The 279,795-nt window shown below is 49.8% G+C and overlaps 12 protein-coding genes and 3 long non-coding RNA genes across 30 annotated transcripts; 6 read left to right on the top strand and 9 right to left on the bottom strand.

Moving 5' to 3' along the window:
- Positions 1–9,826: 9,826 nt before the first annotated feature.
- On the bottom strand, positions 9,827–14,268 carry LOC135330175 (uncharacterized). Its single transcript, XR_010391987.1, has 3 exons — positions 14,213–14,268; positions 13,499–13,659; positions 9,827–10,139 (listed from the first exon to the last, which is right to left on the bottom strand). It is a non-coding gene; the product is annotated as an uncharacterized LOC135330175 (long non-coding RNA).
- Positions 14,269–14,695: 427 nt separating this feature from the next.
- Positions 14,696–24,313, top strand: LHX5 (LIM homeobox 5). Its single transcript, XM_064521827.1, has 5 exons — positions 14,696–15,106; positions 16,945–17,168; positions 18,380–18,657; positions 20,520–20,685; positions 23,244–24,313. The coding sequence occupies exons 1-5, from the start codon at positions 14,934–14,936 to the stop codon at positions 23,609–23,611; spliced, it is 1,209 nt and encodes a 402-aa protein (XP_064377897.1). The 5' UTR covers positions 14,696–14,933; the 3' UTR covers positions 23,612–24,313.
- Positions 24,314–27,382: 3,069 nt separating this feature from the next.
- Positions 27,383–32,818, bottom strand: SDSL (serine dehydratase like). 4 transcript variants are annotated; one of them, XM_026119009.2, is made up of 8 exons: positions 32,713–32,818; positions 31,326–31,531; positions 31,135–31,174; positions 30,117–30,256; positions 29,731–29,819; positions 29,393–29,620; positions 29,080–29,204; positions 27,383–28,981 (listed from the first exon to the last, which is right to left on the bottom strand). In XM_026119009.2, exons 2-8 carry the CDS (start codon positions 31,491–31,493, stop codon positions 28,788–28,790), a joined length of 984 nt encoding a protein of 327 aa, XP_025974794.2. In that variant the 5' UTR covers positions 31,494–31,531; positions 32,713–32,818; the 3' UTR covers positions 27,383–28,787. The 4 variants fall into 4 exon arrangements, with proteins under 4 accessions (XP_025974794.2, XP_064378381.1, XP_025974792.2 ...); XM_064522311.1 differs by lacking the exon at positions 32,713–32,818 and adding an exon at positions 31,768–32,343 and having other exon boundaries at positions 31,326–31,562; XM_026119007.2 differs by lacking the exon at positions 32,713–32,818 and adding an exon at positions 31,768–32,343.
- Positions 32,819–38,031: 5,213 nt separating this feature from the next.
- Positions 38,032–43,003, bottom strand: PLBD2 (phospholipase B domain containing 2). 2 transcript variants are annotated; one of them, XM_064522304.1, is made up of 12 exons: positions 42,744–43,003; positions 42,510–42,603; positions 42,250–42,408; positions 41,631–41,731; positions 41,017–41,231; positions 40,697–40,791; positions 40,464–40,624; positions 40,203–40,298; positions 39,695–39,766; positions 39,367–39,519; positions 39,053–39,215; positions 38,032–38,801 (listed from the first exon to the last, which is right to left on the bottom strand). In XM_064522304.1, the coding sequence occupies exons 1-12, from the start codon at positions 42,950–42,952 to the stop codon at positions 38,634–38,636; spliced, it is 1,686 nt and encodes a 561-aa protein (XP_064378374.1). In that variant the 5' UTR covers positions 42,953–43,003; the 3' UTR covers positions 38,032–38,633. The 2 variants fall into 2 exon arrangements, with proteins under 2 accessions (XP_064378374.1, XP_064378373.1); XM_064522303.1 differs by having other exon boundaries at positions 40,464–40,791.
- Positions 43,004–45,234: 2,231 nt separating this feature from the next.
- On the top strand, positions 45,235–52,614 carry SLC8B1 (solute carrier family 8 member B1). Its single transcript, XM_064522305.1, has 15 exons — positions 45,235–45,913; positions 46,809–46,961; positions 47,070–47,122; positions 47,242–47,300; positions 47,749–47,853; positions 48,002–48,169; positions 48,255–48,362; positions 48,439–48,495; positions 48,780–48,910; positions 48,988–49,129; positions 49,429–49,550; positions 49,678–49,831; positions 49,962–50,042; positions 50,308–50,372; positions 50,618–52,614. The coding sequence occupies exons 1-15, from the start codon at positions 45,752–45,754 to the stop codon at positions 50,813–50,815; spliced, it is 1,758 nt and encodes a 585-aa protein (XP_064378375.1). The 5' UTR covers positions 45,235–45,751; the 3' UTR covers positions 50,816–52,614.
- On the bottom strand, positions 52,502–109,483 carry TPCN1 (two pore segment channel 1). Of its 10 annotated transcripts, XM_064522296.1 has the most exons (31): positions 109,086–109,482; positions 108,374–108,502; positions 106,960–107,086; positions 101,753–101,966; positions 101,320–101,547; positions 81,221–81,342; positions 78,426–78,602; positions 76,939–77,052; positions 76,540–76,670; positions 75,518–75,606; positions 74,861–74,895; positions 74,161–74,219; positions 73,229–73,328; positions 71,788–71,904; positions 70,691–70,815; positions 69,371–69,419; positions 69,108–69,171; positions 68,016–68,060; positions 66,791–66,847; positions 66,652–66,705; positions 65,101–65,173; positions 64,769–64,876; positions 63,470–63,541; positions 62,521–62,610; positions 61,609–61,724; positions 60,860–60,906; positions 60,216–60,284; positions 59,677–59,761; positions 58,022–58,158; positions 56,623–56,703; positions 52,502–55,298 (listed from the first exon to the last, which is right to left on the bottom strand). In XM_064522296.1, the coding sequence occupies exons 5-31, from the start codon at positions 101,429–101,431 to the stop codon at positions 55,176–55,178; spliced, it is 2,451 nt and encodes an 816-aa protein (XP_064378366.1). In that variant the 5' UTR covers positions 101,432–101,547; positions 101,753–101,966; positions 106,960–107,086; positions 108,374–108,502; positions 109,086–109,482; the 3' UTR covers positions 52,502–55,175. The 10 variants fall into 10 exon arrangements, with proteins under 10 accessions (XP_064378366.1, XP_064378364.1, XP_064378367.1 ...); XM_064522294.1 differs by having other exon boundaries at positions 106,960–107,083; positions 108,374–109,482; XM_064522297.1 differs by lacking the exon at positions 108,374–108,502.
- LOC112994684 (uncharacterized) lies at positions 89,104–99,800 on the top strand. Its single transcript, XR_003261995.2, has 2 exons — positions 89,104–90,391; positions 98,093–99,800. It is a non-coding gene; the product is annotated as an uncharacterized LOC112994684 (long non-coding RNA).
- On the bottom strand, positions 108,156–111,719 carry RITA1 (RBPJ interacting and tubulin associated 1). Its single transcript, XM_064522306.1, has 3 exons — positions 111,628–111,719; positions 110,702–111,017; positions 108,156–110,035 (listed from the first exon to the last, which is right to left on the bottom strand). The coding sequence occupies exons 2-3, from the start codon at positions 110,986–110,988 to the stop codon at positions 109,495–109,497; spliced, it is 828 nt and encodes a 275-aa protein (XP_064378376.1). The 5' UTR covers positions 110,989–111,017; positions 111,628–111,719; the 3' UTR covers positions 108,156–109,494.
- On the top strand, positions 111,702–119,850 carry DDX54 (DEAD-box helicase 54). The gene is made up of 20 exons (XM_064522293.1): positions 111,702–111,820; positions 112,183–112,306; positions 112,451–112,521; positions 112,633–112,821; positions 113,261–113,310; positions 113,769–113,810; positions 114,370–114,465; positions 114,749–114,870; positions 115,155–115,216; positions 115,746–115,877; positions 116,023–116,233; positions 116,682–116,816; positions 117,211–117,432; positions 117,523–117,596; positions 117,962–118,159; positions 118,343–118,488; positions 118,581–118,694; positions 118,921–119,025; positions 119,291–119,394; positions 119,511–119,850. Exons 1-20 carry the CDS (start codon positions 111,746–111,748, stop codon positions 119,732–119,734), a joined length of 2,496 nt encoding a protein of 831 aa, XP_064378363.1. The 5' UTR covers positions 111,702–111,745; the 3' UTR covers positions 119,735–119,850.
- Positions 119,851–120,245: 395 nt separating this feature from the next.
- On the bottom strand, positions 120,246–124,190 carry CFAP73 (cilia and flagella associated protein 73). Its single transcript, XM_064522309.1, has 6 exons — positions 122,425–124,190; positions 121,945–122,050; positions 121,565–121,870; positions 121,255–121,476; positions 120,848–121,006; positions 120,246–120,755 (listed from the first exon to the last, which is right to left on the bottom strand). The coding sequence occupies exons 1-6, from the start codon at positions 122,628–122,630 to the stop codon at positions 120,642–120,644; spliced, it is 1,113 nt and encodes a 370-aa protein (XP_064378379.1). The 5' UTR covers positions 122,631–124,190; the 3' UTR covers positions 120,246–120,641.
- A 77-nt stretch (positions 124,191–124,267) lies between these two features.
- VSIG10 (V-set and immunoglobulin domain containing 10) lies at positions 124,268–135,879 on the bottom strand. Its single transcript, XM_026119143.2, has 8 exons — positions 135,672–135,879; positions 133,392–133,676; positions 128,176–128,457; positions 127,031–127,324; positions 126,372–126,482; positions 125,858–125,870; positions 125,012–125,172; positions 124,268–124,854 (listed from the first exon to the last, which is right to left on the bottom strand). Exons 1-8 carry the CDS (start codon positions 135,754–135,756, stop codon positions 124,784–124,786), a joined length of 1,302 nt encoding a protein of 433 aa, XP_025974928.2. The 5' UTR covers positions 135,757–135,879; the 3' UTR covers positions 124,268–124,783.
- Positions 135,880–137,973: 2,094 nt separating this feature from the next.
- Positions 137,974–139,861, bottom strand: LOC135330220 (uncharacterized). Its single transcript, XR_010392091.1, has 2 exons — positions 139,468–139,861; positions 137,974–138,033 (listed from the first exon to the last, which is right to left on the bottom strand). It is a non-coding gene; the product is annotated as an uncharacterized LOC135330220 (long non-coding RNA).
- A 32-nt stretch (positions 139,862–139,893) lies between these two features.
- On the top strand, positions 139,894–142,718 carry PEBP1 (phosphatidylethanolamine binding protein 1). 2 transcript variants are annotated; one of them, XM_064522308.1, is made up of 4 exons: positions 139,894–140,080; positions 140,319–140,428; positions 141,058–141,158; positions 141,797–142,718. In XM_064522308.1, exons 1-4 carry the CDS (start codon positions 139,964–139,966, stop codon positions 142,012–142,014), a joined length of 546 nt encoding a protein of 181 aa, XP_064378378.1. In that variant the 5' UTR covers positions 139,894–139,963; the 3' UTR covers positions 142,015–142,718. The 2 variants fall into 2 exon arrangements, with proteins under 2 accessions (XP_064378378.1, XP_064378377.1); XM_064522307.1 differs by having other exon boundaries at positions 139,895–140,098.
- Positions 142,719–144,853: 2,135 nt separating this feature from the next.
- Positions 144,854–242,372, bottom strand: TAOK3 (TAO kinase 3). 2 transcript variants are annotated; one of them, XM_064522291.1, is made up of 22 exons: positions 242,176–242,372; positions 227,762–227,867; positions 202,232–202,332; positions 200,794–201,004; positions 194,366–194,437; positions 192,949–193,050; positions 192,406–192,451; positions 191,336–191,432; positions 187,577–187,690; positions 186,393–186,484; positions 183,307–183,400; positions 181,737–181,818; positions 175,987–176,154; positions 172,803–173,009; positions 162,631–162,765; positions 153,728–153,964; positions 153,046–153,174; positions 151,856–152,059; positions 148,819–149,058; positions 147,650–147,862; positions 146,993–147,175; positions 144,854–146,266 (listed from the first exon to the last, which is right to left on the bottom strand). In XM_064522291.1, the coding sequence occupies exons 4-22, from the start codon at positions 200,911–200,913 to the stop codon at positions 146,105–146,107; spliced, it is 2,697 nt and encodes an 898-aa protein (XP_064378361.1). In that variant the 5' UTR covers positions 200,914–201,004; positions 202,232–202,332; positions 227,762–227,867; positions 242,176–242,372; the 3' UTR covers positions 144,854–146,104. The 2 variants fall into 2 exon arrangements, with proteins under 2 accessions (XP_064378361.1, XP_064378362.1); XM_064522292.1 differs by lacking the exon at positions 172,803–173,009.
- A 3,843-nt stretch (positions 242,373–246,215) lies between these two features.
- On the top strand, positions 246,216–270,481 carry SUDS3 (SDS3 homolog, SIN3A corepressor complex component). Its single transcript, XM_064522290.1, has 12 exons — positions 246,216–246,494; positions 247,771–247,840; positions 248,830–248,885; positions 249,325–249,396; positions 251,630–251,649; positions 252,222–252,378; positions 257,091–257,186; positions 259,239–259,300; positions 260,154–260,175; positions 260,911–261,016; positions 265,369–265,453; positions 268,947–270,481. The coding sequence occupies exons 1-12, from the start codon at positions 246,329–246,331 to the stop codon at positions 269,043–269,045; spliced, it is 1,011 nt and encodes a 336-aa protein (XP_064378360.1). The 5' UTR covers positions 246,216–246,328; the 3' UTR covers positions 269,046–270,481.
- The last annotated feature ends 9,314 nt before the right edge of the window (positions 270,482–279,795 follow it).

The following is a 279,795-nucleotide window of genomic DNA, read 5'->3' as shown; positions in this document are numbered from 1 at the left end:
AGCATCCCGTCAGAAAACTTCAGCTCTCATCACAGATGTCTGTGCTTCCACTGGAAGAAAGTTTAGGAGCCTTCAAATGAAACTCAGCTGAAAACCACTGCCCTTCTGGGTACAGCTGTCCTGAAACGGACTTAAGTTGAAGCTTTTTTGCTAAAGTTGTTTTAGACTGGGCAAAGTCCTTGAAAATCAAACTGTATTCAGAAGCTTTTCTGCATTCACAGGGAAATGGACTGGCTGACCTAAAAGGTCTTTTCCATCTCTAATTTCTGTGGTTGTGTGATTCATCCCTCTTCTTTGAAAGTGTTTCCTACATGAAACGTCTAGTAGAAGGAAAAAATGATACTAAATAATCTTTTTTCATTTCCTCTCATCATTGTCAGAGATTATGAGAGGTGAGGGATATGTCTGCTGTGACATTAGCCGAGCAATGGAACAGAAAAGGCAAACCAGGATTCAGCTTAGCAGCCAAGAAAGAGGCTATTCACACGCGGTGGGATAGGAGGAGATGAACTGGAGACATCCTTTCCGGTAACACAATTGTTCCTTACTTTCTCAGATCTGGAGAAAATACTAAGCTAGACAAAAACAAACATCTTATAAGAACAGAGGAATGGCTAAATCCAGGGAAACAAAAGGTCCTAGCTCGGACTGTTGTCCCCAGGAGTGGCCACGAACAGATGTCTGGGGGAGAGCAGCAGAGCAGGGGAAGGATATGAAACAATTCCTTGGAATACTCTCCCAGCTACCAGCTCAGGAACTACCTGAGCCAGCTATGACTTCAGTGTTTTTACCTTCCTTCAACGGATTTCTCTTCTGCAAGGCTGTCCAGTTTCCACTTAATCCATGCAAGTTCCTGCAGCAAGGAGTTCCACGGATCAACTGCTCATCACATGGAGAAACAATCCCTTTGGTTTGTTTTAAACCTTGCTCTTACCAACTTCATTCGAGGATATGAAAGAGTATTTGATTCCATGCTGGTCTCCTACTAGATGTTTCATGTAGGAAATGCTTCCAAACGCATCACATAACCCCGCAAAGGAGACTGACATACTCATTAGGTCTGCCTAGCCAACTTGCTGAGAATGTAGAAGACCATCTTTTGACCTTAAAGCAGCCCGGCATGGGGAGAGACTAGTAGTTACTGCAGCCGAGGTCACAAGTTCCTTGGGTTGAAGACACTGTCTCTGCTCCAGGATGGGACAGAGGAAGGACTTGCTGGAGATCTGAGATCCGTCTCAGTCCATGAGCTGAATGCCTCTTGCCTCTCCCACAGTCCTATACAGTCTCATGAAAGATGTCCCATCCCTGCAGACTCTGTTTCCTCTGCTGTATCCCTCCACTCCCAGGACTTTCAAAGCCTCAGTGCTGAGGTAGTCTCTTGTTCCAGGCACATCAGGTCATGTTGGTTCCTCTCCTTCATCGTATGGTATCAACTCAAGACTGCTTGTGAGAGTAAAACTGAAGATCATCAGATTATGTTTTTAAATACAGTACTGACTAATTTGTACTTTCTTCCTGTTGGATAATGTCTTGCAAACCATCCCATTTGCTGATCCTTCCTTTCCATACACCCACCTGCAAATGCCAATGTGGTGCTGCTGGCCAACAGCGCAAGTGACCAGGCTTCTCTGTAACTCTCTTGTGCACATTAATCAAACAAGTTCCAACCAGATCCTTGCTTCGGTGACCCCTTCTGCGGCTGTGGTGTAAGACCAGCTTGCCACCAGCTACCTACTACCAGTATAATCTGGAACAAGTCTTTTCATCCTTTCCTGCCACTGGACGCCAAGCAGTGAAACAGATGCTGCTGCCCAGCCTTGTAGCACAGTGTGAAGGGATAAGATACCTGCTGAGGTGGAGCTGGCCACGTCTATGTGGATTCGGTGACGTGCAGGGAGCAGGGTGAAACCCAAACACACAGGCTTTGGGGGATCCTGGGTGTGCACCAGCCAGATCTGAGCACAGGAGCAGGCAGCTGGGACCGTGGGCACGTCTGGGATCACCAGGCGCAGCCTGAACGAGGCAGCCTCGCCCGGCTCTGCCCCTCTGGAATGAGCACCCAGCGGGCAGAGAAATTCCCAGGTGGTCTAACAGCGTCACAGCTGGAAGACAGGGGGAAACAGAACTGCTGTCCCCAAAACAAAGTGAATCCAGGGGAATAAACGAAGGGACAAACCCCTGTATGAAGGCAAACTCTGGATCTCATCCCAGATCATTTATCAGTGAAGTTTTGTCTGTGGTTTGGGGATCAGAGATGATTTGAATTATAATTTCCCATCTTCAGCAGTCACACAGGAGGTGTTTACTTTGAAGATTTTTTTTTACAGTAATACAGGGCTTTTAGCTTTTTTATTTCATTGGTTTAATGTATCTCATTCTCTTTTTTTCTTTCATCTTCTGGGAGCAGGAGAAGTAATATAAACCAAAGACTTTCTACAATATCACCTCTTTGCTTCAAAATGCATTTATACAGATTTTTTTTAAACAAGGACTAAAGGTATGTTGCACAGTTGCCATCAGGGGATAACCCCAAATATGAGCATCTTCCAAATACAGTTGCCACTCTTAAGAAGTACCAGTCATTTTTAAGACAATTGCATGGACATTCCAGGACACGATTTTTTCCTTTCTCCTATATTGCCACTATTCAACAAGATGGGGAAAACATCTTTTTCTATGATGACACTGTTCCTGCCTATAGCAGAAGTGTAAGAAGGATGAACACCCAATAAGACCAAGTGGTAAGAAACTGGATCTAGACAAGCTGAACCTTGAAATAAAAAATTACCCTTTTATGATCGATGAGGAGAGTGATTAAACAGGGAAACAAATTTACCTATGGAGACAGCAACTTCTCCATTGCTGGCAATCTATAAGCTGAGGCTGGCTGCCTTTCCGAAAGCGAGGCTGCCGCTTAAGCAGAAGTTGAGGGGCAGAAATTACTGGGTGAGTCTCTACGGTCTGCACTCTGTGGGAGGTCAGGCTACATGATCGTTGTGGTCCCTTCTGGCCCTAAAATCTATGAATCTATTGATGCTCTGAGGCTTAAAAAGCAGCAGCTGCTCCTATGCAGCACCTAGTTCTCATAAGCATTTGGAATAATGGATCCATATTGTGCCAATGCATACTAATGTTAATATACATTTGCAACACACAATGTGATGGCTTTGGAGACACCCAGGTGTCAGATTGAATCAGTGTCAGTGTCACACCATACCAGGACTTCGCGGCAGGTCCCTGTTGGCGTCTCCAGCAGGAAGCTATTGGTTCTTTGAAATTATTGTGTTTATCCCTTATGTTTGTGGGGGAATAAATAAATAAACTGTACCAGGCCCACCATAAGACTGGTGCCCACAGTTTGCAGCCAGCTAAAGCCTGGTTTCTAAGGAGGGCATTTACTTGGATTAGAGATGAGGTTATGAGGGAAAACAAAGGAAGGCTCTGTATGAGAGGTGACCAAAGAGACATTTCTCACTGCTAATCTCCTCTCATGCACTAGTGTAAAGAAATCAACAGCCAGGGCCAGTGGCTGCCCTCAGCTTGGTACCTGCAGTCCCTGCAGAAGTCCAGAGAAGTTGCACAGAGCTTTTGTGAGCTAAAAACCTGAGCCAGCCTCTGACAGATTTAATCCCCACTGGTTTTCAAGTGCGGAATCAGGTTCAGACTCCGCAAAGAGAAAATGGCCTCTTCACCTCCTGCCTTGGGTTTGGACTTTAGGGACACACAAGGGACATGCTCACACCTCCAAACCTTTTCCTGTGCTTCTTCCACACCTAAAAACCTCACATTCATAACCGCATGAGCATGTGTGTGTGTGTGCACAGGGACAGAAGCACACTGGGCCACTTGAGCACTGTGTGGTGCCAGGGAAAGGTATGTGCCCCAGACCTGACCATACAGTTTCTGAGTGCACGGATATGTGTGTGTGCATGTGCAGTTCCTTTACATTTATACATACACACATGGAGACCTCATCTTTTGATACGAAGCAGATCTGCACTGGCCTCACCTAATTTCCCTGCCCAAATCCACTTGTCAAGCTTACATGAGCCCATATGGGAAGCTGCCCAAAACATCATTTGTTAACAGTAATATAATAAAGCAGAACACGGCCCAACAAGTCCTCACTTGTTTGAATGCTCATTATTCCCTTAGCTAATCTGCTGAACACAGCCCTGGTGTCTGAGACAAAAGGATAACTGGACTTTGTCACCACCCAGGGACTGCAAAGGTTAAAGCTGTCTCTATGCACAGGGCATCTGCCTCTGGTTTAGGACTTACCTGCAGCAAGGCCTTGGTGTATCAAATTCTCCTTAGGAGTGCTTCTGCCCTGCATTGCTTGTGCTAATTAGCTGACTCAGCTGATTAGCTCTTCCAGGGCTCTCTGTCATCCAGCTGAGGGGCACGTTCACCTCCAGCTGTAAGAAGTTCCTACCAATGGAAATGCCAAACCTATTTTCCCCCACGCTGTTTTTCGCCCTGCTCCAGAAAAATGAATCAGAAGCATTTAAAGAAAAATAAAAAGAAGCCAACCCCTTCCCAAGCCCATGGGGAGTCTGCTCTCCTTTAAGCCCTCTGCATCACTGTCATGGCCCAACATTGTACCCTGCTCTGTCTTGTCTCCTGGCTCTTGGGTGGCCTGGGAGGCCCAAGAGACCCAGATACCGATGGTGGTCCCATTTGCCCAGAGCAGGAGGGGCTACTTTTGTGGCCCTGAACATGGTTAGCAGAGGCAAGTTGTGCATTTCTAGTGGGGACTTGTCAGCAGAAGGGAGTGGGGACGGATTCCCCTTCCAGGGGGAAGGAGGAGAGGGGAAGGCAAAAGAGAGAAAGCAACACAGCCGTGTGCACAGGTGACAGTGACAGTTCAAGCATGCTCATCATGAGAACTGCACATTAGGCAGCTGATGAGGTTAGACAGGTCCTGTGTGCAGTCCTCCCCTTCCCTGATGTTATGGAGAGGCTTTCAGGGCAGGTCTCTGCCCGGACAGAGGTGCTGCTGCTGAGTTCTCACCCAATTTGTGGCACGGGTGCTGGGGTTACCTAGGCCAAATGCTCAGCCCTACTCCAGGCCCCCCCCAGGAAAGGCTCTTTTCTCTGGCCCAGGCCTGCAAAGAGAGAAAAAGCACATCTCTTCCTATAAAAAGATGGTGCTGAGGGATAGTGTCAGGCCCCACAGAGCCTGGGTACGTCAGAGAAGGCAGGACCACTGCAATGGGTGTTGCAGGGGAGAATGTGCATGTATGACGCCTGGTTCTGTGTGCATGTGTGCGCACGCGCGCGTGTGTGTTTGTGTTTTAAGGCTGGCTGGTGTTTGCATGTAAGAGACACACTGAAGGGATGTTTCTGAGCCATGCAGGTGTAGGGGAAGAGGAGTTGTCTGTGTGTGTGTGTGTGTGTGTGTGTGTGTGTGCAGTGGCAGGGTGTCTGTGCGGGGAAGCGTGTGTGTGTGTGTGTGCACACGAGTAGGGTGTGTGCACACATGTACGTGGGTGAAGAGGGTGGGGGTGGTTTGCATGTTCAGGAGCAGGTGTGTATGAAGGGAAAGGGTGTGCATGTGTGTGTGCGGGGATAAGGGCGGTGGGGGTCTGCAGGAGAGGACAGGTCAGACAAAGAGCAATGGAGCCCAGGCAGGGGCAGACCCCTTTTCCGGGAAGCCTGGACCTGGCAGTGGGGCAGAGCTTCTCGGGAGCAGCCCCGGGGTCCCTGCTCAGGCATTACCCCTTACCAGTGCCCTGGGGCTGGGCGAATCCAGGCAAGCCCCGTGGGGGGGGGGGGGGGGGGGGGGGTCGCCCGGGCCTTGCTGGGGCCCTTCCCTGTTCAGGGTTCCTGGTAGCGACCCCCCCGACTCGGCTGGTCCCGGGAAGGAGCTGCAGGTCTGCTCCGTCCCCTCGCCGGTGCAGGAGGTGCTGTCCAGGGCAGGGGGGCGGGCGATGCAATGTGTGTATGTGTAAGGGAAGGGGGGGGGGGGGATGAGTGCAAGGGAAGGAGCATTTGTGTAGAAGAGGTGGGAAGGGTGTCCGAGTGTCACCTTTCCTTCCTGAAGAAGCAAGATTTGCAATCTTTTTCTGATGCACTTTGTTTCGGGTTCCCTTTGCTGCGACCAGGCAGATGCGGAAGCCCAGACTGTGTGTCTTCTCCTGTACAGTCACATTTCGAGCCAGTTCAAACACCCCGGGGTGTGAGGAGGGTGTCCCCCAGCCCGCGGGGAGGGTAGGGTGCGTGTCTGCCCAGCCCTGCCACTGGGAGTTTGGTTTTTGATTTTTAATCGCAGCTGCTGAGCTGGTGAGAATAAGACCATCATGCTGAAATACCGCCGTTATTTACCCCTGGAAACAGAGACGGTGTCTGGAGCTGACGATTTGCCCTGGAAGCACAGCCTGGCTCTCATCGGAATTAAGTGGTTAATGTTTCCACAGCACTGGGGAGATAGAGGGGCTCTGACGAGTGTCTTCTAATTATATCGTCATGTTTGCAAAATTTCCACTCTTTCTGGCAAACTCACCTTTCTGAGGGAGGGAGCGGGGAGACGGGAAAGGAGAGGAAGACAGACACAGAGAGATCAGCGTTGAATGCGTGTGTATGTGTGTGAACTGAGAGGAGGAGATGAGAAATAGGGAGAGCAGTAGAAGATTCGTGCATGCAGGGGGAGCCAGGAAGGGGAAGAAAGAAAGAGAGAAAGAGAGAAAGAGAGAAAGAGAGAAAGAGAGAAAGAAAGAGAGAAAGAAAGAGAGAAAGAAAGAAAGAAAGAAAGAAAGAAAGAAAGAAAGAAAGAAAGAAAGAAAGAAAGAAAGAATCGATCGAAGACCAAGAGGGAGAGGGAGAGGGGAAAAAAAGAAGCGGTGGAAAGCAGCGACAGAAAGAGCGCGAGGGTCCGGGCCGTCGGGGGGGCGGGCGGCGCGGCCCGGCACCGGTTCAGCACCCTGGACAGCTCTCGCGGCCGGGCGCCCCGGGAGCCCCGTGCGCCGCTGCAGCCCAGCGCCAACCTGCTGCCGCGGGCGCGGGCCGTGCGCCCCCCGCCCCCCGCCCCCCGCCCCCCCGCAAAATTCAAGGGAGGGGAAGGCCCTGGGCGGGGGGGTGGAGGAGGGTGACAGCCCGGCGGGGACACCCAGCTCCCCTGCCGGCCTTTCCTCGGCAGCTTTGGGGTCCCGTGGTGCGCGGACACCCGCGGCTAAGCCCTTCGGGCACCCGCCGCCAACGCCCCGGCTCCCCCCGCTTCGCACGGCCCAGCCCGGATCCCCGCCTCGCCCCGACCCCCGACGGGAGCACTGGGCGAAGAGGGCCGGGGAAAGCTCCCTTCCCCGCTTTGGCTCGCTCAAACCGAGACAACCCGCAGGCTCGGTCCTGCCCCCGCCTCCTCCCCCAGGCCCCCCGCTCCGAGGGCTTTTGCCCCGACAGGGCGGACTCCCCACGCACCGGCTCGCTCTGTCCCGCTGCTGCTATGCCGAGCTCCGCGGTTGCCGCCGGCTTTTCTCATGCAGATTCCCTCTTTCACACCTCCCAAACAAAGGCAAACGGGGGCATCGCCTCGCCGTGTCAACACACACGCTCATTAGCGGCAGAGCGGTGGGGGAGCGGGTGGGAACGGCCCGAGCAGCCCCGCCGGGGGGGCGGTCGCATCGACGGGAGGTTGTAGCGGGCCGGGGATCGCCCGAGGAAATTTGGAGCGAGTTCTTCACCGCCCCCCAAGCAAATAAGTTTCCGAAGCTCTGGGCTTGCGTTTCTCCAGATCTTTTATTGCTACACAAGCTGCTCAGCCAGGCTTCTCCTAGCCGGGTTTCAAAGCAGGGCGGCCGCGATCCAGCGTCGCAGGGACCGGGAGCGATCGGGGCTCCTGCTCTGCCCCGGGGTCGGCTCCGCGCGTAGCGGCGCCTTAAGCCCAGGGGGAGGGAGAGCCGGAGCGGGGAGCCCTGGGGAATTGTCGGGGCAATCGCGATAGGGCTGCGAGAGGGGAGCTGGAGTGGGAATGGGGCCCTAGGATGGAGAAGTGCTGGAGCTGGGAGGGGCTGCGCGGGGGTGGAATTAAAGCCTCTCCAATTACCACCCTCCCCCCGGAAAAAGGAACCGATTAAACCAGCTGTAGGGGAGGGAGGGGGAAGCAGTCGATGAAACCCCGATAAATCACGGCCCTGCCGCCCTGGGAAAGGTGGCCGAGCCGGCCCGGAGCTGGGGGCAGGAGGACGCGGAAGGTCGGCAAAACGACCCCTCCAGCCGTCCCCAAAAAACCGGAGCTCCGGGCAGGGAGAGCCTGAACCGCCCCGTTCCCACCCCGCGTCCAAGGGGAAGGCGCGGCGCCTCCGCGGGGCCCCCGCGCCGGGGCGCGGAGCCGGGCTGCGCCGGGGCCCGGTCGCCGCCGAGCTTCTCCCGGGGCCCCGCTCCGGCGGGCCGCCAGCTTCGTGCCGGCGGTGCAGCGCCCGTCCCGCTGCTCTTCCTCTTCCCCCACCCTCTTAAACGGCACCGACCGAGCTCAATTCCGGAGTCATTTCCGCCTCTCCCGAGGCTTCACCCTGCCGCCGGCACCGGCATCGACTTTCGTTTTTTTGGCGTCTCTCTCTCCGAAACGCCGACCAAGAGCTCGGAGGGAAGGAAACAATAAATTCGTTAAAAATAAGAAAAGGGGGAGAAATCACCCCGGTTTTCGTTTGTATTTCCAGCCGCGGTGCTGTTTTGGGTTTCGTTTTGTTTTGCTTCCTTTCCCCCCGCCCCGTCGTTTACAGAACTGCCCGTGGGGACAGGGAGCACAGAGCCGCCCCGGGGCGGGCTGGGGGGTCCCCGCTCCCTGGCAGGGAGAGCAAAAGAAGGGAGAAGGGAAGGAAAAGGAGAGACCGGCCCGGGCTGCCCGGCCTCGCCGGGAGCGGCGGGACCCAGCCGGGGAGGCGGCACAGGACCGGGGCGCAGCGCCGGCGGGGGCTGCCGGGGACCGGGCTGGCAACACGGCCTTTGGGGGAGGGGGCTGTGGGGCCGCCGCCCCGTCGGGGAGGCCCCACGGGGGACCCTCGCGTGTCCGCGGCGGGAGCTGACCGGGTAACGCGGGGGGTTCGTGTTATCCGGGTGCCCGGGGGCGGCTGCGGCCGGGGGGGGCGGGCCGCGGCGCTGCGCTGCGCGGGCGCTGCGCGGGTCTTCGTGCGCGCGGGGGGGGGCGCATTGTTTGAGCGCACACGCATACGCGCATACCTAGAATACGCCGTATAATACGGAAATTTCCATGTCCCAGCTGCCTTCCCCTTTTAACCTTGGTATTAATTTAGGACGGATCTTTTTAAACCTCCCCGTAATGCATTCAGACGCTGTTGGAGGTTTATCTTTTTTGTACCGTGGGTTATATTTACACCCAAAACAAAATAATTACACTTTTGTTGGAGAGAGAAAGCTGGTGATTAGGCTGTGGCTCTTTGCAGCAAACCCTTTCTCAGTGGTACACCAGGACAATTTTTCACGGCTGGGTGAAATCAGACGCGGGAGGTAATGAATCCTGTGAGCTATTTAAATTTACAATTTGTAACGCAGTCACTCAGAAACGCCTATGGCCCGGCGAGGAGATGCTTGCTGGGTTTGTTTAATGTTAAAACCTGCACCGTCCCCTTTTTACCAGGGGAAAGGAGGGGACTGCAGCGAGGGAAAGCCGCCGCGCACCGAACCGCGCCGCGGTCCCCGCCAGCCGCCGCGACACGGCGAAACCCCGCGGCCGGCGCGGAGCGGCGCGGAGCAGCGGGGAGCAGCGCGGAGAGGCGCGGAGAGGCGCGGAGCGGGCCGCTGCCGCCGCCGCTCCCGGCCAGGGCTCCTCGGCCGCGGCCAGCCGCCCGGCCCGGCCCCGGCTCCTCGGCGGCTGCCGCCGAGTCGCCGCCGCGCACAACCAAAATAGTTCGAAATATCAACAAACTCGTCGGCGGAGCCTCCTAACAGATAGATAATTAATTACAAAACACAGGGGGAATATGCAAACCGCATATTACAAATTCTACAGGGCTTAACTGATTGGAAACAGATTATTATCTTGTTTGTCTTTTGTCTGTTTCGCTTATCCCTCTGCCGTCTGTTGTGCTGTAAGTTGATACACTTTATTCTTGAAATGGGATTTTTTTATATAGTAAATTCCATCAACATCTTGTATAAGCGACGCTGCTTCTCCATGCATTACCCTGTTAAAACACAATAGGTTTATTAGTTACATATAGGCGGATATTATGTTGCCTGAATTGCCATCTGTTACCATAGGGGAATATGTCTAATAGGGGTGGGGTGAGGGGTTGTTTGTTTGTATTTTTCCCCCTTTCCCGTTGGAAGGGAAAAAAAAATATGTATTATTTTACTTCCAAACGAAAGCAGGGGCCGAGAGCGGAAGGGGGGAGCAGGAGCCCCCGGCCGTCCCTGCCCCGCTGCGGCGACCGCGTTGCCGGGAATCCGGAGCGGTCCCGGTGCCGGCGGCCGCGGCTGGAGAGCCCGAACCGGCCTCCGCATCACCGGGAAACAACTAGCGGGTGTCACGGCCAGAGGGGCCGGGCCGGGCCGGGACACGGGGACCCTGCCCGGGCGAGACCCGCAGACCGCATCGGGCCGGGAGGGAGCAAGGTGTGTGCAAGGGCAGGTCGGAGCCGGGGGCGTGCGAGGCCGTGGGAGCAGAGCGTGTGCGTGTGTGCGTGTGTGCGCGTGTGCATGTGTGCGTGTGCAACGCCGTTTGTGCGTGCGCGTGTGTGTGCAAGGCCGTGGCAGCGGGGTGCGTGTGCGCAAGCAAATGCGTGAACACCGCTGTCCCTGCGGGCTGCCGCTGCACACACGCACGTTATGTACACGAGCACACACCCATCCCCATTACGTACATTATAGATTATACATATTAATTTTGTTACAGCATGTGATCGGCGCTGACACACGCACCCCCCCCCCGTGTCCCCCAGTTCAGCCCCCCGCTGCCACGACCCGCTCTTTCCCCGCATTGTTCCCAGCCCGGCCACGCAGGGAAAGGTGCCGCGGGAGCCACCCCGGGCGTGGGGAAGGCAGGGGGCCAACACCAGCCCCGGGGCGGGGGGGGCACACAGGCCGGGGGGGGAAGGAGTCCGGGCCGCCCCCCGGGCCGCTCGGCCCAGCCGGGGCCCCCCGCACGGCGCCCGGCCGCTCTCCGTGCGCGGTGCGGAGCCTCCGCGGCTGGGCGCGGGGCAGCGCTTGGCCGCGGAAAACCCCTGTTTTCCCCCGCGCCCCGACGGGCTCCGGCTTCGGATGGCACCGGCACGACGGGGCGGCCGGGAGCGGCGACCCGCGCCCGGCTCCGCGGCGGCTCCGCTCGCCTGAACGTGCCGGTGGCGACCCAAGGCGTGTGCGGGGGGGGCTCCGCTCCGCGGCCCGGCGAGCCCCGAAGGGCGCCCGGGGGGGGGCACGGAGGGCCCCGGCGCTCGGGCAGTGCCTGGCGCGGCCGCGGCCGGGAGGGCACCTCGGTGCCGCGGCGCCGTGCGCGGAGAGAGCGGCTGCCTTTACACATGTATCTATATATATAGCTATAAATGCAAACACGTGCGTGTGTGTGTGTGTTTATATATCCGTGTGCATAAATATTTGTATATCTGTGTGTGTATGTATTTGTGTGTGTGAGCCTGTACGCATACACACATATATACATAAATATATATAGGTACGTATACAGACACGTATCTCCCCGAACACATCGCTAGGCGCGTTTATGCCGGGCTGTTTTTCCCCTCAGCCCTGCGCGGTCGGAAATTCCTGTCCGCCGCCCACAGCGGCTGCCGCGGCCGCCTCGGGCCGCCCGGCCCCGGCCCCGGCCCCGGCCCCGTTCCCGTTCCCGCCGCCCCCAGGGCGCTGCCCGCTCGCCCCGGCCCCGGGTGAACCCTGCGCCGAGCCGCCCCGGCCCGCTGCGGCGGCCCCGCGCCGGCCGCGAACGCGCGTGGCGGCGCCGGTCCCGGTCCCGGCCGCTCCGGGGGCCGCGCACGGGGGGGGCTGAGCCCCCGGGGCCGCCGCCCCGCACTGCGGCCTCCGGCTCCGAAATGAACCGCAGCGGGAAAGCGAGCGAACCAGCTAACTCAGGCGGAGCCGAGACGCGGCGAGAGCTCTGGCGTGCGCCGGGTCGGAAATCGAGCAACGGTTTCTTTCTCTCCTTCTTTCTATTCACTTTTCTTTCTTTCCTTCTTTCCTTCTTTCTTTCCTTATTTATTTCTGTCTGACTTTCTGTCTGTCTTTTTGTCTTTCTGTCTTTCCTTCCGTTTCTTTCTTTTTTTTCTTTCGTTCTCTCTCTCCCCCTCTCTCCCTGCTTCCTTTTCTCTTTCTTTATCAGTTTCTATTCCACTCTTTTTCTTTTCAATTCTTTCTTTTTCATTTCCATTCTTTTTTCTTTCCTCCCTTCTTTCTTTTTCTTTCTCTCGCTTTTTCTCCTTTTCGTTCTGTCTGTTCTTTTTTCTTCCTTCCTTCCTTCCCTTTTCTTTCTCTCCCGTGCCCGTTTTCTTTATTTCTATCTTTTTTCATTTTCTTTATTTCTTTTTCTCGCGCGCTCTTTTTCTCGTTTTCTTTCTTTTTCTTTCTCGCTCTTCTTCTCGCTTTATTTCTTTTTTCGTTTTTCTTTCTTTTCCTGTCTTTCGCCGCTCCTTTCTTCCCATTCTTTCCTCTTCTTGCTTTTTTCGTTCTTTCTTTGTTTTCTCCCTCTCTCCCATTCTCTCTCTCTTTCTCTCCCTTTCTCCTTTTTTATTTTTATTTATTTCTTCTTTTTTCATTTTACTTTCCTTCTCTTTCCCTTTTCGGTCTCTTTTTCTATTTCTCTGTGTCTTTCTTTTTCTCTCTTTATTTTTTTCCTGTCTGTCTCTCTCTCTCTCTCTCTGCTTTTCTGTATTCCTCTCCTCTATTTTCTCTCCTTCCCCAACGATCCCTGTGAAAACCCGCACAGAAAACCACCTGCGCTCGGCCCTGGCGCCACCGCTGCCGCCGCGGGGCTGCGGCTCCCCGGGGCCGTTTCCGCGGCTGGGCGCGGAGCCGGAGCGGCGGCCGGGCGGGCGGGGACCGAGCGCGGCCCCCTGCGCGGCGGCGGGACGCTCCGCAGCGAGGGAAAAGAAAAAAAATGCCGAGCTGCTGGCAGAGGAACGGCGGCGCAGGAGGGGCCCGGGCCGCGGGGCGCCGGCCTTCACCTGTGCGGCCACCTTCCTCCTCCTCCTCCTCCTGCCCTGCACGGCCGGGCCCGCCGCACGCAGCAGCCGCAGCCGAGAGTTCCTCGGCCGGCACCGCCGCTCGCCCCCTGCTCGGGCACCGGAGCCCGCGGCTGCCCCCGGCCCCGCTCCCGCCTCGCCTCGCCCAGGGCCGGGCCTGCCCCCGGCCTGCCCCCGGCTTCCCCCCGGCCTGCCCCCGGCCTCCTCCCGGCCCGGCATCGCCCCCGCTGCCACAAAAACGAGCGGTCAACCCCTGCCCTCCGGGCCCTGCGCACAAAGCGGGCCGGTTACCTACAGCTCCGCGGCACCTGCAATCAAAGAGAAAAATAATACACAGCTGCACAACAGCCCCGCACCTCTCCGTCCGCCGGGCTGTCTCCCTCTCCCCCTTCCTCTCTCCCTCTCTCCTTTCCTTTTTCGTTTTCCAGGGAGCCGATCCGCTCTTCCTAGTCTCCCGCTTCGTTCCCCTCTTTATTCTCGTGTTGACTCAGGTTTTACGGATGTTGTCAGTGACTGACTTAATGCGGAGCGCAAAGAAGAAAAAGAAGAAAAAGAAGAAAAAGAAGAAAAAGAAAAGCGATGTGAATTCCCCGCTCGCTAAAAGTCTGTATAACAAAGGGCAGCGAGCTCGCTGGGGGGTCAAATACCTCCGTGCGCCAAGTACCCGAGGTAACTTTTCATCCCGAGACCCTGTGCGAAGGAGCCGTCCCTCCACGAGCACCCCCTCCTCATTAGGCGAGCGGCCCCGGCCCCCCTCCCCCTCCCCGCCCCCACCCCCCCCAAAACCCCTTTCCTCCTCCCACCCCGCTTTGGGGCTTGTTGTTTTTACTGCTGATCCCTGCGGATCCCCGGACAAAAGACCCCGAATCGCCACCTCTCCCGCTTATGCAGAGAGGCCAGGTGATGGCTCCCCCCAGACCCGCTCGCTCCCCGGGACCCCCCGAGATCAGCCCTGGGCATCCCCCACCCCCACCCCCCGCAGGGGTTTAGAAAAAAAAAGAAGGAGAGAGAGAAAAAAACTTCCACGACCCCCCCGCCCGCCCAGACCCCAAAGAAAGGTAAATACTCACTTCGCCACCGCACCAGGTAAAACCTACTACTCAACAATAGAGATGCCTTGTTTTTTTCCCTCTGTGCCAAGCACAAGGCTGGAGCCAATTTAGATATGCTATAAATTAAGAGGTTGCCATGGCCACCGCCGCGCCATTGGCCGCGGGCCGCGCTACGCTCCGCGCCACGTCACCAAATCTGAATAAGGATGCGCGAATTACTAAGCCGGGAGACAAAGCTGAAGATGGGACCAGCATGAAAGTGGCGGCAAGCGGGCGGCTGCGGAGCACACGGAGGCAGAGGGGGCTGCCGGCTGCCGGGGGGGCGTTCATGCACCCCTCCCGCGGCGCGCCGCTGCCGCAGAGCCCGCCGAGAGCAGCCCCCGCGCCGCCGCGCCTCGGCTGCGCAGCGCCGGGCACCGCCGGCCGCCCCGCTCGGGTGGCTCGGGGGGGGCGGTTTGGCGGCTCTGGAGGGGGGGGCTTTGGGGGGAGCTTTTTTTTTTTTTTTGCATTATTTTTTCCTTCCGCCGAGGCTCCGAAGAGAAGAGAGGCAAGAACTTGACAGCGGCTCCGCTCCGCGCTCTTGAGGGCGCCTGAATTCTTGTGATTCCCTCTGTATTTTTAATTTTTCTTTTCGCCTCGCGTCGCAGACCTGCCCCCCTCCTCGCAGCGAGCGCTGCGGCCGCGTGTGCCGGCGCGGGGGTGACTTCTCGCTGTGCGCGGCTCCCTGCTCGGCGAGGTTATGATGGTGCATTGCGCGGGCTGCGAGCGGCCCATCCTGGACCGGTTTCTGCTGAACGTCTTGGACAGGGCCTGGCACATCAAATGCGTCCAGTGCTGCGAGTGCAAGTGCAACCTCACCGAGAAGTGCTTCTCCCGGGAAGGCAAACTCTACTGCAAAAATGACTTCTTCAGGTGAGTCCCCTGCGACGGGGGCCAGCCGCCTCCACCCCGCCGCGGCTCCCCGAGCGGCTGCGGAGCCTCGCAGCTCCCCGCCGCCCCGCCCGGCCGCGCCGCCTCGCCGGGGGGCACCGGGGCTCCGGCTCTGCCCGGCCCCCGCGGGCTGGGGGGCGCCGCGGACGGGGAGCGGGGCCGGGCTTCGCCCCTTTCCCCCCCGGTGGCCGCTCGTCCCTCTCCGCCGGGGCTCGTCCTCGGCCCTCGGCGGAGCCTGCCCCGTCGCTCCGGCGGGGAACCGGCCTCCCGGGTCGGCAGAGCCCGCGGCGGCCGGGCCGGGCGAGGCGAGGCGGGGCCGGCGGCAGCGCCGCGGCCGCTTGCTGCAGTCCGAGGCGGCTTTTTTCTTCCTCTCTCCGCCTCGTCTCCCCGTGACCTTGCCCGCGAAAGCGGCGCCGAGCCGGGCTCCCCCGGCCGCGGCCCGCCCCGTCGCGGCCCGCCCCGTCGCGGCAGGCCCGAGCGCCGCGGCCCCGCGGAGCCCCCGGGCAGGGCCGGCGGCGGGGCTCGGCGCCGCGGGGAGCGATCCCGGTGCCCGCAGCCCCGGAGGAGGCACCGGCCCCGCCGGGCCTCGCCGCTGCCCGCGGGCCGGCTGCGATCAGGCCCCCGCGCTCCGCAGCTCCCTAAACGCCGCTAATGACTGCGATAAGGTGCAGAGGAGGAAATTAGGGGCCGGGACGAGAGGGGGAAATGACTTACGACTTGTAATGCTTTCACTACATCAACGTCACGGGGAGCAGCGCGGGCGGCAGAAGTTGTGCCGAGGCGCGGAAGGAAAGGGGGGACCCCTGCGAGGGGCACCCCGATCCCGGCCCCCGCCGCGGCCGAGCCCCTTCCTCCCCACGGACCTGGCAGCAACAGCCCCATCCCTGGGTGGTTTTTTGTTTTTTTGTTCTTTCACGGCGAGATCGTTTTCAGCCGATTCAGGTGCACAGAAAAAAAAAAAAAAAAGGCAGCGACTGGGGAAAGCGGCTCTGCCTTCTACGCAGGGAAATAAAACTAGAGATCTCCAAGGTGGTGTTTTCGACCAGGAAAAATTGACGCCGGGGAGAGCAGGATGGTCCCCGGCGCCGGGGCTGGGCACTCGCCGGGAACCAGGCGACGCTTTCGGAGACCCGAGCTCCCTCCTCCGCCGCCCATTTTTGTTTTCAGAGCGCGGTGCTTCTCGCACTCGCCTTCCCCCTTTTTTCGTTGCTCTCCCCACATTCAGCCCCTCTTTCCCCTGATATTTTTACGGCGCTATTGGTTCGATACCGGCGCCGAGGCGGGCTCGCGTTTCCCGGCCGGGAGGCACCGCTGCCTCCGCTTAAACGAAATCCTTCGCTGCACATCGCGGAGGGGAAAATCCTCCGAACTCCCTGCTCGCTCCTGGCCCTTCCATTTTGGTGCAAAACTGTCGGCAGCCACCTGGGCCCGGAGAGGCGGCGCCGCGGCCGCGCTCCGAGGCAGCGCAGGGGCCAGCGCGGAGCCGCGAACACGGGCTGGCCCGAGCCTCCCCCGCGGAGCTCCCGAGCGGGGTAGCCGGGAGGAAGGTCTCGCCTCCTCCTCGTCCCCGCCAGCCGAGGGGGACCGGGGCAGGACCCCCCCCCCCCCACCCCCGCCCAGGCTTTCTGCGGCGTTTCCCGGAGCAGCGAGAGGCGCTGCAGGATCGGGCCCGGCCGCAGCCGTGCAGGCGGCGCGGGGAGCCGGGGGGGATCGGGCCGGAGCAGCCAGCGGGGGCCGGGGGGGCCGCGGCAGCCCCCGGCGCGGCTCGGGCCCCGCTGCCGGCGGAGCCTGCCCTCAGCTCCGCGCTCTCTCCCCTCCAGGAGGTTTGGTACCAAATGCGCCGGCTGCTCGCAAGGCATCTCCCCCAGCGACCTCGTCCGCAAAGCGCGGAGCAAGGTGTTTCACCTGAACTGCTTCACGTGCATGGTCTGCAACAAGCAGCTCTCCACGGGCGAGGAGCTGTACATCATCGACGAGAACAAGTTCGTCTGCAAGGAGGACTACCTGAGCTCCCCCGGCCTCAAGGAAGGCAGCCTCAACTCAGGTACGCAGCGCCCGCCCGGCCGCTCCGCTCCGCTCCGCGCTTCTCCGCTGCTGCCGCCCGGCGCCGCGGGCCGCGGAGGAGGCGCTTTGGCCGGGAAAGCCCCGCGGCCGGGGCGAGCGCGGCTGCAGCGCGGCGGGGTGTCGGGCCGCAGGTCGGGGGGGGGCCGGAGGGGTCGGGCGAAGGGCTCCGAAGCGGGTCGCGGCGGCCCCGCGTTCCCCGCGCGACGGGCACACGCGTGGGGCAGGGCGCGGCCGAGGCGGAGGCGGCTCCCGGCAGCAGCGCTGCCCCGGCCCCGGCGCGGTGCCGCCCGGCCGCTGGCCGCAGCGCGGGGGCCCCGGGGCCGCCCCCCCCCCTCCCCCGAGGCCCGGCCGAGCCCCGCAGCGCTCCCGGCGAGCGCGCACCGCCCCGCGCCGCGGGCCTGATCCTGCGCCTCCTTCCACCCAGAGGCAAAGCTCCCATGGGACTTCCTTGGAAGCTGTCTCTGCGTCAGGACAGCGGGATCAGGCCCACTCGTGCTGTCCCAGCAATGCCCGTCGCCTGCGCTCACCCCCTTCCGTGGGCTCTCTCTCCGTCCAGCACCCGGGGCCGGATCCTGCCACGCGAGTCAGTGGGGCCGCTGCTGTGAGCGAGGCGAGTAGAGCTTGGCCTGGGGGGTGCTGGCGTCAGGGTCCCCTGGGGGGGCTGGGGAGGGGGCGCCGAGCCAGGCTCAAGGCAGTGGCCGGACCCCCCTGAACGCCGAGAGCGACTGGTTGCGTTTTTCCCAGCGGCGGCTCCCGGTGCCCGGTGTGAAAGGCGCGGGGGGGGGGGGAGAGGGGACGCACCGGGGCCTGCGGTGAGGGGGGGTCGCCCCCTCCCCAGCTGCCCTCCAGCTGGCTATGGAGCCCCTCTGCGCACCCGGCAGGGCAGAGCGGTGGGGGCCGTGCCAGGCCGCCGCTCCAGACGCGGGCGCCGGATCAGGCCACTCGGCTGGCTGGAGCGGGCGGCGATTGCTCGCAGCTCTGCGTGCTGTTGGGGTCGGGTGGTGCTATGGGGGTAATGGGGGGGCAGAGGCGATCTGCACCCCTCGCTTCTCTCCAGCACCTCCCCCCCTTTCCTGGAGAGCAGCCAGGCTCGCCAGGGCGGCAGTGGGGAAAGGGAGGGCAGAGCAGAGGGGGGTTCATCTCTCTCCTAAGTCATCCACCCCCCCTTTCCTTTCTGGGTCTCCTTTACAGTGTCCTCATGTACAGACAGGAGTTTGTCCCCGGATCTCCAGGACCCCATGCAAGACGACACCAAGGAGACGGACAACTCGACCTCCTCGGACAAAGAGACCACCAACAACGAGAACGAGGAGCAGAACTCGGGCACCAAGCGGAGGGGGCCCCGTACCACCATTAAAGCCAAGCAACTGGAGACCCTCAAAGCTGCCTTCGCAGCCACCCCCAAGCCCACCAGGCACATCCGGGAGCAGCTGGCCCAGGAGACTGGGCTCAACATGAGAGTCATCCAGGTACAGGGGCAATAACCCCATCCCCACCGCCCCCACTCCCTGGTCTCACCCCCCCACCCCAAGGCAGGCTGCCCCACCACAGCTTTCTCCAGCAGTGTGTATCCTCCGGGGGTGAGACCCGGTTTCTGGCTCTCCCAGCATGATGCCCAGGTCTGGCCCAGTGACATCACCCACCTGGCCTGCTGGAAGCTGTGAGGTTCCCGTGACGCCAGAGCTCTGGGAGGAGAGGGGCAATTCCCTCTCCCAACGCGGAGAAAGGGAAGGACCCACGTGTGGAGGGAGGGAGAAGCGGGTGCTGGTGGGACTCCAGACTGTTCAGGGCTGTGCAGTATTGCCCAGTCCCCTGCTGCCGGAGGGAGCGGAGCTGGGACCCTGAGGCCAGTCCCACCACCTTCAGCCCACAGGTGGGGAAATGGGGACAGGTGACCGGCAGGGGCTGAGCAAACCCCACCATCTCCCTCTACCTTACCCGCTTCCTCCGGTGTCACCCCAGGGCCCATCCTGCACCTCCTGGTGGGTTAACGGAGATACCTGCACGTGTGGCTGGGAAGAGCAGAGTGGGATATAGGGAAGCTCGTCTCACTCTTTGCTTTAGTGCCTTGACTCCCTGGAAAAACGTGAAGATCAGCCCCAAGACATGAGCCAGCTGGGCTCTTCTCAGGCTAGAAACCCACCAGCCCCCAGCCAAGCTAATGGCTCAGACCCAGTGTGGCTTCACCAGGAGCTGAGCAGGAACCCCGGTACTGCGAGTCTTGCTAGGCCCAGGGACTCCATGTCCATGTGCAGCAGGAGAAGATGCGCAGCCAGATCCCTTTCCTGCCTGCAGCTCTTCCCCGGAGCTTGACCTCCATCCTCTCCAGCCTGCGCAGCCCAGAAGGGCCGTGGGTATGCCTGGCAGAGGGATGCTCTGCCATTCAAAAGCAGAGAGAAGCCATTCCGCCCTCCGGGCAACCCTGCAGTCTCCTACCACATGGCCCTCATGCAGAAAATCCCTGCAGAAATGTGCAGCGTTAACAGAGGAGGACCCTCCGGCTTTGCTGTTAGCGACGCTGTGAGAGCTCCAGCCCCTGGCAGAGGCAGAGGGGAACAGAAGTCCCTGGAGCAATGTCTGGGCTCTTGGGAAGTGCTGGTTCCCCCAGAGCTACCCCCTTCCCTGGGGTGCATGTGTGCGGAGTGGGACACGTAATCCAGACACCATCAGCAGGCCTGGGGAAAAAAACCTGTGGACTGAAGCTATGTGGCCTGGATGAGGGAATAGCCCATAGAAAGATGGCCAAGCTTTTCCCTTCCCTTTTATCTTTACCTTCCTAGGCCAGCTTTTCTTTTAACTCTCTCCCCATCCTGGCAGGTGCTCAGCTCCCTGCGTTCTGTTTGTTTCTATCACAGTCCAAACAGACAGAGTTCTTCTTTCTTTCCTCCCTTCCCTCGCTTCCTCCCTTCCCTCCCTTGCAACAGAAAATTCACCTTCCCGTGTCTGCCGGTTGTCCTCTCCCTCTCCCCTCCCTCCCCCCGTAGGGGCAGACAAGGCTGCAGAAGGTGCTGCTGGTTGGGAAGGTCTCTCTGCTCACCCCTCTGGTGCCCCTTTCCAGGAAACTGGAATTTCAGTAAAAACCCTCCGAGGTGGCAAAACTCTTCCCTTCCCAGAAGGTCCCGAGAACTTCCCCCAGCACTTTCGGGTCTCTCCTACAGCGTCACGGGCCAAACGTCAGCAGGTTTCTTGGCCAGGCTGGTGGGGGGGGGTCCCTTGGTCTGTCCCCTTGGTCCTCCCCTCCCTCCATCCCGCAGCCCCCGTGCGCCTGTGCCCTGGGCCCCCCTGCCCTGCCGCTCTCCAGGCGGGCGCTGACGGCCGGCTCTGCCCGCAGGTCTGGTTCCAGAACCGCAGGTCCAAGGAGCGGCGGATGAAGCAGCTGAGCGCCCTGGGCGCCCGCCGGCACGCCTTCTTCCGCAGCCCGCGGCGGATGCGCCCCTTGGGCGGCCGCCTCGACGAGTCCGAGATGCTCGGCTCGACGCCCTACACGTACTACGGAGGTGAGGGACCGTCCCCGGGTGCCCCTTCCCTTCCCCGTCTACTCCTCCTTTCCTTTTCTCTCTCTTCTCCCTTCCCTTTGTTCCTCCCCTTTCCTGTTCTCTCCCCTTCCTTTCCCTCTCCCTTCCTCGCTCCCTGCCAGCCCTGTCTCCGCTCCGAGCGGCTGCAGCCTGGGTCGGCCTCCGGCTCCGCCGCCCCCGAGAGGCCCCTGGGCTGGGGGGAGCTGCCCCGGGCCGGGTTTCCCGGCCTGCCCGCGACAGCCGTCTGTGCGCACACGTACACACGCACGCATTTCGGATCACACACACAGCCAGCTGTGCACACACCCGCACAGCTGTTCCGCGCACATCAGCACGCGCGTGCACGTGGGGGCGGCTGCGCATGCATCAATCTGGGCCCACGCAGCGCTGCACACAGCTGTGCAGCCGTCTGTGCACACACAAACGTGTGCACACACAAATGCACACACATGCACAAGCGTGCAGTGCACACACATGTCCACACGCACACATATGTGCACCCACCCATGCACACACTGCCGAAGCTGCACATGGCAATGTGCCCACACACCGTCTGTGCCCGTGACCATGCCCGTGTGCACACACTCACACGTGTCCTTGCACGTGCACGCCCCACCAGATGCACACGTGTCCATGCACAGACATGTGCATGCACCGCTGCACGTGTGCATGTCAATGCACAAACACGCCTGCCCGTGCACACACATTACCACGTGCACACACATGCATGCGTAGACATCACCCCATGCACGCACAGCTCCATGCACACACTACCCTATGTGCCACGTCCATGCACACGCACCACACACTCAGCTCCATGCATATACCGCTATATCCATGCACAGACACACCGGCATCTGTGTGTGCACACGCTCATGTCCGTGCACACGTACTGCCTAATGCATGCACACATCCCAGCATATGTATGTGCACACACACATGCAGACATCCATGCACACGCGTGGATGTCCGCGTACATATACACACTCACGTATCACTGTGTGCACACACATCTGTGCACACACTCACCTCCATACACAGCCAGCCATATGTGCGTGTCTATACACACACTCACATCCATGCACATGTATACACTCACAGGCCACCACAGGCACACACGTCTGTGCATACACACCCTCCCCCATGCACACACCCCACCACGTGCACACACGCCCGCTCACGCACACACTCTCACATCCATGCACATAAACACCCCACCATAGGTGCACACATGTCCATGTACACACACACACACACACACACACACACACACGCTCACCTCCACGCACAACACCACCATATGCACACACACACTCACCTCCGTGCACACCCATCCCACCACACGCACGTCCATGCGCACAGACACACATTTATATCCATGCACACATATACCCTCACGTACCGCCACACGAGCACACATCTGTGCATATATACAGGCACATAATCTCCTCCATGCACAGCCCTCACCAATGCGCACACATCCATACACACACCCCCTCCATGCACACACAGGTATCCCCATACGTGCACACATCCGTGCACACACTCTCACACCCCTGCACAGAAACACCCCACCATACACGTGCCCATGTCCATGCACACACACACCTCCGCCTGTGCGCACACGCTCACCGCCATGCACACACATATACCTCCCCATGGACACATACATGTGCAAACACACGTGTACACACAAACACCCCCGGCACCGGCCACCACTGCTCCCCGCGGGAGCCCAGCCGGACAAAGTGGTAGCCGCAGCCTTTTGTTCCCCTCCAGCGGCTCCCCGCCAGCCCCGCCGCACCGGCACAGCCGCTGCCGCAGTGCCAGCCCGCGTCCCCCGCCGCCCCCGGGCAGCTGGGCCGGAGCAGCCCCGGCTGGGGCAACAACCCGCCTCCCCGCCCGTGGGGGTGCCCCGCTTTGGGGCAGCCTCTCCGCTTGGGGGAAATGCGCTCTCGCCACCCCCTTCTCCTCCCAGCTCCTTCCAGAGCATGCTGCTTTTTTTGGAGCCCCCTGTACTGCCCCACGCACCTCGATTTTCCAAGCCTCCCCCAGGCAAGGGGCTTCCTGGGCAGCCCTGGCTGCCCCACAACTTGTTTCCAGCTCCCTTCTAGGCTGCTAAATACATATGTATTTTTAGTGCTCCCACCCCTTGTTAAATAAGAACAAAACTGAGGCTCCCCCTGCCCGAAGCTCCCCAGTGTAATTAGCAGCTGCAGTCGTTACACGGGGGTTACCTGGCCTCTGCTCGGGTGCAGGTTTGCAGCTGGCGATGGGAGCGCCTGCACGTTGTTTCGGAGGGGCGGCCGTGTCCCCGCGCAGGTCGCACGCCCGGCGCGCTGGGCCCCGGGAGGGGAGGGCAGCCGGCGCCTGGCACTTGCGGGCTCGTTGCGGGGTACGGTGGGATTCGGAAGGGGGTCGCCCTGGCCTCCACGACGCAGCCGGGGTGTCTGGGGGAGAAAAGGCCTGGGCAGAGAGGGGGGAGGCGGGGGGCCCGCAGGCGACCGGCTCCAACCTCTTCTCCCCCCCCCCCCCCGCAGATTACCAAGGTGACTACTACGGGCCGGGAGGCAACTATGACTTTTTCCCCCACGGGCCGCCTTCCCAAGCCCAGTCCCCGGCCGACTCCAGCTACCTTCAGAACTCAGGACCCGGCTCCACGCCCCTGGGACCCTTGGAGCCCCCCCTAAGCGGACACCACTCCTCAGAAAACCAAAGGTACACGGATATGATCTCGCACCCCGACACCCCCAGCCCCGAGCCGGGCCTGGCGGGCTCGCTGCACCCCATCCCGGGGGAGGTCTTCAGCGGGGGGCCCAGCCCGCCCTTCTCCATGTCCAGCAATAGCGGCTACAGCGGGGCCCTCTCGCACCCCAGCCAGGAGCTCAGCGAGGCGGCGGTGTGGTAGGCCTGGCCGCGTGTGCGTGCGTGCGTGCACGCGTGTGCGAGGGGAGGGGGAAAACACGCCCGGACTCCTCCGGCCCGCGCGTCCCTCCGGACCGAGGCACGGTTCGTCACCTCACCTTCGCCGGATGAAGACCCTCCGAAGCCACAGCCGCCCTCCGTCGCCAGCCGATGCCAAAACGCTCCTCGCATCCGCCCCCGCCCGCCCCGTCGGCTCAGACCCCCCCCAGCAACCGGGACGCTGGGGGTCGTCCTCGGGACCTCGGTGCCCCCCTCACTACCTCCCCCTCCCGCTACCTTCCCCCAACCCGCGTGATCGGGCGCTGGGGGCAACGAGACGTGCCAGGCCCTGAAGAAAACCTCCGCCGGCATCGGGACCACCATCTCCGGAACCAAAGCTGAACTCGCCCGGGCACAGGTCGCACCGCCCCCGGCAGTGACTGCGCCCCTTGGGGCTGCTTGGAAAGGGGGGGCTGCGTGTGTCCCAGGCGGAGGAACCCCCTCCTCCCCTGTGCTCATTCCCATTCTTTTTAATTATCCTCTTCCTTAGCCTCGGTTCATCCCGAATCGCGTCCCCGCTGAGGGGGGAGGTGGGAATACAGGAATAAAAAGCCCCCCCCCCCGCCGCCTCCCCCCGTGCCCCTGTTTCCGTTGTTCCCGTTTTATCCCCAAGGAGAAGGCGGCTTTGGACCCGTTGCTCGGGGATGGAGGGGGGGGGCAGCGGCGGGGGGGGGGGGCAACAGTGGGGGGGGGGGCGCCCCCCGAGGCCGCCCCCTGGCGGAGCGCGGCGGCTCCGCTCCCGGCGCTGCCGAGTGACTCGCCGAGATTTGGTTCCCAGGCGGCGGCAGCGGCAGGAAACCGGGCAGAACAGCAAAGCAAAACGGGGAAAAAAACCCCAAAACCCCAACGGCCGCGTCCTGACTGCCTCCAGCGAACGCCGAGTCCAACCCAGTTGTTTCCCGGAGGCTCCGCGAATTTGAGGATGTATTATAGTTTTTGCTTCTAGTTTCTTTATTTTGTATAAAGGAGAAACAAATAAAGTATGTTTTTGTGTTTACTGATTATTTATTGTACTTTAGTCATCGGAGGCTCCGAATTTTTCTATTTTGAAGGTGGGGGGGTGGCACTTGGGAGGGGGGCAAGAGGATAAAGGAAAAAAAAAGAACAAAAAAAGAAAAAGAAGAAGAAAAAAAGTTGTTTTTCTGAAAGCGTTGTGGGTTTCCTGTCCCCGCTGCCTCTTGCAGAGGCTGTTAGTGTGAATGGCTCTTGTTGTTCAATGTGAATAAAAAACCTTTTAGTTACCTACTGTTCAGTCACCTGGTCCCTTTTATTTTTTTAAGGCGAGAAAAACAGAGCTCCTGGTTTTGCTGCGCTGACCCTCCTGTTCTCAGCACTCTGCTCCGGGCGAGTCCTGTCCCCCACGGCCCCACGGCACGCCCCATATCTGAGTGTGGGACCTTACACATATATATAACACATCTATCGAGCATAACCTATCTATCGAGCGCCTCAGGCAGCAGCCACCTCCCCCCCCCCGGCTGTCCCCTCCACGGGTCGTGCTCACCTCGGCTGAGCCCCCGTTAGGTCCTTGCCCTCCCCGGGGCATCGCGCCCGGACTCGGCCCGTTTCGTGCATCCTCGCTGCGAAGCGAGGCTGTTGCTGCGCTCCTGCCCGCGGGCATCCGGGCTGCTCGGCAAAGCCCGGCGCGCCGGGGCCTGTGCCCCGCCGGAGCCCAGCGGAGGGGCCCTGGCCGGTGCCCCCCAGCTGCCCCCCGGCCTGCCCCAGCCAGCAACCCGCTGCAGACTCCGGTGGCTGTTCAGGCCCGCTCTGCCCGCGGCGGGCGGGGGGGTACCGCAACCCGGGGCTCCCGGGCCGCGCAGGGGGCAGCGGCGCCGTCGGGCGCGGGGGCAGAGCACCCCCGTCGGGGCAGCCGCGGTAGTGCGCCCGGGGGGGCGGGGGGGGCTTCGCTCGCTCCGGCGGCCCGGCCCGGCCCGGCCCCGCGGTGCCCTCGCACCCCGCCCCGCTTCGCTTTGCCACCCCCTCCCTTCACCCCCCCTTGCCCCCCTGCGCCCCACCCCGACCTGGGGGATCCCGGCTGCTCCTCGGTCCCCCCGGGGGACCCTCAGTTCCCCCGGCCGGACACAGGAGCTGCCCTGGCACCAGCCAGGAGTTCCACCCCGAATCCTGGGCCGCCCTGGCTCACCAGGAGCTGGCCAGCAGCCCAGGCCCTTCTCGCACCTGGACCTAGTTTGGGGCTGAAAACGTTGGCTTGCTCTGGGGGGGAGGTCCCTGGTCTGGGGGGAGGTCCCTGGTCTGGGGGGAGGTCCCTGGTCTGGGGGGAAGGTCCGCGTGGGGCTGAGGAGGGCTGCTCCCGGGTGGGGAGATCAGGCGAGGGCGGACGAAGGGCTCCCTGAAAGGTCACCAGCGTTTCTGCTCGGGTGCAGATCAGGGAGCTGCTCCCTCTGTCCCAGGGCCTCTCTCGTGCGCCGTGGGCCGACAGGTTCCCCCTCCCACCCCACCGCCAGCACCCCGTGCTCCTCCGGCCCCCTCGTCCTGGCCGCACGCCTCCCGCCGTCCCCTTTATCCGCTCGCTTTTCCCTCTAGTCCACGAGAGGAGTCTGAAAGCCTGCAAGGCCAGGGCTGCTCCTTGAACGCAGCAAGGACACTTCCAAGATGGCCTTGCCCAGCCGCAATCCGTTAAAAGCCCCGAATCTGTGCATCTTATTTATCCTTCCTCGCGCCGAGCTGTAATTCTTAATCAGATGTGGCAGTTAAACGATATTGATTCCTCACACCACCCCGTGCCAAGCCGGCAGAGCCTTTCCTCTCTGCGCTCTCTCTGCCTCCCTCTCTCTCTTCTCTGAGATATAAATAAATAAAGTCCAAGGCAGGCTGCAGCTCTGAACTAATATTTAAAATGCAAAATCATGGCAGAGATTTTTTTCCCCCTTGTCTTGCAGTAAAAAGATATAAACAGAATAAATTACCTTCCCTCGCTGGCTTATGAGAGTCCCTCTCTCCTGACCTGAATTTTAAGTCCTGGCTTGGCTGTAGCACCAAGCACTGATGATTTATGGAAAGCCAGCCACTTCTCTGCATATTTTCTCTGTTCAGCCAAGTGATGGAATTTATCCTTCCTATACCATTAAAGACATTAACAACGGGGTTGCCTATTACTGCAAATGAGCCATGCCAACCACAGGCTGAGACCCGAGGGCCGCCTGGGCTGCGAGCCGGGGCTGCTGCGCGGACCCGGGACTAACCCCGGGCTCTCACCAGCCGCCCAAGGCGAGCTGGGCCCATTTCCCAGGTGGGGAAACTGAGGCACGGGGCAAAAGGAGCCGCGGGCGGCTCGGAGGAGGGGAGCGGGAGCTCATCCCTGCCCCCCCAGCACTAAGCCAGCTCTACGCAGCAGTGCCTAACGCCGGGCGATGCCCGGGGCGGGTTTGAGCTTTCCACCATTGCCCTCTCCGTGGCAGATTTTTTTTCCCCCTGAAGTGCCAGCAGGTATCAGCATCCGGGAGGAAAAAACCGCCTTGTCCGTAGGCGAGAGCTAAATCCACAGGGGATGTGGCCGGCACCTTTGCCCGCGCCGGTTTATGCCGCCCAGGAGCGAGGTTGTGTGGGGCTGAGCCGGGGTCACAGTTGCCCCTTCCAGGCCTTTGGCGTTATTCGGCTAATGGATTTTTTTATAAGGGGAATAAGGACTGTGCAACGTGTTGTTAAATAACTTCTTCAGAGCATCGTTATGAGGGTTATAAAACAGAGCACAGGATCATTCACTGGGTGAGCACAGGCTATTATTATTATTGTTATTGTTATTATTGTTATAATCATTGTCTAAGTCCGAGGCCTGCGGCCAAGGGCTGTTTGCAGCCTGCCGGGGCACCGCAGCCCCGGGGTGACCCGGCAGGGACCCTGCCCCGGCTCCCGGCCCTGGCGGGACGTCACCCAGCACCTCCCCGGGTGACGAGGCCCTGCCACGCCGGGGCGGCCCCAGGAGCAAGGAAAACCCCCCGCACTCCCAGCGCCTCCCGGCCTCGGGAGCAGCCGCGCCGGCCTCGCGCAGGAACTTCCTCCGAAAAATGAGTCAGGAAAACATTGCTGCTGGGGTTTTTTTTGACCTTTTTCCCTTTACTTTTTGGGGTGAGGGGGAAGGACTGCAGAAGGTGGAAAGTAATCAGGTTTTGGACCTGGGATAAAAAATTGCTGGGGTAGGTTGGGCTGACTTCTTATAATTAATAGTGTGCCTTGTAATAGGATTCTCCAGCCTCCGGTGCTCCCTGGAAACACCTTTTTACATAAGATATTGCCCACGATGGAGCAGCAGGGCTTTGATTTATGGGGTTTCGTCCTCCAAGAAGCATCGCATGGGCTGGCCCGGCCGGTGGAATTTATCAGGGGGAAAGGCACAAAAAAAAAATAAAATAAGAGGGAGGGAAGAGCTTTCTGTGAGCCTCGCCACTGCGGTGCGGCACCGGCAGCCCGGCCCGGGGCGAGAGGAAAGTCCTGCGTCCGGGACACGCGCGGCGAGGCAGCGGGCGAGCCGACCCCCCCGGGGCGGGTGCAGCAGCAAAGGGCTCGAGGCACCCGCAGACGCCCTGAGGGGCCCCGTGGCACCCGGCGGAGCCCGAGTTACTCGGGGAGCTTCCCGCCGGGTCCCTGCCCGCAGCCCCCCCCCAGTAAATCACGGCAAGGAGCAGCTCCGCGCGGGCGGCGCGCTCCGGCCCGCAGACAGCACAGCGGGACCGGGAGAGGATTGTAATAATTAATAATCATTAGAATAATAATGCATAAAGACAGTGGTGAAGTAATTAGCCGGCGAGGGAGCGCTCGCTAATTGAGGCAGGGAGCTGGAGCGCCCCGGCGGAGCAGGGAGGGGACGGGAGGCCCCGGGTGGCAGCGGGCCGAGGAGGGTGCTGAGCCCACTGCAGGAGGGTGCTGAGCCCATCGCCAGCACGGTTTGCCCAAGGCAGGGCAGGATGCGGCTCACGCGGACCGGCCGTGGCGGGGGCCGTGGCTCTCTCGGGGGGAAACTGAGGCACGGGCCGCGCGGGGGCATCCGCCGGGGCGCTGCTGCAATATTCGGGGGCAAAAGGAGCAGAGCCTGGATGCGGGGTGGAGGCGAGGGGCACCCACGGCAGCCTCCCTCCTCGGGGGGCCGCCGGGGGGGCGGGGGCTCAGGCCAGCCCCAGCTGGCGCTTGAGGGCCGGCAGCTCGGCCGCCTGGACGCCGCTGCCACCGCAGACGACGACGACGACGGAGGCCAGCGCGGCCGCCAGCCGCCCCTCGCGCTGCAGCCGCCGCAGGTGCCCCGCGTAGAGCAGGGCCAGCACCGCCCCGCACGCCGGCTCCACCAGCAGCCGCTCGTCGTCTGCCGGGGAGAGCGCCGGTGGGACACGGCCCCCCCAAGGGCCACGGCCCCCCTAAGGGCCACGGCCGTCCCCCGCTCTCCCCGCGCCGCCGGCTCACCCAGGAACTGCTCCATCGCTCGCACGGCCTCGGCGTCCTCCACCACCTGCGAGATGACGCCGCACTCCTGGGCGCACTGCAGCACCCGCGCCGCCACCGTCTTGGCCCCCAGGCACTTGGCCACACTGCGGAGGGAGGGCAGCCATGGGGGGGTCCGCGCAGCCCCTGAGCCCCCGAAACGTGCTCCCCCCGCTGGGACCGCCGGCCAAGCGGCAGCAGCCGGGCGGCGCAACGCAGCGCTTGCGTCCTCCGCACCAGCTGAGACCCGCCAGCTCGTCGCACGTGTGGCCAAGCGCCGGCGCGAGGCGCTCACCTGGTGATGTCGGGCAGGGAGACGAGCCGGCCGGCCTCCAGCGCCGCGTGCAGGCTGTGGGCGCCCCACGTCTCGGCGGCCACGACGGGCACGTCCGGCCAGCCGACCTCGCGCAGGCCGGCCACGACGCCGGCCAGCAGCCCCCCGCCGCCCACCGACAGCAGCACGGCGCCCGGCTTGCTCTCCAGCGACTCCCGCAGCTCCCGCACCAGGCTGGCGTGGCCCTGCCTGCGGCACGGGGCAGCCGGGGTGGCCACGGCCCCGGGGCGGCTGCCCGCAGCTCGGGGCCGGGTGCCGGGGGGGCCGGGGGGGCCGGAGGGGCCGGGCGCTGCACTCACCAGATCAGCGGGTGGTCGAAGGGGTGGATGCTCACCCAGCCCTCGGCCTGGGCCAGCTCCTGCGCTCGCTTGTTGGCCTCATCCCACACCTGGGGAAGGCGCGGGCAGCCCTCACACCCCGGCACGGTGCCCCCGCGGTGCCCGCGACCGGCATGTGCAGCACCGTGCGCCACCCCGCCGCCTTCCCGGCCGTGAGCCCCTCGGCACCGCGGGTCGCCCCGCGGCCATGCCGGGCGCGCTGGCTGCAGGAGGAGGGCGGTTCGGGATGGGGATGGGGATCGCGGGCTCCGCGCCCATGCACGGCCCCACGGGGCGCGCCGCGGTCAGGATGAGGCCCCCGGGGCCCCCCCAGGCAGCGCGGGCACTGCCACGGCGCAGCGCGGTACCTGGCCGCAGACCTCCACCTCGGCGCCCAGCTCCTGCAGCTTGCGCACCATGGCCGGGCCGGTGCTGCTGGGCACCACCACGGTGGCCGGCAGCCCCAGCTTCCTGGCTGCGTAGGCCGTGGCCAGCCCCGCGTTCCCCCCTGCCGAAACGAGGGGGCACGCAGGGGCTCGAGCCCCCCGGCACCCCAGGGGGTGGGGGGGGGCTGCACCACCGGTGGGTGCTGCCCCCCGGAGCTGTGTCCTCACCCGGCTCAGCCTCCCCTCGCTTCCTGAGCACCCTACCTGCCCGGGACCCCACACCAGATATCCCACATCGGATCCCCACCACCACGTCCCCACCACCACCAGATCCCCCACCACCACCACGTCCCCACCACCAGATCCACCACCACCACCACATCCCCACCACCAGATCCACCACCACGTCCCCACCACCAGATCCACCACCACCACCACATCCCCACCACCAGATCCACCACCACGTCCCCACCACCACCAGATCCCACCACCAGATCCACCACCACCACCACCACCACGTCCCCACCACCAGATCCCACCACCGGATCCACCACCACCACTATGTCTCCACCACCAGGTCTCCACCACCAGATCCACCACCACCACCACGTCCCCGCCACCAGATCTCCACCACCAGATCCACCCCCACATCCCCACCCCCACATCCCCCGTGCTGCCAGGCTCCCCCAGGCTGGATCCCATCCTCTCCCTCCGCCTGGACCCCCTCGGTTTTGGGGAGAGCTGGCTTTCCCCCCACACAGCAAGGACCCGCAAGGCTTCACCACCCAGCGCGGAGGCCAGGGACACCGGGGACCCCCAGCACCCACCGCGGTGGCGCGGGGACCCTCAGCCACAATAGAGCAGGGCTGCCGGGGTGTGCTGCTGGCTTTACACCGGGGCTGGGAGAAGTGGGGGGGTCACGCAGCCAAGGGCCTGGGAAGCCGGGATTTATTCCCAGGCACAACCACCTCCCGGCCGCCCCAGCCCAGAGCCCGGTTACCTGAGGAGCAGACGAAGTGGCGGCAGCCCTTCTTGGCAGCCTGGAAGCCAAGAGCGCGCAGGAGCTGGGACCTCACCTCTGCCCCCGCACGTGCCGCGGGCTCCCCCGGGACCGGACGCAGCCGCGTGGGTGCTCCCGGCCGCCCGGCGTGGGCAGGGGCCCCCGCACGTGCCCCGGCCCCCCGCGCTCACCTCCTGGCACAAATAGCCGATGCCCCGAATCTTGAAGGAGCCCGTGGGCTGCACGTTCTCCAGCTTCATGTAGACCTTGGTGCCCGCCGCCCTGGACAAGGCCAGGCTCTCCAGGACGGGCGAGACGATGTGGAAGCGCCCGCCGTCGCCGTGGGGCCGGGCTGCCATGGGGCCGTGGGAGCCGCTCGCGGGAGCCACGCCAGCCTCTGCGAGAGGAGGCGGGAGCAGTCGGAAGCCCTTTCCCGGGGAAAAGGGGTCATCCGAGGGCTGCCGGCCCGGGAGCAAAGGCGCAGCAAGGACAGGAGGTGTTTTGCGGAGCCGGCAAGGAAGCAGCGTGCCCAGTTCACCCCCGGGAAGCCTGGGAGCACTCGCGCAGCCCCCGCTCCCGCGGCTCTCCCTGCGCTGGCTCCGGTGCCCACGGCTGGGGCAGCTGAAAACTCACTCGGAAAAACCAGCTCCTGCAAACTAAGGGCTGGTTTCCGGCTGGATGAGGGAGCCCAACCGCGCAGCCGCTGGCGGGGAGCCGGAGGGCGGCAGGGCTGCGGCGGGGGATGTCAAACGGGGCTGCGGAGAGCTGGCTGCAGTCGTTCCTTGCTCTCCTGCCCTTTGACAGAGCAAAGTTTCAGAAAGTTTTTTCTCCCTCTTTTTTTTCTCTGCTTTCAGCAGTGGAAAACAAGGCGGCTCTTTGTGAGGAAGAAAACAGCGATGCAGGGTAGGAAGCCGGAGCGGGGATTTGTCCGGAGGGCTGGGGGATGCGGGCAGGGCCAGCAGCCAGCGCCGCCGGGAGCGGGTCCCGCTGGGGCCGCTCGCTGTGCCGGGGTCGCAGCCCCTCTGGAAACCCCCGTTCCTGGGGGCTCCTCTGCAAAACTGGCCTTGGGCAGGGTGGGAATTGCCTCATCTCACTCTAAAAGCAGCCAGCCAAAGGTCTCCTCCGCTTTTAAACCTCATTCCCCACGTCTCTCCCCTGCGCTTTCCAACAAACCAACCTTTGGCCGCCCCAGGACTGATAAAAGGGGCAAACTCCCCCAGACAGGGATTTTCAGGGATGCCGGGAAGCCGAGCGGCACAGGGGCCACGCGCACCAGCACCGCTGCTTTGCAGCCCCCAGGGCACAGAAGCCACGTGGCACCAGCCCTGTCACCCCCCTGCCCCAGTGTCCCCTCCCTCTGTCTGCTCCATCCCCAGCTGCTCCCCAGGAATCTGACTCCCAGGGAAAGCCGGTGAGTCCTGGAAAAGCAAGACCCAGCGGAAGGGAAGAGATACGAAGAGGGGATCCTTGGGCAGGATCAGTCCCAGGGCACCCCGTGGCTGCCCCATAATTCGGACACCCCGGCGTGGGGATGCCTCAGCGTGGGGACGGCCCGGCGTGCCGGTGGCGGGGACCTACCTGGCGTCGCTGCGCTGCTGGCGCTGGCGAGCTCTGCGGGCTGCCCCGATCAGCGGGAGCTGGGGCCTTTGATCCCAATGGCCTTTGGCTAGGGTGGGTCAGGCAGCGTGTGAGTCAGTGCCGGGGAGAGGTCTCCGTCGGAGGCCGGCCCGGAGCGCGGCCAACGGAGCGCAGCCAGTTGCGCAGCGGGATGCAAGGAGGCACCTCCGTCTGCCGTCCCGGCCGCACACGCTGCCTCGGGCACGGTCCCGCCGCGCCGCAGAGCACGTTGCCCCGGAGCTGCTGGAGCCGCTGCACCCGCGCGGCAGAGCTGCCACCCAGAGAGACCCCCCGGCAGCAGGTGCAGCGCTGCGGGTCCCAGGCTGCCGGGAGGGCTTGGGGCCTCCCCGTGAGGCGGGGGCCGACGGGCAGCTCCCCCGCAGAAGGTGTGCCGATGGGGACGAGTTGTGTCGTCAGGTGAAGGAGCTATGGGAGGAAGCAAACAGGCTGCGCAGCATCCGAGGAGATGAGCAAGAGAGAGACAGGGTATTCGCGGGGACCGTGCAGCTCCGGGAGTCCCGACCCGCCACAGCGGTGGAGTTGCCGGAGGGCTCTGAGCCGTGTGAAACGGTGCATCATAACTCCAGAGGAAGGCTGGAAACTGGTCACTTCTCAAAGGAGGAAAAGGCTCTTACTCCTCCTGAAGATTTGCAAGTGATGGACAGGTTTGGTGCCCTCCGAGCTGAGGAGGGGCTGGGCATGGCTCCAAGGGAAGGACCTGGGCCGACAGACCCTGTGCCGTGCGGGAACACCTGGAAGAAGCGGCTGGTGGTTGTTGTGGGTGACTCCCTGCTGCAGGGGATGGAGGCACCTATCTGCCGACCTGACTTCTCGTCTGGAGAGGGTTGTTGCCTGCCAGGGGCTCGAATACGAGATGTCATGGAAAGACTGCCAAGGCCGGTCCACGTGTCGGACTATTACCCTCTGCTGCTCTTCCACGGGGGCACTAGTGACATCAAGGGCAAACTGGAAACCATCAAACAGGATTTCAGAGCTCTGGAGATGGTGGTCGAGGGTCTGGGAGCCCAGGCCATCTTCTCAATCCCGCCAGTGAGGGGGAGGGATGGGAGGAGGAGTAAAGGGGGTTTCCAAGTTAACAACTGGCTGCGGCTCTGGTGTTGGCAATAGGGTTTTGGTCTCTATGACCATGGGACCCTGTTTGAAGAGCGACAACTGATGGGGAGAGATGGGATCTGTCTCACTAACTGGGGCACGCGTGTCTTTGCCAAGAGGCTGGCCAGCCTGGTAAGGAGGGCTTTAAACTAGGGAAGATGGGGGAAGGGGAGAGTTATAGAGACAGGGAGTCAACAAAACGTGGGGGGACTCATGGGGGACTTCAACCACCCTGATATCTGCCTGAAAGACGACACAGCTAGGCACAAACAGGCCGGGAGGTTCCTGCAGAGCGCTGATGATAACTTCTTGACACAGGTGGTGGAGGAGCCAATGAGGAGAGGTGCGCTGCTGGACCTTGCACTGGCAAACAGAGAAGGGCTGGTTGGAGACGTGAAGGTCGGGGGCAGCCTTGGCTGCGGTGACCGTGAGACGGTGGAGTTCGGGATCCTGTGAGGAGGAAGCAGGGCAATATGTAGGATCGCAACCCTGGACTTCAGGAGAGCAAACTTTGGCCTCTTCAGGGACCTACTTGGAGGAATCCCATGGGTCAGGGCCCCAGAAGGAAGGGGCAGTCCAAGAGAGCTGGTTAATACTCAAGCATCACTTCCCCCAAGCTCAAGATGGATACATCCCTGTGAGTAAGAAGTCAAGCAAAGGGGGCAGGAGACCCGCATGGATGAGCAAGGAGCTTCTGGCAAAACTCACACAGAAGAAGGAAGCATACAGAACGTGGGAAAAGGGACAGGCCACTCGGGAGGAATGCAGGAGCGCTGCCAGAGTACGCAGGGATGTGACGAGGAAGGCCAAGGCCCATTTGGAATTAAATCTGGCAAGGGATGTCCAGGACAGCAAGAAGGGCTTCTTCAAAGACATCAGTAGCGAAAGGAAGACTAGGGAAAATGTGGTCCTGCTGCTGAAGGGGGTGGGTGCCCTGGTGACAAAGGATGCAGGGCAGGCAGAGTTACTGAATGCCTTCTCTGCTTCAGTCCTTACTGCTGAGGCCACCCTCAGGGATCCCAGATCCCAGAGATGAGAGAGAAAGTCTGGAGAAAGGGAGACTTTCCCTCGGTCGGGGAGGATCCGGTTAGAGATCATTTAGGCAAACTTGACACCCACGGATCTGTGGGCCCTGAGGGGATGCACCCACGAGGGCACCCAGGAGTGCTGAGCAGGGCGGTTGGAGGAGACGATCTCCGGAGGTCCCTTCCAACCTCAGCCACCCTGTGACTCTGCGTCCGCGCGGGGCGAGAGCCGTGGGACAGGGGAGGGAGACGCGCGGCCGGAGGCACCTTGTTCCCCTCCGCCGGCCCCACACCCCCGGGCAGCGGAGCGAGGCGGCCAGGGGCAGGGGTTAACCGCGGCCCTCGCCCGGCACAGGCTGTTTGCTCAGCGCTTTGCACGTAGCCCGTTTCGGTGCCTGTCTGGGTTGTGTTTGTCCGGCCGTTTCCTTCCCAAGTCACCTTGGAGCTGGCTGGAAACCAAAAGCACCCAAGCGTGGCCTGGCTGGGCGCCCAGCCAGCGCCGAGATGGACGCGTCTAGCCCCGGGGCTCGGCTCGGCTCCCCGGCAGCATCTGCCTGCTCCAGCCCCCGGGACCCGCAGCCAGCCGCAGAGGCGACCAGCACCCTGGGAGGAGAGGAGGCCACCTCCCAAAGCGTGGGGTACCTGAGGCCAAGGGCCTGCGGAAGCCCGGGCTGCAGCGCTGTCCTCGCTCCTTCCCAGCCAGAAAGGCTTTTTCCTGCCAAATTTGAGGGGTTTGTTCGCTCGGCTGGGATGGCAGGCCGGGAGAGGGCAGCCGGCCCATCCAAAAGGCCCCAGAAGCCTGGGGAGAAACGCTCTCCTCATCCCTCCAAAACGAGCCATCACACCCCCCCGGCACCCCCCACTCCTGCCCGGCACGGGGTTTAACCCCCTCCCCACCAGCTGTCACCCCTGGTGCACCAGGGGGTATTTTGGCTACCCAGTCCCGTGGGATATCCCCCCTCCTGCCCTGCCGATGCGGGAGAGGGGTCCCTGGCCCTCCCCGGCGCTCATGCTGCTGCACCAGGTCTCCATCGCCCCCCCGCCCCATCGCCCTCCTCCGCAGTCCCCGGCTGGCTCCGACCCCAGCAGGGCTCAAACCCCTGCTAGCAAAGCCGGGCGCCCCGCGGCTCCCCCCATCCTGCCCCTGCTCGGCACCCCAGAGCCCCCCCAAAACACAGCCAGGGACGCCGGAGGGGCTCGTGGTGGCCAAGGCGGGGCTGGGGAAGGCGTGTCATAGGGGTGCTGGCTCTTTGAAGCCTCTTTGCTTGGGGAAAGGGGGGCGTCTAGCCAACCAGCCCCCCTGTCCCTGCCCCCTCGGCTGCCTTCCACCCCCCAAACCCGGCTCTTGCCTCCCAGCGGGGTTGGAAGCGCCTGGGAAACGTCAGACAGCACCGGGCAGCCTCTGTCCCCCGGCCGTCCCGCGGTGCAATCCCTTCCTGCACGGACCTGTGGCCAAGCTGGTGGAGGTCCCCGACCCTGGTGGAGATCTCTGATCCCTACGGAAGTCCCTGGCCCTGGCTGAGGTCCCTGATCCCAGCGGAGGTCCCTGACCCCGGCAGACGGACCCAGCTCCAGCGCTCCGGCCCAAAGCCAGCTGCCTGCAGCCAACGCACAGGGCAGCTCGGTTGTGTCACCTGGAAAAGGAGCTTGGCACGGCCCATAAACGGGATGGAAGTGAAACAGGACCCAGAGAGAGAGGACTGTGGTTGCTCTGGCCCAAATGGTGCTCCAAAACCAGCCCAGAGAGCACCCGGTACCCGAGGGCAGGCGGGAGCAGCTAATGCAATCAGCTGCGACTGCCTCAAAGACTATTTGCCATAGGGACTAAGTTCAGCCTAGCCCCTCCATCTCATTTTGATGTTACTCCAGGTTTTTGCATTGATAGCAATGAAATAATTAATCCCCTGGTGCTGATACCTTCATTAGGCTTCAGAGTCAACAACCAACTGGGCTGACAGGGTTATGGCACTCCTCAGAGGCACAGTGCTGCCTGCAGACTCAGGTGTGAGTTTAACCAAGCACCATTCACGTGGCGCCAGGGAAACTGCTCCCAGAGCCCAGCTGCTGCCCGCAGCTGGGGGCTATTTAACCAGTTTTGTTTGGTTTTCCACTGGAAAAAAAAAAGGAAGCGAGAAAAGCAGCCTCTGATGCATCTCTAGCGCTCCACGTCCTCTGCATTGGCGCTGAAAGGGCTCTGCAATGCCCGTCCCACTCGCTGCCCCTTCGCCCAGCCGTGGGGAGCTCTGCCGGCCCCGGGGAAACTGAGGCAGGGGGAAAACTCACCTGAACGCGGAGCCAGGGCCGGCACAGCCTCCTCCACGCCGGGGGCCCTCAGCCCCTCGTTGCCCTCCAGCCCCGAAACGGCTGCCAACCCCGGGGTGGTCCCGGGCTGCATCACCTGCACGCTGCCCCAAGCCTGCCCAGGCCACCGCGGCCCCAAGGCTCCCCCCGGCATCCCGGCCCCCGTGGAGGGCACCGGGGACAGGGCCAGCCCGGGCCCTGGTGGGAACTTCCCATCTTCAAAGCACTCGCCGACCCCCGGTTCATTAATCCCCCGCTAATGACCTCGTTATTCCTAACGAGCCGCTCCGTGGCACAGCAGATCAAGGGAGCTGCAGTAAGAGGATTTTGCGGCAGGCATTTCGGGGCCGGGGTGGGGGGACACAGGTGGCAGAGAAGGGGAACAAAAGGGACGGGGATGGTCACCCTGCTGAGGAGGTCTGAGCTGTGGGGCATCTCCTCCCCGGTGCTCCAGCACCCCCTCTCCCCCCAGGCACTGCACCCCGCCATGGGCTAACCTGCCCCCTGAACGTAAAGTACCTGTACATCCCTGGAGCTATCAACATACAGCGGAGAAATAACTAACTACCACAGACTGCCAAAACGTAACCCAAAGGCATCCACCAGCTGGAGAAAGAGTCTGACGCAGAGGCAAAGCAACCTCACCCACTGGCACCCCAGGGGAGCTGGGGTGCAAACGCTCCTACCTCCTCCCGGGGCCAGGGGACAGCAGGGACAAAGGCAGAGCTCTCAAAACGGCCCCATTAACACTTTCTGCTGCAGGGGAAAGACTGGCAGGTGAGCCCAACCCTTATACAAGCCCTTAGAGAATCCAAACACAGCGCAAAAGCAGAAGCTGCCCTCACTTTGCAGCTCACAGATCATTTTATTTGTCAAAACCAAACCAGTTCTCTCCCCTCCTCTCCGAGAGCGTGGGACGTCGCGGTCCCAGCCACCGTACACACCACGGAGTGGACCCCAACCTCCCGGGGACCCCCGTTTTCGGGGGGAAGAGAGGGGAAGGGGGGGCCAGCATCGAGCGCCGGGGGACAAGCCATGGGGTGTGCACAGGGGAGAGCCGCCCGGCCGGGGAAATGTCTGCGGACGGTCAGGATGGGGTCGAAGCCCCCGCGCCGTGGGGCGACGCCGGGGGGAGCAGACCCACGGGCACCCCCGGCTCCACCCCGCACCCCCTCCGGGGCCGGGGCGCAGGAGGGAGGGGGCAAAGCAGCAGCTGGCAAACGCGGGGGGCCGCAGGACGGGTGGGCAGGTCGGGTGCCCCCCTGCACCCCCATTTCCACCCCCCACGCCAAAGCCCATCAGCAAACCGTTATCGCCGCGAGCATCGGCCGGCGCCGGGGAGCTGCCCCCCCCCCCGGCAGGGGCCCCGCGCGGGCACAGGCAGCCCCTCGTCCCGGGACGCGGGCGGCGAAGATGCCAGGGAAGCGGCCCCGCGGCCGCAGCTCAGTCCCAGCGGACCTGGACGGGGGGGAACTTCCAGAGGTCGGGGTGGCCCATGTGCAGCAGGTTGCTGTAGGGGGACGTGCTCCACTGGAAGGGGGGCACGTCGTCCCACGTGGGCCCGCTGGCCGCCACGAGCCGGTAGGCGGGGGCCATGCTGAAGGACGTGATCTGAGTAAGAAGAATAAAAACACATAAGTGCAAAAGGGGAAGGGAAGGAGCGACAGAGCTGATGGCACAGCCCGGACACATGGACGGGATCGGGGGGTCCTTGAACTGGGGACCTCCAGCTCCCGTGGCCTTGCTTTTGCCACCCATCCTCGAGGGACGCCAACGGGCCGCGCGGCGCCTCCTGCACGGCAGCCCGGCACCGGGGAGGGGGCCACGCCGCGGCTCGGCCCTCCCTGCCCCCGGGCCCTCACCTTCATGTCGGTGCCGCCGTGGGAGCGCTGGCGCAGCGCCGCGAAGGGGTAGGTCCCGTTGGCCGGGTTGAGGTCCGAGCGGGCGGAGATGGCGTTCTCGGCGTTCTGGGGGGGGTCGCAGCCCTGGCACCGCGACAGCGGGTCCCGCAGGTAGTTGTTGAACCTGGAGAAGGGCGGCACAGACGAGTCGCAGCAAAAGGAGGAGGAAAAAAAATAAATTACTCCAAAGAGAAGATACACCCCGAGGGTTGGAGATGTCCACGCAGCGGTGCTGGGGTGCCTCGTCCCCCCCACGCCATGGCCGCAGCACCCACCTCATCAGGCGGACCATGTCGTCCATGTCGCGCACCAGCGTCTGGTTGCGCCGGAAGATGCGGGCGCGGGGATTTCTGTCGTAGGTGAACCAGTCGCCGTATTTCTTCACCAGCTCCAGGTTCCCACTGGCGTTAAAGATCTCCTCGAAGTACCTGGGGGAGGCGAGAAGGCCAGCGAGTCAGGCCTGGGGCAGCGTCACCGCCCCCCACCACGGCCCCTGCAGGACCAGGGGTGCCCAGCCCTGGTGGGCCGGGGCGCCCCGCGTCCGGGGAGGCTGGGATGGAAGGGATGGACGCGGGTGGAGAGATGAAGCCGGCTGGAGCTTACGGCACGTTGTAACTGGCCCAGTAGCCCTGCTGGTAGAGCAGCTCCGTCTTATCAGCCACGACCACCAGGCCCCTGCAAGAAGAAGAGCACGGATCAGGCCAGAAGGCAAAACAAAGCAGAGGTGGGCGGCCACGCTGCCAAGGAGGGCACAGCTGCCCCACGGGACCCACCAGACGGGCACAGCCAAGCTACCCCCCAAGCCAGGGCTCCTGGTGGCCCGTCACCCACGTACGAGCACCCCCCGAGAGCCCTGAACCTCCAGCGCGGCCGAGCACGAGCACCTTCCCAGGCACAGCAGAAGGGCCACCACCACCAAACCTGGCGTTTGCACCCTCTTAACTTAAAAACTCCAACCTCAGCCGAGCCGGGGCAGCGCGAGGGCTGGAGCAGACCCCGCCGCCGGGATTTACGGCTTTCCAGAAGTGGTGAGGACAAAGCTGTGAGAGGAAATGGTTGTGCAACGACTCCGAGCGGGAGCTGGCTCTCAGGCAGGGTTAAGAGTGCTCACGGGATCTGCTCCAGCACCGTCAGCACGCCTCGCTGGAGGCCGGCCTTCCCGGGCGAGAAGGCGTTGTAGTCCACCACCATCCACTGGTTGTTGTACCTGGCCGAGAGAGGGGGGAAACGTCCGTCCAGCGGCCGCCCACCTGGACGCCTCGCCACAGACGTCGCTGCTCCGCAGAGCCAGATCCGGAGCCGTTCGCCTGATCCCACCGCGATACCCAGGCAGGAACGGGGCCGGATCCCCCCGCCGGCAGTGCCCACTCACGTGCCGCTGTTGAACTGCCGGAAGACGGCAGCCCACTCGGGGCCGCTCCGGGCGAGCCGGTTGGCCACGATGTTCCTCAGCCACTCCAGGACGCTGCCCTGCGGGCGGATGTACTTCCACAGCGCGGGGTTGCTGTTCCCGATGGTGGTCTCCAGCGCTACCTGCGGCGGCAGGAGGTGAGCGGGGCCAGGGCGGGGAAGGGAAGGGGCCCCGCGGGAGCAGCTCCTGCTCACCAAGCCGCTGCTCAGGATGTAGAAGTCATCTCCGGAGAAGATGGTGCCGGGGTAGGAGGAGAACACCTGGACGCTCCCTGCGATCTGAGTGTTACCTGGGAGGGATCGCAGAAGCGGGAGGGCATCAGTAGGGGGGAGGCAATGGAAAAAACACAGGCCACCCCACACCTGCAGACCCCCGCCCTCCAAGGAGCGTGGCCCTGCTCCCCGTGACCCACATCCCGCGGGTCCCGCCAGCGCCGCGGGCTGGAAACCGCTGCCCACATGCGCCCCGCAGCACCGGGGGGAGAGCGAGGCGGCCGAGCAGGGCCCCCCCGTACCGCGGGCCGAGGTGCGGAAGGGCAGCGTGTACTTCTTGATGACGCGCAGCATGGACTGGTAGGAGGTCCAGGTGTCGTGGGCAACCAGGAGATCCCGATTGCCCGGGAGCAGCTTCAGGAGGGCAGAGCAGGAGCCCGAGCCCAGGGGCGGCCGCGCGGCCGACTTGTTGAAGGCAGATTCCAGGTCCTCCAGGTCACCCCCCAGCTGCAGCAGCCTGCGAGAGGGAGGAAGCACAGGCGGGGGCAGCAGGCGGGGGAGGCTGCCGTGGGGGTGGGACCCCCCAGCCCGGCCACGGTGGTGCATGAACGGCCCCGCGCTCTCCCCGCAGCAGCCAGGAGCCGAGCCGGCTCAGCGCTGTCCGCGTGTCCGCCCGTCTGTCCGGGCAGGAGGGCGTCTCTGCAGCACGCCCCGGTGCAGATGCTAGCCCAGGGAACGCCCCTGCGGCCTGAGCAGGGAGGGAACCACGGCAGCGGGGAAACTGAGGCAGGGGGCACCAGCAGGCCTGGGAGGGCACCCACCATCCGGACCCAGCTGGTGATGCCGGAGAAGGAAGAGGGCCCCCCGGGACCCCCTCCCTGCGCCCGCACCTCCTCCCGGCCCGGCCGGAGCTTACAGGAAGCCGAAGGGCGCGACGGAGAACCTGCCGCCGGGGAAGGCCACGCGCCGGTTGTAGCTGTCCTCCAGGCCCTTGAGCTGCAGCAGGGCCAAGCGCACCTGGGGGCACAGGGCAGGCGCCTGACACCGGCGTCTCGCACCGGAGGATGGCGGTGGCACCGGGGACATGAGGACAATGGGGCCCCACATCCCCACGCTCCGCTCCCCGGGAGGCTGCACGCTGCCGCAGGTCGCGCTGCCGTCAGCAGCCCCGCGGGGTTGGGCTCGCGGGACCGTGACTCAGCACGGCCCCCAGCTGCCCCCCGCCGGCCCCGGCCCCGGGAGGAACTGCCCCGAAAACAGCGGCACGTGAGGCTCTCGCGGAGGGAAAGTCATGAGTCACTTCTGCCCTCGGCGAGGGCAGCGGTGACAAAGGCCAGGCCCGAGTCACCCTGCCTGGAGCGCGGCCAGGACGCAGGGGACGTGTCAGCACCCTCGTTATGCTTAAAAGCCCCAGTGTGTCCAGAGGCAGGAGACCAGGGGCTGTTTGGGGCGACCGAAAACCGCCCGGCGGCGGCAGGCGACGCCACGGGTGGGGGACGGGGCGGGACGTGATGGGGCGGGACGGCCCGGCTCACCTGGTGCCAGTACTCGGGGTCCTCACCCTTCTCCATCTGCTCCTCCATCCAGGCCAGGTTGGCCTCCAGGTAGCTCTTGAGCTTCTCGCAGTAGTCGGTCTCGTACTTGAAGGGGCCGCAGTAGCCCACCATGGTGTTCATCCAGTGCATGTAGATCAGCTGCCGGCCGGGGGCACGCGGCGGCGGCGTCAGCGCAGGGCTGGGGGCGGGGGGGCGCGGAGCCCCCAGCGCCGCTTCGCGGGGAGAGGCGGGCGCCTTACCTGCTCGGACACGGCGGCCTCCGCCAGCCCGGCGGCGTAGGCCTGCAGGCTGTCGTTGTAGGCGGCGTTGGTGGCCACCTCCAGGAAGGCCCACCTGGCCCGGGCACAGAGCGCGGGGCGCCGGTCAGCGGCCTCCCGCTGGGGGCCGGGCTGGGCCCGGCTGAGCCCCCGCGCGCTCATCACACCTGCGCCCGCCCCGCCCCGCCGCGCCGCGCCCCCCCGGCCGCCGCCTACCCCACGGCGCCGATGTGGTCGGTGAGGTTGGCCCAGGCGACGGCGGCGGGCTGCCGGCCCGGCACCACGCGCAGCCGCCCGGAGCCCGGCTCCAGCAGCACCGAGGCGGCGGCGGGGCCCGCGGCGGCCCCCAGGGCCCGGGCCGGGGCCGGGGCCGGGGCGAGCGCGGCGGCCAGCGCGGCCCCCAACAGCGCCCGCAGCGCCGCCATGCCGGACAGGGCGGGGCGGGGCCGCGAGGGGGCGGGGCGAGGCCGCGAGGGGGCGGGGCTACGTGGGGCCACGCCCCCAGGGCAGCGCCCGCTCTGCGCTGCGCGGGGGGGCGGGGCGGGGCGCGGCCGTGGGGCAGCGCGGACCCACACGCGGCCCCCGGACCCACACTCACCTCAGACCCACACTCACCTCAGACCCACACTCGACCCAGACCCACGCACATCCTGGGCCCCCCCCCCCACACACAGACTCGCACCCCCCTGGACCCACACGCGTGCCTGCACCCACACGCAGCCCCAATGCACCCCCCAGCCCCCCCCAGACCTCCCCCCCTATACACACCCCCGATTTGCTCCCAGACCCACACACCCCCAGGCCCCCCCACACACCCTGCCCTATAGACACACACGCGGGCCCATGCTCACCCCGGTGCAGCTCCTGCCCCACACATCTGCAGCCCCCACGCACCTCCTGCCCCCCCAATATGCCCCCAGCCCCACACATACCCCCCCTGCCCCCCCACCCTACTACAGCCCCAGCCCCACACCTCCCCAGACGCCCTCCCCCCCTGCCCCATACACCCCCCCAGCCCCACGCACACCCCGATACAGCCCCATGCTCCCCCGCCCTGGGGGGTGAGCTGCCTGGTGCAGCCCCCAGCCCCCCCCGGCACCTGCCCGCGGGGACCCCAGCCCTGCTCACCCCTGCGCCCGGCTCCGGCACCTCGCGCCCCACGCAGCCCCCCGGCGCCCTTGGGCTCGTGCAATGCCTGGCACCAGGCTATGGGGCAGCCCGCTCCTCCCGTGGGGCAAAGCCCTCCAGCCGGAAGCCCCCACGCCGCTGCCCCCCCGAGGCACAGGGCCCCCCTTCGCCCGGCCCTGGCACCACCCAGCTTGCTCTTACCCTGAGCCCAGAACAGAGGCGCTGAGGCCAGCAGCACTCGTGACATGGGCAGGCGGGCGGGAGGTGGGGGGGGGGGCCTCCATCCCCGCTATTTGTCTCCCAGGTGCCGGGACGAGGGGCGCTGGCGTCCCGGTGCCCTTGGGGGAGGCAGAGGGGCACCAGCCCCGTGTCCCTGCTGTGCTCGGTGCAGCACGAAAGGGCTCCCGGGGCCGAGGAGCGGCAGCAGGGCCGTAGGCTGCCTGGCAAAGCCAGAGCAGGAGCCTGCGGGTCTTTATTTTGCTTTCTTCCCCCACCCCAGGCTGTCCCCGGGGGGAAGCGGAGCGTGGGATTTGGGTGAGAAATCAGCCGGGGGAGAAAGGGGCCCTTTAATCCCGTAAAGCTCTTCGGGCCGTGCCGACGGTCACACTTTGGTGTCGGCTCCCAGGGCCGCGGGAAATGCCCAGCGCGGGGGCTCCGCACGCCGCCAGCCAGGCGGGGGGGGCAGCCACCACGCGTGTCCCCAGAACAGCGGGGGGCAGAAGGGGCCCCGGGCCAGCCCTGCGGGCCCAGGCTGTTCTGTGATCCCCGGTGGCCGGGTGCCCAGCGCAGAGGCCGGCGCAGCTCGGTGCACCCCAGGGCTGCGTGCTGGCTTCTAGCAGTGCTGCTCCCGCTCCTGCGAGGGGAGGCAGCCCCGGGAAGGCGGCCCCCTGCTCCCTGCGGCAGAGCAGGCTCTGCCCGGGTGGACCAAAGCCTGAGCCGTGCGTGTGATGAGCTCGGGCGGTCTCAGAGGGTCACCCGAAACTGGCCTCCCACAGCCGCCGAGCCGGGGCCCCGGGCGTGCGGCCAGCCCGGGTGCTGCGTGGTGGCACCAGGGCTCATGGAGGGATGGGGGGAGGCCACGAGGGCTGCTGCCGAGCTGCCCCCAGCTGCAACCGTCCCGGGGGGGGCTGCACAAGGCCGGGATGCAGCCCCGGGAAGGGGGTCCCAGCCCAGCCGGGGTGAGCGGGGATGGCAAGGCGGGAGCGTTTGCTGCCCCCTGCCCCAGCCCTCCCCGGGCAGAGGTCTCTCCTTGCACCCGTGGGCAGCACATCCCGGCCCGGGGGGGCTGCCAGGGCCACATCCAGCGTGGGCTCCGGCACCCGGCTGATGCGGGGCCTGGGGGCCACCGCGGGACCCTGCACCCCAAAACCCCCCCCCCCGCCATCCCGCGCCCTCCCGATTAAGCCATAGCAGCCGCTAATTGCAGCTGCTCTCATTTCCCCTTCCCCGGGGTGCAAACCGCCCCCCCCCCCCCCCGGCCTTCCTCCCCCTCCCCTAGCCGGCAGCGCTGGGAATGAGACGCGGCGCTTTTAAGAGCAAAGGGTGGCGGTGCCTTTAAGAGCCGCCCGACGGGGGGGGGCCGGGGGGGGATCAGCTGCCTGCTCATAACAGCGGCGCCGCGCCGGGCGGCGGCAGCAGCGGTGGCTCTGCGCGGTGCGGGGGGGCGTCCGCGCTGTCCCGCCCCGGCTCCCCGGACCCCCCCGGCGCCCCCCGGCCCGCGTTCGCCGGTTGCACCGCGCTCCGCAGCCCGGACGTGGCGGCCGCGCAGCGCCCGGCCCGCGGCACCCGGCCGCGCTTTGAGCCTTGCGGCTCGTTTCCCTTTTATTATTCTTATTAATATTTTTAATTTTATTGTTGTTATCCCCCGCCGGGACCCGGATCTCGCCGGGGGGCTCGGCGACCTGCCCCGTCGCTCCCTCCAGCCCCGAGGAGAGCGGCATGGGGCGAAGCAGCCCGGCGCCCCCCAGGCTTCGCCTCGCCGGCGGCTTTTGCGAGCCGTAACCCCCCCGCCCCCGTCCCCGGCCAACTTCTGTGTTCCCCCCCGCGGCCGCAGCCTCCCCGCTTGCGAAACCCGGGGGCGCGGCGGGGCCGGGGCCATGGGGCCGGCGTGGGCGCTGAGCGCGGCCTGGGCGCTGAGCGCGGCCGGGGCGCTGGGCCGGGGCGCCGCGGCGCTCGGAGGCGGCGGCGGGCCGGGGCGAGCGGGCAGCGCGGCGCTGCCGGACGCGGCGGCCGCCCTGGGCCGCGGGAAGGCCGTGGACGTGAGTGCGGGGCGCGGGCGCCGCGGCGGGGTGCGGGCGGGCGGGCGGGGGGGGCGCGGGGCGAAAAGCCGGGCCGGGAGACGGAGCGCGGGGCAGTTTGGCCGGAGGAGGGGGGGGCTGAGGTGTGATGAAGTAACAGTGCTCAGCCGCGTCGCGAGGGCGAGCTCATGCATTTATTTAATTTTCCCCCCGTGTCCGGAGAGCTGGAGGCACGCTCCTGTCCCCGCGCGCCAGCTCACTCGTGTGATGAGCGGGCAGCCGGAGCCATCCCAGGGCCATGGCTCCCACCTGGGGACGGCCGGGGGGGTCGGGGGCTCCCTGCGCCCTTCCAGCCCGGGCCGGGTGCCGCCGGCGGGGGGTCGGGGCTGGCAGGCGTCGGGTGTGCTGACCCGATGACAAAGCAGGACTCGGCTCTGGGCCGGTTCCCCCCCTTTCCTGTCCCTCTTCCTCCCGGGCCCCCAGCCGGGCGGCAATCTCATCTCCAGGATTTCCTTGGCCGCTGTTTTTCCCTGGGAAAGCCGGCCGCCGTCGGAGCGGGAGCATTCCCGTGGAGCGGGTCTGGGCCTCACGCATTGCCCAGCCTCGCCGGGTGTGCGGACGCGTCCGAGGGCCCGTGGGGAGGCTCGCGGCGTTTTCGGGGAAGCCGCTCAGCCAGCTTGAGCGGGGTCAGATGCCACGGTGATGGGCGCAGTGGGCTAATCCTGCTCGTGCTGGCCTCCGGCATGGCCCTGAGTCCGAGCGCGTGTGTATGATACGGATCTGACTGATGGGGAAACTGAGGCAGGGCAAGGAAGAGGGCTTCCCGGCAGCTGCCCAGCGGCAGGGCAGCGCTGACGTCCCCGTGCCGTGGGCACCGCGGCAGGCGCTCACCTCTCCGCTCGTCTCGCCCGCGCAGTGCTGGGAGGTGCGGAAACGCAACAGCTCCGAGTGGTGCCGCTTCGTCCAGACCAACCCCGACTGCCAGCTGGAGGGCGGCTTCCTCGACTACCTCAACGGCATCTTCTGCGTCTTCCCCGCGCGCCTGCTGCCGCTGGCCGTCACCCTCTACGTAAGGACGGGCGCACGCCCTGGCCGCGGGCCGGGCGAGAGGGGCGACGCGGGACGGTCGGGGTGCTCTGCGCCCTGCTCCTGGTGCTAAGCCTTCCTCGCCCCGCAGGCTTGCTGGCTCTTGTACCTCTTCATCATCCTCGGCGTGACGGCGGAGAAGTTGTGAGTAGCCTGGCGGGGTCCTGCCGGCCACGTCCTCCAGCGAAGAGCCCCGCGGGGCAGAGCGAAGGTCTCGGCACGGCCCCCGTGACCGCTCTCTGCCTCCTTCTCTGCCCGTCCAGCTTCTGCCCCAACTTGTCGGCCATCTCCACCAACCTGAAGCTGTCTCACAACGTGGCAGTATCCTTGGCAGGGCGCAGGGGCACCCTCGTCCGGAAAGAGGGATGGGGGCAGGGATGGAGGGGAAGGGGACAGCTGTGCCGGGGCAACTGCTGGACACCCTTGATGCCAAGCTGAGGGAAACCGCTTTGGGGTGCAAGCTGGAGAGGACCATGGGGTACTGGAACAGGTTGCCCAGAGAGGTTATGGAGTCTCTATCCTTGGAGATGTTCAGAAGCCCTCCTGGGCGATGTGCTCTAGGTGACCCTGCTCAAGCAGGGAGGTTGGACTGGATCTCCAGAGGTCCCTTCCAACCTCAGCCATTCCCTGGTTCTGTACGTTGTGCCGTGCCAGCACCGGGAGAGGATCCCGTGGGGCCCATGAACAGGTGGGAGCGGAGCCCGCGTGCCCCCAGCTCACCCCACGGGGAGCAGCCAGCTCGGCCTTTTCCTTGACGTCTCCTCTCCATGGTGTCACCTTCCTGGCATTCGGCAATGGGGCTCCAGATGTCTTCAGTGCAGTGGTGGCCTTCTCTGACCCGCGGACAGCGGGGCTGGCCATCGGCGCCGTCTTCGGTAGGGGCTCCCCAGCTGGCTCCTGCCCAGGGAGAGCCGCGGGCTGCCCGGCGCAGGGTCGGAGATGGGGGGACAGGACAGCGGGACTGGCGGCCCCAGGCCACCGTGGCAGGAGGCCTCCCCTGAGAGGCACCCGTTGCGTTGGCAGGTGCCGGCGTGTTTGTGACCACGGTGGTGGCCGGGGGCATCGCCCTGGTGAAGCCCTTCACGGCTGCATCCAGGCCCTTCCTCAGGGACGTCATCTTCTACATGGTGGCCGTCTTCCTCACCTTCATGGTGCTCTACTTCGGCAGGATCACGCTGGGAGAGGCCCTGGGTGAGTCGCCTGGCCGGGGGCAATGGCAGGGGAAGGGACTGGGACAGAGGGGGCGGCTGGTAACAGCTCCCTCCCTCCTTTGCAGGTTACCTGGGACTCTACATCTTCTACGTCTTCACCGTGGTGCTCTGCACCTGGATCCACCGGCGGCAGCGCGGGGACGGGCTGGCCCCCCCCGGGCCCTGGGAGCCAGGTAGGAGAAGGCCTTGCCGTGACAGCGGGACCCTGGGGCCTCTGCCCACCGCTGCTCTCCTCTCCTCTCCCTCCAGAGCTGCTGACGGACACTGAAGACCGGGAGTCCTTGGGCACCAGCAGCGGCGACTACGGTAGGAAGCATCCTGGGGGCACTGGTGGGGCCAGCTCCCGTGGCGAGGAGGTCAGGGAGGTCCCAGGCACCTCCAGGTTGCCATCTGCGCCCAAGCCCCGGGGTAGCACCTCCCTGCTAAGAGATGCCCCCCCTGCGGGGTAACGGGCACCAGGGAGAGGACGGGGCCATGCAGGTGGTGGCCGTGGCCACCACCCTGTCCTGGAAGGGCTGGTAGGAGCGAGGGGTACGTGGGGAGGTGGGACGGGGTCCCCGTACCCCGCTCACTGCCTCGGTCCCGCACAGGCGAGGAGTATCGGCCCCTGCTCCCCTACCAGGAGACCTCGCTGCACATCCTGGCCGCGGCCCTCAGCCCCGTGGACTACCGCAAGTGGAGGAGGAAGCCCTGCTACTGGCGGCTCTTCAAGGTGCTCAAGGTGAGCGAGCGGCGGGCACAGCCCGCGCGGGGCACGAGGAGCCCCTCCATGGGCCCCGCTCACAGCCCTCCTCCCAGGTCCCTGTGGAGCTGCTGCTGCTGCTCACGGTGCCCGTCGTGGACCCCGACAAGGAGGACCTGAACTGGAAGAGGCCCCTCAACTGCCTGCACGTGGTCACCAGCCCCCTGCTCTGCATCCTCACCCTGAAGTCGGGCGCCTGTAAGACACCCCCCACCCCGGGGCTGCCACGCGCCCCCAAAATGTTTCCCTCTCAACCGAGGAGGGGACATGGCCAAAACTGCCACCAAAGCACCAGCTTCCAGGTGCCTGGGAGCAGAAACGAGGCTGCCCTGACCCCCATCCCCTGCCTGGGGAAACTGAGGCACGGAGGGTCAGCACCCAGCCCGGTGCTCCTGGGAGGCTTTGGGGAGAGGTGGCTTTGGAGGGGGGCAGAGCACCGGCAGGAGACGGGTGGGCCCCTGCCGTGCTGACGCCCACTCTCCCCCCGCCACGTGCAGACGGGCTCTACCAGATCCAGGGCGTCTTCCCTGTCTGGGCTCTGGTCGTGCTGGTCGGCGCCGTCGCGGCAGTCCTCGTCTTCAGCACCACGAGCAACGAGGAGCCCCCCAAGTACCACTGCGTAAGGCTGGGGCCAGCGGCCCTGGGGGGACCAGGGGCTGCACGCTCCTGCTCGGTTCCCCCCCCGTCCCCAGGACTGGGGCCTGTCCCAGGGCACCCCAGGGACCGGCTCGCTCCCTTCCTGGCAGGTATTTGCCTTCCTGGGGTTCTTGGCCAGCGCCATGTGGATCAATGCGGCGGCCACGGAGCTGGTGAACATCCTCCGCACCCTGGGCATCATCTTCCAGCTGAGCAACACTGTGCTGGGCCTGACGCTGCTGGCGTGGGGCAACAGCATCGGCGGTAAGGGGGGCCCTGGCCCTTGCCGAAACCCCACGGGGTGCCGGAGCGGGGAGCCGGCCCTTTCCCCACCTTCCTTGCTCCCTGCCCCCCCAGCACCCTCTGATGTCCCCCCCCGCTTCTGCCTCTGCAGACACCTTCTCCGACCTGACCATGGCGCGGCAGGGCTATCCCCGCATGGCCTTCTCCGCCTGCTTCGGCGGCATCATCTTCAGTATCCTTTGGGCAGGCGGGGTCCGGGGGGGCGCGCGGGCAGGACTGCCTCAGTTTCCCTACCTGCACCCCCGGGAGAGCCCTCGCTTCTAGGGGCTCCCCGGAAAGGAGCCGGGCAGGAGCCACCCCAAAGCCCCTGGGCTGGTGGCAGCCTCCCGGGGGGGTGGCAGCCTCCCGGGGCAGCGCTGTGCCCTCCCCAGGGCTGGCGGTGGCCGGCCCCATTGCCCCCTCCTGCTGCGCCGTCCCCCCTCCTGAGCTCGCCCCAGACATCCTGGTCGGCGTGGGACTCGGCTGCCTGCTGCAGATGACCGGCAGCCAGATGGTGGTGAAGGTGAGGCTGGCGGTCCCGGGGGACGCGGGGGCAGGAGGGGGGGCTCAGGGCCAGCCCCGGCACGGGGATGCAGGATGAGGCCGGTGTGCAGCAAGTGCACATGGCTTTCTCCCAGCCATCGCTTGCAAAGGGCCCCGGAAAGGCACCCGGGCTGCTATGGGGGAGAGGAGGTGGGTGGCGAGTTGGGGGGGTGGATGGGCAGCAGGACCCCCCACCACTCGCCAACGTCCCCTCGCCTCCGGCAGCTGGAGCCCGACAGCCTCCTGGTGTGGATCCTGGCCGGGGCCCTGGGCTTGAGCTTGGTCTTCTCCTTCGTGGCGGTGCCGGCGCAGTGCTTCCAGCTGGGCAAGGCCTACGGCGTCTGCCTCCTCCTCTACTACCTGGCCTTCCTCTGCGTGGCCCTGCTGACCGAGTTCAGGGTGATCCGCCTGGCCGCCCCCTGACGCGGTGCGGAGAGGGGCCGGGGCCGCCCCACGGCAGCAGCCCCACGGCGGGAGCCCCCGGGCAGCGACGGTTTCCAGGGCATCGTTTTTGGCTGGGGAAAGGAAGAGGAGGCACTGGCACTAGCTGTGTCCTCTCCCCCATCTTCAAGTTCGTTAAATGACGTTAAGATCGCGGCTTCCTTGCATCGAGGCGGCGAAGGGGAGCTGCAGCCAGGACCGGCCCCGGGGAAGGTCCTACCTCTCCCCCCGCGGCACCTGCCCTGCTGCGTCTTCAGCCTGGTTCCTCGGGGCCGGGACCGGCGCTGGGAGTCACGCTGCCGGGGGCGACGCGGTGGAGGTCGGCGTGCAATTTTGGGACAGCCTCTCCTGCAAAGGTCACTACGTGCCCAGACTGTGGGCTGAAATAGCAGCCGAGGCGAAGCGAGGTGGGGTGACCATGAAGAAAAGCTCCAGGGCAGCGCTAGGTTTTAATGCAAGCCAAGTTCGAGGAAGAAAAAAAGAAAAAAAGAAAGGAGCCTGGTTTCTCCTGCGTTTTTTATGCTACTTTTTTTTTTTTTTCAACCTGACCTTAAGAACATATTTTTCTTCTCCTCTTAGGGCGGACAGAGCTGTAGCAAATGACTTGGTACTCAGAGATTTCCACACGCAGACTGTTACCCTCTGGGCAGAGCTAGGTTTAGACACTGTATGGGGAAAAAACCTCAATAAACACACCCCCCCCCCCCAAAACACCTCCCTTAGCAGCTCTGTGCTAGCTGCCAGCGGGGCCTTTTGCACGGTTTTGCTTAGCCACTTCCTGCCGCGAGCGAGCGCGGTGCAACCGGCCTCCGCTGAAGTGGCTCTTCGCTAAACGGCAGCAGGAGCGGGAAGCGCGTTGGCGCGGCGGGAGCGGAGCCAGCAGCCGCCGGAGGCAGGCGGAGGGGCCGCGGCACGCCGGTGCGCAGGGTTAGAGCCTCGGCGGTGCAGGGAAGCGTTTTCTCTGTTTACCAGCAGCCGATTTCCCAAGCGCGGTCACACGCCCCCGGCTTTGCTGCGCGGCCTCTTGGCTCGGCACGGGGCCGGAGCAGACGCCCTTGTTCAGCGCCTGCACGGCACGAGGGTTTTGCAAGGACACGACTGCCAGAGCTGGCCTCTCGCAGCTGAGGGAGGCAGCAGGCTCCCAGGCCTCCCTTCCCCACTGGGCCTGGATCATTTCTCCTTTTTCCACCCACATGAGCATTGCCACAACCGTCGGAGCTCTCCGCGCCTGCCCTGAACCTGCTCAGAAGCCCCCACCAGCTTGTGGAGCAATGCAGGAGAAGTGGCACGCGCGCAAGCCCCCCTGAACTGGCTGGCTGAAACCACCCAAACAGCGGCCACCATCCAAGCACAGCCGTAAGGGGCCAAAATTAGCTCAGGAGCCCACAGCCCCCTTTCAACCTTTGATGTAGCACTGGAGCAGGCTTTAAAAACCACAAGTTTAAAAGCATTATCTTAATGCTGAGGGAGCCGGGCTGTAAGGCAGCAGCATCTAAGAGCAAGAATTCAGGGCAGATGTTTGTGCCGCACGTGTAAAACACGCCCCGGCAAGCAGTGGCCGCTGGAGCGGGAGGGCAGGCGCGACTCTTCCCCCACGATGTGGCAATCCTCCAACGGCCAGTGTGCCCCGCTTCCGCGCCCCGCACCGCAAGGAGGGAGGGAAGCCGCTGCCTTTACAAAGCCGAGGATGCTTTTTATTAGTGTGCTTGAAAAAAATCTAGAGAACATTTTACAGACGCGTCCATAAAATCGTTTTATAAACGAAACGCCAGCGTACAAAACCCTGCAGTGTTTCCTCCCTTGCTCCCTACAAAATGATTGTCGGTGGGGTTAGTCTGCGCGTACGGCGGGGAAGAGGAGGACAAATAGAAGGGGATGCCCCGTACTCAAAACTTCTTTTCCTTCAAGACAAAGTCATGCGGAAGAAGTAAACTTCTGCGACCCTCCTTGGTTTAAAAAAATAATTAATACAGTGCGTATGTGAGGGCAGATCAACATCTCTGCAAGCAACCACAGAAAGCAGCATCAGTTCAGGCGTTCCCACGCGTTCTCCGTGACACGAGAGCCCTGTTATTGCGTGTTAAGCCGGTTAGTGCCCCCCACAATACAGCTTAGAGCTGCAGCTCTTTCCCACCTGGGAAACACCTGAAAAAGTCACCGACTGCCCTGCAGTGAGAAATGGGCTGGAGGGGAAGGAAGAGTTGAAAAATACAACCACAATTTTTTTTCTCTCACCTTCATGATCTTTGTTCATCCTGCCCACAACTTAAATCATAAGAAACAACATCTCCTCTAGCACCAGGACTAATCTGGATAAACCCCCCAGGCTACAAGTGCATGCAGAGCAACCGCAAGAGCAGCACTGCACTGCTCATTAATTTGTGGTCAGATGTATGTTTTGGAAAACACCCCTTGCTGGTCCTTCACAGTTCAGTTCAGAAGGAGTCTCATACCAAAGCTCCTGCAGCACCCAGAAAAGGAACCACGAGTTGCCCCGAGGCACCTGGGGGGGAAGAGCACACTTTGGTGTGCGTGCTGACTGCTCACCCGCTCTCTGTCGGTTCACCCAAATACTCCCACTGCTCTGCGCGGGGAGAAATTTTCAGAATTACCTGTTTGGCATACTTTTGAAAATCTCATTCATTCTTTCCCAGGAAATGCTCCCTAGCTGCCCAGGTAGGATCAACGAGAAATGTTCAGTCCTCTCCCTGTCTCCTCGTGCCACACGTTGAGGTTTCCTGTAAGAAATCAGGAGCACAGGACAAGGGGAACGGCCACACACATCTCCCACTGCCTGACTTATCCGGAGGAAGGAGAAAGCCCCCCCCCCCAGCTAGTTCTGCTTTTAATCTGAACCTGAGAAAAGATCAAAAAGCAAGAGGTGAGGGAAACCTCCCAGCTGAGAGAGACACTTTTAACTCTCAAAACTTTCTGTGGTGACAGGAAAAAAAAAAAGAAAAAAAAAAGGCATTTACAGCAACAGGCGTTCTCACCACTTTGTGGGCAATGAAACACGAGCGATGAAGCAACCTGCCACAGTTATAAAGTAAATGTGGTAGAGCTGGGGAAAGATCCGCTTTCCCATCTCCCAGGTCTCGCAGCCTCCTTGCTAGATACAGAAAAGCAGATGGGTGAGAAGCAGCATTATCTTCCACATTCCTCCTCCATCCAGAATTCAGGGGAACAGTAAAGCTCTTCAGTAGAGGAACTTCCTAAGATTTGACTCAGTCAGCACTTGCCAGCCTGGGGAACCTTTCTGCAAGGGTGAGAACAAGGGAGGAGCAACACTGCTGCACTAGGACCTGCATAAAACAAAGCCAAGACCTGGCTGAGGATTAACCAGCAGTGTTGTTTTATGGACTCTCTGCCCAAAAACTCTTCTTAACCCAGACGCAGACAGAACTATGTCATAGATTTGGAGCTGCAAAATCCTCCTTTTCTTCCTCCTAATCCTCTATCTGGACTAAGGAGCAGGCAAAGATCTGCCATTTACAAAGCAGGTGGCCAAGTGGCAGAGGTCAACAACCACTGCCACCCCAGGGAATCATCCGTCTCGCCAAATGGAGATAAGAGCTTTGGGGTTATGCAGTCACTCCCAGCTCTGGGCAGTGCCATGGGCAGAACTGACCAGCAGAGACAGAGTTTGTCTCCCCAAACTCTCATCCCACCTGTAGTCTGGACACAGTGAGCTGCTGGCCCTTCATTTTGGCTCCAGCTGCCACAGAACAGCTCACGGTCAGCTAAATTCAATAATCAGAGCTAGAACTGCTACAGGAGTGCATCCAGGTATGTCAGACAGCAGGGGAAAGCAGACTGCTCTTCCGAAAGTGCTGAAATATCACACCACCTCCCTTTGCTTCGCACAAGGAGGGGGCAAGAAGAAACAAAACAAACTCGTTCCCTGATCTTTTACGCCTAGGTTAATGGTGCCCTTTCAAAAAAATGGATCTTCAAAAGGACAAAATTTTTAATATCATTAAGCAGGTGGCTTCAGCACGTTTCCTGCTGTTAATGGATTACATATCTCTTCCCCCAGGGTCTGTTAGTGGTAAGACGAGCAACAGGTCTGAGCCTGGGAAGCAGGTCAGAGGGAGGAGGACTCTGTTCTGCCTGAGATGCTCACTCCGTGCAGAGCACAGGCACCATGCTCAACCTGGTTCCAGCAGTCTTACACAGAGCCCCCCAGGCCTCTGTTTTTTCAGCAATTCACTGCCTTGAGGAAGAGATTTAAACCCTAAAGCCAACCAGTACAGTGAACAGATCTATATACACCATTCCGATATATACGCTGTGAAGTAATACTCTAGGTTATTGCATAGAGGGCGGCTTGTGTTAGCTAGGCCTAAATGACAGTCTGGGAGCGTTGCCGGAGGCTCAAGGGCTTCAGAAAGTTGTTGGAAGCAGGCGCAGATTCTTGCAACGGTGCCTGAGATTCTTCTTTTCTGGAGTGTTCCTCATACCACTCCTGCGACAAGGGATCAAACACACCGAGATCAGGCTCTCTCCCACCGCTGGGTGCCTCGCTCCCCCCAGGAGGACCCCAAAAGGCAGAGCCCCCAGCTGCTCCACCTCTTGAGGGCACAGTGTTTGCCCAGGCATACAGGAGCTCCTCCCCGTCCCCCATTTCCCCTGTAACGCGAAGTCCTGGATACAAGCTGATCTCCTGGAATGACCCGATAACTACAGCACGGCTGCAACAGATGCGCGGGGACCTCAGTGCCCACATTCAAAGTAACAAGTGCCAGCCACGGCTCAGCTCCAGTTGGCTGAGCTGGCAGGACTGACAAACCTGAGCAAGGAAATATCACTCTCCCAGGATGCCTCTCCTTAATGCTCAGGACTCTATTAATGCCCAGGACTCTAGCACTGATGTTACAGCATTCACCACTCCCAAATTAGAGGCCAAGCAGGATACACAGAGCTCCTCTCTGCAGATTTCCAGCCAGCTCCATGACAAATAACGTATTTGTTTGTCAGGTGGACCAAAGACTCATCCCCAAGCTAGCTGCCCAAGGGACAAAGGACAGATTTAAATGGTTACGAGATTAATTCTTTGAGTACTAATCATTATATTAGCCAATGACCTTCAACCTACAGAGCAAGTCTGGCATGCATTGAAGTGACCAAATTCATGGCATAGAGCTCCTGAGCTTGAAGGACATTAGTAGGAATGTCTTAAACAATCCAGAGAGTGAATGTTTCTGATCTTTTTTCACCTGCTATCCTGAAGGAAAGCCAGGTGGCATTGCTAGCACCAGAAGCAGTGCTCTGTCCTGGAGAGCACTTGGTTTCCGTCAGACGCAGACACACCCAAGCTCAAACACAACCACATTCCTGCAGCTTAACAAATTAGCATTCAGCAGCCAAACCCCAGCAACACACTACACATGTGCTCTTAGCCCCCGGCAGACACATCCACCTTGCTGAGCCTGGCAGCTCAGCCGAGCCGGAGTGCGTACGCCTCCACTGAGCGCTCAATTACTGCGACTCAGCTGGTACGTGCCAGCACAGCCAGGCACCCAAACCCACTGAGGAGGCTCTGAAGTACTCTGGGGTTTAAGAAAGTCGCCAAATGCCAGAACTGATGAATCTTAAAAAAAATAAAATTAAATAAAATTAATTTTAAAAAAATCATCCACTACCAACTCTTCCCACAGAGCACATAGCTGCCTGGGTCTTAGAGGCAGAAGGCCGTCTGTGTTTAAAAGGATGGTGTGTCATTCTGGGCAATGAAAAGCGTTCTGCCCGCCCCAGGGGCTGGGTGGTATTTCCCACTCCGGTCCACATACCTGTATCTCCTCCTCATACATCTTCATACTTAAATCACTCTTGGTCCTTGATCTGCGTCCCAGAAACAGTGTTGACATATGCTAAAAATGGGGGAGAAAGGAGGAGAGGAAAAAAAAAAAGAAAAAAGAAAAAGACATTTGTTAATCACTGAGCAGCTCATAGAATCAGCCCCTGGGAACTTCAGGCATCCTTCATGTCGACATCCATCACCCACACATGAGCTCAGGATACCCTGGGCTCCTTCATCAGGAGCATTTTTAGGGTACACGTCACCCAACCAAATACAGGCATCCGTTGCAGGCTTTGATGAATCACACTGAACAGATCGCAAAAGGAAGCTGTAAGAGACCAGCTCAGCTGGACACACCTCTGTCAGAGGCGCTTGCTTAGTCAGACGAACATGACATCAGCATCTGGAAAAAGGTTCAAAGCCAAGCTTCCAAGGGAGATCTCATCTTAGCATGAGTTCAGGTCCCATTTGTCTAGACCACACCATTTACTCCATGGGCCTGGACTTCTTAAATTATATATGAGGAACCAAAGCCTGAATTACTCTCTGGTCACATGAGTTATCTGAGCCATATTGAAAAGCAAAGAAACACCATTAAAAGTCACAGGTTTAACATCATCATTCTGCAATAGCAAGGCTGAGGACAGCATCCTTCTTTGGTTTATTGCCTTGAAAACCACGTTTATCAGTATCATCATCACTATTCTGAACTTTACCTATATGAACAAAAGCTCAAGCTTTAACTATCAAGCCAACCAAAGCAAATAAGGGTCACCTAAGAGACTGTAGCACCTGCTCTTTGCAGTGCTGACATGAGAATATAGCAGCAATTATTCAAATACCCATTTAAATTCCCCTCAGATGCATGAGACAACAGCTCGCAGAGGTAAGAATAGTTATCCACGTCAGCTCAGTTCTCCAATTGTCAACATCCTTTTTTGGAATGCAAATGTAAACAGTGCCACAGAGAAAAGTCTGGTGTTTGGAACTGATACTGTCATATTGCTGCATAAAGTTTAAGGACTGTCTGAGCCTAAGTGTATTATGCCACAGAAAGAGGCAGGAGAACTACAAGAAGGTGGCTTCCTTGGATAAAAAGAAATATGCTTTTCCCAGTCAGTGCTGGGCCAGGACAGCTCTAAGCAAAGTTTGCAGGCTATAGCAATGAGCCTTTGTCAAGGCTTTTCAGAGTGCAGGGAAGATTGAGCTGCTATTTTTCTAGAGCAGCAAAACTTTGTGCCAGTGCTACAAAATCCCTTCAGCAGTACAGTTCTGAACACTATAAAGTCACATACAGCTCCTCTCTGGAATACAGCAAAAATGCACTTGTGGCCCTACCAAATCTCCCCCCTGGAAGCAGAGAACCTGCAGGAAGGGTCTCCTCTTACCCCATATTTGTCCATCTGCAAAACGATCTTCTGCAGCTGAGATGTGTCAGTGGCAGCTGAACTCCGCTTGTACAGCTCTATTATCCCAACCACTTCCTCCTTGGAGATCTCCTTCTCCAGCACAATGCCATTGTCTTCTGGAGGGGCAAGGAAAAGAAACAGAAAAAAAGTCACTGAGATGAACACTGCTTTTATCAGCCACTACAATAATCCTGGAGGGCAAAGCTTAACTGCACACAGGACTAAGCAGGATGCTGGCCTGTCTGTGCCTACTTCTAAGCATATATGTCCTTGTTCCACAACAAGGCAGGGAGGAAATAACTAGTGTGTAGGGCCAGCAGGAATCTCTTAACTTTTAAAACATCAAGCTCCTCAATACCTTAATAAAATTTTATGGCTTTTTGCTTGCCTGCAAATTAACTAGAAAAGTAAATAACCACGCAGTAATTGCTGCCTTTTGACCTTCAACTGCCTAACGCAGCTTGTGAGTAAGGTACTAGCAAATGTCTTTCACTGCACTCTTAAAACTGGGTGCAGGAGGGATCATGATGAAAAGCGGGTGTGTAGGTGACAATGCCTGGTTCCGATGGGCCTGTGCCTCACATTTGGACCTTCTGGCACCTAAGAAAGATGAAGTGCTGATCAAAGCTGTTCCTGTGGCTGGGGCGGTCATCACATGCTTCTACAGGGAAGGTTCTCTGGTATTAGATACATGCAGGTGCACTAGCTGTATCTTTCTCTTCCCACAGAACAAAATGAAAAGAATTAAGATTAGTCTGAACAGAGTATAAACAGAAAAGCCTGGGTGTGGAGGACCAGAAGGAATAGCAGAAGGGCTATAGGAGAGGCATGTGTTTATGGCACGTAAATTAGCAGGTCATGAAATTACATGCAGCTTCAGACGCCCAGCTCAGGAGACAAGGGACGGTGAGTAAACGTCGATGAGTCACAGAGGTGTGACGACAGAGAACAGGCACTGTCATTTCCTAAAGGGTACAAAAAGGCACATCCAAAACCAGTACATGGTCACCAACCTAAAAAGATCTCAGTACACATGAAAAGGACTGGGCAAGTAGCATCCCTTGCCCTCTGTGTCATGACAAGGAATGCTGGCAAACCTCTTGGATCCAGCATCTCGGTGTCCGAATGCTGCATAAGCCAGCTGGACACGTGTCCGGGTGCTAGTATTAACATACCAGCGCAAAGGGGTGAAATGGATTTTAAAACAAAAATCCTCTCCCCCCCTCACAAGGTCTGTCGCTGAGCTTTGCTACATCATTGCAACAATGTTTCCTAGATTCCTCCTACAAAACCTGTGTGGACTTCCTACGCTTGAATAATTTGGTTGAAATGGCTTAAGTACATGTTTATATACATCCACATATGTACCTGTGTGTATGTATATATGCACGTGTGTGTATGTATATATTTATACACACACACTTTGGGACATAGGGGTGGGGTGGGTTTTGGGATAGAGGAGGACAGAGCAGAAAGATCAGATAGGTAGACCACACAACAGCATAAGAATCAGTTCAGGAAACCAGGCTGAAAAGAATCTGGTCTTTGCTGGTCAGTCTCATTCTCTCCTACAGATGTGAGACACCCGTGACAGAAGACACAAAATGGTGAGTTGGCCACTTCTCAGCCCTGACCTTCCGAATCTTGGTTCTTCCGTGTGTAGTTCATGCGGAAGACGAAAGCCTCCAGAATAAATGCCACGATGATCGTCATCACCACCTGGGAGAGGACATGGACAGAAGAGATCAGGAGGCTGCTGCTGGGGAATTCTTCCAGCCCAACAACAGAAAGCTCAGCGTTTGGCCTGGGCTTCACCTCCTGGCACTTCCCAGCTCCTCCTTGGCAGAGGGGACGGGCATGTCCTGATTCACATATCTACCTATGAGTATGAGTAAACTACTGTCAGCCAGCCACAAAAGGGACAGAACAAAACCTTTGTGCTGCCTTAGTCCTTATCCCAGGCCCAGATTTCTACAGCATCAGCTTTGAAGCCCATAAATCTTGTAGATTCAACTTTTTTCATGTGATGTGGATGCACACCTGTTTCTGGAAGATATTATGTACAGAAGTAGAGCTCTCATTTAGGGATGGAGGCTCCCACAAGAACACAGCGCAAGCTGTCTTCCCTCCCCATCCCCATTATTTGATGCACAAAGCATCTTCAGAAACCTACCATGGTCACGATATAGAAGATCATGAAGTAAAGACGGCTCCAGTGAGTGGTCTGCGAGGTCACCCCTTCCTAGGGAGGAGAGGTAAAGAGTCAGCAGTGCGTAAGGGAAGGGGGAGCCTCCTGTTAACTGTCATCAGACATAAAGCAGCACAAACACCATCCATCTCATATCCATGGCTCCTTAGCTAGCCCTAGTGACTGCCTGCACAATGCTCAGTACTCCAACTGGTCCCTGTAGCTAATCTGCCTCTAAAGATAAAGAGAGAGGTTTCTATATGCAAACACACATCATTTAAACCCTGTGGTCATATGAGCTATTGCTGCTGTAAGAACACAGCTTGGAGTGCACGGTGACAAACTGGAGTACAGAGTGACTTCACTCGTGCAGATCCTGAAACTTGGCCGGAAGGCTGATCAAGATTCAGGAGAAACATACCCAGCTGGGCTTCACAGAGGTTAAATATCACCCAAAATATCAAGAGCAACAAATATCTGGCAATAGCAAGTGACAATGCTGGGCCTAATCTTGCCCACCTCCAATTTCTGGGGGAAAAAAGCAGTGGTGGTGCAGAAGATCTAGCTCAGCAGTGCACTGGCAAGTGTCAGCACTGTCTGTACACACAAGGTAGCTGAGGTTTACTTACCATGATGATGTACCAGTCATTGACGACTGTCAACTCAAACAGTGTGACTGTATAAGAGTGGAAGAAAAAATAAAGACAATTGCTTTACCCAACTGGATCTGCTTCAGAATGATTTTTAGACCTCAGTTGTCCCTGTCAAAGACTTTGTAAGAAACCAAGTTTTAATACAGCCCACCAAGTTTCAATACGCCCAGCAAAACCAGAGACAGAATGCTGGCCCTCATCACTGCAATTAGTTTGGCATCTTCCCACTCTTAAGATCCACAGAACCAGGAGCATAGCTTGATCTGTATTTCTTAAAAAGAATCAGAAACAAACCCGACCCTTTCCACATGAAAGCACAGAGACCTCTGAAGCCTCCAAGAGAAAATAAGCATCCTTGGAAAAATCATGGAGGAAAAAATGACCGTATTCTAATTATTCTTCATCAACGGGTTTAAAAAAAATGTAGTAGCATCACTGTTAACTCTTTAGCAGGAAGTCTGGTCTGATCACCTGTCAGAACAAGCCTGCCAGCTTCACACTGACTGTTAAGAGATGTCTGCTCACCTTGCAAAAAAATCAAGGCAAAATTACTCAGCTGGAGTTATCCAGACAGGAAGAGCAGGATGCTGAGCGTTTGAGGTGAGTTAGTAGGAATCCCTGGGAGAACCCCAGGCCTGCACGAGCATTGCAATCCTATCATCCAGCTCTGTAGGAACACAGATGCACTAAACAATACTCTTTGCTATGAACCACACCACCCTTACCAAAGCTGTTCAAAATGTTGTCAAAGTTGTTGAGATAGTAATAGCCTTCTTCCACAACTGTCTTGTTGCCAACGGTATGGTTCACCCAGCGGTAGGAATCTGCGACTGTGCTTGTGCTGAGCAGAGAAACCAGGACAAAGAATGAGAAGAGAGCTGGAAAAGCAAGGAAAATCTCAAGGGCTACAGATACCAGGATGCTTAGAAGGTTTTGAGCAAGGCGGCAGTTTCTACCTCTTGGCCAACACTTGTCTACCTCTATAAGAAAGCCTTTCTCCTCCACCCTCACAGTTCAGCAGAAGCCCAGGGATCTCACTGAGTATTTCTAGTCATTCAGCAAATATTGGACCAGAGAAACTGAGTGTTTGAGGTAGAATCCTTGGCTCACATCCTTAAAGCTTGGCATTTTCAGGTGGTCTGCCATCATTTAAGATGAGAAGGGCCCAGGACAGCTTAGCTTCCAAGATCAGGCGAATTTATCTTGTAGAAAGTGAGGCCTAAAAGTATGCAACATCTCTGGCAGACAGACTCTGGCATCACCTAGAGAAAAATCTCAATTTTGTTTGACAGCGTAGCCTCACAGATGTTACAAGAGTTCCCAGCTATGATACCATGAAGGAGAAGTCATCCCAGTGCAGCTACCTGAGGCCACAGTTAGAGAGCTCATCAAAACCAGCCATCTGCCCCACAGAATCCTCTCCCCTTCCAAATGCAACACAAAGATCATTTCACCCAATCCTAGCCAGACACATGAAGTGCTTCCCCTACATTTTCCAAGCACGTTGTCGTAGCTGCAAAGGCCCAGTCAGACCCATCCTCTGGCCCCTTCTCCACAGGGAGAGAGAGATGCGAGAGGCACGGCTGCTGGCTTTGCACCAAACCCACTGCAGAGGAGAGTGGATCTGCGGTACTCACTTGCAGCAGTTCGGGTAGACCACACCAGCAAAGAACTCCATGCCGATGATGGCAAAGCAGTAATAGAAGATCAGCAAGGTCAAACCCAGGCTGGAGGACATAAGCACGAAAAGCACTGTGTTACTGAAAAGTTGTTGACACAAGGAAAACAAAGTTACAGGCTGGTAATTCTAGGAGGAGTTTTCTATAGATGGGAAACAGCACTGAAAACCTCAGACCAGCCTCCCGGCCATTGCTGCTCTGCAGTGTTTTGTCTACTCTCATTGAAGAAGTCCTAGGACCAGGAGCTTGCCATTCACTAAAGAGAGCAGAAAGTTCCAAGAAGCTAAAAAAAATAGCCTTGATCTGTCTTTTTCTGGTAAACAAACCTGTCTCCACGGTTATTCTGAAGAACAAGATGCTAGTTCTGTCCACTCCACTCCTCTCCTGTCTTTGAACAGTGCCAACAAGGCTCACTAGCTAACATACTCTGCTCAGATCTGCTCCAAGGGAATAAGCTCCAGGGATGTCCCACTCAAACAGCAGCTCCTTCTGCCCCACCATTTCACAGTCATGCTCTAAAGTGGCTGTACTGAGGACAAGGAAAAAAACATCTGGGGCCAAGTATATTCATGCCAACAACGCCTCCCAAATAAGCCTCCCCTCTGACAAAACCCTGTGGCAATGGGAAAAAAAAATATATCAAACAAGCATCGACTCTTAGTTATCTCCCTAACACATGAGAGGAAGGGGAGGCCCAGGATGCTAGAGAGTTTCTTATCATAGACTGCTCCAAGAAGTCTGAAGATTAACACCACACTGCAGCACACTGCGAAGAGCCGCAACAATCAGTTGACAGATCAGACCACAAATGCCCTTGGCAAGTTGGACATGTCCCTTTCCTGTCCCCAGCCCCAGGCCCTAAACCTCCAGCCCCTCTTTCCCCCATCCAAAGACAGTCAATCCGTACCTGGCCATCCGGGGAAACAACTCAAACATAGTGTCCAGGACATTTCTGTAACGTTTCTTCAATTTAAAGAGCCTGAAAGGAGAAGCCCATGATTACCTATGCACAGCCGTTTTCCTGGAGTTGTCATGATCACTGAGAATAGTTAGAAGTGTATCACAGGTCTCTGCCACACAAGTCAATGAGCAGCTAAGGCCTCCTGACACCAAATTCACAGAACCTGTACTCGTTCAAATAGTCTCTGCTCACCTGAGCAGGTGTCCCTATCCCATCTGAATGCTTATCACACATCCAAGTAAGTGTTTGCAGAATTAAGGTATCTCAAGGAAAGGCTCACAGCTTGTTATACAGCGTGAAGCATAAATAGCTACATTTCTGAAACCGCAAGAGCCTAAATCAGTCCTGCGTACAGGGTCAGGATTCATTACTCCTTTCCCCAGACACAAGCTTTTCTGTGCTTCTCCCATGACTCAATAAAACCTGATGAAAGGAAACCACATTCTGCTGCTAATTTCAAACTTGGCAATTTCATTGGCCTTTACAGAGAAACATAGCTGCCAAACGCAGGCTTTGGCAGGGGAGCAATGGAGAAAACGGGTTGGTTTTTTTTTGAGTGTCATTAAGCGTTCTTTAAATCCTCACTGAAGAGCTAAGCTACATTAGTTTTTCTTTAATAAAACAATATTTTGCCTCTCTAAAATGCCTTCCATCTACAGCTCTCAAACCATTCTCTGAAGGTGACTGTACCTCTGCAATAGCCTCAGTACAGGAGGGTTAATCATACCCATCTCGCTGAGCTGCAGAGAGGTTACAAGCCTCGGTCTTGTGAGATGCACTTAGAGCAGGGTTGTACTTCACCCTAGAAAGCAGTATCCTTTGAAAACTGTAATTTCTGGTAATTCAATGGAAATTATTAAACTGGCTCAGACTGTCTCTCCCTGACAGAAGAGCTTTTCTCTGAGCAGCATCAGACAATTTAGAGGAGGTGTAAGAACCCCACGAAGGCAGACATAGGATAATCTGCCCCCAGTAAATCCCTTGATCTCTATTAGAGATCAGCTTAAGCTCCAAAGCACGGGGTTTCATATCCTGTCCCAAGTTTTTGTTATCAGTCATTTTGATAACTCTGGCTAATCTCATTACCCCACGCAATTCCTGCTTGCCATGGTCATGTACCCACAGAGCAATCCTTGCCCTCTCCTGCTAAGGAGCTCAGTCCCCAACAGGACTGAATGAAAACAAGTCTGGCTGTTTTCTTCCCCATCTATTTTCTGTACTCCCCGCAAAGCCTCCCTGTCTCACCTCAGCAGCTGAAGAGGTCGCAAGACCACAATGAAGTAGAACGGCTCCATGTTAAACGCCAGTGCCAGGAGCCCCAGAAATGCAAAGAGGGTGACTGCGAAGTCAAAGCTGGGAAAAAAAAAAAAATAAGAGCAATGGTATATCATTGGATTTCAGCAGAGAAGTAGTACTTGGTGCCACTCCAACCTGACAAGATGCAGAAGGCCAGGCACAGAAGAATTATAACAGCCTGCAGATGGCCTCATCAACAGGCCTAAAAGCTCCTCTCAAAAGTCAGTCTTTCTAACCCAGCAATTTTCACTACATCTCTTAAAACATCAACGCACGCTTACAGATTCCACCCCGAGGACAGGTACTCGACAGGCCCCAGTCCAGTGGTTTTCAGGAGCAGCTCCACGCCGTAGACTGTAAAACAAGATGACAGACATGGACAGAAATAAGCAGCACCACGAAGAGGGAATATGCAAAGGCTTGTCCTCAAATATGCACAGTGCTTTAGGAATGTACGGGATTGCTGAACGCAGGTTTAATAGACTGCAGCCCATCCTCTTTATTCTCAGAGAGATGCCAAAGAGATAACATTTTCCCTCCAAATCAACACATTTCTTTGTATTCATGGTGATTTCTCTCCAGAGCAATGCTGAGGCATAAGATCCTGTAGAAAAGGTCAGAAAGTCATGTAGGGAATTCAGTTCTGCCTGTTTTATTTTCTTTTATACCAGCAGAACATATTAAACATCCCACAGCCTAGCTTTTAACTGCAAGGAGATCCTTTCAAAGAGGAGCCATCTACTTCACACTCTGTCCTGGCAGCACCTTGTGGGCTTGTAGACAACAAAACAATGACGTGATCACGCCTTGTTTTGGGCATCCCAGAATTTTCCTCTGCAAATTCCAAGGACGGAGTTTAGAAGAGAATTGAAGAGTCTGGAGGACAACATCCTTGTAAAAGGAAGTGCCGGGAGTCTCTCTGCCTTCAAATTTCCACAATGAGTGTTTTGAAGACTAATGAGCAGAGAAGCACCAGAGCTACCCAGCAGTCAAATAAGAGGTTAACAACCTTTCTTGGATTCTCCAGAGTAACTCTTACTGCAGTTTTATACACTATTTTGAGTCAGCAAAATTATTTCTTGCTTCTCCTCTGGAGCAAGAGATACTAGCAGGAGAGAAATGAATTCACAGCGCTGAAGAACTCCACAGCAGTGCTATGAACCAGCACATAAAGGTCCAGTGTTTACATCTGGGCTGAAGAGGGAAGACTGAGATACATGCTTATGGGGAGATGACGCTCAACTAGAAGGTCAAATTTAATAATCAAATAGTCAAATTTAAGTAATTAACTAGTTCAGCTAGTCCCTTCCGAATTCTCCCCAGCATGCCCCTGCACCGTGTACTGCAACAGGGCTGCCTCGCTTCGCATGGCGCGGAGCCAGCTCACAGCCACAATCAGATCAGAGCTGGTAATGCCTCCGGGAATAGCGAGCCCAGTGCAGAGCAACGTGAGCAACTCCATGCAGAGCCATCACAGGCCTGGAGGAGCTTATTACTTTGCACGCTGTGCCCAGCAAACAAGGCTATTCTGCTCTCAGGGCTGAGCCAGCTTTAGAAGTAATGTATCAGCCTTTGCAGAGAGCTGCAGCAGAGGTGAGAGGCTCCCCTGACTGCTGCAGCTCAGGAAAAGTATGACAGCACAGCAGTGTGCACACAGGTCTGTGTGTACGCTGACAATTCCTGCCAGGCACAACAGTGTTCTAGATGGAGTTTGTGCACCTGTGACTTGGTTTTAACTTCAAACTGAAAAACCACCTGGGAACAGAGCTGTCTGTACTCCCCTCCCACCTTGTTACAAAACAACGCCACTCTGTTAGGAGGCATCAGCTTACTTGTGAGGAAGACTATGTAGCTCCACGGGACATTTCTGGGGAAGAAATTCCCTCCTGCAAGACACAAGAACAACTTTTTCTAGCCTTCTCTTCAATCGCTCCATGACATAATCAAGAAACAAGCTGCAGCGTTTCCTACCTTGCAGCATGAAAGTTTCAACAAGAATCCAAATTCCATTCACAGCCACCACAGTATCTGGAAAACAAAGTAAAAACCCATAGCAAAAAAAACAAAACAAAACAAACCCACCCACCTAGATCAGAGGACATCGTTTTCCTAAGCTACCAAATAGAGTACAACATAGGGCAAGTAACAGAGTCAGCGTTTGGAATGTACTTCCAATGCAACTAAAGGCTTCAACTCAACTTCGGAGAGTCTCTAAATGCTGCCCTGAATAATTTTCCCAGCCTATGAAACAGATACAGCACCTTTGTCTCCAGAAGGCAGGGGCAAGCAAAAAGAAAAAAAAAAAAAAGGAAAGAAAAAACCCCCACAACTGTTTTTACCAATCTTACACTCTGCCATGTTATTACACATATATTTCAGCTTCTTCCTAGATCTGGAGCAGGCTCTTGAGAACCACTAGGTCCCCAACAGTGCAAAACAAATGAAGCAGGTTCCCAAAAGCACAAGATGAAACTCCTATCAGCTTAGATCTCCCACTTCACCCCCATCTTCATACCCAGAGAAACCAATACGCAGGACTGCCCCTTTTCACACAGGTCTTCCCAAGCCCCTCATTCATTTTAATTTGTCGTCCTAATTTACAAAAATCCTCCCCTCCAGCATTCAAAATAAAAAAATTACTGAGTAGGAAGAGATCATTTAGAACATAGCAGCTAGCACCACAAGTAACCACTTCTTCTCCTCTAGAGAAGAGGAGCACAGAATCAGTCTCATAGGCAGTACAGTTGCCAAGCAATCCCTCCACTAATGAAGATGCTTGCACCTTCTCAAGTGCAGACAGCAAAAGAAGGCTGACTAGTTCCAGCAGCCTTCAGCTGCAAGATAAAAACCTCCAGGCTTGTGAAAGCTAACCAATCTATTCCCTGCAACAAGCTGATTCCCAAAGAGTCAGATCCACAAGTGTGTTATGAAGTACTGAACCAATAAGCCCCTCCAAAAGATTCAACCACGATGAGAACTGAGAATTCAGACTGCAGCAGTAACTGGTACCAACACACAGTTCCCTTCCTCTCCACCAAAACTCTAGGAATTTGTATGTGGGCCATGGCTCAGACTGAGGACCAGGTCCCACCACGCTGAGTTCTTGCGCAGACGGTTCTTGCCTAGCACAGACAGAACATTCCCGTCCCTTGTGATGAAGGAGCTTGGCAGAAGACAGTTTGTTTCTCCTACTTACACATGACGTACTGGAATACTCGCGACTTCACAAGGATGTTGATGCCTGCAGGAAGGAAAACACGGCAAAGAAAAATATTTATGCAGTCCTCTATGGTTCACACACAGCTTCCTCTATCTTCTCCCTAGAGTCTTTTTCATATCAATTCTCAGCACAGAAGCTAAGTGGTTTAGAAGATTATTAACTTTTATCTCTTGGGACCAAGTTCAAATCTTCCTCTAGAATTCCAGTGGGAATGAACTAGCTCTCTTTACCCACCTAGATGTCTTTTCTCCAACCATATCACAAAAATACTATACAGATAAATACAGCTGATGAGGCACAATCCACGCTTGGGACAATGGATATGCTGTAAAGGAGGGCTGAGCGCATTAGCATAAATATGTAGGACTCCTTTGGAGCAGTATATTTGGATCAAGATAGTATTAACTGCCCCCACCAGCACAAAACATTGAAAAAGAAACTGCAGATAAGTTCTTATTCCTGAATGGTTATGTTCAGTCAAGAACTTGGGACACGGGAGATAAGTCACATTTGCAAGACAGATTACCCTGATGGATATTTCTGATCTCTTTCCCTCTCCTTAGCAGCTGCACTTGACCTATATGAGCACTGCAATCACATCCTGGGACTAGGAAGCCTAGCAGTTTCTGTGAAAACACAAATCCACTGCACAGTCACTGCTGTGAGTTGCCACCTGGGGTACAGAGAAACCAACCTATAAACTCTGCTAGATTCAGCAAGCATATATCCCCAGCTAACCTCTGTGCCGAAAAAGGAATACAGTCCTCCGTGACCTCAGGAGCTGGTTCATTACAGAGTATCTGCCAGGAGGTCTCTTATTTTATGGAAGTTGCTTTTTGGGTCAGAGCACAGGAAATATTTACATGACAAATCTCCCTTGGAGACTCAGAGCCTGAAAAGCTCTGAATACAAAGTGAGCTGGCCAGTAGGCCTTTCTCAGCTGTTTACCACCGACATTTGGGCACAGGGACATACAAAGAAATAGTCCCTTTGGAAGGCCTTGTCTTTGTGGAGAAATGCTTTTCAGACTGGTTGAGTACGTGCTGTCATTAAAACACGGCACATTACCTTTAAAAATAAGGAATGCTGTCCGTGGGAGGTCATCAAACCAGTGCTCGCGATTTCGTTTTGCCTGGAAACGGAACAGCCTTGATCAGAGGAAGTCAGCGCTACATCCATACAAACATGTGCAACGAGGGAGACCCACCTTGCCCCTATCATTTGTTTCTTTTAGATTGCCTGTTTCTGAGCCATCTTCTCACTAATCACTGACCTCCTTTGCTTTCCCTCCCATGCACACTTCCCCTCTTCCCCACCCAGTAAACACTTACCTTCCATTTTAAGCCAACAACTTCATAGAAATTGTAAAAGTCCTTTAGGCTGCAAAATAGAAAGAAGCATCTCATTAGATCCTTAGAGTTGATTATATCCTTAATTGTCCTTGTCAAGTACCATCAGTAGAGTGTCCCTGGAAATTGTTAACTCCTTTTCAGAACTGTGACCACAGTGGAGAACTCAGCACGGAGCTCTTCCTGGCCTGGACAAAGGTCACTGGCTGACAATGGCCCAAACGGAGCACAGAGGCCACCTTCCTCCTGTAACAAGACCTAGCAGAGATCACTACCTTTCTGCCTCCAGAGGAAACTCTGGCTCCACTGAACTCCGGAGTTTTATCACAGCAAGGAAAGACCTCAGGCTTAGACAGCGGGCTCCAAAGGACAGAGACCGTACTACTCTCAATTACTCATATGTTCCTTTTCTACCACCTTTGCATATTTTGCTTTTAAAGGTAAAAATGAATTTTGAAGGAGGACATGAAAGCCAAGAACCCTGCATGCTCTTAAAACACGAGTGACTGTATCTAGGTGCTTGGGGTCAGGCATGTAACAGGCTTTAGGTGTCTCAAAGTGAAGAGGCTGAAATTCTCAGACAGTGACTGGTATCATTAGGTGCCTAAATTTAAGAGCTCGGTCTTTCTCCTTATGCCATTTTCACCATTCCTCCGTGGCACTTGACTTTAAGGAGAAGCATTGGCACCAGTTTCGTCAGAGACATTCACTCCAGGCCTGTCTGTGGCCAGAACAAAGGAAAGGGAAGAGATGGTCTCCTGCTCTGATTCCCTCTACTTCCATGCTGGCTGGAGTTAGCTGCACCCACCCACCAGAATGGTAATTCTCTGCCTCATAACACAGAGGATGACAGTCTTGAAAGCACCAGCAGAACCAGATTTTAATTAACAAAACCCTGGGGGACACAGCCAGCTGCTGGAGAAACAAGAACTTGTTAAGCTGCGAGGCTGCACTGTGTGAAGAAATGCTCCTTGCAGGCTCTAACGCTGTTCCTCAATTTTCTGCTCCTCTCTTCTGACGGGAGAGGTGGGAAACGGAGGCTGCCTGGTGGCTGCTGGCAGAGCCTTGTATCCACAAGAGGGCACGCAGGAACTCCATCACTTCAGCAGAACAAGCTCACTTCTCAGCGTACCCCACCGCAAAGCTCCTTGCTCCCCCAACACAAAGCCTTTCAAGCACAAAACTACTCCCATTCCAGACACGTTTCCTTCCCTAAACCCAGCCATCCTCTCCAAGGCACAGCTCAGCTGCAGACAGTGCAGCAGCATCCCTGCTCTGGGTGCAGCAGCAAGACCGTCCTACCTGACTAAAGGAGTATTGCTTTGATTCAGTGCTTTGAAAGTGAGATACCGCTCTCTGGCACACATCCGAGGCTTGTAAAACCGCAACAGCCCTTCAAAGTGCTTGAAGGAAATTCCAGACGGCCTCTAAAAACAAGGGAATGATGCCATAAGCAGTGACATGAGGCAGAAGCACATATAGGCTAGTGTATTTAATTCTCACTCCAAATTTGCTTTGAGCAGAATTCCTACATCACCCTAAAATGCCATTATAACTAAGCCCCCAAAGTACCCTAAGCTATTACTTCAACATACTGAGTTTATCTCAGAGCACAGACATAGAAAGCTTTCCTGGCAAGAGGTCCCTCCAGTGAATGCAGAATTACTCCCTGTTGTGCTATCCTGGGAAAGCTGTCCAACCAGACACCCCAAGCAACAGAGTTCAACCACTCTCCTTGGGAAATTAGTAGGCAGTCTAACAGACCCCATTACTGGCACTTTTTTCAAACCATCAACTATTCCCCGGGAACAGCTCATATAATAAATGTGCCCTGAACATGAGCTAATTTACTGGAAGAAGGTTAGTTATTCTCAGGTCTTATTTCTCCTCCTACTCCAGAAGTGAAGCAAGAAACCAACCCTCTCCCCCAGTGCTCTGCCCCATACAAAACTGTCTGTAGGTGAATTATTTCTGCCTCTGCACCTCCTGCTCATGCAGTACTTAGTGACTGTACCTTCGTGTGTATAACCCACGCCTCCTCTAAGTACTGGTGTTTGAGATGCGAGTCCGCAAGTGACCCAGACTGAAGCAGAGAGAAATCAGGGGATCGCATGCACCGTGGGACAAGCTTCCTTCGTTTTATCAGGGCACTTCCATAGCCTGACATGGGGCTAAAACTCAGACTACTTTGTTTTTCTCCAGAAATAGATAAAAACAAGTCACACAAACGAAAAAAGAGTAGCCCTCGGTGATTATGATTGCAGTCAACTGTCACAAATCATCTTTTTGGGGACAGACTCTTTAAACACTCCAGACTAGTGGTGTTCTCACAGCATTGCTGGCCTCCCCTCCCGCCGCGCACCCCCGGCCGATCTCGGCCTCCCTGCAGGGCCCTGTACCTGTTTGGTAATAAGCAAGCGGTAGGCATGCTGTATGGCCGTGCGCTTGTGCAGCAGCAGGGACTTAAACTTCCTCTTTTCGATGTCATTGAAAGTGTCGAACACAACAGCCAGAAGCTGCAGAGAGAAGACAGGAGAGAGAGTCAAGTTTTAATCCTTACACTGCATGGCCACCTGAGCCAAAGCTTCTCAAGCAGGCAGGAATATCCAGTCTGGAGAAGCAAGGAGAGGCCTTGCCTGAAGGAGGAATGTTACTAAGTGCTACACTAATGTGCAGTAGAAGGGAGTCAATGAGGGCTCCTTGGCCGTAAGGGCGCAAAGGGATTACCAACCACACCATGTGCACACACACACAGATTCACTTTTTTGAAGAGGTCCAGATGCACCTGACCTCCTAACACTTGCTAGTGGTTTTAAGAGCTAAGGCTAAGCCCCACACAGGTCAACAAAAAGACCACTATGGAAAGGTTTGTTAAAACGCCCTGATCTCTTCCTATGAAGCAAGTTTTAAGGGCTACTCTCAGGATTCATCCTTCCACAGAAGCTTTGGCAAACAAACGTCAAAACGAAGCCTCTGCCTAGGACAGCAGCACTGAACTCCAAGCTCATTAGAAGCATCGAATCACTCTTCTCGGGCTGCAGAATTCCCCAGCTCCTTTGAGAGCCCCTCTTTCACAGCCCACAGCCCACATGAGCTGGTCTTGGCCCTGCCCTGGATGCTGCAGGTCAAGAAGCGGAGCCAGCAGAGCAGCCCCGCTCTCACACTGTGGTCGTCAGCATCCTCACAAACCTGTTCTGACAGGATGGCTGCGGCCTCTCCAAGGCCGTGACCTACAGGGCAACAGTACTGCAATTACTCCAAGACCTCCTTGCACGCCCTGCTGGGTGCCTGAACTGTCAGGCTTTCCAGGGTGGCAGCTGTACTCCCAATTTGGTGTTGCTTAATACACAGACATCCACACAAAGCAAAGACAAAAGGAGACAGACCTGTTTGCAAGCTCTGGAAAGGGAAATGGAGACACACCACAGAATTAATGCCAGAGCAATTGCGATTCAAGTCCTGCCACACTTAGCAAATCCACCCCTTTCAAAATGATTTACAAAGGATTTCAGGTGAGCCCAGATAATAAAATGCCATTTTATGATAAATAATTAAGATGGGGAAGGACAATAAATTTCATGCAACTGGGTGTGTCACTGCAAGCATATTAATGCAAGAGAAATCAAACGATTATTTGCATCATTCTGTTTTCTGTGATTTAGTTCATTTCCTTATGGTCGAACATTAAAAGGCTCCTATCTGTAGCAAAGCCACCATTTCTAGAAGTATTCTGCCAAATGGTCTCAGATTGTTACACAGCATCCTTGGGAATGGGAAGACCCCAATGGGCAAGGAAATCCAAAGTCAGAGAGAAGTCAAGTGTTTCAACAGGCGACTCACCAAGTTCATTATGAAGTACAGCTCAATGGAGAGATACACTATGAAGAAGACACAGGACCAGGGGTTCCGGGCATAGGATGGCATCATCACATCAGGGAAACTGCATCCCAAAAAGACACAAGTTTAAGCACCCAAAGAGCTCACACAGTACTCTGTATATCTGGGCAAGAGCATGAGACAGGTCCCAGATGAGCATGCACCCACATTAGTGGGTCTGCACATTTCTGCAAAACATGTAGTTGCTTATGACACAGAAGTCTGAGTCTAGCAGCGAGCAGACAGAACATGGAAGCATGATCAAAAAAGAAAAATGAATAAGCATGCTCCCTGCACACCTTGAAACCCAAATGGGCAAAGGGGATTTGCAACATGGCTAAGGGTTGTGCTTTAACAACAGCAATACACCACAACTGCAATATAATTACACCAATCCTTGGGCTAAGAGTATTACAGAATGACAACCAGAGGTTTATTCTTGGTTGATTTTGCCAATTTCCTAATCCTCAGAGCCCACTCTGACAGCTAACCAATATTTACTTAGTGTTGTTATCAACCTTTTCTAGATAGGAAAAGTGAAGCAGAGGAATAGGAAATAACTTCACAACAGCGAACTATCACTGACAAAGGAGCACAAACAGAAACTTCCCCTTCTTGGACCCAGGCCCGATAAAGTCGTCTCCCCTCTTATTGCCTGCACAGTGAGGAAGTGCTCTGAGTGGCTTAGAGAACTGTGCATCTGAGGTCAGTGTCCTAAAATGAAATGAAGTACCAGTTCTTCCCATGCAGGCTAACCTGGGCAACATCTCTCTCATGCAGAGAAAAGAGGTCACATCTATCTGAAGATCCAACACTGCTGCAAATAAACTCTTGATTCTGCTAGACTTCTTTTGGGAGGAAAGGCAAAGACCGAGCTAAAACAAGCACGAACTTACTTTGAAGTGGTCAAAAGCACAAAGAGATTCACAAGGCTGTTCTCTAAAGTACTGAAGTACTGAAAGAAAAAGAAACACCCATAAAAATGCAAGCAGCCTTTCATGGTTATTTTGTTCAAAAGAAACCCACTAGAATACAGACCCTTCTACAATTCCCTGATGTCTCCTAGAAAAAGGGTAGTTTAGCACTGGTCCTTTTTAGAGGCCCCAGAGACATGGCATGTGAAGAGTTAAAACGATTAAAAGCTCCTCTGCACATTTTTGTAGTAGTTACTCCCAGTAAGCAACAGACAAACTCAACAACAGCAAGAACTAGCAGCTACCGGATTTCATGGGAGTCACAGCCTGAGAAGGCCAAGTTTCACCCGGATACCTTCTCCCCTGGGGACAGCTGCGGGTGGCATGTTTGACTGAATTAAGACATCAAGAACAAAGAACAACTACGTTGATAGTCCCTTTGAGTGTTCCCATCTTTGAGGAAGTCTCATTTACTGTCTTCCTTCCCAGCAGGTGTTAACCCAGGGTAACACTGTCGAGGTCCCGGTCCTGGCCCCTGCCCCTTTTCATCACTGGCACCAGTTAGAATCCAGCCACCTTGACCACCACATCGGAACAAGCTACGTCTACACAGAAACATTTGATTCTTAAACTGATCAAAACGCGACTTGAGTTTCAGTCCAAAGAATCAGTGATTACTTACGGGATCCGAGTGGTTAGGAGAAAACAAATAAAAACCTAGAGAAGAAAAAGAGAAGGGGGAGGAGGAAAAAAAAAGAATGGGGGAAAGGAATGCAAGTTAAAAAGACCTTTAATTACAAGTAACAAAGTGCTAAGTCTCTATTTCCAAAGAGCAGGTTGTACAAAGAACCATGAAGCCCTCTCTGATACCATGAAGAGGGAGGCTCTATGGAAAGCCCTCTCCATACAGTTTTGCTAATGCTCATCATTGGCATTTGACTGATCATTTCAGAAAATAAACCCTCTGTGAACAGTCTGAGGATGGGCCCATAGCAGGTACACTACAGACACTTGAATTCATAGGAGTTTAGATTGAACTTACTGCATTGAGGACTAGTTCATGGAAACAGAACTTGGAAACCACACCTATAAACACCACAAACTATCCTCTGGCAAAGATCAAAAGGTGCTTTGTCACAAAACCAGATACCAGCTCCTAGAATATGTAGTTCTTTCTTTAACTGTTTCTCCCAGGCAATTGTGGAAGAAGTCAGATAAGTGGAAGATTCTGGCAGGACTCAATCTAATCAGCTTTATGTTCATCCAAGTTCTTTCTGTTACTCTTAGACAATAAGTGGTTGGGAGTATCACAGCTTCAGCTTCTCTAAGTACAACTCACCCAGGATGGCAAAGATCACCATGAAGAAAAGCAGGAGGAGGAGAATATCAATAAATGGGGGGAGGGACTGGAAGATCTGTCGCAGGTTTCTGAAAAAGGAGAAAACATTCTTAAACAAGAATTTGTGTTTGCTTTCATACAGGAATGAAGCTTTCCTCTCCAAATGGAAGAAATAAAAATAAAAATGAAGATAAAAGAACAGATTTGAGAAGGACTTTCTTCCCCCTACTTCCAGTGATTACAAAGCTCAGGCATTGTGCCACACCATCCCTTCTGCTGCTGCAAGAATGATGAAGCTTGTATGCAAGATGAAGTTGGAGATACTTCTCTCACTTCTCGTGGGGGAAACTGGAGCAATACAGTTCCTGTCCCATGGGTTTTCTATCCCAGCCTCTCTCACATGCCTTTTTATCCCATCTTAACAATAAAGGTGCATCAACTGATTAAGCTTTATCCTCTGTAACTATGGCAGCAAAATTTGGTCTAAAAATCCAAACACCACTAGTCCTAAAATCAACAGCGTCAAATGCATTCTGCAGAACCTTGATCCTCACCACACTGCTTCACATCCCCAGGTAAATTAAGATAATTTTCAAGCTACTTATCTTCCCTTCACAATAACCTCTCAGGTACAGCACACAATACTGATGTCAGCCCACCACTTTCCTTCTCCGAACTCAAGACATTAGCCTATAAACTGCACAGGGAATCATGGAGGTGATTTACGAGCCAGAAACAATACAGTTACCTTCATATGTTGCGCTCTCTGAGGTAGCTTATGCTGCTGAGGACAATATCACACAAGCACTGTGTACTGTGGACGCATCCAAAGCTACTACTTATGAAACTTCCCTACACAGGCAAGACACTAGGTACACTTCTGTCCCCGTCACAAAACATCTGAGATCTGAAATGTCCATGAAAGACACTTATTTTCCCCAGCTGCCTGCAGGGTCAGAGTGCTTTTCCTTCACTCCCATCTAAGGCACGATTGCAGAAAACCCAGCCAGCCGACCACTCACCTTCTGACTGCACCACAGTAACGGCAGTCCACCAGGAAGATACAGCGCAGGGCTCTCGTTATCCGGACGTGTGACGTTTGGCGCACCAACACCACAATGGCCTCTATGAACTGTACAAACAGCACGCAAGTCTGCAAAAATAATAATACATTTTTTAAAAAGGGTCTAAAGAGAGCTACAGTCTCCACCTGGGGAAGGCAAGGCTCCCACTGACCGCTCACCTATCTGGGTGCTTTAAGGGTGGGAGGCGACTCCCAAAGCTCTGAGACCTCCCACAAACAGCTTGGCAGTTGGGACACATGCCTAAATTATCCCCGCTACTGTACAGGGCAACAGTTTCTCTGGTTCTTTGATTCCTAAAAACACTGAAGGAGAAACACTGACAATCAGGCAACTTACCTTCACCATGGTCCTTTTGTGCCTGATAAAGGTTTGGAAGCCCAGCCATCTCATCTTCATCGAGAGCTCAAAGACTACCACGATTAACGCAAACAGCTCCAGGGTTGCATGGACCTGTTACAATACGGCAAAGCTTAAAATGGCCTTTCTGATTACAAACACAAGCACATCAGACTTCTGCCCTTCCTTTTTCAAGGAGGGGGTGGATTTAACAACAATCTGAGTACTGCTCCACAGCGCCCGGGAAACCTGAGGCTACCCTTAAGGCTAGCTACCATGGCACCCTCAGTTTTTCAAAGTTTCTGCATTTATTGCTTTGTGCTTTTATTAAAGTCTACAGAATTTTTCTCTATTCAGTATCAGTTCAGAATTTCCTGGAAATCCATGTTACCTTTTGAACTTGAATAACATATCAAAAAATGTATTTTTTGATACATTCAAAACAACATACCAAAAAGACAAGAGACCAGCAACTCAAGCAGACATATTTTTAAAAGTTTAAGACTGCAATCTTTTAATGAACTGCAGGAATGAGAGCTGCTGCGCAGAGAGGATTTACATACAGAAGAATCTTCTCTTGAAGCAAAAGTCCTGAACAACTAGGCAGTGTCCCAATCAAGCCCAGGAAGAGAATACAGCTTTTGGGAGTGCTGGAAGAACCCTTTCTCTGGTGAAAAGCACAAAATGCCTCACAAAGAAGAGGACAGAGTATTTCCTTACAACTTCAGCTTTAGCTATAGCTCAAAACTCAAATTCAGTTATGCAACCCTGACTCATTTTGAAAAACGCTTGACACCACGGATGTCAAACTCTTCTACAACCCCTGGCAGTGCCTTAGGGTACCATTAACAGCTGCAAGAGCAGATATAGATTCTCCCAGCAACAACAACAGCTCTGTGTATGACAGTGGTACATTATGAAATGGTAGTGGACCAACAGCAATACATGTATCACAATTTGAATATCCCTTCTCTAAATCTGCATTTTGTAAAGATTAGACATAAAACTTCAAGTTACTTAAACACACAGAGTCCTCACAACACTATCATTCTGAGGAGAGGACACAAGAAGGTTTAGCAACTTGGCCCAAGCTGCAAAATGTTTGCGTTCTGTGAACCAGTGGAGATGCTGGGGTAACAGCACCAGCTGTGCCAGTCACTTTAAAACCACCCCTTCGAAGCACATATATTCCTGAGTTATCTCAAGTAAAAGAAAAACCAACACTCTTCTCTGCAAACATTTAAGAAACTTAAGAACTGCACCAACTTGATAATACAAAGTAAGTGTCGCTTTCCCCGCTGGTCTATCTGCACGTCAGATGAAAAAGAAAGGATGTTTTGCTGGCTGGCCAAGTAACATACCCTGCTCTCAGGCCAGATGGTTCTTCCTGCTACTGCTTACTCTCTTCCTCTGTGTTTAGCCTTCTTTTTCCCCTCATCCACCCCTGAAAAACAGGCAGACCCTTTCATTTTGCCCCAAACTCTTACATAGATGCCAAGACGGAGCATAGGAACAGCTGGTGCCTCGCAGAGAGACAGCAACAGGAGAAGCAGCGCTGTGCTCAGTTCCATTAGGTAGAAAAGGTGATTGTGTGCAAAGAGGTAGGCAGCAAGTGCTTTGGCATTCTTGGGGTGAGTGAAGAACTTATCATTATTTTCTCCTTCCTAGGGTGACAGGAAGAAGAGAACAGCATTAATTACTCTTGGTATCCAACTGAGCTTTCCACCTGAAGAACACAGACTTCTGTAAGGATTAGATACAATTCCCAGCAGACTATTCCTGCTTTACAGCCCGGGGATCTGTTTATTGAGGAATGAATTCTGCACACGGGGGATGTCCCCTTCTGCTGGTAAGTAAGTACATTTCAGTAATGCAGCTCATCAATATCTACAACCTCCAGCTTCAGAAACCCTTGAATCTTTTCAAAACGAGGAAGAGTGCTGAGAGAGCTCATAAAGGCAGGCAAAGAAACTTCAGTCAACACCCCAACACAAACACAGCACTTCATTTACTTCCAATCGCTTCCACATGTTTACAGACTTCCTTGGTTAAACTGCTCTAGGCCAGAACTTGAAAACACACAGATAAGCTCCAGGGCACCTGGCTGACAGTTGCTCCTCCTTATCTTGGCCTTGCAAAATGTCTGGGAGAGAACATGCTCTGGAGCACACACACAATGAACAAATGTGAGAAGATGGACTCCATGAAAAATTATCAAGTCTCCATGCTGACTAGTCATTCCCCCTTAACTAGAAAGTTTAATTAACATTAAAAGGTCAGATACGCCAGCTCTACAGTTTGCTTACAACTGATTTTGAACAGCTGCATCATTACTGTTTTTACCTCTAGGACAAAGCTTAGTTTGGTTTAAAAGCTTGTGTGGGAATTTAAAGGAGGTTTAAAAGCTTATGTGAGAATTTAGAGAAGGCTTTTCATGCAGAACCATCCAACAGCTCTTTCTTGCTCCAATAGTTTAAGCAAGGTAGCTTTTGTCACTCACAGAACACTTGTTGGTTCCTGGAAGCTGTCATAAGAGAACATTTTTCCCTAGCTTGGACACTCAGATGCACATCAGATGCTTTTCTGTTAACATCTTTCCAGGTAAGCAACTACTGTAGAGACAATAAACTATTACTGCAGAAGGGGAAAGTTTGTGATTGCAAATGGGCAGCAAGATCAGGAAACAGGATCCCCCTCAAGAAGCGAAAAAGTCTCAAGGCTAATATAGAAAAGGGTTTCAAATGTTTCTCATTTAAGCCATCTCACAGGCATGCTCATATTCTGTTTAAAAACAAACATAAGCACTGCCAGGTCAACGAGCCAGATTGCAAGCAGGACAAAACCCAGCAGCAAGCTCCATAAAATACAAGCCCCCTACTCAAAAGGGAGCTAGCTTGGATCAGCAGGGCATTCTTATTCACGCCTGACAAAACACATTTGCAGAATGAAAAATAGTCTAAATTCTGCCTCTTGGTAACCAAGCAATTCAAAACGTGGCTGGACAGCAAAGTCCTCTTATTTAGATAAGACACTCTTGCCTGCAGCTACTGGTTCAAATAAACAATCTGCATGCTCTTTAAGTTATGTCTACTTCATTTCAAGGACATTGTCATTATGACCATTGGTCAAGGCAGCAGCAAGAACAATCTGCATCTGAAGGGCCAAGCCTGCTGCGTACATTACCATCAGGCACTGCCGCAACTCAATGAACCTTCACAGAGCATCTTCAATAACCAGGAGTTGAAACAAAAGCCCAGGAGGGGCTGGGGTTACCATCATATTGTCAGTGCTGCTCTAGCACACAACTAAGAGCCGAAGTTATTACCGAGGTCCAAGCCTACCAGGTCTTAAAATGTCAGAGGAGCAATACTTTCAGTCCTGCGGGGTAGCGGAAGGGAGGAAAGAACAGTTTCAATCACCTTGCAGCGGCTTAGGCAACAACCCTGGCCGGGTCCAATTCGCCCCATGCAGCAAAGCAGAGCCTTTGAAAGGGAATAAAGAGAAGGGGAAGGAAGGACAGCCGGGGAACCAGCAACAATTTCAGAAAGCCAGCTCTGGGGGAAGCTCAGTTTTGGTAGCTAATTTATCGCACCAGCGGAAGCGGTACAGCAATCTTAGCAAAAATATTATAAAACTTCCCTGATTTACACAGATAGAGAATGTTTTTTTGGTTGGTTGGTTTTGCTTGTTTGTTTTTAAACAGAAGGTGTCTACAGTCCACTTCTGAGCTGATCAGGCCTAATCACAGCACACACTCTCCCTCCAGAAATCAGAAGCTCCAACTTCTCTTACGTTTTTTGCATGACCTGGAAGGCCTGACTGAAGCTAAATGAACATCCCAGGGCCACTCACCAAATCTGCAGCTAAGACAGGATTAGAATCTGCGCTTCTTGAGCCCAACATGCCTCCCGAGGAGTCCTGACCACCCACCCCAGAGCAACTGAGGAGGTGAAATGAAAAAATCAATGACAGTTTATGCAAATCTTCATGGCAGAGTGGCAGAACTGAACATGGGCTGAATCCCTCAACTGCTACAGTCCTGGTGCTGGCCCAGATGAGGGGAGGAAGAGTGAATGACTGGTAGCACCAGCCTTTCCCGTTGCCCCCAGATGACTTGCCAGAGCTCATATGGAGGCAGCTCCAGCATCTCCCCACACTTCAGGTGGATTCCTCTGCAAGCACCACGTTTTCAACGTCAGAACTGAAGCTGTTTTTCAGAATCAAGAACTACTGTAATTTCAGGAGGCCAGTTTTACACAGTGTACCGAACACCAGGGCTCACCTGGAGGTAGATTGCTGCCTCTTGGTAGTTCATTTCCCAGTTGTGCTGGGCAGAGCTTTGCTGCGCACAGCAGTCCCCCGCAGCAGGGCTAGATGCATCATTAACGTCATAGCTGCCTCCATCTGCATCAGTACAAGAGAAGAAAATTTGATTTACAATTAAGCAAGCTGTGACTGATCAGGGAGCACGCGAACAAGCCAGATAACAGGACCAGAGACAAGCATCAAGAAGTGGCAGAGTACCCAAGAAGCCAACAGTTTGTACACACACTAATTGGCTCTTCACACGCAGAAGTTTTTAAGAGACACACTCAAACTGAGCACTTCAACACAGGAACCCTCCCAGAACATCAGCAAAAGAGCCAGAATCCCATTTAGCAGGATAAGCAGGTCTCCTGACTCAGCAGCTCTGTGCTGGCATGTTCACAGCTTACTATCTGCAATCAAACTACGAACAGCCAGCGAACAGCTGAACATCTCCAAGGGCATCCGAACCACAAAATAAAAGTGAGGTTGCCAAAAAACATTGCCTTTTTGCACTGAATGGTAAAGGACAGCATGGAAGAACGGAGTATGGACTCCAACCAACAGGTAAAGGGAATCAGTTTAAATACAGAAGCTGTATAGTATAGTATTATTAGTAGAAGTATAGTATCTTCTGTAGATAGCCTGATTTCTCAAAGCTCTCCTGAGCCATTAAACAGTGCATCTTTGCAATACTTTTTTTGGTGCAGGTAACTACTAATATCCCTCTGATGAAAACAAACAGCAACATTAATTATCTGCCAAATCTCACAGGTTTATTTTGAAACTTTTAAAGAGCATGTCTTTTTTTCATCTCAGGAAAGCACTATGCAACAATGCTTTATTGAACATTTGTACAAGATTTCATAACTAAAAACCTCATTTAAAAGAGCATCCAGTTTGCACTGCAGAAAAAAGAAAAAAACTCTCCCAAGCGTAGCAATACATACATAATGCCCTTCCCATGGGAAAGGTATGTAGAACAAGTATGTAAACTCCAAAATGCTTACTAGTTTTTTTATTCTACAGCTTCAATGCAATAAAAGACACATGGAACACAAGAAAAACATTATCGTTCAAGAAGAAATAAAGGAATCGTCACTTGGTTTCTTCTTCTGGAATGGCAGCTTTTATTTTGCATCTTTGACGGAGAAGAAGAATACTAAAGAGAGACCTCACAGAAATCATTAGTACAACACTGCCCACAGGATCCACTTCTCCGCGGTTCTGAGCAGTGAGACCTGCTCAGGGCCACACACGAAACCTTGCTGGCCAAGCACCCACTTCTCCGGAGTTTCAGTCAGTGCCAAAACCACAGGGTTCCCAAAGAGGGTACGTGTAAAATTGATTTTGCCAACCTCGAAGCGCTGATTTCCCCCCTTTTTAGGAACACAGAAGCTGCGGTGCGGCAGTTAACTTCTCACAACGCAGGGAAAGCAATCTGAGGGTGGGAAAAACCTACAATGAGGCTCTTTTCTGCTCATTGATAGCATGCGGCAGATTTGCTGAGGCAGTTTGCTATGACAAAATAATCCTCGCTGAACGACTGATTCAGGTTTTCCAGCACACCTTCAGGAGCGGTGAGAGACTCCGCACCAAAAATCCTGTACCTATCAAAAGAAACGTTATTGCATGTACCTGACAAAGAGCCATGGGAGGAGATCAAAAATCCCTTGACCACTGCAGAGCCACAGCTGCCTTTTTCACCCCCAAAGCAAATAAAGATAATACTTAGCATCTGAGGCTTGCAAAGACTTCCCAGATTGCACAGTTATATTGCTGAGCATGCTGCAACAGTAAGCCTATTTCTGCTCCTTGCCTTCCCCAAGCTTTTACAACACCACTCAAAACGTGGATGAATGTTTGAATAAGGCCGATTCCTTCCCCCACCCCATCTAAACCTCGAATGAGCACAGTTGTGGAGAAAGCTGCATGCTGGAGCTTTTTATTTATCCACAGAACTGGAAGTGCAGTCTTTTGGGTTTGTTTCCCTTTTAACTAAAAGAGGACAGCAATATGCAAAAATCAGAAGCCTTACATTGTGAGCACTGTGATTTTTTAAAAGTCATTATTTATGAAGCTTTTACTGTATATGTTTCAAAGCAACAAAGTCTCTCAAAGTGCAGCCTGAGAGCAGAAACCTTTTTGCATTTAATGCTTAACGGAGCTGCAGAAGGAACACATCTTCATCCAAACCCACTAGTCTCACTGCTAATAATCTTTACCGCCCAAAAGATCGGTATTTCCAAATCCTCATTCCCATCCTGGCAGCTGTTTGCTGCCAGGCAAAGTACCCTGCAGCCCCGTTCTGCCTGCCTCCATCTCCACGGGGCACTGAGCAGGGTCAGAGCAGAGGCAGAGCACAAGGTAGCCTCAGGCCTCCTGGATACGCTGGCTCTTTTGGGGAGGAGGGACATATTAACTAGGTTATTTAAAATATTACCATGTTATTGGACCTTTATAATACCTACAAAATTTAAGAGCAGCAGAACATATTCTGGAGAAAGCAGCAAAGGTTTGTAGCCTTAAACAAAAAACACTTTGTCCTACCAAAAAGAAAAGCCAAAACTTCCTTTAACTCTGAAGTCATTCTTTTACAAAGACAAACCTATCTTTGAAAGGGATCCAGTCTACATGAGGAAACGATATACCACAGTTTAAAAAAAAAAAAAAAAAAAAAAAAAAAAAAAAAAGGCCATCTCTAGCCACCTCTCTACGTTTCCCACACAGAGAACGCACTGCTACACAGAGAAGAGATGTCCCAGTGACATCAAGTACGCAAATATGAAACAGCTCTCAAAGATGCAAGTTAGAAACAAAGATTAACTCCAGAAACCAAGATGTTTTCCTCCTGCCTAAGCCAGACATCATCTTCCTAGGCACCGACAGAACGGAAAATGCACTGGCGAAGCGTTTCCTTGCAGAGTTGCATTTTGTGGATCAACTCCTTCCCCATCCGGTACCAGAAGGTTGATCTAGCATCCCTGAGGCAACGGCATCATCTGGGTAATAAATAATAATAAAAATAATAACAAATTTGAAAAGCATCTCGCTGTTTGTTTGGCAGCCCTCCAGCTAGCTAATTTCCTCAGCTGCTCCCCTGATAACGATGACACAGACTAATGCAACCTCTGCTGCGTTCGGCTCGCGCTGCCGAACTTCCCCAGCGGCGTTTACCATTAGTATCTAGCTCAATGAGATAGGAGGATCTCTCCACGGGGCTCCCGCAATCCTCCGAGTAGATGGCAGGCAGCTCTCTCCCCCGCATGGCAGCCCGGGCGTCGGGAAGCGGACAGGGACACGCGGCGTCGGGCAGAGGGAGGCGAGTCAGGAGCGAAGTACTTCTGACTTCTCCCTCCCCTCTGCAAGCTGATCCTCAACCTCGCAGCTTACTCGAGGGAAAACCGCGCTCAAAGATTTTCCTCCGCTCTCTGCAGAACTAAACATATTTTCCCCTCCCCTCTGAGGAAGGTGGCTCAGACTTCAGTTAAACTGCTTCCCTATCGCTTTCTCAGAGGCAGGATACTTCTAGGTTGAAGTTAGTTGAAGGCTTAGTTGCTGGACAAAGATTGAGCATGGTTGTAAAACAAGGGTCTCCTTTGCCCTCTTCTTATTCTGGCATACGCAGAATTCGCTCACCCCAGCGAACATGCACAGCTAATGGGAAAGGAGTCAAAGTGCTGACTAGTCAGAGCGAGAAGTCTCCTCCACCCCTCTGGACAAAAAAATAAAACAGATATTTGTGAAGTTCATGGTACAAAGGGCGTGACAAAGTTAAACGAGCCGAGCTGCTCACAGATGGCAAAGCTTCCTTCCACATTTGGGTAACTCATCCCAGACGTTCCCTGAAAAGAAAGAGAAGGAAGAAAAAAATATATATAAAAAAAAAGGAAAAGCAAAACCAGCTGGCTGCTTACACAAGGCATCCAGAACGATACTGCCGGGACTCCAGCATTTCCATTCAGTGCAGCAGAGCATGCTCCTGTGTAAATAGTTTCCATATGTCATCATTACAATAAAAAACAATAACAAAAAAAGAAAAAAGAAAAAGGAGGAGCATAAACTTTCCAGAGCCCAAACATCTCCCTTTGCAAAACAAGTTCCCTGCTTGAATGAAGGAAAAACTCTCAGCTGGCTGAGAGCAAACACACGCTCGCTCGGAGGAGATGTGGGCTGCTCACACCACCACCGCAGATCTAGAGGATGGAGCCAGGAACGGAAAAAGGGACAGAAAAAAAATTCATGGGAACCAGGAAAAATTCACCTTTCCCAGCCAGGCTATTTTACGCCCAACTGTAGTCAATTTGGACACGGATGCTGCTTAATTTTTCTGATCTCTGCTGTCTGCCTTTGTTACAATTAAAAAAAAATACAAATTCAACAAATTAGTAACCTACTACAAATACAAGGAGTTATAAACAAACTCTACAGGGTAGCTCTTGCATTTGCCTCAGAGCTCCCCCAATCTGGCTCTCATTAGCCTGCTTCCCAGATGTTCTGCTCTCTAGATGGTGCGCACTTTTTATGGTGTTAAATTGAAACAGCCTTAGACGCCTCTAATTAGTCCCTCCACCGACTCCCAGCCTTGGCTAGGAGTGAGCAAGCGCTCCGCAGCCATGTGCCTTTACCAGGCTCTCTCCTACAAGGCTGAGGAAGAGCTCAGTGGAGCTGCTAGTTGCCGTCCTGTCCAGATAATGCTGCTGCAGTACATATACTCGTAATGACCAAACTCCCCAGCCTCCGTGGAAGGCAGGGCAGCTAACACAATTGGGCAAACGTGCTCTAATCTGTCACTCATTCTATTTACGTATCATATGTGACTTAATGCAATGCAGGAGAATGAAAGTTATGAGACTAAAGGGTTGCATACACCCATATATTTCTCCTGATATATGAATAAAGAAGTGCAGAGGGTGTGCAATTCAGGAGACAGGACACGTCTTCATTCACATTGCCTTACGAGGTCCTTGCAAGCGGATGTGCCACATGGAGCAGCGATAGCTAAGAAAACGAGTAAACACGGCATTACCTCCTGCAGTAGGGAAAGGTCAAGCTGTCCAGAGCACATGTTCTGGGCAGCTCCAGCAACCATCCTGGACAACTGGAGATGTGCCAGCTGACAAAATGCTCCACAGCACCCCAGCCACACAGGAGGAAGAGGAGGACAGGGAAAGAGAAGGCCAAATGGTCAGTTAACCACCAGGTTCTTCCTTAATTAAACACAATCTGGTACCAACTTTATCTTTTTCTTTTACTCCTTCCTTCCTTCCATTTACCCTCATCTGGAAGGAAATAAGCTAGGCTTTGTAGACATTATTTCTTCTTTGGAAAGAGGCATGAACTTGGTTAGGAAACATTTGCCAGCCACCATCGCCCATGGGAGCAGAGGGCGCCTGCTGTCCTGCGGCAAACAAAACTCCCTGGAGTTGAGCAAACATTTTACGAGTCTGCGGCAAGAGAGTCAGCACTGACATGCAACCTGAGCTCAACAGTACGAGCGTCTCCCCAGCAGACTCTCATCGCTCTGCAAGCAGCGAAAAGAGCACAAAACAGTCTATGATTCACTCGGTTACAGTTTCTCACCACGATGACTGCTGCTCTTGGCCATTTAAATTGGAGCCATTTCTTTTCCCAGGCTCCGCACTGCTCACTGCCACGCCACCTCCACTGCTCACACCATCCGGCTCGGACTGAATCAACGCCCGATTACCCAAAGGCAGCTAGTCACAGACCTTATCCTTCCAGTGTGAAAGGAACATAACCAGGCACACGCACCCCTGTAAGAAAGCAGACCCACGTGCACCCAAGCTGCCCCGGGGTCCCTGGAGCTTTTGACAGCACATATAGGACAGTCGTGACTGTCTCAGCGTACAAGTCCCACATCGCTACAGACACCGGTCAAAGCTGGCGACTAAGCCCCAAGGTTGCCGTGAAGATAAACGTGGCTGCAGAAGGAGGACGGCAAGTGTCTTCTTGCTTTTCAAGTGCAGAGGCATGAACATGCATGGATCTGCCTCGCCACGGCCAGACTCACCTACCCAGGAGGGAAAAGCTGGAAGCAGCCTGGAAAGCGCAGCTGGTTTGGCCCTTGGCCACACGCCTCAGAGGTGAGGGAGACGGAGATGGTGAAATCACTGCCGCGAGTGCTTGACTGCCAGCTCACCTCTGTGCCAGTTCAAACAGCGCAGGACTGATCTTTGAAACTCAAAACATACTCGTGCCCATCCTGCTTTTAGGGGATGGTTATGGGAAGAAATTCAACAGCCACGAGGAAGTCTAAACAACTTACTATGAGTTGTTGCCTGGGACAAACAGAGCATCTCCAACAGAGCGCGGTGCCAAGCCCTTCCGTAGCGAGAGAAATAATATACTTCCGAATCTTTCAAGTCAGCATAACTGACTCATCCTCTTCCTTAGAGATAACTGCACAACTGTCCACAGCAGAAATACATGCAAAGACCTCCAGGCTCCTTCTTGTGCTATAGTCTCATAGCACTTGCTTGCTGTAAATCTCAACAAATAAAGTCACTTCAGTTTCCTATTTAACACCAAAAAGCCTTTCAAAAATACATATGCTGCCACTTCCCGCTCGTGGTATAAGAAAATTGAAGTCTTCTGTCTCAGCTTGTAGTCAAGAAGCCAGTTACTTCCAACAGCATAAACACGAGCTCACTTGAGGTTATCACCCACCACACTGCAGGAGCTGGATCCACGAGGACCAGCAGATGTACCTCAGCACGGTAAGCCACTTTTTAAATATTATTGCCTTTTACTAATCGTGCTGCCTATCTTATTATTTTAAATTCAACCTAAACCCTGCTCTGCTTGAATAGAGAACCACTGCATCCTCGCCAACATCTGCACTACACACACTTAAAAACACTGATACAATGATACAGGACCTAAAGCAGCCTAAGAAATTGTTTCATCCCAGAAGAAGCAGCGTCTCCAGTCAACCCTTGCTCTAAGTGTAAGAGAGCCAGTATTTAACAGTTTGGCCAGTGGCTCGCTACTCATTGCAAATGGGGGACTAGCTAAGATGATTCACAAGATCTACTGCCTGCACCACCTTTCTCAGACAAAAAGAGACATTTTTAAGGAAGAAAAAAGAAAAAGGCTTCTCAGAAAGCAAGGAGAGGAATAATTTTGCCTCCCTCCAAGGGCCGAGATTGGTTGGCTGGAAACCCTCATCTGTGCCGTTTACTGCCTCGTCCCTTCAGGGCACTTGCTCCCAAGCCCGAGTCATTCTGTGACTGGATTTATTTCTCTTGCAATTTTGTGTGTGAAGTTTTTAATCAGAAAATGTTTGATCACAGTAGAATTCACTTCTTCTAGACTGACAGCAGCAAGAGGCACATCCTGCAGGGATGTCCGAGAATCCTCACGGCCATTTGGGATCAGAGATCAAGACTGGGATCAAACATGGTTAGAGTAGTCAGAGGCTTCAGCCACTGAAGACTAATTGATCCTTTGTCACCATGCTAAAAGCCGTTTCTCTTTGACCATTTAAGAGCCATCCGTGGCTCACTAGTACGCCAGACAGCACAGTGCAAAAGCCACTGCAATGGCTAATAACGAAATGGAGCAGGATCATTCCCCAGTTCGCACAGCTGCATCCCGAAGGAACCATGTAACCTGCCCCACTAGCTCTTGTTCAACGGTATTGCTTTTCCAGATCGTCCAGCCTTGCCCTTCTCCCATAAAACTGTTTTCTGATAGATGGGCGACTACAGCCTCCTGCATGAGAAAGTCCATGAAACTATCATAAGCGCAGCCGGAGTCAGACACTTGCGCAAGCTGAGAACATACAAGGAGGAGCACCTGCTTCTCTTAACATAGTTGCAGCTGCAAAGTCAAATCCAAAGCATTTTTAATCAGCAAAACTTAAATAAAAGGAAAGGCTGTATTAGGAAATACACGGAAAATATCATTAAGAATTAGGAATCTAGCTTGTGCATTAAGCCAAACTGCTGCCAGTTTCATATCCTTTAACAAATGAACCTCCACACCACAAAAAGAAGTCATCAAAGCCACAACAGAAGGATCATTTACAGCCTTACATTACCCATCCTTTCAGCAACCAATATGTGACGTAATCTTGTCAGTCTGATCACATCACAGATACAGAGATAAGATTATTCTGTAACTGGAATTAAATATCTGAGCTGTTGAGGGGTTATATGAAACCCTCATTTATTTATATAAAATAAATTTTGAAAGGAAAAGGAAAAAAAAAATCGGTAATAAAGTTTACATTGAACCGAATGGAAAAAAGACAAGCTCTGCCTAAGCCTATGCTCATGAGAGAGGCCAGACATGAAGTACATATACGTATACACACAGACACGTATTTATAATCCATAACTTTTAAGGACGTAACGGAAAGGAAAGAGACGATACCAGAATCCCTCAGATGTAGCATGTCTTTAACACATCCTGTTACATGAAGGAATTTCCTCTTTTTGTTCCAAAAAGGGAAATGAATGCCTCATGGTTTTAACATGTTAAAGATCTGCTTTAGCATCAGGAACAACACAGTGTCAGCATTTTAAGAGCATGATCTTCATTTTAATTCTCCAAAGCAGAGCCCTTGGATTTTTTTCCTTGTGCAGTTTGGAAAGATGTTTGATTAAGCTGCAATCTGGCCTTTTTAACAAAAGCACTGTGCTGCCAGGTTTGATTTCCAGTTACAACCAGCAGCCGCTCTCTGGGGAAGCGGCAGAGAGAGCAGCGGGAAGCGAGGAGGAAGCGCTTCGCTTCTGCGAGAAGCCAGGATTGGCCTGAGCCAACAGTCCCTCGCCAGGCGATTGCTCACTTGTCCACCATCGGCTCGAGCTACTTCTGAAACCAGCCGGCCTCTGCAGAGCCTGACGCCGATTTGCACTTTGGCACAACCACTTCCAAGCAATAGCAGGTGGAGCGAAGCCTAGCTGAACTTTGCTCTGCTGCTCTGCGCAGGAAGGGGAAGCGCGCTGCGCAGAGGCGCTCCCCGCTAGCGAAACCACGATGCCTGCCTGGGTGAACACCTACCCGCGCTGCTGCTGATCCGCTGCCGCCGTTGACTTTTATAACCCCACAACCTACCGCTTGCTGGTGCCAGCACTGGAGTGGAGCTGGAATGGACTAAACCCAAATCATCAGCAATAAGGTACGTGCCACACTGACCTTTCTGCTCCAAAGAGAGAGGGATAGCAAGAAAACGGGTTACATTAAATTAAATTACAATTTCATAACAAAACTCTGGTGTGTTATCGTACAGTAGTGAGAGGTGTGCAATGACGTTTTGTGGTGTCAGAATCAGATTCTGACATACCAGCTCTTTCGAAATACAGCACTGTCACATCTCCTCTTCCTCCTCGTCGCACCTCAGCCAGGAAAGAGAGGCTGCCAATATGTGAAGAAGGCACATAAAAAGGAATAGGGAGAATGCCAATCTAGCATTGTGTAATTGCTCTCCATCAAAAATAAAGATTTTTGCTTATTTTGTGGAAACTGCAGCTGGTAGGAACCAAAGAGGCTACATGTAACTGCTAAGAGTCACAGGCTGGAGAGAAAGGGAAGAATTAAACCATTAGTTTGACATTTGCAAAACAGATGCCAAAGGGCTTTCCCTTAATTAGTTCTTACTTCAAGTCCTACAGTTCTACCTGATACAAAACCACAGCTTTAGAAAAGCAGCCAATTTTGCCTGCAAAACTTTCCAGCGCTGCAGAATCCTCCCTGACTCTTATGAAGTGGTTCCAAACATTAATCTCGCTGTCAAACCTGTGCCTTATTGTCAGCCTGAATTTCTCTAGCTTCAGCCAAATAGGTTTCAGCCTGGTACAATCCTGTTGTTACTGTAGCCTCCTTTCAGGGGCGCTGAAGAGGGATCAGATCCCAGATGAGCGGAAGCAAGGGCACTAAAAACAGGCCACGCAGGACAGCAGCGGCTGCTCTAGAGCCAGCACGGATGGGAACATCACCTACTAAATAAGAATATTGTTTGGGGTAAACAACCAAGCAACACACTTGCTTTCCTGTACGTATCCCACACGTTCAGGTCCAGCTTGGTTATCTCAGTCCACCTCAATTCACAGCTCCCCAGTTCAGCAGGCTCCTCGTTTTTAGGTACAGGACCCCAAGCTGGTCACACCACTGTCCATATGGTTTGCCAGCATCCATCCTACTAAGTTGTCCCAATCACTGCTCATCACTGAACCCCTTCTTTCTTACGAAGCCCTCAACCTATGTTACTCGCTAATTTGATCAGAAATCACTTTTATTTTTTTCCAGATCAGACAGAAAGGTTGCAGCTGGCACAGCGACAAAATCTAATCCCTGTGACAGGCTGCTAATAATGCGCCCATTCACCAAGGCCTCCCCGTAAACAGTGGCATTTGCAGACCTGTCAGTCAGCCCCTTCACAGACCCATTTGCTACACAGTGGTGACTCCTATTGTTTTATTGTTTACTCCCTCAATTAAAATGCTACACGGGTGCCAAAACAAATACCTTCCCAAAACACCGCCAGTCTCTCTCGCAACCTCACAAATAAGTAAATGAATGACTTCGAGTTCCTATGGCACTGTCACTTTTTCACAAACCCACACCGATTTGCATTAAAAGCTCGCCTTTAATTCCAGATTTTAAAAGAGCGATTGCTGGTGTTCCATTATTTTTGTCTGGAAACCTTGGTTAGTTGACTGGTCTCCAGTCATCCTCATGGTATAAGAAACCTTTTGGGGCAAGTCATCTGCTGAGTTTTAAATGCCTAACTTTAGAACCAGCTATTTAACTTCTAGTTTATTTACTGTTGTGATGGAAGAACAGATTATATGTTGACTAGCTTTTCTACAAATATAGAATATAGTATTTCTAGAGCATCCCTGTAGTGTTGTTGACCAGCATTCAGCTTCAGATCTGTAACAGGCGAGTATCACTTAAGGTTTCTTTTTATTTCTCAAGTCCTTTAGAGCACCTTTAACTCTGCTGACCACAGCTCTCTGTTATTTTCCATCATTCCCGGTTTCTGGTTTTTCCATTTGCTTTATAGCTGTGTAGCTGCTTTCACGTTAGCCGGTATGGATCTGTGTTTGCATTGCGACTTATTACTGCCTCTCCAACAGTTTTAAACAGTTTCCATTAGCATTCTCATTTTCCTACATGTGTGTCCGCCCTCAAAGTATTTGCATCAAGTTTCAAAGTCACCCCCTTAGCGAGCGCTAGAGACAAGGTCCTGCCACCAGTCTCGCAGGTGAGAGGAAGGGGCTTTGGCTCGGTCACTGCTTTTCCCGACGACGACACGCTGCTTAGGAAGTCGCTCACACACGCTTACCTGGTACAGCAAAACCCGAGGGGTCACTTGTTTGTGCGTTGCCAGCAGTGCAGAAAAAGAAGAACTTTTAACGCTACTTCCAGGTAACGAGGCTGAGCCAGGGAGTAAAGCTACACCGTTGCGGGACACCAGCCCCAGCGGGTGCTGTTCTGCTCAGTTACCTTTCCAGGTCTCCCGGCCTGCTCAGCACCCTGCAGAAACAACGTTCCCTCCCGCACCACGAGACACAAGCAACCATGCAACAACAGACAGCGTTTTCCTACTCCTGCAGTGACTCGCTGCTACCAGGCAACCAAACCACAGCAAAAAGGAGCCTGACCGCGGATATATTGTACTCGTCCAAACTTCTACCCTTAAACTCTTCCTTCGGAGCCCCTGTCCTCCTCCTCCCGTGGCCAATTTTGCTGTAAACGGCAGAGCCAACTCACGAGTACAGTCCGACCCGGTGGAGCTTCTAGTGCTCCCACCTGTAGCATTGATCACTCTGTCATAACTTCACAGGCATTTCTGCATTAGTTAACCAAGTGCAGGAACATATTTGTGTATCCTGGGGAAATCCTTTAGTGGGCTACATCACTTCTGTGCAGTCAACTTTCCCAAATCTGTTGAGGACAGTAAAAGCATTCTAAAATAAATAAATAAGTAAAATAAAGAAACAAACAAACAAATATATATAGTTGTAACAAAATACAGATGATCACACATTCCCAGATGACAAAATGCGTACACACATGTGCACCAGGCAACCACACAGGACACATCACATGGCAGCTAATGTGCCCAGCCCTAAAGTACCAGAGGGTTTAATACAGCAGCGCATGGAGATACATCTTAAATTTTATTCTCCCATGTAAGCAGGAAAAGAAAAGCCTTTTACTGCAAACATGCATCACCAGATTCTGATAAAAAACAACAACAACAAAAAATCACAAGCAAAGCACTGGATAAAAGTTTCAAATCCCCACACTATGACTCAAATCACAGCAGTCTTTTCTCGTCCTCCTCGGGATCTGTGATCCACGATACAACGCTACAGCGGATCGCCACGATCACACCTTTTTTGCCGCCCTCTTCCCCAGACGAAGGGACTAGCAGTACAGGCACACGAGCTCTCTACCCAACTGCTCGCTAGAAGCAGATGGATGAAATCCTATGGTTCGCTATAAAGGAAGCCGTCGTGTAAAATCAGCATCTTCCCAACATGCAAAAGGCAATTATGCTAAAGACACAGGGAGAGCCCTGCACAGCCCGGATCAAAAGCCAGCGACAGTGAAGGCAAGAGAAAGACCCATCAAATTCACTGCGCTTTTCCCAGCTTAAGGATCAGAAATGGAGTGTTCTGGCTCATAAATTCTACTCCCAGCAAATTCAAGCTTAAATCCCCTGAAGGCAATAAGGAAAAGGCAATCAACAACAACTCTAACCACTTCACAGATGCTCCTGTTTAGTTTATACAGCACTTCTTACAGCATTCAAATGGGCAAAATGGGATTTCCACGCAGGGGGGCTGACGGCAGCAGGCAGGATTCCTCGGCGAAGATACCAAGGGCAAAGGAAGTTCTGAAAAGCATCACATTGGTTATGATGAGTGAACTCAGCGTGCTCAGCCTTTGCTCATTTTAATCTGCCAGTAAGCAAGCTTGGCTATGCTGAACATCCTGCATCTACAGTGCCTTAAAAATCCACAGGAACCACAAAAATGAGGGGGGGCGGGGGGAAAAGAAACCGATGCGTTCCCTGGGAAGCCATGAAAAAACTAATCGCTATTTGTTTCCAACTGTTGTTCCGCTTCCCGAGCCAAATGTTCCCAAGTCAGCTGCAGCGGCTGAGGAGTGACCGGTTCGAGCTGGAAAGTCGTCAGCTCAAAATTGCAGCTCGAACACTTTCAAACTCCTTAACATCTTTTATAGCTCCAGGACCACCTGCTCAAAAAGCAGAGCCCTCCGATGCCACGAGGCGTGCCCTCAGCCGCGCGGCAGCCAACAAAAGCTGTCAGCCGGGGGAGAAAGCACGCAGCCCAGCCCGCTGCCCTCTTCTCAGAGCAAAGAGATGCCAGCTGTATATTAGGGGAGAGAGGCACGAAGGGAACGGGCTGTCTACCTCAAAGCGTCAAGGTCATCCCTCCCGCCTTCACAAAAAAGGGGTGAGAAGAGGCTTCCAGACTCCTCAGCCTCAGAAATGTACAGTGGAAGTTGGTGTCCATCGCCAGCGTTCTGGGAAACGACAGAGCAGAAAGAACTGTTTGACTTCAGGATAATGAAACACTAACCCAAATCTTCTTTACCTTGTATACGCTTTTACGAGTTCACATTTGAACAGCTTGGGCCATTCAGGCTGAAATCACTACGATTTTTTACTGCGCGAAAGCGTCGACAGGGCAGGGAATCTGCTGGACAAAGCATCTGGCTGTGAAACACACAATGTGCGCGTTGTGCAAACCGATCTCCTGCAGGGCTAAGAAAACAAGGCAGGCTCAGAAAAAAATATCCACGATAACTGCAACCCACAATACCTCCTGGTACTTTACTTGGCTCGTGCTTTCTCTTCTATAGGTACCACATTTCAGAGGCACATTAAGAACCTCTCGATACAAACGCTTTTGTGAGCCCCGGACAACACAGAATTCTGCTTCTCTGGAATCAGAGATACCAGCTCTAGCCTCTCATTATAGCCAAGTATTTAAGCACAGCCAAGGCAATCCTGTCTTAAAACCCCAAAACTCAGTATAAATGAGATTCCAGAAGATGATGCATTTGGAACTTAATAGCAGAACCACTTTTTCCACTATTTCTAACATCACATCAAAGATATCCAACATCTCCTAAAAAAAAGTAGCATTTACCTCCTTCCTCCGAGTTTACAGAGCTCATCACCCAGGGAAACGAATCGTGCTGAAGGAGAAAACAATAATCTCCTTACGTTTTGGGTGCTCATTTCCCTTTCCAAGCTCTTCACTTCACTCATCTCAGAGGCAGTTTTGCTTCTCTTTGCTTGCTTAAAACATTCATTATAAATCATCTAGGCCAGGAAAGGATTACAGAGGCACTGGCAGAAGTTGCAAGACGCAAGGTTGTTAGGTTGGACAGAGAGACTTTCAGAGGCATAAACAATTCAGTACTGAACTACCACTTGTGCATCAGTAAAACTCCTCCGTATACAAGTTTTAAGCAGGCAGGTATTAGGAAAAACAAATCATGCGCAGCACTACCAAAGAGAAGCTCTTCATAACAAACTAATTAAGCTTATCTATTTGCAATAAAGGTATAATCTACACTTTACAGATGAGACATGTGAATCCCAGTGACATTAGCTGACTTACCCTGGGTACAAGAAGCAACAGAATCAAAAGCAGAACCATTGCTCCTGAAAATGAGATCCCTGTCCTGTACTCTGGCCATGCTTCGCCTCCAAATGCGGCAGCAGAAGCACTGCTACTGGAACTAATTAAAGGCAAATCAGCAGAACTAGAAGCCATCATGCAAGAAAATACCCTGCATATTCAGGAAAGTCACCAGATAATCCAAAAGACTGTTTAAAAGCAAGGCTGCCACAGATCTTAGGATTTACCAGGTCAATTGCAAGCATCCTGCTTGCTCTCTTTTCCGCCTTTCCCCACACCAGTTAGCTACAACACTTCATAACTAGTGCCCAAGTCCAACTAACAGTCTTCTCACTTTCACACAAGGATCAAAAACTTCAGTTCCTGATGGATTTATTAAATCCACTAGGTAGCTGACACTAAAGACACTTGGTTTTCTTCAGAGGTAGTAAAGTCAGAATGCTTTCTCAGCAATTAAATGGCTCCTCAAGAAGCACAACTACTCAGAGTGTGTGTGCGGCTATAATACTTCCCAAAAAGCCAAGTAATTACTCTCTGCTGTACGCTCAGAGAACATAGGCTTGTTTTACATCTGGAAATCTCTTTTGTCTGCTCACTGCACTAAAGGAAATGAGAGTAGGAAGAAAGCAGCTGAGCTGTTTGAAGGCAGGGACTCACTGAGCAGATAAGCTGGAGCTGTGCACTGCGAGGACAAAACTCTCCCCTTTCACTGCAGATACAAACACGCTCTGGAGCCGGATCCAACGCAGAAGAGAATTATATCACTTCAGGTTTCGCGTTGAGTACTGAAGACATTAAAATCCAGGCTGCTCGTGTATCTCAAAAGATCAACATCAACTGTCCCCATTTCTGTGCCAGTTCTGAAGGCACGTGTCTGCCTATGGATTAGTAGATGGTGTATTCAGAAAAGACCAGTTCGTTGTAAACAATCTCCACTAACATCCTAATTAGACTCCCTGTGTTCAAAACCTTCACAACAGTTTTCATCAGCCAACTGCAAAAGGACAGCTTGAAAAGCCTCTTCATATATTCCATCAAGGAACTAGCTACAAGAGCAGCAGCAAGCCAAGAAAAGACACCCTCGTCCAGCTGCTCCAGGAAGCGTATCTCACACTGTTTTAGAGACAGCAACGAACGGTAAGAGAAATAGTCACTGACAAGCAGCACACTTTCCTTGCTCTAATTCATGTCAGGCTGCTGAGGAATCTGAACTCCAAATTCACTGACAGTAGGATAGCATTTTCTCTACGCATTTCAAGCTACCCTCTCCTTCACAGCATTGCACAGGCACCTCCATCGATAGCTCTTTACTTTCTACCCCAAAGACCAGGCTGGCTCTAGCTTTCCAGAAAACTTACTCTTCAAAGCAGCAGAAACCAAGTTTGCGAGGCTCAGCTGAAACATTAACATTCAAAGTTGTAACTTCTCAGGTTCCAGCAATCCTGCTAGAAAACACTGCACTTCGCTGTTGCTCCCCCCACTTCCCCACAGATACATGATAATTCATTTTTTACCTCAATAGCAGATGCAGTCGCTTTCTTGTAAAAACCCAGAGTTTAAAGATGACTTCTTCCACTTGCCATAATCCATTGTGTGGGAGAAACAAACACACAATATCATATTGTTCCCTGTACAACACTTTGAGCTGTACTTTCTGCTCTGAACACACTGAAACTCCACTTGAGGCTACAGCAATTTCCACACAGGAGGCAAAGGAGAATCTTGTATCTGATCTAATACAGGATAAACCAATGTACATTCATTTATTGCTTATAGTTCCCATCAGCTCAAGGAGAGACACTGTCCTAGAGTTTCAAGGCTATCCACGCTGTCTTTGTATATGGAAAACATACCTCGCATTTTGAGATATTTTAAGAACCCAGCTGGAACGCTTCGTAGTAGTTAGGGTGAGGGACTAGAAATCGCTAAACCTTGGCTGATTCTCCCCATTTGCACGGGCTCACTATGCAACTTTGGGCAAGGTCACGCAACAATTGTGTCTCCGTTTTCCCCTTCTATAAAATCCAGTTAATATTAGTCATTCACCTCACACAGGTGTTGGGAAGCTTAATTAGAGCGTGTACCGCACTCAGAGATTCTCAGATAAGATGTACGAGGAAAGGGCAGCATCATACTAATTAGCGTAAGCCATGGATTCAAGTGACGACAGCGCTTCTCTCTGTCTCCTTCAGCTGTTGAAGCTTGAAAGAAAAATTACCCAGCATCACAATCCTTCATGTTGTGTTCAGAGTACCGGCGGCACCACAGGGACCACGTTTCTCTGGATGTGATCTGAATTCCAGTCACCTTTTCAGGATTCTGACCTTTTGGCGTGGCAGAAAATGAAAGCTTCCTAGAAGATACGTATCCCAGCACAAGACAAGGAAGGCAGAGTTTTAATATTCCTCCCCATGCAAGTATTTTCCCCTATTAAGTGCTTAAGACCTCTATGACTAGGGAGATTAATTTTTGCAGCTGGACATTTTCTTTAAGAATGTAATTTTCCACACAGTTTTCTCATTTAGTTCTCTTCATTCTAATCCCATAGCATGCACTGTACCCAGGAGAGGTCTCTTCTGGCAAACTCTGAAAGTCTTTAAAAAAAAAAGAAAAAAAAGAAAAAAAAAAAAGCTGTGTGTGTGTGTGTGTGTGTGTGTGTGTGTGTGTGTGTGTGTGTGTGTGTGTGTGTGTGTGTGTGTGTGTGTGTGTGTGTGTGTGTGTGTGTGTGTCTCAATAAGCATTATTTCAGAAAACCCTATTACTATGTATTGCAAGCAAGTAATTTATCAGTATTTCCAGACGATCAACATCAGGAGTCCACAACTATAAATTCATTTGTCCAAGGATCCATTTTTAACAAAGCTACATGAGGGATGAAGTTGAACAGAGGCGCAAGTTCATTAAAAAAAATAAAAATAAAATGAAGAAAGAAAGAAAGAAAGTGAAAGCTGAAGTATTGAGGTCACAAACATTTAGGGTGCTAAGTGAGAGATGGTTGTGACAGTTTGGAACAGAGATTAAAATCCGGAGAATTTCATCCACATAGCAACACAGAACAAGAATCTAACTTTATTCTCAACCTCTGGTACGTGATTGAGAATCGAGGGAGTTATACCCTTCTCGTCTTTCCCATAGCGTCACCTGGGAAGAAAATAAAGGGTATTTCATTGCAGACAGTCCCAGTTTGTACCAGAGGACAATTTTTTTAAATAAAAGCATTGTATTTAACCTACCAACAAGTTCTTAGTAGTCTATGGTCAGGCACAGTAACAGGAGAGCTATTTTTCCAAATTCTGATTGAATTTTCTACTATTAGGATTTAGGCATAAGGAAGACAAAAAACAGGAGAAGGAAACAGCCTCCTGATCTTCCCTATGCCCTCATCACCTGGGGAGGCTCTTCCTCTCCTGAAAGTAGAACTTCTTCCACACTCTTTTTTTCCCCTGGCAAAAACAGGCTTCCAAATAAAAACATAAAATTATTCAGTTCTGTTAAAGTCATTCCACTCCTCACTGGAAAAATGAAGACAAGACAGAGGGGAAACATCTGAATTCATCACAACCTCCATGAGACAGAACTTTTTTGTATTTCACAGTAGATTTTCTTTACAGGCAAAGAGGAAAGCTAGAATATATGTTCTTTTTCTTAAACAAGCTTAATTTTTCAAGTGATGGTGTTAGCCTTCTCACTCACTAATTTAAGCTTCCCGCTTGTCAGAGATAAACATGCCTTTCAAGTTGTTTATATTAGCCTTCCTGTTTTAATCTGTGATTCCACACTTGCGGTACCCCACTGACTTCAGAAGGCTGTGTGTGATGCAGAAACACTTGTACAGAATGGGCTTTATATTTTTTCCAGCAAATTCAACTGTAATACTGATTAAAACATCTTGCAAAATAACTTCTCTTCAATACCAAAAGTCACTTAGTTCGAAGAATTCCAGGAAATGAAGTCTCAAAGATCATATAGCTATCTTTAAGAAGCAAAAAATCTGTCCTTAAACAAGTTTTCCGTATTTCAAGGAAAGCAGATTGTGGAATATTTTTAATACGTTCATTCTCATAGTTATGCTTTAACACAATCATGTTGGCTTTAACCAAATGATAAAACCCATATAGCTTCTTCTACCCATCTCCTGTGACTTTAAAGAAGAAAGAGAAGAGAGCAGAGTGATTGCAATTAGTCACAAGAAGGCCTATAAAGACACCCCTGGATAGAGGAAGTATTCTCTTCTTTTTAACTTAAAAATAGACAGCTAAATTTTAAAAGATAAATGGATGTGATAAAGCAGACATGACAGAGCAGTGGTGCAGCAGGGCTTACAGGAATTAGCTGGGCGACTTAGCCAGGCATGTGTGCTGCAGGGCTGGGAAACAGAAGTATCTCAATATTCAGAAACTAGCTACTAGCTGAGGAAGCTAGAGAAAGAAAAAATTAAGGGAACCCATACAACTGCAAGACAGAAATCAAATGGATGTTCAATATTGGAAAGACGGATCCTAGCCAGGGAACTCTTATTTGTAAGAAGTTTTAAGCTTGGGGCAGCAGGGGCTTGTAGAAGCATCACAAGACTTGAGCACACACCTGCAATGTCAACTGGAAGTCAAAGAGATGTGATGAACAAAGTGGCTGAAATACGTTAATTGAGATATAACCAAAAAAAATGAACATGACTAAATACATCTCCTGTTCCCACCTCACCTAATGAGGGATGAGGGCTTTAACAAAGATATGTGGAGGAGAGAACAATACTTCTTGAGATAGTAGCTTTTTTTCCCTCCTCCCAACACTCATAAGCTGGTTCTGTCCCACTGAATACCGGGGTTAGCAGGGATACAGATAATAATGTCTAAAGGTATTCCCGGTTCTTTGATAAAGATACAGCAAAGAACTTAAAAGATTTATCAACACATATATTTCATTACAAAAAACAGAGTATAAACTAAAAATAGGCAAAACAATGGTTGTGAAGGACAGATGCTTTATGGCTCTAGGAAAACACTAAGTGACATAACTACAGCTGCTGCCCCGACAGCTCGGGCCAATGGTATGGCACAGTGGGTTGGTGCCACGAGAAGGAGCGGCTCTGGCCCAGCACACAGGGAAGCAGCGCAGAGCTTAAGGACAGTGAGGTCACAGATTATTACATGGGAGCCACAAAGAACACGTGTTAGAAAAGGCATCTGCAGGACCAGTTCATCCAGTGCTCTCCACCCTGCCTGGCATAACACAGGCATTAGGAGTAAACAAGCAGCAAAATTAACAGCTTCCTAACCCAATTCTCTGGCAAGTGCTGGGAAGGTGAATGATGGCTGTGAGAGTTTCAGAATCCGGCAAGCACAAGACACAACAGCTACTGCAAAAGCAGACCCAGCAGGGCCATCGCGGCGGACGGGGAACAACGGCAAAGCAGTCTTACTTTCATTAGGCAGCTCCTCCCGCTCCAGGTCGTCGAGGGGGGCCGAGGTGCTGCTCCCACTGTCGTCCAAGGTGAGGATGAGGGGAACGTCATCGTCCATGCTCACTGCCATGCCGTGCCCTCGGCGGCTCCCGCTCCAAGGACTTCCAATAACGCCTTTCGCAGCTCCACGTGTAAAACGGTTTGGTCAAAAACTCTCTCCAGGAAGTCTTCCATCAGGGGTGTCTCCTAGGCGTAAGGATACAAAGACGCGTGTAGCCATCTGTAGACGCCACGGCTCAAGAAGAGTCTAGTTACCCGCTTTTGGCAAGCGCCGCAGGACACCAGGCTCGACGGCAGTATTGATCCGAAAAACTAGTTTTAAAGAGTCGGACAGGCCCACCCGTTCCCGTCAGCGGTGCCCAGTGCCGGAGCGGGAGCTGGCACGACCCACCTGGCGCTGCAGGGTGCCGGGCGTCCCCGTCACGTGCGGCTCCGTCCCCTGGCGCTGGAGGGTGCCGGGTGCCCCCGTCGCGCGTGGCCCTGTCCCCCGGCACGCCCAGCTGCAGCAGCGGCGGGGAAGGAGGCAGAGAGAGGCCGGGTTGAGGGCGCGCACATGAAGCTCCCGGGGACTTTTCTACGGGCTAACGCCACTGAGCCACGAATTTCTTCGAAAAGTGGGGGAAAAAAATAAATAATAAAAAAGCAGTCCTAGGCGGGACTACAGGGCCGCTCGCAGCGCGGGCCGCCGCGCGGGCTTCGCTCCCCTCCTCCCCGGGCACCGGAGCGGGGCGCCGCGGGCCCCGGGCTCCCCGCCGCCCCCCGGCTGCGCCGCCCCCGAGCGCCGGCCCGTGCCGAGGCCGGGCGCATCCCCCGCACGACGCCGCGCCGGGCCCAGCGGGGAGGCGCACCGGAGAGGCCCCCCGCCACGGCCCACGCACCGCCCCCGCCACCCAGACCCCCCCCCCCCCCAGCCGCCGCACCGGCTGCCGCCGCTCGCCTCAGCGCCCGGCGCGGCCTGGCCCCGCCCCCCGCCGCGCCCCATTGGCTGCCGCCAGCGAGGCCGAGCCCGCAGAGGCCGAGCCTCCCGGCGGCCCGCCAATCGGCGCTCGACGCCCCTTCGGCCCCGCCCACCGGCGGCCCTCCGCCCCGGGAAAAGCATCCGGATTATTCCGCGCCTCCTCCGCCCTTGGCCTCCTCGTTGGGTAGCGGCGCCGCCTGTCTTGGCGAGCGCGGGCGCTGATTGGCTCGAAGAGGCAGGGGGGAAGGCACATCACGGAGCAAGGCCCGCCTCAGTGAGGAAGTGGCGGGCTCAGGGCGGGGGCAGGAGCGCGGGGCACCATTGGCTGCGGGGAGCGGCCCCGCCCCTCCGCGCCCGGGGTCAGAGGTGAGCGCGGCCGTCACCTAGCAACGGCGGGACGCCGCTCCCTTAACTGCCCTCACCGCAGCCCCGCTCTGCAGACCCGAGTTCAGCAACCGCCGCTGCTCTCACTAGCCGGCTTAAATCACACCGGAAGCCACTGACTAACCCGGAGCTACGGCAGGGGTACAAACACCGGCAGCTCTGCGGGGCCGCGATGCCCGTGGCCGGTGGCAAGCGCCCTTCGTGCCGCGGAAGGGCAAGAAATCGCCCCCGGTCGGCACCCCGGCCCCTTCCGTGGGCCCGCGGGCCGGAGCTCCAGCGCTGAATGCCCCGCGAGCCTCCCCCTGCTTTGCCCGCAGGCTTCGCTTCCTCCTCTCGGCAGGCTGCATCTCGCGCCCACCGCGCCCAGTGGATCGGGGCCTGCCTCCCCGTTCCCTCCTCTCCTCGTAGCTCTGGGATTTAAAGCGCTCGAGGCCTTTACGAGCACTTTGGCAGCCCATCCCGCGCCTAACGGATAAATCCGTTCCATCGGTGCAGGACGGGGGTTTCTCTCGCAGGCAGCCCACAGAGCCGAGTCCCCAGAACTGTCCTGCTCAGCCCAACAAAGCCGCTGAGCTCGGTCCCACGGCTCTGAATGATTCTGGCTCCCCTTCAGCCCAGGCAGCACCTGTAGATGTTTCCTCATGTTACAGTGCCAGGAGGGTGGTAAAGCTCATCAATCCCTGGCCTTATTCATAAGCTTGTTAATGAGCAGAGGTTACCGGAGCCCCTCGCGTTAATCGAACTCTGCCAGGGAGCAGCGAGGGCAGCGGCCGTGGCAGGGAAGGGCAGCCGGGTGCCGGGCAGGGTAACAAGGCCGGCAGGGGCAGTGGCCCGGCCAGCGAGGGGGCTGTCCCGCAGGTCCGGTGACGGGAGCCAGGTCCAGCTAAGAGTCCAGGTTGCCAGGCAAATCCACAGTGATGAGGCAGGTCCGCAGTCAAGCCAGGAAGCCAAGTCCGTGGGTCAGGGTCCAGATCAATGCGGCACGTGGCTGGGCACAGGCACAGCTGCAGCGCAGCTCAGGCACAGGCCCAGGGCGAGTGCTTCAGCTTAAATGCCGCTGCCCAGAGAAGGATGCAAGTCCCCACCAAGGCTTCTTCCAGCTTTTCCTCAACCTGCTTCAAGGCGGCTGAGGTTTCCTCAAAGCTGGACACCTGCATTACCTCAGCTGGCTCTGAGCCCAGGCAGCCAAATCCCCAAAATGGGGGATTTCTCTCGGGGCCCTGGCACCCTGCTCCCTTTGCCCCTGGTGGGGGTCCTGTTGGTATTAGGAATGGGTAGATCAGGCTTCTGTCCCACTGAATCATCCCCCTTGCCACCGGAGCAGAGCTGTCTAGTCTTTGATCAGCACCATCTTTGCAAACGAGCCTTACTTCTCTTGCCAACCTGATGTTTCACCTTACCCTCCACTTCTCAGGGTTATTTCTTTCTTTGTCTTGTTTTCCCGGTCTGCATTTACAAGAAGGATAATGGGATGAGAGATGTCAAAAACAGTTTGCAAGATCCAGCCAAAAGACTCCAAGAACTGCATCCTGCAGACCAAGCAGGAAACAGAAAAACAGCAAAAACAGGAGCTGCGGGCTTCCCAAACCAATTGTGCCAAGCTGCAGCAGGATACTCGGCACCTAAGGACACAACTCAATACTGTCATATCGGAGCACTGAGAGTCAGAGCTGGCTCTCAGAAAAGGACCACAGGAGGAGATTAAACCTGTTGTAGTGCTGTCAGGCCAGGCTGCTCTCTGCTTCAGGTAATTACCTGGCGCCTGCTAGTTCCTGGCAGGATGCACATGCTGTTTTTCAGAGTATACCTGCTCCATCATAATGCTCTGCTGATTTCTGTGGAAAGCAGCCCTGCAGCGACACGACTGCAACCAGCAAGGAAGTAGCTTACTCACAGGACCTCCTTTTCTCCCCATGCACTGACTCAGCTCTGAAACCCCCTCCACAAAGCGCCGTGACACTCCAGAGAGCCTGCGGTCTAGTCAGAGTTCAGAGCAGCCAGGCTACTGCAAAATGGGCAAGATGCGTTGAGAAACAAGGGAGCTGGTACGGGCTAGCAGAGGAAACATAATACTGGCTGCAAATAAAACCATCTTTTATTGTTTGTTTGTAGCTCCTAGGGCTGAGTGCAGCTAACTTTGGAAGCAAAGCATTTCTCAGACTGTCTGCTGATTTGTTAAGAAATGCAAGCCAAGGAATCAGAGTTGAGTCAAATGTAGAGGAAGTGTGCTTTATCACAGCACTGAGCAGATAGAAAAAGAATAATGGCAGCAGCAGGCAGGAGTCCTAGTTGCGACTCAGGCTTTTACATCAACAACTCTGGCTTGAGCAGAGCATCAGACAGGGTGAATCTGGGGCTAGAAGAACACTCCCCCCGTCATTTTACTCCTGCTTGGTGTTTGCTTCAGACACACACAGGCTTTCTACAGCAGGGCAGCACAGGCCAGCACCGGAGCATCTTTCAGTCTTGCACTGGACTGCGCCGCTCTGGTAGAACAAGGTGGCAGAGGGACTGGGCAGTGGCAAAGTGGCAGAACGGCAGTACAAAATCCAAGCGACCCCTGGAGACACCTTTCAGCTGTGATTCAGTCTCACCTACAGGGCTCTCAACCAGCTCCATGCTGTAAACCAAAGGATTCCCTTCTTGCCTCAGAGAACCCCCAAATCAAGGATGAGAAATATCTCAGCTGGAGAATGCTTTCTAGAAGGAAGAGGTATTACACTAAAATGTAATGATGTGGCGGTCAAAGCTATGCTGTTTTCCATCTCAGGCTACTTCCCACCAGGCTTCAGGTGTCTGCGAAGTCTGCAATAACACATCCTGCTGTTTTTTCAGAAGCAGCGCAAAGTGGAGCCGGAACCTGAGTACTAAATTCAGAAGAATGAAGTGGACATGGGAGAAAAACAGGTATCCTCTTTAAGCTGCTTGACTCTCCCACAAGGCGGTGTGTCCGGGTAGATCCCTGTCCACCCAGACGTGCAGCTCACACACAGCAGGGTATGGCAGCGAGGGGCAATCCACCACCCAGGTTTTGCAAAGGAAGGTATCTTTGTCCTGCCTGTGCGTTATGGGGTTCTCTGCTGTTTTTGCTTTACGGAGGGTTACATCAGTTGCTAAATCCCGCATAACTGGGAGCTGATGAGCTACCTCATTCTGTCAGACACATCCACCTGCTGTTAGGGCTCTCACTTGTGTGTTAATCTTCAACCCTGCTGTCTCCATCTAGCGTCCAAATCACGCTTCTGCCTCTCTTCCTGCCCACTTGAGAGACTTGCAGATTTGACAGCTTGCATGTCACTGTCCTGATATCCAAATTAAGCTTAACAGGCTTAGATTCATGTCATCACCCCTAACGCCTCCTCTGAGAAGGCTCTAACTGCTTTCATGTCCCTACACTTTTTAACCAGATGAAGAAAAACTGCTGGATTATCAGAAAAGCAAAATGTAGGGAGGGTCCTGAAAGCTTGCAGCTAATTGTAAGTAAAGATCCTCACCTTGCCAAGTTTTTAATAACATCGGGGGGTTTTTGCCTTCCTATCTGCCAGGATGGCTGGAGCGCCGAGCCCCAGTGGGGTCAGGGCAGAACTTGCTAAGGCGGACACACGTCCACACTGCTGGTTCCCCTAAATCTCCTCCACATGACTCACTTTAGTGCATGAGGAAAGGAATAAACAGCTGCTGAACACCACCAAAACTACCTGTCCTTGGCCGTCGGCAGCCTGCCACAGCCTAGCTCTTCCCACACTCCCCACAGTTTATGTGTTAGCTGGGCTTCAGTGCCGCTCTGATATAACCTGCTTCTCAGCAAAGCTGCTAGCTCAGACTCAGCCCTCTCCTAATGGCAGAGATGTGGCTTTCTACTCACAGCGTCGGCAAAGCAGGCTCTGACCTGCGTGTGTATTACCCGGTCAGGGTCCCCATCTGAGGGTGGATGCAAAGTAGGAGAAGCTATGGGGGGATTTTCCAAAGGAGCATGAAAATACTGGGACCCGGTGCTTCTTGAGATTCCCACCCAGGCTTGTTTCGTTTTTTGGTCCCTTTGGAAAGGCTCAGTTTAGCAGCCAGTTGTTGTTCTATCTGGATTTGGGATAGGTAAAAAGGATCCCTACCCAGCGACTGAGAGGACCTGTGGGAGGCCCTCAAGCTTGCAGTAACTGGTGGCTGCTGGCTTGCCAGGCTGAGCAAGAGGCACTTCATGCAGTCTGCACCAAGGAGAAGGCCCAGCTGGCCCTGAAGGAGAAACATGCTGTACTTACCTAGTATTCCCAAACTGGGGAGTAGCACAGGATGTGTCAGGAGAAGAACAAGTGGGATGTGAGGAAGATGGCCATGATGATCTGTATTGCCATCTGCATCCAGAAACACTGCTTGGTCCAGACACTCCTCAAGTTGAAGATGAAGAAGACGAAGAGAGAGGGCAAGAAGGACAAGAAATAAGCACAAAATCCATCCTCTCTTCTGTATTCTCTCCTCCCAGCCAGTCTGCTGGCTCCCCTGGGGCTCGGCTCCGCCGGGGCTCGGCTCCCCCAAATTACAAGCGTTAGCTGAGAGAGCTTTTGCGCTAAGGCCCAAGACTCCTGGAGCCAGGGCTGCCTCTCAGGTACAGGGAACATCAGAGCAGTGGCACAATATATTTCACTGTTTTAGGATGAGCCCATTGCCATTCAAAAGAGGACATCTCTTGCCAAAGGACCAGGAGTGCAGATCCCCGGCAGGTCTCCCTCGCTTCAGTTCCCATGCCCTTCATGTGCTTATGTGAGTCAGGGCCCAGTCCTGCTGTTACTGAAGGTGGCAATAAAATCATTCCTGGGCCAGGATGATGCCCTTAACCTGACTCGGTTTCTCATTGGATGTATTTGAGAGAACCTTTTCCTTGGCATGGGAGGAAGCTGCAGGAATTCATTACTCTTCAGCGAGGAAGAGGCTGGGGTATCCCGTTCCCCCTGACGTGGCTCCAAGCAAGCGGAGCACTGCAGCGCCTGCTCTGCGAGGACCGCGACCGGGACCCCTTCCTCCCCCCATTCCCCAGCCAAACCCTGGCTGGGCACCATCCCGACAGTTTGCAGTCAGGGCCATGGGAAGGGTGGGATGCAGCACAGAACAGCTCAGACTGCTCCCAGTCCTACAAATTACTCCCTAAGCCAGGGAGCAACTAAACTGTTTATTTTCTTAACCTTGTAACAGTTGGATACCATGGAGCCCTTTTATTCCTCTTCCAGCGAATCCCCAGGCACCTGGCCTGAGTCCTGCATCTGCCTCCCTACCTCTGTTCATAAAGGGGCACCTAAAGAAAAAGGATTGAGTTGTCCTTTCCCGCCTAAGAAATGGAAATCAAGGATTCATTTTGCTACGACAGTCTTTGGGGATATTAGCTGTGCCCAAGGCCTGAACTCACTGTGAGGCCGAGATCACACAGCAGCGCCCCACGCACCAAACACAAGGCCCCAGCAGATTCGCCTTTGATCATTTATTTGTATGCAAGCGTGGCATTGCTGTGACAGCACCTCATGGCGTTCAACATGAATCACAGGGTTTTTGTGTCCAGTCAGCAAGGCCCGAACCCAAGCGGCTGCTGGATTCACCGAGGCAGATCCTCGCTCTGCCGCACAAACCCATCCACCGTAAGAGCATCCCACCACGAGAAGGACGTAGGGCGATGCCATTTCTCACCTCTCTGCTCGCTCTCCCTTCTCCTTCCTTGGCCAAAGGGCATCATTAAAACGTTGATAAACTGGAGCAAGTCCAGCAGAGAGCCACCAAGATGGTCAGGGACTGGAGCACATGCCCCATGATCAGAGGCTGCAAATAAAACCATCTTGTTCAACCTGAAGAATGAAGGTTTTGGGGGGATCTCATAGCAGCACCCACAAAGAGGTTACCAAGACGACAATGCCAGGCTCTTTGCTGAGGCGTATGGCAGGAGAATGAGAGAACAGACAAAAACTGAAACAAGAAAGGCTCTGGCTGGATACAAGGAAAATTTTTTCATCACAAGGGCAGTGAAGCATCAGAACAGGGTGCCAGAGACATCATGCAGTCTCGGTCCTCAGCGGTTTCCAAGACTCGACTGGATAAAGCCCTGAGCAACCTGGCCTGACCCCACAGCCGACCCTGCTCCGAGCAGTTTGGACTAGAGACCTCCTACAGTCCTGTCCAACCCGAATGAGACTGTGACTGTGTGTAACAGGCAGGATGAAGCCAGACCCCTCTCTCCCCAAAAGTGGCCAGTGGAGGTTCCTGTCAGGGCACCAACAGACCCTAATTGCCCTGGCCAGCCTCACTGGGGACCTCCATCCAGACACCCTCTGCTCCATGGTCCAGGACCCCCATCTGCACCCGGGCCCGGCCCCCCATCCTCGCCTGAGCTACGCTGTAGGTGTACCTGTGTCCAGTCCTGTCTCCTGCACCTATGCTGCTGGTAGTGCTGTCTCCTGCTGCCCTGACCGGACGTTCTGGATGGAAACAACCTGACTCGTTACCTTGCCTCATCTGATGACCCCTGGACAGGCAATGAAAGCTGTTATTACCACGATGGCTGTCCTGCTCGGGTGCCGTGGGACTGTGCCCTGCCCAGGGAGGTCACTCACTGCCCCATTGAGGCTGTGGTCGCTCTCGGCTCCCGGCTCGTCCTCCCTCGTGGAGCAGCCCCCCTTTCGCTGCTCCCTGACAGCTCCTTCCCTTGTTTGCAGGTGCAAGAGGCTCCCAGGTCCTTGGAGACTTGCTCACTGGGATGTCAGACCCCCGTCAGGGGTAGGTTAGAGGCATATTTACATAGGGAGGGACATTTCCTTTCACTTCCAGGGAGGCTTGGGTTTGCAAACACCCGCTGCCTTGGAGGTCCTGACAAAAGGTGCAGACATGCTCTTAGACCGAACCCTCGTCAGAGGGCCTCGGGGCGTCGCAGGGGCTGTTGGGGGGCACTGATTTTTATGCTTTTCTGTCTTGGGGTTGCCTGAAGCCAGTCGGAGGCTATCCGGAGAGGCACTCAGCCGGGTGAGAGACTGGGAACGTCCTCTGCTGGGAGCACCCCGGCCTTCAGAGTCCGAATCGCTCTCAGGCCATTTCCAGATGTAAGACTTGCCCTTACGATCTGTGCCAAGGTTTGCTAGCGCTGGTGATGCTGGGGCTTGGGGGTGGACGGCTCTCAAGGGCGTCTCCTTGGAGCGGGAGGAAAGGCTTGACTGGTTTCGGGGGGCAGATGATGGGCTCCAGAGCAGTGGACGAAGTTTGGCTACATCTTCTTTCTTCATCCAAGAGGCTGCCCAGGCCGGATCCTCAGGCTTGGTGCCAAACAGGGACTCATCACAATAGGATGGAGTGTGACTTTTCAACCTTCGCAGAGAACAAGGAGAGAAAGGCACGTTCATGGCAAGGAGGGAAAAGACAGCAGCAGAGACCTAGCGCCCACGTGGCAGGGGAATCTGAAGGGGACAAATCCTTGCTCTTGCTCTGGATCAGAAGTTGAGGCTAAACCCCACTGCAGATCCTCCCAAGAGCTGCTTAGGGCCAGCTGAGCCTTAAACAGGCTCCTGATCATTTGGACTGGCGAAAGGTGGACAGACAGGGTTTGCTCTATTGCTTTTCCCGAACTGCTGGTTACAGAAATGGGCACTGGGTTTACTAGTCCCTCTGGGACTGATTCTCAGCAATACGGGTCTTAGTGATGCCTAAAACACTTCCAAAAATCCCCTCCCCTGGGAAAAACTCCTCTATAGAGGAAGAAATATCACAGCAAAAGGGAAAAAACACATCTGAGATGCCCAGGCATCAGAAGGTCTCCAGCCCCCTCGCAGAGGGGAAAACTGCAGCCATGCTCAACATGCACTGAGGCAGCAAGTCGGGGGACACAGCTGGACCATCTCCTGCTCCTGCGTTCCCAGGAGCCGCTCTGGAGGCCGGCGCAAGGGCCAGGACAGGCTCCTGCACCCCACTTCAGTCCCAGCCGTGGGACCCTACATGCCGCAGGGTTCCCAGGGGGAGAGGAAGGAGGCCGCTCACCTGTACTTGTTCCTCTTCCTGGGGGTGCCCTGCAGCGTGCAGGCGGAGGGTGCCACGGCCTCCGCTTTCCACCTGGCCCCGGCCGCAGGCGGGCTCCGCACCGAGGGCCTCGCGGGGCCGGCCTCGTCCGCCCAGGGAGGCGCGAAGTCCGGCGGCGCCGGGCGAGCCCTGGCAGGGCTGCCGAACAGCGTCTCGTCCACGTAGGAGGGCCGGGCCTTCCCCCGGCGGCGGCTCCGGCTCCCGAGCTGCGGCTGGGCAGCCGGGCTGCGGGCGACGGCCCCATTCATGGCCAGCGGATCGGCGGGCGGTAACGTGACTGCAGGCAATCGGGGGATGATGGCGGATTAGAGGGATCGGAGAAAGGAGATCCCCGGGGGCTGCCGGGGATAAGGGCCTTGGGGGTGGGGGGGCATCGGTGCCCTGCCCACGCCGGGGACCCCCATCCCCACAGCCCCTCTGCCCCTGTGACCAGGCCACCGCAGGCCAGCGCAGCCCTGCCCCAAATCACCCCCCACCACAGCAGCCCCTGCCCCCAGTCGCCCCATCTATCACTGCCTCCACCCCAGATCCCCCTGCCCACCCCCAACCCAGATCCCCCCACATCCCCCTGCCCACCCCAAACCCATCCCAGATCCCCCCAGATCCCCCTGCCCACCCCAAACCCACCCCAGATCCCCCCAAATCCCCCGATCCAACCCAGATCCCCCCAGATCCCCCTGCCCACCCCAAATTCCCTCCCCAGATCCACCCCCAGATCCCCGTCCCCTCCCCAACCCCCCCGCCTCAGCCCTGCCCACCCCCCATCCCTCCCAAATCCCCCCGCCCACCCTAAGCCCCCACCCCAGACCCCCCCCGCAAATGCCCCTGCCCACCCCAAATACCCCCCAACCCCCGCCGCCCCCCCCGCTGCCCACCGCCGCTCCCACCTGGCCCGCGGCGCGGGAGGCCCGAGAGGCCCCGCCCCTTCCGCCGCTCCCGCCCGCCCCCCCACCCACGTGGTGCCGCGGGGGCGGGACCCCACCGCGTGCTTCCGCCGCCGCCGTCATGGCGCCGCCGCGCGCCCGCCGCCCGCGGGGCCGGCCCGAGCCCGGGCCCGGGGAGCAGCGCCGGGGGCCGCCGGTAGGGGGGGCCGGGGGGCGGGGGCGGAGCGCCCGGTGGCTCGGGGTGCCGCAGGTCCCCGCTGTCTCCAGCGGGCCCGGGGCCCCCGTGCTGATGTCCCCGTGTGCCCCGTGTCCCTGGTGCCCGGTATACCTGGTGTCCCCAGCGCCGGTGACCCCAGTCCCCCATGTGCCTGGTGCCCAGTGTCTCCAGTCCCCCACGTGCCCGATATCCCATGTGCCCAGTGTCCCCAGTGTCCCCAGCCCCCATGTGCCCAGTGTCCCCAGTGCCCGCTGCCCCCTCCCCGTGCTGTCGGGGCGCCCGGCTGCCCCATGCCTGCCAGCCGCCCTGCAGCCCTCACCATGGCGCCGTTCCCTCCGCAGGCCCCCGGGCGCGCGCTGCCGGCCTTCCCTGCCGCCGAGGAGGCCACGGCCGAGCCGGACACCCAGGCCATGGTGCGGGCCCAGAACAAGAAGAAGAAGAAGTCTGGGGGCTTCCAGTCCATGGGTGCGTGTGCGGGGGAAACCCTCGGAAACGGGGCCGTTCCCCTCGGAATTGGGGCCGAGCCGTGTCTGCATCAGCCGAGGCGCGGCCGCGGGGCCCCATCCTGCTCGCATCGCTCCGTCACCTGCTAACCTTTGTCTTCTCCAGGCCTGAGCTACCCCGTCTTCAAAGGGATCATGAAGAAGGGCTACAAGGTGCCCACACCCATCCAGAGGAAGGTGAGCCCCGCCGGGGCGCGGGGGGCCGGACCCGGGGCGATGGGTGCTGCCCACCCCAGGCAGTGGCGGTGGTGGGTGGTGAGGGCAGCGCCGCTGGGCTGTGTCTTGCAGACCATCCCAGTGATCCTCAACGGCAAGGACGTGGTGGCGATGGCGCGGACGGGCAGCGGGAAGACCGCTTGCTTCCTCATCCCCATGTTCGAGAAGCTGAAGGCACACAGCGCCCAGACGGGGGCCCGAGCCCTCGTCCTCTCGCCCACCCGCGAGCTGGCCCTGCAGACCATGAAGTTCACCAAGGAGGTACCGGGACGGAGGGCAGGGGGGGCAACGAGAGCTCGAGCGATACCCTCACCCTCTGGGGCTCCAAGCTGACGGAGGTGATGTTGAGCTGTCTGCAAAGGGTGAAGGCCATCCTTGTCTCTTCATGGCGCTTATGATGATCAAGCGCTGTCCTTTGCCTGGGGGATCTGTGCAGTGCTGGGATGTGACTTGTGGCTTCCGCACGCGGCCCACCCCATGCTTAGAGGTTCAAGCTAATCCGCAAAGGGAGGGAGGGAGGGAAGGGCAGGCAGAAGGAAAACACGTTGTGTCGGTGCCCTCATCACCTACCTGCCTGCTCTGCTGCGCCCCCGGCCCTGGCAGCAGGGCTGTCTGCTGGCACTGGGAGGGAACCGCGCGGGGATCTGGGTTGATGCCCAATCTGCTTGTAATTCCCCCATGTTTCTCCCTTACCCCACAGCTGGGCAAGTTCACAGGCTTGAAGACAGCCCTTGTCCTGGGAGGAGACAAGTAAGTCATCCCAGTCCCCCACCAGCGTTTCCACCATTCCACCTAAAGCCCAGGCAGCCCTGCTGGGGCTCTCTGCAGGCGCTGGGCGCATCCCCGCCTCCCTGAAGTGTGCTGAGGGCTGCCAAAATCTGCCAGACGTTGGGACTGGGCATCACAGCAGCATCTGGAGCATGGCTTCTGGGCTGGGTGACCTGAAGCTTTGGCTGGCCATTAAGAGAGCTACTCACTTGCTCACACGTGAGACCCCAGGGGTGAAGCCTCCCCTGTGCGGCACGTCCCTCTCCACAGCCTCCAGCATGCAGTGTGGCCCGGAAGGATCTGGCCTTTGCCCCATTCCTCGGGGCTGGCCCCAGCTCCGCAGACCCCAGCAGCTTGCTCGGGGCCCCCTCGCGAGGGCAGGCAGGCCAAGCTGCCCCTCTGCCGCCTGGCCCCGTCTCAGCCTCTCTCCTCTCTCGCAGGATGGAGGACCAGTTTGCTGCGCTGCACGAGAACCCCGACATGTGAGTCTCTGGGGGACCTGGAAGGGGCTGCGCTTCCCTGCTGGTGTGGCGAGGAAACGTGTGCCGATGCACCGTGTCAGGGTGATCCCGGGACCAGCTGCTGGAGCCGGAAAGGGCGCTGCCTCCTCGGGACCCTCCCAGTTTCCCTCGCGTTACCCACCACCAGCTGCTGATGGCCCGGTGTAGCCCCGGCAGATCCTGGCTCGAGCCCTGCGAGCTGGCTGGCCCTGCTCCCAGTGCCGTCCACACACAAGCTGAATTCCTCCCCTCCGTCCGTGCCACCCGAGGATTGGCACCATGGCGGAGGTTCCTGGAGATGGTCTTGGTGTTTACAGCCATGTCCAATGGACGTGTCCTGGGCTTCCTTCAGAGCATCTGACTGTGCTCCCTGCATGGGACCAGGGAGCCTCTGTCAGGTCTTCTCAGAGGCAGACTTGTGCTCTGGCACCTGGGAGGGTGGGGGGAGACCTGTCCCCTTCTGCTGCCCCACGCGTGGTCCCACGGAGAGGCCCCTCACTGGGGTACAGACTGGCTGAGCGTTGCAGTCTGTTCCTTGCAGAATCATTGCGACCCCGGGGCGCCTGATGCACGTGGCGGTGGAGATGAATCTGAAGCTGCAGAGCGTGGAGTACGTGGTGTTCGACGAGGCCGACAGGTCAGCGAGGGCCAGCGCCGAGGCAGAGCGGGTCCCCGCCGGGTGCTTCCTTCCCAGTAACGCGCTCGCTGGGAGGAGAGTGGCTGGGCTGTGGGCTCGGGGGGGAGCTGCGTGCCCCATGTTTGGGGTGAGCGATGAGTCCTTGCTGGGTGTGGGAGACGCGGAGGGCAGAAGGTGTGCGGGAGGGAATGAGGTGCCTTGGCTAGGTGGTGCTCGTGGGTGGCAGGGCTGGGCATGGTGGGACTTGCCAACGCTCTGACGACCTGTATCCCTTCCCCTGCAGGCTCTTCGAGATGGGCTTTGCGGAGCAGCTCCAGGAGATCATCGCTCGGCTCCCTGAGAGTCATCAGACTGTCCTCTTCTCGGCCACACTGCCCAAGCTGCTCGTGGAGTTTGCCCGGGCTGGTGAGGACCATGGGGTGGAAAGTGACTGCAGGGGTTGGATTGGGGGCAGCCAGGTTAAGATTAGCTGTTAGAATCGGTGGCCCTATCCCAGCTGGCAGGTGCCTTGCTGGAAGGGTGGGGACAGGGAGGTGACATACACGGGTCCATGTGCAGATTGAGGACTGGGGAACCTGAGCTGGGCTGAAACTGGGCCAAGTGGGTATCCTCAAGCCAAGAGGTAGGGCTGGTCCCAGTAGCACATCGCAATGTGTGACCACATCCCACGTGTGACCCATGTCCCACAGGGCTTACGGAGCCGATGCTGATCCGCCTGGATGTGGAGTCCAAGCTCAGCGAGCAGCTAAAGGTGAGAGGGCCTGGGGGGCTCAAGATACAGGGGGTCACCTTGTGCATCTCCCTCTGCCGTTAGGATACCCCACAGCCCCTACGGGCCAGGGCCAGCAAAGGCCCTGTGGTGACAAGTCGGCTTGCAAGGAAGGGGTGGTGGTGTCTGGTGTGGGGTCTGTCCCGCTGGCAGCTGGGCGTGGCTGTGTGTCCTTCCTACCCCAAAGTGCCGTGGGCTGGCAAGCGGCTAGGGTAGCATGTGAGCTGTCACCAACCTGTCACCTAGGGTACAGCCCTGTTGGGGGTTAAACATAAAAGATGGGGCAGAAAACTTAATACACTGGGGCTGGGATATCATAGCCATAAACCAGCTGGGCTGAGAAGATCACAACCCTGGTGGCCTGTCACCTTGCACTCAGTGTTGTGTGAATGCAGTTAAAGCAGCACATGGGGGAAGGACCTGGTGAGGGGACCAGGTAGCTGGGGGTGTCCCTAGGAGCATGGGGGCACAGAGGGTCTGGAGCTGGCTGAGCCCTGCCCTCTGTTTGCAGCTGGCTTTCTTCCATGTACGCGGAGACGACAAACCCGCCGTGCTGCTCCACCTGCTCAGGAGCGTGGTGAAGCCCCAGGACCAGACAGTCGTCTTTGTGGCCACCAAGCACCACACAGAGTATCTCAAGGAGGCAAGTAGCATTTAGAGGTAGCCAGTGGGGTTTAGTAGGTCAGGGTGGGCACCCGAGGCTCTCAGAGCCCTGGGACCTGGGGGAGCCTGTCTCTTGCCTGAGGCTGCTTGCCAAGGTGAGGTCTGGTGTCTTCCTCTCTCTCCAGCTGCTGACGGCCCAGGGCATCCACTGCACACACATTTACAGCTCCCTGGATCAAACCGCCCGCAAGATCAACATCGCCAAGTTCTCCCAGGGCAAGTGCCCGGTGCTGCTGGTTACGGACGTGGCTGCCCGTGGGCTTGACATCCCCATGCTGGACAATGTCATCAACTACAGCTTCCCTGCCAAGGCCAAGCTGTTCCTGCATCGCGTTGGTGGGTGCCGGTTTCCTATGCAGGGGTCCTTGCAACCTGGGCATCCCCTCAGGAGGATGGGGACAGGGAGGGGTGCAGAGATGGGCTGTCCCTTGTCCCCCTTTTTCGAGGGATCTCCCTATGCCTTGCTGGGAATATCCCGGAGCAAGCGAGTAATGTCCCTGCTACCTGGGCTCCTCAGGGCAGGGCAGGAGCCTTCCCTTCATGGCATGTGCACCATGGGCTCTCCTGCCTGCAGGGACCAGCTTGGGCAGCTGCAGGGCGATGGCACCGCGATGGGCTCATCTTTGCCCCCTTCCCCAGCAGCCTGCTGCCCCTTGCCAGCTGTGCCCATCCAGTAACCACCACGGGCCAGCCTGTGGTTCTGGCTCCCCGGGACACCAGCAGGTCCCCGGCAGGTTGAGCTGGCACCGGGTCTGATTTCCCACTCTCCTTCTCCCCCTGGCAGGTCGCGTGGCCCGAGCTGGCCGGAGCGGCACTGCCTACTCACTGGTGGCTGCTGACGAGATGCCGTACGTCTTTGACCTCCACCTCTTCCTGGGACGCCCGCTCGTCCTTGCTGGTGCCCAGGAGATGCCTGCCGGTAAGTCAGACCAGGCCCTGCTGTGTCCATCACAGGCATCAGGGTGGCTTGTGGGCACAGCTCGTCACAGCCAGGCCAGGGTACGGGGGCGCTGGCCCTGTGGTTGCTGGGGTTTTAACCTTGGCCGGCTTTGGAGCTCCTGATCTTGTGGTTGGCACTGCTGCTGCTCTGTGTCCTCTCTTACGGGGGAGATCTGCTCTTGGTACGGGGTGCAGCTGGGCAGTACAGGGTGCCTGGGGCTCTGCTACGCTCTGTGTAATAGCGATGCCGATCTAACAGCACTAACTCCCTGTGCCCCTCACCTCTGCTCTGTTCGATGCTCCGTTGCTGCCACATGCTGCAACAATCCTGGCGTGGGTGGGAGAGAGACAACACAGTGTTCCTTGGGCCGCAGATGCCGGCGGGGTCCTGGGCCGCGTCCCCCAGAGCCTGGTGGACGACGAGGAGTGCCTGCTGCTCACGGACCACGAGGGCTCGCTGGACCTGCGGAGCCTGCGCCGCGTCGCCGATAACGCCCACAAGCAGTACATACGGTCCCGGCCCGGCCCCTCGCCCGAGTCCATCAAGAGGGCAAAGGACCTGGACGTGTCCCAGCTGGGCATCCACCCGCTCTTCAGTGAGTGCCTCGGGGGTGGCAAGGGAGGGGGTCCCTGTCCCCGTTGCGAGGGAGCTAACCTGTGCCCCTCTCTGTGCCCACGGCACCCAGGCGCTCACTTTGAAGACACCGAACTGGAGAGGCTGAAGTTCGTGGATAGCATTAAAACCTACAAGTCGAAGGCGGTGAGTTGATGCCGTTCTCTGCCCCGCGCCAGCCCAGCCACCACCCCACAGGCAGCAGGGGGAAGGGGCGTCCGGCCGGACCTCGGGGACTCCTGTCCCTGGTGCCCCTCAGTGCTCCCTGGGCAGTGGCAGGACTGGCTCTCTGTGGTGGGGTGCAGGTTGCTGGCACCATTGTGGACACAACCCCTATGCGGGGGGTCATTGCCACGGTCCCAGGCCCTGCTGCCCTGGCTCCCTGGGTGGCTCCCGGGGTTTGGATGGGAGCCAGAGGGAAAAGGAACCGGGTGGGAAGGTCCGTCCATCCTCCCAGTCCCATGCAGCTCACAGGGTTCCCTCTCCTGCCTTCTCTCCCCATCTGGGAGCAGACCATCTTCGAGATCAACGCCACAGCCCGGACGTTGGCCAGCACTGTGATGCGGTCGAAGCGGCGCCGTGACCATGCCCTCATCGAGAAGTACCAGCGTGGGCAGCAGGAGAAGCGGGCAGCAGCTCTCAAAGGGCAGGGGCTGTGCCCAGCCCTCCCGGGGTCTGAGGAGAAGGAGGGAGAGGAGGAAAATCTCCGGGTAATGGGGCAGGGAAAGGGGACTTGCTGTGGCTGTGGAAGCTGCCGCCTGGCTGGTATTGGCTGGGTGCTGACTGGCCACTGGGCTGTGGATTTAGGGCTTCCAGGAGAGCCAGGGTCCAGCGAGCAGGGGGACGTGGCCCCTGCCTTGTGCTATCTCAACCCCTCTGCCATCCTGTTCCAGGACGTGTTCTCCACCGTGATGGGCGGGAAGCGGAAACGGGGCCGGGAGGGAGAAGACGGTGCCAGGAAAAAGCCGCAGCAGCCAGCACAGCGGGACGAGGACTTCTACATCCCCTACCGGCCCAAGGACTTTGAGAGCGAGAGAGGGTGAGTCAAGGAGGGGCTCCCACAGCTCTTGTGCCCCAAGGCGGCGGGAGGCATGTGGAGCTGCTCTCATACCTCTGCCCCTCCCCGTGCAGGCTGAGCGTGGGCGGCGAGGGCAGCCCCTTCGAGCAGCAGGCAGCCGGAGCCGTCCTGGATCTCATGGGCGACGAAAACCACAACCTCAACAAGAGCAAGCAACTGCTGAAGTGGTGAGCGGGGTCTGGCCGGGGAAGGGGGTGATCTAGGCATCGGGGGGCTGGAGGATGTACCCTAGGTGGGTGTTGCCCTCCCCCTGAGGACAGTTTCTCTTTCTGGGTATCTCACGGGGGCAGCTAGAGCCGAGATGCCCAGGGAGGAGGACAGGGTGCTTGTTAGCCCCATACTCAAGAGGCTCCCAGTCTCCCCCCAGTCCCACCACTCTCCCTTCCCTTGCAGGGACCGCAAGAAGAAGCGATTCGTGGGGCAAACGGGCCAGGAGGACAAGAAGAAGGTGCGGACGGAAAGTGGGCGCTACATCAGCAGCTCCTACAAGAACAACCTGTATCCTGCCTGTGGGCTGAGGATGAGCGCAGCGGGGCCGGGGGGCACATGGCTGCGCCTGGGCTGAACCCACTGGCAGCCGCTTGGCCTCGCGTCCTACACCCAAGGCTGTGTCTGCTGCCAGGCTGGGGACAGGGACCCCCCTGCCCCACGTGCCGGCCAGCACCAGGGCCGTGGCCCCAGGAGGGAGGCTGGGGTTAGACACCGTCGGGGGGGATGAAGTGATGGGGAGTTGCCGCACGTTCCCTTAACCCCCCCGGCCCAGCTATGAAAAGTGGAAGCAGAAATACAAGGTTGACGAGCGGGACGAGGAAGAGGAAGAAGAAAGAGGGGGCGAGCAGGTCAGAGGGAAGCACAGACGAGGGCACGGTGAGTACCTGAACAAGTGATGGAGCCCCACATAATCCCCTGTGTCCCCCAGATACCTCACTCTGGCCTCCAAGTGTCAGCTTATCTCTGAACTTGGCTCTTCATCCATCCCGCAGGGAACCGGCATCCCCCAGCCCAGGGCAAGGTGCGCTCAGAGCTGAAGAACAAGCAGCAGATCTTGAAGCAGCGCAAAGCCGCGGCCAAGCAGCGCTTCCTGCAACGCGGTGGCCTCAAGCGCCTGAAGGCCAGGAACCGGCAGCGGGTGCAGGAGCTGCGGCAGATGGCTTTCGGGCGCCGGGCAGGCGCCACCAAGAAGGGCAAGCTCCGGAAGAGGATGTAGGAGATGGGGCCGTGCCTGGCACCGCCGTGCACAGCACCAAAGCAAAGGGCTCGGCTTCCCCCAGGCCTGGACTTGGTGTCAGGAAAGGAGACATTAAATATCTGGCTGGTTTTGGATCCTGCCTCTACTTTGGCTTTGTCACAAGCATCTTGCTGAGAAGCAGATCTGGGTGCTGGTTCTTGGGGCCATGCTGGAGAGGGAAATTGCATGCTGGGCCTTAGGACTGCTCCTGGCATGGCTTTTGGCACCTCAGCTCTCACTCCCTGAACCTCGCAAACGCTGCCAGGCCCCTTTCCACTGCCTGCCCTAGCTCCTGCCTCCTCTTCCTCCCAGCCCTGCTGGCATGGGCTGTCATCCATTCCCCTGGACACACTTCTCGACACAGGACGATGCTGGCACCAAAGCTGCTCTTCCATGTCAGCTAGAGTGAATCTTGCCCTGCTGCTCTTGGAGCCTGGAGGAATTCCTCCCCCCTTGGGCTACCCCCAGGCACAATCCTAAAACAACCAGGTGCTCTGGGCCCAGGAGCTGGGTTGTATTTTGACGAGAGACAGGTTTAGGCGATACCAACAGCATACACATGAGCCGCGTCTCCCCCTTCCTCCTCCCGGCCCCAGGTCCTGCTGCCACCGCAGCACCCATCCCAGGATTGGCCCTGGGGAGCTCTCCTCCTCCCAGGCCCTGATTCGAATCAGGGCCATCCCGGTGCTCCACAGCTGCCTGTCCCGCTGCCACCTGCATCGCCTGTGAGCGTGGAGGGCTTCCCAGACGTGTTGGAGTTGGGGAGCAACCTTGGTGCCCAGGCATTCGCTGGAGGTCCTGGCCAGGATCACCCGCTGGGCCCAGCACCAACCGAGGCAGCCTCCCCCCAGCCCCCGGAGTGGGCGGCTCTTCTCCAAGCGGGAGTTTATGCCTGGCTCGGAGGGGCCGGAGGCAGAGGCGGGCGCTTGCGGGCAGCAGCAGGCTCCCCGGGGCACAGCTCGGCACAGATGGCGGCCAGGTCCTGCATGCAGAGCAGCACCTGGCAGAGACGGGGGCCTTAGCGCCACGCTGGCCGGGGACACGAGTGTCCCCATTCCCACCCAGACACCCCGGGGAGGGGACTGCGCTCACCGTGTCCAGTTGGGCCTCCGTGTCCTCCAGGGCCACGTCTGCCGGGACCTTGAGCTGCTTGGTGGCCAGCTGGAAGAGGTTGAGCACTGCCATCCGGATCTGCCCCAGCAGCAGGGTCTTCTGGACGGCTGTGGTCTGGATGTGGGTCCAGTGGGTCTCCTGGGGCAGAGCGGGAGGCAGCCCTGGGCACCACCGCAGCCCCACGGCGAGCCTGGCCTGCCCCACATCCCCCACCAGCCATCCTGGTGCCATGCCCTCCATGGGCACGGTGGCTGGCGAGGCTTTCCAGGAGCGCAGGAAAGCACCTCCTCTGCTCCCCGCGCTGTCCGGGGGCACAGCCTGCCTTCCCCCCGCCCCATGGCGGGTCCAGCATCGGGGCGCGGGCGCTGCCGCCTCTCCCTCCTCACCTCCTGCTGCACCTCGCGCCGGGCGGCCTCCAGGCGGGCCTGCAGCTGGGCCAGCTCGTTGCTCCGCCGCAGCAGCTCGCCGCCGGCCTCCTCGCGGTAGCGCCGCAGCCGGGCCTGCTCCGCCGCCAGCCGCTCCTGCCCGGCCTCCGCCCGGCGCGCCAGGGCCGCCCGCGCCCCCGCCAGCGCCCGGAAGCGGGCCAGCATGGCCGGCACGTCCGGGAACTGGGCAGCGGGATGGCGTGAGGCGGCGCGGCGGCTCCGGGGATTTGGGACTTGGGGGGGGGGGGGGGGTCGGTGGGGTCCCGCTCACCTGCGCCGCCCGCGCCAGCACGCTCCGCAGGTAGTCGCCGAAGACGCGGTGGCTCCGCAGGCGCCGGCCCAGGTGCCGCCGCCGCCGCAGCAGCCCCGCCAGCTCCCCGCGCAGGCGGGCGGCCTCGGCACCCCGCTGCGCCGCCCGCTCCCGCTCCTGGCGCGCCCGCCGCAGCGCCCGCTCCCGCTTGGCCGCCGAGGCCTCGAGGAAGGCGTCGAACTTGCGGACCTCCTCCGCGAGCTGCTCCTCCCTGCGGGCCAGCTCCCGCCGGCGCTGCTCCAGGCTCGCCATCCTCTGCCGAAAGGCCTGCGGGGACGCCGGGGCGGCTGGGGCAGGGGCCTCGCGGGGCAGCGGCACCGCGGCGGGGCCGGGCGCCTCACCTGCCGCTGGGCCTGCAGCGCCCGCTCCGCCTCGGCCGCCTGGCGCCGCTTCAGCAGCAGCCGCGTGGAGGGCAGCAGCGACGCCGCGGCCCACGCCGGCGCCTTCCTGCCGGCACGGCGCAGGGTTTGCTGCTGCCCACACGAGTGGGTGCCCCCATCACCCGCACAGTGACACCCGCCCTGGCAGGGACACCAGGGGGCCCGCCCCCCCCCCAGCAGTTCCCCTGAGTCACTCCAGGAGACATCCGCAAACCTCTCCCTTGCTCCAGCCCCCCCCATCAGCTCCCCAAATCCCCCCTCCCCATTAACGGCAGGGAAGCGCAGCAGCTGGGGGTGCAGCCGGATTCCCCCCCCTCCCCAGCCCGGCCCCCTCCGCAGAGCCCTGCCGGCCGCCGAGCAGCCTCCGAAAGGGCTCCGCTCCACTCTGCTCTGCTCCACCGGCAGCTGCCCGTGCCCTCGGGCAGGACGGGGGGATCTCACTGCAGCCGTAGCTTGTCCCGGAAAGCTGTCCGCAAGTATTCCTCCACATCCAAGGCCATGCTGGGAGGGATTTTCCCGGTGCCTCCGTGCCGAGGGCTGGGCGAGGAGCAGTGTGGGAAGCAGGGAGCCAAGGCGACCGGCAGCACAACACCGTTGCCAGGGGCGCCCCAGCCCCGGGGAAGTTTCGGTGATCCAGCTCCGAACATCCTTAGTTACCTCCCGGCCGGAGCACCCTGCCCGCCGTGGGGCTCCTCAGAGCCGGGGCCTGGGCCCCCGGAAGGCAGCAGGGCCTCCCCGCGGGACGTGTCCCCTGCCGTCCCTGCTGCCACCGCGGCACCAACCCAGCCACAGCCCCGCTGGGGAAAGCGAGGGTGCCGCGGGGTGCTCCGCCTGCCCCCGTCCTGCCCCCAGGCCCCTCCCTTGGCACCGTCCCCCCTCAAGCCATCCTTTCCAGCTCCGATTCCCTCCAAAGCCCTGGGGTCACTCTTTGGTCCCCCTGGGTCCCCCGCCTCCTTGCTCCGCGCCCCCGCAGGGCTCACCCTTGCGCTCTGGGATGCTCCGCAGCGCTAAGTCTGCGCCATGGTCCCACCCGCAGCCCTCCAAGCACCCCTTCCCTCCAGAGCCCTTCCTTTCGTCCTCCAGCCCGCTCCCAGGGCCCTGCGGCGGTGCCCAGCCCGGCCCCAGCCCCGGCTCCCCGGCCGCACTCTGGTCCCCCTTGGCCACCGCTGCTCAGGCCCCACTCCCTGTCTGAGATCTCTGTGCACAATTGGATCCCTGTGCAAGTGTGCCCATCCCCTCCGTACCTGCTCAGCTCTCCTCCATTTCACTCTTGTTCTTCTCCACTGTCCTGGTGCAGGCTCAGACCCCTCTGCTTCACCCATGGTGGGTACATAGTTTCCTTCCACTCCTCCGTGTGCCTTCCAAACGCCTCCCTTTCCCTCCCGTGCCTCCAGATCCCCTCCATCCCCCATATGTGCTTAAATCCCTTCCTTTACCCTCCATGTGCTCCGATGCTTCCCAGTTCCCCTCATTTGTGCTCACATCTCCCCCCTTGCCCTCCAAGTGCTCTTTTCCCCACAACTCTCTGCTTTATGCAGCCCATTCCCTCCAGGAGCCCTAAGCCTGTTCCCCTCCATGCATCCTCAGAGGCCTCTCTGCAATCTCCATTCCACGCTGGTCCCATCCGCGCACCACTCCCGGCCACGCGCGCTGATCCCCTCTATTTCGGTGTGCACTCATATGCCCTCCCCAGGCCTGTCTGCAAACCCACTGCTCCTGTTTCCCTGGTGTCCCCTTTCGTTCCCATTATCCCCGCAGAGTGCTCAGATTTGGTCTGTCCCCTCTGATCCCCTCTATTACCCACCGCACGTTCTGACCAGCTCCACATCACTCCTTGCACACCCTGATCCCCTCTGTTCCCCCTGTGCACACTCAGACCCCTCCTGACCCACGTGTTTGCTGGGATTCTCTCCGCTGCCCTTCAGTCCATGCTATTTGTCACCATTCCCCCCATGCATCCCAATCCCTCCTGTCTCGGGTCCCCCTTATGCGCTCTAAGCCCTGCTGTTCCCCACTGTGCACGCTCAGACCTCTCTGTTCCCCTCCGAGAGGGCCTGGAGCAGCTGCAGCCGTCACTGCATGCTCAGATCCCTATAGTCCCCCCTCGTGGCTGCCCAACTCACCTCCATTCCCTTCTGTGCACAGTCTGATCCCCTCTGTGCACATCCGGATCCCCTTTTCCCCTCCCTGCACAAGTTCCCCGCCATCTCCCTCTGTGCTTCCTCCCACACTGCACAGCTCAGATGAATTCCTCTGACTTAGGTACAGAACATTTCAGATGGACTTGGGGAAAAAAATATTTATAATAAAAACCATCAAGCTTCCCTGGAGAGTCTGCATCACTCATGTCCTGCCCACTCACAAGCAGTTCCTTCTGCTGTCCTGGGACCCAGACACTCGAGGTGACTTTCTCCATCATGCTCCCTGCAACCCTGGCATTACTCATGGTGGCTGACCAGAATCCCCTACTGGTATTCAAGTCTGTGACAGGCATCAAGGTGAGCGGGCTACTGGGACCCATTTCCTGAGCTCTGCCTGCCTTGGGATGCCACCTAGTTAAAAAGGATACCTGAGACAGAGAGGAACACGGGAAGAGAGAAGAAGTGGAGAAACAAAGCTGGGGGAAGGATGGAGTAAAAACCAGGGAAGGGACGAGTGCAGAAGGAAGTGGGGATGTTCTGACCAAACCAGTCCGCTGCACGACCCTAACAGCCTGGGTTCAGCCACATGGTAATGAGGATGTGCTTGAAACTGGGCTTCCAGCTGGAGCTTTCTGCATTTCTGCAAGAAGGGATGGAAACTATGTGACTGGTGTGTCTTCTCTCCTTTTTTCCTGTGGCGAGACGCCGCCGTGCTGTTCACCATCATCACCTACACAGGGCGCAGAGCAGCAGCACAAGAGCCAGTGAGTCAGAGAACAGGAATTCCCCTCTCTCCTGGCAGATGCTCCTGGAAGACCTGCAGCTTAGCAAGGGGGCAGGCAACTCCAGCCCCAAAACTCAGCCAGCGAGCAGGTACTAGTGCTCACCTTCTGTGAGGTGGTTGAGGTAAGCACCTTGGATGCCGTTCCCATTGACCAGTGCCATCACCTCATGCTTGGTGGAGCTGCCAATTAGCTCCTCTTCCCCCTTGCCCTCATCATCCTCTTCCGAGTCCACCAGCACTAAGACATCGCTTGAGTCTTGATTTCTGTGAACAGCAGAGCAGGCAGAGGTGGATCTGAAAGCTGAGGACAGCTTGTCCTGACTCCATCCCTCCAGGCTCTGCTAATTCTATACATCAACATGACTGATTTTGGTGGACTATTCCAATCCTGCACTAACCATGTTTGAGGAATAGCTGGTCTTGGACCCTGCTGGCAGCAACATCACCAACAGCAATCTGTACTGCTTCTCATTTGTCTTCCAAACCATTTCACAAATATTCATGTGCTAAACTGCAAGAGCCCCTCCTGAGTGGACTTACTTTCCCCTCTTGCATAGATAGGAACTGAAGGCATTTGGAATAGAGCCATCCCACCTCGCCTACACCAAGGAGCTCTTCTGCACAGCCTTCTCCCACACTAACAGGTGCCTTGCCAGCACCATCCCTGTGCACCTAATGGCAATGCCATCCCTGCTCTCATGCCAAGTGCTTTCCTCCGCCCTCATCCTTCTGCTCCCGCTGTGATGCCAAGTCTCACCCAGGCGCTCTGACCCCCTTCGGGGACCGTGGGATGCACAGTCTCTGCACAGCTCCCACACAAGCACAGCTTTGCTCTGGGGGCTGCTCTTGCCTCAGGCCATGGATTCCCTACCCTACGGATAAGGCATGTCTGCCATGATGTGGAGGAGTGGGATCGACCAGGACTGGGTTGGGGAAAGCCAACACTCACCTGAACGCAGTGCCTGAACAAGAGACAATAAAACAGAAAAGACAACGTTAGAAACCATGAGCAGTCCCTCAGACAAAGCACCCTTGGTTTTACAGTACAATCTCTGCCTATTCTGCCCGCAGTAGGAGGGCACATGTGGCAGTATGGATGGAAAGGTGGTCCTCTACCCTGCTGGAAGGGGAAAGCAGTCAGCCTGCCCACATCAGATGCATCAGAGATGTCACCAGGAAAGGGGAGGACAGGGTTGCCCCAGCACGGTACAGGTCTCCTGGGGAGGAGGAGAGGGAAAGGAGTCCAAAGCACTCAGCTGGAGAATGGCTTTGCGTTTCCAACCCGTCTGCCTCCAGGGCTGACGGGATTTTTACCAGCAGTGGGATGTGTTTCAAGACAGTGGCAGACTCCAGCAGGCCAGAAGAGACAAGCAACCCCCTGAAATTGCACGTTTGGGATAAAACCGGGACACCCCAGCAAGGAGTAAGCCCCCTCCCTGGCTTGCGTTGAGGAGATCTCCTACCTCTCAGGCACAGGAGGGGATGATAGTACAAGACGATGCCGGAGACGGTGAGAATAGCCAGCAGGGACAGCACCACCACTGCACCCACGATCCCAACTATATTCACTGGCTCTGCAGAGAGAGAAGACATGGGAGGTCAGCTTGTCACTGGGACATGGATGCGCTCGGTGCAAGCAACAAAGCAGGTCCCAGTGCTGTCTCTGCTCTGATTTCCCATCATTGCAACAGTCCCACCAGCACAACGGGCGCTCACGCCTCATCGAGAGGGAAAACACTATGGCAAGACCCTTCATTTTGGTCACATGCATTAAGCAAAAGCAAATCAATCCCTGGCTGTTGGGCCTTGAGCAGCTTGGCCTGCAGAGACGCAACTCTGTCCCCACAAGCTAAAGGAGGAACCAAGGACGCAACTGCACTGCTCTCCCAGGCCCCTTACACTGAGGGAAGGAGAATCAGGCCTTCTTGCCTTGTGGGGTGAGGGGACCCCATCCCACATCTGTGTGTGCTGCTGCATCCTACAAGTATGGAAAGTGCCAATGGGCAAAGAGGGTTCCTGGTGGCAAACAGAGCCTCTTGGGAGCTCTCCAGTGGCTGCCGCTAACTGTGCCCTTGTCTCCTCCTCACTCCCTGCCACAGTGACCCCAGGCAGCCCCACTCACGCTTCACCGTCAGGCAGACGAACACCTCCCTCAGCCCCACGGGGTTCTGCGCCTTGCAGACGTAACAGCCCCCATCGGCGCCCTGGGAGCAGTTCCGGATGGTGAGCTGGGACACGTTGCCCTCCTGGGTGATGAGGTACCTCCCTCCGGGTTTGATTTCCACCTCCGGCTGGGTGATGCCCTGTAGCCAGGTGAGCCTTGCTGGGGGGGTGCTCTCGGTCACACGGCATGTCAGGGTCACATCATCACCCACAAAGCAGGTCTTCAGGGGCTCTGACTCCAAAGAAGGGATCTCTGAATAGCACAGGGGGGAAGAGAATTAAGGAAGGGGTGGGGGAGCTTAACTAGCAAGCTATCAGCCATCTGACTGATTAATAATCATTAACAGGAGGAAGTCAGGCAGGACGCTGGGACTCGAGCACTGCAGGTTTAGCATTCAGCTGACCCACGGGACTCTTCAGTGGCCTCTCAAGGAGCAGTCTGAGCTCCTTTCACACCTCTCAGTGCTTGTTTTGACACCTGACTTCATACCCCCAAAGGATGTTTGGAGGGTGGCCGGTGGCCCTGGATGGAAAGGTGGCAGAGAAGAGAAAAAGCAGCCCAGGGATTTTCCATTGGATCAGCAGAGCCCTTGTTTAGCCCTGACAACCCTTGGAGGACAAATACAGCTCAGGTTTTCAAAAGGCACTTCAGTCATCCCTCCTTAGACACCCGAGGGGGTCTCAGAGAGTATGGACAACCCTCCTGCTATAAAGCCAGCCCTGTTAAACCTTATCTCAAGCAAGTCACTAAAACCACCTGTCACTTTCTCCATTCCTGGCCACGGGCACAAGCGCACAGGCGAGAAGCTTGGCGCAAGGAGCAGATTTGTCAGCCCCTGAAAATGTACCCAAAACATGACTCACCTGCAACTATGCCATGCTGGATGTGGGCTGCAGGACTTCTGTGCCTTGTGTGGTCGCCTCTGCCCAAGCCAAACCCCGCCGCGCTCCCTTGTTAGCATCTCCCCCTGCAGCGAGTGCCCACAAGCCTGGCTTGCCTGACAACCGCTTTAGTGCTCTGGAGGGCAGAGAATGACTGGGCACCTGTCTGCCCTGTCATTAGCAGGCTCATTAATAGCTGACAAAGTGGGCAAGCCAACTCACTTATCTCCACAGTGCACGCGGGTTCCTCCTGCTTGACTACATGGCTCCCAACACACTTGAACACTTTGCGATGGGAAAGGCAGGAGCTGTTCAGCGTCTCCACGTGGGTGTCGGCGGAGCTCGTAGAGCTGATGACCCAGCTCGTGTTTTCCAGATCGCCCCCCTCTTCTCTCCAGTGCAGGGTGGGGTGGGGAGACCCGCCAGGCCAGCTGCAAAACAGCTGCAGCATCTGTCCTGAGGAGGAGGTTCCAGCCCAGCACTTCAGGGATGACCGTGGTGGATCTGTCAGCGAGAACAGCATGTGGTTAGAAACACTTCCAAGTCACAGCTCCTGGTATCTCAGGATGTGCTTGGTTTTGCCTTCACTTCCCTTAAGACTCTCTGGTCTCTCCACTTATCTTGCTTCCTGACCTTGTCCCAAACCCCAGGGGAGCACAGCTCTGAACAACAGCCAACGGAGACCAAGCAGGAGGCTGTCCTGTGAAAGGCACCACAGCAACCACAGCCAAGCCTTGAGGGACTAAAACAGAGCGGGGGGAAACAAACTATTGCCACAGTTTCGTCCGAGAGAGACATGATAAGCATCTAAAAACACAGCAGGAGAAAAAAATCTCCATGCTGCCCTTGGCAATTCATCACAGCACAGATCTTCATGCCCAGCTACAATGGAGTGACACAGATTCACACCATGCAAGAACAAGGCTCTGCCTTTCTCCCCCATCACGGAAACAGGCACTCCGATTTGCCCAAGGGAACATGCAAACCTCGGGACTCTGGCCTAGGCTGCACAGCTTGAGGACGACAACAAGGGAAGGAATGAGAGCACTCAAACCTGCAGGCTGACACCTCCTCGCCCCTCCGCAAAGAGGGTGCCAGGGTCCCCACATCAACCATCTCCATGGGATAGCATCCTCTTTCGGAGGTACATGGCACCTGCCCGTAGCTTTCAGTATGTCAGAGGCAAGTAACCAGCTGCTAAGAGGCACCAGTCCAAAGCCGGACTGCTTCTCCAGCAAGACCAGCGTAACGTTGATGAAGGAGGCTGTTCCTCGTGTGCAAGATGCTCTGTGCCTGCAGGGAGCCCTGGTGACTCCAGCTTGCAGTGTCAGGCCCTCAGACACGTGCCGTTGAAGCCAACCCCAGCCTGCCCTGCCCCTTTCCTGCACCACTGTTGGTGCCACGTGGGGCCAGACTGGCTAACTCAGCCACGCACTGCAATCTGTGTCCACATCGCACTGCAGCAGTGGGGACAAACTCCAAAGACAGCAGGTAGGCAAAGTCACTGCTGGCTTCATGCCAGGGCCAATCACTGGGTCACAGCCAACACTGTATTTGTTATTTAAATAGGGAAACAACTGAATGATGACAGGAGGTCAGAAACCAACAGAAACCCAAAAGTGATCCCTTTGGGTAGAGCTGGGGCAGGACATGGGCTCACATTTCACGCAGCGTTTCAGTTCCTGCCTCTCTGCCATCAGCTGCTTTCTTTACATTCCTGACCCTGCCCGAGAGTACAGTTTTGGTGCTGAAACTGTAACACATACACGCATGCACACACATACATGTGTTCATTTAACAGCCATAAGGATTCTGGACTCTGACCTAGGCAGAATTAATACATTGTGCCCCTGTGCCTGGCTTGCCTCATTCTATGCTGAACAAGACCCCACTGAGAGATCAGACACTGCCAAACAGCCTCAAACAAGAGCTGCCAAAGGGATGTCTGATGTTGATTTTGCAGGATGTTTATTCAAATGACCTGAGAGATGACAGAATTTAGAGTAGGAAACAAAATCATGGTAAGAAAACAATGTCCCAGGAATAATAAAAGCAAAGAGCAGCTTCTAACTAGGGTGTGTCTGTTCCTTCTGGGCAGAGAGCCTGGAGCTGTTACCTGGGGGCTGGTCAGAGAAGAGCAACCCTAAATGGCTGCCTGCTCCAGTCCAGATGGTGTTAAAATGCTGTTACCACAGCCCTGTACCTGTAATAAAACCAGCTCTTCTCCCCACTGGCCACCCTCACTCACAGCTGCCCAGCCTGGAGCAGGGCAGAGACCTCACCTCCTCAGTGTGCAGTTCAGGTAGCTAAGTCCCAGGTACCAAACTGGAGAGGAAGGAAACACTGACTGCTTTACACCTGGGACATTAGGGGAGGAGAGGATACAAGGCACAAAGAAGCATCCTTCCCCACTCCTGGCCCACCTACTCCTACCTTTGTCCTCCACTGGGTTCCAGCCAGCACAGCCCGTGCAATGGGCAGTATCTGAGAAAAGACTTGCTCCTAAACAGCAACTGTCTGTGCAAGAAAGATGCTTCCCCTTCCCCAGTAATGGACTTTTGAGAAAGTCCTGCAAGAGGGATGACTAGGTTTCCTGGGGCACCAGGAAAAATTGGTACACAGAAACCAACCAGCTAGCTCACAGTCAGGCACGAGGGCAGCAGCGGAAACGAGAGAAGAATGCAACCTCCAGTAGGCAACTGATTACATACAACTAAATGGGCTCAACTAAACTTTGCCTGTATGTGCTTAAATGCAAAACTAACTTCCTATGACTCAGTCACCCTCAGCAAATGTCTGGAGAAAAGGATCCGGCTGCAGAAGTCCCCATCCCTTCCTGGGGCTTGACCTTCCATGAACTACACGTGTATCTTATACGACCTTTCAAACCCTCCAGTTCTGTTAAGAAAGTTCTCTACATCTCCTGTGTTCCAGCTCTGTAGAGGTATTACAACCAATCCTGAATCCCAGCTGCGGTTAATAAGAGCAACCTGTCAGCCTGCATCATCAGAAACTACCCCGCAATGAGAAGGAGACACAGCCTTTCTAGACTGTCCAGCAGGAGAGCTACATTTTTCATGCTGATTCCTGGAACCTGCTTCTTGAAGTCATCAGCTTTACATCCTGAATTCCTGGGCTTTTCCAGTACAACTCTTTTTGTCTAAATGCTAACAAGAAATCTGTTCCCAAATGTAAAACCAAGCAAACAAAAAAATACCAAAAAAACCAAACCAGCAACAAGGGCCCTCTGCATGCAGGAGCATTTGTCTATCCCTGAGGCCAGAGAAGAGCCATCAGAGGCATATATCAAATTGCCAACAGCCATACCAGGAAATCACTCGGAGGTGTGCAATTACACATTTCCTTCATGCCATGTGCTTCCTATCCAATGCAAACACAGGATGATGGCTCAAGGCCTCAGCTGTGCCTTTGCTAGAAGTCTTCCTCTGCCTTTTTTTTTTTTAATACAGTTTAAGGCAAAAAGAAAACTTTCAGGAACATCCAGCATGAGATAGACTGAAGACTGTCAACTGGCAACTCCAACATGAAACCTACAGATCCTGGATGGCTCTTTCAAACCATGTCTGAAAGATTCACTCCATCCCAAACTACGTTGCTCCAATGGTTAATGACAGTGAGTGGGGAGGGGGGGATCCATGCTTCTAGCCTGAATTGTTTGGCTTCACATTCTGGCCTTTGCTGATACTTCTTCAGCTGACTTAAAGCACAATCAGAAATCTTTCTCTCTCCCATGTTAAAGATACTGCAGTGGCCCATATCCCCTTCGTAACCCTCAAAAATCAATCGAGAAGTTCTTCATTAACAAATGAAGTTCAGAATGCAGTACCACCACTTGACATGTCCACAGCATTTCAAAAAATGTAATCTCACTAGAAGGCACCTATACACCATTATCTGCACTCCACCAGTGAGGAAAAAGCGCAAAGATTTTGAATGACACCCACAAGCAGTCAGTAGCGGTGGCATTGCTGCTCGTATCTTTTGCTCGTGATTATTTTGTATACTTGCTCAAGATTTAGGGCTCCCCCCTCCTCAGCCCCAGGCTGACACATTCTCTGAAGCAGCCCGGGGCTCGATTCCTTCATTCCAATCTTCTATGGCCTTTTCCAACCCTATCTGCAGATTCCTTGCCCCAAGAGAAGAATTTTTACCCGTTTGAACTTTCAGAGATTTAACACGTACTGAACAGGTGAAACTCTTTTACGACACACACCCTTATTCCACCAAACACTAAGAAGGAAGGAACACCCTGAATGCAAACAGAAAACCAAACTAGGGTCTGGCACGCTGAAGGTGTTGACGGAAAGACCAGCAAGAAAGAGCGAGCCAGCAGAGCACACAGTATCACTGATACAGGGAAACCGGCAGCAGCCTTTCCCTCTTCTAATCCCCGGAATATGGACTGGGCTGGCATAAAGGACAGCGGGTCACAGTCCAGGTCTGAGGGGCCAGAATCTAATCACATTTGATTAGACTTGCTGAAGGGGCCAAGAGGGATATCAGCCCAGGACCTGTGTTCCCTGCTAATCTGGCGGGGGCTGTTCCTACAGAAGACATGAGGCATCTTGGCAAGATAACGATTCCTTGGCAGGAGCAGGGAGAACTGTGCCAGTGATGTGGCAAGTGTTGCACAGTAGTGCTCTCAAACCTGGTCCTCCACCCACACCATAAACATTCGTAAGAGACTGAATGAAAAGGAAATGTGTGTAAGCACCGGAAGAAACAAGAGAATAAAAGGCTAAAAAATGCCCTGTGCTGATAACAGACTCATTCCCAGAATACTGCTCCCAGGATAGTGCTCCTAGCAGCAGATTTGAGGAATACAGCGCTTCTGTCAAGACTGAAGGCTGCATTCTGTAGGACGCAGCACAGTAAACTGGTCAGCAGAAGACCCTCCATCCTCACACCAGGAGGATGGCGAGAAGGTTGCAGCACAGCGTGTATTCCGTTCCTTTTCCTTAGTCCAACAGGAGAAAAGACTCTAGACATCTATTTCAACCATATATTCCAAGTGAGGGAAAACAGGCCAGGCTGCTGCCCCCGTCTAAGATTTAGGAAGGCCGATGTCAGCTGAATTCTGAGGCAAAGGGCCACCCTGGAACAGCTACAGGATATAAAAAAAGTCTGTCCAAAACCTAGTTTATTGTCACCAATCAAGAAGGAACTGAAGAGATGTAGCAAGGACTTAACAGCTGGAGTCCCCTGTCCCGTGTGTCACACACAAGTGATTCTTGCCAGGCCACTTGGTCTTAATACTTGTGAGCATGGGAGTACAGCTGACTAAAATCAACTTGCTCATAGGTTTTGTATCACTTTCCCCTTTCACAGGCTATTTTTTTACCAACGCCAGATTCCCTGTGAACGTGGAAACCTGTGAGAATCAGGGGGAGAAATTCACAGACACAGAACAGACTTACTGGCTACCAGGAGTTGGACTCTGTGCTCATGGTCTGTTTTGTTCAGCACTTCCTTGCAAGTGTAGTTGCCTTCATCCTGCAGACGCAGTTCTGTGATGCGCAGAGAGCTGTTGTCAACCAGGGAGAAACGGACGTCCTGGGGGAACGCGACCTTTGAGGAGAAGAGCGGGGGGACGGACTGGGGATCCCCTTGAAACCAAACCACTTCCGTTGCTTCTTTGGAGACATTTCGGCACAAAAGGAGGATGCTTCCTCCAGCCTCCCCATAGACCACTTCCTCTGTTCCTGCAAAACAGGAGAGACAGTGTTAGGGATCTAAGGAAGCTCCAAAGCCCCCTTCTGTCTGCAAACTTTACAGCAAGAGACCTGGGCATGTGAACAGGAGATTTTCAAAAATACCAGGCCAACAGCCTCCATTAGAGGAGGATCCATCCCCTCCAGCCTGTGATATAAGAGCAAAGCTGTTTTGGGGAACCTGCTGAGGTTACCACGCTTCATTACCATGGCTGAGGTTGCCATGCTTCATTACCAGGCCTGAGCCATTTCTCTTTGCCTGCCAGCTTTCTACACATCCAGCTTCCCTTCCTGATTTCCCCACCAATTTTTGCTCAGGTGGCCCCGGGGTGGGCACCTTTGCTATTGACTCCAGAATCCTTTAGAGTTGCTGTTATGGGGCTTCTTGTCAAGTATCAGCACAAGGTGTTCTGGGCATCAGGCAACTAAAAATATTCAGTGCAGATGCATGATCAGAAGGAGGCACATGGCTTAAAAGGCTAAATAATAATAATAATAGGCTAATAGGCTAATAAAGGCTAAATAATAAATAATAAGAAATAAAGGCCAGGCTGTTCCTGCCTAAGAGAGATAGGCAAGATACAAGTCACGTGAGGCGGCCAAACGTGAGCTGTATCGGAGCACTGGTGACTCAAGTTCGGCAGCGATGAGAATCTAGTTTCATGGTCAGAGCAATGTTCATGCTCACCCAATGTTCTGCTGAACCAGGTACTCCTCTGTCCCAAGCAGCCTCATCCCTCCACTGCTCAGGGAGCCAAACAGTATCCAAAAGGAAAAGGCCACCCCCCACCCCATGACTCTGACACCGGTATCCGTAAGAGGATGGCAGAACTGTTGAAATCCCCCTTTTGCCCTTCCTAGGCTCCGACCTCGAGTACCTGCTTCCCCTGCCAAGTAGCACTTGAACCCTACAGCAGAAACAGCCTTATCCAAGCCACACGGCAGAAATCAGACCCACCATCTAAACCTGCACAGGTGTCAACCACTGCAGCACAGTGCTGTTTAGAGAAGTAGAAAGGTGGATGGGTGGTTTGGAGGGAAAGGGAGTAACAGCCAATCTGGCCCAAAACCCAACACCCCCACCCTATTCCTGCTGTATCAGAAGGCCTGATCACGTATCTCAGCACGCAAGCACTACCGCCGCAGAGGGGCCGAGCGGGGTGAGCGGCCAGAGCTGCTCCCGCACCTTCTCTGTTTGCAGGACCCAGGCTTTCACGGCTACCCCACCACGGCTAAACCCCATCAGCGGCGGCCGGAGCTCGTCCAGCCCACGCTCGGGGAGCGGCAGCCCGAGTCACCGCACCGAGAGCCATAAACCAGCAGCCTGTTCCTTCCCCGGCCATCTGGCAGGCTCGGCGCGGACAGCAGGGCGCCAGGCGGACGGGGAACGACTCCCGGCATCGCCGCCGCCGCCTGCCCGGGCCCGTCCCTACACGAGCCGTGGGTGCCCGGCTCCCGAGGGGGGTCAAGCCCACGCCACCACCCTCCAGACCCCTCAGTTTTGTCCCGCTTGCTTTCAAGCCCTGTTTTTCAGGGAAGGGCTGTCACGCATATTGGTACAGCGCCTAGCGCGCCAACGAAGGGACTTTGGACAGGGTCCCCAGGCCACACCACAACGCTGCAGCCAACTCCTCGACGGGCGGACGCCACCGCGACGCGGTCGTTTCCACACCTGCGACAACCGGTGGGGGACAAACAGTCCTTCGTCTCCCAAAGCGCCCCGAAACCACCCCGCGGCCGGAGCCCCGCAGCCTGGGCATCCGGGGCGCCGGCTGCTCTCCGCGAAAGGGGAGGCTTTCGAAGCCGAGTCTTTTCGGGAAATCGGCCGACGAGGCCCCGCTCGGGCGGGAGAAGCTGCGGCAACGCCGCCAAACGCCCCATCCGTCCGCCGGGACGGACCGGGCGGAGGGGAGGGGACGGGACGGCGCGGAGGTCGCCCAGCGGCCGCCCCAGCGGCTCGCTCCCCCCCGCTCCGCCGCCCGGTACCTGCGGCGCCCCGGCGCGGCACCAGCCGCCAGACGCACAGGGCGAGGAAGAGCCGCGCCGGCAGCGTCCCGCCGCGGAGCCGCATCGCCGTGCGCCGCGGCCAGCGCCTCCCGCCGCCGCCGGGCTCCGGCCCGCCCGGGGGGCGGTGCCGCCCCGCCTCCGCCCCGGCGCCTTCGGGGGCCCCGGCAGGGCCCGCCCGCCGCCGTGCCCGCGGCCCCGGGAGGGGTCGTGCCTCAGCCCGCGCCGCCCGAGGGGGCTGCCGCCATCTTGGCCGCCCGCCTGCCCCCTCCCGCCATTTTGGCCGCCCCCGCCCCTTCCCGCCGTTCCCCCTGCCGCGCTGCCAGGGACTTCTCTCTCCCTTCCTTCTCCTCTGTCTGGCTCGTTTCGCTAAGAGCGCTGCTTCTCCGGCGTTTCGTAGCAACAGAGGCCTCCCCGGTGGACAGAAGGGGCTAGAGTTTGTGGAGGGCTCTGAGCAGGAGCGAACAACTGCCATGAGTAAAGGCCTGCTTCGTCGCGGTCCTTGTGGCTCCGCGCTGAGCACCGACCGAAGGTGCCCTGGCCGGGGCTGGCAGCAGGACCCGCCGGCGGAGGAGGAGGAGGCAAACGAACATCTCCGTAAACCAGGACTCTGCTCACTGCACCGCTTGTCGAGCTACCCGTGAAGCAAGAGGGAAGAAGCCGCGGAAACTGCACCAACGCAGAGCTCAGCGTAACACTAACAGTGCCACATTCGTACTTGGGGAAAGCGGGTGCCTCTGCGGTGGCTTCTACTTGCATCGCACCCATTTGTCCTAATGCTGAAGATTGTCTCATATTTACAGCGGTTGCTCTGTGGGCAGAACTGTTGGTTTCAACTGAAATTGAACCCTGCCATCATGATCAGAGGCTGAAACAGCCCACACGAAGTCAAAGGCAGTTGGGCTAGTGACTTTGGAGCCAATATTTCACCCGTGGTGGGGGGTCACACACTAATCTTAGGTGCAGTCCAAGGAGCAATACCGGGAACGTTCAATGCAGAGAGGATGGTGTCTCCAGCAGGCAAATCAGGGCACCTCAGTGAAGCTACAGAGCGAAACCCCCGACCCGGGGTCTGGATCCTTTAGCACCTTCCATAGCTCAACTGCCAAAGCAACATCCCCAAAAGAGTAAGGGGAAGAACAGCAATAAACAGCTATGAAGTATACCAAAATCATGATTCTTAGGTATAGGCCAAAAAACCGCCCCCAACATAGCAGCACAGGAAGGAGAAAGCAGGTGGAAAGGGTTAAAGGAGAACTGTCCAGAAGAGCTGGAGAGACCTGATAGAGAGCAAAACCCCCAGCGAACAAGGACAGAGGCAGGTATGAATGTTGTCAGCTTCTTTAAAGGTCTCCTCTGGATTTCTGTGGGCGAGTCTATAAGAAAGCACAGCTAGTGTGCTGTTAAATTTCAGCAGCAGGTATGTTAGAAGAAATTGTGTCAAAGACATAAAGGCTTTTCTCCAGACTAATACCAAGTGGACTTAATGGTCCTTCATTGTCCACCATCACAGAGGCAGTTTCCAGGCTGGTTCATTACATGTAGTGATGTGTAGATTAATTGAGCAATCCCACAACAAGGGTTGTAAAGCGTATAGGTAGCTTCATGTTCTTCCAGACAGGGGGTTCCTCTCTGGGGAAGGCACAACATGGCCAGGTCTCCACCTGTCCTGACACAGGGGGCTAAGGAATGCATGGAGCAGAGCCTGTTCCTCCCTCAGGGCATCACAGGGCCAAAAATGCAAATCGAGGGGGAAGACTACAGCCCTGCTCTGTGCTGTTATGTGGGGAACAGCGCTCAGCCCACTCTTACCAGTTTCAGCAGCAGCTGGATTATGCTCTTTGCGCATTGGAGTGAATACAGAGGTGGCAGCAGCACCATGATCTGCCACCTGGTATGTACCCAGGGCCATGGATGGGCAAGCAGTGCATGGCCTACAGACCTGTAGTTATTAATTGCATGGGCTGCAAAGTCTCTCTATCTTGGGGATCCTGCTTCTAGCATCCTCCTTACTGAAGGAGGAAGCATCAGCCTCTTTCTCCACCTCTGTGGCTCCATATCTTACAGGCAGAAGGGCTAAAACTCCATTGCAGGAATTGAGAGCTGCTTGGGAGAATTTGTCAGCAGCAGAGATCCACAATTGCCCTTCCTGCAGCACGGGTATTTATGGTGAGCCCTCAGGGCTGCACTGCCTCGGCTTGGCTGCCTCACACACCAGGGAGGCAGTGGGAGCAGTTCCTTGTCTGCCGTCCTTCAGGAGGGGGCACCTCCCAACCCAAAAGCCGTGTATCTGGGGCACACCGAGAGCGTCCTTATTAGCGACCTCCTCGTTCTCATCTTATCCCTGCAGACACAAATGAATATGGGGATTCTTAGTAGGTCACTTAATTAACAAAGCAAATGAGGGGAGAAGAAAGAGGCTCAGATAGCTTGGTTGTGCTCAGCAGGCCAAATGGCAGGTGGTGCATGCAGTCATGTAAGAGGTCGGCTAGGTATGCACGTGGAGCAGACTGACCCCATGGCTGTTTGCCTGCAAAGGAGCTGGGAGCAGGTGTCACTTTAGAGGACCTCTTGCTGTGGACCAGAGAGGATTTCTGGCATGGAGGGCGGTTGAAAACCTGGACCTTGAATGTAGGGGCTCTGTGGGGCCAAACCAAACAAGAGGATGGCAAGAGGCACATGTTTCCAGAGGGAAATGTGCACTTGGGCCCTGTGTGCAAAGAGGGAAGCTCCCCCTGCCCTCAGTGGGGGACAAAACTTTCTGTCCCAGCACGAAGACCTCAGCAGCCAGTGGCAAGCAAAGGCCAAGCTCTGGAAGTGTTCCTGAGCAGGCCGTGGTCACAGCGGGGATGGAAATAGCAATGCTCCGGCATTTGCGCTGTCTGTACCCCCTGCCCCAACTTCTCTCACGTTGCCCCAGAATGAATCCAGGCCCGTCCCCCAGGCACAAGCTGGTGACAGACCCTAAGGTCTCCTGCTGCAGCCATCTTTGGGCCTGCAACACGCTATCATGGTGCGTGTGCAAGCTGTGGACTCGGCAGGGCCTGCGCTGTGGTTTCCAGACCCAGAAGAACGCACAAACCCTTCGCTTTGGCCCGGTGGACCCAGAGCCTCCCTGAGTGGCACCACCAAGAACAGTGCAGCCAAGGTGCGGTGTTACTTTCCCTCACCTCTCGCCAGCCTCGGAAGTTACGTAGAGCTGAAGCTGGACTGAGCCAGGATCCGCGCTGCGTGGCCTCCAGGCAGCCCGGGTCCCCCCGCTTTACCCCATTTGGTGCCCTTTGACAGTCAACGCTCTTTCGGCCAGCCAGGCTGGGAGGAAGCGGTCTGAGGCTCCGATGCCGCTTGTGCTTTCTGCCCTTTTCAGAGTAATCTCCTCCGCTTGCAGAGATAAGTTCTTGGCTGAATCTGCTCCGCTTTTCAAAGTGAGAACATGACAAAGCAGAACAGGGGAGATTTGCTCTCCTGGGAGGAGGAGGAGGAGGAACGATGTGCCTCTGACCCATACGCATGTATTCCTCCCCGCAGTAGCCCGCTTGCATCAAGCACAAGCTAAATAATTGCAGGGCCAGCGGCAGGTAACGCGCAGCGGGGACAGCCGTGCCTCTGCCAGTAGCCCGCCAGCGCTCCGCCAGCGCCCAGCCTCTCGCACCTGGGTGACGACGCTGGAGCTCAGCCAGCCGCAGCCAAGTGAACAGCCAGGCCTTGCGCATTCGTGTACTCAGGAGCTGCAGCCATCTGTCATGCTTAGCTCACGTGCACTTTATATTATGTTTACCGTGTGTACAGGGCGCAGAGAAGGAGCCCGGGGCGCCGTCCTTCCGGGCAACGCCCGCGAGGTGCGGGGCCACCGGTGCCGCCTGCCTGCGCCCTCCGTCTGCCCCCGAGCTCCCTGGCCTGCCCGTCGCCACCTCCCTCCACGAGGGCTGTCTGGGCAGAGCAGCGCAGAAGCCACACGCGGTAACGCCGCGTCCCACCGCAGCCGCGGTCGCCGGGGAACCCAAGCGCCCCTCGGCCCGGCGCCTCCGCCCGGAGCGGGAGCGGGAGCGGGAGCGGGAGCACCGCAGCGCCCCGCCGCTCCCCACCCGCCCCGGGCCAGGGGGCGGGGCTGGCGCGCGCCGCCGCCAATGGGGGCGGAGGGGGCGGCGCCGCCGCCAATGGGAGCGCGGCGCGGCGGGGGCGGCGCTTGCGCGGCGGCGCTGCGGTGAGGGGCGGGCGCGGGCGCGGGCGCGGGCGCGGGCGCGGGCGCGGGGCAGCGCGGCGGAGTAGCAGCCATGCCGGTGGACCTGGGGCTGTGGAGCGGGCCGCTGAGCCTCACCGAGGTGGAGCAGAAGCCGGCGCAGCCGCTGCGCGTCAAGTATGGCGCCGTGGAGATCGACGAGCTGGGCAAGGTGCTGACCCCCACGCAGGTGAGCGCGCCGAGGCCTGCGTCCGGCGGCCGCGACAAGATGGCGGCGGGTCGCGGAGCGGAGCGGCCTCGCTGCTGCCGCCCGGAGCGCCCGGCCGCAGCCTCCTGCGGGGAGCGCGGCCGTCACCCGCGGCCTCTGTGCGCGGCCCTGCCGCTTGGCGCAGGCTGCGCGATGCGGGCAGCGGGGGTGGCTGCTTGCGCTGACGCTGTCGCCCCTGCAGGTGCAGCATCGCCCCACCAGCATTGAGTGGGATGGCTGCGATCCCCAGAAGCTCTACACCCTGGTCCTCACAGACCCCGATGCTCCCAGCAGGAAGGACCCCAAGTTCAGGTAATGGGGGGGACAGCCTGTTATCCTGCCTGGGGAAATGCAGCCTCTCTCCTGGTCTGAGAAGAGGCTGGGGAGCAGGTGGGGAGCATCCTCTGTCTGAGGAGTGGCAGTAAGTGTGTAGCTTGGGGTGGAAGCAGGGTTCCTGCATCTGTCCTTGAGACAAGGATGGGCGCTGGGAAGAGCAGCTGCTTTTGCCACTAGTATTCAGGGGGCTTGCTGCAGCTTGGAGGAACACAGCGTCTGCTGCTCACTGTAACGTGGTGTGCGTGTGTGTTGGAATTACATCTGCCTGTACTAGAAGTGGGGTCTTAAAGCAGCTCACCTTGCTCAGTCAGGCTTGGAAACGTGTGCAATACTCATTCTTAGGCATCAGCATCTGGATTCTCAGTTTCCCGGAGCTGCAGAGTAGGATGACAGAGCTAGTTATGATGGCTGTGCATCCTGAAGTAAAGCTTGCAGGGAAGGCAGTACCTGCTACACAGACTAATGTTCTTTGGCTTTGGCAAACCAGCAAGCTAATGGTAGTTATTGTTGTCAATTATAGACTGAAAACCTTATGGAAAAGCAGCAGCTGAGAGCAAAGAGGGGGCTGTGGTACAGTCTTACTGTTTGTTGCTTTTCCTTTTCAGGGAATGGCATCACTTCCTGGTGACCAACATGAAAGGCAACGATGTGGGGAGTGGGAAAGTGCTGTCAGATTATGTTGGCTCAGGACCCCCCAAAGGAACAGGTCAGTGCCTGGGAGCTGCAGCTCTCGCACTCTGAGCACAGCTGTGCTGCGAATGATCAAATGCAGTGAGCAGGGGAGGGTGTGCAGGCCTGCAGAAACCGGCTGCCAGCTTGGTGAGCTCTGTGCTTAAACTGCCTGTGTCACTGCAGAACTGCCTGCAGAAATAGCCCAGCACAGAACTGCCTGCAGTTGCACATAGCCAAGGCCAGCACTGATACGTGTCACGGCCATCTCCTTGGCTGTCTGGTGATGGGCCCCGCTGTTCTGCCTGTGTACGGTAGGCAGTGCTGACTGGGAGGTGGGGAGCCCTAGTCTGGACATGGCACAAGTTACTCAAGTATATCCTGTCCATCTTCTATACGCACCTTTAACTCAGTCATACTTGGCCATCTTATCCTGGAGAATGGTAGCAGCTGCCAGCACTTCCCAGGTAAATGTAGCCTTCTGTTTTCCTGAGCTATTGAAGTCACTTTAGCGCAAGCTTTAAACCCTGGAATATGCCATACTCAAAGACCTGCGTGTTGGGTTGCAGTAGGGCTGGGTACGGTGAAGGCCTGATACCCCCCCCCAAGAGCCCCCCTGGGAGTAAGGGTTTCCCGCTGGCGAGAGAGCGCTCAGTCACACTGTCCTCCCCGCAGGGCTGCACCGGTACGTGTGGCTGGTGTACGAGCAGCCGAAGCAGCTGAGCTGCAGCGAGCCCATCCTGTCCAATCGCTCTGGTGACAAACGAGGGAAGTTCAAAGTGGCGGCTTTCCGCAGCAAGTACGAGCTGGGGGCGCCGGTGGCTGGCACTTGCTACCAGGCGGAGTGGGATGATTATGTGCCAAAACTCTATGAGCAGCTGTCTGGGAAGTAGGGAGAGGGGAGCCTGCGCTTGCAGGTACCCGTTCTTCCCCCACCTAGACGAGCACTGTGTGATGTCCCCTGTTCCCTTGGAGACTGTTTGCTCAAAGCACTTTGTAATTTTGTTTGATTAGTGACTTGTACCCAACTGCTTCTGAACTGGTCGCTAAAACTGTAACCTGAACCACAACCCTGTCACTGTCCATGATCTAAATCTGCTGCAGTGTCACTGTAGTTACAGGCTATAGCCAACTAACTAGACAAGCTTCTGAAAAGCTGCCTCTCTAATGGCTGCTCCCTTCCAGGCTGACTTGAGTTTAAGGGAAATCAAAGCTTTTGAGAATCAGTGTTATTTCAAAGTGTCTGTGCTGCATTAAAATGACACTACGCAGCAGTGTTGTAGGTACAGTAACATTGCTGGCTTGATGATGGCTAAGTAGAGTCTTACCTTTCCAGGAGACAGGAGGAGATGGCGGCCTCAGGGAGGTTGCTCTTTTTTTCACATTAAGTATTTGGCCAGCACCTCCACTTCTCCCCTAAAGCAATGCTGAAATAATTGGTTGAATTAGGCAAGAAAGTTAGTTTAAAGGGATACCTTCTGATCTGTGTTAACCCTCAAAGCTGAGAGACTACTTTATTTTGTTCAAGTTTTGTTGTAATCTGATGTTATGCTGCTGCTGTCTACTCACAGTGCAATTAAAAACTTGCCCAGGTGGATGTTTGTGGTTGTCTTCTTGGGGGGAGAGGGGACTGCTTAGGAGCAGCTTGGAGTAATCCACTGCCTTTCTTCCTCCTGACATAATGGAGGTGAGAAGCTGGAACCCTGTGAGAAGAGCCCCAACATACTGTCAGTGCTGCCTGAAACACCTCTTGCTTTGTTATAGAGCCCAGGAGAGGAAGTACTGATGCTTCAGAAAAACATGCCTACTTTGAGCTTAATTAGTATCTAAATGTAGGGGAAGGCACCAGGCAACTGTTGAGCCTCCCTGCTTGAAAGTCACTTCCAGAAATCCTCTTACCAGGACACACACCCAGTCTATACAACATTAATGTCCCTACTGCAAACAGCTGGTGGAGTAAAGCTGAAAATTTGCTCAAATTGCTTGTTAGGGGTTACAGAAATTCTCCTGCTAGCTTGAAGGAAGGAGCATATAGAGCAGGATATGTCCGTCAGGGAATGCAAGGCAATTAAGCACATGGCCTAAGTGCAGTAGAAGTTCACAGCAAATGGAGCATTGACTGTCTGTCTTTAAAAATTCAGATGGATACCACTTTTTCCAGGCTGTGTTTTTGAAGCTGCTATCTCATTCATCACAGGGTAATTTATCCCCTGAAAAACCTCCTCTGTTACCTATTCATAGCATTCACATTCCTTGCAGCTAATGGGGCAGCATTTGCTCACAGCTCTTCCCCATGCCTTTGCCAGCTGCAGGGAAGCAGGTTTGGCTGTTAACGAATCCTCCGAGCCTGGCTGACTTCCTCACAGTGGCTGATAGACTCCAGCTCATTTAGAAGATGTTTTTCAGCTGGTAGAAGAGCCAGTCTGTACCTGTCCCTGCCTGGGCAGGTGGGATTGTTTCTCTCCCCACACATCATGGGGCTGCCTGGAGGCCTCTTGCCCTCCCCCCAGCATGTGCTGCTCTGCAGGAGCCCCAGCCACCACAGCCAAACTGGCTGAAGCCAAACCCTTGAGAGAGCCTTGCAGATTTCAACTCATAAGTATCCTCAGCTTAACTGTAGAGAGGACTACTGCAGACTTGAAGACACTGTACTAGCAGTATTTTTTTTTCCTGATCTTCCAAAAACTTGCAGTTAGGCCCATTGTGGTTTCTTAAGCACTTCCAGGTCTGATGCCTTAAGTTTTTTTTTTAAAATTAAGCCAATGCAATTCCATGTCCTGGAACTGGAAGCCAGTTTCTTGTTTCCTCCAGCTCATGTTTCTTTTTTTAAACAATCTCCTCTTCTCAAAGGTACTGCACATCTGAGAGGTCCGAGGAAGGTGAGTTATATAGCCCAACGTACTGGAACAGCACCCTGTAAAAATCACATTACATGCTATTTGCAATGAAGAAAGGCAGGCTGTTCCTGCCTGAAAGCAGTCTTTTCCACTCCAGCCATTAAAACATTCTCCTGTACGAAATACTGCTGCAATCTGTTGTCAGCTGTAGTAAGCTTACAGGAGCTCAGGAGCTGACTGTCCCAGCTTACAGCAAGACTCCTGTCACCTTGATAAAACCTCTAATAATTCATAGACATAGGCCCAGCAAAGAATGAAAGTCAGAATCCCAAGTTTTGAGGAGAGGAAACAGCCCTAACTACTCAAAGCCAAGGCCTGCAAGACCAGAAATGCCTCAGGCAGGTGCAGATGAGAGGCTTGCACAGCTGTACGACACTGTGTTTAGTAACAGCTGATGCAGCTCAGCACTTCTCATGCTGGAAGAGGGGCATGAAAGATGAGCAACAATCCATTAGTTGAACACACTAGAAACTCCAGCAGCAAAGCAAGCGTTTGGAAAAAAACCACAAGAAGTTCCTCCAGCCCCTGCAAGCACCACACCAGCCTGAAGACCAGGCTGCCGGGGCCGTGCTCCCACCTGCGCATGAACAAGCAGAGCACTGCTGGAAGCCAAGGGGGGCACCTGACCTCCTCCAAAAGCAGCAGCTCTGTGTTTGGGAGGATTCTCGCCCCACATCCCCCTGCAAGCGCCTGGCTTTGTCCCTCAGCTGCCAGGAAGGGCACGAGTGGCAGGGCATGAAGCCACACTGGCCCATTCCCCCTTCACACCGTGCTGGGAACGAGGAGGGGGACAGGCCCCGAGCTGCTCCTCCCGCCCCAATGAGACAGCGAGGCATTGTGATGAACACTTTTATTTACAAATATAATTAAAAGCTCTGACAGTTATTCATGCTCTTCCTTTGAACCTGAAAAATGTTTTTGTCGTTTTGTTTTTTTTTTAAAGTGCATGCAAAAGAAGTAAAGCCTTTTTTTTTAATCTTTTTATTGTAAGAAAATACACAGTTTGAAAGTGTGAATAATGCAATATTTATGACCAAGATCATGGGGTTGGGGGTGGACTTGGGGGAGGAACAAAAAAAAGAAAATAAAGGGATCAGGATGATCTGACAGACAGTGTTGAACTCCAAATACTGAACTGGAAAGTGGGCGGGGTGGCTGGGACCAGGAGGGAAAGGGGGGGAAGAAGTAAAAAAATTTTTGATCAGAGAAACAGTTAAAATACAATATGAAAATAAGTAAAAGCTCTCCTTAAATTCCTTCTATACACAAAATACACGATTTGACAAAGCCCAATTTGTGCTACTGGGGTCCTGTGGGCTCATTTAAGTGTATTCACATTCTCTGCGACAGCAGAAAATGATTATGATACAATCAAGAATATGCCGAAGAGCAAGGTCTAATCCCCGCCTCGCCTGGCATGGTTCTTCTAAAAATCACCAGATCTTTGCCCCGTCCCTCCCCACCCCCAAAAAAGTAATAATATGTCACCACTGATATGTACATCACGATTAAGTTTTTTCTGTAAAATGTATCAAATTTTTCAATCTTTAATAAAATTTTTATTATTTAATTATTCCTGATGAATAAATACCAAAAAAATAAAAATAAAATAAAATTATGCAGCAGCTAGTTAAGGTAAGGCTGCGGATTTAGTCTCTCTCCCCCTGGGTTTGTATATATCATCTGATTTTTTTTTTTTTTTTGCTTGTACTTCCATTGATTGGTGGTAAAATGAGTGATTGCTCAAAAGCAACATACATCCACTTTTTTGTTTTTTTTCCATTAAAACTGTCTCCAAAGTTTTCACTGAAACATTTTTAATCATTGCACAGAGACATCAATACTGTGACATACTATGAAAAAGACCGCCAGGAGCTGTCCACCACTGGGACTCGACACAGGGGGAAAGGGGGCCCCTGATGGAATAAGAATATACAGGCACTAGTCCGACACGATGTCAGTAAGAGAGACAGAAAGAGAGAGAGCACGCCCGTTAACATGGGGAATGTTGGTTCTGCAAGTTTTGTAATTACTTTGCTGTTTTGTTTTTTTTGTTTTCGTTTTTAAATGGCAAAGAAATTTAATCTCATCTATAGTCCTCCTTGGGATATTCTAATGTGACCAAATTCCCAAAGCCCATTCGCATGCTCTCCATGTCAAACGTTTCGATCTCTCGCTCCTGCCTCTCCAACAGAAACTTTATCCTCTCGCTGCGTTCCTTCTGGAGGGCGGCTAGCTCCTCTTCGATCTGAAAGAAGCACAGTCAGCAGCCCCTCAGCGAGAGCCTCCCAGCCCTCGCCCCGGGCCCGGCCCCGGGTGAGGGGGCTCCTAACCGGGGGCACCCGCTGCTCCGTGCACAGCGGTACCAGCCGTGCTCTGCTGCAGCTGGACCCCGGCACGTGCCGAAGGGGCAGAGGAACGCGGGAGGACGGAGGGAGGGTCGCTCGCACAGTCCCCCCCTCTCATGGCCTCGCTGTGAGCTGACATAAGGCAGAGCCAGGACAGAAACATGCGGGAGGAGTCCTCCCCTCCAAGCACGGGCCACACAGCCTTTCTCCAGCAGACGCTAACGCCAGGAGCTGCAGGACTCCTTTTCCCCCACAGCTGCATTTGGCCAATAAGTAACAAGCAGAATTTCTTCCTGGCCTCAGCTTATGATCAGTGCTGAAGCAGGAAAGGTGACTTTGAGTTTTCTTCTGCGAAGCTCTGCTGAACTATTTGTTTCATACAGTGAGGCAGCATGTTTTGCAGGTGATTTATGCAGCCAAACACACACGCACAAATGACAGCTTCTCCCCTCCCCTCACTGAGTTACTGCAATGGCCTAGCCAGCTCCTTCCAGAACATCCGCTCATCTATTCTGGTCCTTGGCACCAATTTCACTAGTGACCCAGAGCAGCCTGAAAACTGCTGCGTCCAAGGCAAGACTGACACACGTAGCCACATGCTCCCCAGCAGACCACCCAAAACGTACCTTTTGCTCAAGATGTGCCCTGCGCAGTGACACCCGTTGCTCCAGCTTCTGGAGTTCTCTTTCATGCTGTGCTTCTGTCTGCATCTTAATTTTGCTCTGATACGCATTGAGCAGCTCCATCTCCTGCTGGAGTTGCAGTCTCAGGGCTTGGCATTCTGCTTCTTGGGCCTCATCCAGCCGTAGCTGTAAGATCATCGAGGAGGGGAAATTTAACCTCCGCTAGTAACTTCTCTGCTCTGATGCTAGCAACACCCTGCTCTTTCTTCCCAGGGCCAGGGAGCCTGCACCTCCGTGTGACCCAAATTGTGGCTTTTGTGTTTGCAGCAGAATAAGAAAGCGGGAAGGGTTTTATAAACATCTGCTTTCCCACTCACACCCAGAGGCAGAAGTCTCACCAAAGATCTAAATCCAAAACCTCAATGTGCGAGGGAGTAGGAGGAAGGAAAGGATGTCTGTTCTGCTGGACGCTTGTTACAAAAGGCAAGTGGTGTCTGAAGCACCAATTTAAAACGTTACAAACACAACTGCACTGCTAAGCAGCCCGCAGGAAGAACCCAACGTGCCACGTGGACAGATGGCCGACTGCAGCAGCTCCTGCACGCGCCATGGCCAGGAACCCCGCTCCCCGAGACAGGCAGCGCTGGATGCTGCACTTACCGCTTGTGAGGCCATCATCTCATTGATGCTCTGCTCATACTGCTCTGCGAGGATGGCGAGCTTCCTCGTCTGCTCATCCTTCAGACTCTTCAAAATTGTCTTGTGCTCACTCTTTGGAGTTACTTCCAGCTGGTGATTCTTCAGTGCTTTGTACTGCTTTGTTTGCACTTTGCATGTGTCCTGGAACTGCTTTTTGATCTGCATTTCCATAGCCTGCCAAGGAAGGAGTGATGTGAAGAGCATGAAGAGCTTTGGGAATGGACAGGGTGGGGAGATTTTTCCCCCGTGCTCTATGCTACCTCCTGCCCCTGTTCCCGGGTGACGCCTGCTCCGTACACACCCGCAGCGATGCGAGGAGCAGCGCCAGCTCAGGCCGTGCCTCAGGGGGCTGCTGACCGGAGGCCTTGGCCACTAACAAGATCCACTAAACGCTCATCAACCCAGGGTGTTTCCATCTTCTGCCACTACTTCCTTCAGGTCACCTACTAGCCAGTCACCTGCTGCATACCCTCCAGAAAGCTTCTGCTTTCCAAGACCTCCCCTTTCACTACCCCACAAATGCCCCCATAAGCTGCCTCCCTCACTTGACCATACGCTACATGAAGACTGCAGATCTGAAAACTATTAAGAGCACAAAGAAGCAAAAAAAGGAATGTGCTTCTCTGGCCTTTTGGAGGAGGAACACAAATCTCCAAGAGCAGCTCAGAGGCTTCTAATTATTCTCTGAATTCAGAGAATAAAGCATGGTGCTCAGCACACCCATGTTTTTCCCTTTTGTTGGCTTTGAAAGCAGGGAAGCATCACCCAGCCCCTTTCCATACTGAGGCTCATAAGCTGACATGAGCAGCAGCCTGAAGAAAGCACAGCTCATCAGAAGCAAATTCTGTCATACTTTGCTAAGTACTAGTCTATTTTTACCCAGCAAGCTAAATTAACATGGCACTTAAAAAAATACTCTGTGAGCTCTTTGCTGTAATAGCTTGTGTTTTGTAAGAGATTGGCTCTGCGTAAGGGGAAGGGATGCAAAGAAAAGCACACAGAGGTGCTGGAGAACGGTGGTTCTGTGGCATAGATGCTGCATGGAGGAGGCGGCAAGCACGCAGGCCGGCCGGCCGCGGCGAGCGTGGCAGAACAGAGGGTGGAAGAGGAGGAACTAAAGCTTCCAGCACCTTCAGGTTCTTTGGTTGCTGCCGGAGCTCCATGAAATGCTTCCTGTGCAGCTCCCGCTCTCGCCGCTTGTTGTATTCCAGCTGGTTCTCGAGCTCAGTCTGGTGCTGCAGCCGGATCAGGTCCATTCGCAGCTTCTGCAGCGTGTGCAGCTGCCTGTACTCCAGCTCGCGCGTCGACTCGTCGTGCCGGATCAGCATGGCGTGCTCCATTTCCTTCTGCGTCCGCTTTTTGTTTAACTCCTGCACAAGATGACAGCAAAGCACAAGAAAACGAGCTGGGGATTGATTCCCTACGCCCAAAGACGCAGCAGCCAAATTTGCAGGACTGGGTGTTTTAGTCACTCATCCAGACGGCATCAAGGGCTTTCGTGTGCCGCAGGGAAACACACAATGCCAACAGCACGATGGGAACGGTTATAAAGCCGCCATCTAGCATCCCCTCGGTAGCCTGCTCCTCCCTCAGCTCCAGGATCCCCCAGTGAGTCTCCGGCAGGTGGCACTGGGACAACGCGCAAGCCCTGGGCTACAGCTGAGAATCGCAGGAGGCTTTAACACATCCTCCCGGTGCTCAGAGCTGGTGGTGTCCAAGCTGGGGTGACTGACGGCGATGCCCCAATCGGGGTGGATTGTTTTGTTTGTCTGTTTTAAATTACCCCGTAACGCCTGCGGCATGCTGGGAGGCAAGGCTTCCCATCACCACTAGACTAGCATGCTCAAAGCAAAGGTGGTCAGCTCCAGCAGGCAACGTTAAGAAAAGCCATGTTTTCTACTGCGGTAGGTGATTTTTGGCCCTACTCTAGTTGCAGCAAGTTTTGTAAAATGAGAACGCCTTCCAAGCCTCATGCTATTTTTGCAATGTGCACATAAGGCATCCTTCGCACAGCACCCTGCAGTCTAGGAAAACATTCACCGAGCTGCAAACCCAGAGAGAGGAGAATAGCTGATTCTTTCACTGATTTCTGTTAATATTTCTGTCTCAAGGTACTTCCAATAATCTGTAGAGCACGGGGATGAATCCAACTCAGTCAAGCAGCGATTACAGCTGTACCCCTAACTGGTGATTTGATGACCTTCGCAGATGGTCTGGCTGGTACGTCTCGGTGCCAGCTCTGCTCTCCCAAACTCATCGCTGTGCTTCACGCTGGCCTAAGACAGGCACAGCAGGGGCTGCCTCGCACCACGTTAGTGTACGGTGCCCAGCACAGCGAGGGCCCAGTGCTGGCCGACTCTAACAAGTTTCTGCAGTAGAAACAAAAAAACCTAATTATTCTGTTTGAGTTGTTGCTTGCGTGTTGTAATCCTGTTGGACTTCCCAATGTCAGCGCCTGCAAACAGGCGCTCCAACCCCTTTGGCTGTAACAGCCGTGACAGGTTTGGGGGATGGGGAAGGAGGGGTGGCAAGGAAACTGGGTCAGGACTCATCCCTGCATGCTTGGCCATAAAGTCATTGCACATGTTTAAATTTAAACAGAACTTGCGCCTTGAGAGCCACAATCGAAAATTAGACCTACTGATACACTGAAATCATCTCCCATTTACCTAAAGGCAGGTAGCACACTGAACAGGCAATGCTTCGGCCCAGGCAGTAAGTCGTGACATTTGTGCCTCAGTTTTAGGACAGGCCGACCTGAATCTCAAATGCCTCCTGCCCATTCCACGCCTGACTTTAGTTCACCCAGCATGAACACATGGAGGCACTCCACTTCCCACAAACACTTTCCCATCTGCACAAGAACAACTTCTGTGGTTACGTCAAACCTTTTACATTGATACTTTAAAAGTGTAATTTACTTTAGGTGTCTGAGCCAGTGAATTTAAACTGATTAGTAGGAAAATTATTTTAGGGAAATAAAAGACATCATTCTGAATATTAAATCTCCTAAGAGATGGAATGAAGGAGCTCAGGGAGAGGAGGTGGGCTTCCTAGTTAAAATACACTCAAATACCATACTAGATAACTGAATTCTGTTCTCATCCCTGCCTCACAGCTTGTACGCAGCGGTAAGAGTGCCTCAGTGATTTTTCAGCCATTCATTTTCAGGGTGTCCAAGCTGAGATCTTTGGATGCAATTTGCAAAGCAACTGAGCAGCCCTGAGTACATCTAAAGCCAAAGGAAGCTAAGCTCTGAACAGGTAAAATACTAGGCAATGTTAAGGATGCTGAAAAAACTGATGTCACTAGACTAAGGACATATTTATTAGAAATTTTTGACCATTTTCTCTCTGACTTTACTAAAATACTGATAGTCCTTATGCAAAAATAGCATTCATGAAGAATTCAGATATTGTAATGACAGATACCACAGAAAAGTCTACAAGAAAGTAATAATTCTCTCTTCAAAGCAGTATTTGACTGTATGAAGCCTATGAGGCAAGGAAAAAACAAGACGTTGAATAGCTTCTCATTAACCAACTATCGCCCATTCTGTGCATTAAGTTAAGTAGGGCCCACAGACAAAAGCAACATCTGATTATTTGAAGACAATCAGAATGCAGACACGTAAGAAGTCTGAATTTTGGTATTTCTTAAATTTTTAGCATTTCATTCTGCAACCTTAACCTTCTGCTCCTTTAGGGTTATTACTGTTCTATAACAGATACTTGTACTGTGTGAGGTTTTTTAGCCAATAGGTAGCACTGCTCTCATGACAACCTTTCAGTTGTCCCACAGCTCTCCTACCTGCGTCCCCAGCACAGCAAACACTCTGCCCCATGTTGCAAAAAGCACCTGGCAGGCTCCCCCAGAAACCTAATGCCAGGGATTCAGGTGGACACGTCTGATCCAGAGTGGGTTGCCCACATCATGTTTCTGTCTGGAAGCTAATTATGCCACCTTCTTTCATTAATGAAAGTCGCCATGTACCAGTTACACTTCCAGATGGAATATTAGTGCCCAAAACATGTTTCCTACATTTCTCAGTTCAGATTAGCAACTGGAAACATGAAGACCTAATATCACATAATTAGCAAACTATGATAGACACAAAGCTAAAACAATTAAAGGAACGTTTCGGAGAGGAATTGAAGAATGCCATACTTCCCGAATGTTCTGCTGCTCCATCTCATGCCTCTTGATCATCGTTCTTCTCTTGAAGGAACGGCAGTTTTTGTCGTAGTAGAGTCTCTGCTGGCTGAGAAGATGGGCCTCCTCTTCAGCCTGTGTGTGCTGCAGGTTCTCTTTGTGTTTGGATATTCTTTCTTGCTTCTCTTTCTTGGGCGTGCTGTGGTCCTCATTCATTTCCTGCATGCATGCACAGTCAAGAAAACATGACTTTCCTTAGGATCACAGAAACACAGGACTCTCAGGACCTTCCATTCACTGGCTAGTCCTCTGCTATTTGCTTCCTAAAAGCAGGACACCAAAAGCCTGACTACAGCACCAGCTCTCAGCAGAACCAGACTTGTCACCTGCACGTGCCCATCTCTATTGTTTTTAGAGCTGTATTATTAAAAGGAGGGGAAAAAAGTGGAAGGAAAAACAGAACTATCTCAAAGACTAAACAGTACCACAAAGAGAAGACAGTAAAACACCACTGAAGGGGAGAGGCTCTGGTGGCCCAGGAAAGAGAAGGGGTCAAAAGCCTTGGCTCCCTTCCCAGCTCTGCACCTGTTTTACAAAGCCTTCCAGCTTGGATTCCAGTTTCCTTTATTCCAATGGGACTTAAATACAAGCCCAATTCTCTGTTGAATCACAAACCTAACAGGGCTCCTTGCTATCCTTTTTCTCCCCTCTACATTCTTAAGAGCAAATGATTTGGGAGCTCTACTGGGGACACTGTCCTTAAGTAATGCAATTTGCAATGGATTAGCTATATACTATATTACTCATTTCTTTATTCTAATTTGTATAAGTGATCACAAGGCTTTTAGTAAAGTGACATCTACACGGCTGCTGTGGTTCCTTAAGGCTTAAGGGGAAAAACAGGTAAGAAAAGGGGGAGAAGAATTCTCTATGAATTCCCATTTCACCTCATCACCCATGCTTTCAAAGATCCTGCTCTACAGAGAGCCATGCAGGCCTCTCTGGCACCCTCACAGATTATTCTAGAAATGTTCCCAGATTCAGGCACTGGGATCATCTGGCATCTTTAGTTGCTGGGAATCTAAATTTGCTTCCAAGTATGACAGTATCCCTTAAAATCCTGGGCTGGCCCAGGTTTATCAAAAGGAAAGTCTAGTTCACGCTCATTCCATGCCCCTTCAGCCCAGAAAATGATAGTTTCTTGCCTCTTTAATCTTTTCCTTGCAAAGCTTGTATTGTTTCTTCTGACTTTCTAAAAAGGTCGCCAGGTCTTTCTTTTGCTGAGCCAAAATCTGTTGCTGGAATTTCTTTTCATCTGCTGCAGCTGCCTTTGCCTGTAAGGCACAGAGAGGGAGAGAGAAAAAGGGTGAGGGAGCAGGTACAAAATCCATCATAAAAATCAATCTTCAGTTGTGCATTTTCAGTCTACCATTCTCTCATCCTGTGCTACACAAAGCCATAAGTATTCAGCTGAACGAAAGCTACTCGCAAACACACAAACAATAAACCACAATGCCCACAAACATGTATGAATTTCCTCATGCTTCCTATCTCTCCAGCAAAATAACCCTTGAGGGTAAAAACCCACTAATTTAACATATGGATTAACATGGGGATTTTTAGAAAGACTGAAAAACACAGAAGGGGTGGTTACAGCACTGTGAGCTTTGTCATACTGCCTAGCTAATGTGCCTCAACCAAGGTCTCCAGCAAGTCTGTCAGTCTTTTTTGGCTATGTTACTGGTAAATGTCAATGGAGTACCCATCCTCTAGAAGGTAGATCAGTGGGTTAAGTGGTACATCCACAGCCTTCTCCCAGAGACCTGGTACACAGCTCTCCCTCTCTGTCTTCTGGTACACCTCCAGGGAGCCTATGTCCATACTCACCTCTTTCTCCATCACAGCCACTTGCTTCTTGGCCAGCTTCTCCAGCTCAATGGACGAGTTGTTGGCATGCGTCTCCACCTCCTTCTGCAGCTTGAGGCGGTGCTCGTCCATCTCGGCCTTCAACTTGTTTTCCAGGGCGATCAGCTGCTTCTGGTGCTGGCGCCGCATCCGCTTATATCCTGACATCTGTTCCCGCAACTCGTTCTCCTGCTCATGCTCATGGATCTGTCTTGTAACCTGGTGTCAGGAAAAGGGAGAGAACTGCTACGTGGCCTTCACAGACAAGCCTTCTCCTTATTAACTCCTTACCTGTAAAGCAGACCATGCTCTGCTGTACTCTTAGCAATCAACTTCCAGGGAACGCTGTTTCCAGCTTTCAGGCAGTGCTATTACTTAATATCATACACCATACCATGAAGTTTCTCTCTTCTGGCACAGAGCGCCAGATCTGATTTTTGCCCTCCATTTTTCTGAGGATTTTATGTACATTTCCACATAACAGCAGCAGAAGTCATGTTATGAATAAAGGACGCAGCAGGTTACTAAGCACTCAAGGAAAGATCCGCAAAGGTGGCTGCTGTACAACCTTCTTCAGACACAGGACACAAACCCTGAGGGTTACATGGACTTAGCAAATGGCATCCATTTTAAGAAAAGAAAACACAAATCCATACATCCTTTCCTTCCTTCCCAAGTCACCACAGTTCCAATTCAGTACCTCAATACCTGTTTCCTGCTAAGACCTGTCTCCTTCAAAATTTCTTGTTACAATTCAAGAGATGGCAGACTGATCCCATGTTTTCATCAATCTGCACACATTCTCCTGAAGTACTTCCCCAGTCTTTAATCTAGCTCATGAGAAATAAGGACAAACTGTTTAATCCATTTTCATTATTAAACTGCAAAATTTCGTATCAACTCTGCCTCACTCTGACCTTTTATTACAATCACAGCGGAGACCCTACACCTAACTAAACTTACTTTTCACACATGCATTGTGCCTGGTTTCCAGTACAAAATTTTTCTTGCTTTTCTTCCCCATATTGATTACAACAGCCTTGCACTTCTCTAGATGGCTGCTCCTGAACAACAGTCAGAGTTTGCTACTCAGCCTCACTTCTCTTCCAAGGGATGCTGAAGCCTTGTTCCTGCTCATGTCTGGCAACCTGCAGACACACAAGCAAATCTCGCAAGGAACAGGTTCCCCAGACCAGTGCACAGAGAGACACGCAGCAGCTTTTATGCTAGCAAAGGAGAGGCGAGGTACTTTGTGTAAGGAGTGCTCTCGCCCACGGGAATCAAGAGTTTTCTAAGAAGGGAACAGTGCTCAGGAACTGAGCACTCTTAACAAGGCTGATCATATGGTCGAAGCAGATTATAAACCCCGCTCAGCTGAAACAAACTCACAAGTTTCACACGGATTTCCACGCTCTGAGTGCATGCATGGGAAAGGAGGAAAAAACCCTGTGCAGGCGTGCCAAGAATTTTAAGAGGAAGATGCAAATGGTAATGCTTCCATTTCAAAAGAAGAAAAGTGTCCAAATTTGAAATCATCTTTTTTAGGAATACAGTCCCAGGAACTTCACATATAAAGATCTGCTCATCTCTTATATGATAGTCCTAGGAGCCAAAAAGCTACAGCCCTTTGCACGCACGTATACAGAATTGGAGACCAGAGCTCCAAGAGAGGACCTTTACTTTCACACTTAACACATATGAAGCAAACAGCTCAGCCATTTAGGGGGGATTATTGAAGCGTCACAAACCAGTAGTCCTTCTTGCACAAAGTAGCTGCTGCTTCCTGCAGTTTGCAAGATCCCGGCCCTCCGGATGAACTTCTCCATGGGCAGCCAAGAGAAAGAAGTGGCCTCCACTACAGTATCGCTGTCATTCAAAGGCCATTTTTCAGAGACCTTCAAAGCAAGTTTACATTTAGGATGGGATGCACCTAGTGACCTGTGAAGGCTCGAATTTAACCGAGAAAGAGTAGCTGCTTTACTACAGAGCAGCACACGGAGCCCACCTGCCGGCAGCTCTTATTTCAGGGCTCACAACTGACGAGAAGCAGTGATCAAACTAGGGCTCCCCCCTCCAAAATCAATGAGCAAATTTATCACCATAACTGATGTGTCATCCAAGGCAGACAGCATGCTGCTACCTGCCTTGGCCAAAACGACTACCAAGCACTTCAGAGGGGTATGAAGAAGAGGTTAGAAGAGCCTTGAACAGCCTTCACCTTGAAATGGATTAACAACAAGTTACAATAAATAGTTAACAACAACAACAAAAAAATTATAGTCAAGAGTCCCAGAACAGAAACATGCGTGAAAGGACCCAGCTGCAGAAGTGGACAGCCTCTGTGTCCCGCTGCCCCTTGAAAACAAACCGTCTGACTGCTGAGAGAACAACAAACTCGGCCCAACTATATTGCTAGATCAGACTGCATCACCAGCAAGCAATGATGGAGGAGTTCAAGCCACAGTAGTGAAGTCAGACATCAAGTACTAGGCAGGTGATGATGCACAAGTCACATCCTTCTCGTCCAAGGAATTTAGGAATGTTATTTGGAAATGAACTGGATTAAATATATACTTACACCTCAGCAACAGGTGTAACATGGCAGCCTCCAAATGCTTGAGGGTGGCTAGCGAAACACCCCTAAGTCAGGTATGAGGAACACATGAGATTGTAGGAATGACTACAGAAAAAGATAGCATTAGCAGCGCATTTTGCTGTAGCTTAAAAAGCTTTCTGCAGTACAACAGTGATGGTCACACTTCACAGAAGTTGGTAAGCATTTGTAGGAACCTGCAAATCTCAATCAAGTTCAGTGAGAATAAGATACACGAGAGAAGCTTCCAGGTAACGATAATTTCTCTAAGAAGTCACCCAAGCTGATTATAAAAGACATGTCAGGTAAGACGATCAAAAAACAAAGGTTTCAGCCATACAGTGCTTACTACATTAAAAAAAAAAAAAAAAAAAAAAAAAAAAAAAAACCACAGGACTTCCAGAGAACAGACTTGGTCAGAGAATCCTAAAGATAAAGAGATAGAGAAACAGCAAGGAAGCAGTATACGATCTTCTTGGATGCATGATTTTTGAGGCCTCACTTTTTTCCATCACTGGACCATTCCCTGCAAGTTGCACTTGGTTTCAAGAAGTTGGCAGAACAAAGCAAACAGCACAAGCATAAGAAAGAGAGATCTAAAAATCCACCAGTAACTTCATCAGTCTCCCCACTGCTATAGCCTCTAATGAGAACTAGAATGTGTACTACTTTTATTTACAGCAAAAATCATTTAATCTTTTATCCTTGTTTTTCTCTTGCTCCTATGCTCTTTGGTTCTGATTTTGCTCAACTTGCCTCTGTCATGACAAAAGTCCCATCTTTGAAAGATCTCATGTTAGGTCTGGGAATATTTATCTCCAACAATAGGACAAAATTACTAGCTGTAACACTTCCTGAGAAAGACTCCCAGTCACTGCAGAAGATAAGGACACGTTAAGAAGTCAGAGGAAAAAAGGAGCATTTCATTCCTGAAGACGAAAGAGAAGAACAACAGGCTTTGTGGACCTCTTGTGGATTTAAACGTCTGCATTCAGCACGCTGATGCTAAAGAACTAACGAAGACCACCACTCTTCAGAACGCTGGTTTGGAGGAAACTCTCCAAAATGGTGATTTCAGCCAAAGCATGGAAGAAACTGAAAGAACTGAAGTAATTACTGAGTATGACCAGATCAGCAACAGAGAACTACTTCAGAGTACCCATGTCAATACATTTGAATGAATGAATGATTACGCTTTTAGAGATAAAGTCCATAATGGCTGAACAGCTTTAGTGACTGTTGTAAAAAGAAAATTTGAGAAAGTTGCAGTCATCGCCTTTCTGATGTTCTTAGACAAAGGCACTTTGAACTTTGTAAAGTACTTCGCAAACATATTCCCACAGATTATGATGGAAAAAAAGATGACAACTGAATTGCTCACTGTAAAATGTTGTCCAGAAAAATGTCAGGATCCTTTAAAACAGAAATACTGCAGCTTCTTGAAGCTCTATTTGAAGCATGTAATAATCAATCAGGTCATCAGCAGAACCAAAAATCAGTATAAAACAGAACAGCTTTCATTAACGTATGACATTTTCTCAGTTTCTCATCTCTCTGTATCTTTGGCATACACAGAACCGAGACAGACAGATGCCTTTTCCAACCTACTCTCATAGGCAGTTCACTTGTCACCTAAAATCCAAGCTTACTCTTTTCTCCCAAGATTTTTGCTTAACATAAGGAAGTTGGCCTCCCAACTTCTCCTCTAGTACTGGCAGTTCTTCAGACTTCCTCCTTCTACATTGCTTATCCAAGATACCAAACCCTCTCCTGAAGGACAGTTATTCTCACCTCCCAATGACCAAATGAAATACTGAGCTCCTCTTTGTGGGTCAGAGGCAGAGTATTGAGCAAGACATTAAATGCCAGCAGCCTCTCACAACAACGAAAGAATTTTGAGACAAGAAAGAACAAATTCAGTATTTTTAGAGTGAAGATCTATATAGAAAATCCACCATGGGGAATAAAATGCCACTGCTTCAGCAGAAGAGGATGCAGGGGAACAGCCATGATGTAAATGTACCAAGTTCTGGAGTCCGGCTGGTCTGATGTTGTTTTAATGACCACATCCACAGCAGATTGCTCGCATGTTCCCAGACAGCTGGTTTTCACAGACCCAGGGTGAGATCGCACTATTCTTTTGCTGGCATCTGGACTTCAAACAGAAAGCCAAGGCCTTCGATGGAACCCGTGCTACCTGCTCTCTCTCTCAAGTTTTAAATATTGGATCATTTCACTTGAAAACTGTAAAAGCGGCCATCAAGAAAGTGTACGAAGCTGTGGAGTCTTAAGGGGTCAGGCGTGAGAAAGAGCCAGAGACACAGATCCATGCACCTCTACACTTGTTTAAAAAACCCCTTTCACAGGAAAAATGTTGATAGGTATAGTCTTTCCAGGGTGCAGAACCTCTAGCTTTCTTTTAAAATGCAGCTCTCTCAGCTTCAAGGCTTAAGTTTCTAGTTTTAACTTCCAGTTTATGGACCACTGGTAACCTGCAAAATAATACAGAAATGTAGCAGGCATCTGATCTTCTTTGCAGATGCTAAATTTCATTACAGGTACTTTTGCAGTGGCACTACTGTTAAGTGATGATTATTTTTGCCACAAGTGCAATTAAAAAAAAGAAAAAGAAAAAAAAAAGAGGTAGTCTATTCAACAACCAAAGAGGAAAGGGGCTCAGGAGAGAATGACTGTTAAAGCTGTTGCTTGAATTATGACCAAAGGTAAGAAATTAGAAAACAAGAGTCTTCCTTCAGCTTTCTTAACCCCCAATATTGCCCAAATCTCTTTTTTTAAAAAACAAAGAAACAAAACCCACCTGTTCTTAGTAATATCAAAGTGCCACTGAAAACTAGAAAGCTGTATTCATAGCCTATTTCCTTTGTGGGAAGCCAAAATAGTACTCATGAAGCAGGCATTTAATCTGAAAGTCTGTCTGGTTTCCTTACTATTCACGTGGTGCTCTGGCAGAGCAACAGGGCAGAAGAATCACATTTAAGATCACCAGGACAGCTTGAGCGTACAGTTGTCTAATGCAGCTCTTCTGCCTGTGAGCCCTATGCTAACCAAAACTATTTGAGCTTGTTTTTGGGAAGAGACCGGACTTCAGGTTGAGAGCATCCTTTTAGAAATATCAGTCTTTCATCAGTCTGCAAAATCCTGATCTAAGACTGAACAATAAGGACTTGGGGGCTCAGGATCAGACCTGGTCCTGAACTGAGTGAGCAGGGACAGCTACAAAGCCCCATGCACAGCCAGCTGCCCCCAGAGCTCAGCGCTTTTACTCTGAAATGTTGCCCTTCCTTCACTTTGGGGGGGTTCAGCAAACGTCACCAGCAGAGGTTCACACCCAAATAGCATTTCATTTACTGAGTTTGGTGTCAGAACTCCCATTTTCTGATACTCTGGATTCTCTGCAATACAGGCCACATGACTCTCTCCGCTGCATCACCCTTCTGTGCCTGGAAAGCAGTACCCAGCTGCTGAGAAAGCAGCCCGTGGTCAGCAGAAGGGACACAGGGAACTAACTGGTTTGCTTGTTCTTTAATACCATGGGACCTCAAGCACCCGTTCACAAAGGACTCTTAGGATGCTGTTTGCAAGGGAGTGTAAATTAACATGGAGAGATGAATAAAGACCCACTGAAATCTGAACTGCTGGTTTTGCACTACAGATTTCAGCCATGCCTAGGTCACGTCCCCCTGTATCGACTGCATAACCTTTCCCTCCCCACAGGTACTTCAGCAGGGGACAAGTGGGCATGATCGAGGTTTTCCATGGCCAGAACGGGAGCAGCATTCAGTACTACTACCCAGTGACATCATCCGGTCACCGAGAGGCAATCACACGCAGAGCGATGAAAAAAGCGTGCTGGCAGCCACACCAGCACTTCACGAGCAAGCACATATAGCAGCATTTTTCATGCTGTAGGGACATTTTCACGTTAGAATTTCTAAATTTCCATTTTGGCACATGCAGAAGTGAAAGATTACTAAGGAGAAAGCCCATCACAAAATTAACAGACATGAAATAAAAAATTTCTGTTATAAACAGTGAAATGAACCTTCTCATCTTAAAACCCAAGCACACAGTAACATCTCCTGTAATACCACAGTGGTGTTTTGGGGAGGTTCTCCCTATCCTGGAAAGGGAAAGCATGTGTATGATAAAGACAAAAAAGCTTTTAGATGACACATACTACTGTACGCTTCCCAAAAGAAAGGCCTGCTGGCTGGTACAGTGAGTTCACATGTGGGAATTCTCACTTTCCCCAAAGATGTGGTGCTGTGCATGTACTGCTGCACTAGCTTGAACTCTGAGCCTTCCCAGCATGAGCCCAGACATGCTTCATATCAGAGCATGTTCCACAAAAAAGCTGAAGGAGAGAAGTTCTCCAGAATGCCTAATTTCTTCCTCACCTAGTATTAATTTCATCTTTATAGTCATTTGCTCACTAAAGCAGAGATTTAGCAAATCCAAGTGACCAAGGAAGTGAGGTAGGCACAGTCCCAGCCTGCAGGACACTGCCATGGGATTTAGGAGTGACCTTGGGACATCAGCTGTCTTCTCCAGAGTTCAGAGGTCTGGGAAGACCTCACAGTCCATATCCTCATACCAGCATCTTTTATCAGCTCACAAGGGGGCCTCACCATGAGATAACTTCAAGCCACTCAAACAGCTCGGTGATGACATATTCAGAGGAAGATGGGAGTTTTGGACTCCGCTGCTGAAGGCAGGACAGAAGATGCAGTAGCTTTCCACAGGGAGCAAAAAAAATATGACTATGTACAACATATACACTCACAGATACATCTCAATCAAATTATATACATGTGTAAAGCAGGATGCTCCAGTCATTTATCATTTCTCCCTCCAACCAACTTAACCAGAAAAATATCATCCTACTTTCATTTGCCCAGTGCAGGCACAGTGCTGGCCCCGGACCGCAGGCATGCACACACACATACACACAAAAGAAATAAATGTTGTGAGGCAGCGGGTCTCCAGGAAGGCAGAGGTCCCTGCTGGGCCAGGTGTGCTGCATGAAGTCCTCTACCGCACACGTTTCTAGGTCACGCTTTACCTCGGGTGGGAGGAGGGGAGCGAGGGGGAGCAGGGGACAGCGGCCTGGGCAGCGACCGGGCTGCGGTGAGCCAGGACTTCACCTGCAAGAACAGGGAGCTCGGACGCGCCGTCCCCGGTCTCGGCCCGCGAAGCGCCGGGTGAGCGGTCCCGCCGCCACCGCGGCATTTTAACACCGACGGCAGCGGCGACGACCTCGCGGAGGGACGGGGGCGACGGGGGGCGGCGGTGGGGCCACCTTGGTGGCCGGGGCGGCGGGGAGGGGGCGGCGGCGCCGCCGTGATGTCGGCCCGGGCCGCGATGATGTCATTACAGCCAGCCACCGCCACCGCCAAGCAGCGGCTACTTTGGCTCGCTGCCCGCCCACGTGACCTCTAATACCGCTGGCCTGGGATTATGTCCCATTTCACGTATTTTCGGTCCGGAGGTGGGTCTTCGCCTCCGTCCCCGCGAGCGCATCCCTCCGAAGGCGGCCGCCGCTGCCAGCCCGGGCGCGCGGGGGGAGGCGGCGCGGCGGCCAACTCCGCCGGCACACACCCCTCTCGCTACTACAAAGGCATCTCCAGCAGCCACATTAGCCATAGTACAAATCCGGCGGGGTGCCGCCCCTCCCCCTCGCGAGCCCCCGGCCCGGCGGGCAGCGGGCCCCCGCGCTCCGGCCCCGCTCCATCTGCGGAACAGAGGCGCGGAGCAGCCGCTCGCGCTAAATGAATGAATGAATGAATGAAAGAAAAATAGCCAGCAGTTCATCCTGGAAACAGCAGCCTTATTGTTTCAAAGAGCATCTGCATTTCCGTAGCACGGGAACATATTTCACACATCCACACGGAGACGTTTTATGCACATGCAGATAAACACGTTTGGTGATATTAACGGCCCTGACAAAAGGGGAGAAAAGGGGGGGGGGGGATCTGAGGTGATATTAACTTCACCCCCAAGCGTGGGTTATTTGACATGCATTGGAAATACACCCGATGTGAACGTACAGATATTAAATGCATTCAATATTTTACATTTCACACAGCTAAAACATCTTTCAGTGCAATATCTAGTTGCTATGCCAACGATAAAATCGGGGGGGGGGGGGGAGAGGAGGGAGGAAAAAAAAAAAAAAAAAAAAAAAAAAAAGAAAGAAATCCCTGACCCTTCCCCAGACAGACAGACGGACAGACAGACAGACAGACAGACAGCGAGGGGGGCGGCTGCTTACCAAAGACGCTGATTTGATTGTGGCAAAGCGCTCGCGGTTCCGGTAGTGGAGGGCCTGATTCTGCACTGACTGGGTAGGCCGCACCTCAGGCCTGCGATCCCTGTGGCCCACCTCATCCCTTATAAATACATGATCCTGCAGAAATGGATAAAAACAAGGAGAAAGTCCAGCTGTGCTCTTTCCTGGCCGGCTGCCTCTCTCTCGCCCCTCTTTCTGCACAAGCGGCGCTGTTTGAAATGCATAGTTCAGCTCTCGGCTAGCCCCTGCAGCTCCCACGGTACAAAATGAATAAGCAACACATTGCAGCCTTCGGCTGGGAGCGTCAGCTGATCGCTAGCGGGATGCTTCGCAAGCCCTGGCAGGGCTGCTGCTTTTTTTCCTTTTTTTTTTTTTTTTTTTTAAACCTCCAGGATTACATATGTGCAAAAAAAAAGGCTCAGAAGCATAAAGCGACGCAGCGCGACCAGGCTCCTCAGAAAGGTCGGGGTAAAGCACCGCAGCCCAGGAATCCCTCCAGAAAGGTGATTTCCATGTCCAGCCAAGACGCCGCCGTTCCCTTTTAACACAGCAGCAACATTTTGCCTCATTCCCTTGGCGCGGGGTCGGCCCTCGCTGCGGTCGCTCTGCTGCCCGGCTGCTATCTGCTGCGGCGGACGAGCATCCCGGCCCCGAGCATCGCGGGCGGGCAGGCAGCGGCGGCCCCGGCGCGTGCGGCAAAGCCTCCGCGACCGCTCACGGATCCTGCTTTCCAGTCATGATCGGGCACCGTTCTAGCACTTTCTCTCCACAGCCCACAAAGGGTTTTTTTTTTTTTTTCTCCTCTCCCCCCTCTCCTTTAAAGCAACAGCTCACAGGTTTTAACCACAAATGCTTTCCTGCGCGATCGCTCCCTCGCTGGCCGGAGGCCTCCCTGGGAGCGGCTGTGCATCCCCAACACAGCACATCTGCCTTTCCCGGCGGAAAGGGGCACCCTCGGATCGAGCGCCGAACGGGTGCACCCTAACCCGAAAGGCCACCGAGAACTCGTTAGCTGAACTGGCCGGAGAAGCAACGGCCGCGAGCTGGCACGCGCCCCGAGCTGCGCGGGCTCAGCGGGGCAGCGGCAACCATGTCCCGTTCCCAGCTGTCACGGGGGCAAGAGAGGCTGCGAACATGACCAAAGGCCCACGCCAAAAGGCAAATAAAGATGCCAACATGTGCACGGGATGGCTGGCCCGCCGGGCACAACTCGCTGCCCCTCCAGGGCCGGCACCCACAGGCCTCTCGGCCGCCCTGCGGTGCCTGGCCAGACCCTGGGGAGAAGAAAGCGGCTGGGGCACGGTAGCGTTTGCACCACGACACCGCCGCGGTGCTGACACCCCTCTGCCGGGCTGCAGACGCTCCTTCCCCTCTCCGCTATCCGCCGCTGTTACCTGCTCCTCCTAGTCTGGTCCCACACAACTCCTATTGCTTTCAGTAGGATTTTGTAAGTGATTTGCAGCTTGCCTTTTACTTGCCTTTGCAGGGAGGAAGGATGGGCTGAGGCTGCCGGAGAGCCAAGCCCACGAGGGCTCCTCGGTAGCTGAGGGAGACAGAACGTGCTAAAAGAATTAAAAAGGTGTCTTCCATAGAAGTAGCAGGTCTACAAAGAGCGTAATGAGAAGTTACACTGCCAATCTGTATTTCCATCATCATGTGTTACAGAAGGGTAATTACTGGAAATGGGGCTGATCTTGGATTTTCAACTGGGCATATTCCCGCGATGGGCAGGGCTCTCAGACTGGCCCGCTTGCTTGAGAAAGGTAAATCTTAGACTCCGTAATAGTCAGACCAAAGTTGTCTTGATTAAACATTCAAATTTCAATGGTAGGAGATTAATTAGACTTTTAGGGGTTCACTGGAAGACTATCAACCCCAGGATTTCCGTGATTTTGCAGCACGCTGGCCGATCGAGTAGGCGTAACAAGGACTCGGGGGACCACCACCAGGGCACACCGCCCGCACCCCAAGGCGGATGGCCTGGCTGTCACCAGCGTCTTTCGGCCGGGAATTTCTACGGGTGCGTTTTGGAGTCTCCCAGCACAATGCCGTTCCAGCTTGCTCTCCAACGACAAACTCTGCAGGTGATACAGATGGCTAGCTAGCGGCTCTCTGGGGCTTGTGCAGACAGCCTCATGCGAACGCACTGGCATGAAGTGAGCTGGAGCGAGGCGAAGGGGTCCTGCAACTGCAGAAGGGTCCTCCTCGGTTACAGACTGAAACTGGAGCAATTCGTGTACCAATTAAAGCTGAATAAAGTGTCCTGTGGTGAAGACCAGCACAACACTATCTCATCTCAACTACGGAGCACTGAAGAGAAACAAAAGCACACAGAAGCTACTATCCCTCCACTGTAGATATTAACTTCAGGTGGGGACAGGCCAAACGTTACCCAAGGTCATACACAAAGTCTGCAGCAGCGCATGTAAACGAACAAGGTTTCTAAGGTCTTCTGGTACCCTAGGAGACCCTAATCCCTCAACCATCTTCTCTCACTCCATTACATTAGTACAGCAGGGTGAATGCAAAATATTTTAAAAAGCAAGGCTTTTTTGGGGGGAGGGGGGGAGGAGGCCTTTTCAGTCACCTTTTAGATTTTTCAGAATGCCTCAAAACATTACCTAAAACAAGTTCAAATTGTGATTATTTCTTACATGGAAAAATTAATTTGTGGGTTATTTTGTGCTATGTAGAAGGTGGATACTTAGAGGGTAAAATGGCATCCTGATGCTGTTTCATGGAGCTTCCAGTTACTTTGTGGCATACAAGAAGCCCACAGCAGAATCCAATTATCCATCAAGAAAGCAAATTAACTATCTTCTGTATTTCAAATTGAGCCGAGTGAGGTGTGGGAAAATTCCTTTGCAACTAAGCAAACTGAAGGATGAAGACAAGCTTTCCACCCATTTCGAGTGGACAAAAAGCTCAGCGATCGTCCTCATCCCCCTTGATCGGGGATCTGGGCTACGGACAGACAGGCAACCACTATTAAGTCTCAAACACACCTGTGCAATCTTAAAATGCAACACATTTTTTCAGAAACCCTGCCAGGCTACCAGAAATAAAAGCACTTGACATGGAGAGTTATCACACCAAGTGAGTTACTTTACCACTGAGACTGCTAGTAAACAGAGAACTGTAAGAGAAATAAACCTAAGAGTCCCCATTTCTCCAGACTTCCCCAGATGATGTGATTGATAGCTACTGAGACATAAGTCTAGCTACAAACTCAAAAAAAAAAAAAATTTCTGGTCTTTTGGTCTACTTCTCTTCCCCAAAGCTTGCTACTAGACTCTGCAATAGTAGCTGTTTTCAGATGTGGGCCCAACCAGGAAATTTAGTTTCAAACTTTAAGGTCCAGGCTTCCAGGGAACAGAGACAGGAACCTGGCCTCTCAGCTCAAGTTGGTCAATAAGTTAAATTTGATCTTTGGATCTAAAGCACTCCCGAATTTCATCAAGTTTGGATCAGGGAATCTCAGCCATAAAAAATCTGCAGGTAAAATTTTAGTTTGTTTTTAAAGGAATGCAACTTCTGTACATTTTTAATTTTCCATCTATTTTCTGTCTTTACTGTAAGATTTGACTTATAAACACAACTTTAGGCAGGCTCAGATTGCAGCTTATGTTAAGCCTTTAAAATCCCTCTATTAAGGGTCAATAATCTGGTACCTTCAAATTTCCCACTAAAGAAGGCATTTGGTCTTCAGACCATACTACCTTCTCCACAACCAATTTTCATGCTGATCACAAAAAATGGAGGTATCTGGCTGAGCGTTGGCTTTGAAACCACAGGTCACCTTTGCCAGGATGAAAACTCTCAAACATCTTCAACAGCATTACCACATCTGAGAGTTGGTGCAACTTCAAGTAATTTAAAAGCAAGTCTCAAAAACAAACATACAGAGAAAAGACAGGATGACTCCATATATTGTGAATTAGTAAGTAACCTAGAAACCCATCCTGTGTCCCATTCTGGTCCTACAACACACCACCATCTTCTCCTCCTCTTTGGAAAAACAGGCTTTACAATCCCCTGCCTCTAATACTAGCACAACATTTCAGGACTGTCTGCTTAACACTGTAGCCATGTGTACTTAAAAGTAATGTTAACGCCGTACTGCTAACAGTATTTTCATGTCATGTTCAAGACAGACTCCTTCCTCATAGCACCTAGTAATTACACTGATCAGGTCATTTTTTGTTCTGTTTTTAAAAGAAAGTAGTAACTCACTCCAAGAAACACTGGGGGGAAAACCCCAAATCAGAACACATTTCTGCAGCAAAACCTCCCACATGAATAAAAGGCCACTTAGAAGACAATCAGTACGAACAAGCTGTAGAAGTAAAGAGAAAACAACTCAGTAGGTAGACAGAACTTGATTTTTTTCCCTACAGAAAGTCAGTGAGACTTTTGCCTCAAAATTTAGTGACAGCAAAACTGGGCAGCCAGATCTATAAACTGCATTTGATATTTACGTTTTTCCAGTATATAACATTGTCATGTGGCTGAAAAACTTTTTCACTGATACTGCAAACACAAGTGCAAAGGATTAACAAAACACAAACGGAGGAAGGAGTCCCACTGGTTTCAGCAGCTCATTTAGAAACTACCATACACAGAACAGCAAACTGGAATCAACCTGGATTATCCTAAAGCTGAAACATTCAGGTTTTCACCTTGAAAGGAATATTCACTCGTATGCTGCATCTTTAGTGATACGCACCAAGTAAGGACCCTCACCTTGACCAACACCGTTTACCCCAGAGGATTCACTAGCTGACAAGGACCACCAATCTTCTGAACAAATCAGAAATTCCCTCTCCGAGCCAACCTTAGCAAGGACCTTAATGGAAATGCAGAGCAGTGTGTAATACTACAGCACATTCCTAGCTTCTAAGAATTTAGAGAAAGAAGATAACAATGTGCCATCATTCATTTTAAGACATTGCACTAAATGCCACAATAATCTGCAGAGAGGCTTAAGCATCAAGAAGTGTCTTTCAAGAAAAAGCTTTATGCCAGTAGCCTGCTACGCAAGAGGTCATTACAAACTTGCATCACTGCCTGCACACACAACCAAAGCAGTTCTCTCACTCATTACCTAAATATCCTTTACATCTCATCTAAAAGTAAAATCTTTTCCAAATATGAATCATAAAAAAACACCCTCAGCTTTGCCTCAACTGCAGCTCATGTACAACCTGCATGCCAGAGAACTCTCCATCCACAGAACCCAGCCAGGATGCTACACATTAATCATGGCAGTGAAAGGCAATGTGTGTGGATTTATTTGATTTAATGGATTTGGAAAGTTTCTCAAATTGCAAAGTTATTACAGAAGTATGTTTTTATTACAAACACTGGGCAGAATTTCTGATGATCACCTAAGATCATTTTCCTGTCGCATCCTTTGTTACGAACTAAATTACAAGATTTCCCTGACAACTTTTTTTTATTGCTAGAGTTTCATCTTTGTAAGTACTAATGATATTAAGGTTGAAGTAAATTTAACTGTAACAGCTCTGTATTGCAGTTGAACAAAACAATAGCATACTGACTTTTTGTTTAGATTAAAACAGAACAGCTTTTTTGCTATTATAAAGTTTTATGGCAATAAAACAGTACCACAAGGAAGCATTCCAAGTCCTGCTATTTGCATGTTTATATAGGATAACAGAACAATGTTCTTCAGAAGCCAACTGCACACAACTAGCACGCACCATCAGCTGAACAGAGCAGGTGACCACAAACCACCTGTAACACATCACCTGAAAGGGGAAAGCGCACCTGATATGCGATTGAGTAAGAATTTGGTAAACATTAGCATATCTTTCTCTTAAATTAATGCTGAAAAAGAGTATCTCAAGCACTGTTTGTATGTGCTTTCAGATGTGAAGAATTACAGCCAAAGACACTATGTCTTATGGTAAACGTGGCACCTAGGATACGGGTGACCTCCCCAAGGCCCTTACTACACCGGGTTTCAGCATTGCGTGCTTCCTACGGCAATAACATTTATTTCTGCATATAAGCTGGTGACCACACCATTTCTTGGGGCGCAGTCCTTAAACATCAGTCTTTACTCGCATCGCTCAGAAATCCCAAACAGTAACGAACAGGGACACTGTGGCTGCCCAGAACGGACAAACCTGTACAAGACCATACATGTCTGATGTCTAGAATACCACAAAATCTGGACACCTACATCCTCAAAGAGCCAAATTCTTCATCCTCACTTTAAGATTAACTGATGCCTACATGTTTTTAACTTCTGGGTTATGTGACTTTGAAGCATACAGCATACTTGGAGTTCAACAGTTCTCTGCCCCCCCATTTTGCTTCTTTTTGTTTTTTGCTCCAGCTACAATTGGTTTTGCAGCAGAGCTGTCATTTACTCTTCAGTTCTTAACCTGAACACTGAATGAACAACTGAATTAGCTCCCCAAGGGAGCTGGCCAAGAGAATGTATATCCATACGTAACATGATCCTTGGATGGAGAAGTACAGTTATGCAACTGTCTTCAAAAGAGACAGGCTAGAAACCCGGAGCTCTTACACGACATGGGGAGGTAGCCAGCCTGCAGCCCTCTGAGGAGAAAGCAGAAGTTCCTCGCAGGATCGGTCATTGAAATGGGACTGAGATATCTGAATTTCCTGTGAAGAACCTGCTTGCAATTACGGGATCCTCTTGAGGAAACGGTCTTTGATTCTAAAGAGAAGTAAGATCCCAGGAAGGGAAGGTGCAGGAGCTGCTGCCTGAATAGCAGACTGTAGCATTATTTTCTTCTTCCAGGAGTTTAGCACACAGCTATAAAAACTAAGTTACGTAAGAACCTACACAGTCAATTGGAGGGTTTTTTTTTTTTTTCTTTCTTTTCCCCTCTCTTGTCTGGTGGTTTTTCCTCCAGTGCACAGGTTTTCCTCTGATGAGCGGGAGTCATCTTTGTCCCAAGCACAAGCTTAGAAACATGGAGATTTACTGCTGCACCAAGGGTTGTGTTGTGGAAGGAGTGAGGATGTTCCCTCTTCTCGTGAGGTCTGTTCACGTGTGCTCTTATGAATGAGGCAACTCCCAAGCACCTCAGCTACCAAGAATTAGTAAAGCCAGCGAAAATGCTCTAGGTCCGAAGCAGGCCGTTTCACTGGCTCTGGGACCACAAAGCACTCCTGCACCCTCAGCCATCTAGCAGCCGCTAAAAAACCTGTTGTTTACAAATGCTTGTACTACACCAGCCTGTTCCTTATGCTTCGCCTCTGATTCAGCAGTTAGTCACAGTAAAGATGTTTGATGCTTGCAAGGATGCTCAGAGCTTCTCCCACTCGAGGTCTACACAGATGACGTGCCGAGAGCCTGCTCCTAATTTACACCAAGTGGCCGCAGCTGCAGAGCCACTCGGACCGGCTCTTCGGACCAAGCGGTGCTCTGAAGCACCGGCGCCTGGGAACTGTCGTGTCCGCGTGACCACGGCCTTGTCATCCTAAACTTTTACAATTGCATATGACATTCGAGGGTTGTGATCAACATCCAAAGGCCTGTGACATTTAGAGCTTCGAGCCTTTAGAAACAGGCTGGGCAATTCTGCCTCCAGATGTACCAGACTGAATATTAGCCATTTATGGAATACCATAATGTTACACAACGCTTTCATTTGACCCTTGCCAAAGCAATCTAGTGTATGAACCTACGTCCACATAGTGGAGACAGCTGGCTAATCATGTTCATCGGTATTTTCTTTCTAGCCTTTAAAAAGGGGATTACACGCAAAACAAAAGCTTAATTTAAACTTGGACCCTGGATTCTTTCATTTTGTTTGTGGTTGGTGGATTCAGTAGTCCCTACTTCTCACCTGTTAGAACAAAAACAGGTTGCATGGATCACTTTAATCACAAATCATAGAAATACTGTTAAAGCAAACACAAAGTGAATTTTTTTCAGAATAAGGAACTTTATATTACCTTGAGAATAGAATGGAATGTGTATAGATAGGTAGATAAACCTCCCTGAAATGTCTAATTCCAATTTTAGTCTTTTCACCTATGTCAATACATGTGTAATATGCACAGGAAGCAATTTTTCATTTAAAATTGTTTTCCTCAAAGTAATAGAAGATTAAAAATTACTAAATTAAAACAATATATTTTCAGACAGATATATGCCCTACTACACGTATTCTCAATGCACTTTGTGTGTCCATACACCAGGAGGTAACGCTTACCAATTGAGAAGGTACCTGCTCTGCTACAAGGACAGTAATCTCAGCCTGTTAACTACTTTGTAAAGGCCATTATTACAGAGCTGCATTTTGTACTTCAAAAATTAACCTAGAAACACCTACTTTTAGTGATCTACAGGTGAGTTTTTACAATATGTCATTGCCATTGAGTGTGCAAGAGATCCCTATTCCTACAAAACAAACAAGAAAAGCTTCTATGTGGTATCACGCTCATGCTTTTTGCAGAGTGGGAGTGCTTTATGCACAGTGTGCAAAATCTCATGTTTGTGCAGGTATATGTTCCCTGCCTGTAAATACCAGTAAGTGGAGACAGATAACATTCTCTTCTGTTCATAACTAAAACATGACACTATACATAAACCGTGAGTTACAGAGTTTTTTTTAAAAGGAGCTAACTGAATTAGGCATCCATCTTAACTGAATGTCTTCATCTAAAAGAAAGAAACAGTTATGCAGAAGTCTAAGAGGACTGAATTCATAACCTCAGAAATCTTCCCATATTTGTACTTTAGAAGCGCCATGCAATCACTATAAGGCGAAGTGTTATTCTTAAAACGAGCAGCAACATTACTTCCTTCACAAATGCAATTTGTGCCTGATGGAAATGGCTCTTTTTTCCCCCCCATCAACTGTAATGACACTGATGAGTCAGTAATATTATAATGTATGACTATTGTGTAAATCAATCCCTCAAACTTGTATTTTAATGCATACATAAATATGACTACTTAACAATGAGAAATTAAAATTAATACAAATTTCTGAAGCCTACACAAAATGAGAAAGCTCTAACTATAATCAGACCATACATAAAATCAGTGGAGCAGTCATTCATTCAAGAGGTATCCTTGGACTGGCAGCTTTTTCAGAAAGGTCTCTGAAGATGGTATTACAGACGTATTTGAGAAAGATGTAAACCCCTGAAACCTATGCAACTTATCTGTCAGTACCTTTAAATACGTACGGCAATCTTTTGCTGAAGACAGAATTTCTCTTCAAAGCTCTCTTCTGTAAATGTTACAATATTCAATTACACAAATACTGTATTTCAGAGGAAAAAAACTTGCTTACAAATAGTTAGTTAAAACCAGACTTTGCTGTAAGCCTACAACTGAGAAATTCATACTTCCACTGCTGCTGTAATGTTTTAGCTCCTCTGGCAGAGAGTGTATATACATTTTGCAGCTCTTTCCAAGCACAAACACAAAAGTGTGGCCTACGTTTTACTGCCCACTAGTAAACGTCACTGCTAAAGCCAAGCCAAAGTTATTCTATTAAAACAATCTCAGATTAGATGCTGACTTATAGCCAAACAACATTAGCTCAATGCCCAGCACTAACAAAACAAAAAGGCAACAGATAGTTCACAAGATGCAGCAAGAGAGCAGAAATGCATCGAGTGGCACGTGAGTCAAAACATACCTTGTGGGAAGGCGCCCCAGTTCTGTACACTTCCACTTCTCGTGAGGGAAATCCAAGAGCAAGCAGATTTTAATCATACACGGTGACTGGTAAATGGCTAGCTTAGCTGCTGTGACCACTTCTGACCATATTGCATAGCACAGTAGAATCATTCGCAAGGAAACAAGGACTGACGTTACAAGCAGAGATGAAGTGCGCATGCAGGGCTGGGTAAGAAGGCATGCAGCAAGCCTACGTACCCTGCCTAAACACTGACAGCGCTACCTTCTATTAGCGCCCTCTTTTTTACTATTTTCAGAGATTATCTAAGTGCAGCCGAGCTGTTAAAGAAAAACACAGAATGTGATTCCGGCAAGCCCGGCCCCATCTCCTGTTCTCAGCGGACGGCTCAGCTCGAGACCGCTCGGCACACCGTTCGTGGGGCCCTACGCAGCTGAGCCAGCGTGAGCGATAGCAGGGACTGCGGGAAGCTATGGAGAGCACCAGAGAACATACCTTCTTATGGACAACGGAGGAAGTGGAATTAATTGTGCTCTCGTCACTATGCATCATGACCAGTTCAGGGCTGCTCTCATCCAGGACCTCCTGCATGCTGCTCACACTGCTGCTCTGACTGCCTGTGCTCACAGACATGCTCGGGATGGAGTGGTTGCTGCCCAGACTGCCCATCTTCCTACTCAGGTTTGATCCATGCTCACTGTCCTATAAAACAAGGGGCATCGGTTACAAACGCTGCAGGAGATGAACTGCCCAACATGTGTCTGCAGTGCCCAAAGTTTCTTTTAATGGCAGCTCTGCAGAGTTAAAGGTTCTTTGCACTTTCTTTTGGCATCTACATTTCTCGAGGCCAGTTGGGTTATGAAATATTCCATGTGTGGCAGTTGGTTTTCACCTCTTCCCCTGCAACCTTAATACTTCAGGCTCTAAGCCAGAGTTTTTCTCATACCAGTTAAGTCTGGGCATGGCTATGGCTTGAATAGGAGACATCCAGGAATACTGGATTGCTGGTGAGTGTTAAAACTGAGAAAGGAGCAGTCTTTTGTCTAGTTCTGTATTAAAAACATGCTCCAAGTCACAGTATGCTACAACAGTGTTGCGAGTCAGAAGAGATGCAAGACTCGTCCAAACTGTTTATGAGTTGATAATGATCTCACGGTGCTTAAAAGGTGTAGGAGTTTTAAACTTCCATGTCCCAAACATTTTAGCCATATATGCCCCAGTCAATATATTGTCAAGCTAAAAAAAAGAAAAAAGAAAAAAAACACCCTTAATCTTGTATTGTTCATTAAAATAAATTCTTATGTAATCTTCATTCACCTTTAAAGAGCCGACTCAAAAGAGCCTGCGCTGTTACAGTAATTAGAATTGTTATAATCTGCTTGAACATACCTAAATAAATATTTCTCATATAGGAAATATTTTTTCTTCTACATACAAGTATCAGAGGGCAGCACCTCAGTTTTTTCTTGCTTGCATACTTGTATCAGTTCAGTAATCCCATAGTGTGAGCTTAACCTGAACTGACTTAAAGAATTTATGAAGTCCTTTGTAACAAACTAAGGGAATTGAAGATGCTTGCGAAGAGTTCACAGTGGGGACTGAGAGCTCTGGAACACCCTTCAGTTCCTGGTCCAAAAAAGCCCTGCTTTGCCAAAATGAAAGGCTTGCTTCTGCACTCAGTTTGCCCTGGCCTTCAAAGAGAGCTTGGAGAAAATTACATTACAAATCAATTAATAGGATACTACTTCTGCTGAAAACTGAAAGAAACTTGACAGATTTGTATTTGATTATGTGATTTATTTTTTTGAAAGCAATTAACAGATTATTCAGAGCCTGTGTAAGGGCACTTTTAAAATTTAGAATACAAAAGAATACTATTTGATTGACAACATGTACATGAGAAAGAAAAGATTTCCAGGATGCTTATATAAAGTTGCAGAAGAAATAACATAATGAAGCATCTGAGATGAATGGCTATGTAATTAATGAATGTATATGCAGAAAGGACAGAGATGAGATGGCATATGCAACCTTCATGTTGACTTCCTGACTTGAATACTTTACAAATGACTGAAACTTTCTTGCATCAACTTTGAGGAAAGCATATAAGCAGTGTTTCGAGTGTTAAAGATTTATAATGCCCCTTTTCCACCTCTTAAATTTTCTAAGGTATAAAAAGGAACTGGCTTGGGGCATTTACAGTTGACCAGCTTCTGCTAACCAGGTAAGTAGTAACCAACGCAAATGCTCCGTTTTCCCTTCACTGCCAAGTTAGTGATACACACATGAGCAATCCAACCGCCTTTCGTGGCGCACAGGCTCGAGTGGTAAAACCCAGTGCAGAGCATGCTGTGCACATGCAGAGTGCGAGCTTCATTAGAGTGTTAATTGGCAGAGACGGCATCTCTTTTTCCCCCCCTTTTTTGAGGAGTGGGGAGAAGGGGAACAGAAAAAAATACTTCTCAGTGTCAACTATTGCCATACCTATCCCAGCTAGACTGGTAAGCTCAGATCTGCTGAACAGTCCCATGGGGAAAGCATTCCCTCACCCTCTCCTGTCCTGGTATTCTCCAGTTTGTCACACGCAGGCAGACAAAGCTTGAAAATTTCAGTGTAAAAGTCTGAAAACACCCCTGTTTAGAAGAAAACTAACTAGAGGATTAGAACAGAAGCACTTCTGCAACTTTAACTGCAGCGGTTGCTGTTCTTGCTGCTTTTGTGCATTTAATCTTCAAAGAAAAGGGCAGCGTTAAGTGCCAGTCTCCTCCCTCTGCATGTTCTCCTGCCTGACACCCAAGCTCGCCCATTCCTTACCCCAAAGCTCTAGTTCACCCTTAAAAGAACATCTGACAAACACCCGCCTCAACATCAAATTTCCAAATACAAGCTGAACTCGCATGTGTCTGCGTATTTTCTTGCTATACTGCAGCAAGAAAAGGAATACAAACATCAATTTGCCTGAGAGGTTTTTTTCATTGAGAACCAGTCATGGATTTATTTATCCAATGTGCCTGCACCAAATGACATTAATTTCCATCTAATCTCATCAATTGAAAAATGACTGGTTTCCTTCTCTAAGCCACAGTCAGTGCCAATTATCATATACTGATTAAGTGGGTTGTTTATTATAAGATTTAAATTGAAGCAGAATTTTATGTCTTTAATCTGTTCTTTTTGTCCTCTTTAATATTATAGAAGTTTTAAAAATAAGTCTTATTACTTTGGTGATTTGCTTTTCAGCAATTGATAGGCCAATTCCTTTATATGATAGTTATAATAATTGAAAAAACATGTATCAAGTGGTCTTGATCGTGCTTATGAGACTGAAGAGCTTGGACAGTCAACAGACCCTCCCTCACACAGGCTGTGAACCACTCTTCTCCCACAGAGTCTCCCTCCAAATGAGTTTCTTCCCTAAAGCTCTCAGAAGAAGGGCCACCATTTGGAAAAAAACAAAAGGAAAGTTTTTAAGTTGCAATATATGCACATCTCACACTCCAAGTAATGGTGGCTGTCACTCGTTATGCTACCCTGTCTCTGCTGATCCAGATGATATTCCAACAATCTCAACTGCATCCATACCTGGGCTGTGCTTATTCTGCCCCATTAAGGACAAAAACATCTTATTTGCTCTAAAATTATCTAGAACAGTGCAAACAGAATAAGAAAATAACAGTACCTCCTCCTCTTCTTGAGACTCGGTCAGTGGGCCATTCCTTGTCTCCTGGAAAAGGATCTTCTTCATTTTCCGGTACTGAAGGTTATCCAATTCACGTACTGCATCTTTTGTCCTCTGAATGAGGTCTATTAGTACCCTTGGGGGGCGGTCTCGGCGAACGAAATCATGCTAATTTAAAGGGAATAAAACATACGGTTTCACATATGACATTAGTATTTTTGATTAAAAAAATGAGACTAAGAGACACCTGAAGTTACTGTTCATATTCAGTAATTAGTAATATCCATTGTGAAAGACTCCAAACACACTCAGCACTGATTACACTTACCATACTCTTAACTACGTCAAACAAGCAAACTGATCACGCTACACCCTATGAGATACAAAGCACAGGCTGCAAAACATTTTATTCAAAATGCCATAAAAGCTGCTTACGCACAGAACACAGCCAAAAGTAGCATACAGCAAAGCGAGGCAAGATCACTCTGCTGCTTGAAACTAGGGTGTGTTTGTGTGCTGACACACACACGGGCACGCAACCCGCGGGAGAGGCTGGCTAGGGGCAGGGGAGGTGGGAGACCCGCAAGCTTTCTTTACCCCAGCTCCCCGATTCACTCATCCACGTGAGCTGAGACAGTTCGGAGCAGGGTCTGGTTTTCAGGACGCCCCTAAGCGTGCCTCTCCGTCTTTCTGGGCTCTCCAGGTGACGCAGCTGTCTCCTTCCTTCCTGAGCTCACTCACTTGAGGACAGTGGCACTTTAAACCTTACAAACCCACAGGACTTAACAACCAAAATGCATAGAGGACAGAGAGGAATCAATCCCAGCTACCCAAGACTGCCTGCCTCAGCCACATGCAAAGATTTATCCTTCATCTATCTACTCAGATCCATAAATAAAAACAGTAAGAAAACGTCAAGGTTTATTTATACTCAAAACATAAAGCCAGATTTAAAATATATATAAAAATATATATTACATAGTAGCTTATTTATGAGTAGAAGTAAGGTAACCATTTTCACCTCACTGTAGGCAATTTTTAGAAAGCAGTAATGCGCTTGGAACAATGAGCCTGACATAAACCCATCCTAAAAGTCCAGTGTCCACTTGTTTATGCATATCCTTAACACCACCAATACTCATTTCGCTGGAAAAAAAACCTATATGCTTTATACTTAAGCATTATTCAAATATCAGACTGCAACCCCAAGGAAACTATAAGGCAGATGCACAAAAATGAAGACTCAAAAGGCTCCTGCATAGTAAGACTACAATTCTGACTACTTATTCACATTATCCAACTGGCTGGATTCCACATGTTGAGATATAGCCACCACTCTGCTAGGTACTGTGCAACTCAGTAAGAGAACACAGCTGAAAGGACTTAATCTGTACACTTTTTTTAAACTTTAAGAGGGAAAAAAACAGACTGGAAAGGCGAAAGACATTTGTCTAAGGTCAGGTAGCAGCTTGGCTGGAAGGGTGAGTGACAGAGGCCAAGTCTCCTGGGAATGTCATGCAAACTGAGAAAAACAGCAAGTGTCTAAAATTCTACAATTGCTTTCCATTTAAAAAGTATAAATATTATTAAGATAGGTATTGTCACTTTTGCTTTTTCCCCTCCCTTAATTTCAACTGCATTTTCAACATCACTACAGTCATTTGGCTATTTTCATCTGAGACAGTAAGTCAAAACCAAATTCATTCTCAAGCACCTCATATAAAATTCAGTTCCCTTTAAGAAAATGTGGTCACCAAAAAATTCACTCTCCCTCCGTTTACTGTATGCAAGCACAAAAAGCTCAAAAGGCAAAAATCTGGACTTGAATCTCATAATCTGTCAAGACTTAGGGAGAACTGCTGCAGGAGGGAACATCTGGGGTACCGCTCGGAGAGTCTAACACCGGGCTAAAAGGCTGCGTATACACAAGCGAAGAATGACATCTCGGCTCCAATTGTTTATGCAGCCTCCAAGCTAAGGTACTCGTGAAATCATCTCCTTCAATGAACGTACGCTGTTCCTAGAGAGCGGAGAGACTGCCAATCCACATGAATGAATCATTCGGCAACCCACAACATAAACCTATTAGCTGGTCAAAGGATTGTCAGGGTGCTGCAAGCAGAACCGGAGAACAAAACGCTGGTTATGTGCCACGGCACAAATGTATCACAGGAAAAAAAAACACATCGGGCGCCGGGGAGAGAGCGAAAACAAGCTCATTCATCAGCCTTTACCTGGAAAGTAAAGGCATTAGGGTTAAATATCCTGTACGGTCCAGGCTTAAAGCACAGACACAAGTGAGTGCAGAGCTAGCTGTTCAGTACGGAGTGCATGGTTTCGATTTCTCACTTCGAGACCCAGGATACTGAGAAACATCCATGAGAACGCATTTTACTGAGCTGAAAGAGCAACAAGAGAAGCCATAAAACAAAGGCTGAACGGTAGCCTTAGAACAAAAATCGGCATCAGAAGGCTGCCAGGTAGGCACGGAGCAGCGATCTAACCTCCTGGGGACATTCAGCAAAACACCCTACGGAGCTAGCAATTCCTCTGCTCAAATATTTAAGGAAAAACTGAGTCCTGTTTACCTGGTGTGGAACAGCAGCATGCCAGGCAATTCTCACCAGCAGCTATGTACGGCAACCAGAGGAATAGCAGGGCCACTAATCAATTTTAAAGAAAGGAAATACTTAAGAGAAAGAGGAAAAAAAAAAAAAAAGCCTGATGGAAAAGGGGCTGGACAGGATTTCACACATCGCTACCTCCTAAAGGCGTGCTGCTCTTGAATTTCCCAAAGACAAAGCCCTGGGAGTCACAAACACAGCTCCTCTGCTCCTCAGGTAAACTGTAGCCAGGTGACTTAAGAAACAAACTCTGATTTACAATTCACTGACAAATAACTTTGATAAACTGGGGAGCATCCCTGCGGCACGGGCGCCCCTCCTAGGTGCTCAGAGCAATGATGAGCTTGCAGAAGGCACTTTCCAAAAGGACATGGTTATTTCCAAAACAACTGCTAATTGATTGGACTGAGCATAGAAACTGATGAAGGGATATAAACAACAGGTAACGTTAAAAATGTGGTGACTGGATTATGGGAAAAAGTTAACCTAGACCTACACCGTCAGTGCTCCTTGTAACTTAGAGTTCTGAGCTTGATGCATGAATGCAGAAAAAAGCAAACATACTATATGATGTTCATGAATCAAGAGCAATTGCTCAAAACCCATCTAGGACAAAGAAATAATTGGAAAATGGAGACCAAAAAAGCAGATTAAAAACCAACACTGCATGACTAGAGAGGGGAATTGGGAAAAAGTGTAATGATTGGAAATAAACACTAAAAACAGATGCAGAGTGTGTCTGGTAAGTAATGATCATTAATGGAGATCTACGGGTGGCACTAGTCAGTAAATTTGTCAGGACTTCTGAACAAGACAGCAGCCAAAAGACCAAAGCATCCAGAACCCACGATCGTAACCCCGCAGAGCAGACCCAGCCCTTCGCAGCTCCCACGTTACCAGCCTGCAGTAGCATTCTGTGATATGCACGTTAGTCCCAGAAACACCTGCCCAGGCCCAAAGGAAGGATTTACAAAAATAGAGCAAAACCAAAGAGCTGAACTGAGATCAGGCAGAAAGATCGGGGAGTGATATGTATTTGAAAGGTATAAACACTTGAAGAAGTAATGGTGTTGACATAAGCATTATCGGAGAAAAACGGTAGCGATAACCTTCCTGAATTTCATCTGCAAAAGTGTCAGAAAAAGAGAAAACAGCACAGTTCAGAGTGCCCCACAACAACCCTGCTCTGGCCAGAGGATGACCGAGGTCATCCAGTCTCTCTTCATCTCTAATTCCCAGGTTTCTTGAAATAATCAGCCACTACCTGTAAGCCTCTTAAGAGCTCAATCCTCTGATCCTGTGGAGTATAGTTCTGAAAGCGCTACCAGCTCCGCAAAGGTGCAGAGACAATAGCAAGTCTTCAGGAAGACTGGTCAACTCTAGAGTTTGAGTAGCAATTAAAATGGCTTTTTAGGTTTTCTATCACTTCCATAGAGCAAATTACAAGCCTTAAATCTTCCCTGAAACCACATATAAACTTGGTAACAAACATTGCCTATTACATGACAGAACAACAACATTTTTTTTTTTTTTTTTTTTTTCTGGAGAAGGTGAGCGGAAAAATGAAGACGCATCAGCAAGTTAACAGCTACACTACTTTACACAGAACTGCGCCAAAGGAGGTCTTTGTTTCATGACACGCTACACCAAGTTATAGCTCCCTTCTGCTTTTTCTATTTGGAGAGGGAATAGGGTGAGCCTCCAGCTTCCTCCCTCATTTCCCTCTGCTCTTTCGGAGACCACATAATGCAGCATGCTCACAACTCTGGGCATCCTACTGACACCACCGTAGAGCGGGAGGCTGGAGAAAACTCCTTCTTCATTAGACCGTTAGGGAACATACTCCTAAGTCTTGTCTATATAGAAAACTACTCTTAGGAATCCATGCCTGCAGCACAGATTTAAGTAACCCAGTTCTGGACCCGTTTGTCCTTGATAATACTTTCAGTTAAATTATGTCCAGCATTGCCTTGAAAAAAAATCAAGATTAAATCTGTTTATCCTTCTCCTGATGACATGTTCTTCCTTCACCTAAAAATACCCAGTTACTAACACTGTTACTAACACACTACTGTGTCATGAGGCTTGCAAGTTCTCTAATACAAATGAAACCTCTACAAAGCTCTGGGGTGTAAGAGGAAGAGGGTGCTGGGCTGCTCTCCAAATAACCCTCACCTCAACGATATAACCATTTTACCTCGTAGCCTCCCCTCACTCTTCCTTCAGTTGTTTGACTCCTGAGTGTCATGTTATAAAGAGAATTTTAACCGACAAAGCCAGGAAATAGAGGTAAATGGCCTTAAATTATTCAATACTTCAAGTAACGTTGCCAAGGCTTACAAACTTCGGCCTGGAGGCCCCAGCAGTCTTGGGGCAACACAGAGCATGACTGTTCTACCATATCGATCTTGGATGTTGGATGTGATATTTTAAAAACGTGCATCAAGGAAAAAGGTAACAAATTCTCAGCCCTTAGGGAGAGACTGATATGCAGTCTTGCACAAAGGACAAGCACAAGGCTTAGGCAAATTTTTCAGTTCACGGGGATTAAACTCAGCTGGGTCAAATAAATTGTTTAAAATGCAGTCTTAGTCCATCAGGTGTAAAGAGCATTCCAGATCCAAATTATGGTCAAGCAGTACTGTGATGCCCAGTAACAACACGTATCTGAATACATTCATTTACTACTTCTGGTAAAATTTCAACGTTACTTTAAAAAGTAAATGATGCAGATGAGAGGAAAACCAACAGTTTTTTGGGAAGGGCAAATATTTTGTTCACCTTCATTAGAATTATCTTGGGGTAGGCAAGCAGATTCTGTGCTTTCTGTGGAAAATGGTCATGACTTCTGCAAGTCAGCTTAGAAAAGTTCACACATGTCAGCTGACAAAAGAAAGAGGTAAATGTTCTTCAGTGAAGAAACCCACAAGGCCTTCATGGTCTCTACCCTGTAGCACCTATGCTTAACTTTTCCTATGGACATGCTGGAAGGTACCAAAACCTCTTCCTAAGTAACTTGCTTGTGCTAAGTAACTTGCTCTCTCCCTGATAGAGCTTTGTGGTGATATAACTCAGGTTTAGTAAGTCCCACTTCCCCAAATTTCTGAAAGAGATTTGAAAAGTTACCCGCAATAGGTCTGTTGATGATGGCCTTTCCTGAGGTATTTTCTGCAAGCAGTAATCAACAAATCCCCTAAAGGAGTCTGACCTGTAAATTAAAAATAAAAAGTTCTAAATGAAAAATAAGCTCTGGAAAATAGACAAAGTCATTTGCACAGAGTGAAAGAAAAGCCTTAACTAATATATTCTTAAGGTCTAGGGCACAAAAATTAACTGGACTTTTCCCAATTCCAAGTAGAGTAAGTTGATCCCACTGGTTCTTATAACAGTTAAAGACTTGTCAAAACAAACATGGACACACAATTATCACCAACCACAAAGTCAAAAAAAACCCCAAAACTGTGTGTACCAGTCAACAAGGTATTTTAAATCCTACTTCCACTACTTAAAATTAGGTGACAATTAAATCAGCAGTAACTCCAGAATGCACTTGTTAAGCTAGCTGATGAAATGACTCTCTACTCTCTAGAAACTTCTCACCATTTGTAACACTGACTTAGTAAAGGGCCTTGGCATATGCATAGTTCAAAGAAACTTTAGGCTATAGGCAAGCTTATCATATCCTAACCAAAGAAAAGAGATCTCCTAGGTGCCCGTGAAACTCAAAAGCAGCATCAAACGCACACAGAGTACTCCTGACGCTCCAAGAGCCACAGCAAGCAAACAAGTGGCTATAGCCAATCTGCTTGCAAGCACGAACACCGATTCTTATCCTGTGTTCACAAGTTGCTTACGCTCTGTATTGCAAATTTGGTCCAGAAAGGACTCAGGAATAGGTGTGCAGGTAAGAGACCAAGTTCTTGGAGTCTTGAAAAATGGACAAAACAGATAGATGATGAAATAAGGAAATTAAAGTGGAGTGGTTTTGATAAAATGATTAGCAATGAAATCGTTAATGATGTTATTTCAATGTCTAGCAGTATTACTGGGGGAACTTCGCACCTCTCCAGGAACTGTTGCTTCAGGCTGTCTGCAGACACTGACAAGCATCACTCAATAGCTACGTTCTACTTTTGGGTAAAGCGACCGGGAAGTGGGGTAATCCCTTTGCTCCCAGAAAACAACAAAATATTCTTACGTCAAAGCTTGGTTCTGAACACAAGCTTGTAACATGGGCAGTATTTACCAGCCACAGAGCTTGGATGACATTTGGAAAAGCTCCTTTTAAAGTCACTCACTGAACAAAATCTAATTACCTCTATTCTATGTACATCTCTCCACCCCTCCTCCATATTTCAGCTGCACTATAAAGCTAGCAATTCTTCTGTCAGGGATCCTTTGCAGCTGGAAACTTTGCTGATGCTGAGCTAAGGCTGGCTTAATGCATCCAAGAACATTTTAATTCCTGCAGTGTCTACAGCCCCGTAATTAACACCTCCACACATTTAGATTGTAGTACAGCCAACGTGACAGAAGGTCAAAATTGAGCCTGCCTACATGGGAGCATATTCGAGAACAAACAGTCAAATCACTACGCTGCAACAAACACTTTTCTTGTCAGATTTTAACCATGCAAAGAGTGTCACAGAGGATTTCCAGGGAAACAAAACAAAAAACCTGGTAATAGCTCTCTTACCATTCATTTGACTGTAACGTAGGGGAATCATTCTGGGCTATGTGATATAAGGCACTCATTGCATTCATGTTGAAAAGTGGAGGCTTCCTTTCAGCTAGAAAGAGAAGAGAAAGGTGTGATAAGGCAGTCTGGAAAGAAAGGGAGAAAGATATGGAAGAATGAGCAGGGGATCACTGTTAAATCAATAGCTCATTATTGTCATCATCACATTTAAGCCAATTATTTTAATCTTCTAGGTTAGTTCAGGACAGCCACTCAAGGAAAGCTGTTATTCACCTGAAGAGGGGACGATGAAATCCAAAGAGAACAGGATGCAAATTATGAAGAAAAGTTTCCAGTAAATTTTACATCAACTGCCATGTTTTATACCTGACCTGCTACGGTAAATTCAGCAGAAGCTGACTACAGCACAGCTCAGACATGCAGTATGTCAGGGCCAGGGAATTTATGCATCAGTCCCTGAAGATCTTTGATGTGCTGACATAGCATCTGTAGTTAAGGGGAGAGGGGCTGCTCATTTCATTTGTCATTGGCAGTCATTTGCAGAAGGGGGGCAGTCTGCCTACCAAATTCACTTGCCACATACGTCTTCAACTCCCCGTAACGAAAATTCTTCCTAGTCCTTGTGCTTCTGAGAGAGCACCTACCTACTAGCCCCCAACCTTTCAGGAGTGCAGTAGATTTTGCACCGAAACCAAGAAAGGTTAGTTTTCACCTCCATCTAAGACCCGTCATGCCAATCAATCAATGAAGCCAGGATTAAGTTCATGTCAGGTTAGGTCAGAGCAACCACTTGTCCTTGACATGCAGCACGCACACATACCACCGCATTTTTTCCTATGCATTTTCAGCTACATGAGAAATTAAGACATCAGCATTCAAAGAAAGCCAAGTGGTGCTCATCAAGAGATATCCCCCCACTGCTACCCTGATCCCATGTTCAGATGTGGAATCATGCAAAGATAAAGCTCAAAGTTAAATAAGAAGTATAGTACTTCTCAAGTTCATAACACTAAAAAAAAAAAAAAAGAAAGTAAACCCTTCAACTTCAACTATGTAATATGGCTTTGATATTTTTGAATGAAAAGCTCCATGGAAATTCTAACATTAAGACTCAATGTCTATGCAGGGTAGCATAATACCTATTCTACCACTGTGATGTACTCCTCAAGAAGCCAGATAACTTCCTTAAATGCTACATAAAAATCAGTGGCCAAGCTGAAGAATAAGAGTCTTGAACTGCTGATTTTGCATTCTTTATATCAAAATACAGACAGCATCAGCAATGCATCAGCACCGGCACGTGAAATACAATACTAGAAGGGAGCAGTCATCAAAGAAGACAAGAAAGAAACCATTACTGTCTCCATGTTGGGGTTAACATTTCCTCCCATTCCTTTTTCCTAACCCATTTATACTGCGGCAGAAATAACTTTTTCTTTGAACTCACCCTCACAATGAATTTCTGATGTACTGCTTTTAAGCATAATCCACATCAAGACTATTTTTGAAGATAATCTACTCAGCACATGCAATGTCAATATTCAAACTTAAAGTGCAAACAGCTGCTCTGTATACCTGCTATCACACCTACATCTGCTTCAGGTAGTGTGGATGCGTATCATTTGCCCTTTGCAGTGTAAACCCTTTTCTTCTCATGTAAAGAACCTGTCCATGATGATTCACGTCACAAACTTTCAGCTGAGGTTGAAGATTTTTGTTTGTTTCAGAGAGTTGGGAAGTAAGAAGAATGGAAAATTAAACATAGGTCCTTTCTAACACGCACTTTTTTAGGACACCAATTCCCTCGGTGCAGCAGTTGTTCCAATAAAGTTGTCTCAAAACCCGACTTGTAAAAATACAGACTACAAACAGTAGTTTCCTTCTCTCTAGGAGGAAACATAGAAGTAGCAGCACTTTTTCTATAGCAGAATTGGGTGTGTGGGTGGCGGACAAACCATGTAACGTAGAAAGAGAGAAGACATTTCCTAGACCCCATTAGAAATACAGGAGGCTGACTTTAAGTCCATTTTGTGAAGTATTTCTGCAGTTTTGCTTATGATTGGCCCTAGATACACACTTCAGGTGAGGTGCATTAACCCCTCTCATACAAAAGATTTTTGATGGAAGTTACTCCACATCTTCCCTTATCAGCACTTCATCAGTGTACGAATTTAAGTATCCTAGATCTCTCGTCTATACGAACTCTTCTTTCATTACGATGCAGCAATATGGACACAGAACATTACTGTCGCAGTTCTTGACACTGTCTCAAATTTGCAAATTCAGTACTACCGTATGTAGAAGCGACTGGATAAAACAGCTGGTATTTGCAGCTTGAAGCTTTTCCTAACATGCTAAATGGGCACAAGGAAATGATGGACCTGTTTGCCAATCATAGATCACAATGTGCTTCTTAGAATTGACCATATCTTCGAGGATATGCTCAGGACATGACAAATAATTCGAGCCAGATCCAAGCATGAAATTCCAACAGCTACGTGGGCACAGACAGTGCTTAGTTCTATAAAGTCTCCAATAAATAAAAATATTTTGTCATACAGAGAGCTCAATCTCCACGGGCACAGAAGTCCTGCTTGTCAAGTCTACCATAAGTACAGTCAATACAAGCATTGATTTGGAATCTAATAGAATCACCTGAACTTGTCTTTTAAGGGGTTCAATTTGCAGAACAGGACTGCAAAATGTAGTCTCTTTTTTGGGGACCTCTTATCCAGAGGAACCAAAATATATTATCTGGCAACTTCAATGCATCCTGTTCTGCAAGTAATCAAAGAACTGCCCAGAACAAAACATTATCCAAAAGGTAAAATATGAGACTACAACCCTTTAGGTGTTGAAGGAATAACTGAGCACACTAGGTTAGTGTTAAGCACAATAGCGTTAATGGATTGTCTTGATTCGCCAGTGAGCAAAAGATTCAACTCAACTGTCAGTGTTTTCCAAGTCAGGCTTTTTAAAGAAGCAGCTTACAAGCAGTAAGAATCTTTTCATTTTTTTCAGGGCTTTCTAATAAATTCAGCAGATAGATAATTATTCACCTCAGCTGCCGAATATTTACTCACCTAACTCAATACATGTGATCCCGAGAGACCAGACATCCACCTTTCCATCATACTGTCCTTCGTCCATAGCAAGGATCACCTCTGGTGCCATCCTACCAACCACAGTGGAAAGCATGCAGGTTAGGGGACACAGACCAGGATTCCCAGCACATAGGTTAAAACGAGTCGGCTTCATTATCTTCAGCAGCGCAGGGGACCAAAACTTAAAAGAGTCAGCATGGAGCCAAGTAAAGCCATGCTGAAATAAAACAGTGCTTGCCTGCACCAGCAACTCTTCCAAGAGGCATTTTTAAGAAAGAAAAGTAAATAATAGGCCAACCTGATCCTCTTGCTGTTAGCACAACATGCTGGCACATGGGAGACCCACACCAATCTCAGAGGCATTGTACCTGCAGGCAGCCAGCATGAGCTGGGGGAGAGTCCTAAAGGCTTCACTTTTACTCTCCCCAGAGATGGTGGGTTTCCACTGGCACACCAGGAGAATTTTCCAGCAGGTATGTGCAGCCTGTGAGTGTAGCCATGGAAGGAACAGGGAAATCCGGAACAGTGGGGAAATATAGCGGTCCAAGATTAAGGGATGAGCAGGGAGAAAAAAAAAAAAAAAAAAAAAAGCAGCGGACCCGCCTGCAAAAATTGAGCCTCTTAACTTTTGGTTCTTCAAAGATGGAGCAGGCTTCCTGCCAAATGGACTTGTTCAGAGGTTGGGCGATAGGTGACCTCCCATCAATGCCTGGGGCGTCTGCCACAAAATAAATGGAGTGTAAAGCTACGCTGGGCCACCGTGTTAGGAATGCCAAGCAACAGAGAGTTTCTTCAAAACAGAATCTAAGTAGCAGTATACCTTCCAGCCTGCAAAGCCAGATTAACAACTTTCCCTTTCTCCATGTGCTTCCTGAATCCCAATATCTATGGCAAATGCCAATAATTTTTTAAGCCAATGGCATTACAACAGTCAAAACATTTACTGGTGCTATTTCAAACTGCTGCAAAGCCTAACTCTACTCATATGCACTGAGGAAGAATATACCTGCTGAAGATCTGGACACAGGAATTTTAAAGAAGTAGTTGGTTAAGTAGTAAGATTTTTTTTTTTTTAATGCCAGATATTATTTTCAGTTTGTGAAATGCCATCACTGGGAGGGAGCAGTCTCATCAAGGACTCAAGTATCCCATGCTTTACTCACCAGTAAGGTGTCCCCACAAAAGAATTGGCAGGGCAGATTATAGAGGCAGACCCAAAATCAGCTAGTTTCACTTGACCTGGTTCTGTTAGAAGAATATTTCCAGCTTTAATATCCCTTTAAAAGAAGAGAAAGTGCATTTCTGGTTACAATAGAAGAACTTTTAAAATATACAAACACAGGGCAGTCCATTAACTTGTTCTCAAACATTCAAGAAAAAGTGGGAACTTCTAGAAATCTAGTATTCTGTTAAGACAGAGAGATCAAGTATATGGCTTTATTGGGGATGGAAACCCAACTGGGCTCAAAGCAGCAGGGTGGGGAGAAAAAGAGAAGACAAGCCATGGCTGCAAGACTGAGGCCCCAAACTGAGATCTAGGAGAGATGCATTCAAACACCTAGATCTGACACCTTAAATAATACCAGACATGTTATTTTCATCATTGAAATGCCCTAGCCTCCCTTATCTTATCCTTCATACAACTCTCAGATAATTTGTACATTTAAGAAATTAATGGTAACGAAGCCACTGCAACATGAAAGGCACAATATACATTCAACACCTTTGAACCGTAAATTTCTGAATTCCAGCCAGAAGTGAGTTAAATTCAAATTAACTGCCCGTGAAATGCTGACAAAGGTTAAACCAATTACATGTATTTCAGGACACTTAGTAAAGGGCCTATTCAGAGTTAGAAATGAATTAATCTAAGCACCATTTACTTTTAATCCCCAGGGCTTCGGCAGACTCGTCTAACTGAAATATCTTTTTTCTTCCACCCCTTCTAATATAAAAACAGGAGGACTACTTCAAGGAATTCAATCTACTTATACATTGTCCCCTGAAAGTCACCATATAGTCAAGTTCCCTAAAACCCTGAGACAGCACTTTGATAATGAAGGGAAAATAGTACACTAGGGATACCAGGGATGCCTCTGCATGACAGTATCTTCGGTATTTGCTTTCACAAAAGCAGACTTTCAATATAAATGGAATGTATGTAAGGGATCCCTGCTTAGTGAGGCTGTTAACACCATACAATTTATAAAGCTTTGTATTTTTTAAAAAATTGTGCATATATATAAAAAAATATATAGGAAAATATGAAATGCTAATATATAAATTAAAATTATATAAAAATGTATATATATTTACACAGAGAGACAGAGACAGAGAAAGAGAACACATCAAGAAAAAATTAGCTTTTCTTATCTGGTGATCAACCGTAAGTCCAGCATCAAAAAATCTCTTATTAATAGTAGTAGACTTCCAATGCAAACAAGCTACTGTGCATTACCAAACATACGCATACTCTGACACTGTGGAAAAGCAAGCTAATTAGATAAATGAGAGGGGAAAGAAAGCTATCTTGTATTTGCTGCAGAGTAAGAGAATACACTGAATTACCATACAGCAGTTGAAGGATAATTTGTGCATCAAATACTTATCCAGTATCACTGTAGACCCAGAGGACCAGGCAAACTGAAAGAGTCTCTAAGTTCAGTATGGTACAAGGACTGGGGAGACACCTTTCTCTCCAAAGGGCACCATACAGAATAGGCAAAGCTTGGACAAACAGAGCCACAAAGATGAGAATTGACTTAAAATACTTCAGCAACAGTGCTGGAGTCAGAACCTATATTCCCCCATTCCCAAGACACTACTGCTTCAAAACTACTATTATAGTAATTTACCAAGAGATTTTTTTGCAAACATGTACTACGCAGAAACAAGCCCTGATGTAGCTTGATGTTTTTGGTCTGTGCATCTGTCACCTCTGCAGGAAGAGAAGTACTGGAAGATGGCCTGTATGTGCAAGAATGAACACCTCAAAAATATAGGTTGTCCTCTTTGCAATCGTCTCCAGTGCTATCTTCACTTTACAACAATAACAGAGAGTTCAGCAGGCACTCCTGAATCTAATACAGCACTGCAAAAAACCCCTTCATTCAGGTAAAGAGGCACTGCCTCAAACACCGCAGACACTGAACTGATCACAGACATACCTGCAAAAACCTTCGCTTTAAGCAAACATATTTGCTAACTTAAGTTTACCTTGTACTTGCAATTTAACAGAAAATAATCTCATCCTGCGCCATCCTATGTAGAGACATTAGTAAGCAGGTCAGCTAACTGCTAACGGCAGGAGAGAGGAGCTCAGGATGCAGGACTAGACTTGCTTTTTTCCCCGCATCTCCACAAGATGTCCCTCCATTCTAGGTCACACATTTCTGCTCGCTGCAGGGCAGGGAAACCAAAGCCATCCCAGCTGCCAGTTTTCGTCCTTTTTTTTCCTCATTCATTTGCTTTGCTTTCCTCAGAGCTAGTGGAACGTGCCACAGAGAAGGGGAGCATGGTGTTTTCTTCCCGGTACACAGCTCCCTGCAGCTGGGCACAGCAGCACAGCGCTCATGGCTACTAGATAACAAAGCTAGGAAACCAATCCTTCGTCTCTCCTGTTTAACATGCGGCACCTATCAGAAAATGAGAATTTTCTTGACCGTTCTCTTCTGAGAGCGTGCACTTGCCTTCCCACCTGAGAAGTTAAAAGGCAGAATATCCCATGGAAGAAAGTCAGTTAGATATGAAAGACCTGTGTGCTACTTACCTAGCACTAACTTTCTTTATGCCACTTTTAGCATGCTACAACAGCAGAGGAACTTTTTCCAATCTGAAGGAAAGAAGGGGCTTTGCTCTTTGTATGCAGCAAGAACACACTACAGGAGTGTGTTCATACTCAGTTGTGTCCATACAGGGAGTCATTTACTGTATATAAGAATATATTGAACTTGGAAAGTGTGTAAATTTGTTTCATAAAAGGTATTTTTATGCTCAGATAAGAGCAAATATATGAAGTGTCGATCCTAAATCATTCTGGTTTAATTTCATAAATTGGCATTCTGGTTTAAATTAATAGTCTACTTAAGTGTCCTTTAATACCCTTGTGTAGATATGCCCTAAGTGGTGATTTTAACAACTGACAAATAATTTCCATCTCTGGAAAAAAACACCTCACTGTCTCAGCCTCAAACAGACCAATTTTCTGTCTAAAGCTTGCCAGTAGACTACAAAGAAGCTCTTAGCCCTATAAATTAGTCTCACACAGCCTCATTCTGATGAATCCTCACTTACATTATACTAATCTACTCCTCACTCTTTTCACAGCAAGTCCCTGACATAAAATATCGGTAGTCCCCCAAAATAAGACAAAAATATAAAATGAGAACACGTAACATTACTGACAAACGAGTCAAAATCAGAACTGCTGTACATAGGTTTTCCCTTGCCTTATGCTTTCATCAGCTGATTGCTGGAAGTGTAAAGTTTTGCTTATATGTAAAAAAAAAAAAAAAAAAAAAAAAAAAAAAATTAAAGTTTCTAGTCTTCAAAATAATGTAGCTCTACCACTCCACTTTACTTGGTAGCTTTAGGGTGTGTATTTTCTTGTTACTGTTTACTGCCAACATTCGGGTGTATTCTTCACTACCGGCATCCGAAGAGAAAATCTGTGAACATGGAAGAGATCTCAGCACTGGACTGTCCCCACACTAAATTATTTCAGCAAAAGGAATGTGTCCCCTAATAGCCAACAGCTTTTATTTATAAATCTAGCCTGGCGTTAGGAGCACTGCCAAGTCCACTGGAGGAAATTTTGGTAGAATAGCCTTTATCAGTGTTGCTCAAACGCAGTGAAGCAATAATGAAGACTGACGACAGCGGGAGGTGCGGGGGAACGCGGCAGTGCTGCCCGCTCGCCTTACCTATGTATCTTAGAGTGAGAATGCAGGTAGGCCAGCCCCTGCAAGGCACCGTGGGTAATGGCAGCGATCTCCACTTCCTGAAGTGGCTTCTTGTGAACTGAGGGGAAAAAAAAAAAAAATTCAAGAAAAGCCAAGACAGGGTAAGTGTGATCTCTTCCCGAGCAAGCGTTCTCTTTTTATTAACAACAACAACAAAGAAGAGGAACCCCACCGACTTTGCAAGCCCCGATGGGAATGCCCTCCCTGGCATCCTAATTCCCTGTGGCCTGGTGGCCATTGGCGACTTACAGTCTGCGTACAGCCTGCGCACATATTTCCCATCCTCTACTACCACATTTTTTTTCCTCTCATATTACTGTTAAGGCCAACGGTTACTGTTAACACCAAGGGAGAGCTTGCCAAATATATTTGAAACACTTGTTTGGCCCTCAGCAAGGAAAACGTCCCCACTTTTTTCATACAGCAAAGAGATAGGAGAATGAGGAAGAGTAGCTACAAAAGAGATGCCTCAAAGCACATTCCATAGATCCCTAAATATGACCAACATGTGCCTTTGGCTGATGTATCTTAGATACAAAAGACACGGCCTATAAAGAATATTAGTTTTAGCAAACTATAGCTTAGTTTCCATATTCCTCCACAGGCTATGTGGTTTTAATTCTGAGGTCACACAGGTCTCCTGCTCTATAAAACCATCTGTAATTATTGCTACAAACTGCAAGGCAAGGATAAGAATGGACTTTATGGGTTCTTATTACGGATATCCAGGTAACAGGCAGTCTGCTTCAGACATCAAGGAGGTGCAAACTACAGGAATATAGCTGTGTACATTATACCTTCATTTTACAACATAAAAACGAGCATGCCAACTGCATGCACTGCTGGTCTCCTGTGATAGCCGCAGCCTACCCTTCACACCACGAACACAGGCATTCAGGTACAGAATGAAGAAGTACAGACAGGCTGCCCCTACTATTTGCAAAATACCAGTCTCTAAGAGAAAAAGGCCTCCCACCATACTCCAAAGGGGGCAGTAGCAAAAAGAAAACCAAATACTATATAAAACTTACCTTCTAGCAAATCAGAAGCTGAACCTAAACAGTACTCCATAACCAACTGCAAGAAAAAAAACATGCTTTTAAATAATAAGGTAGATACTCTCCCACAAACAGTTACTACTTGGATGGCTGAGAAACAGTAGAGGCAAAGAAAACTTAAAGCTGCAAGAAATACAGTAACGATGACTAAAATAAAGCCGTCTGACAAATTCCAGCAGTATCATGACATCGTACATTCTGCAAAGGAAGTTGAGGCCCTGGGTGGGAAGTTTGGTGGGAGATGCTGTAAAGGACGTCCAATAATAAGGCCAGCAGCTTTGTTTAGCCTCCATGAAAACAGAGGCCTGCCTCGGAGAAGTAGGGATTTCTTCCAATGTCTCAAATTTCCATTCCCTTTAAATTACTTGGAAACGTCTTCAGATGAAAGGGACTACAAGCAGCATAGGATGAATACTGCTGCATGCAAAGACACCGTGTATATGTTGAATATTTGGTTGTTGTGCGGTAAGTTTTGGGCTCAGGAAGACCTCTAACCGCCAGGCCACTCTCACTCACCCATGCGGTATGCTCTTTCAGGTAACAGCCCTTATACTCTATGGTGTTGGGGTGCTTCAGCTGTTGCAGAAACTTGACTTCTTTGATGATATCCTGCCATTTCTATTAAAAAATCAGAAGATATGAATCATTTATCAATTTAATCCTTTCATGCTCTCATACACCCCATGCCCTAATACATGCTGAAAAAGCAACCTTAAGGCAGTTTTACCCTGGGAAGAGCAGAGAGGAGCAGTATGTTCCGTCCTTTTTCAGTTTCCACATTAATAATGCAAACACATCTTAGCTGCAAGACTCTAATTCTTCCTCCCAGTGATATACTGATCATGGAAAGATATTCCAATCGTATCAGAAGAACTAAGGGTTTGACATTAGGAAGTGGGATCAGCCTTTTCTCAATTTTTTGCCCATTCAGGCTGGCTTCTTTCCCAGGTCAAAGCTGGTTAACCTCATGGAAACAAAAAGAGTCCAGACACAGGGCCTCCTCTACATAGGGCCTCCTTTTACGATTACTTTTGAGATTACCTATATTCAAGTAATGCCAGTTGTGAAGAGAAAGCTGATCCACAAGTCATGAATTTTAATTTAATTGGTCAAAATAAACCACGTTGTTATTCAACAGCTAGACGGCAACAGCTAAGTGTACTTATCCCTTCCCAAATTTAAACAGTTCTTGGTTTATTTTATTATTCTCTCTCTGTACTGCAGAATCACATGTATAATCTTGCCTGTGAAACAATAGTTTCCAAAGCCCAACTGTGCTGCAGTTGTCTAGATCCCTACTGCACTGAGATCCCAGAGAAACTGCTAGCTTGAGGGCTTCCAAATACACTTGTATCATTTTGTTTGCAAACATTTTACTTAAAGCACTGCTGCCGTTTTGTATAAAGAACTACCTAGTGGTCTCAAGCTTAGTAACAAACCCATCTATCCCAAAGCAGACAACAATAACTACAGTGTGTGTTGAAACACAGCTGTTTGCTCCCTTTGGTAACGCAACACAAGGCCACTGACATTTGGAAGATCTTTGTAACAGCTACAGACAGCTCATGTGGGAGACCAACACCTAAGCAAGGAAAAATGACTCAAACATCCTTCTTTGCTACTAACACACAAACGAGTTGTGGTTACGGCTCCGATCGCCAGCGTGCTCTTAGTGCACGCACAACTGCAACGAAGCACCTTCGAAGCACGCCGAATCCCCACTCGCTGCCTTAAACTGAACCATTTGTCAGAACCTGCACAAACTCACCTTCCTTCTACAGCTCCCTGTGCCGCCTATGGAAGTGAGCAACAGCTACAGCTTTAAAGAGCTGGCTTGCTAGCGTCAAATAAAACATCCAGCTAATTTTACTGTTCAGATTTACATTATGGTTGTAACAGCTTCTGCATGCACAGCTGGCTTTACTCATCTTACCTCGTTCGTCTGCTTCCCACTGTAGGACATTTTCTTGACTGCCACCACCTCATTAGTGTGGGAATTTGTAGCCTGGAGAAGAGTAAGAAAGAAAGAAAGAAATTGAAAAAAAAAAGTTTCATTTTTTTCCCCCCTCCCCATGGAGTCAGCTGTGCCTTTGGCAAACAGATCTCCTCCTCTATGTCACATCCAAACTCCTGTGCTGCAGAGACACCTCCCTCACGATAAGATCTACCAAGCAATCATTACGACCCTCTTTCCTAACTTTATCCATCCGTCCCCATCCACTGACCCTCCCTCAGCCCTTGCACACCTTCACTGGCTACCTCCCTACTGACGCACAAACCGAGGTCTGATCACGCACCTGGCGAGAACAGGCAAAACACAGTTTTATTGGAATTGCAGTAAAAGCAGTTCTAGATAAACCTTTGGAAAAACATTTGCCGAGGAAACAAATGAAGACATGTACGGAAATCTCTGATTTCATCCAAAAAAACGTAAGGCACTGATATTCTCAAACAATCTCTGTTTTCAATTTCAAAATGACACTTCACTTTGGAATTTATCTCCATTTAAAAAACAGCAACCTTCCTCTCAGTGTAAATGCTTTCATTTCAAAATAATGCCTTCTTTTCTGGGTTCTGTGCATAGCAAAGGGAAAAAATAATTTTACATTCACAAAAGAAAAAAAACAACCAGTGTATGTTTTGTTTGACCCAATAAACCAAAATAAATTTAAGTTACTGACACAGCTACAACAAAGAATGTGTCTTCAGGACCATAAGGGACTACACAACAACTTGGCAAAGCAAAATGCACATTGCCTAAATAATAACAGACTTGTCCTTTGGGCAATGACTCCAGGACACTAAGAGCAGAACAAGTTCCACCTAAAATTTTGGACCTTTCACCGTATTTATCATACAAACATTTGATTTTCTAAATATTCCAGTGGGCTTACTAATCTGCCCTAATGTACTTAAAACACTGCACTGAGCAGCAGCTAACCAGCTACACATTCAATATCAGACTTTCTCCAAATGTTTATTCCTCAAAGGCTGATTGATCTCCTTCCACATCGTGCGAGCAGCGCGGGCTTTTGAGACTTTGCTACAGGTCAAGACAATCTCCCGTTGGTAGGGAACAGACCCCCTTCCCAGGTACGGCAGGTAGAATTATATAGCAATTTATTTTGGTTTTCCTGTGCTACTACAAAGGGATGAAAGTTTCAGGGATGGCTCTGAAATAGCAAACGGAGTAAGTGTAATCCACTTCACTTGTGAAATTGGGTCACCTCACATAGGCAATCTGCACACAGTTGTTCTCTTGACTGTCAGCAGCTGAACAGATGTCAAATTATGGAGCCATGCTATTCACACACATGCAAACCATCTTATCCAAACAACCACTGGGGAAAGAAGTTTAAAGGTAGCCCATAAAAAGCTCGGGAGGTTTACATTTTCCACAAAAATTGCCAGACCCCCAAACATCATCTGTTTTAATGCAAAAATGCACACCTTCAAACAAGGACTTTAGAGAGCTGATATCCAATACATACAATTCAAACAGGCTGATGGATTTGCTCTGAGCCCAGAGCATCGGCAAGGAAAAAAAATGCAAAGCTGCCTTCAGTCTGTTCATCTAATTCTTGCATGGAAAGCACTGCTGTCTCCAACCCCTTTCTTGCTGGAGAAGTGACCGGCGTAGCAACGCCTCGCACAAGTCTTCACCCACAGCAAGACTCCAGGTCTGTTTTCACACCTCCAGTCTTCTTTTCTGCCTTTGAAATGGAATGCCCTGCTCTTTTTATTTTGGCTTTCTTCATTGGAGAGCTGAGCTTCAAGCTGCAAATCAACCCTTGCCAAGAGACCATGCTTGCTCTGTTCTGGGGACAGAACCTAGAAAACAAGCACCCTGAACTGCAGATAATCCTGACTGCTGCAGTCTCCCAGCAAGGCAGCACTGGCAGGCTCCGGGAAACACTGAGCAGCACTAGCTGTCTCCCATCGCACTGAAAATTAAAAATGTCATTTCAAAAGGAAGAAAAGAGACATCGACAGACTCTGCATTACAGATTAGCTACGCACTTAACCTCTTATTATCACAGCCACCAGGTGCACAACAAATATTATCCAGTGAGCAAAACTCTAGTTTCCTCCAGCCTGCGTAGCACAGGGGTGGTGGAGCAGAGGCCGAGAACCCTGCTTTAGAAAAAGGTCTACTTGCCTGGATTGGCACCATCTTTATGTGCGTCTGTTGAGGACAGACAACGTGAGTATTTTAGTCTTAGAGTTGTTGAACTCCCAGTGCCTCCAAGCATCGGCAGTTCCCAGAACAGAGATTAGTGACAGTTAAAGCTTAGACTGCAACAGAAGCGATGCGCAGCAAATGCTGTGTTTTGACTGTTCGGGAGGATGCCTTCTCTACTCTTGGGTAATAATGTATTAACCAAAGATATTTCATGACGTATACGGTGACTTCAAAGAACATGGTGCTAGATGAACCTGAAAAGCACTGGCCTTAGCAGAAGTTAATATTGATCCGCTCAGGCAAGACCCTGGCACCGTGCCGGGTGGAAACGGCACTCTGCTCTTCCCAGGGCGCAGTCCCCATCAACTGCATTACCGAAAGCTGAAAACGAATGACTTTTGGAGAAGACCAAACCCTTCCCAACCACTCATCACTCCGATTCAGCACAGAGAAGATCCCAAGAGTACTTTACTGCAATAGGAGAGTTAACATTGGTGCCCTAAGCAGGTTTCCAAGTACTTCTGTCTGTCACAGTAACTCCGAACGTCTTCACGGGAACGTAAGCAGCTCTCACTTCAGCTGTAGCTTTTAGCTGAACAGCGTGCTGCCACGTCAAACGGCAGCCGTGGGCTTCCACAGTTGTGGGTGAACTTCTTGCTACACCAAGCGCTCGGGATCCCCCGGCTGAAATAGGTTAATGGGCTGTACAAGCACGCTTGGCAGAAATATCCACATGCTGAAGTGGTTTTGGCCACACTTGCGGATCTTTAGTGAAAAGCTTGGCAGAAAATAAGCACATTTTGCTTGCAAACCCTCCTTTATTTACACCATTCTCATTTGCTTTATCACTCTTCCATATGCAGCATAAATCTAACTGGGTTATTATTTTTGATGAAGCTATGCTTTTGAAATCAAGCACAAAATTTATCTTGTCAGCATTTAATTTTAAAACTTTGTAACAAATAATGAACTTCTCAGCCTTCGGATATACAAAGCATCACTTCTTTCAGCCACGAAAAGAAATTTGAAATTATTTATCTTGCTGTGCCTGGACAATACGTACGCAAACAAAATAGCTTGCAAAAGCAAGCCTGAATTGAGGTTTGTACCAGAACAACTATATTAACTCACCACAACTGTGACAAGATGCAGATCAATGCATTTGCTGTTTGCAGTAGTGGCAGCACCAATTTGAACAAAAAGGTCAAACGGAGGCAGCAAAAGCGTAGTGAGCCAGCGGTGCTCAAGCACGCCAAGCTCTGCGCAACCATTTTCCAAAGAACCTCCCCCCAAAAATATACCGAAACAAAACCCCAGAAACCCCACACCAAAACCAACAACCACAAAAGAAAACTACGTCGATCGTTCCCGTTTGGGCAAGTTCCTGCGTGGGACCCTGGCTGCTCCTGGACCCGGGCCAAAAGACGTCGCAGAGGACCGTGTTCTTGGGATGTTAATAGAGAGAAGAGCAAGGCGCTAGGCAAATAGCAGTCTTCCCAACACTGAGTCTTTGACTTGGAAAAAGGATGAAAACCACGTCCTAGGCGGGCAACCAAAATCACCTAGCAGTCCTGAGAGGTGCAACCCCCAGCTCCTTTACTGGTTTTAACTGGGTAGGTCCCATTTTCTGGATGGTTAGCGACATCGTCCCAGAGTGATAGACACAACGCCTTTCACCACCGCTGCCGCTTGCCTTTCTCACTAGAGATCTGTGATCCTCCCATAGCTGCCACAGGTTTTGTCAGCAGCCCCAGGGTTTAAGCTGGAGGACGTTTATCTCATAGGCTTCGTACTTAAATTTATTATCACTTTTTAAAATCTTGCTTTTGGCATTTCCCTCAGAACACTGAGCCCGAGTACAGTGGAGGGGCTGCTCTTACACAGCAAGAAAACCAATTTTTCTTTAAAGACTGACATTTACTTTGAAATCCACACACATACCTCAGACTGCCCTGAAATCTGGTGCACCTCAAAGAGAAAGAAAAAAAAGAAAGTTGGCTCATTAGCCAAACTGGTAATCATTTGGCTCAGAAGTTTCAGTGAAGATGACTCACATGAATATTCCTCTCTCCAAATTCCTGATGGGGAAAAAAGGTCCCCTATCGGCTTCTTTACAAAAGAGACAATCTCATCTCTAGAAATATTATCACATATAATGATCAGAGATGGATGGGGAGACCCTGTCGCTGGGGCAGCCCTGTTCCTTTAAAGTTTTTCTGGATGTATTCTCCATTCTTGATGCCAAGCATGTCGGGAAGCCCAGGAATCTTGCAACGGCTGAGATCTTACTCGCATCCCCTGCTTCACTCCAACATGCACTTGGATTAAGATGCAAGAGAGGCTACAAGAGCTTTTAAAGAGGAGGGAAAACAAACCCTAGACACGCAGCACCCCACGCACGGCAGGGAAAGGCTCGAGCATTATCAACGCAGCGTAGGGCGGCAGCAGAGGCTTTGCGAGGCCTGGGCTGCTGTGCAGCCAGAGCTGCCCAACGGGTGAATTCCCGCTTGCGCCTTACGTGCGTGGCAGGAGTGGTGACTCCAAAAGTCAACTTACTGTGTGTTAAGTGCTTCATGCAACAGGGAGCAAGGCTTAAGTTTGAAACAGTGGCAGAGAAGTGGGGACGTATTATGGAAAAGTAGAGACGCACCCGTCTATAGTATTACTGTAGTAGCATAGCAATGACTACAACCATGACTGCAATCGCCATCATCAAGCTTTTAGGATACAGCAAGAATCTGCAGGCTGGCTAAACTATCCAATATTTTTAAAACATAGACCAGTTAAATAAAGCATATGGATAAAGAGAAGCTGTGGGGATCGCAAAATCTTTTACCTAACCGCAGTGACCTCTTGGTTGTGAGCCTTTTGGGTACGTTAGGTCACGAGCACTCCTTGCCCACTTTCCCTGAAGTGCAAGGAATTTCTGACCACCCCAAATGAAAGCTCAAAGGAGGCACTGCCAGTACTTCATCGTTGCCCTAAAACATGCCACACGTGCTTTCCCTTCGGTTTGAAGCATATTGACTAGGACACCCCGCTCCTACCTGACACATACTTGCTCTTCTTATGGAGTGGGTCAACATGCACTGTAAGTTTTACAACCCACGTCCTCTCAGGCATGTTGTACATTTAGTATTTTACTTTCCATCACCGATATTATACTGCCCATCACTAATCCCACAACTAAATGCATCTGTCCCACTTTTGACAATCCCGATGGTAAAAACTTCCTTGTACCATTACTACCAGCTTAAACGTTGCAGAATTATACCTCTATCTTGCAAAAAAACACATATACTGCTTATCTAAAATAAAATATCAGGATCCTCTCTTGTTTTAACAGCAGTTTCACCAACTCGTCCATCACTATATACAACTATAAACAGTGAATTGGAGTGCCTGTAAATAATTTGTGCTGGCTGCCACCATCTTCCAGTGTCACAGATGTAAGGATGCATACCTAAACTCTGCAATGTCTGATATTCAGAAATCTAAATTCTAGTGAACTTGATCTTCTACTGATCGTCACACCACCTCCTTTCCTCTGGAAGTCCCATTTCTCCTAAGATTTTCTCCTTGCTTTTACCTGCAGGCGTTTGCTATTGATGATGGCATGTATGCGATGACAAAGCAGAATGACATTTAAAAAGATGTCTCCAACTCCTAAATAATCAGAGAAATCACTCAAAAATCTGAATGCAATTGTGATACGACTTCCACAGTATCTTTACTCAAGCAGCCACAACACCAATTCATTAACAAAAGTGGCTTTTAATGCCTATCACATTTTAAATCATTAATTCACTGGATCTATTAATTTGCAACAATTTACAGGCATATAAGCACAAAGCAGAGTATCTTGAAATTCCAGTTTGACAAATTAATTTCCAGCTGCTTAAATTCAACTTTCAGCATCAGAGAGCATAAGGTACCATATACTTAACCTGAATGGTCGCACGCACTATTCAGACTGTAGTAGCAGCTGCTACCATCTATATGAGCTGTAACATTAACGAGCTTAAGAGTACTCTGGAATCACTTATTTTTCAGATACGTTAAGACATACAAAGCACTAAGAGCTATAAGGACATTTACTTCTACAAATGCTGAAAATTTATAAAATATCACTGAAAGTGGTGCAATTTTCCAAAAAGGAAGAGAAGAACTATACTTACAAAGTAAACTGCTCCAAAACTTCCATGTCCAATTTCATGTAAACCCACAAATATTTCTTCAGGATCATCTTTGTAGAACAGGTCAGCTATTTCTGGGTCCTTTGGCACCCCTTTGCGCATGTTGAACAATATTATGAACTAGTTCGTGCTTTCGATTCCCAATCAATTTCTTCCTTCATTGACAAAGTAGTTTGTAGACAGCATTCAGCACCTGGTGAAAGAGTTCATCTTTACTCCGTTTCCTTTACACATGTTCCTGTTCTTGCTTCTTTGAGAGCAAAATAAGAGGAAATACTTTCAGAAGCAATAGATTTGACTATTGTTTCCGTCAGCTAATTCCTTTTAATTATTAGTCTAATTTAGATATAGAGATTAAAATGCTTTCAGAGTATAACAGCCCTTTATCTCATACAGGAAGCCAGTGCTGCAGTCACACTAAAGTCCACTTGAAGACAAAAGTCCTGTTGCTATGCAAAACATCCTGTGATTTGAATTTGTTATTCTTAATGCTGGTCCCCTAACGTCTCAGTTTTCAGACTATCACCATTGTTCCTTCTACTTTTTTTCTGCTGTTTGCTTTATTTCCTTGCTCTCTTGCCACCTGCTGCTAGCAGAAAAGTCAGTTTCTGTTCCACAGAACTACCTCCCAGTTCAATGAGATTTTTTTTTGTTTGTTTTTAAAAAGTGCTGTAAGATAACCACTGCTATGGGGTTTTGATGGCTCCCCGGTCACAGAACCGCTTTTGAAAAATCCCAGACTCCATCCTATAGGGCAGATCTTTGCTTCCTTTACATCTTTCTTTAGTACAGACCTATAATTAGACAGTGCAAAACTGAGCTGCACTTAAATGAAGATTTAAAATACTCATCCCAAAAGTTTTATTCGTGAAATAAACCACTACATAGTTTCACATTTCCCATGAAAACAACCTGAAAAATCAGTCACTGGTGTACAAAGGAACAATGGATGCATCTATCCAGCTGCTTTTGCCTTCTGAGGCCCAACAGATTACCTGCAGGTGAGTCAACTAGAGCAGGTTCTAACAATGGTCTGAAGAATTCTCAGCATTATCTTTCCAGATATATAGTTGGGCACCTTATTGATACCATAGCTCCTCTGTGCTTAAGAGAAGAAAAAGAATTCCAAAAATACGTACCAAAATGTGCAGCACACCTAATGTTATAAATCAGTGCAACATTTGAAAAAGGACTGACTGAAATATAACAATTGGATAAAATTAAAATTGGAACGCACATTAAAGGCTTCAGTAGGTTTCAGGTTGCAAGTGTCATTCAGACAGAACAGTGATGAACGCAGAGCATAATTTTGGTCTGAGACAGAGACAGGCTCCTTGGCTCAAAATTACAACTAATGGAGCAACATGCACAACAAATTCTGGTTCATTAGAGGAGCATAAAGCGATCCGCTGAAGCCCACCTGGATAACTGTGGCACAAAGCATGCTCTGTGGCTCAGACTCCTTTCAGCAGCATTGTCGTGTGCTCTGTTGTCTCCCCAAATTCTATGCACGCCGTTATTCTGCAAAGAAAAACAAGTATCAGCATTTAAAAATATATTTCAACGTTTTTGACCTTATTCTAATACCTATACATGAAAATACTACATTTAAAAAGGTCAGTGACTATCAAGGGACCACCGAAAAGTGCAGTTAAAAGGAATATGGACTATAAAGGCCAGCGATCTCTCTTTAGGTGAAGATACTCACTTCCTGCGCTCTAGAGCCCTCAGGCTTGTGATATATAAGATAGGAAACCAGGAAAAGAGGTTCAATGCTAAATTCTTTGACTTCTGTAAAGGCTCAGAGGCTTACATGGGCAGGGAGGGAGTGCTGCCTATGGAAGTTTGCTCTCACAGGCAGACCATGCTGCTTTTAGATTGCCTACAAGAGGACAAAGTGTGCAAAGCCGAGTCTGTTATTTAACTCGGTATGTTGTACCTGATGACTTACGAGACTTCAAAGAAAGTCCTAGACACGGATAAGTCAAATATTGTTGGATTCCACTGAGGAGAGAAGGAGCAATTAAAAAAGAAAAAGGAGGACATCCAGCTAGACCCACCAGCTGAAATCAGGCCTAGCTTGCTCACAGTTAAGGATGTAGTTGGCTGCAGTCACCTGTGCCTTCCAGAGTAACACCACCACCTAAATACCATTTTCTAACAGAGAAGAACATATTGACAGCTCAAAATTAACCTGCCCTCATACTAAAGGTTACCAAAATAGCCACATCCACAGGAGAAACGCTTCACAAGTATAGCACGCTGCAAAAGCGGTGCTGCCGAAACCTTTGAAGTATACACCTGAATTAATGATGAAACAAGCTAACCTGTCTTCTCATTTATTAGGAAAAAAAACCTTATGAACAGAAATCTTCCTGTTGGTTACTAACTAAAATAGATATTTTTGTCTACTGTCTTCAACACATAGCAATAAAATTGAACTGTTAAAAAGTTATTTGAGGACCTCCAAAAAAAAAGAATCTGCAATGTTTTAGCTAAAGTCAGCAATGTTTTAGTTGAAAAGAAAACTCAGGAATAATCTAATCATAAAACCCAGATGAATTACATGATTATTTACTCTCAGCTGATTGACCTCACCCAAAGGTGCTATGTTTACTACATGCCTCCAGACACGGGCAAAGAATGTAGTATTTCAGGTCTGGCATCCTTCAGCCAAGTGAAAAGTCCATCTGGCTTGAGAACAATAAAAACAGAATGGGGAAAGAAAACAATTTATTCACCTCCAGTCAAATGAACTTCTCTGCCATAACCAAAATCTCTGCACGTCCTAACATTCAAGGATAAATTGGTATTGATGATGGGAAAGTAAGTGCCAGTATTTAAAGATAAGCCCTAGGTGACAACGATGTTCTCCAGCTAGGACAGACGCAAGCGGTAAGGATGTACAATACATAAATCTCCTCAGCAGGGCTACTATTTTCCAGTAATGATTATCAGAAAAACTTGGAAGGTAAAATATATCACAGGTAACTTGAGTCCTGTTGGCTTGAATGCTCCCAGTGATTGTTTCACACCATGCTGTAGTCCCTGCGGCGCTTCTTGGTACGAGCATTGAGATCCTTTCACCTGACCACTTCGAAGCAACAGATACCCAATCCAGGTATGGGACAGCGTAAGACAGAAGAGATGCAAACCACACCACAGGACTTGTAGTACACCGGCAAAGTCACAAATTGTTAATATTAAATCTCTCTTTTTTATCTTAAGGAAAGACTGAAATAAAGATGGTTTAAATAATGGCTGGCACCGTCCTTCGGAGCATTACAGCAGTTGAATGCCGTCAGTAGAAGTAACTCAACTTCAAGCTTTGGTCAGTTCAAGAGAGCTGTTTTAGTTATCAAACTACTTAACACAGAAAAACAACTTCTACTCCAAGCAGCGTGTACATCCGCCAAAAAGTACACATAAAACGGCATTTGAGATTGTGCATGTTCAGGATGCCTCCAATGAGGATAGCATTAATTACACTGGCAATGACTTACACAAGTGACAAGTGACTAAAGATATATGGAGTTTGTGTGATCTGCATTTTGTTCAGATGAGGCCATTTGGAGATGCCTCAAACTGTGCACCTGAAAATCAAAGCTCTCAATCAACTGGTACTGGAAAAAACATCAGCCTTAGAATTGTGCTACATTTCTGAAATACTGTAAGCAGCTAGAAAGACTAGACCAACTCGAGAGTAAGTTTAGCACCAGAAACAACACTAAGAATAGCATTAAAAAGATAATTCTCTAAAGAAAAAGGCAGAACCTATTGTGCCTGCTATGCTGATAGCACCTGCACTGGATTCTTCAGCAGGGAATAGAAGTAAGCCATCAGGAAAACAGCATCCCACCCCATAGGGTTTGCCCCTTGGATGCGGCTTCTACTAGATTCAGACATTCAGCATTAAAGCACTGGTTTACGGAAATCTGAAGAAAGTCAAGCACACAAATATTCACAATGTTCAGTTGTTGTGGAGACTTTACAGAGCATCATTAGGACCCCAAACTTGAGCAACTTCCAGTGCTCAGTTAAATCAGCATAAAAAGAAGGGCAATACTATCAAGATGCTGGGTTTTCTAAGAATTTTAGTAGTATGCAGGAAGAATCTTCCTTAAACTATCTAGTAATGCAGGATAACTTAAAAGCAGCTGTTTTTTTCTGCACCCTTATACATATACCAACGCTGTGGTTCCTCAAGACTTTTAAAAATATATACGCTTACAGCAAACTTCTGCTTGAGTAAGCCAGTGCTCCCAAATGCACGTATTGTGAGCATCTTCCGGAGCTGTGCATTTTCTTTGCAATGGCTCCCAGGGAGAAGACAATCCTAAGTGATTTACTAGTCCTGATCTCCTAATCTTAATGTTTATTAAAAATAGCTTAGTGTAATACCTAGGGAACACATTTAATACAAGCTGTATCTCTTCCAGAATTTCCTGGTGGGTAACACAGAAATGACACACACAAGACTCGATGTAGCAACAAGAGATTTATAAACTAAATTTTACTTTGTCGTTCTATATTAAAAAACTGCTCTGGAGCAAAGACTGAATTTTAAAGGCCTGTAACTATTCCAGATACGTCCTTGTGCATAAAAGGCTCTTGTATCAGAATAAGAAAAGTCCACATATGCCAGTCCACTTCCTTGAGTGGAAAGGCCCTGAACTGCAAAGTCCTTGACACTGTACGGCCAAGTTCCAGCAAGGAAAGACCACCAATTTTCACATGAGCCAAAGCTTCCAGTAGACTAGATTAACTTCTGGGCTTGGAACGTAGTTCAAAAAGACCTACCTTTTTCAAAGACCCTTCAGTTTGCTACAACTGGGAAACCAGGATTACGTTGGCTGCATTTTCAGGGCAATGCCTCTGTTTCGCAGTGATGTTACAGACAGGAAAGCAAAATCACTAGTTACCTTAAACTTTGTTCTTTGGGGGGAATGGAACCATATGCCACGGTCAACCCGCCGTACGGGAATCCCGCAGCCTGCCCGGCACGCGAGGGCCCCAAGCGAGAGAGTTAAATGCTGGAAAAGTGGTTTGAGAAGTGCAAGATGATAATATTCTTAAACCAATGAAAAGGGTTCAGCTTAGAGCGCTTTGCTGGACTACTCCCCTTCTCTCCTATCCTTCAAGCACAAAAACTCAGGAGTACAACCCAAAGCGACCTGCAGGCTATAGGGTGAAGTTACCGTAGTTCGGGTGTGCTACCATAGCGTTTTTGGCATTCTCTACTCCTCATTTACACCAAATAGCACAGCTATCAGCTGCTTCTTTCTAGTGGCTGGTGGGAGATGACAGGAGGCCTCATTATGGCATTCACAGGAGAAATGACTGGCAGAAACTATTACAACAAGCAGGGCGGAAAGCAGCCAGCAGCATGCTACTTTCTGTGAGCAAGTGGCTCATCCTGCGGACTTCGTACAGATTAGACCCTGAATACTGCTATAGCACATCTCGCTACTATAGCGAACGCATTTTTTCAGTTTAAAGACATGCAAAATTCAAGTCCTTGACCTGAATATAAATGAAACATCAAAACCAACTGGGAGTGCTTAGGTAGACCCGAACTATCCATATTTCCAAATATTCCATATATCTAAAACTACATCCACGTCCAAGAAGGTATCTTCCTAGCGCCCACAAGAAATTCCACAGCTGCCCCCAGGCCCTACGAAGACGTCTCTTAATCAAAACAGTTAAGATATTTACTTCTTTCTTTGTAAAGCTCACTAAACAACCGGCAAGCTGACCAGTGTCTTAAGCTCGTTAGCATGTTCACTAAACGCAGCATGGTTTCCCGGTTTGAATGGTGTCTCACAACACTCACAGGCCCCATTCAAATGTGTTCAGTAATATACAGACGTAATTTTCATTCCTAGCTACGCCACAGTACTTCCCAAGACGAGACAAAGTTTTCCACGGGAAAACCCAACGGCAGGAAGCAGGGCGGCACAGCAGCTGCCACGCAGAGGAGTAACAACTTCACATCAAAATTCGTTTTCCGAGAATGACAAACGCGCACAGTCCCACTTCTTCATTCCAGCCTCCAGGGCATCTCCAGCAATTGGGAAGACGACATTAAGCAGCAAGTTCTCGGATAAATTCACAAGCAACAGACAAACACTGTCCCAAGTCAGAACCCCTTTGAGCTCAAGGCAGGCACACTGCAGCCCTGGCACATCGCCCCAAATTGCTTTTATAAAATGAGCAACATTTTTTTCCTTTAAAGTGCTGTATATGACTAGCAGGGCCATACATAACTATTTCATCCAATGCTTTTGCAATTGGTTAAGCATGCTTTCCCTCACTAAGTCTCCTACCTGCAGACCATGCTCTAGGATCCCTTGGCCAAAGCAGGTACTTTGCTTCCGAGGGGCCCAACACTCCCTGCACGCGCCCACCAAAGCGCGAGGACCTGCGGCAGCCAAGGCCTTCAGCAGACCCTCTGGCAGAATTATAGCCACACATACAGAGAGAAGAGGAAGAGGAGAAGGATTACGGGAAACTACCAAGTTTTAAATTGACCACTACAAAAAACTCAACAGCCTGCAGGAATTGTTTGCTTCCATGTAATTTATCAGCACTCAAAAGAGCTGGGAGTCAATAAGGGATCTTACCTGCCCTAACAGCTTTCCTGACGCACAGCAAAACAGCACCAGCTTTCTAAGAACGTCTCACACCTCTAGCGTCTTGCTTCCACGTTGCAAATGATCCTGCTTCAAATATCATCTGCCGCGCTCAGAGCGAGCAAACAGCACAAGCAGAAGGGAACGGGGTGTCAGCCGGCGTTCGAGCTCAAAACGCAGGGGCTTCTTTTTAGACAAGCTCCCAACGTAGCCTCCAAACTACTGTAAGAAGCGGCATACCTTTGCTGTCCTCCATCACGAGGCAAAATTTGGGGGTTTTGGGGTTCCCCCCCCCCAGGAACTTAGGAACAGCTGCAGCAGGAAGAGCAGCTACCCGCAGGCACCGCTTCCTTACCGTCACACGGCTCCCAGTTCAGCCCATTACAAAAGATGTATGTTTTGACTCGCCTGGGGTAGATGTTTCATAGCATCATCATGAGAATTCTGCAGCTGTTAAAAATCACACAATGTTTTAGTGACAAAATTGAGAGGAAACTATGGATGGGTTAAAAACTCAGGCAATTAGCTCAATCAGGAAGATTGTCAGAATAACAAAACCCAGGTGCTTTCCAAATCTTGCCTGCAGGTAGCATTTTAAGAATGAACTGAAGTTAAAGATATGACAGAGCAATGCATCACGTCTTTTAGTACCAAGGTACTTGTCTCTTACCGGCAACAGCCAAGCATTTAACCTTCTCTCTGCTATGCTAAACACGTGTAACTGTAGGTACCCAAGATCACGAGGCAGAATATTTGAAAAACCCTTTCAAAAACCTATAGTACTATACAGATACTAAAGAAAAAAATACTAAATCCAAGTGAAAAGTCTACGCCTGTTTAAACAAACAAACAAACAAGAAACAACCCCACTTCACACTAAATGCATAATGAAAAAAGCAAAGTGTGGCAGCAAGGGAGACTAAGTGATGCTTTCTAAATGTTTTCCAGTTAAATTTAAAACAACATAATGAAAATAGGTATGGCCTTGTATTGCTTAGAGACAACTAACAGGGTAACATTTTCAGGATCAGAAGCATTTTCTTAACCCGTATAAAATCTAGGGTGCATTATTGTGGTTTTGCAGGTTTATTTGAGGAGCTTAAAATTTTAAGTAATGCAATAAAATTCATATGGTTAAAAAGAGTAAAGAAACACAGGCTTCTTGCTCTAAACAAGATTTCTTTAGTGTTTCATCATGGCACCCTTGAAATAATTCAAGGGTACATTTGCAAGGAGAGAAGAGATACATGAATGGGATTTTAAATCCTAATGTACATGAGCCCAAACAGCATCATGCAGGGAAACTCAAGTTTCATGTAAGACTCATCTTCTTATCAAAGCATCTCTAGACCTGGATCATGAAACTGAGGAAACTGAGGGAAAAAAAGATTTAAGTGGTAAAAGCAGGTTTATCATCATGCTTCCATAGCTCATTGTAACATTGCTTAAAACACAGTGAACTCTACACAACTACAGATTCATGGCGGTTCTGCTGCGCGCTACTCGCAGGCGCAAAGAAGTCTGATTTGTTTACGGAGGTTTGAAGAGGCGCCAGCACACTCACAGCTTCCTACATGGTAATGCAATCGCTTCCAAAGAGCTGCGCCCATTTTGCGTTTTAACGCTATTTTTAGATATTTTTAGAAGAGTTTCTATTTTGACTGACACATAATCAAACAAAAAAAAAAGACCGCAACTGGATAAATCCATCCCCGCCACCCAGGGCTGCAAGCCCCCAGCACGGCGAGCGCCGCTGGACCCCTGCCCGCCTCGCGGCGCGAGCGAGCCGGCCGGCACGGCAGCAGCTCTGCCTGCCGCGAGATCAATTCAATAACAGAGCCCTAAGGAGGCTGCAAACAATCTCCATCTGCATTTTAAGATCAGTTTTTCTGGAATATAGGAAATAACTGCGTATAATTTGGAACACTAACAAACTCTACAGGTTGTAAAATTCAGTTTCCGTATTGTTGGATTAGCTGGCGGGACGCTACGGTTTGTCCCTCAGAAGCAAGGCAGACTGAGGGGAACAGCAAGGTTTAAAGTAACTGGGGTTAGTGTGTAATTATGGTGTTGAACAGTTGTGTTGTGCTACCCAAGGACGATTTTTAGCAGGGGTGAATATATATATTTACATATGAAAAGCTTGTGATATGATTTGGGGCAAAAAGTGTTTTCACTGCACAAATGCAAGAGAACGAACAAGATCATCTGATGTATCTAACGTATGCTAGTGAAGGCATCTTTCGTCATAACATTAGCTGGCTTTGAAAAAATAGCTTCCTATTAAAAAAAACAACTGTTTATTATCTTTTATCTCAAGAAAACACAGCTCAGATTCTGATTTTTTGAAGCTATACCACTGTAAACCAGCCAAAAAGGAGTCATTGGGTAGGTCTTTAACGTAAAGCAGGAAAACAGATGCAGACTGCACTCGCATCAGGGGGGAAAAAAGACACACTCTTGTCTTTAGTAGTAGAGTCTCTCAGCACCTCTCTAAGAGCATGCAAAACCACCCACAAAACCCAACAGTGATTTTTTCCCTCAATTCGAGATGACATGGGTTAGGGAAGGCAACTGTGAAGCATGTTCTTCATCGTTCCAAGAAGCTCTATGGATTTATATTATGAGCTTCCTATTTAAAAAAACCCAAAAACATTAATTTCTAAACAAGGGAGGGCGTTGCACAGTGCAGCGTATACTGGTTGTCCTCTTTGGCGAGGAGATTTAGGAAGCAGCAGTGGAGGAAGCCCCAGCATCGCCGCACATGTCCTCCAAGACATGCAGCCCGGCCGGGTCACGCTTGCCTGCGCCCGCACGCCCCGTCTGGGCCCCGTGAATCTCTCCCTGCCACACACTTCTCCTTTTATAGACCTCCTTCCTTCCTGCCTCCCTCGGTGCCAGCCCGAGATAACGCCTTAGGAAACGGCCTCTTTGGCTGCTTCGGTTTATCGTTCTGGCTCGGCCGGCGCTCGGCGCCTCTCACACGTCCCGCTCTCTTCCTGACCTATTTACAGGCACCGCTGCAACCATTAACATACCTAAAAGGAAATTTTTCCACACTCACATCATTAAAAGTGACTGCACCCATTTCATTCAGCTGTTCCCGAGTCCACTTCACAAGCGGAATTAGACATAAAAAAGTTCATTTGGAAAAACGCACGGAAGTTCATCCCACGGGGGAAACCTGGTATTAGAAGAGGCCCAATCTAACCTAGCAGGTACCAGCCAACGCGGAGTCAGCGATTAATATTACGTGACTGACCCATGGGCTTCCTAAGTTTATTCTTTTCTAGCATATGTATTTTTTATGGCTAGTGATAAAAGATACACACAGAAGCAAAATACGGATGCCCGATTTCCAAACATCCCATTTTCCCGTGGCCGTGCACAGGAAGGGAAGGTTACCCACTCACAGGCTCAGCGCAGAGCCCCTGACGGCCGAAAACCTGGACACAAGAAAAGACAGCGTGCTGCTGTTGGTCACCGGGAAGAACCGGTGGTTTACTGTTTTGGCCATCACAGGTGCTTGTAAGAAGACCCTTCTTCAGCATCTCTTTAACATCCTTATGATAATTACAGTAGTTATTTAAACCTAATAGTTATCACAGACCCATAAAAGTATCCAAATATATTTTTATCTGTCGTAACACAGCAAGCCCCCCGTAAGCAGTATCCCGCAGCAGGAGAACATGCCGCTCTGCAGACTGCACTAGACAACCTGCTTGGACACCGCAGGTGTTGCAGGTCAGGAGCAGCCCCAGGGAAGCCGGCAGCCGCGGGGAGCCCAGCGACAGGCACACGGATCCCGCCGCGCGCGGCCCTCGGAGGCAGAGGACTGATGGAGGCAGCAGCGCTGCAGTGTTTGTTGGAAAAAAGCCTGCAAACCTGAAGAGTGACCAGTTTACACTTCTTCCATATTCAGACCTGTATCTCTCACGAATACAGAGTACGTGGCCCCTACGGTATCACTACTGTGCCAAATGATAAGCTACAGGCTTAAGACATTAGACCTTCACCGCCGCGGGCTCGGAGGCGTGAGCTCGCCGTCACCCGGAGCCTTCTGCGGCTGCGGACGCGCTTTGGCCCTCCGGGCTCTGCCGAGCGAGCCTGTCCACGCTGCGCCAAGCCCAGGCCGAGGAAAGCAGGAGCGGCAGAACCTGCTCAAGGTCGCCCACAGCAGAGAGCAACCAAGAACAAAATCCAAGTCTCCAGACTACCCAATTTTCAAAGTAGCATATTGGCTAAAAACAAAACGCAAAACCACACCACTCTGAATAACCTCCGGCTGCATTTTTTGCTGATCCATCTATCACATACCATGGCCAAAGACATAGGAAGCTGTTTTTCTGGCCGAAGATCTGAATAAAAGTGGATAAGCGTACCAAATTAATACACATACGCAATCTTTCCAGGGTATTCATTGCTGCAATACCTCAATTCCTCCATCCCACAAACACGTTCTCAAATACTCCCTGACGGGGCTGACCCAGACCCACACGGCGCTGAGCTCCCGCGACCGGGCTAACCTCTCGGCTTGCCGAGGCAGCAGAAGTCGCCGCCATCCTCTCGGCACATTCCCGTAAGGAAAAGCTCAAAGGCAGCAGCTATCAGACAGCTCCGCTTCGGCAGTTACGCTCTATGGAGATCACTGCCACAAGTGCTCCTACCCAAGGAGGAACGCACACAGCATCGGGGGCACAATTCCCAATTGACACCTCTCCTGGCATTGCCACCAATTCTTTTCTCAATGTAATTCAGCACAGAGAAATCATATTCCACTTTGAAATATGCACACACAAATTTAGCTAGTTAAAAGAAAAATAAAATAAAGCATTTGAGAAAAGCTTGAAAAGAACCTTAATTTGTCCAGCCCCTCTCCCAACAATTCCTCTGAAAAAAATAACCAGCAAGGCGATTTTATTCTGGTTCGATGCCTTTTTCTGCACCAATTAAAACACAAGCCAGTAAGGTATGCAGCTTGGAAACAGCGGTGTCTCAACCTCACGCCAAATTAGTATTACTACAGAAAATGAAGATTTTGACACCGAGAGCTTTGGGGTCTCTGAAAGGTATACCGGCAGCTTCACGGTGGGATGTACGGAAGGCAGAGAAAGGTGTTTCGTTACCGCTGTTTACTCTGGGCGCAGGATGGGGGTCTCGCTCCAGCTCAAGCGCTTCAGCAAAGGCTTTCCATATCTTAGACTCTTTAAAAAACAATCACCAGAACATTGATACAGAAAAGAAACGTGTCTAGTGGTCTGGTACATATTATTTTAAGAAAGAAATGTGAACATGAAGTAAATTCTATATATACCGCGTGATTCACCCAGAAAGTCTTGCAGCACCTTCGGAAACCTCAAGCGTTGCATGCAGACTAAAGAAGGGAGAGGAATAAAGCATAATAGTGACTGGGTGAATGGAGAAAAGGACGGAGACATTGTAACAGGTGCTGAAGGCTGTCTTCACTCCCTTCAGCTCTTCTGCTTCCAGACTTTTAAGGTATCAGAGAAGGCCGTTTCCACTGCAAGCAATTTCACTATGCAACAAACGTGCTAATGTGCACCTTCACCCCTCACCCGAGGCACCCGGCCGCAGTAACACAAGTCTCAGGCTCACACACACACGTGTGCGCGTTCCCAAAATTATTTTAGACCTTCTGCAAAGCCTGGTGAGCATCACCGCGTTGGGTTACAACGCCAACGTTTTGAGGCAAAGTTTTGGGACAGCTCAAGGAGATTTCCTGTATTCACAGTCCCCACGTTAACGTTTGGGATTGTGGAGCACAGCTCTGCAGTAATGTAAGCAGCTTTGACCAAGCTGGATAAAACTTGACCTGTAACCTAGCTGCATTATATATCCCTCCTTGTCCGTGCTCTGTGTATGCCCCCGTCTTAGCTCAGCAAGGCTCGGGAGCCACAGGAGTCCAAGAGAGGGGGCTTTCATTTGCGCTTTGTGAACCGCTTTCAGCAATAGCCTCCCTCTTTCCACCATGCCAGCACAGCCGTTCGTACCGCTCCACACTAACCGGATCGAGATGCTGGTCCAGACAAAAAACGCTTAGTTTTCTAACCAGATTCGTTCCCTCCATGCAGACCACTCCACCAGTGCCGCCAGTGGGGAGAGGGGAACGAACGGCCAGCGCTGCCACCGCACACCTCTCAGATGAAGCCATCAGAGATCCCCGCTGAAGATTCAGCCACCCTTGCTCTGTTATGACTTTCAAGAGAAGTGGTAACTTCAGGCCACCCGTTTATCAAGTTATCACGAATGGAATATCTCCTCCTGAAGCCCACCCACGGTCTCTCTCCGTGGCTGGGTTCTTGGGTGGTACTAAGTGCTCTGCAGGTGACCAGTAGTCCTCCGCTGCACCTCCAGGAGACAACCACGCTTTCCTACCACTAGCTACTGTTACCACCTTTTGCTAATTCAATGTACTTTGACTAGTAAACTAAGAAAGTAATTGCCTTGCTGCCAATATGCTACTGTGCAAGACAGCAGGCGTGGGCTACTGCTCTCCAAGACAGTATCAAAACCACATAAATGCACTCTCGAATGCACAGAGCAGACTGTTGAGAGAGAAAAAGAAAATCTGCAGTGAACAACTAAAATAAAAATAAAATGCAGTAAAACTATAAAAGACTGAATTGAAACAACTACTTTGCTTTAAAAGATAATAAAAAAAGTCAGAGTTAAGACCGAAATTCCATCTTAATCTACTGTGCCTTCATTCATGTTCAATAAGAACATTCAGCACTTGGAGACTCTTTCAGTAACTGGATAATGGATAATTCAAGGTCTGTGATTTCAGTATTAAGTCTTACTTTCCTCGGTTTTATCAGGTCAAAACAGGCCCTTTGCTTTAATGCAGATTTTTGGCCTTTAGCTGCTTTAACTGGAAAAAAAAAAAAAAAAAAGCTCTAAATTAGCATGGGGGAAATGCTTCGCTGGGCGCTGGAATCTGATGCTAAAAAATTAACTCGGCTCTTGAACAGACAACACTCTGGAGGTCAGCCAGGAGCTTTCTTTAGATAACCATAATTTCAGCTCTAATTGAGGGGAGATCAGCAAAGACAGCCACTTCACAACTCACCTGACGTGGTACACGCAAGCTGCCAGGTACGTAGCCTGCCGCATACTTGCCTTTCTTTTTTAATATTGTCAGTCACAAAGAATCAATACACAGTTTTAACTGTGACATTAGTTCTCATTTTAAATAACCTATGCTTAAATTTTATTTTTCCACTTGAAATTAGTAGTGCAATTAATCTCACGACTGTGTCCTAGGCACACGTGTGCTAAACCACGCGGGAGAAGAACCTGTCTGTTAACAAAACCTATTCGGTCTCCTCGAGAAAACAGGAAATAAGGTTAAATTCCTCTGGATGGGACCAGACAAAGAAAGTAGGATCCGTCTCACGGGACCCAGTGGGTCCTTGCAGGAAAGCAGGAGGTAGGTCGCCATGGCAACCGAGTATTTTAGGAGATACGTAACTAGTGCAACACACTGCCACAAACCGTGCACGTAACAGAAGCCGAGCAAAGCAGTCCTTCCAGGCAACTAGAGCAGCTTTTAGCAAAAACGTGGAAGGCATTTGTGCCTGTTGTCGTCTCCAACAGTAACAAACCACAGCTGCAAAAGCCGCGGGGGACACAGGTAGGTAACAGAAGTTGTTAAATTCCTGGTTGCAGGACCAGCCGATGGAAACATCTACAGACTCACATGGTTCATGCGAGAAAAACGTTACGTGGGGAGGGCAGAAAATTATTAACTGTGGGCCCAATTTCTATGGAAAGTGCCTAAAACCATATCAGGCTGTTGCACATCTGCACAAAAGCAGAAATGCGATGGGGCTGCGGAGGGTGGTGTCTCCCGCGGCTGGCGGCCACCAGCCTCTGCGCCGGCGCCTGGGGACAGCGGGGCACGGGCAGGAGAGCTTCCCATCACACACCAAGAAGATATCGTGGAAGGATATCAAAAGAAATGTAAGAGGATCAGATGCTAAAGAATAATTTAAAAATATCTACATATCACTACGAGCAGCAACCAAAGAACCCGCAACACGGATATTCCACCACAGACTGCAACGGCCAAGGATGACCAGACTCCCAGCTTATTTGTAAATACAGCACATTTAGATACTCTTGCCGCTGTAAAACATGACGGGGCTGTATTTTCACTGCAACAGTAATTCACTGTCTTGAACCGTCACCAGGAGAGCCGTTCAGCCGGTTGCTGTTTTTGAGAAAGCATGGAGGGCAACGCCATCGACTCGCACACGTGGAGCGCAGTGACAGGGCTGCAGAGCTTGCGGTCAGTCTATCGCGTGATGTTCGCTTGGGGCAGAGGCGGCCAAAACCTGAAACCAAACACAGCCAAGCCCGTCTTGAGCCACTCGGCATTAGGACAGAAGCCAGAAGCAGAGCAACAGCAGGCGAAATGCCTTTGCTGTAAGAGCGGGGGTAACATATATCGGGAGTAACATGTCCAGCTGCTCACACCCTGCCCAAGTCTCAATCGACTGTAACCACACGGGAAAGACCGGAGGGTCAGACAGCTCCACAGAAACACCTGCGCACTCTGCACAGACAGTCCGAAGGGCTAAACAGAAAGCCGAGCCTGAAGTACTAATATCGTTACAGAAATGAAGGATCAGAGATTCACTGCTATCCAAATACCGCACCCCGCATCAATAATCCCACTGGAAATCAAGTAGGCAAGAAACAAGTGTTAGATGCAGGGAGAACATCTGCGTGAAGACAAACCGAAAGGGAAGCCAGCTTCCATAGGAGATGGATAGAAGTGGTAACGATGCATCGAGCAAAGCAGCCAAAAGAGCAGACAAGGCCCTCCTTTCCCCTCCACTCAGAAAGGCGGTAGAGGAAACAAATGCGACCAAGAAATAACAGATTTCAACTTAAAAATACAACTAGTTCAGATAGATGTACATATATCTATATTTTTATGTCCAATATAGAAACACAACCATCCCAACTAATGAATTCACTAATTTCTAACGCTGAATGCAAGGCTCAGCAGTACTAAAAGCTCAGATAACTACAGGGGGAAAAGGACACTCTTTCACATCAGGTCGTAAGACAACCTGGGACTAGCGTTAAAGAAAAAGCAAACCCCACTTGCTTTACAGGTAGGCTATTTTCATTTTGTCCACTCAACAGGCAAACAATCCTGCCTCCGAGAAGACGGAGTTCAGCACTGTTCACGGTAGGGCCCAAGATTAGGAGATGCTCGGTCCCTGGGCCACCAGCACTGCACACCGTTACTGTCACTCCACAGAGTTATTTCAGGCATTCACTTTTCCTGGCCCAGAGTTTGGCGAGAAATGGTCAGATTCCCACCAAACTCCAGCATGCCTACCGCTGACATCATCTCAGTTTAACAGCACAGTAAATTCTTTAAGTCAAAAAAATTACGTTTGCCTGCACCATCTGACTCCAAACTCATTGATAATGTGACTAGTAATGAAAATAGTTTGTTTTCAGCCACATTTATTGCTCCTGTTAATGTTATTCTTGCCAAATATTACAGCTCTGTTTCATACAGTCACTTCAGCGTATTCCAGCAACGTTTAGAGTTAATAATAGATGAAGATAAGGAAAAGACTCTTGAGCCATTTCCTTCATTATTGCTGTCATAAACTTCTGGGGCAACAACTTTCACATACTCAAGGAAAGGAAAAAGTCACTTTTTCCTTTTGTAGCTTTGTTTTCATCTAACACACAAGTTCCAGCTACACTTTCTAAAACTCCTTGGAACCGTCAGACTTCTTCCAAGGATGTTTGGGAACTAGCGTTAATATTTGAAGTTGGTTACTATGGATAATACACTGATGAAAACACCAAGTAAGAACATAACGTGATCACAAATTCCACCGCTATCGTGGCCTACGGGGCAGCAGTGCAGTCGGTACTGGTCCTTATCTACTGGTCCCCACTGGCAAACGGGTACACTTGACTACAGCCAAAGCTAAAGCAATAAAAATCCATTAGTGTCCCAGTGCTCGCAGTGGTTTCATAATTCGGTCTGAACAATTTTCCTACAAATGACCTTTGATTCAGAGCAAAACGTAGACAGAAGCTGCGCTGCATCCCCGACGAGCGAGGCGTGCTGGACGGGCGGCACGCAGCAGGGACGGGTCTCCGCCGCAACAGGCCAAGTCTCTATTTGAGCACTGGTTTCCTGGAGCAAGAGCAGAGACGCTGCAAAATTTTAAGCATACAAAATAGGCAGATACATCTGCACCATTCTTCTGGATTAAAACACAGCAGTTTGAGTAACTAAAGCCTAGTGATCTCAAGAGACAAATGTTTAAGCACTACTTAACCACTTAAAGATTTATTTGGACAGACATTCAGACAGAATTGCTACAAGTTAACATTACTGTGCCAGCAAGCCCTTAGTTAGACCTTTGCTTATTTATATCCTGTGCTGTAACAAGGTTTTCTTTGGAGAGGGGGGAAAAAAAAAGAAAGGAAAAAAAAAAAAAAAAGACCAAGATGACCAGCTATGGCTGGGCATCCTTAATTTTACAGGGCTCGATTTTGATAAAAGCTCCTCATCTTCTATTAAAAAAATCCTCTAATATATTTTTATGTAAACCTTGTCAGCTGCAACAAACAAAGTCATCTTTGAATACCATCGTGTAATTTCACTGTCAAAAACTAAACTTGAATCTAATGCAATTAAGACAATAAGCGTTTCCAACAACAACAAAAAAAGTCCTTCTGCTGAATAAAGCATCTAAAGTTCATCCATCAATATGATCTTGATACCCTACTTGTTACATTTTTAACCAAGCCAAAAAAAAAAAAAGCCTAAATGGAGATTAAATAATGAGTTTTTTTTTTTTTTTAATCTAAGAATAACTAAGCTCAACTGCTACAGTAAAGCTTTCACTGCTATTAACTTCTTTGCCCCTGCAGGCAATGCTGTTGGACTTAAATCAGAAGTCGTCAGTCATTTATATCAGTCTATCCAAGTTCTGCTTTCTATAAGTACGACAAAAGTACTTCTCCTACCATGAGTGCTGGATAAAACTGCTGTTTGACCACACTTGATTCTGTTCTCCGTCCACATTAGATAACAACAACCCACGAAGCCAGACCTTCATCTGTTTGGGTATGGATACTCAGTCTGATTTCCTCCAAGTATCTCAAATCAGACACGTTTCTTGGATCTTCTAGGGCGACCACAAAACTACAGCCTCCATGATATTAAGACAAATTCTTCAGAAACAATCTAATTTTTTTGGCCAGGTAAATTTTACAAACACCTCTGCAACCATTCTTTCTTTGCTATGACAATTTCTTTTCCATGTAATATTTTACCATTAATAATTCAAAATGTTTAATAATTAATGATCCATTAATAATTCTTGGGGGGGAGTATGTGTTGGGAAGGAGAAGCAGGAAAGGAGTTTGTGTGGGTTTTTTTTCCCCTGATATATTTATTAAGCAATATTTCAAAACATGAAAAAAATCTGCTTATAAAGACACTCAAAGTGTCAGAAGCACTGAACATGCCCACAGGATAAAGGTTCTGTGCTGCTTGATAATGTTCTGGGTTGCACTGAAGGTATTTCGGCAGCAAAATGTCAGTGATCATGACAACAATCATGTTAAGATCCATAATGGGTTGATGCACAAGAAAAGATATTTCTCTGGGAAAGTGAATGCTCCTCCCACTTGGCTCCCAAGAGATCTAAAATTTTGCTTTTGCAGGTGGGAGAAAAGGAAATATTTTGCCTGACTGGGAATATTTTCATGACAACTTTACCATCCTGGGCCAGACTTACACCATAGAAATGCACCTTCTTATTTATTTATTTATTGGGGAAGGGTGCATAAATTTAACAAGGCCATTCTATTTTTTGTACTAGAAATTAACCAGTTAAAATCCATGTGAAGGACTCCATACAGATGCCTGTTAATTCAAAATCCCTGTTAATTCATAACCCCAAATATAGTAATTCTCAAAAAAAGCACAAAGAACAGAACACTTAAAGCAAGAAAACAGGCACAAACGTACTCAGCTCACATGCTGGCATGTCCTTCTCCTTCCTATTCCCTGGAGCAGGGCTCCCGCCTGCCTCCCTCCGCCAGCGCAGAAAAGCTTCCCCTTTTATGACATGTTCTGTTCAAGAGTCTTAAACACTAATTAAGCCCAACAGTCTTCAGAGATGTTAGAAAAGCTATAAAAAGGTTTCTGAACTGAGTGGCTACTGAAGGAACTGGCATCTGATCAAATTTTCAAGCGTTCTGCTGCCTGCTTTATGAATAAATCAGGGAATTATCAGTTTCTGAAAGTCTCTAGCACTACTGCAGCTCTCAGAGCCTCATATACATATTAACAGCACTATTTCATGGACGCAGAGTCTGAGGCATGACGAACCAGAGGGGATACCAGTGGCAAGACCATGAGAAGAATCTCATCCAGTACCTCAGCCAGGAGGTTATACTTTTGTCGGACAACTGTATGTATTTGACAAGAAACTAAAAATTGACTGAAAGACTAACAAAAGATAATTCCATCATTTCTAAACACTACAGTATCTCAGCAATGAATGTTTTATCATGCAGCAGCTTCTCAATAGCAAGCTAGTCTGGAAGCCCCTTCATCCTGCTCTGGTTAATTTTTGGGACAGTTTTCTGAGACCCTGTATGAACGATCAAGGGAGTCTTCCTGCAGCTTAGGTCATATTACCACTAATTAAAAGGATGAACAAGTCTAACATTAACTAATAAACTCATGATGGTTCAGTATTTTGCTATATGGCATGTCAGCCCCAAATCCCAAGGGAGCGCAGAGAATTCACAGATAAAAATCAACTGTACCATGGTCACTAGGGGACAGGAGCATCTAGCCGCTCCTCCCGTAAGACGGGGATCTTCCAGGCAGGAAGACTGGGGGGAAAAAAACTTTTGTTAGGGTCTTCCCACCTAAACCTATATATGGTATAGACGTGTAATGAAATCTAATTCAAGAATAGCAAAGGTCTTTTACGGATTACCAGAGCAACTAAGAATTTTAGACACAAATCTTACAATTTTAAAGCAGTTACCTGCAAGGATAGCAGTCCTTTAGGGGAAGCTGCAAGCTCTGTTGTGATGGTCTCTTTTGTATCAAATAACCAAAGAGTTTTGTGATTGTATGTTCGTATCACCAGAAAGTCAACACTCCTGGTAGCAGAACTATGGGAGATGCAGAACACCTACTATCTCTACACAAACAGCACACATCAGAGCTGAACACTCCTAACCTAGACAAACGTTCAGTATGCTGCAGCTTGGGAAAAAAGAAATCCCACTGAAATAGCCACAGAAAGCACAGGGAAAACCAAGGTGAACACAGAAACTTCAAATCATTTGAAATTATGCATATAGAAGCTGTTAAATAAGCACAACTACATTTTTCTTTGTTCGGAAACAAGCTTGCACAGAGATTGCAAGAGAGCATGAAGAGCTTACACAGCAAACCTACACTGGGTTTAAAATCTCTCTTTTAAAGCATGAAGCCAAACAGAGGAACTGCCTTCTCCCGCTCTTGTTCTGCTAAGGAAGTGCAATACAGCAGCGAGGTCCAGCTCCAGGCTTCCCCTTTTCCACCGTGCAGCCGGGGCACAGCACCCCTCCCCGCTCCGCTCACGGTAGCAACGGCGGGCCTGGAACCGCTGATTAGGTTTAGCTTTGCAAAATCAGCTCCTTTGCTGTAAATGTAACACTGCAGCTGTCCGGCAAAGTGAACGCTTGATGCTCGCTCTTCTGTAACTACAGAAGAGCCCATTTCCGCAATCTAGACAAGCCATTGGTCTGTGCAATAGCTTGGAGGACAAGCACTTAAGAACGAGACTTACACTTTTCCCGTGAAAAACCCTCAAGTAACAGTGTTATTCTGTCCTTCCCTGGACATTTCTCTGTGTACCCAAGAAGATAAGGTGTACGCTGCTCATTCAGTGTTTCTAAACAAAAGAGCTGATCTCCTAATAGCCTTGCACCTAAGAAAATATCAACCACTGGGAAAGCCCAGTCAGTACTCTTCTGTTCACTTTTCTACTGCTTACTGACGCAAGGATGGGCAACCCTTCTAACCTTACGAGCCCCACATCCAAACCTGGACAAGACAGAGCAGAAGGCAAACACCACACACCTGGGACAACCAAGGGACCAAACTGAGGGACTGTTTCACAGGCATGAAATGACAGCGTGCCTCTGGGGTCTTCAGCCTGCGCTACGCAAAGGAGCTGGGTAAGGCATCACCATAGACCCTGGCATCCGAACAGAGCTGCTGCCTGTGGTTCAGCTGCTTCTCAAGTCTTTTAAGTCTTCCTCTCAGCAAGTCAACCCTCGCTTAGCCCTGGAATAGAGCAGGCCTTAGGGCTCTTCGGGATCTTAAAGTAGGTCTGGACATTGCAGCACCTCGGTGACACTCTGCGGCTTTTCTAGGGCACCTTCTGTCCCTCCAGGCAAGATCTCTCCCAGCACGGGAATCTGGACTCCTGCACTGCAAGAAGCAGGCAGGTCAACTTCTGAAGCAGCCGGCCAGTTTTCTTTAGACAGTGCAGCTACTAATTCTTAGACTCTGCAAGCCACGTCTCCGTATCTTGTAAGTTCAGCTTGCAAGAGAGGCTTCTTGCCAGTGACGTGATCTAGGTCTGCTAAGGGCCGTGAGCTTGAATTGCTCCTGAGCAGCATCTGGCTCAGGAGCCCCTGGTGATCACCCCAGAGGTTAGAGGAGGAGCTGAAGGTCTCAAAAAACAAAGCAAAACAAAAGCCCAAAACCAAGCAAAACAATCAAAATGGACAGGGGCAGCGATGAAGCCAACTGTGGGGACTAAAACCAGAGCCAGTCCCTATTGGCAGCAAGATGAAAATGAAACTTCAGAGTGGAAATGCACTGTTACAGTAGTACTAAAGATTACAGAAATGGAACGAGGCAGCCTTTACAGAGATTTCGCTCAAGTATCCGCATGAAAAAGGGAGAAACAGTAATGGTGTGAAATCATCAAGATCATCCCCAAGATATTTTTGGGTCCCCAACACTTAATTCTATTTATGGAGGCTCCAGGAACTACCATAAACATTTTGAAACTATGCAGCATCTGCTACTTGTAATATGAGTCATGGTAAGAAATTTCTCTATATTTTTCTAGGAACCAGTTCGGCAGCCAATGACTGAAGCAGGGATCAGACTATGCATCCACCCACAAAATCAAAGAGAAATATTATCTATCAGTAAACATACATTATATTTGACATATTGACTGCAGATTTCAAGTAAGAGATTACAATTAGACACAGTATTTTTGGATAACACTGCTGAGTTAAATTTAAATATATCATAAATTTAGTCAAGATGCATTAAGGACAGAAAAGACTGCAAGAAAAAAACACTCCACTAATTTAAATATGTTGAAGGAATCTGAGGAGGGAAAATACACAGCAGAATTTCAACATATTGTAGCACTTGTTTGTATTTTCAAGTGTTGAGTCATTAATTGTACGATCTCTTACCAGGTCTGTCCCTCCACAAACTTTAAATAATCTCTCCCCTATGTCCAGGCCTCTTTTCTTTACCTAGAACTACGAAGGAGCAAACTCCCTCTCACCTTCCAATTTCTCTCCACTCCCCAAACGCTGCCCTAGGAAACGCCTCCTCTCCAACAGGCAGACTCCTTCTGCAGTCCTTGATGTCTTGTATCGCCCTTCCCTGCGCTCTGCCAGCAGCTCGATCCATTGGACGGTGGAGCCTGTTCAGTCTGTCCTTCCTCCTGGGGGCTCGGCCGCTCCACGCAAACCTCTCGGAGGACACATCTACAGCAGCGAGTGCCTCTAGCCCGGCCTCCGGAGTAAACCCTCATCTGTCCTGAACTTAAAAGCATCTCGCACACATTGGCCTCCTTTACTTTCTGACCTGTGCTCCAGGTTTGAGGTTGGTCAGTCAAAACAATATAGATTATTAAAAACAGGCCAAACTACCAGATGACCTTCTAGAGAAGGAATGTAATTGCACCAACAACATAGAATTAGTTTTTGACTATAACAGCAACCAAGACAAACCTTTGTTAGACACAAATGCAAGACCCAAGCTAAACTTGAAGTTTTTATATATATAAAAATAAATTTTATATATATTTTTATTTTTAACATTTCTACTCAATGATCAATTCTACAACTGCAAAGAAACTGGGAGGATACAGAATTTCTACAAAGTCTCGCACAGTCTTGGAGCACTGGTTGCGTAGTTCCAGCTAAGATACATTTTTGTCTTCTAATCTGATAACCAGAGCTCAAACGTTCCTGTGCAAGTAGCAAACTAATAACACCGCCAGATAAGCCCTCAGGCTCCTAGAATTACTGAACAGTAGTAGTCTCACCTTCAGCGAGGACAAGGTGCCCTTCTTGAATTACCAGGACTCTGATAAAAATCCAGCAGGACAAAAGAGAAATTCCACCTCACTTTTGAGTAGCTGGAAGTTACATCCTCACGTCTGAATGGAGCAAACTGAAAAAAAGCTGCGATACCCTAATCCATGAGGTTGAACTTCTTGGAAGAAGAGCTGCTAACAGGAAACCACTGACACAGAAGAAAATTCACTGTTTTTTACCCTGCTAATGACTGTGAAAAGGGTTACAAGCTGTAGCATTTGAATATAAAAACTATTTGCTATCCCAGTAACACCACGTAAGAGGGAGTTTGGTCTTACTGAGAATTAATTCCCAGATTCGCACAGGCTCTGTCCAACCATGGACAAGTCATTAGTTCTCTTTTAAGTCAGGACACTTTCTGTAAAATAGGAACTTCCTTGTTCTCACTCTGTATCTGCAACATTTACTTTGAATATGAATCTCTCCGAGCATGAACTTAAAAATGTATTTACACATTCCCTAGCTAAATGTGGCATGACAGTAGCAGAGTCTTTTAATGCTGTAAAGCAGAAGTAATATATCAGCAAAGACAGCAGGTAGGTACTACTGCTTCGTACTCGCCTGTCGACAAGGGCTCAGCCAGCACAGCAGCACAGCAATGGCGAGGGCGAGTTCAAAGCAGCAACAGGAAACAAACCCTACTCTAAAGGGAAGTTCCAGACTCGCACACTCGCTTCTGAAATCAATAGTATAAGGAAGCCTCCTGTACCAAGCCACAAAGCTGACTAGAAGATACACACACTCTTCCAGGGTACCCACACAACCCCCTAACCAGCATCAGATGGAGCCCAATGTGTTTTTTTCAGCTGTTACACTTGCCTTAATAGACCTCTAACCAGGGAATTTTCACAGCTATCACCACCTGATGTAAATATTTGGAAAGAATTGAAGCTACTTTCCAATAAATGAAGGACCCATGGTGAAGAACCAGATCACTACAGCTGGTAGCAATAAATTAAAGGAGGAATAGACCTGCACAGCAGCAACCCACAGCTGGTTCTAGTTCTGAAGGAAAATATCAATTATATCAGGATATCTTCTCTTTTTAGATGTTGTATGGCTTCTGATTGCAAAGCAGTATTCATTCAATCCAAAAAGCAAAATCAAAGATGTCAATGCAATCATATTAATACATTCAATATCTTGTTACTAGCTGCAATCGGTATTGCATAGAGGAGGTGAGGATACAAAATCTGAATATTATAACCAACACTTGTATGTATGTAAATCCATCCAAATCCCAAGTCCTTCTTGCTTAGAAACAATCCAAATCCAAATTCTCTAAAGCAATAGGAAACTGCATTAGATATAGGTCCTAGGCATAACAGGGCAAAAATCTGCCCTAACATATTTTAAATTACACTTCAGGAAGCATTAGTGAAAAAACAAAGAAGCAGACTTCAGATTTCTAGGAGTCTAAAGAAGGGTAATGTGTAGCTGTCACAGGATGAAGGCTACCTTCCCCTTTATTTTTCAGACAACAGTACTTGTGTGCATTTCACCTTTCTGGTAAAAACGTTACCTATGCATCAAAGTCATAAGTATATAAGAAGTATGTATAACGTAAGCTCAATTATGTCAATTATGTAAAGGTGCTTGCAATATTCTGGATTATTTCCTTCTCTAGGAAAGAATAAAACTGTTTAAGTACCTAGCTGTCAGGTCATATGGGCTTGTAAGTAGTTTAAATGTCTTATGGAGAAAAGTATACCACTACTATTCCCTCATTGACAAGAGCTGTATGAATTGATGTTTTAAAACCGACAAGGTTTAAGATGCAGTAGTGTCTCCAAATAACGAGGAGCGCTAGGCACATTACAGCATACGGAAAGCACAGGACCTTTTGCGTTCAGTCATCGTCAGAAGTTCCACTTGGTGAACACGTGCAGGATACATGCAACGAGCTGGTTGCCTTAATTTAATTTTCAATTCACAGTGCTCACAAAGCAGAGCATCCCTGAGGTGCCCTTACTCGAGGCATTAAGAGCTCAGCATTAGACTGTTTTCAACCCAGCATAAAGCACCCATAATTCTCAATTAAATTACACTAACAGATACCAGGAATCTTAAACTGCAGCTCTCTACCTTCACCTATTCCAGATGAAGGGAGCATCCAAAGATATTGTTATCTGTGCTGGTATTGGGTCAATACATAGATTTTAAACTGCTCTATTCCACAGAGTGCGATTCAGCTACTCTACTAGACACATGCAGAACACATGCGCCATCAAAATACTTGTTTAAAAAAAACCTCAAGTATATTTGCACGAATCTTTCACTTTATGGCTCACCAGCTCTCAGCCTTGTGCATCATTCAGGCCTCTACTCAAGAGCTGAATACTAGCACTGACATTTTAAACCAGTGTTTTAAAAAATGTTTAATGTAGTTTATTGCTATTTGAGCATGACTTAGGCATTACCACGGTATGTTAAGAAGAACAGAAGTTTATATTTCACTATTCTTTATCGGAATTTGCATTCTCCCATGCAGCCACCAGCACGTCTGTTTGTCAGCCCTCCTCTGCCCAGCGACCCCCCTCCGCAGTGCTGAATTCCCCGGCGAGAAAACCAAGCCAGCAGCCTGCAAGGCATTTAGCCGCCCTCCACAGCGAGAGGTGGCATGTGGGAAAAACAGCACGGTGGAAATAAAGAACATGGCAAACAATTATCCCACAACTTGCCAAGTGCACATTTATTAACCAACTCCTACACTGTAAATATGACCAGTGAAGTTTGTCAGCAGAACATGAAATGGTTTCCAAACCTGTAATTGAAATGTCAGTATCAAGCTTAAGAATTAATCCATCAGCTGAGCACAGGAAGCCTCACCACTACGCAAGAGCACAACTATTGGGGTATTTTGTCATCAAAGATGGGCCAATACCCTAGAAGCACTAAGGGAAGTACAAGCAGCAGTGCCATTTCATGACTGAATGATTAAGACATTTAACCATTTATTTCATTTTAATCATTTCATTAATTTTATAGCCCTTTCAGCTGCAGCCACATGCATTAAGCACAAAGACCGAGGGGGAACACAAGCCCGACAGGGCATCCTGCCGTTCCAAGCACACGCTCCAGGAGCATCCTCATGCCTCGCATCCTATCACCCACTGCCAGAACAGACCAATCTTCGTCAGAAAGCAAGATAAATTAGCAGTCAAAACAAACACACAAGTGTCCTGTAAGTCTCAGGCTAGTTCAGGCCAAACGCTGAAGAAACCCAATAGATTTTAAAGGCTACAGAGAGCAAACTGTCCTTCAAAAGCCTGCACTATCTTCCAAAACAACAACAGACAGAACACATGCGCTTTAAGGACAAGGAACAAGATGACCAGCATAAGAGAACTGCATTAGATTCATCTGAATGACATTTTTGACAGCCAAACAAAATACGTAATAGTTAGAATTAATTGCAAGCCAATAACTGTTCTAGAGCTGAGGAACTAGTCAAACATATTTCACAGTAACTTTTATCTGTTTACTGCTATGCATTTGTCCTTGAAAGTTTGGGGGATGGGGGGGGGGTGAGGAGAGAGGAGCTGGGGTTAACTCACTCCCAACACAGATAGCAGAGGCTCTTCATTACCTACTGTAAGTTTTACGCAACAGCAGATAAATTTGGCAGCCTTACATATGGGTCCAAGATTTCCATTTCAACCACTAAAAGTTCCTTGACTGAATGCAGTAAATGCACCATTTGCTATGTAATTTAGGAGGGAGGAGAAAATCCTAAAGCTGCTGCTGAACACAGTGCAATATGCCCTCGCTGCTACACAAAGATGCTGGAAAAGCTACAAGGAGTTTAGCTACCACTCAATGCACTTCTGCCTCTATTGGCCAGGATACCCGCAACGGAACATGTCTTTTACCTCTGTACTTCCATCCAGAGCTGGTTTATGCAACTGGTAATTGAAAGCATGCACCATCAGGTCTTTCTCATTTAACATCAGATGCTGTAGATCTCAGTGCAGCGTCCTAGGCAGAAAAAAAAAGAGTGAAATAACCATCTTAATAAACAAATGTGAACAAGGAATCAAGCGTACTAACATGAGCTCAGTAAATGAACTGGTCTTGGGGGAAGGAAAGAGTCAGCAAGAGCAGCAGATCCCTCAAGGTCAACATCAAGGGAGATGTTTTGCTAATAGAGAAAAACTCATACCCAGGCTACACCCATTCTGTTGACAGAGGAAATCTTGCTTTAGACCAGAAGTTTTCAGACTTTCACAGCCAAACTGAGTCAGCATGAGACAGTTTAAAGCAGTATAACAATCATTTCAAAACACACGGCTTCAGATTAAACAAGGACAGAAACTATATGCCCTGGTACCCCAATTTGGCAGCATTTCCCTGTCATGTCAGCTCCACGCTGCTTATTAAGGGTTACCAGGAGCCATCTCTACCTCTCCTCTCTCACTTCTGAGATTACACCAGCAGACCTGCCCCTCCTCACCGCGCACGCAGAGAGCTTGTGTTTATCCTGACCATCGGTGTTTCGAGGAGCTGTTGCGACAGGTCAGCAGAGATGGACAGCGTTTAAACTCCAGACACGGCTTGCTAGCCTTTGGGAAACGAGCCGATGGTTTCAAACTATTCCTCGCAAGAGGCAGCAACACCGTTTGTGCTGTTAGCAGTCTAACCAAAGACCAGGAGACAGCTACACGCATACTGGGCACCTCTCCTGTCAGAGGCTGATGGGCACTCACGGCCCACCGCAAAAAAGGAGGCACCTACCGCTGCTGCGTGTGTCCTACCCACCCTGACAGGCAGAGGGCTTCCGTCTACAGAAAACTTCCATATTTTTTAAGGAAGCCTAGAATAACCAGTATTAACACTCAGCAATGCACACGGCTACCAAAACTCAGCAGCTCCAAATCAATTACACAGTCATTAACAGTATCGAGTATGTGTGTGTGTGTGGGGGGGGGGTTGTCAGGGAACCAGGAAAATATTGCTCCATGTATTTAGAAAACTTATGTTTAACAGTGCATTTTCAGACCAGCAACCCTGAAGCAAAAGGGTTAGGAGGTTTTCCTCTGTCAGGGTGCTGATAGCACGTGAAGGGTTTTCAGGGGACGGATATTTTAGGCCAGTGCAGCGAAACAGACTGATCCCAGGGAGGGAAGTTCACCCGCTGTGGCAAAATAACATAGGAAGGGTAAGTTTGTTCATCCTTTATTCTGAAGAGCTTCAAATGGAAACAGTCTACGCATCTTCTCTCAGGCGAGGATGAACCACCTAACGGCAAAAAAAAAAACCCCATGAATCACTATTACAGTGAGCGACTGGAAAACACACTGATGGAAACTGATGGTATCTTTTGCCTCTCCTTCCTACCTTTGCAAGAGTCCTTACGACCACACTGGTGCATGTTCTTGCATGGAAGGAGCAAAATCACATCCACTGTTCTCTGTTTTCTCCCTCTGATTAAGCATCTGTGTTTTTCCAACTACAGAAGCTGACCTAGAAGATCGCACTTTTCCTTGCGATCCCTACTACAGCCCATAGCCTTAGCTACAGGGATCTAAACCACGGCTATACGGCTGCAGAAGCCAACAGCAGATAAGGATGCCCGCAAAATGCATCACACCCACTTCTGCATCACAGGACGTTGAAAGTCTTAAAGCTTTAATGAATAAAATTGGGGTGAAGAACTCATCTGTGTTTAGGTGCATTTTGGTAGGAAGAAAGGATTCTTAACAATAAACTGACAGCTTCATTTACCAAGCACACTGAAAAACAGAGATCCACATTTACAGTGAGATAATGAGAAGCTAAAAATAACCAGGCAGCTGCAATTCCCACCTTCTGCGGCCAGGCAGAAGTGCCCCGTTCCCCCTCCCCGGCGCACACGCTCGCTTCCTCCTCCGTTGCAACACCGCGTGCCAGAGCCGACGCTGAGGGCTGTGCCGGGCGCCGCAGTCCTGCCCCCGCAGCCCGCTCCTGGGGCAACCCGCTCAGAAAGCCATCTGCTCAACCTCAGTTTTACTTTTAATTTCAAAATACTTTGACTGGTCGTAAAAGAGAAAGGGAGTCGTCTTAATTTCTGAGGTTGGCTCACTCCACCTGGATGTCTCCTTCAAAAAAAAAAAAAAAAAAAAAAGTCACTTTACAACACGAGCATGCTCATTTATCTTGCTGCTCTGCCAATACAGGGATCAAATTCGACCTCACCACTGTCTTCTTAAGGAGGACATTTTAGGTGTATTTGGTCTTCACTTTTTCTACATAAAACATGAAAAGGGCATATGGTGGGTCGGGGAGAGAAAAAGCAATCAAAATTAGGATAATCTTAAAGCGAAAGTCAACCGTGCAGGAGACGTGCCACTTCCAAAAAGAGGTCCTAGATACCAGAGCAAACATACAGAAGAAGCAAAGACCCTCCAAAATCTTTGCAAGCCTCCAGCAAAAAGGGGACACGATCATCTCTGACCTGCCTCCTCTAACGAGGAGAGTGCGCGTCTGCAAACAGAAAACCTCTACAGCGCATACGCTGTTTTCCCCCTGAGAAGAGGGGAGAAGGCAGAATAAATCACAAGTGACAGTTATTCATAATATCTTGTGCTCTGCTGTTGCCCTGACACTAAAAAAAACAATTTAAAAGCCCACCTAGACCAGGCGATGGCTCCAGGCCACGCGGCTCAGACTAACCCGGCTCAAGACCACACTAGCTGCCGGGCGCAGCAGCCGGGCAGGGGGCCTCTCGGGCCCGCGCGACAGTAACCAGGATCCTCCCTATTACCTGTCAAACGCAGCTCCTTGGCCTCTAGTTAATCACCAAAGTGCAAGAGCCTGGCTTTAAATACTGAGTGTAACAAAACCTCCTAGACGTTTGCCCCAACCTGGATAAGACTCCGGTGACCGGAAGGAAAGCCATCTGTTCCATTAAGTCAGCCCCAACTTTGCAACAGTTTCTTTAATTTAGTCCTTGGTCAGGGGGAGCAGGTTCTGCTTATGTCCCCCTTCCCCCGCGCGGGCCAGCAGACCCTGGCGCTTCTGCTGCGTTAGCAATCGGCACGAGGAAGTTCCTCCTGCGGGGACCGAGGACGCAGGAGACAGCTCTCCGCGCGCACGCTCTCGCCGATTCCCACCCAGCTTCCGAGCAGCAGGAACACAAAAACGTCGGATACAGAACGAGTTTCATCCAGATACTTGGTGTTCGGCTGGGCTTTGCAAGCGTTCTTGATTTATGAATGACAACACAAATTAAGCTGTCCTTCTTGTTTGAGGCCACTAGGAAGACGGAGATCATAAATATGAAAGTCTTAACTTCCTCTCCACACGCCCCGGAGACTCTCACCCCCAACCTCGCTGCCGAGAGCGGCAGCGCTCTGCACGAGGAGCCAAACGTCCTTTCATCGCGATGTTTTACCCTTTCCACGTGCACCACAAATTCCCGGGGCCGCTCTGCAGGCCAGGTGCGCTTCGCAAGGCGCGGGCACCTTTCTGTTGCGCTGTACTGCTGACCCAAGCCTTCCCTCCTCTGCATTAACCGAGGCGATCTTTTCTGAAGCAAATTTCTTCTAATTTTAGGCTCTTGCTTATACACTCCAAGTAATTCTCACACTTCTACAATGCTTACGGCTTAATATTAAAAAATAACTTTTTACCTGTGACATGATTCCTGTCATAAGGTGCCAGGACCTAACATTTAAAAAAGCCACTGCATATCTGAAGCATTAAATAAAAATCTGCTTTTGGTAATACCTGTTTGCTAATTGCCATCAACTTCTACTCACTGTTCACAACGCTGCCGAGACAAGCATCCTGCTTCGCCTTCCCACGTCTTACGGCAGGGGGGCTTTTCTACGTAGGCTATGAAACGCTGAACACCTAACGTGCACCAAAACACCCCAGCTTTTCAAACCAAAGGTTTTCCTTGTTTATAGTACACATCTGAATACAAAATTACAAAAATACAAAATACCAAAAAAAAAACCCTCAAGGTTCAAGTAATATGTAAAGCTCCAAATTTTGGTTCCCTAAAAAAACTTAAGAAAACAAGGTAAAGTATAACTGAAAGGAAAACCTGTTGGTTTTGATTTAAAGCTTCCACTGCAGTTTGCAGCCTAAGACTGAAGAAATGCTGCTCAACCAGACTAAAGTTCAAGAAATAGAAAGTGAAACGGGCTGGTCTACTCAGACTGCACTGGGTGCTGGGGGGTTTTCTTAAAAGAAGTGGGGGGGACCCCAGTATAAGTTACGGGTACTGTTCCTAGAGCAGGGGGAAGTCTCTACCTTCCCGGCCTCTCTTCATTCCCCCCCTGTTCCCTCCTACCCCAGGACCACTGACTATACTATGCAATTTGTTCTTTTTTTTCAGCTGGATCAGTTTCCTAATCTGTATCACCCCGGGGGAACACAAAAGTTTGTGCCAACACAACTCAGCAGAGCAAAGGAGAAGCTGGAGGGTAACAGCTGCTCTTTTCTTCAGCAGTAACATCAGCCTGAAATTCATGTTGACTTGGTCTTGTGATCTGAAATTCACCATCGATCTCATGCTCTCAAAATCCTGATTCCCAGCTCCTGAAGTCATGTGTTTACACATGAATGAGGGCTTTTTTAATCAATACATTTCATATCTGTCAAGTCACCAAAAACAGCTTACATACATAACCATGAAAAGACCAAACCCAAAAGGCAAATAAAAGTCAGTCTAGATTTAGATCTCAATTTCCAATGCTATCTCTTGATTTTCAAGCAGCTGATTGCAGCACTATTGAATTTTAAGAACGTTATTGAAGTTTAACATACCATTGCGAATGGCTGACAAGATTAGTTTTGGAAAATAACCCGTTTTAGGAAAGACTAGATATCAGTGTTTCTCCTTTCCTGCCATTGCTTATTACAATGCTTGCCAGAAAAGATGGATTTCAGGCGCATATTTTATAAATGTACTATCAAATAAAATTTAAAAAAACGAAAACATGGACATCCACACAGAAGTGACACAGGTTTTCAAGTTAAAATAAAGACAACTTGAGTTTGAAGGTTGCAAAATCTTAACAGGTTTTTCTATTTGGTTTATACCTTTAATATCATGTGCTAAAATTTCTGCTGCCTAATAAATATTTCTGTCTTGTTCATTTACAAGGTGAAAACATGACAGAGGAAAAGAGGTAGGCAGATACAAAGGAAAATTTCAGCTAGATATACTGTCCTCTTTTTGGCGAGAAGGTGCTAAGGGCTCACTAGCGGCAGCATAAGTAATCATCGCTCTGCTAAGCAGCCAAAATTCACTTAGGCTACAGCATGACCTGCATGCAAAACCAGCCGTGAAACAGCAATGAAGAGCTCAAGGCAGACTCAAACGCTCCTGCATATGCTTCAGCTCTGCTCTAAACCACCGCAGTGCTCCAGTATTGCAGCAGGCTGAATCTGCCCACTGTAACTGAAGGTGAAGCCAGGAGCAGCTACTACCATAGATTCAGCTCTTAAGACTCCTTAACAAACAGTCTGACAATATCCCAGGCTTAACCAGTTCTTTCATTGCCAGGGCCTCAACCATAATAAACCCCTTGAACATTCCTACAGTGTTTTCCAAAGATCTCACAGCATCTGGCTACTAACTGTGCACGCATAGCTTTGTGAGGCAGGTATTAGTCAACTCTTTCTTTTTTTTTTTTTTTTTTTTTTTTTTTTTAATTTAAATACAGATAAAAAACTGAGGCAGAAAGCTAGCAAGCGACTTCCCTGTGGATATAAATCCAGTTCTTCCAGATTCCATTCCTGTCATCAGCCAAAAGTTCATCATTACGAAGAAAGAAATTAGTCTGGTCTTATAAACAGTATTTGAACACAGGCCTTCCTAAAATATTTGCAAGCAGTTGACCTTAAACACAAGCAGAGCTGCATGGGTAGCCTGGGGCTCCAGTCTCTGACTTGCAGTATCAGTAGACCTGGGTTCTTGTCCCTTTGCTGCTCTAAACTTCTCCAGCACCTAAATCCAACACAAACTGTGCAACAGAGCAGCCGGCAATTTGATTTGACCACTTCTGGCCAGTTCGGGCTCAGCTTATCAACAAACAGTAAGACTGCTCAAACATACAAACAGTCCTCTAAAAAATTCAGATGGCCAGGAAAAAAAGGAAAACAAACAACAAGCTTTAGCCAGCAAATTACTGCCTACCTTACTATGATGCACTGAACGATCCTTGCCACACTGACAGAAATCTCACCACAGCACACAGTCGCAATCCCAAATATAAAAAAGGTCCCAAACACACCTGTAATTTGGAGCATTTGGCTAAGTTGATATTTAGTGAGCCTTTAGATTTTGAATTGCTCCTATGGTATACCACACATTTATCTGCAGTTGCTGCAGCTCTTTACAAGTTAGGCATCTTTGGTTTATGACATGTTCATGTGGTGCTTCGAAGAACAAGATCCTGTTCTGGATTAATACTACCATCTGCAGCATTCCTACACTATATTTCTCACAACATAAAACCAAGCACAATAGTTATTTTAATAAAGAAGCTACTAAATACACCTTCCCTAAGAGTCTGAGTTGAAATTAAATACTTTTTTTGGAAGAAAAACAAAGCTCCCAAGAATACAAAGTTTAACTCTGCTTTTGCACTTCTCAAGTAAACAAAGTAAAAATAAGAGATTCTGTAATATAAAGTCATTCCAGTAACAACTCATTTATTCTAGTTTTGTATATATGCATTACCACCACATACTCACTTGGGTCCTCATCAAGTCCTGAACATACAACCTTCAAAACCACAACAGGAGCTCTTCCACAACAGGAATACCTGAAAATGGAAAGCCTGCTATTTTCTGTGTGGATCCTGCTAAGGATAAAGACACTGCACAGAAATCTATACAAACAAGTTTGAGAAACAGTCGCACAACTAGTGGGAACATTTTTGGTTTCTATTCCTCACTTTAGGAGCAAGATGTAGTTACAGGTAGGACAGCCATAAAAATACTCCTTTTTTTCATTATTGCAAATGAACATAAACCTCTGACTACGAAAGCATGAACTTCTTTCACTTCAGCTAAAGGTTCAGGACTTTTAATATAAAAACAGCAGCAGAGTCATAAGTCACTGTGTTCTCCAAAGGATGACAAAACTCATTGCATTAGTATGCATTAAAGCAGCATCCGACTGTGGCAAACTGGATGAGACCCGACTCTTTAACAGAGACTCAGTTTCCATCCTAGCTCACATTTAGGTCTCCATTATCTTATCTGCTCTGCCACTTGCATACGTTCCAGATAAGAAATGTTTTTTCCCTCTTTTGAAAGCAGCTTAAAGTTAAAATTAAAATTACAACCAATCCGTGTTAAGGTTAAAAATGTTATAAATTAAAATTCATTCAAGACTATTACTTCTCTGAATTAATTTTCTGAAATGTGCAGGTTAAAACTGGTAACCAGAGTTAGCTGTTGTGCTACATGAGTTTTAATAACGGTAGTTCATTCTGCAGGTGAAAAGGGAATATTTTCTTAATTTCTGCTTATTCAAATAGTTTAGGTCAACGATCAGTTCATCTAAAGTTGAGAAACTGCTTAAGAGCTGGGAGGGGGGAAAAAAAAAAAAAAGCTTGTTTTCCTCTTCTACCCTATGACTAAGAATGAGGCAAGAGACGGGAGGATCTAAGATCCTGAAGGCGATGGTAACAAGAAGTCATTAGTTAATTCCTTCAACTACAAATAATGTTTCCATTTATTAAATAAAACAGTTATTAATGATGCCATAAATATTTTTTTTCCTTATGGATACAGCATACTCAAGTTTTATCTGCACCAGTCAAAATGAGTCAAAAGCACAAGCAGCACCGAATTGCTATCCCAAAGCACACTGACGTAAATCAAGTAGGAAGTAAGTGAGACTCATCTGATATTTTTCATACAAAAAGAAAAAAAAAAGACTCTGAGAAAGTGTATATATTCCTCCTAATTGCTAAGATGTTTACAGTTCTAGTTTATCTTTGGGTTAACAAAAATAGTACCAAATCTGGATTAGAATTTCTTTTACCAGTGATGATAACATTTACAAGTCTGTTAGAGTTAATTTTTGTTAGAAAAAGCAAAGACAAATGCAAACACCATCCTAAGGCTCAAATGAAGGTTCCTGAATATTGTTTAAATCACTTTTCTAAAAGCTTAACCAACACGCTCTTACGACCAACTACTTGTTTTCTATGTTACTATAGCCCCCGTGAGCTTCAGTTACACTGTGGGAAGAGTTACAAAGCCACAGCAGAAGTGATGCCAGCTCTGAAGAGATTACAATCGTCTAAAAGATGACTAGTTAAGAAATGCAGGAGAGCACAAGGAGACACAACTGGAATTCATGATCTCTGGCTGCCCTAGAAGAATCAAGGTGCACGTTTTTTTCTCCCACCCACCTCATCAAAAAGCCTCCAGTAGTCATGCAAAGAGGGGCAGGGGGACAAGGGGGAAAGGACTTCTCTGAAGCAAGAACTGGAGCTGTGCCACTTCCCACACCCCCATGCAGCTATATTTGCATAGAATATTTCAGCTTTCAAGACCCTTATTGCTAACAATATGAAATCCTAGTCAGCAAGCAGCCAACCAAGTGGCATGCAACATCACTGGTACTAGCAGAAGATGATTTGGTGAGTAAGACAGGAGGAAAGCCATCCGTCTACGCATTCTTAATATCTCTGCTCCCCATACAAGGCCGAAAGGATTTTAAGTCCTCATCCGAAAGAATGAGACTGACCTGCAGGAAAATAAACATGCCACTGGATGGCCAAAGGGCTACATGAACTGGCAGGACAGAGTTGCTAAAACAACGCAGGACTTCTCAAACCTGTTTCAGGCTCAGAAATCACATCTTTTCTTATGAAACATCCAGTAAACATATACATTTTCTCCAGTGTAACAGACATACATAATTACCAGAAGAAAGCTGTTTTCATTTAAAGGAATTCTTTGAAAAGTTACCACTACAACACAGTGCATCCAATAACAAAAGCAGCAGCCAGAGCTGTTTACAAAAGCTTTCTGCTTAGTGTTAGACTAAAAATCCAAACTCTTTTCACTGTGTAATAAATCAAATCTGGGCTCTACATTTAACATTTTTCAGCAGTACCATATGCTACATACTCAGATATGCTCCATTACAAGGGAGAAAAACATCATCTCAACATGAATCATCAGTGACTACACTTGTAAATCTGGCTCGAACACTCACAGTGTTGAAGGGCAACCCTACAGAAGTCTGCTCAGTTTTATAACAGATTTTGTGCAAGAGGATCTCAGATTGTTTATTTAAGAGGAAAAAAAAAAAAAAGATTAACGTAGGAAGCGAGCACATTATCTGCATCTCTCCCGAAGCAGACTCAGCACGCGCACTCTCTGGCACACATTCATCAATTCCAATCTAATAAAGACATTCTGCTTGTAAAATGATGATAATATCTGGTAGTCATAACACCTTTCATCCCAAACTGCTTAACATACGTGAAAACACACACATCACGTACAAGATTCATTCCCCCCAGTGCTGAAAAGCAGCTACTCTGGGACACGGCCCCTGTCACATTCCCTAGCACAGTAATTGTTTGTAATAGTTTGTGAGAAAAGTTAAAAGAAAAATGAAACCCACAGAACAAGAAAATCCCCAAACATATATGAGTTTTAGGCCACAGGGAAACATAGGTAGGCAGCGCAGAGTTTCCTCGACTGGAATCTGGCCAGGACTCGGGGTTAACACTGCCACTCTTAGAGTGACATGGCTCAGGTAGGCGCAGCTGGCTCGCTCTTCCCAGAGACGGCACAACCAGCAGCAGCAAAGCTGCTCGTACAAAAGCAAAGTCATGAAGCTGTTTCACAACTAAAAGCATGACACGCTCAGGTCACCATTTACCCTCCTTTTGAGGAATTCCTCGGTCTCTCAGGTGAGCTGGTATCACACTCAGCAGAACGACAGTCAAAACAAGGGGTGCCAGCAGAGTGAATTCACTATTTCCAAACTCCGAAGTTAACCTGATGAAGACGAGCTCGTCTGAATGAACCATCCTCTCTAACTTTGCCCAATTAGCCGACATTATCCAACTATACCTACTTATACTAATTTTTAGAAAGATAAATTGAAATTAATAAGCTGAACAAACTGGGAGAATGTCCTTATTTGAAAGTCTTGTGTAGCTAAGTAGTAAGGCATGCAACTGCGTGTTCCCACACAACTATGGGTTTCATTAAATTTAAAATAAACCAGAGTCCATTCTGACCTAATATTCAGGACAGGGAAAAACAGTAATTACATCAACATCAAGCTATTACCTGTTCAAGGGCATAAGTGCTTACTTCATTAACAACTCTGACAAACTTGTTTTGTAAGCTCCCTATATTAAATCCAAAATTTCTCTGTCCCTAAAATTAATCTAACAATTCCTTACACAAAGGGAAAGTCCAGGAAGACAATGCAAACACAAGGGTGAGTACATAAACAAGAAAACTTCCAGACAGCTCCGAAATGCATTCTTTGCTAAAAACAAGCTTTATCCCAAGCCACCAAGACAACCTAATTTCAAAAAAACACCCTTTTTGAATTAATTCAAACTTTTTTTTACTAGCACTACCGTACATTTCTTCAATCTGAGAGCAAAGCCTACGAATCTTTACATGCATTTTTTCCATATTTCCAGCATGAAGTTTAATTTAAAAACCTAATATATATTTCAGAGCAAGTAATGCACCTAATATTAGAAGCACTGTTCTTTAATGCTCTGAAGTGAGGTTTCATAAAGATCCAACAGAAGCTGCAACAGTATCATAAAGAACGAGGAGGGCATTCAAACGCAGATTTCCAACATCCCTCAGTAGCTCAGGAGATGCAAGACCACACCCAATTCATTTACTTTAATTTCTATTTCAGCTGTCCTCCTCATTAATTAGGAAGTGAGGTTCACAGATTACAGTCCCGGACATGCAACACCCCTGGACATGCAACACCCCATGATGATTTTTAATGGTGCAGACCGGATGATCAAGCTTCACGTGCTATGATATAGCTACCAACTCCAACAGACTATTAAAATGAAAAGGCAGAACATGTGCTGCCAACATCAAAGTAGGATGAGATTTCCTTCTTTTTATCCAAACATGTCTACTGAAACATGGATTTACGTTTCACCTAATAAATTAAAATAAATATACCGCAGTGATTTCAGAGAGTGGTAAGGTCAGGAAACCCCATGGAGCTACTACCCTTGCGAGAGCTAATGAACAACGCAGTCGCATAACGTTCGTTGAGCAGCACTAAGCCAAAGGCAATTGAATCCTTCTCGTTTAATCAATGGCCTTCAAATAAGGAAGTAGTTTGAAAATGATACAGCATAAGATAAAATGCTCCTTCTTTGGTTTACTCTTTTTGAATTCTTCTCCTGCAGGGTAAAGACACATCTGCTAAAAAGCTGAGGAAGCGCTGAAACTCAGTTTTACAAAAATCTACTTCTTGAACATCTTAGATATCAAACTTGTGCTTTTATTAAACTATGTTGTAAATGCTGTACCTGAACTGTGGACAGGTTGTTAGAAGAACCTGAATTTTTTCTTAAAACAAAAAGTTTGTTCTTTTCTTCAAAAGGTTTTTCTCTTCTATATAAAAAATAGCAAGTTAAAACAATAAACATTTTTCTGTGAAAATCAACAAATAAATAAAATTGGAAGTGTTTCACGAACACTTCTTCCCCATCCTTTTCTCATAATCTGAACGCTGCAGCATTTCATGAGGCTGCAGAATGGCCTGGAACAAAAACCAGTAAACAGGGGAAACAACTAGCCTGCGCTCCTGCTCCAAACTCACCGATCCGACCCTCTCTGTGGCGAGCGTTGCTGACACTGCCGCCTCTCCTCCTCCCAGCCCAGGGCTTCCTGAACAGCCCACGTTTGCCCAGCAAATTCCAAACTAGCTACATGCAGAAGGATTTTCCCCCCTCAGACAGAAGCCAGCTGACTAGTCAGAAGAAGGGACAAGAGCCCAGTTCTGTTAACAGACCATCCCATTCTGCAACACATCGTGAAAAATAAATTTAGCAACAGAAGACTGTTGGTATAAGATAGATATTTACAAAATGTAAGCAGAAAAAATTATATTACTTGCAAGGATCCTTTTAACTGGTAGTTAGCAGAGGTAACAAAGTGAGAGGGATGTACAGAGAGCCGCTACAGGTAATGCATACAGAAAAGAATTAGTTTGCAATCTGAAAACTCTCATATTAAGAAGAAAGAATCCCTGGCATCAGGGATTCAGGGCATTTGCCAGCTAGCTCAGTTTTCCTCAAATCAAATGCCAAAGAAAGTTATATGATGAATAATTCATTACTGAGTAAACAAAAAAACAACCCCTAAATGGACAACCCCCCAAAATACATTAATGCAGATATGAACAGCTTGCAGCTTCACTGTGGGTGCATGAAGCACTAAGATGTCAGACACTTTCTATTAACTTCAGTGTTCAAAAAAAGGACAGAGTTTGCCAACAAGTATTTACATTTAAAACACTACCTATATCATTACATTATCAGAATTAGCTGGCTACCAGAAGTTATAAGGTTTTAAAGACAAACAAAACAGAGAGGAAAGAGCACGCGTAGCATTCCCTGCACCAGTAACCCATTACCAGTACGGAAATACCAACACACGTACTCTACCGCATCTTGTACCGGTTTTATCACACTAAAGACCACTAGCAAAATAAGCTACACTAAGCGTTGTACTGAATATCAATGCGCTGTTCAAAATATGTAAACGGACCTCGGAAAACAGACTGGAACCGACTTATCCTCGCGCAAACATGAGTGCTGTAAACTGCGGTCATTCCCCTGCTGCTCTCTTAGCTCGCGAACTTCTCGTCGCGTCCCGCGCTGTGGAACAGCCTCCACGGGCGAGGTACGGGGCGCCCCAGCCTCCGCAACCGAGCCGCTTACGTCTTCTCGCTCAGGCCGCTACCCTGGAGGGTGGCAACGCGATCCGAAATCCTCCTGGAGGGAAAGGCGCGCGCAGCTGGGAAAAGTCCTCTTCCTGCGGGGCTTCTCCGCAACGAGGAGGAGGCCGCACCAGCACCACCTGCTTCGCTGTTTTTAAACAGACATGGCAGCTGCCACCAGAGCGTGTGCAGAGCCAGCGCGCACTCCACGCGCCCACGGGACCGGCGGGCGACGGCCAGAACGCGGCCCGAGGAGAACACCCGGCGCGCAGAGCGTGGCAGCGGCTAGGAGCGGCTCAGCTCTACTAAGGCTGAGCAAGCAGCTGCGGGAAAACCTGGATGCTGCCAGGGCTACTCAATAGCCACTCCAGTTTTACGAGCATCATAGTTACAGGATTAGGTAATTAATTCTGCCTACTTTCCTCTGAAAAGTGACATGAGACCCTAAATTCAATTATGCATATGTGTATATATATACACACATGAATGTGCGTGTGTCTGTGTACATATGCATACATAAATCCCAGAAATGTAAGAGCCTAGTACTTGCCTCTAAAACATATAGCAGCCTCCTCCCTTCTCCTTGCTCCACTAAGACGACCGCTGCTAGGTTATATTTAGCACCTACGGTAAGTGATTTCTGGATGCCAGCAGAAGAAGAGAGACGTCTCCCACCAGAACCAGGGCAGCGTGCTGAACTTCTGCTCGGTTTTCAGGAAACCGAGGGAAACGGAGCTCCCCTTCCCCTTCAACCTCACCCAGCCCACACCAACGCCGCTCCAACTACTGGCTCGCAGGCAGGTTTGAGGGACGATCTTAACCGGCGAGGGCCGCTTATCCCGGCGGCGACAGCTCTCGGGGAGGGCGGCGCGGTGGCTCCCTCACCTCCCCGCCGAGGCGCCTTCCCCGCCCGCGGCCGCTGCCGCCGGGAGCCCCGAGCGCGGCCCCCCCGGGGGGACGGGGAGCCGCACAGACAGGCAGGCTGCACGCACACAGGCAGACAGGCAGGCAGACAGGCAGGCGGGCAGGCTGCACACAGGCAGGCGGGCGGGCGGGCAGACAGACCGGCCCCGGCGGGCGGCTCTCGCGCCCTCTCCCAGGGCGCAGCTCAAAGTCTAAAGGCAGCTGCCCGCGCTCGGAGCCGCCCGGCCCGGCCCGCGCGGCCGCCGAAGGGCCCCGGCGGGAGCTGGACTGGACCGGACCGGGCCGGGCGGGCCGGACCCCAGGAGCTGCCGCCGCTGAGGGGCTCCGCGCGCCGCCCGCCCCGCAGCCCGCCCGCCGCCGCCGCGCCGTGCCCCCCGCCCCCGCCACGCGGCCGGTGCCAGCGGCCGCCGCCGCTCCCCGCCCCACCGCCCCCGGCGCCGCCGCCCTCACCTGGTGCCCGGAGACCGGTGGCGGCGGCGGGCCACGTCCGCGCCGCCCGGGGAGGGGGAGGAGGAGCTGCCGCCCCGTCCCCGCCGCTTCCTGCCACGGCCCCGCCGCCGCCCGAGGTGCGGCTCCCTCCTGCCAGGCGCGGCCAATCGCGCCGCCGCCTCGGCGCTCGGCTGCGTGGCCTGCCCGCGGAGGCTCGCCGGGGGGCGGGGAGGAAGAGCGGTGGAGGGGGGAAGCATCGGTGCTCGGCTACACAGCCCGGGAGCTCAGGCAAGGCAGCGGAGCGGCGCCGCGCCGCGCTTCATGGATCGCTCCCGAGAGTCGGCGCGCGACTTAGCCACCTGAGCGGCCCACGCCCAGCCCCATGGGGACAGTCTGGGGGCGGATCCCGACCCTGCGCCAGCCGGGCTCGATTCAGTCTGCCTGCTGGCGCGGGGCAGGGGGGGAGGCGATCGGCGGTCGATTGGTAGTGCCCGGGAGCGCAGCCGGCAGCCGTTGGCGCTGTGGGGCGGGCGGGTGCGGCGGGGGTGTCTCGGGTCGGGGTCGGGCTCGGGTCAGGGTGCGAGGGGGGCCGTGTCGGGGCCCGTCGGGGCCCGGGGTGCGAGGGGGGCCGTGTCGGGGCCCGTCGCGGCCGGGGTGTGAGAGTGGCTGTGCCAAGGCCCTGTGACAGGGCCGCTGTGGGTCTGTGAGCACCTGCCGCCCAGGGCGGGGGAACCCGCACAAAACTGGCTGCCCTGTGGCAGGTCACATCTGGAAGAGACCCCTGGGGGCCTGGAAGGAGAAGGTCCTGCCTTCAGCAATGTGCTCGGAGAAGGAAGGGTCTCAGAGGAGAAGAAAGGGTTTTAGCAGTGGCCAAAAGGCCCGAATTAGGAAGAGCTCAGGGCACAGAGTTGGGGTAAGACGATATAACACTCTTCCTGACCCACTTGGCTGCTGCGATTCTCTGCAGACCCTGAATCTGGAGGCAAACACTCCTTTTTTATAGCTGTATGGTCCCACAGTGGCATATCCTTTGATTTCAGGGTACTTTTCTGCTAAATAAGACTGAAGGACCACAGTTTTATGTTCTGCCAGTACCTCACACCACCTTGTTCTACTGTTTTGTCTCAAACAGCTATTTTCTTGCTGGGCTTTCTTCTAGGCCCATCACCGTGCGTCCTTTGAAACTAAAGGTACAACAACTTAAAAGGCCTGTGTTCCAGGCTAAGGGTGTTGGTATGCGTTCTGCTCTTCAAAGGCCAAGGTGCTGTATTATAGGTACAAATTAGATGACTAACTAGAAAACAATAACTGAATTGCCATGATCTCTGTTTACAAGCTGAGCTTGGTAGCTTTTTTCTCCAGTTCTTATGAATGGAAAGAAAAACACACTGAGCTTGACTTTGGTGTGAGCTACTCTGTGAATGGTTGATGCTGATAAAGCAGGATTCAAAAATCTTTCCTCAAACTAAGTGAATGTGTATAAAATAACAAATAAATTGTGATAAGAGCAACAGCTTTAATGAAAACATGAGCCAAGTAAAATATCTTGAAAAAGAAGTTTAAATTTTCCCTGATAGCTCTTTGGGGTGTAGACAGTTAAGTTGCTGTGTTTGTAAGGGAAACATGACATTCCTTAAAGCTGAACCTCCTCCCTTGGGTTCCCACTGAATGCCTGAGAGATGACAGTATAGGGTGTCTCCAGAAGGCTAATATTAAACATGAGGAATTAGTATGGAGGGAGCAAGCAGTAAGTGAGATTCCGGTTTTGACCACAGAATGAGCTAAAAAAATTTTTCATCAGCAGCTACATGCAGTTTCTTGCTTATTCACCATACACAGCTCCTGTTCAAAGGATTCGTGGCTGCCCTCACATTACTAAATGCACCTGCCCTTTGGGTGATGTGTGAAAGACAGGCTTCTCCTAAAGGATAAATCTGCTTCAGACAAACAGAAAGTGCTGAGGCAATGTAACACAGGGTAAATTAACCTTGGAAGGGCAGCCTTGTTTCAGCCTCACTTGCAGCTGGTTTACTCATCTGCTCTCCACAGCAGTTAAAGCTTGCTGGGGAGCTAATGGGCTAAATGTGCAGACACATGGAAGAAATTCAGAAAAGAGATCTGAAAGAGCTCGTTACAAAGGGGAAAAGTTTATTGTAAAGCTCTGAGTGGGGGCTGGTTAGTTCTGAGAAAGGGATTTAGCCAGTATGTTTTCTATTTTTAGCTCTGATGCAACTGTTTGAGTTTGGGAAAGTTATTTAAACAATTCAAGCCAGGTGCAAGTCTGTGAGGAGAGGAAGTACCCGTCAGTGCTCTGGTGCAGCTGGGGCACCCAGTCAAGCTCATGTGATGTGGCAGCAGCCACCACACCCTTTCCTGTTCTCCCTGTGGCCACGTGCAGTCCTTGCTGCTATTGCTGTGTGGAGAAATGCGAAAGGATTGCTTTCTAGCACGCTGATAGCCTGTAGCACCCAGTGCTACTGAGCAACAGAGAGAGGGTTACCAGCACTGGTGTTTAGATCTCCAATGCGCCAAGTTAGGTGCCCTCAAACAGCACATTCAGATCATGAAGTTGCTGTCAATAGCATTGCCTTTTAGCTGTGTCTCAGCTTCATCTCCCATAAAAAGTAATATTTACTGACATAAAAAAGGTGTAATGCATACTTTGCATGTGTCAATGCAAACAGATCTTCAGGATGACGTACAGAAAAGCAAAGTGCATGTATGGTATTGCATTGTTACTATTCCTTCCAGAACAAAGATTAGGTCGTGCCTGGCGTTCTCCTTGGCTGCTGAAAGGGTGGTTTGGCTAGTTTAAAATAAAAGCACTGCAGTGTTTTTGAGTTCAGTCCTTTTTTTGGTTAGAACCTATTATCTTTTATTTCCTTTTCCCTGGTTAGATGTTTATAGCCGCTCAGTGAGTCAGTAGGCTGTGCGTTTGAGGAATGCACCTTGCAACTGTTAAGGTAAGCGTTTAGTACAGCTCTGCTAGAGGCAGCAGACCTAAGTGGTCAGTTCTTCCCAGTGACTTGTACTCGCAGGAAAGGGCTAAATGAGACAGCCCGAAATACCAGTCTGAAGCTTTTTCATGCTGACTGGGATCGTGTGTTTAATATGGTTCCTGTATGTGAATCTCACTGCGGGGTCCGTATCTTGGTCCTTGACTTTGCAGCAGTGCACAGGCAGGAGAATAATCAGTATCTGACAGGTGTGAGGCGTTCGTAATGGATTTAAAAACTTTTGTTTTAGAAAGCTGCTATTTACTGGCATAAAGAAGCTGCTTCATCTGGTGAACATGAGATCACAGCACCATGGTGGCAGTTTATTGAGGAACAAGGAAGTCATTTCTATAAAAAGGGAAAAAACAGAAGGGGCGGTAGAAGTGTCTTAACAAGTCCATTCCCATTGCTATAACATCCTACTCCTGGTTGCCTCCTGAGCATCGTTGCAATTTCTGTGGCTTGTGATGGAGGCATTTCACTAGGATAGATGGGGTCAGCGTTGTGGCAGAAACAAGAATACTGATCCCTGGTTGTCGAAATCCCCTTTCCCCCATAAACCCCTCAAAGGGGAAGCGCTGCCGGCTGGCAAAGGCAGCTCCTGGCATATGCGCAAGGTGTGTTTTTATGCCTTAGCACAAACACAGACCGGAGCTGTTCCCGTTGCCCTCCGCTGCCAGGTTTCCAGAGGGAAACGCCGTTCTCGCTGCCAGACCCCGGCGCGGGGGTGTTCGCTCCGGCCCCGCGGTGGGTGACCGCTGTGCAGTGAGGCCCGCTGGAGCGGCGTGGGTCCTGGTCGCCACGAAACAAGGCTGCCCTGGAGAAGGAGCCCGGCTCTCGTTCGTGTCTGCAATAGGCGGAAGCTGGACGGAGAGCCGGGCGCGCCGGCTCCTCTCCCATCGCGGCTGTAGCGCCGGCGGGACGGCTGCAGCGAGAGGAAGCGCCGACCGTCAGCGCGCCTCCACTTGGCGGGGCCGGGGCTCGAACCGGCGGCCCCGCGAGAACCCCGCCTCCGTGCAGCGCGCCGCCGCGAGGGCCCCGCCCTTAGGTGCCGGCGGCGTTCGCCGGCCCGCGCTCGGGCAGCGGCGCGGGCAGCCCGGAAGCGGAAGCGCGGGGCCTGGCGCGGTTGCCGAGCGCCCGGCGGAGGCGGCGGCGGGCGGCGGCTGCGTCCCGTCGCTATGAGCGCGGCCGGGCTGGTGTCTGCCACGCCGCCGGCCCCTGCCCCGCCCGGGGCGCCCGCCGGCACCATGCCCCCCGGCCCCGAGTACTACGAGGAGGAGGAGCTGGAGAGCGCCGAGGAGGAGGACGGCGAGCGGAGCGCCCGGGCCCGCGACTCCGACGAGGGTCGGTAGCGCGGGGGGCCGCTGCGGGCCCTTGGCCCGGGAGGCGGCGGCGGCGGCGAGGGGGGGTTGGGCCGCAGCAGTGAGGGAACAAGCGCGGGCCCCGCTGTGGGGGAGCAGAAGAACGGGGCCGGCGGAGAGCCGGAACTGAGCGGGCTCCCGGGGGAAGGAGGGGCCGCGGAAGGGGGGGGGGGCACGGAGCGGGGCGGGCTTCGGCGTGGGCCTGCTGCCCTGTCACCCCGATCCCTCCTGGGGAGGAGCCGCAGCCGCAGGTGTAGCTCCTCGCAAAGGTGGCAGCTCTCTGCTCAGCGGTGCTGCTCTCAGCTGTTGCACACGAGCAAATTAGGTGTGGGAGCCCTTTCGTTATGGTAACCTAGCTGTTTAACTGTTCTCCTTTCAGTTAAAACGTGTTACTTTCTCTTTTAATGTGTCAAGTTTTACCTTGACATAAATAAGCTTAAGGTATTTGTTCATGGTTTAAGAAAAATCTGAGAAAGGCTGGATTTAAAAGACTGGTTACCCCCCCCCCCCCCATCATAGGGAATATAACTGTAGTTTAGGCTTTACAGTTACAGCCTTCAAGTCAATCTTTACCCTAGAAAAACTGGCTTTCACTGGGAGAGGAAGGGTAAATAATTCTCGGCTACCTAGTCTCAGAAATAGTAAAAACCTTAAAAAGGAATAGTAGAAAACTAGTAGTGCCATGTTAGTTTGTTTTATTTGTAGGTATCTGTTGGCAAAATTGGGGCTATGTCAATGTATTTTTGATAGTCTCTGTTATGTGTAAATGTTGAAATATTTCTGTGAAACACGTAGCTGAGATGTCAAGTTCAGATCGTAGCAAGTAACTTTACTTGTTATATTTGTAAGCCGTAAGGGTATTCCTTGTGAAATGCGTTTCAGAGTCTCTGGATTGTGTTACCGTCTCACCTTTGTATTTGTAGGCACTAATGTAGAATCTGTTGTCTTACCCTTGCAGTTTCTTCCCAGCTTACCTTAAGCTGAAGTTGTTCAAACAAGAAACTGCCAGGGTATCTTAAACTGAAGTTGTTCAAACTTGATGTAAGCTTCACTGTGAACCTACGAGTGGATCTATATGGGACAACTTGCAGCTGCAGGAGACAGATGGGGTGGTTCAGTTCACTGCTGAGTTAGTCTTTCCAGAGGCCTATTGAGTTGTGTATCTGAAGTTGAATTGCTTGTTTTTTTTTAAAAAAGATTGACTTCTTTGTTCTTTAATACTACTCTAGTGTTAACAAATCTTTCTTCACCTCTTTCAGATACCGAGGATGCTAGTGAAACCGACCTGGCCAAACATGAGGAGGAGGACTTCGTAGAAATGAAAGAACAGTAAGTAACCTATTCTAATAAAAGTAAGTCAATACATTGTTTGTTTTCTCTGCATAAAGCTTTGCAAACTTTTAGGCCAGGGTTAGGGATTTTTTTAAGTTCCTAGTCCAATGTGATAGTTAATGAGTCCATATACTCATATCTCTTCTTTCCTCAGTTACTTTCTCTGTTCCATATGTGTTCAAGAAACTAAACGCTGCTGCTGTTCTGAACAACAAAATAGGTGCGGGTTTCTGGGAGCAGCTCAGTTTTGCTGCAGATTAATCCTTCTGCAGAAAGATCTTTTAAATAAAACAAAGGACCTACTAGATTCAAGCCAAGTGAAAAGCAAATTATCTATTAAAATCCCTTGAACAATAGAATACCAGCCATGTCAAAGAGGATGAGCTTTTCGGAGAGTTGAAATAGCTTCTCTTGATGTTTAACTGTATTTGCAGCATTTTGTGCTCTTGCTTACTGGCAGAGACACATTTGTATACAGGTCATGAAGACGCAGCCTGTGTTAAACTGCAGATAGGTGAGAAGGGACATACCAAATCTATTCCTAGTGCTTTTGGACTTGCTTTTAGCTTTTCTGATGTGGGTGCTGGGGGAGGCTTGCTTGTAACTTCAGGTTCTCTGTAGCTGAGGAAATGCCTTCCATTTTATAAGTAGGGAACTAATACACAAATATTAGCAAGATCTGACAAAGTGGCAGAACATATCTGTTGTAAAGTGTCTGGTGTCATGTTAGATTTCCACATACAAAAGATAATTCAACCATGACTGTTTCCAAAATAATTGATTTGGGTGTGTTGTAAAATTAATGCAGCTGTAGGGTTTTTTAAATTGAATGATACTCTTTCATTTATTGTTTTTTGTTTTCTGGAGTTCTTCTGAAAAGTTTTGATTTGGTGTAAACACTTAATAACCTAAACAAATGGTGAAATAAACTGCCTTAGTTTTTTGTTTTTTGTTTTTTTATGTAATTTTGTACTCTTTCTCTTCAGGATGTATCAGGACAAACTGGCATCTCTTAAGAGGCAATTACAACAATTGCAGGAAGGTAAGCTCTGAAGGGGGTAGCTTTTTTCTAAAGAATTTTCAGCACTTTTCAAAGCTGAAGATTGATTTGAAACAACTGCAGAGGTTGTAGAAGTATTGGGATTTTGAAAGATATACGTGGCATCCTTCACTGACCAGATGTTGTTTCAGTCATGTTCTCCTCACTGAAAAATGTCAGCCACTTCTGATACTTCTTCCCTACCTTACATGCTTGTAGGTAAGCCTCTGTGTACTAAAATAAGCATTTCTTAAAATGGGTAGTCTGTGTCCTTTCTGGAAAAAAAACAGAGAATGGCCCTATCAAGATAGGGAAACTAGAGCTGTAGTTTCCTGATTTTGAACATTAGTACTGTTGTTTCAGGTAGCTTATGGCTACCTGAGAATTTAATATGAGGGAAAAAATAAAATCTCAATGCAAATCAACAATCTATTTTAACTAGGTACTCTTCAAGAATATCAGAAAAGAATGAAAAAATTGGACCAGCAGTACAAAGAGAGGATACGGAATGCAGGTAAGCTGCATTTCTGTCTGAGAAGCTGCATGCAGATTAAATACTTCACATTTTTTTCCTAAGACCTGAAGAAAAATAATGTCAATTCTATCTTTTAAAGAATAGGTTCCTCTTGGAACAAAGGATTCTTCTGGCTCTTTGTGGGTAGCATGCCATTTGTTTGAGGACGCACGAAGCATGGCGGAATCTGTTGCAATTTTCTTCATTGACCTTGTTTGCTGAGTGTTTAGTAAACACCAATAAATAGTTCACTGGTTTGAAATAGAACAAGTAAAAATGCTTCATTTTTAACAGGCATCATGCCTAATCTACAGTTTCCCCCTTCAGCTTTTTCTTTTGTGCAACTTGTCTTAAAGATTCAGGACCCCTGTTTCCTTCTATTCATAGGAGTAGAAAGTTAGGACTACACGCTTTCCCAAAGGTCTTTCTTGTGCCCTGGAACAATATAAAGTGTTTGCTGCTGAGACTATTGTTCTGTACAGCTGTGGTGCCAAATGGGCTGCCTGTACTTTGTGTTGTAGCTCTCTATTTCAGGAGCAAAGGCCCAAGTTAATTTTTAAAGTGCCTAGCTCTCAACCCTTCCAGTTAGCCTTTACCATGTAACAGCAGAGAAATAGCTTGGAAATCAGATCCGTTTGCCTTCCTTCCAACTTGCTGCTTCTTTCTCCGGTAGTCTCTGTTCTTGGATAAAGAAGCAGGGCCTATTATAGAAACCTTTGAATGGAAATAGGAAATGCAACTGCTCTTCTTTTAGAGAGCTGGATGAAATCTTGTAATGCCTGGGCCGTTACACTGGGAAATATGACAAAAAGGCAGTGGCAGTTTTATGACAGTCAAGTGGCGTCTTTATAAAAAGTGCTTGGTAAGGTAAAGGATTTGCTTGAGGAATTCAAGCGAGTTGAACTCCTTTCTTCTTGCTAACAGGAATCTGGCTTCTGAGATGAATTTCATGCCAGTTGGAGCTACATTCTAGTAATATTAGGATGTTCTGATAATATTAAGACTAACCACAAATTTGTATTTCATCTGGCAAGGACCAGTGCTGCAGCAGCATATATTTTCCACAGGAGGGCAGATTGTGATAACTTTCAATTTTATGATAAAAATCCAGCTGTCTTGTACTATAGGAAGAATGGTCTTTTATCATGTGTTTCGCTGTGGAGGGATGTGGGATTTGTTTTTTGTGAATTTCGCACAGATTAAAGCAACTGCTTGGATTTGCCTATGTTTGACTACCTGCATAACGGAAATACTGTTTTCCTTGCTCAAATGACAGAGCCCTTTGCAAACAAAAGGATTTGATTTTTATTATGTCATTACCTCTGTAGGTGGAGTTTGAAACTTTTCAATACAAAAAGTTCCCCCTAAAAAAAAGGGGGGGGGGGGAGTAGGAGGCATAGTTGTGCTGTGATGCTACTACAGGCTTCTCCAAAACATTTGTGAAGTCTGTGACCTTTACAGAAGTTTTTACTATTTTAGGTATTGCCAAAGCTTAATATGCTGGTAAAATATGCTGATTTGAGGACTGAAGAAGTGCTTTTGTTTACTTCGTTTTTGGGAAAAATCCTGTTTATTTTCAAGTTGTTAAAAATTATACTAACTTTAGTAGTAGGACTGTTGCACACTCAGAAATCCATCTGCCTCATCTCTATATCTGACTTTAACCAAGTTATTGTCATGTGCTAGAACTTAAGCGATACATATGTTCCTCGCCTGTTTTTTAGGCATAAATGGCCTGAAAACAGATGTGTGAATTAAATAGATTAATGTTTTAAATGCTGCAGAATTATTTCTGAACCAATTGTTGCTGAAATTCATAAAATTAGTTTAAAGTCTGATTCTTTGCCAGCCATAGATTCAGCTATGTTTCAAGCTTTTATCTGAAAAGTTTCATCTAGCATTGATTTATTGCAGGGGTGAATTAAACTGAGGGAAAGATGACTACATATTTAATACTGCTGAAAATAGTAGCTGAGTTGAATATGTGTAATAATGGCTTACTGCTGTGTAACCTTTGCAACTCTGCTTGAAGGATCTGTAGAAAACTTCAGTTAACAGTGTATTTCTGTGGATTTTTTTGTGTGTAAAATTGCAAAATGAGACTAGGGACTGAGTATGTACACTCCTTAGTTTGCTGACTCTCTTGGCTGCAGTATTCAATGATTTAAAAATGCTGGGAAAGTAATTTTCTGCGTCTTTCAAGCTAATAAATTAGGTCTCTCTTGTCTTTCAGAACTTTTCCTCCAGCTGGAAGTAAGTATTCTTAACTTATGAAAATACATATTAATTGAATGGGAGGGGTATAAGCCTACTGTTTCATCAATTGGTACTTCTGCTTGTTTTCCCAGAAGAGTTAAAGACCTTTTCTTCATTTGGTTAGTGTTATTACAGCTGCAATACAGTACAGCCTGCTGTTGATATTACTCCAAGTAACTTTGTCATTAAAGTAGAATTAAGAAATACCTGTTCTTGGACTACAGTATGCTGGCTCTGTGATTGAATTGTATAAGGAGCTTGTTTAAGGTAATAAATGATAGTGATTTTTGTAGATCTGAAGAGCTCTTTGCTAGAATCTTGGTATGTTATGCAACATTAAAATGCATTTAAAATGAAGTACATTTTTTTGCCAATGTAGTAGTATGTACTTAGTGATTTTTAAATGATTTTCTGTTGGTTATTTAACCACTGATACTCTTTAGAATTGAATATAGTTTTCATTTGAGAAGCTAATCAGAACAGTGCAATTGAAAGAGAAGCTGTTGCAATGTCATAGACTTGGGGCATCTGTTCCTTGGCTAAACCTTTTTCCTTCTTGTTTGCGTTAGACTGATCAGGTGGAAAAGAATTACGTCAAGGAAAAGAAGGCTGCAGCAAAGGAGTTTGAAGATAAGAAAATTGAGCTTAAAGAAAACCTGATTGCAGAGTTGGAAGAGAAGAAGAAGATGATTGAGAATGAAAAGTTAACCATGGAATTAACAGGAGGTAAAAACAAGATAAACATCTCTCACTTATCTTTACCCATTTTGCTACTGCTTAAAAATAAAAATGTAAAAGTCGCAATGCTAGTTTATATGGACAGTTAGCATGGAGGCTTTAAAACCTTCCAAATAACAACAGATGTAGAACATAAACTTGTGGTCTTTTAGTGGACAGCACAGTTTAGAATAAAATACACTGACCTGAATTATCAACATGAAAATCAAAATATGTCATGGAGGTAGCAGAGTGGGTAAGCTTTCTCATTTACTTTTTCTTCCTTCAGAAGAGAAGAAACTGTTGAGAAGACTCCTTGATTTTCTTGTGTGGTCTCTAGTCAGTTACTAGGATTTGAAGCCTTAGTAGTAGGCTTGTGGATTGGTGCATCTGAATGGTTGTCTGCCTTCTGTAGCTTTACTGATGGAAGATTTGGGATTTTCTCTGGAGTATGACTATGAAGTTCTTCCTTCGTGGAGCATGTTGCAAAGCCTGAAGTGTGTGTGGGTTTTGTTTTGTTTTACAGCTGTCATTGTAGTACCCTTTCAAAGCTTAGCTATCTTGTGCCTTTATCAGAAGAGAGCTTTAAGTCCTTGAAAGTAGAAGGTTAGGGGTTACTTGATTGAAAATCATCTGGAGATGTTATAGCAAAGAACTAATTTCTGCTCTATACAATTAATGACTCTTACTGTTTGAATGCGTGGATTGTATGTGAGTGGCTGAAGTCCTTGAGGGTCTGTATCACTACAGTGTGAGTTTCCTGAAGCGAGAGAGAGAACTGTGTAAGGGTTATGTCGCAAAGCTGCAGCAGCTTAGAATTCTTCGCTTGTTCTGGAAAGCCACAGGTAGCTATCTTTGACAAGGATATGTCAGTCTTTTAGTTCTTCAGTGGAACCAGAAGCTGGCTGGGTCCGAGATGCTCCCTGAAACAGGATTAAGGCAAGAATTTACTTTGCACAACTCATCTTCCTATAGGCTGCAATACAGGATATTGTGGTATCACTGTAGCACCAGCAGTTGGTTGTTGAGCAGAGAGAGAGGAAAAATGACCAGTTCAAAAAAGATACTAAGCATCAGCAGCAAAAAGCCCCTTGTTTCCTCAAGCAGTGGTGTTGAGGTAGGCAGAAGGGCTTCAAGTATAAGACAGATAAGGTTTCTTTGGGTTTGCTTGTTTTCTGAGAGGGAGTTTGTTTGTTTTAAAGCTCAAGAAAAGATAAGGTAAACTGATGGCAATGATTGCTGGACACTGAGTTGGACTTGAGCCTGAAATCTAAATTACTGTATTTAGCTTTGTAGCTTTTTAAGGTGCTGTTACAGGATGGTATTTTGTATGTTAGATTTTACAGAATTACAACTTGTTAATTCATCATATATATAATGGTTTCCCTCATTTGGCTGAATTTTGATGGCGGTTGGAGCTAATACATTTTTACCAGCTTTGTTACTGAAGTCTTCTAGTGACCACCCACCACATGTTCACATTTTTCATTATGCTAGTGGGAAATGTCATCACATGACCTCCTATTCCATCTGCAGGGAAAGGGGCTGCTTTGGAACCTGTCATCTGGTAATAAAACTATTGAGATGTGCCACATTATTGACCTGCCAGTGATGCCAGGATTTAAACTATGTCCTTTTTCCTCCAGTAACAGATGGTAAAGAAGCTGAAAAAAGCAAACAATAAAGGTTGAAATATGCTACTTAAAGCTAATAAAATAAATTTCAGTGAGCTGCATTTGTGTCCAGACTCTGGAAAAGGGGCATTAAGTGAACAAATTTCTTTCACAAAACCAGTTGGTACTCTTGGTGCCTTAGCAATGCTCTTTGTCGTAACTGATCCAATGGAACTAGGTAGAGGGGTAGTTTGCCTCCTTCGCAGATGGTGCTGCTGTGATACTGAACCAAAGGGCTGATTTGATTTTCCTTACAAAGAGCAACTCCGTCGCTTCATAGGTGGATAAATTTGGTTATGCTGCTGAGGCCCGCCCATAAATTGCACTTTTTATATCTTTCTTTCATATTATCTACTCAAGTTATGTAAGCTAATAATATAATTAGTATTCAGAAGTGAGAAATAAAGCCTGTTTGGACATATGAGTGCTGTGGCTTTATACAAACTGTTAGATCTAATGTGGTCTGATATGCACCCTGTGCTACGCTGTATCTCTAATTTGCAAGAGGGAGGTTTATGAAGTCTAGTCTGACCTTACAAATTTTCTATGCATTTGCCTTAGCTTTCTCATCGTTGTGCTATGCCTATGTTTCTTGATTAAGATGGCATGCAGTACTAGCCTTGTAAGTAGATTTTCGTTAGGGGATAAGTATCTGACTAGATCTCGCCTCTGGAAAACTGAGTAACTATATTCTAGGAATCTGAAGGAATCTAATTTCCCCAGCAGTGGGACAGCTGTTAATGTTCGGATTAAAAACTCCAATTTACAGAGTTAATGGGAGACTGAGTAGCAGAGGAGGGGAGAAACAAAAGGAGGTATTTTGTAGTAATGTGTCTGACTCTTACAACTGGATGAGGAATGGGCTGCAGGAAAAAAATGCAGCTTATATACAGAATTCCTGCCTTAGACTCCTTTTAATGTCAGTCAAGAGTCATAAGAAAATATAAGAACACATGCACTTTTCTGTTGGTGTTTGTGTATTTTCGTGCTAATTAACCAAATGTGAGTGTGTTTTGGAACCCTTTCCAGTGAAATGTCCCCCCCGTTGTTGCGTGTCCTGGAGGAATGAGCTGTTCCATTGGATGCAACCCTGGGAAAAGGCATTTAAGCGACTGTGGACAGGAGATCCACTGGCGTATATGTTAGCTTCCGTTATCTTCTCCCTTCCAGACAAGCAGAAATACAGTTTGATTTCTTTGAAATTAGCAGATTATTTTGTGAGTGTGTGTTGGAGGCTAAGGAATCGGAACACTGGAGCCTATGTAGACTTGACAGTTTTTAAAACCTGCAGAAGTCCAGTGTGTGCAGAGATGCTCTGTGAATGTTGGGACTTAACCTGTGTTTGGTTGCATTTAATTGCAGTATTTGCCTCCTGTTCTGGAGCATTGTATATTGTGGTGTATACCAGTGTATATTGTGTATATAATCCTTGTGCAGGTGTGTGTTTCAGGTTAAATCTGCTGGTACTTTAGCAGCTCTTTGAAACTTTCTTTATAATGTTTTCATAAATCTCTCAAGAATCTCAAAGCTCTTCAAACATTGCACAATAAATGTAAGACTCAAACTACCATTTTTCTGAAACTTGCTTTGGTACTAACTTTTAGCTGATTTGTCACAATTTAAGATGCAGGATGCTAAGATAAAGAAAAAAAATTGATATCCTTGCCTTTAAGCAATATAGATAACAGATCAGTGAAAATTCATTTTGAAACAAGCTTTAAAAAAGGTGAGAAAGTCTTATCGGCTTGGCTGCATTTTCGCTTGAGTAACTACTTCAGACCCCTCTTTTGAGGCTCTTTTGTAAATTGGTCTTAACAAATGAGAAGTATAGCTTCCATGCAACACAGTAAATTGTGTTTTTAGTATCTGCAGGGCTATTAATGTTCACTGTTTTTCAAATTCAGCTTTGAATCATAGAGATAAGGTTTCCTTTGGCCGCCATTCGGTGGGTGGTATTTTTTAATGCTTTTATCATATTTGTTTCCTTGATGTGCAGCATGGTCATCCTTGTTCACCACTGAGATAAGGGGAAAAGTAATTTGTGTTTTGAACTTGCATAGCTGCTTAAAGTCTTAGCATCTGGAGAGAGCCAAAAATGTTCCCTCTAGACTAAGTGCCACATAAGATGTGGTTCAGGTCTTCTTAAAGAGCAAATTCTCGGCACACTGAAAGAGAGGTGAGATGGGCTTAGCATTTAGGATGTGATCTCTTGCTCTTTCCTGCTAATTCAAGATGTCCTTATAAGTTAAGGTATGATTTGTGAGAGTTTGTCAGAGTAGAGCAGTTCAGTTGAGACTACGTGTAGACATTTGGACAAACTGCAGTTCAGAGAATTACTCAGTGATGAAGCTTGTGATTCAGTTTTAGACAGTTTCTTTTTGCCCAGTGCATATGCTACAATTTATTAATAATTGTTGCTATGGATGTTATTAGTTAGGTTCATTTCATTAGCCATAATTTGAAACTTTTTTAGATCATCTGGATTTAAATACTGTTTGCATTTAAAATAACTCTAGCAGATTTGTATTAGTCTTGAATGCAGCAGTTACCTGTATTCCTTTGTCAAAACTATTCTCTGGCTTGAAAAAAAGAGAAAGGGAGCAATTGATTTGCTTTTTTTGATGTTTTACATGCCATTCCTTGTCCAAGTGTTGTTATCAAAGAACTCCAAGAACTTTGCCTTTTAGACAGTCTGCTGAAAAGCAAGTATTTGACATTATGAAAGAAGTTTGTCCAGAGTCCTTGTAGCATTGCTGTGCTTCGATTACCTGTGTCTAAAATGCCCCTGAAACAACTGTGCTACTTCAGACAATGAAAGCTGTAACCATGGCATCACAACTCTGTGTTATTGAACGGTGAGCTAGTATGAAAGAGAACTTGTATTCAGCGTCAGCAGTTCCAGCTTGGATGCTGAAAGCTATCATGAAAAAATTCAATTTTCTGTATGAAAGAAGAAAGATTATTTTCCTTCTGCCTTGTATAAAAAGCTGCTGCTTCTTGCTCCTCTCCCTCTGGTCTTATCAGCTCTCCAACTTTATTACTTTACAGATTCTATGGAAGTGAAACCTATCATGACAAGGAAACTGAGGCGGCGACCAAATGATCCAGTTCCTATCCCAGACAAGAGGAGGAAACCTGCCCCTGATATCCTTTTACAGAGTCCCTGGAGGGCTATTGTACTTGAAGCCAGCATGCTATGTGGAAGGCAAAGTGCATCAGTGCTGTTTTTGTACAGGAAGGAAAATGAAATGAGGTGCTAGGATCAGATTTTAATCTAGGAAATACTGAAGTGCAATTTATCATGGATAATGTGTGATAAAGTAATACAGTACAACCAGTCTTTGGAGATCTCTTGGTAAGAGAGCATCCTAACTTCAACTTTACAGTTTGGTGAGAGGGCTTGTTTGATTTCCTCCCCCCGCAGGGAGTTTAGTTTGAGTTCTTTTGGCAATTTTTTCAGTAAGGAAAAACTTCAGAAGACCATTATATATAAAATGTTGAGGTAATTGATTCCATAGATAGTAAATGGTGTTTTACATAAGCTAAAGTTTTTCTCATTTCAAGATGTGACAAAACATTTGCCAGAAAGATCGTATCTGGTGTATCAAACTAGTTTTTCCTTTTTGATAAAGGCTTCGGATCTCTAATCCAAAGAGATGCATAGCAAAAGCAAGGAGTGCTAAATTTGTTCTTTGAATACAAAATGAATGGAAACCCTTCTTCTTTTTATATAGCACGAGAGAGAGATGATGATACACATTTAATCCTTTTCTTCTGCTTTGTTGCATGTTTCTTGTAATTAAAATGTTCCTTAGCTTTTGGAAATATCTTCTTGGCTCCTCTGCAATGATAGGCACTCTTTCTATTTGTATATTTAATTCCCCTGGAAAGAAGGGTGGTGATACTTGCTTTGCAGAGGTTTACTATTAGGTTCCAAACTTGTTTGGCTTCAATCAGGTGAAAGAACCTATTTTGTGACTTTTGAGTGACTCTCAATTTCTGAAAGCAGTATCAAACCTTGAGCCTCTAAAGTTCATGCAGGATGGTCACATACATCTCCAGTTTTAATTAACCTCTTTCTAGTTGGAGATTCTGTTCACTCTTTCTAAAAGAGATATCTATTTATTAGTGCTAGTATCTCATCCAAAATAAATGAGTTTCATAGCAAACATAACCTATTAATTGAGCATGATACAGCAGCCACGGTATGAAACTCTATTTGCCTTTTCTCACTGGGGAAAGGATGAGTTGCATCAGAACTCAAATCTTTAAAACACAGCCTGGTCTTTGTTTTAGCTTTAGTGTAAGTGTAATACTTGGAAAATTTTGACTTTAATAGTTGTTTTAAAGAAATGCCATAGATTAAAGATGGAAAGAGGGTCCACTGCTTTGTCTGGGTATTGTTTTCCTTTTGTGTAGATAGGTTTTTCTTGTGAGGTATAGCCAGAAAGAGAGGAGCTTTAGAAAAGAAACAGGAAAATATGATTGTGATATCACACAAAATGGCAGTGGAGCTCTAATAAGGGTATAACATTAGCTTCTATGTTCTGATTTTCTTTTTTTTTAATTTTACTTCGGTTTCAGAGCTCTTTTTTGTTGTGTGTTTCCCATGTGAATGGTAGCCTTTTATTTGTCCTCGTACACGTGATTCTGTGTTTTGTGCCACTGGCTTCATTTTCTGTTTCTATTTTGTTGGTGGTGGTGTTTTGAGGGGATTTTTTTCCCCCTCCTCTCCCTATCCATCTATTCCTGCCTACTCTGTGAGTTGCAAACTGCTGATTTTCTTCTCCTAGGTTTGGGTGGGATTCAGCTCCATTGTACAACGTCTGAAGTGACTGTTGCAGTTCACATCGATTGTACTCTACAGCAGTGCAAGATTAAAAAAAAAATAAAAAATTGAAAATGTTACTGTTTGATGCCTTTAAAGCAAATGCCAGTGCTTTAAAGGATTTAAAAAGGATGTCTGAATAAGTAAAATTATTTTAAATTCTGTTTGCTGCAGTATGTGAGGCCCTGTGGAGATGACTCTTACTAATCATATGACAAAAAAAGCTTAAGTGTAACAGCAGGCATTAAAATCTTATGCAACTGTGCAGAAACTTTTTCACTTGTGTTTAGTGAAGTGAAATGTCATTGACATTTATTTCTTCTAGTTTTGCCTGTCAAGAGCTTATGGGAAACCTTAATTCTGGATACCTCAGCTAAATTATTTGTTGACTGATGAGCAAATAATGGAGGACCTGAGAACTCTGAATAAGGTAATGCTGTTCCCGGAGGAGGCCAGAGCTCTCTGTCTTGTCTTGTGTTCCATTTTGTGATGTGGGACTACTTCATCCCAGTTGGCTTTCTGAAGTAATGCAATAAAAGATTCAGCAAGATGGTATCGGCACCCTTCTATTTTAATAGGCTTAATTAACCTAATTAAAATGACTGTCATCTAAAAATGTTACCTTTTGTCTGAACCAAACGATGAGTTATGTGAAGGAGGTTTTTTTCTTCCTCCGCACGGCTGAACAGATGTTAGCACATTTTTCTGTGAGATCACAGGCTGCCTCTGCTTTAGGCCTTAGTGGGTTGTCTTTCTTTTGTTTTTCACTGTCACAGATACTTCGGCAAGCTGGATGGGGTGCAGTGGGTGTTTTCGTTTTCTAGATTTGATTATCCTGCTGCTTTCTTGCTAAAGACTTGAAGGCATATATGTTTTCTTATAATAGAGGGTACTCGTTAGGGGTTTTGAAGATGGCATCAAAAGCATACTGCACTACCATCTGTCGAGGTCTGTCTTATGACTTATCTTCTGTGTAGTAGTGTTCCCTGAGAAATGTCAGATCGTGTTCAAATAATGGAGCGTGTTAGACAGATTTGGTTTCGACTTGTTTTGATGAATTATCTGAGTGCTCTGAAGAAGTTCAGTTTCTAGACCTTGAGTATCATGATACTGGTCATCCATATCTTTGGCTGTTTACAGCATACTGTTCTGGTTATGTTATGCCACTTCACAGTATGTTAAAAATTATGTAAAGTAAGACTATCTGAAATTACTGCTACAGGCTTTTATGGTATAAAATTCATGTTAGATTTCTAATGCTTTTCTGTTCTCTTCTCATATAGCTTAAATCGCCCAAGAGACCAGGTGAGTTAACGATTGCAATAAGATTTGTTCACAATCAGGTTGTTTTGAACAGAGTATTTTATTGCGAACTTCTTTGACTATGTAATTGCTGACACACATTCTTTGTGTAGCTGCTGTGGCAAGTGGGTGCTGTGTGAAAGTCCCTTCATCAGCCCTAAAGTTTGGGGGTGGGAAGGGAGCCATATGCATCTTAGGTACCTGAAACATTTGGTTCAGCATGGCACTAAGCTGTCCATGTAAAGAATTATTGTTTATTTGGGTTTTTGCTATGTTCAGATGCATCTGGGTGGCCTACCTACTTGCCAGATAGATGGAGGGACTGAAAACTTCTGGTCTTGTGCATCTAGCTTCCAGATATCTGTACATCTCATTTGAGGACAGAGTAGTACTAACTTGCTTAAGTAATCCTGACCATATTTTACTGCTTTGTAATAAATCAGAATTAAAAAAAAAAAAAAAATCAAGGTCATGTTGTCTGTCCCCTACCAATCAATATTTTTTCAGTTGAATGTTATATTCCAGGTGTATATTAGCATTTTCATATGCAAAGCAGAAGTTGAATTATTCATCCAAATACGGAACACTTTACTGATGGAAATTTGAGTTTCTGGCTTTCTGTGCTGTGCTTATTTCTGCTTAATATGACCTTTCTAATTGTGATTCTGCAGTCAGATATACTGCTGTGTGGTGGACACATGCTAGTGTTTAAACACTGCATCTCTTCTCTGTTCTCAGCCTCTCCCTCCTCTCCTGAACACCTCCCAGCTACACCAGCAGAGTCTCCAGCACAGCGGTTTGAAGCCCGGATAGAAGATGGGAAACTTTACTATGATAAAAGATGGTAAGTCCTGGTAAACTTGTGTTGTAGTCGGTCTGAGCCTTGAGTTACAAAGGGGAAAAAAGACTGCGGAGAGAAATTGCTTTCAAGAAAGAATTTGGGGACAAAATATTTTGGGGCAGGAGTTAGCCATTTCCTCCAAGGGTTAGCTGTTGGTACTTCTGTAGATCAAAAGTGATAATGGATCTGTTAGACTTCATAAACTTTCAGCAGAAACTATTGGCTTGAATGACAGGATGCTTAAATCTTTTCTGTAGAGTTGGTTGTATGCTATGACACTAGGAAAACATTTTTGTCAAACCTAATGTTAAGAAAGAAGGCCACCAACAAATGCAGCGTGATGCATCTGTGCCTCCACTAGCCAGGATCCAGGTACTCTGATTGCAGACACAGCAGCTGCCAGTAGTACGGGAAGTCCTTGTGCTCCGCTCTGTACTACGCTAGAGCGCTGTCCCACAAGGTGGCAGGAGAAATGTGCACCAGATGAGTGGAATGAAAAATGTGTCTAATAACAAAAACCAAATAACCTTTAAACATCAAGCCCACACATAAGAAACAACTTCAGGATTGCTGATTGGATTTAGCCCTGTAACTTTTATGGGCCTATAGCTGTGGAAGCCTCACAAAACACAAGGAAAATGTTTAATTTTCCACAGAAATCTTAGTAGGTCTTAAACTTAATCTGGGAGACACACAAAACTGTGTAATCAAGGGGGCAATCTTGTACCTGAGCAGAAAGCAATCTGCAAGTCTTGTGCTTATTTATAGCCTATCTTGGTGTTCTGGCAGCTTGAAATAACAAGAGACAGGGTTGTAGTTTTCTCACTGAAGATGGTACGTGTGAAAGGTCTTGTCTACACAACAGCTGTCTTGCAGGGTTAGTCATTTTTTCCTTTTGCTAGTCTTCTGGCGCTGAAGTTTCATCAAGGGTTGAATGTATACAGCTCTGATTAAAAACTGCTGCCTGGAGCTTAAACTTGTGTAAAGCAGAAAGTTAAAGTGAACAGGCTACTGGGTCGCTGCACAAATTCATGAAGCTACTTTTGCTTTCAGAATTTTTTTAATGTAAAACCACTGTCCTCTCCTGTAGGATATCTTTGAATGAATAAACCATTTTCTGGAATTTTTAAGCATGCAGATAAGTATTGTGTAACGTTCAAACAAGTATGTAAGGAGGATTCTGGAGTCCTTGGTCAGTAAAACTCTCATCAAGTTTAAACTTGGGAGAGCTTGAGGTGAGCCTAGATGAATCTCTCAAAGACCCAAGCGCTCTCTGAAAAGTGTGTGATTGGGACATAAAACATTTTAACAGATATTTTCATCTTGCTGAATTGGGTCATCATGGGGCCTTGCTGTCAGGAATACTAGTTGTTGCCTTTTTCCCTCCTGCTTGTTCTTATGCTGTTTTAAGATAAGTATTTTACATTTTTTGCTGTAATAATCCTGCTTAGATTTTGATTGACAGTAATAGTACTTCTGCAAAGTACCTGGTATTTTAAAATAACAAAGTAACTCTTGATAGTGGGAGGATATTTTTTTCTAACATGTATTAAAGCTGCAAGCCCCAGAAATAATGAAGTTGACAGCTCAGGAGTGACTACTTTTTCTGTTTCTTGGCAGGAGCCGTGAAGGGCCATTATCTCAAAGCAGTGAATGTTTAAGGCTAGTAAAGGACTCCCTAAGGCCTTGTAGAGGCATTTTGAAAGCACATCTCCAAAACGGAGACTTTGTAGAGGGAATTTCAGATGGGTGTGGAGTTAGACTTCACTCTTCTGTCTTCAATTTGTGGCCTCTCCCCCCCCAATTCTGAACTGTGGCTTACTGTAAAATGTTTTTTTTTCCTTTTGCTTTTAGCTTTGTCTGCATACAATAATTTAGAGTGACTATTTTCAATCTTTTGATCTGTTGACTCCAAAACACTTTACTGAAAAGATGCAACCCCCTGTGGTGAATTTTAGGAGACAAGAGCATTCCGTCAGTGGCTTGGTTCCTTTGCTTCCTTAAGGGTCGCCCACAGACCTGAATTGGAAAGTTGAGAGGTTCATAGCTACACTTCTGATAATTTAGCTTTGTCTTTTGTTCCACTTCTCAGTGGTATCCTTTTGATTAAGTCTTCCTGGAGATACAGTTGAAAATCTTAGCTTTTCAGCAAAATACTTTTTAGCAGAAAGTAGAATTATTTCTGCTTGCCTCAAAACATTTGTCTGATAGTGGTATACTTTCCCTGCTGCAAAAGCAAGAGTTGTGTCAAAAGCCAGCTTAAATTCCTTTTATCTTCCATCTAAACTGTTTTGCCCTGTTAAGTTCTACCCCCTTGTTGTTCCCCTGAGGGTGTATGAACTGTCAGTGAGCAAAAGGCTGAGACATGAACCTGTTACTGAGATGTACCGGGTTACTGTGCTTTCAGCTGACTTGTGTCTCCGCACACATGGAGCGTGAGACAGTTACTCAATGAAAAAGTGCTGACCTAACCCTCTTACCTTCCCTTTGCCATGCATAGTTAGCATAGATTAGCTGATGGATGGTCACTTGTGATGTGAAATCCAGGGACTGAAGCCGGCTTCATGTGTGTCATTAGGTTTGGAGTTCCCTGATACTGAAATTGGAAAGAAACAGCTTTGAGTGAAAAACTATTTCATTATCTGTGCCCACATCGATCTTATTTGAGAGCTGACATTTGCAGTGGTGTCTTCTGCACTCTGAAGCTTCGGTGCTGCTTGTACCAAGATCATCAATTCTCCTTGCTTATGCACTCACAGGATACCGTGGCTAGACTGAGATTTTTGTCTCATAACATGGTGAGGGCTCGTTTGTAGCATCTTGTGCTGTTTCCTTTATGCCGGTTAATGACCATCTGGGCTCCAACCGAGGTTTCGGCTCAGGCCATTGTTGCTATTGCATTACCCTGGAACCTGCTGATAGCCTGTTAAAATGAGAGAGAGAAGAATGACTGGGCACAAATGTCTAAAGTTGACAGGGTTTGAGGTTTTTTATTAGCTAACCCAGCCTTTTGGTGATTAGTAAATTTGGAAGGCTGAAAGCAGATGCTATCACTTTTGTTACTGGTAAACAGTGCGAAAATTCTCAGTAAAGGAGCCAGTCAAAAGAGTTTATGGAATAAACTGTTGGAGGGCTCCCATATTTACGGTATGGTTATTGTAGAAATAACCGTACAGATTATGCAAATCCATGCTTTGTGACAAAGGGCTGTCAGGCAACCGGGCAGTGGGGAGCTGCATACTAAGCAGTTACCGAGGAAATCTCTGCAGTGATTCTTCAACTTGGATTTCCCAGTTAAATATGAAGCTCATCGTGACTGAGGTAAAGGTGGAAATATAGTTCTGCTTTCTTAACTGTAAAACACTTTGGTGCTCTCTTGATTAAGGTTTTATGCTCGCAAATAATTTGTTTCAGTTTAAGTAGTTCTGCCTACAGAGCTCTCCTAGGCAGAACAAATGGAAACCAAAGAGTTTCATCTAACACACTGTGCAGTACTTGCCTTCACACACGCAACATGTCTCTGGTAAGACCGTGAAACCAAGGAACTCGGAGTTAGGAATTTTGAAGGTTGTTTTTTTTGTTTTATACAAAGTGCACTATGGAAAATACATGTAGTGTGACTTAAAATATCTTAAGAGAACCTAGACCTGCTTAGACACTACCTGCTTACAGTGGGTATGCATGGCTGCTTTGGGGTCTGTTACAGATCATTTATCATTTTGGATATTCTCACAACTAAAAGGTATTAGACATTTTTGAGGTCTCTGTTTAGTAACTGCACTAGTATGTCGAGGGCACTTCAAACTTTTCCCGTTGTGCTAGTGTTCTAGTAATTTTGGCCTGGGGAACGTGAACAACTTCTCGGTATCTGTGCTGTGCTTTGTCACGTTTTATCAGAGATAATACGGACTTGCCATTCTGAAATCCATCCTGGGTCCAAAGCGTAGAAGGTTAGTTTGATTAAGTCTTAAAACAGGGTCATATTGTGGATCAGTGTTGATCTTGTGCTTTGGTGCTCTGCCCTGCCTTTTTCAGACACGAAATCTGTTTTAAGTAACCTGGCTTGAAGATTGAATTCAATTGATGAGGGTCTCGTAGTAGCTTCATACATTGGCAAGCTGTATTTGAACGCAAAGTGTGTGTGAGAGATCAGATCACAGCTGTATGAAGATGGAGAAGGCGATTTGGAGAGGGGAAAGAGAGAGGACTACTTCATATTTATTTTGTCTGAATGCTTGCAGGCTCCTGGCCTTATGAATCTTACTACTGTTTGCTTTCTCAGTCTTTGAGCAGCTTAATGCTTTCATTTGTTGTTCTCCATTTTTTTTATCTTTATTTATTATTTATTTTTGCAGGTACCACAAGAGCCAGGCTATTTACCTGGAGTCTAAAGAGAACACTAAGATCAGCTGCGTGATCAGTTCTGTGGGCGCCAACGAGGTAGTGGTCTGCTTTGTGTTTCATGGGAGTGTGAAAAGCCATGGGTGGGTCAGCACAGGCAGGCAGACAGCTGTCTGGTAAGGGCTAAGAGGAAAGCATTATTACTACACAAGCTGCTTATGGAGCAACTTCATCCTTCCAGAAAAGGTGTACTTTTGTGTCTGAAGAAGCTGAATCTAAGATGAAACTGAATTTTCTTTATACTGAGGTTAATTGTGATGCTCAGCGTTCATTGTTGAGTTTAATTTAAGTGGTTTTGGTCAGTCTTTGGACAAGAACCTCAATCACAAAACAATCATAAATCATGGTTTGTTCTTAAGAGAGATTTGAGAAGGTGAGAGACTTGCTGTGTTTCTGTGTAGAGTGAGCCTACCTTTTACAAGTAATAGTTTGGCAAGCAGGAAAATGAGGGAAACTGGCATGTTGCATCTTCTTGGCACCACATTTAAAAGTTTCATGCCCATTATTTCAAGAATATAGATGCTATTAATGCAAAATAAAAATAAATCTTGCTGGGAAACCAGAAGAGGATGAGGAGAAACACCAGACTTAGTTATCCTAAGGAGAGAAGGCTCTACCTTCTAACCTGAGTATATTGTATATTGTGAAATAAGCCAGCAGCATTCTTGTCACCTACTTGGAAGCTAGAGAGGGAGAGTCATTTGTCCGAGACCGCTTCTTTTTGGCTGCTGATTGAGACTTAAAGCAGCACATTGGGAAGTGTGCATCTAGATTTGATGTGAATCTTGCTGCAAAGTATGCTTAATGTTAGAGCAGTGCATCAGTGGGCAAAGGAAGCAGGCTTTTCTTTGCTTGCAGATTCCAGACAGTTCAAGGAAACAAACAAGACTCAAATTCACTTCTCTTCAATCAGCCAATAAAGTAACTTTAATTTGTTTTGGCAGTAAAGGGAAAATATTTTATTATCAACAAAATCAGTTGCATGTGGGATTTGCTTTGTATCGCAACTGTTCTCCTTGCTATAGTAATTGTTAGGCTCAGTGGCTGGTTCTCTAGATAAACGAATAGCAGTGCGCTAACAGGTGCGTTAGAAAAATAATACTGCTAATTTGATTGAAGTTATTACTGTTTAAATCTCTTAATCTTTTGGGAGCAGCTTGCCTGAAACCTGAGAAACTGCAATCTGTTAAATATTTTTGCATGAATTTCATTTTCAAGTGAGACAGTAGGGGTTTTTTGCTGGAAGGTTGGGGAGGAGGTGTGGCACATGTTTTCCCTGTGGTGCTTCATTGCAAATATATAAAGGCAAGGGAGATAAACACTTAAAAGGAAACTGAAATGAGGATGTGTTAGGAGTACAAGACGCACTCCGGATTTTGTAATATATTCAAAAGCACAGTTGTCAAACTATGATCTTTCTGGGCCCTGCTTGAATTTAGAATCTAGAAGGCAGGCTTAGATTTGAGACCTCTGATTGCAGACTGGAGTCAAAATTCAGTAGCATTTCTAAAAGAAGCCAAGTCATTTAAAGGAACTTTACTGAAGATCTTTGCATGAGGTGTCTCTCCTCCGACGTTTCCATTAATGTTCAAAGCGAAAAGGACATTTAAGGAACATTAAAGATAGTGTGGCATACAATTGCCTCCTTGTGGCTGGGGAAAGGATGTAGTTAACGGTGCATCAGAGGCATTTTTGTTTGTGTGAAGGTCTAAATCAGTTTACCTAAACTGGACTTGAATTTTGTAATTGGCTGCAGACCTTTCTCACATAGACTGTGAGCTGAGAAGACCCTACTTAAATACCAAAAATAAATTCAGCCCAAATTCTGTAAAACTTGGTTATGTGTTTAGATCTAAACAGAATGTATTTGCTTGTTCTACAAATTTAGAAATTAATATATTTATAAATATTCTGTATATTTCAAATAGTTTTTCAATGTGTTTTGGAAACTGTGAGTTAAATTACTGCACTGGTGGAAGTCATTGGCCAAACAGGTAGAACCAATTCAGACCTTTGCCTTTTGACAACAAATTTTTCAGTTGGTGCAGGAAAGTGTTTTCTTCCCATCAATTTATTCAACAGTGTCAGTTTAATGAAAGTTGAAAAAAGGAGACTTATTTTTTCTCTTATAGTCTAGGAATAAAAGCAATTAGGAAATGGATTTGGTTGTTTCTGGTCACTGTGTTCTTCACTTCTTTAGAACTAATGGTTGTTATCAGATTAAAATACAAAACATGTCTTGATGCTTTTAATTTTCTTAACTCTGTAGCACATTTTAAGGTTAATAATTAATTTTAGTTTTATGGTCATTCAGAACTTTAATTAAAACTTTCCTCCAAATCAATCTTGCCAGAAAATGTTAAAGTTAACAGAAGTAGTATACCATTTTATCATATTCTGATAGAATGTAAAAATATACGTGTTTATTCTATACAGAATTTTTAGATTTACAAGCTCTTCTGATTAGCAAAATATACCAAACATTTTGTAAAATGTTGCCATAGAAAGGGGGTTATTGATAAAGACAGATTTTAATTTCTCTGGGGAAATAACTGAAGTACAAATGCAGGCAAGATTACATTTATTTTATATTGAGGGCTTCTGCTAGTAAAATCAATATATAACTAAAATAGTAGAGTTCAATCAATCTACCTTGCAAGGCCTGTAGCTAATGCAATAGCTAAAAGAATAGTTTTGGATAATTCACGTTCCAGTACTAACTTTATAATCCTTTGTAGTACAAAATATTGGACTAAAATACCCTAGTTCTAAGAACTGGAAAACTCTTAATTTTCATGCATTTATTTAAATGTTTTAAATGCATTGGAATGATTACATGCAGAAGAGTTCTCCTCAGATTTGATTTTTGAAGTGCAGGTATTTGAGGTCTAAACTTCTTGAAAGTAATCACTTTTAAAAATTCTCTGAATGGCTGCCTCTGTGGAAGCAATTTTGTCCTTTGAAACATACTGCATATCTATCTGCAAGTTGTGTGAATTTTTCAGTGCAGGTGTTTAAAAAGGAGGCCCTTTTATATTTAAATAAAACTTATTAAATATATTGTGAGAAATGCTTCACTGAACAAAATCAGAGCACACTTTTCATTTGACTAATCATTATGTGTCTGAGCAAATCCCAGGATAGGTAATTTTATGATCTGTGGGTCTAGAGAGACTTGCTTTTGATTAGGTGAAGCTTAATGTCAGAGTTCTGTTGCAAACTGTAGTGAGAAGGAAACTTTGCTTTCCCGAGGATGCTTGGAAAGATTAATTATTTTTCATGACTGTTTTGAGCAAGTTGAGGTGGTAAAAGTAGAAACATCATTTTCCTTTTCTACTCAGGTTGCAAATGCCTAAGGTGAAGAGTATGTCTGGGGGAGGAAGTGGATTAAGCTAAGTCATCTGTACATTCTGAGTAACCGAGAGTTGTAAAATCAGACAGTAAGCATACCTGGAGTTAATTGTCTCCGTATTACTTACAGTGGGGTTTCCCCTCTCTCTCCCACCCCCATTTTTCTTTTATTTTCATGCAGATCTGGGTGAGGAAAACCAGTGACAGCACAAAGATGAGAATCTATCTGGGACAGCTGCAGCGAGGTGTTTTTGTGATTCGTCGACGATCAGCTGCATGACTATGCTCTTCCTTGGTCCCTTTTTTTTTTTTTTTTTTTAAACAGGTAGACAAACCTCTAATGGGGACTGGCAGTCTGTTCACTCTCACCTTAGCAGCAGCGAACACTGTCATGACCTCTTGCGAGACAGTTTGTGGCTGGCCACATCACCCCCAGTAGTCCTTAAACCTTTAGTGATACCCAAGCCCTGCCCTGGACTATTTCTGGACTTTGCATCAGGCTTCTGTATGCTTTCTTTATATTTCGGGAGACTATTTAAGAAGACTTTGCATCAGACTTTTCACCATCATTTCATGATGCATAGATGGGACTTGTATGTTGAAAACAACGTAACGTTTATGTTTTGAATCAGACCAATGGAAAAAAACTTTGCTTGTCCAGACCTGAGGTTGTTTGTTCTTTTTGTTTTCCTGCAAAGCTCAGGATATCGGGCAAAAGGAAATTAATCCTGCCAGCTTTCAGCTGCAGCTGAGAGATGCGTCTGTAACATCTGGTATACAACATCAGCTTTATTGGATGAACTGTTTAAAGACTTGAGCACTGAGGCTTTTTTAGGAAAATATGAACAATTTAGGAACTGCTGAAAATCCAGTTGATTTTAATGTTGTTAAACAGTCACACTTGGCTAATCCAAAGCTTCCTTTTGTCTTCACATTTAAAAGACCCTTCAATGAATAAGTAAAGAGTATGTCTGTACTGCTGCAATAGATTTCCTGAGATAGGCAAATAGGTATAAACCAAAGGATTAATTAACTGGACTTTGCACTAGGGAGTGAGGCTATTTGAATGAGATATATAGAGATATATATGAGTGTACCACCCATATGATGATGAAAGGTAAATTTCAGTTTCTTTACTGATGTCTTGAGAGTAATGGGTCGTGCTGGGATGACACTGGCATAAGATACCGGATCTGTCGTATCTTACAAAGAAGCTTGATGCAGAGTGGAAGGCTGCATTGACATGCTCTTAGTATGTATCAGAAATCTTAATTCCCTAAGATGTCATATAAAGGTTTCTCTTTGAAGGGTATTTTAATTACAGGAGATAACACTGGGTTTCTACCCTTTCCCTCCAGTAGCACAGGGAGATAAAATGTTCGAGTGGTGGCAGCAGTGTACTCCCTTTCAAGATGTTTAAAGACCTCTGGACTCTGGCATTGCTCTATTCCCAGTTTTTTGCTAATGGCAAACCACCAGTACCATGTGTGACTGCATTGACATGAGCTACACAACACTGTCAGCGCTGTCAGATGTTTGCCTTCTGTGCAAATGGACTTTGTGCTCCTTTTGATTACTGGACAAAAAGTTGTAATTTCCGCCTTTATCAATATCCATCACCTTGTGAGGCATCCTTTGTTTTTGCTTTTGAACTGCCTTCTCGTTCAGCATCAGTCTAGCCTTTCTTTCATATCTGGATAAATGGAATATTTTAAATGACTGTTTCCATTTCTTTTGCTTACTGCAGTTGGGTGGCAGTCAAATCCCAATAACTGATGTGTGTACGTGGATCTGGAGCAGAGTGTTATGGCTGAGTTGCTGATGTGTTGTTGGTGTGGCTGAGACATCTTACATTTTTATTGTGGTTAGAGTTTCAACTAGATCTGGAGCTTTGATGGGGAAAGGAGAGGGTGTCTGTTTCCCACCTCTTGAAAATATGCCATCTTTGCTTCAGAGTTAGTCAGGTGGAAAGCAGCAGGCTGTATTTTGTCAAGTTAACAGCATACTGAATATAACTTAACGTTCTCTGTATGTGTGGCAGGTTTTTATAAGGTGATGATGTACCAAACTGGATTTGTCACTGAGCCTTAAACATCATAGTTCTTATAATAAAAACGTTAAGTAAATAGCAGGATTTATTTCCTACCTATATCATTATAGCAATATGTGTGTTTGGGGAGATAGTGGGAAAGTTTGGTTCAGTTTTGGGAAGATGTCTTACCAACCCATTATCAGCAGGTGGTCTTTCTGCTTCTGTAATATCATCTATTTTGGAATAATTATAAAAGTATTGACAGAAACGTAAAAGCGTGCCAGTTCTGTTAGAGTCAGGCATAGTATGGGTGTGTACTGTATAAACCTAACTATACATCTTCAACACTGCATCTTAATGTAGATCAATAACATCCCCTGCCACCCCCTCTACCCCTGGGCAGAGGGGGGAGAGAATAGCTGCTCTTATAGCCAAAAGCCTGTCTTCCCATCAACCTGGGCCGTATATTACAGGAGATGGGGGGGATGTGCCTAGTTCACACCCTAATCAAAATTTAAATAGCCTTCTGGAGGCAAATACAGTGGACACCATTTCCCTCCTCTGTGAATCCCCTGTGGACACTGCCAGCTGTGCTGCAGGAGTTGCTCCTGTGGCTCTAAGGAGTCATCTTGGGTTGTTGCAGATGATCAAGGAGAGTAGCTTTGGACTGAAAGATGTGCAGGGAGAAAACAAGCTGTCTGAGGATGAATGAGGAGAGTGAGCGATTGGGGTGGGAAGGGAGAAACCTTACTGTTCTACTGTATGGATTTTTGGAGCTGGGTTACATGAAGTGGCTCTGATTCATGGCAACACTTCTGCGTGGGTCAGAACCTGATCTCAGCCTCCTACTGTGTGTACACACTGGCCTTGGATCTCTAGGGAGGATGCATGAGGTTTCTAGTAACTCTCTTTTGTCAGAGTTTCTTGTCCATTGCCAGATTCCCCACCACCCCTACATCTGCCTTCGAACCTTAATTTCTGCTTTCCACAGTCCAGAGTGTGGGCTTGTAGCCCTCTTTGATCCAATTTGACTATAACACTGAAGGTATTCCTTTTTAAGCCTAATTCATCATTCACTTAAAATTTTAATAAAACAAAAGGGTTTTTTTCTTTGCCTTAATTGATCATCATAAAAAGTAGATCTATCTCCTCCAACAAAGGTATGTGAATATTGTATCCTGTTTTCAGGCAGGCTGTTCTGTGATGGCCTGTGCCATTTTCAAGGCTGGAAGTGATAAAAATGCAGCGCCTTATTGTGTGCTCAGGGAAGCAGTACATTTTTTAATCGTAGAAGGATGCTAAAAGTGTTTTGTGGGGAAGATGAAGCACACGGAGATCTAGCGTGTATAGAAATCAGCTCTAGAAATGCAGTTTTCCTGCCACTGGCTGGAAGAATGAAGACAAGTTACTCAAGGAGTTGGGCAAGGTCTTGCTTAGCAACTCAGAGAAAATTGGCTTTCCTGTCTGCCGTATGCCTCTAACATCAGTCTTCTGAAGAATTCAAACCTCAGTGAACAGAAACAACTTTGCTACAGGTATGAAAAAAATTAATACTCGCTATGAACAGTGTTTAAAGTAAACTTAAATAGTTTAACTGCTGGTTATAGTAAGTATAAATAAGAAAGGTGAATCTTCTGCCAAAACTAGACTTTTATTGAGGATTAAGTTGCTATAGTTGGCTGTTTTGTATTAAGCACTTTTTCCATTGCCCTTTGAAATGGACTGTGTATCTGCTGGGGGAAGAAAAACCTTTTTTATTTTACACTCGATCAGCCATTAAATATTCAAACATACAGGAAGCCAGATCCAGTTAACCAACTTCCAGTGTTTTCTTGACATCTGAGTCATTGAAAACTTTCAAGAAGAGGCTTTTTACTAGGATGAGTGCTAATAAGAGGAATTGACTTTTTAACTTGTGCACTTTTTCTGCAATTTTGGAAAGAGACAAAGTGATTTAGCAACATAAGTCTTGATGGATTTTTGATATTTTTCTTAAATTGCTGGGGTACTCACTAAAATAAAACCTAAGGGCAATGAATTGCTGTGACCTTTGGGAAGCTCTTCCTCTTTCAGAAAGAAAGATGAAAACAACTTTTGGAGTCTCCTTGTGCCACAGAAGTAAACAACAAATGCTAAATGATTAAGATAATCTGAATGGGATATTAAGGCTTGCTGTTACCACTTTTAGCTTATCTAATTTTAAAATTCAGAATTTAATATATTGTAAATTATTTTAAAAAAACCCATAAAGGCATATGTCCTATAGGAAGATTTCCATTTTTCTGTGATATATTGAAAATCATTATCACTTAAACTTCACATTTCGGTCAGTTAAAGTATTCAGCTCTTTTATCATATGCTAAGTTTCAGAAACACCTTTAACATTTAAGATCAGCTTAAACTTTTGCATCGTGTATAACATTAAGTACCTATTTATGGTGTAACTGTTGGAACAGATGTTGGAAAAGATTCCTTTTTTAAACTGAGAAATTTTTTAAAGCTATTCTTGGTTTCAGTTTAGGTAATAAATGCATGCAGAGAACTGTCTGTTTATATTACTTCACTTAAATCTGAAAAAGCAGAAAAGGTTGTTCTTCTTCCCTCCCCATCAGATGTTAAGAAATAAGTGGAGGGGGAGAATGACTCAGTGCAGTCTAAAGCCTTGGGACCCAACTTTCAGTAATATATATGTGACAAAAGGCATAGATGCAAAATATTTTCAGTAGTGTATTTCTAAGCAGGTTAGATGCCTAAATTCCATTCATGTAAATGGGACACTGAACAGCAACAAGGAAAGAGTTACTTAAGCCTTCACATCTGTAATGGCAACACCGTAAGTGAAAACCTGTCATTTTAGAGGCTTTAGAACTAGTAGATCTAGCAACAGTTACCGATTGATTTAATCAGTTTTTAAATTTGCAACCTATCAGTTGTCCAGTATGCCTAAGGTGGCTTTGACACTTTAAAATTAATTCTAATTTGCATCTACATATTTTTTTCCCAGATCTTGAGAGGAAAAGTGCCTGGATAGAAAGCGATGAAAAACTCATTTCCATTTCACTTCATTAATGTTCTTCATTGAGTTAGAATTCTTTTGACAGTGATGATTGCCTGCAAATCTCTGCTATTAAATGGTTATACCAGTCAATGAAAGCTAGCAGTCTTTAATTTAAAATAAATACAAATGCAAATCAAGGTTAAAATTAGTGTCTTAAATCAAGGTTTTCTGCATGATGATTTAAATCATGTTTGGACTTGGTGACTTAAATGTGTTGGAATGAACAGATTTATTGCACTGACTAGACAAGGATTTGGAGAGCGGTTGGATCAGGAGACATGGATGTAGCTCCATTTCTGCTTGCATCAAAAAATGAGAAGGTAGGTGGAGTTTTTTTTGATTTGGTCCCATTTTCCCCACCCCCAAAAGTAGCAGATGTCTGATTAAAAAAAATGATTTCTGTTGAAACAAATAGTTCAAGATAGCTGCTGATCATGTGAAGTTGCTTCTGATGAATGCCAGTAATACTGAAAAATTATTCGTTATGGGGAAGCAATATCCTTTTGCCCATGAACTCAATGTTAAGTAACAGTGCATAATACTCATATGGATATTTTTTTCTAATGTGATTGGGAACCAGCGTTCCAGACCTCATATATCATGAGGCCTCAGGTAATGGGGAAGACTCTGAATACTAATGATACTAAATCATGTGATACAGTTGCACAAAGTCAGCAGAACTATAGGAGACAAATATTCTGATGGAAAGAATTTCTGTGGTAGTAACATCTCTTCCCTTGAAATTGGGAATTACTAAATCCCACAGTTTAAGAATTGTCTGAATAACATAAGACATAGCAGAAAAGTTTCACCCACAATTACAGGATTAGTATTTTGGCACTGGAGTATTGATTAGGGCTAACTTTGTACCAAGAGTGAAGTTAGCAAAAGTGAGAGGAGTAGTTATCAGCTCTGGCTCAGTCTATTGGACTGGCTCTTTCCTAAGAAATGCAAAACTACTGATTTGTTTCCTCTCTGATTAGAATGACTGGGGAGAGCTCTGAAAGCCTGAGTGAAATACAAATGAAAGTGTCTGTCCCCTCGTCTCTGCCTGCACAGAGGAAAGCAGTGTCCCAAGGAGGGCAAGTAGGAGTTCTGACTTGTGGCTGGTGACCCAGTTGCGACTCTCCCACCGCAGGGGCTTTGCTTGCAAAACATTTCTTGCACCTGAGGAGATGATGGTGCCTGCATGTCCTTTCAAGGCAGTGTGAGAATGAGTATTGAGGACCGTCATTGCCTCCCTGCCGGATATTCTGGGATGCAGAGCTGCTGTGTTGGTGTCCTGTTCCCCTGGACAGCTGGTGTGGAATACGTGGCACTGGGAAGTGGGGCTTGCAGGAAGGCTGCTGAACTATTCCTGGAGGGAATGGATGAACTAGTCTGGTGAGGAAGTTTCTGGAGTATTTAGCGATGTTTGACACCTCTGCATTCTGAGAGCTGATTTTCTCAAGTCTAAGTTTAATTTGGCTCTGAAATACTTTTAGATCCATAGCATGAAGAATGCAGCAGCATGTGTTGTGGGCTAGCTTACTGCAATGTCTTCTGCACCTCTGCTACCTGAGTGCTAAAGATCTTTGGGAACATGTCAATGTACTTGCCCTGTAATGGATATGAGCAGCCTTAAATACTGGCTATAGCCTTCACTAGGCATACTAATTCCTGTTTACCTTTTGATGTAATTAAAAGTACTAATCTGTAAGGTGTCTGTACAGAGGAGTTTTTACCTCTCCTTCAGAGAGCCATACAGGTACTCCATCTAAGCTATGTCTCAGCTCTTAGTCAGATCTGTCATATCCCTGGGCTGAATGCCAGAGTAGTAGTAGCTTCTGGTGGATGCATTTCCTTCCTGTGTAATGGAGATCTGACTAATTGATGAAACCGGTCAGCCAAGCGGAGGCAAATCCCAGAAAAAGAGGTGGTAGTTGTCTTGTTTCTCTTTCTGCCAGCCTACTGCTCCTTGCTGCAACACACTCTTTGAATGTTGTTCCACAAGTTTGCTTACAGCCTGAGGCAATGTTACTTTTCTATCTTTAACTTGAGTGCTTTATCACAAGCATTTACAGTGCTCTGGGTCGTTTTATTGCTGAGCAGCTCGTTGGGTGAATGCAGCGTCTCGGATGAAGGCCAGCGTTTGTTCACGTGGAGATACGTAGTGTGTTGCCAGGCAGGTTCTGTGTGCTTTGCTGGGTGGTGGTACATGCTGTACGTTGTATGCCTTTGCCTGCAGGATCCGAGTGCTCACTGCAGAGTGGGCTTTCTCCCCCTTGGTGCAGTGCCCTGCTGTTCTAGGGCGAATGCTTCTGAATTGCTCTAGGTGTTCCTGTGGGCTTGAGTTGGTCAAAGCCTTGAGCTTGGTACCCCCCCTCTGCACAAAAGTGTGCATGCGCTCTGTTGTCCTGCTTTGGGAGATCACAAATGGAGGTGAGAAGGTAGGAAATTGTGATCAGACATGCTCTTCAGCTGGGAGCAGGGATGACAGTGGCTATATGCCTAGGAGTTATCAGATTTATGTCCTTAAATGACATGTGGTTTATGATTGGGGATTGTAGGATATGATGTCTACAATAGGATCAGGGCTTGATGACCCAGGAGGTCCCCTCTGGTCCTGTGACCCTGTTTGTTTGTGCCTTGCTGCAGTATTCACCCCAGTGAGTTGGGTATGTTTCTAATGGGCTACCACAAGAATGCAGTTACTCTTTATCTGAAAGTGAGTGTTTAGCTTTTCGCCGTGCTCCCCTTCAGCTCTTCAGTGAGCAGGCTTGTCTCCTGAGTGCCTGCTGATGCACCTGCTCTAATGGGACGGGTGGATTCTGTGAAGGATAGTGTGGATGAGCTTTGCTTGCCTTCCTGTTTGCAGGGTGCTCGACTCAACCATCATCATCATCATTGGAGCATGGGGAAAACCTCCCTCTTCTCCTAAAAACAGGGCTGCTAGTCTGTTTTTTTCAAGATGAGGTGTCCTCTGTTTAGTTCCTGACAAAGCTCACTTGAGTGGTACCTCAAGTGGCCAGTCATCTCATGGGATAAATGCTGAAGTCTTTTGGGAGGCTGTTGTGAAGGAAACCAGACATGCTGTGGCTTGCTTCTGGTGTCAGTGTGCTGCTCTTGTGTTACTAACTTTTAATTAGTCTCTTAAAAGGGTTCTGGGGAGGATCTCAGTTCCCAGCATGACCGTCTTGTCTGTTTGCTCTTTTATTTGGCTTGGCTGAAAGAGCAGGGGCAATGCTAGACGCAGAGCAGTCTGCCGTGAGCACCGGAGCTGTGGGTCTTCCCTTCACAAGCGAGAAAGCTCTGGCTGTAGCTTAGCCCTGGGGTACCTTTGCCCACTGACAGTGGGTGTTTTTTGGAGGCAGGTGTACTGGGTTCTGTGACACCATGGAGGCAAGTAACCATGAAGCGGTTTGCACTAAAGAAGAAGGGTTTCCATTGCTCAAAGAATGGAGTTGATTAGAGCTGAGATTCTGCATTTTCCCACAGGTCTCTCCATCTGCAACTCGTTCAGGTTAACCTGCATGTTTAATCTCCTCACCCCATGTACTTTGCTCACAGTGCTGCCATCCACTCTCATTTCCAATTTCACACTGACATGCTCTTGACATATTTATAAACAAACTCTCTCATGTCAATCCACTAAAAAGCAACCAAATGCATTCCAGTGAAATATTTTTTCTGTTCTGTCTCCTGTTGCTGTGGTAGTCTTGATTGCTACTGTGTAAAAAGGGTAGGAGCAGCCAAAGTCAGTGCAAGGGCATCCTGCTTTCCTGCATGGTCAGTGCTGTGAAGAGCCTCTGATGCCTGCTGGTGTCTGTCTTGGCAGTGATTTTACCCATATAGTATTTTTGCTATGCAGGTCTGCAAGGTTTATGCAGAGGGAAGTAAATGAGAACTTGATTCCTCAGCTGGGGAAGCTGAGGCACAGGAGTGCAATGATCTGCCTGAGACTGAGCGCTGTGTCAGTGGTACAGCGAGGAGTACGTGTCAGATTCTCTATCTTAGCTTATCCCCTGGATGTCAGAGCAACTCAGTCTTCCTTCAGGTTTTGCTCTAGGCTTTCAACTATGTCAGAACTTCTGCATCTTTCAGCACCTCATCTTTTCTGCAGTGTTACCCTCTGCTGTCCTCTGCATCCAGCTGAACTGGGTAAGGCTCAGTTACAGGCAGGTGGCCAGATGATTTCCGTGTAAAGAGTTACCACTAATCAGCTGCCATGTGTTAGCTGACTACATGAAGCTTGTTGCAAATCCTGTGTAAGATGTGCTGCCACCAGAAGGGAACGTGTTTCCTTCGCAGAGATGGAGGCTGTGTATGGTCTGTTAACGTGGTCAGTTGAGGAGGGGTAACTCTTTGGGGATAATGAATCGTTTGCTTATGCAGGATGGTGAGGGTGTAATTACAGTGCTTCTAAAGATACTAAAAAGGAGGTTTTTGTGTGACATGGTGCAAAGAGGATCTGAGTGTGAGCCACCTGTGAGGTGACACTGAAAGGAGGATCTCTCCCTCCAAGATGGATCTAGTCGGAGACGAGCAAGCCCATCCTGCTGAGGATCAGAGGCTTTCTGCCTGCCACCCGTGGCTCTCCGGGCTCACAGAGGAAAAGGCCTGCAAAAGGAAGGAAGAAAAGCTAGCTGTCATCTGTCAGCTTAGATTTGCTGTGAAGCTTCTCTGCATCCAGCTGGGGAAGAGGGGGAATAAATTAGAAAAAAGGTCAGAAACTGTAAGTCTGGTCTGTTGAGAAGCATTGAAGGAAGGAGCAAGTCCCTTAACTGAATTTTCTCCTTAGGAAAAAGCAAGCTGCTGTGGATGAGCAGCAGCAGGATGACACGAATCTGGTGGCCTGTGTCACTGAGTGGCCAGGCGTCACCTCTGGGTCTACCCTACCTGCAGGGTTGTCTACCATCTTAAGAGAATGAGATACAGAAAAGGTGGTGTTTACACCCAGCAGTCGCTCCCCCTCTCAGCATGCCTGTGGCTCCAGGTGTGGGGGCAGAGGTGAAGCAGCCTCTGTGTCTTTTCATAATGCTTTTCTCCCTCTATATTCTCAAAATCTTCACTTCCAAAGGCGGCTGTCTCAGCAGTGAGGGTGAAGCACAAGCAAATGTAGTGCTGGCAGGGTAAGGGTGGTGATCAATGAATTCAAAACACCTTCATTCCTCTAGATTTTCAGGGCTCTGTATACAGCTCAATGGGAGGGGGAAGGCACCTGTACTGAGGATTTTTCAAGCTTGTTCATGGCTGATAAGTTGGTTTTGAGTGGCTTGACATGTAATTCCATGCAGTGTATAGACACCTGTGTAATGTCCACTCAGATGGTGAGATCACCTACCCTTTCTAAAAATTAAATCTTGTATAATGGTGCATTTGCTCGGGCAAAATGAATGTAAAAACTCTCTCAGTGTTAGGCTTGTCTGGAGCTGAGGTCCTGCTGAAAACACGTGGCGTTAGGGAGCTTAAGGATGTTTCATTTAGAAGTCGTGAAGTCCTCAGCCTTTTGGGGGCCCTGTTAATTGAACTGAAGAGGTGCAAAGCCCAGAAGGGAGATGTGATTCACACCTGCAAAGGCAATGTTTTGCAGAGGGAGAGGGTCAGAATAGGTTAATTCTACTGTAAAACGATAGAAGGATGTGAAGGATTGGTCTGAAATTACACTCTTCCACTTCAGTCATTTTAGGGAAGTCAGTTTTATATTTGCAGACTGTGGTTAAAACTAGGTAATTTGCTTCTAGGTGAGAAAGGGGCTCGGATCTGAGTTTTAATTTGAAAGGACTCCAAGGAAAGAAATGCATCTGTCCTCTGCTTATAGGACCACAGAAATAAATGATAACAAAAGGAGACTTCTTGCATTTGCAGCTTCCAGATTTGTAGGACTGTAAGTCGGCGAGTTCTCCTTTCTGCCTCCTCTCTCAGCAAAACTGTTGCTGAGAAAATGCTTTTGCACAGGAC

The sequence above is a fragment of the Dromaius novaehollandiae genome, chromosome 17 (genome assembly GCF_036370855.1).
Source record: "Dromaius novaehollandiae isolate bDroNov1 chromosome 17, bDroNov1.hap1, whole genome shotgun sequence".
In the NCBI taxonomy this organism is placed as follows: domain Eukaryota; kingdom Metazoa; phylum Chordata; class Aves; order Casuariiformes; family Dromaiidae; genus Dromaius; species Dromaius novaehollandiae.
The sequence above is the reverse complement of the archived record's forward strand: the minus strand, read 5'-3'. Positions and strand labels throughout refer to the sequence as shown.

Coding starts and splice junctions, on each gene's coding strand:
- LHX5 (XM_064521827.1), top strand. CDS start 14,934: ATGATGGTGCATTGCGCGGGCTGCGAGCGGCCCATCCTGGACCGGTTT. Junction 15,107..16,944: donor TGCAAAAATGACTTCTTCAG/GTGAGTCCCCTG, acceptor TCTCCCCTCCAG/GAGGTTTGGTACCAAATGCG. Junction 17,169..18,379: donor GGAAGGCAGCCTCAACTCAG/GTACGCAGCGCC, acceptor TCTCCTTTACAG/TGTCCTCATGTACAGACAGG.
- SDSL (XM_026119009.2), bottom strand. CDS start 31,493: ATGGCAGCCCGGCCCCACGGCGACGGCGGGCGCTTCCACATCGTCTCG. Junction 29,621..29,730: donor TTCGACCACCCGCTGATCTG/GTGAGTGCAGCG, acceptor CCCGTGCCGCAG/GCAGGGCCACGCCAGCCTGG. Junction 29,205..29,392: donor TCCCTGCCCGACATCACCAG/GTGAGCGCCTCG, acceptor CTCCCTCCGCAG/TGTGGCCAAGTGCCTGGGGG.
- PLBD2 (XM_064522303.1), bottom strand. CDS start 42,952: ATGGCGGCGCTGCGGGCGCTGTTGGGGGCCGCGCTGGCCGCCGCGCTC. Junction 41,732..42,249: donor ACCCCGAGTACTGGCACCAG/GTGAGCCGGGCC, acceptor CTGTGCCCCCAG/GTGCGCTTGGCCCTGCTGCA. Junction 40,299..40,463: donor CGGCAGTTCAACAGCGGCAC/GTGAGTGGGCAC, acceptor TCTCTCGGCCAG/GTACAACAACCAGTGGATGG.
- SLC8B1 (XM_064522305.1), top strand. CDS start 45,752: ATGGGGCCGGCGTGGGCGCTGAGCGCGGCCTGGGCGCTGAGCGCGGCC. Junction 49,130..49,428: donor CACCCTGAAGTCGGGCGCCT/GTAAGACACCCC, acceptor CGCCACGTGCAG/ACGGGCTCTACCAGATCCAG. Junction 49,832..49,961: donor GTGGGGCAACAGCATCGGCG/GTAAGGGGGGCC, acceptor CTGCCTCTGCAG/ACACCTTCTCCGACCTGACC.
- TPCN1 (XM_064522294.1), bottom strand. CDS start 101,431: ATGGCAGTGAGCATGGACGATGACGTTCCCCTCATCCTCACCTTGGAC. Junction 77,053..78,425: donor TGCTCCGTCTTGGCATCTAT/GTAAGAGTTTGG, acceptor GTATTGTAACAG/GTCCATGCAACCCTGGAGCT. Junction 62,611..63,469: donor TTGTTTCCCCGGATGGCCAG/GTACGGATTGAC, acceptor TATGTCCTCCAG/CCTGGGTTTGACCTTGCTGA.
- RITA1 (XM_064522306.1), bottom strand. CDS start 110,988: ATGAATGGGGCCGTCGCCCGCAGCCCGGCTGCCCAGCCGCAGCTCGGG. Junction 110,036..110,701: donor AGGAAGAGGAACAAGTACAG/GTGAGCGGCCTC, acceptor TTCTCTGCGAAG/GTTGAAAAGTCACACTCCAT.
- DDX54 (XM_064522293.1), top strand. CDS start 111,746: ATGGCGCCGCCGCGCGCCCGCCGCCCGCGGGGCCGGCCCGAGCCCGGG. Junction 112,522..112,632: donor CCACACCCATCCAGAGGAAG/GTGAGCCCCGCC, acceptor TGTGTCTTGCAG/ACCATCCCAGTGATCCTCAA. Junction 112,822..113,260: donor CCATGAAGTTCACCAAGGAG/GTACCGGGACGG, acceptor CTTACCCCACAG/CTGGGCAAGTTCACAGGCTT.
- CFAP73 (XM_064522309.1), bottom strand. CDS start 122,630: ATGTTCGGAGCTGGATCACCGAAACTTCCCCGGGGCTGGGGCGCCCCT. Junction 121,007..121,254: donor GGCGCGAGGTGCAGCAGGAG/GTGAGGAGGGAG, acceptor GCTCTGCCCCAG/GAGACCCACTGGACCCACAT. Junction 120,756..120,847: donor CGGAGGCCCAACTGGACACG/GTGAGCGCAGTC, acceptor CGTCTCTGCCAG/GTGCTGCTCTGCATGCAGGA.
- VSIG10 (XM_026119143.2), bottom strand. CDS start 135,756: ATGCGGCTCCGCGGCGGGACGCTGCCGGCGCGGCTCTTCCTCGCCCTG. Junction 128,458..133,391: donor AGTCCAACTCCTGGTAGCCA/GTAAGTCTGTTC, acceptor TCTCGCTGACAG/ATCCACCACGGTCATCCCTG. Junction 126,483..127,030: donor CGTCTGCCTGACGGTGAAGC/GTGAGTGGGGCT, acceptor CTCTCTCTGCAG/AGCCAGTGAATATAGTTGGG.
- PEBP1 (XM_064522307.1), top strand. CDS start 139,964: ATGCCGGTGGACCTGGGGCTGTGGAGCGGGCCGCTGAGCCTCACCGAG. Junction 140,099..140,318: donor AGGTGCTGACCCCCACGCAG/GTGAGCGCGCCG, acceptor TCGCCCCTGCAG/GTGCAGCATCGCCCCACCAG. Junction 140,429..141,057: donor AGGAAGGACCCCAAGTTCAG/GTAATGGGGGGG, acceptor TTTCCTTTTCAG/GGAATGGCATCACTTCCTGG.
- TAOK3 (XM_064522291.1), bottom strand. CDS start 200,913: ATGCGCAAAGGGGTGCCAAAGGACCCAGAAATAGCTGACCTGTTCTAC. Junction 191,433..192,405: donor AGCTTCTGATTTGCTAGAAG/GTAAGTTTTATA, acceptor TTTTCCCCTCAG/TTCACAAGAAGCCACTTCAG. Junction 149,059..151,855: donor AGCAGCAGAACATTCGGGAA/GTATGGCATTCT, acceptor CATCTTGTGCAG/GAGTTAAACAAAAAGCGGAC.
- SUDS3 (XM_064522290.1), top strand. CDS start 246,329: ATGAGCGCGGCCGGGCTGGTGTCTGCCACGCCGCCGGCCCCTGCCCCG. Junction 257,187..259,238: donor GAGGAGGAAACCTGCCCCTG/ATATCCTTTTAC, acceptor AATTCTGGATAC/CTCAGCTAAATTATTTGTTG. Junction 265,454..268,946: donor GTTCTGTGGGCGCCAACGAG/GTAGTGGTCTGC, acceptor ATTTTCATGCAG/ATCTGGGTGAGGAAAACCAG.